Consider the following 288,358-nt stretch of genomic DNA (forward strand, 5'->3'; position numbering starts at 1 on the left):
CCTCCTGCCGTGTGCTGGGAACCTTCCACTAGACCAGGGCACTCAGGGGCCAATCCAGTCTGGTCTTGAACACTTCCAGGGATGGGGGCAGAACCTCTCTGGATGACCTGTCCCAGAGCCTCACCACCCCCACAGTAAAGAATTCCTTCCTGATATCTAATCTAAATCTGCGTTCTTTCTTAAGGGCATTCCCCCTTGTCCTAAGATTTGATCTGTTCCACTCTGTGTGGGCGTATGTTTGTCCTAACGGTGGCTAACCGTGTGCTACAAAACATGCTCTGTACTTTTCCATACAGTTACTCCTTCTTTGTCTTTTCAAATTTGAACAAATTAATTAGTTGTTTAGTTCATGGTAGTACACTACTGTCTCCAGTTTCCCATTTCAGGTTCCTTTGCTGCTAAAATTTTGTTTCTCATAGAAACTTTTCTAACAGTAATGCAGCCCAAGAATTGAGACTATCCTTTTCAAAGTTGTCAAAGAAATGAAAAGTTTCTGACTTCTGATCCTCAACCTTCCTTGCTCATATATTTTTTCTAATCAATCTAATCCTTAGCTACAGAATACCCAAGCTGTTTCAGCTCACCACTACTGTACAAGCTCTGTCAGGCTCTCTGGTAACCATGTCTGGCTTGTATTAAAGGTTGAACTCTATTACACTCAGCAGCACTTGTGTGTGCACTTCCATTTTTTTTTAATAGGAAGATATGATTCAAAAGGAAAGAATGATATATGGGACATAAGGAGAAAATATTCCCAGTTGCCTATATTTTATGTTAGCAATAACTTTCCAAGTCTCTCGGTCTGCCCTTATTTATTCTGCTATGTTCAAATAATCCATCATGATTGTCATTTTATTTGCCTGGCATTTGCAGCTATATTTTATAGCATTATTGATCATCTTCTATTCCTCTAACTTCCATAAAGGCAGAGTTCTTCAACTGCCCTTCCAGGGACTCTGGTCCTCTGCCCATTTCCCCATGAACGGTGGACTGCAATTGGGCCCACCAGAGGAAACTCCATGACAAACTTAGTAAGTGAAAGAATATGATTACTTTACTTGATCAAAATAAGGGTTATGCCATATAAAAAAGGACAAGCATGAGAGAAGTGAATACAGTTCTAAACTACAATTAATAGTAAAGGTGAACTATAAATGCTGTAGCATCTTTACTAGGTGACAGAGAAACTTGGCCTTCCTTAGCATGTCCAAAGAGTTCAGCTTGTCCTCCCAAGGATAGTCCTGTTCTTTAGGGCTAGAAAGAAATGCATATGCTGATCACCTATTCCCTCTTGCCACAGGGTGAATTCATCTAGCTTACTCTCACAGCAGCACGGCAGTGTAGTGAAATTTCCATGCCCCAATCCTCCTCAAGTTTTCTTCACTAGCATTTCCTATAGGCATATCCAATGTGCCCAGCTTTCCTGGCATTCCTCGCTTCCCATGTTACATTAACGAAGTGGGAAACCAGGGGTTTTATACTCGTGATTTCAGAAGCATTCCACCTCCTTGAAGAATGCCTTCCAACTGGAGGTAGGTACGAAGCTAGACTGAGTATGGAATGTTTGGTAAAAAAATGTATGTCAATATTTTGGGGACAGTCATAAACTCATATATACTTGTTATGGGTTATTGTTCACAGTAACAGAGCCCTGGAGGTCGGAGTGGGACAGTTTTCCTCTTGATTGTCCCAGGGTCAGTTAGGAAACCAGTAAAGTCATTGATGGCTTTGGACACAAGTCAAAGGGGAAAAAAAGTCAGAAATGTCTTATAAAATAATTCATTTCAGCTAGCAATATTTCTCTGCGTCCTAAATTTATAGAAAATCATCATAAATGTTCTGAATGCTTTATCAGCCTGAAGAACCTGGCAGGAAAGGTAGCATCTGGGGAAAATGCTACGGATGCATTTCGCTGAAAGAATGCACTCATATATTGTGTAGTTTCGTCCAGTCTCCTGCCTGTCTGAAGCATGGAATAATTTTGTTCCTTACTTGAGAGGGTCCAGGGCTCTTATTTGAAGTGCTTTGACATTGTTTCAAGGTTGAACTTTTGGAAAACAGTCTCTATTCTGATGAGAGTACAGACATATCCACACTAGATTGCACAGGCCTTCTGCTGCAAAGAGCTCCTGGAGTCAGCTGCCAAGAAAGGACAGAAAGTGACATCTTGGCTTCATTAGCTCAGTCTGACTTACCAGCCTCAAGTTACCCTACTGATTTTAACAGACTAGACAGAGCAAAGGGATTGAAGTTAGACAAAAGAATTTATGATCCCAACTGAGCCTTTTGCAGACCAAGTAAATGTAAATGTAATGTCCCGGTGCAGAAATACAGCTATTTTCCAAATTCTATACGGTTTCAAACACCAAGAAAATGCTTTTCATCAGTGGAAAATACATAGACCAACAGAATTTCAGACACTTCATTCTTCAGAATAAGCTTTCATCTTACAAGTTTTAAGAAATGAAGTAATGTGCTCCTTTCCCTTTGCTTCCTTGAGTCACAGTGATGTATATAACATAGATAGACATTTTTTGGCTGGACTCAAAAAAATAATTGAAAGAATCTAAGAACCAGATTCCATTTCCACCCTCAAACATATACACCACTACCTGTGGGCTGAATTGCCATTCACTTTGTTCAGAATACAGTGAATTAACTTTAGACTAAATTAGACTGCAGTCCTGAAATGAAGCAAGCATGATTGAAGAGCAGCTATTGAAGAGAAATTGAGTGAAGTCAGCAGGGTCTCAGATGAACACAGGAACCCATCCACATACATCAAGTTCTTGGATAGCCACTTTTTCCTGTGGCCAGAGATGCAGAAAATGAACATTTTCAGAAATGAAAAAGAAGAATAAGAATGGGAGCAGAGGCATGTGCCAGAAACACCTCAGTTTTTTTACTCCACTTAAAAGAGGGAGTGAAAAATAACTTTGCTGTTGGGTGCCATACAGTGGCATTTCAGAAGTTGTTCAGTATACCCAGACTAGATGAACACAGTGGTAAATGCTTCTACCATGGACACAGAGCCCATCGAGTCAGTTTTTCTTGTGCAGCTCAGACAAAGGATGCAAAGGCGAGGTGAGCATTCTGTCCTGCATAATCAAGTGTGGAGGAACACCATCTTTCTCCAGCCCTCCCACAAGCCAGTAGGGCTGTTGGGCTGGTCCCATTTACCTGTTCTTCCTCACAACACTTCCTAGTGAAGCAAGGGCAGCTTGGATTTTTCAGGGTCCTGTCATCTGAGGCCTTGAACTGTCTCTTTTCTGTGACACAGACACTTCTAGCCAACACCCAATTGCCCATGCCACATTATTGATGGCATAGAACAATCTGTTCTTCCATTGTTTCAAAATCAAAATCACAAAAAGTTACTGTCCTTGGCAAGGAATGAGTGAGACAAGAATAGAAAAAAAGAGTGGAAACAGAACCACTGGAGACAGTCTTTTTAAAAGGCTCTGGCCTGGAAAAGAATAACTAAGGATTCTTTTCATATCTAAAAGACAGTCAACACAATTAAGGCTTAATTTGCTTTAGTTGCCCAATCTGAATCAAAGTCACATCTGTGCAAGTGGAGTTCAGAGCAGCAAGTAATGACAGTCAGGTACACATAAATCCTTAACAGATGCAAACCAAGCACAGGCTGCAAAACTCCTGGATGCACATTTTATGCTGAGATGGGTCTGGTCTCTCACTGAGGAGGGTCAAGCTGCTGCATTTCATTTCCCTTTACATCATTGCACACACACAGTTTGTTTGAATGCTGGTCTACTTTAAAAGCTGCTTTAAGACCTAAGACCTGGCTGTGAACAAGGGCAGCTCTTGCAGCCACCTCTTTCCCTTGGCACTGCTGGAACGGTGCAGAGAAGCACAGTGTAAATGAGAGCTAACGTGCAAAACCATACCTTAATTGCTAATCTCTGCAGTTTCATTTGACAGCCACACAAATCCCATGCTAAAACTTAGAGCCACACTACACAGCAAAGAATTGCAGGCACTTCTTAGTCTTCTAGACTACAGGGCGGCTTTCTGCTAGTTGAAAGCAATAGCAAATTGACAGAGGGGAAATATGCACAGACATTTAATAAACTCTTGATTTTTCTGGTGTCTCATGACAAATAATAGTATCACCTAATATTGGAAAACTAACAGTGTCTTTAAAATTTAACATAAGCCAACAGCTATTTTTGCATGTGTTTATGTCATCACAGTGCAAAGGCAAAAATAAAGAGATTTCCAGTTATCCACAGCCTGTCACAGTTTAGTTGCTTTCAGCAGGTACGACTGGAGCTGTATGGGTGATAGTCCCCAGGCTCAGCTCCCTTTGCCTTAAGAAACAAAGTGAGTGAGTTGAAATAGACAATCATCCACCCCACACTTTGCAATCGGGGAAAAGGGGGAAGTATGTCTTGAAGGTGTTCCAAGGCCTTTGGTGAGCTGAGTTACTGTCTGAAGGCTCTCATAATCCAGAGACTATGCATGGATCAGAAATTAACTGGGTACCTAAATCTTTGCTCAGATAAAATGCAGCCAATTTCATTGAATAAATCCAGGCATTGGAGACTGCAGTAGGGCTTATTTATGTGAATACAGTGCTCTGAACTGACTCAGAACCTAGTGAAAATATTCTGACCTATTCACTGAAGATATTTAGACAGGAAAGCTCCTCACATTTCCAAACACAGACTTGCAGAAGGCTTAACAGAGTAATGTAGATAACATATATCTAAATGGTGTAAAGAAGAGGAAGCAAAGGTTTGTGTTTTGAACCAAGTACTGATGAACATAATTACTGTAATTATCAGGAAAAATATTTAAACAAAACAAAACCAACTTTTCCATAGAGATAATTATAATGCTTTTATTTAGCAAATGTACTGAAGAATTGTTTTTCTGTAAAGACATACAGGTATGCCCCAATTCCACAGCTTCCATTCTCTCAAATAGCTATGAGTTTTTGAAATTAGTTTAATGAACAGAGGGGAATATATGTGAAGATGTCAAACTTATTTTTGTCATAAACCACATGATTCCATTTACCACTAATCCCCAAATAATTGACCTGGGGCCACCAAGAGCTTGCAGAACCCTTGCTGGTGCTTTATAGAGAACAGGCTGTTCACAAAATTTTAACTGTCCTCTTTCTAGACATTTGAAAGAAAAAAATACATTAAATACTTCCTTGATACATACTTTTCCATACTGGCAGTTGCTGAGGTTACCACAGGATTGCTTTGGTTCTTTGTATTTTAAAAATTACATAAGGAAGGGCAGTGATCTAGGACATTATTTCCCTACCAAGATGTGCTTCAAACTATAGAAAATTTTCTTGAAACCCTGCCTTGTAAAATGGAGAAAAGACCCTACAGAATTCAGCATTCTACAGCCTACACTTGGCTAAAATAGAAATGGTTTTATTTTCCTGAGAATTGCATTCTGCTCTACTTTGAGTTAAACCCATATTTGCCTTGTACTACTGCCTACTAGTGATGTGTCCCTCACTTGGCAAGCACTGACATGATTGTCATTTTCCACTGTGCCTGTTGTAAGCATGTGTAAAGCATGGAAGAGACGGGACAATATAAGGTCTGCAATAATGATACAGGGGTGTCCCATATTGAGCCATTCTTTGGTTTGGCAGACAGAAACGAAGTCTGCTGCTAAGATCTGCCTTGTATATGTATATTTGAATGTCCTCGTCTTAGGAGAATGTCCAGAGACATCCCTAGCAGCCTGAAATGAAAACTCACTACATGCAAATCAAATTCTGTATAAAAAAAGACCTTAGAAATAAACCTAATCAAGAGGGCTCATCTCACCAAAAAATTAATTACAACTTTACACTACTGAACTCTGATGAACAAAGTACAACATTCCCTCAGACATGAGGCCCAACTCAAAACACAAGGGAGAAGTACTTATTAAGTACTGATTTTTCTGAGATATTAATTGCTTGCCCTATTATTTAATCTATTCCGGTCTGAAAACAATCTTTCCCCAGATGTTTTTGGAATGTTTCAGAAAAAAAAAAAAAAAAAAGAGAAAAAAAAAAAAAGAGAAGATATAAACTTTGGCCCTATTAGGGTTAATGTTTTTGCATAGACATATATGACCATAAACTGGTCAACTAGTAGAGGTCTTCTGCTAACATTGTGACTGAGAACAGGAAGAATACAGCCACAATAATATACAGCTGTCTACTAAAAGAATTGCATACAGACATCTTTGGCCATGCAGTCTCTTGGCCTTCTGGAAATAAGTGAGCTGCATTGCTAGCATGACAAAAAAAATAGCAATGTTGAGAATCAGAAAGAGGCGAGTATAAGAAGCTGATATTGATGGGGCGCTTCGAGCAGTCGCCACCATCTGCGCCAGCCCTGATCGGCCTTTGATTGACATCCCAGTTTTGTGCTTCACATAAGTGATATCTGCAAAGTCCAGAAGATCTTTCATTTCCTCATCTTCATCTACAGGCAACTCTTTTTGCGCTTGAGTCTGTGCCTTTTGTCGCACTTTTCTTTCATTTACCTCAATCTGTGCAAAAATGTCAGGAACGGCATCAACAAATTTGTAGCCTTTGGCTACCTTTCTGTTTTTCTTTGCTCTGCCACGCTGCTGTTGCTGCTGCCTCTGTGAGATTGCAAATATCCTGTCAATGGCCTCCTCTGTCTGCCTCTTATCTGAAAACCTCAGCAGGCGCTCAGCAGTCTTCCTAAAGCTGGCCGTGTTGCGTACACGAGACAGGATCTGCTTCTCAAGCTGCTGGAAAACGGGTTTAAAATGTTGCAGGTTCCTCTCCACGATGCCTATGTAGTCCTTCACCTCTGGCACTGTGGAGCTCCTGATGGCAGAGGCTCGGTCAAAGACAATTTTCTGGCGGTCTGCAATAACCTGTGCAAAGGCAGAGCGGGAGCCATCCTCGACAGGCCACAGGTACACGGCATAGGCGTGCTCACCAGTGGTCACAAACACATCCAGCTGCGGGGAATCTCCACGCACGGTGAAGCTCTGCACGTCCACAGAGGGCCCGATGAAAAGGTAGATGGCCCTCGTGACGGGGTGCCGCAGCAGGGTCGTTACATTCACGTAGTTTGTTCCATTGTAGGGGTAGCCCCGGGGATACATCCTCGAGGCAATGGTGGCTTTCTCACTGTGGCCAGTGTCGTCCATCCAGTACATCTTATATATCCCATCACGGTGCCTAATAAAGGCCCCATGGACATCATCAACAACTGTTTCTTCAAAAGGCACATCCACATTGTGGAAGAAACTGGTCGCTGCCTCCAGAGGGCTGTCATCTTCTAGGTGGATTTGGTCCACTAGCAAGAGAAGCTGGGGATGGAGAAGTATAAGGTTTCGTTGCAATTTTCTCAGCTTCAGTTTAGGATTGTATGCACCCACTCCTTCTCCCCTGATAAAAACCACGCCGCTTCTCTCCGTGGCAGCAACCACTCGTCCCTGACAGTCGCCAGCCAAGTCATGTTTATATTTAAGCCACTTTGAGGAACAGTCTTCTGTAATCTGCCCTTCCCATGGGGAGAAGCAGCTCTTAGACACAGCAGGGGAAAACATCAACACATTATTAAAAAAAGTATATTTTGGCCCATACAGAGCTTCTGTTATGAAAGGTACACCGTTGGGAGCGAAAGTGAAGGAGTTCTGGTCTGGGTGTTCGTGGCCAGCATTAAAGTTCCTCCACCCCTTGATCCACTCTTTGTACTTGTTCTTATGAACAATATCATATATTGCACGTCCTCCCAGCTTTCCTGACTTGAAGGAAAGGAAAGGCCTGTTGATTTCAGCTGGCAAAGCACTTCCATAAGTCACCACTCCCCAGTCCTCAAAATAATGTAGCTTAGGAACTCCATAGTCTGGTGGAGGTACAGAGCGCAAACTTGCATCATACCTGCAAAAGAAGATGATAAAAATTGGGTTAAAAGTCCCTTGACTGATTCCACTATCAGCACTTGCAAAAAACTCAAAAAAAAACATTCTCTGTTTACATCAAAGAGCAAGCCAAAAATATAAAGCCCACAGTTATGCTTCCTAATCATATAGCTGTAATTATTATTCATCATACTAATCCCTATACAAATTTGTTGTGTGCTTTTTACAGAACAACAGCTGAAAGCATCTGCTCTGCATTTAAAGCAAGCAGTCTTTTTGCAGCCCAAAAATAAGAGTACCACTAATTTCAAACTAGCCATGTTTTGCCCTAGATAGTCATAAAACTCCCAACTATAACATAGATCTTTAAAAAAGGCAGATTAGACCAGACACTGCCTAGACATCAGCATTTGTGCCTATTTACTGACTACTTAACAAAGAGAAATATCTGTTTCCCCAAAATGATGATTACAGAAATCTGTAGTCTTCAAACAGAAGAGGCAATAAATTTAAAAGTAATGATGAGGCATTCTGAAGGTGAAATGTTTATTATTTGTATCATTTAATGTATGTTAGTTTCTTTCTTCAACCTAGGCTGAAGAAAAATTTTCATGGTTTTTCTTGTATGAATCGTAAGACGTTAAGACATTTTGTTTAAGAAGAAGTTTTAATTCTAGAAAAGGTTAAAATTACTACAATTTTATCTGTGGGAGTCAAAACAATAAAAATACAAACCAAAACCTTCTGGCATTGTTTTTAAGCTACCAAAATAAACAAAACCATATTAAGCCCACTAACATTTCTGTTAGATGGTTCCAGAATCAGATTTATTCCTACAACTAACCAGGAGTTTCTGGCAGGCCCTAGACAGTCACAGAATTTCCATGAAGAGACAGGAGGAAACAGTGATGGGATGAGGTTGTAGAAGACATATTTTGTATTTTGGAAGTAACAAGATAAAGGCTGCTAGGAGCCTAAGAAACATGCACTCTAATGTGCACATCATAAGGGCAAACCACCATATATTCAATAAGATTTTTCTTGCAAGAGAGAAAGAGCTACACTCACTCCTCGAAAATATACTTGTTATCTCCACAAACTAAGGGAATTCATATGTAGATCTAAAGCTTCCTGAGTATTTTAATTTCTTACTTTAAGAAGATTGACATAGAAGTTAGGATAACTGTAAATTACATGGGAAAATATCCATCTAGCATGGCATTTTTTCCAAGCATAGCTTGCTAATTAGTGTGCAAATCCTGTTAACAGTAACCTTACTGCTTGGATTATTTAACTTTTAAAAGAAAGTTTATACTATTTTACAGAACTTTTGAATGAAAACTTATGCTTTAAATATTCATCTAATTCATCATAAAAGAACAGGATTAAACAGGATTAAATCCCATTACAATAGACCAAATTAAACAAAGACTAAATACAGGGAAATTTTCAGTTCCTTTGGAATGACCTGTATTCTATGAAAGCAATGGACAGTGGATAGAAACCATAAAATCAGATGCAGGACAAGACCAGGGTGTTCCCTGTGGCAACCTGTGCTAAATGAAGAAGTTCTTCTGTGCCTCCTGACCCTGGGTGGCACACGGGCAGCCTGAGCCCGGCCTCTGCGGCGCACATCTAAAGTTAATGAATTAACACTAACAGCAAACAGCTGCCAGGTTCCTTTTGAGCCCACTCATTCCCTTTCATACCAGAGAAATTCAGTGTGGAGAGTGCACCACCTCTGCCCTTTGGATGGTGTGCCTGGCCCCTCCACCACTCGGTTCCTTCTGATCTGCTCTGCCAGCCAGTTCCCGCTGCCATTGCGCATGACAAACTTGTCGAGAAACACCAGCTGGCTCTCCGGCCCGTAGAACCAGTTATAGTTGGAGTCTGCGATGGCCACAGTTCTCTGGAACCCTTGGGGAAAAGCGAGAAGGAGAAAGAACAAATAAGCACACAAAGATGCTTTTGAAGAGCATGCCAGTGAAGCCAAGCGGTGCAAACAGAGGCAGCCTTTTCAGATGTTTATAGACCTGCTTGTAAATGAGCCGTAAATAGGTTACACAGGAGTGGTTTCCTTCTGCTGCAGCTAACTTGAATATTCACCTTTCTTCTTTGGCTTTGGGCTATGGACAGCCAAAGCACCACACAAAATGTAAGATGCAATCCACTTCCTCTCCTCACTCAAGTCTGGCAAAGGTAACTTTCCCTTTACAGTTTTCATGTTTTTATGTGAATCTATACTCTGCAAAGGAATAAACCAGAGGGTCCCCCAAAGAACAAGATAATCAGCTTCACCTTGAAACCATCAATGTGAGCTCATTTTGCTCTTAGGAACCTCTTCCCAAAGGATGCCTGGGGTCTCACATGGATTCAGCACAATTCCTTATGTGCGTATGCTGGCACACCAAAGCTGCATTCAGCCCCTGTTACATACATGGGTAGATCAGGGGTTCCAATACAGTTATCTAGGTTTTTTTTACCTAGAATTTGAGCAATTTAAGTTCCTAATGAAGTGTCCTGCAAATAAGCAACACAGGGGGTAACAGCTTTAAACTGAAAGAGGGTAGACCTAGTTTAGATATGAGGAAGAGGTTCCTTCCTGTGGGGATAGTGAGGCACGTGGACAGGTTGTGAAGTTGCGGATGCTCCACTCCTGGCAGTGTGGAGGAGTGGCTTCAAGGCTAGGCTGGATGGGGCTTTGAGCAACCTGCGCTAGTGGAAAGTGTCCCTCATTTAGAAGCAGTGCTAAACAAGGCTGTTCCTGTTTTGATAACTCTTGAAGGTAAAATCCAAGGAAATGGTTATTTTGAAAAATATCCAAGTAGAGTGCTATTTTAAAATGGCCTATTTAAAGTATGAAATTTATTGCTGCTTCAAAAATAAAGAGATTCATCTTTATTCACCCAAAGGACCTACCTGGCAGGACAGTCCTGTACATAAATGCAAAGTGCTGCTTGAGCCAGGGGTGGCTGAAGTGATTGATGTCAAAATGCCTTTGGACGAGAAACATGTACTGGAACAGTGATCTGGTTGTGTAGCTGCCATAAGCCACCCCTTCATAGAGGGAGCCATCTGTGACCTCCTGCAGCAGGACTACTGACTTCTCCATGATTGTCAACACCTGCTTGGTCCACAAGTAAGCTTCCTGAAGGTAGCCTGAAAGAAAATGACAATGGCAAAACTAATTACAACCCAACAGTTCATACATGGTGCTGTCTGTGGGGTCCTTCCCAGCTTGGAATCTGCAGTCCAGGGGTCTATAATACAACCTATTGCTGCAGCATCCCTGTACTTCTAAGGTGAAAAATAAAAGTAACACATATTTAAATACAGCAAAGCAAGGTTGCATGAGCATGGGAAAATGTATCAAACACCTTTTGCTAGTAATATGGGGCTATGCTTTACAACTTAAAAAGAAAATTTCCTGAACACATTCAGGACATGCAAAAAAGGGAAGAGCCAAACCAAGACTATATTGCATTTCGAATTAAAGCTGTACGAAAACAAACCAATGGCCCCACTAGAGGGCTCCAATAATGCAACAATTCTGATCGGTCATTTTTCACTGGCAGGATCACCAGCATGGTAAGGAGATACACAGAGACTAAAAATGCAACAAAGTTCACATTTGAGCTGCAGTTAACTGATATGACAATGAGCTAACTCATGCTCTATTTTAAGACCTGCTCTGTTCTACTGATATTTTCAGTTTGTTGTACAACCTAAAGGGTTATCCAAATAAAAGCTATTTTGGAAGAGCTTTGCATGGGTAATTCCAAAAGTAGATTCTTCAATTCCCGAACAAAATTAATCTTCGAGGCAGATAAATTCTCTGCCTAGAGATGTTACTGTTTTGGTCTGCTCCACACAAATCGAGACCTGGGAAGAGGTCACAAGAAACCTTCTCCGTGCCAGTCTGCTTTCACTAAGCACAAGCAGGAGAGCCTCCAGCAGAAGTCAGCACATGGAACCCAGCAGAGGAAAGGCTTTTTGGATTGAGTAGCAGGAGAGGTAGGTCCAAACAGACATCAACTGCCTTGTGCTTCTAACTGGCAGCTTAGTGTTCTCCCAGTTCAAAATGTCTGGACACAGATTGAACCAGACTTAATTCCACCTATAGCAAAGCCCAGCTGGCACATGTTACACCTCACTATGTGGTGAAGCAGTGCCTGCTGAATGAAGCACATGTGCTAAGGGAGTAGGAGCTACATTCAGTCCTGTTACTCAGTGTTTCATCCCATTGCCACCAACACTGTATTTATGCTCAGCAGAGTGATGAGTAATTCAGGCATCCTACCAGTCAAGGCTGCCAAATCCTGCTCAGTTAACTGAGACAAAAAAAAAAATAGCAGTGTCTAAGCAAAACAGACAAACTGAGTCTATCACAGTACTTTAAATGCCTGGCTGAAGAGAAAACTGTGATGGGGAAGGCCTGAGCAACAGTGGCAGTGGTACCACTTCCACTTCACTCCCAGTTATTAAGACACTTTTTCATTACTCTTCATGGAGTTGGCAGCACAGTGGTCTGTCAGAATAAAATCCTGAATGTTTCCACTCCTGTTTTCCCTTGTGACATGAAAGGGAAGCTATGCTGCAAGAATGTGATTTGCTATGGTTCAGCACAGTGCCTTTACCATTGCAGTGCATTAATGTTCTGTTTACTTCAGGTATATCTATGCTATAACACTACACTTGTAGCACACTAAAAGAACAATAATACATTGAAATGAAAAAATTAAAAGACTCAACACCCTGTCAGGCTACATGACAAACCAGAACAAATTTCACCTAAATTTAGCAGTATATAAATCAGGTATCTATATTAATATCAAGGCCTTAAGTTTCTATTTTGAACATCTGAGTGTCTAAATACAAAGACTTCTCCAAATGCACGTGCCTAGAATTAACTTCAATTAGTTTCACTTTCATTCCTTTGGAAACATTTACATTCTTTTAAATTGGCTGTTTAGCATCTACAAGTTTCAATAGCTGAATTGTGTTTAAACTTAATAGTTGGAATTTAAACCTTCTGTGAGAAAGGTCTACACTGGGATACATTATTTGCAATTGCTATGTATCTGATGCAGAAGCAAAACATGTTCATTCCTTTTCTCCCTCCTTTTTTTTTTCTCCTTCAGATTATTTTCTTTCATATTGGAATTACAATTTGCCCTTTTTTTTCCATTTTAGACTAACAGAAAAACCTAATTTAAGTTAAATTTAAGTTGCTATTAAAAAAAACCAAGTTTCTCTATATCAAAACAACAGCACTTAAATTTAGAAATATAAAGTCTGTTTTGACCTATTTTCATTTGAAATATTACTATTTTCAAATTGCTCAAGAATTCATTAGTTTCCTGCTTTTTTCCTTCCTCCTCCCCCAAACACCATCACTTTAGTGAAAAAAATACTGCCTGGCTTTTTGATGCTTTCATTGTTTTACACAAGGCATACTTATGGTCTATACCTAATGAAAAGCAGAATCATCTTGCAAACTGCCAGCTTTCTGCACCAACAAAGGCTTAGGGAAGGATGGAATTATATGAAATTTAGCAAACCCACTGAATAAACATGGCTTTGAGTCTTCAATTTGTGGAAGGCAAGACAGGAGGATAGGGAATAACTGCCACACATGCTCTTGATGCTTTTCAACATATACACATCAGTCAGTGTGTTTGTTTTGACAGGCACTTAGCAAAAAATGATCCTCCAAACACAGTAGGTGCCACAGTTTTTTGTCACATTTTTTTGGGCACTTGAAAGCTCCAGTGATGGGCAGATGTGCCTCTGTTTGGCAGGGCTGAGCAGCTTGGCAACACCATCAGCATCCAGAAACTAGATTTTCCTGGACTTGCAGTGCATAAGTAATTCCACCGGGAATCATGTTTTCAAAATACTTCTAGCACATATAAAATAATTACCTGATGAAATATGGATTCATTCTTATAAAAGCGGCAGCTGGCTCCATGACTTCCATCTCTCAGCTGAAGTACCTCTGGGGTTTAAAGTCAAGATTGCTCACCTGCTTTCTCTCTCACTCTGTGACTTGCACTCTCCAGCAGGACAGGGACAGCCCCTTGACAGAGCAGGCAAAAGCTACTGGCCAGAGTATTCACCTTGGAAATGCGAACAATGGTTTTATGCCCCCAAAGCAAAGAAGAGGAAACCAGGCACAAATGTTTGTTGTGGGGTGCAATAGGAGAGTTCAGAGGAAAAAAAGTACAGCCTTGGATATCTCCATAGAAAAGGCTGTTGGGAAGAAATGTCCTAAGCTATGGCACTTGGGTGGATAAAGTTACACTTTTGCAGATCCTCCAGGTGAAACTACAAAAGCCTTGGATGAAATTCCAGGCTATCCTGTTGCCTGGCTCCCAGGTCAGAGCAGTGGGTGTTTCTGACTGCTGACTTTCGCAATGCTTTGTGTAAGGAGAACAAGCATCATTCTACATTGATGATCTACTCTGAAAGACACTGACCATGAATCAGGACTGACAAACTGTACACAACTGGATTTTTAACTTTTGTAAACTGTGAGGTAAGAATTTCAGAATCACTTGGAAAACTGAACTTATATACATACTCATAATGACTTGTGCATCTGCCCACAGACTTTTGCTCCATTCACTAAATTAAATTTTACTAAGCAGCAAAAGAGTAAACCCAATAGTGCTGTACACTAAAGAAGCATTTTTATCAAACCCTGAACTTTGCTGCTTAAGTGGCTGATTTGAGTTGACAGACTTTAGAAAAAACATCCCTATGGCTCAGCACATACCTTGATTCATCAGAACCAGGCTTCCAGCCAGCAGGGCCACACAGTTGGTAGGCTGGTGGTTGTGAAGGTACTGGAAGCCCCATCCACGTCTGTATGATGTTTCGTACATGTATCCCGAGGCATTGGCAATTACTTCAAGAAATCTCTCCTGCTGAATCTTGCTAAGGTAGCTGTACAAGAAGTCATAAGCAGTGGCAAAACCAACCAAGGAGTGAGCAAGAGGGACTTCATCCCAGGGGGCATCCTTCACTAGCCTGTCAAAAAATAAAGACGACAATTAATTGAGTTTCACCTCCTTAGCTTTCCCCCTTACTCTACTGTGATACGTATATGACTTTAAGTCTCCCAAGTTAGATGATTCGTGTTGAATTTTAACACAGTACTTAGCTACTTACCAAGTCTCTAAACTATTTTTTCCCATCCTAAGTACGGACAGTATTAATCTTCAAAGCTCAAAAACTTTTTTATAAAGATTAAGTTGCTAAATGTTAGAAAAATGTTTGAAATATTCTGGGTTTTGCTAGGAGAAAGATAGGCAGAATACTGATAGTACAGAAATAGAATCTATTCATCTGAAGAAAGATTAATATAATTTTTGATAAAGTAATATGCATGGTTTATACTCCTCCAACCTCCTGTAACAGATCTTTTTTCTTTTCCAAAGGAGTCAGTTGATGATAAATGCTGCCATGAGACTAAAGCTGTCTTTACAGCAAGTATAATAAAACAACTCACTACACTGTTTTTTCATCTCCCAAATGCATTCAAGGACAGAAGTAGAGAAGAGGAAACTTAGTTTTACTAAACTTGAATTAACATTCTTAATAAACACTGGTGTTTTTTAATGATAAGAAAGAAAAGAGGTAAAATGCTGTCAATACTAAAAAATTATTTTCTAGGAACTACTGGCTTGTGTCTAATGATTACACTGAACTTAGAAAACAGTACATTTTTACCAAGCAAATTCATAACATAGGTCGTATGGAGAAAATATTCCTGTTAAATCAAGCATACATTGTGTATCAATAACTTTAATTTTGCAGTACTTATAGTACTTCCAGCCCATGGTTCTACAGAAAAGAAAATGTGAAGGAATACATAGTGAAAGTAAACTCCTATAAACTGAAAAATCGTCAGTTGCTTTCATGCTTTCATGCTCTCCTCTTTCACTTTTTTTGCAATCTATTTTTTATTACAGAAATGAATTAAAATTGTTGAGATGAGTGTCCTACTGCAATCAGTAGAAATGATGCTGTGCTCCTGAAGGCATACACATTCCAGTTTCAACTATTTTATGACTCAACAAATATGATTTCATCTTCATTTGTGTAAGCAGCAGTGTGAAGAGATGAGAAAAAAAAATCCCCAAAGAATTAAGATAAAACCAAAAAAGTTCTGCTGCAGAAGCATTTATTGGCATTCAAATGCATTAATAAAGCATGTAAAAATTACAAACATCAGCCTAAGGCGCTGCAATGATGGTAAAAGATATCATGTGCAAGTGAAAAAAAAAAGGCCTTTAACTTTTATTTCAGCATATTTAAATCATTGGAAGAACTCAAGTTTGGCACATTCATACTGTCATGTAAAGAAACTATCTGTATGTTTTTTGATCAGATGAATTTTTGATCAACAGTTTTAACTGTTCACCTTCTCTCAGCTTTGATTCCATATTCTGCTTGCAGTACAGTTAAACATTCTTTTTTCCTTTTTTAAAATTAAATATTTGTCTCACAGATTTAAATTAAATACATCAAACTGAGTTATCTGGTTATTTGTCAATCTCAATTAATTGTTTATTTCTGCTTTTACATCTTTCCTTATAATTGAAAGAGCTATTAAAATGCTGTTGATCCTATACATAAAACTAAAGTTACATTCTATGCCAACTATATGCAACACTCTGGCACCATGATTCCTTTCAGGAATCCTTTGACACAGAAAAATTCCTTTCATCAGCTATATCATGAATTCTAATTTCCAAGGTATTTTTAGTCTCATTAAACCTCTGCGTATTCAGAAATCAGAGTTCAAATAGGAACGGGGAATTTCACTTTAAAGGCAGCTGCTTGGAACAATTACAAAGAGTTTGAGGCTAAACTATACATTAGGGTGGAAGAAAAGTTGAATGAAAGGATTTGAGCTAATTAAAAAATTATAATTCTAATTTCAGTATCTTTTTAACAACACACAAGCTCCTAATTAGATTCTGCTATTATGCCGAAACCAGATCTTTACCTGACTAAATTTAAAATGGGATTTGCCAGTGGAACTGATTTATTGTAACCTTCACTGTAAAGGTGTATGCTAACTTTATGTTTAGTTTCTAACAGAGTACCACATCAAATTCTACAGTGTAAGAGCATATAATAGCCTCAATGGTACTGCTTCTGACAAAAGAGAAAGCATCCTTCTACATGGGAGGTGATAAACTGAGAAGTTACAAACTGCATTTAGGCTCCTGATCTCTTCAGGAAAGAAATAAAAACAAAACAAAAAAAACAACAAACAAACAAAAAAAAAACAACAAAAAAACCCAAAAAAACCAAAAAAACAAAAACAAAAACCCAAAACAAACCCCCAGCCTTTCTGTGTAAAAACCTTTATGTTAGGCACTCTTATCATAAATACTGACACAGTTACCCAGCTTGGGTTAGACAAGCAATTTTGTCATAACACCCCTGAAATTGCACTTCTGTAGTTAAGTCTTGTATAAAATTTCACAGAGGAGATTCACACAAGTAATAGGGAAAATTAAACATGACAATTTAAAGATCTTAATTATTAAAAACAAAAAACCACAGTCAACATCTGTTCTTAAGGTGAAGCTCTTTTGAAGAAACAACTCTTCAGCTGCTACAAATCAGTGCTACTCCCCTTAACTTAGTTTCAAGGGAACCAAGCAATGTACACCAAACGTGGAAAATTATTCCCAAGAAGAATGATCAAGTAGCAAACATTACATGGATTTCTATCTAAATGATGCTCTCATTTTTCAAATGCATCTCCCAGTGTCACACTTGGTAAACAGCCTGACTGATAAACTGGGGAAAGCACAGAGCCAGAGGCATGCACTGAATGCAAGTGAATAAAGTGTTTTCAGGGCTAACTAATAATTACTAAGAAAAGTGGTATGTATTTATACAAAGATAGATAAAAACAAGCCCACACTTTGCCCTGTACAACAAGCTATTTTCTAAGCTACTCAAGACTAAAACTGAACATCAGAGAGTATGAACTTCAGCTTCACAATTAACTGTGTCTGACGACAACAAGTAACCTCTACCTCAAGGCTGCATTAGCCTTTAAAGGCATCAGATCTTGCAAAAGCAAAAAAACAAATCCAAAGTAAATAAAAATAATCTATAATAGGTTCTTTTATACAGAACAGCTACTTAGTTGCAGACATATGAAATTTGAGCAAAGGCAACTGTTTAAAAATTCTAAAATATATTTTAAATTCTAAAAGATAAAGGCACCCCTACAGTACCTTTTTGCACTTATATACCTGCATCTGTAGGTATAGGTATATTTGGAAGAGGTGCCTATCTGGAAACTTGAGAAGGTTATGAAAGAGGAAAAAGTGCTGAACAGGTTTGCTACCTCATGATCAAGCTCCATAAACATCCAAAGCCATATGCATTGTTCTGCACAAAAATCTGCTGTCTGGACAAATCCTGTGAATGGCACAGGATAAATACATGCCTGGGGTGTTCTTTACATTTGTGTTCATCTGTATCCTAAAAAATATGTTTGTTACATTTAGAGTTTGATATGAATCCTCCATGAAGAAATTGGAGAAATAAAGAGATCATGGATAAGGTTGCAATTATGGATAAGTAGTATGGTTTTTCTACATGTGTTGAGAATTTTAGCATGCTGCAATGTGGTTTATCTGTTTTAGATTTGCCACCTTCTGCAATGAACAATGAATATGAAGAGGGGGATTAAGACCCTGTTTTCCACTGATCAATTGATGGCACTGCATTTCTTCTATGTATACACAGCACCTTCATTAAGTGCAATTCCAAACTCTAAATAAGTATACCATTTGCATAAAATTTTGGATGGAAAGTAAAAATCACTACCACCAACAAAGCCAAGATCACTACAACCTGTCTATTTCTTGACAACATTCCTGATGCTAATACTGCCTCTTCTCTCAGTAGAAATGTGTTTCTTTATTTTCTCACTATTCCCTACCAAATAACTACTTCCTTACTGAAAGCAGGGTCACCTGGGTTGGGGCAGTCCCAGATATGAGTACAGACTGGGAGAAGAATTCACTGAGAACAGCCTTAAAAGGTGGATTTTGGGGTTCAGGTGGATGAAAAGCTGGACATGACCCAGTGATGTGCACCTGTAGCCCAGGAAGCCAGTTGTTCTGAGCTCAGCAAAAGCAGCATGGCCAGCCAGCAGGGGAGGGACTTTGCTCCTCCACTCTACCCTGGTGAGACCCCACCTGCAGTGATGCAAACTGCTCTGGAGTCCTCAACAAAAGAAGGACATGGACCTGCTGGAGCAAGTCCAGAAGAAGCCAGAATGATGCTCAGATGGCTGGAGCACCTCTCCTATGCAGACAGGCTGAGAGAGATGGGGTTGTTCAGCCTGGAAGTCTCCAGGGAGACATTACAGAAACTTTCTAGTTCCTAAAGGGGGACACAGGAAAAAGAGGGGTTTTGCATAGGCAGATAATAAGACATAGGGGAAAGGTTTTAAACTAAAAAAGGAGATTTAGAGTTACAAAGAAACTCTTGACTGTGAGGGTGGTGAGGCACTGGCACAGGTTGCCCAGACAAGTTGTGGATGCCCCAAATCTGGAAGTGCTCAAGGAAGTGCTTGGCTGGATGGGGCTTTCAGCAACGTTGTCTGGTCCAAGCTATCCCTGTCCAGAGCAGGGGTTTTGGAACTGGAAGATCTCTAATGTCCCTTCCAATGCAAACAATTCTGTTTCTACAATTCTATTAGCATTTCGCTCAGAAATACAAGCCAAGAGGGAAAAACCACTATATGCCCAGTTCAAGGCAGGATTTAAATCGAACTCTGTTGCTCAAGTGGGTTCCTTGATCATGACCTGTGGGATGTTTAGATTCATCTTTCCTTCACTGTGTATCCCAGTTCTTAAAAACAAACTGAAGTAAATAGGAAAATAACCCTCTTTAATCTGAGATATAGAATACCCTTCCAAGCAGTGTGAGATTGGATTTTTGGCCTCTAGGTCAACAACTAACATGGTATCAGTGCATGCAAAATGAAGAATTAAGCACATGCTGACACACACATTACACAAGTAATTCACAGCCTGAATTTTAATGCTCCAAACTTTCCCATGACAAATCACTGCAGAGTAACTCCTGGAGGAGGAACTTGAAGGAAGAATGCCAGTACTTGCTCCTCAGCACCGAAATTCTCAATCTCACTAGGTGCATGCACAGGAAACCAGTGAGAACTCTCTCCTAATGGCTTAGAAGTGGAAATTAGTTCTAAGACAGCCCTGTAGTGCATTTTGATGCCATCTACCTCAGATATTGGTACCCAGCTGTGAGAATGGTTGAGTTTAATGCACACAAGATGTCAAGTGTGGATGCAAACGAGGCATGCAATGGGGCCAAGTGAACTCTTGATCGCTTGTGCAGTTGTACAGTCTTCCCAATGCCACAGGCAATGCCTTGGCACTCTTCCTATTGTCCTGACCCACTTCTGAGGGTCTATCCTGACCTATTCCCTATCAAGAGGGAGAACACCTTTCAAGGGGAATGAGACTACCAACATTTATTTTATAAACCAGACCAAATCTTAAATATTTTTCTTACAAAGTCTCCAAAATAAAGTCATTTTTTTGATCAAGTGTAATATTTTCTTAATAAATGGAGCAATACTCTACAATTGTCATTTTGGGGAGAAAAAAGAAGGTACTCTGAAAAAAACCCAACCTCTCAGCTTTTACCCTTCCCACATTTTTCTGGTTGGCTGCCAAAGCAAAAACCCCATTATCTGCCCAACCTTAGTGCTTGGTCCTTTGCAAAAACAAAGAAGTTAAAAAACATACTTGAAAAACTGATGATTTATGTTTCTGGTGTCTAAGGTAAAACAGGTTTGCTTCTCTCTTTACCAGTCATGTTTCAGCAGCAGCCAATCTCACATGCTTGTGTTCATTGCAGCACAGTTGACATGAAGAAAGGCAAAGGAGTGGTTAAATGTAAAAGGCTACATTCATGTCAGTATGGGGGAAAAAAGCAACATATAGACAGACATTTTAAGAGCTTACTATAAAAATAGAGTTGTACTGCTTAGGTGCTATGGGGAGGAAAATAACCTTTAGCTCCTTAAAAATCTTAATCTACTTTTTAACCTCTTTCCCTCTGTTTCCTCATAGGTCTATGATCATCATTCTGATGCTTCTAAAGCTTCTTTCAGATCTTATCTCATTTTTGGCTTTGATCACAAGAGAGTCCTTCACTCACAGGGCTTGCTTTTATGATGCTTCTCTGTTGACACATTAATAAACTAGAACTGACTCGGTTTCATTTTTTCTCAGTGTCATGTTAAGCAGACATAGAAATTTAATTATGTTATTTTTTAGAGATTGCCTCTAGCTCTTGTTTTAGCAAATTTTTATACCAGTCATGCCACAAAGTGAGCTCCCAGTAGCTCCCACAGAACGTCAGCACCAATTTATCTTCTATACCAATTTAGATATTAATGGAGCTCTCCAAAATCCAGCTAGCCATTTAATTTCACAGACATGCACAATTTCTATTTTTAAACACTACATATGTAGAAGATAAAAACAGCATAAGGGTTTGATATTTCACTTACTAACATAATGTATATTCCAGATATCAAATTCATCCTCCTACCCTCCCTTTTCTTTCTTTTTCCTCTTTGTAGGAGACAGTGTATCAGCATCCTCCAAGCTTCTTTTATACTAACTTTTATTCCACAGTCGTACAAAGCCCCCCTAAGTTTTCTTTGAATGTGATTGCTAGTTGATTACTGGGAGTCAAACAGATGCTATAAATTTCTGGTGAAAGCACGGAGACTTGCTTTATTGCACCTTGGCATATATGAATTCATTTTAGTTAAATCATTATCCACATGTTTAATTATTTACACATATCTATTTTTACCTTGCAATCTGTATTGTTCAACATCAAGCACTATCTGGATACTAACAGCAAGGGTCCCATAGGATGCTCCAATACTTTTTAGTAAGCAGCAACTAACAGAAGGCTACATGATTGCTAGTTTATAAGAAAGCAGCAGAAAGGTCACAGATTTGTTATTCCAAAGCCTCCTGTTAGTTTCTCCTTAGCTGCTGCTATTGCCCTGGAATGTCTGCATGTGCTTGACAGTAATTATCTGCCCCGTGAAACCCACAGAATCGCTGTTAAATCCCACACCTTACTGCACATTGGTAACATACTTGTCTTTAAAAGTGGGGCATCAACTGTGTGCAAAAACACCCAAAAACAAACCCACAGAAATTTCTTTCTGGCCATTGCAAATGGGAACCTCTCTCTTGCTACAAGAAGGGTGCAGAATTTGTGAACTCCCAAGGCGTTTGTCTGTAAGGTGGGCTTAGTAAAGAAGAGAGCTTTTGGCTGCTTTGTCCAAGCCAGAGAGTCTGACTGAAGTGTTATTTCTGCACGATGTGTGACTCTGATTACATCATTCCGCTCAGCACGGGGACGGGACGAGCCAGCAGCATATGGAAAGAATCACGAGCACAGATCTCCTTGGCCAGAACGCCCTTCTGGTGGGGAGTGCTCTAGGGGCCACTCAGAGATAAAATGCCAGAAAACACATCAATATCCTCTGTTCCCTCTAGAAAAAGGAAATACGGTTGAAATATAAGGACAAACTTCCCATAAGGTTTTAGACAGTATCTAGATATCCAATCCATGGAAAACCAAGGGAGTTTATTAAATACCAGCTTTTAGTTTTTACAGGAAAAACCAATAATGTTCATCTATTTCAACTAAAATATTAATGCATGCTTGTTTGCTGTTGCTAGTCTCCGCAACAGTGTTGTTCCCAGATTATTTTGGGTGATTGTTATAGTTAGCTGTTACCCAGTGCCCCTCTGTTTATTTTAAAATGTAAACCTACTCCAGGATGTAGCCATTAGGGATGCTCTGCTAATGAGCAGCATGCCTGTCCACATGGCTTGTTATGACAAACGGCTCAACCTCTGTTAGTTGACACAAATGGGAACTCAGCTATGGGTGTACTTTATTATGTGACATAAAATGACTACGTTAATAGATGAGAAAGAACCAGAGTTCTTAATTACATGCCCCTTCCATGTATATATCAATTACCAGTAGACTTCCTCATAATTGTATCGTGGGATATTTGGACTATTGAGGATTCCACTAATGTAAAGAAGAAATTTAAAATGTCTGTCTCCTTAATCTCCTAGCATTCTGAAACAAATAACCACTGACATTTAAAACCATATTTCTTTTATTCAACTACTGCATATGCTAAAAACATATACTTTTGTTTTTTGGTAAGGCTTAGATTTTACTCAACATTGCCACAAAAACTAGAGAAAACTCATTAAGATGATTTTTTTTTTTTAATTCTAAAGCAATTTTAGAGTCAATGCCATGACAGCAGAAGTCAAAAGAAATCCAGATTATACTGCTGAAGGAATTAATCTGCCAATGCCAGATTTAACTTCCCAACATGTTGATGAATCTGTCAGTGACAAAAAAGATATTTTTCCAGAAATTTTGCATGTCAGTCTTGGCACCTACATTAATGAGGAGGTCTAAGGAGAGGCTCATTTTACTTACCTTATGGATACCTCTTTGAAAAAGTCCTCTTTCCTGATGAAATAAAATGTTATGGCAGAGGACCCTCCTAACATGCAAGGCTCCAAAGTCAGGCAACACCAAGACCCCTCCTTCTTTTCACCCTCCTGATCAGAAGACATGTGCCCTCAAATTATTTAATAAGGACAATAATCATAATATATCATCCAGAATGATATTTTCCCAAAGTCTGAGGAAAACTAAACATGCCTAGATAGACTGGACAAAAAATTCCACCACTCTGACACTGCCAGAACAGCTCATATAACAGCCGTAACTCGTATTTATCATGTTTATTCTCCTAGTCTTATCCTAAGTGGAGAAGTACGTGCAGTAACATTTTCTGGTACTTTTAAATTGAGTTTCTTAGGAAAAACAGATTTACATAATCTGTCTGCCCAGTCCTTCAGCCTCTGAATCCAGCCTATTTGAGCAAAGCCAGACAGTGCAGTACAGCCTCAGAGATGTCACATTCCTACTTTTCTGAAAACCACTGTTGGACAAGGGAGAAAGATCTGTATTACTGCCACCACTGATGGGGCTACAGTATAAACTCCATGCTGACAGCATTCAGACATAAGTTCTCAGGGGGAAAACAAAAATGGAAACCAGATCCATGTTTCTGCCACAGCACTTGAAGAGCTGGCCAGCTGGAGGTTATACAAAGGCCAGCTTAGCCCAGCTCTATTGCCTATGTTTAAAATTTCCTCCTGCACTTTCACTACTACTGAGCATACTGCAGCCACTTCTTTTGCCAAACAGAGAACCCTGATTAAACCTTGATTGATTTCTGAATGGGATGTCTACACCAGAAGGGAAAGATGGGAAAAGCATAGTTTCTCTTTCAACAAGGTAATGCAAGATACTTGCTTGAGAAAAAACAGTACTTGGAGGCAAGTAAATAACATCAAAGCCAAGAGGAAATGGGATATCTGCTTGGTTCTGATTGGTATCTGGTCTGCTGGGACAAGGGAGAGCATTATAACAAAGGACAGAACAACCACAATTAATCCAGGGCAGGAATCACAGGACATAAGGAACTTAAATAACGTTGAGACAGAGAGCAAGATGTAGGAAACTGAAAAAAAAAGACACAAACAAGTCCTCCTACTCAAAATAATGCTTCCCCCTCTTTCTTATTTCATTAAAACAGATGGCCATGTAACTACAGCCTTCCCAAAACAAGTTAAGAAAGTGTGTGAACAATGAAACTAAGGAGGAAGGTGTTGACTTTGGAGCAGCCTGTCTCCTGTTGGAGATGGTCACATATCCTTGGATTCACCTCTGTAAGCTATATCCCTCTGTCAGTGTGCCAAGAGAAAGTGTCTCCACACTGTCTCCAGAGCTAAGAACAAAGCTTTGTATTGCTATGCTTCAGTGGAAGATTTTGGAAACTACCACCACTGTTGAGACAATATTTTCCTTCCTAAATCCCATGTCCTGTCTTCTGTGACATGCAAGCAATATATGGGCAGTGTGTCCCTGCTGTCTCCCATCACGTCTTTTGCTCTAGCTCATGTATTTCTGTGGTATTCACCATTTTAATCCTTATTGCAGGGGAACCCAAACACTATCACGGCTTTTCAATAATGTCCATCAGGAGGATATAGATCCCAAATTCTAGCTCAAATCCAGCATTATTCCAGTGATGGCCCATGGAATGATAACATTTATAGGATACTACTAGTTGGTTACCAGAGGGTAAGGAATAGTAGTTTGAGCAATGAACACTGCTTGAACAGCTGATGCTTCTCCTCCTGTGCTGACTTGAATCTTGACTCACACTTCTGCCGAGCTGCTGTCACCACAGAGCTGTAGGAGAGCAGCTATGACAGAAGGGAGTCGTGCCCCATTCAGCCCTATCTCACTGCCCTGGGCAGTTGCCTCCCTCTTGGCAAAGCCCACATTCCCATCCTCTGACCTATCCACAGTGACAGCAATCCTGGACCATAGTCTGCAAGGCGTACCAAGTGGCAGCTGCTGCAGGGATGTAGGGGAAATGCATCTGCCTGAGCAAAAAGAGGAGATAAATTGCAGGTGGGTATGAAAAGCAGGAGACCTTGGGGTCTCAACTCTAGAATCACTCCTATATAGCGAGAACATTAACTTCTGTTCCAATAGAAAGAGTGTGGCACAGAGAAGACAGGGCAACTTGTAGGGATGACAACTCAAATCCAAGTGAAGTTAACCCAGAAGTGGTCATCAAAATACCAGTTACTCAGGCATTTCCAGTAATCAGATAGACAATGATCATGTCCTAGTATATCTTAGGGAGAGGCCCAAGAACCACGCAGCCAAACAAAGCTGCCAGACTGAACTAAAGCTCAGATGGATGTTAGAGCAGACTGCAGAAGCCCAAGAGTGTAACTTTTACCTAGACCAAATTACACCTTTTTCATAGGTCCCACTTTCCTATATTCTTCCTAAGGAAGAACTAGTACCCAAAAGATATGTATGGAGCTGGAGGAAAAAAAAAAATTTCGAAGTAACATTTTTAGCACTTCTTGCTACAAAACAGATGTGAAACTCTTCCTTCTGATTTAGAGTGGGTTAGATTACTTTTCTTTTTTACTGCAAGCAGGGTGCTGCATAAAGAATCATGTTCCTTTCAGCATCAACTTTCAAGAAGAGAAGTCCAGTGATGGTGAAAAGCTGCATGTCACTGCTGGTCCCGATGAGGGTAAATGCATTCAGCAAGTTAGTCACTGTTAAAATGAATATTAGTACAACTGATATAATTTAAGTAATTCACTTATACACTCACTCCTCCAAGTGTAAGCAGTTTATACAGTAAGAACAACTTTAAAAAAAAAAAGGACAAAAATCTACCAACTAGGCTGAGCCGCCATCCTCTCCATGTAATCCTTAGCCATGTTGATGGCCTCCATGTTTTCAGGGAAGAGCACACAGAACATTGCCAGGGCCCCGAGGTTGTTGCCATAAATTTCGTTCCAGCGAGCGCTGAACTCCTTTGGGTCCCAGGGAGGAAGGTACTCCAGGGGATTTGAAAGCATGGTTTGCACTGCTTCGATCAGCCGAGCCGCAATGTGCTGGTGCGTGGTGCTGGCCTGGAGCCGCAGGGTCTCCACGTCCCCCTTGGAGAAGTAGAGCATGGGATAGCTGTCATAGTTGGCGTTGACAAAAGGAACCATCGTGTCTTGGTCCTCCCTGGCGCCGCAGGCAAAGGCGAAGCAAACCGCGTGTATGAAAAACACACTTGGGGCTCCCCGTGTGTGAGTCCTCATTGTGGCATCAGATCTCCAGGTCCCAATGGCAGCCAAACCATCTTTGAAATGTCCTGTGGTAGATGGACATGGAAAAACGTGTTAGAAAATGAATCTGTGAGAATCTGTGAGATGCTACCATTCAGGAAATATGATTCTACCTAAAGAACCCCATGTATTCTCCAGGTGACTTTCAAATCATATCTACTTGAGTATGTCAGACGAAACATCTAAACAGCAATTCACCCAAGAGAAACAACACTATGAAGAAAGCCCCCTCCTTCCCACACCTTGCCCTCTGGTAGCTGATACCAGCTGAAGGGACACAACACCAGCTCTTGTACTCGAGATCTGAAATAATTGCAACGGTGCCTAATAGGAAGCAGCGCTGACTGCACTGGCAAGGGGAGCAGGGCGGGAAGGGAGGAGGAAGGGAGAGAGCCAGGAAGCTGGCGGCAGCCAGGCCTGCGTGCTGCCTTGGCTGATGTTAGCAGCTGGAGAGAGGGAAAGATGAGGAATGCTGGAGGTTTGCGCCGGGGTCACTTTATACAGGGCTCAAGGCCTCCGGTTCTGACACGTCCTCATTTTAAAAAAAGAAAAGAAAAGAGCAAGCCAGGAGTCAAAAAGGGAAACAGTAAGTGGTAGAGTCTTAGAAAAACAGCTGAAATACTTTGCCTTCCGGGCATTTAGGGGTTTGCATTATTAGTATTTTTTTCCAAAGGGCTTTCCATTTTACATGTGGAGATTTATTGCCAGTTACCAAGAAGGCTGAACATTGTATTAAAATGCATATTCTTCTATGTACATTATTTCTTGAAATGTGCTCAAATGAGAAATCTATGCAGAGGCAAATGCAATTTCAACATAGTAAGTTACTTTGTAGAAATTACCAACTATCTGGCCTAAAGTCACAGATAAAACATGGCCAAGATCCCCCTGAGGAAAGCCAGCAAATTCCTAGAATTCTTATGAGGGAAAAGGTTATGGAAAGCAGGCTCAAGTGAGACAGTTTTATGTAAATAATGAACAGTAGTTTTCAATTATTAAAAGGAGAAATAGAAGGAAAGAAAACCTAAAAACAGATACTTTTTTTTTTCTCCCATGGAAAACCAGCTTCATAGGATTCAGTCATAAAACTTGTAGGAAGTTGAAGTACAAAGCAACCTTTTACTTCTCCCCACAGTCCCTATTCCATAGCCAAAATTTTCTAATAGAAGCTGAGACTGCTAAAACCTTAGAGACCCACATCCTGTTTCAACAAAGTCATTTATATGAGAAAACTTTGACAGACAAGGACCCTTCATGACTACTGGGTGCCCTCTAGATTTTTGTGCTCAGATCCTAAAATTAATTTGTGAGCAAATCTCTTTGGCCATGAAATACATAATTTCTTGTGAATTTGTACCTACAAATAATACTGTACCCTGTAACTGCTTAAATTTATCTATTACAGTGAGCAGCATAATTGCTTAAACAGTGTAAGGGAAGATGACATTTTCATAGTATTTTAATGCATTTTGCAAGTACATTTTGCCCTGTTTTGGAAGTAAACCAGTTGCTACAGGACACATTATCACAGGCTGGTTTATTTGGTAACACTTTTACTATATCTACAGAGTCTCTCACCACATACACACATACAAAAAGACACATGCACCACAGTTTATCCAGACCTACTCAAAACTACTTGTATTCTTCTCTATGCTGAAGGAAACTATACAACAATATATTTTGAGAGGAAGGAGGTAAAGCAATACATTATGGTTGAAACATGATGTAATTTTTATAATTGATGAAAAAATTGCTTTGTCATAATAATAAAAAAACCCACTACAGTTTTTTTAAAAGCCTCTGTGATCCTTAGAACTGTGGGCAGAGGAAAGAACCTAAAAAATACCTCAAAAAAAGCCAAAAATGCCTGTAGCTTTTTCTGTGTTAACCATTTATTGAAAAAACCTTCCTGGTTCACACAAGCAGAAAAAAACCCCAGCTAGCAGTAAGGACTTCATGCATTCTTTGCTTTGGTTTGATTTCTCTAAGTGTTCTGCACATCAGTAACAATTAAGAACATACATAAATTTAGGGATGGTTTTAAGAACTTCCTAAATTAAATTATTTCTGACCAACGATTAGGGAATATACAGTAAAGTTTCCCAGAACTCCTTTGCAAATGTGAACACACATTTCCCAGCATTACACCATCATCAAACACATCCAGTGTTGCCAAAAAGTCATAGTCTGTACTCTTAGGTATTCAATAGCCTCCCACATTTTCACCCTTTATTCATGTGCACATTTCACTGAGAAAGTAAACCTTTTTTTTTACCTTTACACCACTACACCACATTCTTTAGGCTAACAACAGAATAACTGAAAATGAACCTATTGTATATGTATTCAGAGTCACGATCTGGAAGAAAGTCAATAGGCAGTGGCAAAAGCAGGAACACAAAATCATTTGTTCTTGGTTAAATTATACTGGCACCCTTCCTATGATATGAAGACTTACTCTCAGCAGCCACGGCTCACTAAGGACAGTGAGCCCTGTCCCATAACCTTGCAGGGCTCAGCCTGGTGTGACTGAAGGATGGCAGGAGGCAGCTGGAAGGGAGTGCACCTTCCTTTCCATGCAAATCTCTGAGCCTTGGTTATCAGCATAGCTTAGGTAGAGCTGGATCTGTGCAGGTAACTGTCCACATAAACTCCAGCTTACCAGTTGTGAGTGAACTTGTTACAATTTTTTTGTACTTTGCCTGATACACAGGGCTTGAAAGAATTGGAGTCTGGGCCTTCTGATCATTTAATGTGCACTCACAATACCATTTTTTAAAGCTAAAGGAATTTCTTACTCTCATATTACACTGCATCATTACCAGTCACATCTTCCAAGAAAAACTTCACCAAGCAACTCAACCTTTTCTGAAAACGAGGGGGTTTTATTCCTTGAGGAAACCATGATCTGACAAAGCATTAAAAATTAAAAGGAGAATGAAGGATCCTTGTCCATGAAAGAAAATCATATTATACAGTATGCTTTGAAAGTGTTGTCATTTAGTTCTAGATTGAAAGGGTATTTTGCATGCTTTCAACTCTACTGCCAGCAGAAACAAACAGTAAAAACCATCAATTATTCCAGAAAAAAACACCCAACAGAGATTAAATCTTAACAATTTTAGTTCTCCCCTGCATCAACCAGTAGATGTTCAGCTGCAGGAAAAGAAAAAAAAGTATTGTAAACTGAAACCACTAACTAAACTAAACATTAGTTTACACAGATAACTTCACCAAATAAACTATTTAAAAGAAAAGAGAGGCCCATTTACTCCTGCCACACGAGCACAGAAACGTCACTCCATCAGTGAGAGCAGAGGAGTAAAAGAGGGGCAGAGGAGGAGGGAGAGGAAATGATGGCACTGTTAGGATCACCAGCTTGCACAGCTGTCCTTGAAGCAATCTGACCTTCTTGTGGGTGATTAAAAATTAGAAACAGGTAGGAACCATGTTTTTCTGTAGTATCAGTTCTGAAGAGCCACTCTGCTTTGTAGCTGCTTTTACCTGGGACCAAATTTGTGACACTTCTTAAAAAGCAAAAGTTGCAGGTGTCTCTGCTGGCATCTCCCATGCTAGCCATAACCCATCTCTGACACGGGCACCTTGTCAACATTTACAGGCAGGAACAAAAAAGGTGGAATTTCAGGTGACTAAAACTTCCATGAAACTGAGGCATTACAACACCACAGACTATTCAGGTTTCTGAATAAAAGATCTTCTCAGAGCCCAGGACTGGGACATGAACACATCAGACTCTTTGTCTTCTTTTGGGAAGCTACTATTTTCCACAAAGGCTACAGTTCTTATTATGGTTACCTGAGATACCTGAGAAACAAATGTTTGCCTAAGAAATGTATTCAAATATTTAAAGGAAAATCTGTTCCACCATCCTGACAAAAATCAAATCTTCAGGTTCAGTGCCCAAACTTTTACCTTAGTAAATGACCTCTGAGTCAGCATGGATGTAAATTTCATCATTTCTTTGCACTTCATAAATTATTGACAGTGAAAATGAACTTTTTTTACTCCATTTTTTTCAATGCTTGTAATATTATAACATGCAGTTTCATTCTAAACAACAGTGCCATTACAGTTTTGTTACAAATTGCATCACAAGAACTGGTATTAAAACTAAAATAAGCAATTTTCAAACCCAGTGCTAAAACAGGTGAGAAGGTCATAGGTATTTCAACAAGAAATGGTCAATCACCAGAAACAGATGCTGTCCTATCAAAACTGTGAAATTATTGGATAACATTGCAATGAGAGGTGTGTGGAATATTGTTCCATTAAGTGGAGAGGGATGTGCAACTACCAAAATGTAACACAAGAAGCAGTAGGTTAGATCACAGCAGAGAAAAGCAAACTTCTGTAGGATCTCTTTCTTTTTTTTTTGCACTTGGTCCAAATATCTGAAATATCTTTTCACACACATTGCAATTGACTTTGTTGCTGATGAGAGATGCAGAATCTATAACATGGAATATATCAGGTGGAATTTTTGGCAACATTATATAATGCTAGAATTCTAAAATCATGCCAGTTACACCAACTGAAGAGCTGTTTTGCTCAACAAAGTCAGTTTCACCACCAATCTAAATATTTTGCAAACATATTTAAGAATGGGAGAGCAATTTAGTCTTCTAACTGAATGCAATGACATTCTGGTACTAAAGAATCCAGGATAAGTCCATGAAAACAGAGAGCTGAAAGGGTCAATGGAGACTAATTCCCGTATATATATTGCCACTTGGTTCCAGAGAACCATATCCAATGCAGCATAATTAGGTGCATGATGGGGCAGAGCCAATAAAACTATAAACTTATCTTTGGGCTGTAATAATCACAATCAATCTGTTGACTGAAGTCCCATGCTGGATAGCTTCCACATCAACAAGCAGTACTGTTGGGACCCTTCCAAAGCAGGACACCAGGGTGGGAAACTCCTGTGGAGAGCCTGGTTCAAGCATGGCTTAAAGAAAGAGGCCATGAAGGTATACAGCTGATGGGAAAGTAAAAGGTAGCTGTAAAGCAGCAGTTCCCAGGCTTGATTTTGTAAATAACTAGGTTCTCAGGCACCTTTTCTATAAACAGCAGGATTCTCAGACAGTCTTCTCGTAACAGTCCTTGCCTGCTCTGGGAACAGATATGAAGGTTTTGAGAACTTTTCATATCACAGTGAGAACACTAATTTTGGTTTCAATAAACAACCACGGGTATTGTGGACAAAAGGAGGGGTTAGAGTTTTCTCTGTAGCCTATCGTGAGCTCGGATTTTGCAATATGCATGAAGTTAATTAACACTATTATAAAGGGTGACTGATTTGATCAATAAATCGGAGTCGATGCTGATCAACAAGGATGGGTTGTCTCCCTTCGCTTTCAACAAACTCCCATGTCCCAAGAGACAGGAGCAGCCAGGAGTCCTTCACCCACCTTTTGACTGGTGAGCTAAAACCAGTGACTTTATGGCTCTCCAATAAAAACACTGGAAAGGTGCAAAAATCACTGCTTAAAACTTGAAAAACACCTACTACAACCTTAACCACCAGGGGACATGACTTCATTTCTTCCTCTAGTTTTTTCACTATGAAAAACATGCTACAATTATATAATTTCAAAGGTATTTCAAAACTTAAATACAGAAATCCCAAAAATAATTCAGAATTACATCTGCCATAAATAAAGCACAGATCAGGTACCCAGGTGTTAGTACTGCACTTGTTCTGAAATGATTAGAAATACCTTGAAAGAAGTTTCTATCAGCTTTTATGTCTGACTAACAGCTGTGCTATGAAAATCCCAATGGCAACCAGAAACAGCCAGTTCCTAGAGGGATTATCAGTATATGCCATCTTGTCAGCAGTCAAGATTTAAACTTGTGTCTGTCCTTTGATCTAACACAAAATAAAATGGATCTGTGTAGAGCAGTACACAGCTGTGTCAGACCATAATTCCAGGAGAATGGAGGGTTGCATTCATTCTCCACCATGCTACAGGTAAGACAGCAACTGCAAAATATTTTTATAAGTTCACAGTAGGATCTGTAAGACATCTGTGATGGAAGTTTCATGTGTTCATTCCTTCCAGGTAAAAGCTTATTTGTCTATTTTATCACAGTATATATAAATTATATAAATTAACAGAGCATGCACACACACACACATAATCTTCTCTCTGCCTCAAGAGAAAACATGATTTAAATAGTCTGCATGTCCAAACCATAATCTGGGAATTTAGAATTTCCTTCTATTTTACAATTTATCCTCCTGTATAAAATGCTTTCTAATTTTTTGGTTGCACTAATACTAATATTCCTAACCCTTACTAGGATCTTTTATTCCATATCTCACTCTGTAGAATGAGTAAAGAAGTAATCTTGACATCTAGAATCCTGCAGATGATCATTCCCAACCAGTGCAGACATGCCTATAAAGGCATCCACATTCAGTGAATGAAAGCCCAATCACTTTTACCATGGAAGGCTAAAAACTATAAGCTACCAGAGAAAGATTCCTTCTAGAACACCAGCACTGTATCCTGTGCTGACATAATTTTAAAAGGCCATTTCAATAATTAAAATTAGGCTTTGTTTTTTACTTTAGAATTGTTTTCACAGATGTTAACACTATAGGAAGGCAGTTTGAGAATTTTCATCTTCATCCACATATTACACTATTACAGCACGTGGGGCACCTCTGGGGTGTAGGGCTATGACAGTAAGAGGCACTTCAGAAACACAGAACAAAGGCTCCTGCATAGTCTGGGTGGTGAAACAATATTCCTTTGGCAAGGACTGAGAAATAACTCATCTTCCTGGCCCTGGCAGAGGCCCACTTGGGTCAGTAAGGCTGCGAACCCTTTGGAGTTAGGTATCAGGAATGATGTTCAGGGTTTCCTCTGAGAGCAGCCCACAGCCCTAAGGCACAACCACCCGCCACAAGAAGGGAGCAAGGGAACAGAATGCCTCTTCTGGAGACAACAGAATGCCAGGCTGCAGCCTCTGTGTGGATCAGTGGTACAGCCATGGAGCGCAGGAGGAACTGGAAAAACTTCACACGGCAATGGCAATGCCCAGGAGGCACAAATAAAGGACAGGGAAAAATAATCCTACATGCAAAAGGGGAAAGCCAATTTACTGCTGCCAGAATTCCTCCTTGTGCCTAACCCGCCCCAGGGAATTGCATGCCATCCATCTTCCCTCACTTCTGAGGAGGCTGATTACAACACCAGAAACTTCTGATACCAAAACAAGTGTTTTAATTTCAGACTTTAACTTTTATCCTCTTTCCAACTAACTCTACTTTGCTAGCCTTGACCTTTACTCTTCCAAATACTTGCAAATGTTTTAAGCCCCCTTACTTGTTGTTCTTGACCATGTATAATTAACAGTTTTAATATTCCCTGCTAATTGTTTAAATTGTCTTTCTTTTGATTGTCTTCAAGATGTTGTAAACAAATGATGCGATTCTGCTGGAGTGTTACAAAACCAGTTCTCAGTTTCTGTATCTAAAACTACAAACTTGAGTAGCTTAAGATATTATTTGTTATCTGTAAAGCATTTCCACAGAACTTCATATTAATAGACAGGAATTCTAAAATGCATCATATCCTTCAGTTGCTATGGGATCAAAACTCATTTTAACTATGCTTCCATATCCTGTTTATGACGCAGTGTTGCACACAAAACTATATTAACACTTTATTGTTATTTTCATGTGATGGTTTTGGCTAGGGTAGAGTTAATTTCCTTCACAGTACCTGGTAGGGGCTATGTTTTGGATTTGTGCTGGAAACAGTGTTGATAATTTAGGGATGTTTTAGTTACTGCTGAGCAACATTTATACAGTCAAGAATTTTTCTGTCTCTCGCCCCCCACCCCACCAGCAATGGGGCTGAGGATGCACAAGGAGTTGGGAGGGGACAGTTGGGACAGCTGATCCCAGCTGACCACAGGGATATTCCATAACATAAGAAGTCATGCTTAGCATACAATATTGAGAAAGAAGGAGAAAGAGAGAAGAGTTCAGAGTTGTGGCATTTGTCTGCCCTAGTAACCATTCCATGTGATGGAGCCTGGGGATGTGCTATCCTGGGGATGTCTGAACACCTGCCTACCCCCAGGAAGGGGTGAATGAATTCTCTGTTTTGTGTGGCTTTTATCTATTATACAGACTGCATCTCAATCTACAAATGTTCTCACTTTAATTCTTCCAATTATTTCCCTCAGCCCACTAAAGGGAGGGAACAAGTGGCTGTGTGGGGCCGAGTTGCCAGCTGGGATAAAACCATGGCAATCATATATGTTAAATTATTGTGGCAGCACAGAGGAGTACCTGCAAAGTCCAAAGATGCTGATGCTAGTCAGTTTCTGAACCTAAGGAGTTTGTAATCTAAGCAACTTAAACCAACACTTAGTTTTATATTATCTACAGATAACCTTAGAGTGTGAGTATGCAGACCCCAAATGTGTACTCACACAGCAGAACCACTGGTTCATTTGTTACAGGATAAACGTCACTGTGGTTATAGACCTAAACTGAATCACCCTACCTGGTCCCTGCATCTCTCTACAGATGAGTGTGTTGTTCACTGTTATTGATACAATTCTGCTGCTAGATCATTATCTAGGGTTTCTCCACAGAGAGCTAGAGCGCATAGCTCCCCTCTCTCTCTCTCTCCATAGATGTAATACACACACACACCCATATGCAACTCCTTTTTTCAGGGTACAAACTGGGACAGACAATAAAATATATTGTCCTGTAGTTCCTTCAGGGCTATTATTGTTCTCCCAGTGCTCCCCAGAATACCCTAAACAAAGGCTTTGAAAAATGTGGTCATTACATTTTCAAGGATAGAAATCTCAACTGCAGATGGAGTTAAACAGCTCCATGGTTCCTGCAAAATTTAGTTACTCGCAGTGTGCATGAGCAATCTGTGAGCAGGTGTCAACACAACCATTAAATTATGGCTTAATTTTGAAATTTGGAATCTTATGATCTCATTTCTGACTGTAAGTTGTGCAGGCATGGCTCTCATAGCAGAACTGAAACTGGACAGATCATTTTGGTAAAAGGTGGGATGAACCATGATTGCAAGGATATGATTAAAAGGAACATGATATCCATAGAAATGCTTGCGAACAACTTTTCAAAATACTTTAAGAACTCTAGCAGCCACTTGATTAGAAGACTGAAGAACGCATACCAGGTTTATATAAAAGGTTCAGAATTCTTAATATATCTGATAAAACCCTCCACAAAATAAAAGCATAAACAGGGACAACCATGGTAAAAGAGCTTGTATGTTAAAATTACATTTCTCTTGTACTGAAATACAACACCTACCAAAGTCAAATTACCTACAATGCTTTGACCACTCTAAACAATGCTACTGCTGATTCCTCTTGTATACTCTCAGTCTAAGCAAGAGGAAAAACAGAAAGAAAGACCAAACAAAGGTAATTTCAGACTGTGTACATAATAGTCACATTGTACCTGTGCTTCCACACTTGACCATGTCCCAAGAGTGGATGAAAGTGTCATGCCAGCACCTGATGTGAGAATTTACCCATATAAACAAAAAATGGGCTCAAAGGGAGTCAAATGCAGAATTATTTATACTAAACTATTTATTAGTAAATTATTTATATCAAGTATGTGGCTATAGTCTTGAATGTGAACCAGCACCATGGTTTAACGGCTTTAGGAGAATACAGTGCTGTAGCTATGCTCTTTGATCTACCTCAGCTGAATGGAGACAGCAAAGAAGGTGAGAACAGCCAGGACAAACTTGCTGCTGAGATGCCATATTTACCAATTAAGTACAATTTGCTAAGAAAAAGTCATAACCTCTTTCACTCACCACACACTTGGATTACCCAGTCTAAGCAAGAAAACAATGGTCACAGAAAGCTGGGTTTTTTTCTTTATTTTTTAATTCCTTCAGCACCCCCCCGGCTTTATTTCTTGCAAAATATCCAGGAACAATAGCAATAGTAACTAGATTTATTTCTGCTCATTGCTATAGTATGCTGTGGGTGCCAGATGTGCAAGTTTCCATACACAAACTAAGCATGTGAGTGAATTTTAGTTAAATGAAATCACTTCTAAGAGAAGGGACACTTCAGTTTTATGGACATTTACCTCCTTATTTAACCCTAGTTTTCACTGCTCAGACTGCTGGGTACTGATGGATGTGATCATTTCTCTACCAAGATTCAAACTTCCTATGTTCATTCACAAGCAAACAGCTGGCTGGTGATATGAACCACTTTTTACCACCTCTGATCTAGGTTTTACTTGAATTCAGTTTTACAAAAAGCTTATGTACTGTCATTGTCCTTGAGGAAAAGAAACGGTACACACAGACCTCGTGAGCCTTTAAAAAGTACCAAGCCAAAGATGCCACTCTAAAACCTGCTTTCAGCTACTCATTTTTACTTATAACTGTATGCAACCTATAAAAATCACATCTAACATTTGGCCGGGTAATAAAATGCATTTTCCTCACCACTGCAGTGCATATATTTACTCAATACCTTGTTACAATAACTAATATATACTACAGTAAAAACTGAGTTTGCCTAGACAACCAAAATCTATCAAGTTTTACCATAGGTAATCAATGGTTCAGTTTATACATTTCTTTCTTGCAACATTCTCTATAACCAGAGAACAGGTTGTAAAGGAGACTGTATATCAATGTGTAGTGGAAAATCAGCACCAATTGTCTCCTGAGGTCAGTGCTCACAGCAGAGAATACAGATGTGTTTAAAAGCTATTCTCATACCTTTCATATTATCTTAAGAGCACTCAGGTGTTTCTCATGGCAGTTCAAAATCATGCAAAACTTCACAACACTTCAAACTAAACAACAATGGCAAGAACTTACTTTGAATAACAAGAAAATGACATTTTTAAAGGCCCAGTAGCCATGCCCCATTAAAATACACTGTGGTTAGTATATTTGGGTTTCAAGTCCCAGTGAAGTTTACTGAGAGTCAAGACAATGCCAATCCAAAACTGCTACTTTGTTGATTTCCCCTAAAAACTCAACAAATTCAGGTCACTTAAAAAAACACGTATAAGTGATGAGACACAGTAAGGGAACTCTTAGTTGAAATAATACTTAGCACTTCAGTAGAATGATGTAGCCAAGGATCTACAAGTAGTTATGAAACTAATTAATTAATTTAACTTCTCAACACCCCTGTGAAGCAAGCAAGCAAATTTATCTGTTTTATGAGGAAGAAAAGAGAGCCTCTTTTCTTCCTCATAAAAGGTGGAGTGACTTGCCTGAGGGTACCCAGCTAGAGTCTTTCAGAGTAATAAACAGCATCTGAATTATTGACTCCCACTGCTGCCCTTCAGCTGAATTGTTCCTTTTTTTTAAATACTCCACTGAGTTATAATAATAGTTGGCATGATAAACATAATGTGGCAATATTTAGGCTGAGATTTTCTTTGTCATTGTTTAGACTACAGTAAAATTTTAGTGTTATTTAAATTGCAGTTGATCTTCTTAGCGTGACTGAAAAATCTCCAGGGTTGAGCAATATTTTTTGTATTTTATTCACAGTTGTGACTACTTTTTATGTTGCTATTGCTTATGGCTAAAACCGAAGCCACTCCAACTTGAAAACGCAGGAAAATATCACAGTTTTATATTGCTTCAAGAGCGAGTGACAGAAGAACAGAGAGGGTGGTGACTTTCATTCATACCAAACTGAATTTTAAGAGCTGGCATGAGACACACCAAGTGATGATGCACCCCTTTCATGCAACACTAGCTATAGGAATTGCAACTCGCTGCCTGGGGCTGAGAAGACTGAGCTTCCCGGGCTGACAGCTCTGGTCCCAGCTCACTTAAAACTTTCCCAATTAAAAAAAATAAAAAAGAAGTGGCAGGAAGTTGCATCGGGCAAGTCGCTCTGTTCCTGTCTCTCAGCTTGCCTAGGTGCAAGACAAGGATGCTACTGCTTACCTTTCACACTCGCATGTTTGGGAGGCTGAACTCTTCGGCTAAAGGCTCGGAGGCTGCGCGGTCCCGGTGCTGCGGAGGAGCAGAGCTGTTACCCACGGCGCCCGCAGGTGAAGCTTCGCACAGAAAGCGCCACGTCCCCCGCACCTCCCCCGGGCTGCGGGGCCGTCCTGCGGTGCCCCGACAGCAGCTCCGTTCCGCCGGGGCCAGCCCAGCCGGGAAAAGCCCGTCCGTGCCCGGGGCTGCTCCCTCTGGACGCCCCGGCCCCGCCGGCACCTGGAGCCGCTCCCGCCGCTGCCCCGGGCCTGGGGACCGTGTAGCGCTCGGACTCACCGTGCCTTCCAAGCGCTCCGGCCAGCGGCGCGCCCGCCCCGGGAGCCGCGGGGAGCCGGGAGCGCGATGGAGGCGCGGGAGCGATGGAGGCGCGGGAGCGCTGCCCGCCCCGCACGGGCACTCAGCGCCCGCGGCCTCGGCCCCGCACAGCGCTCACCCCCGCCCCGCACGGGCACTCACCCTCGCCCCCGGCCCCCGCACAGCACTCACCGCCCGCGGCCCCGGCCCCGCACAGCACAGCGCTCACCGCTCACCGCCCGGCCCCGCACAGCGCTCACCGCCCGCGGCCCCCGCCCGGCTCCGAGCGTCCGTCAGAAAGTTTCTCCTCCGCAGCCCCGGGGGACGGAGCGGGGAGGGGGGTGAGGGGTGCGTTTTTCAGCGCAGGAAGAAAGTGACTCCCCCCTCCCGCTCCACCTCCCGCTTCCCCGCCCTCCTTCCGTACCTCTCCCCGTCCTCCTCCTCCTCCTCACGCCATGGCGGCCCGGCGCGCTGGAACGCCCCGCCGCTGCCCCGGCCCGGCCCGGGCGCTCCGCTCGCTCCGAGTGTGCCCCCGTGTTTGTCTGTCCCTGGCGCGCACACGGCTTTCCTCCCCCGCCCGCTCCTCCCCGGCTCGAACTTCACGGAAATGCCCTAATTCTCCCTTTTGGAGGGAGGGCTCGTTTCTCCGCAGGGAATGTTTTGGTTCCAACACCAGAAGATTCCCTGGAGCTCGAGAGTACGGCAGCGGTACCACGGGGCGGGCAGGGTGGCTGTGGAGGTGACAGCATCCCGGGTGTCCCATTCATATTCATTGTCCATCCCTGCTGCTGTCACCATGCTGCATGACAGGAATAAGACCTCCCACCCAAAAGTCCCCTCAAGCCAGCCAAGAAACAAAAAGCCGATTTGTCAATCTGCTCTTGTAAGTATGGTGTGGCTACTTACATTAACGCTTCCCAAAAGAAGAAAAACATAAAAGTGAAACGCCGTGACTGTTCAAGTCAGCCATCCCGACATTTTTCATAGCCACACAATTGAAGATATTTCAGAAAGTAATATGAAAGAGGATAAAATAAATGATCCTTTGGAACATTCCTTCTCAGTCACTATTGCCAAGACAAAGTTCGGAGTGAAGAATTCTGAATACTTGTTAGGTTTTGAAAGCTGAGCATATTTCATCGACTATGTAATGAAAATAAAAATATTTACATGTGATAGATCAGGATGGTCTCCAATTACCTGAAGCTTATGTCTCACAAAGCATATTCCTCATTTTAGTAATGTGTTTACTGGTGTTACTGAATCAGTCAGCAGGCTCATAAGTGCTCAGTTTCCTGTTCTAAAATGCAAAATCTGTATTTTCTGAGGATGGTTTTAGAGAGATTCATTGTGATTTAAAGTGTGATTTGCTGCTGTCCTATCAGGACTAATAAACTTGTGGAAGCTAGACAAAACCAGATACTACACATTTCCCTTCACCCTTCCATTTCTGGTGTATTTCTCAGCAATATCTATTGACAGTCTCATCCCTAAAGAGAAGGGATCCACATGTTGTTGCTGCAAACTCCAAGAGCAGTGCCAGAACCTGGAATGGAGCCTTGCTTTTTCACCAGTAATGACATGCCTAAAGCACAAAGTGCTTCAGTTTCAGTCATGCAAACACTAGATTAATCTTTAGAAGATATCTTTCTGAATGCCTATTTGAATGGTATTAGGATCCACTGAACTGATAGTAGAGTTGTAAAATATTGAGGCTATGATACAAATGAACATGTTAAGAGCTTCAGACCTCATAGTCAGTCCAGATGTGGTGGATAGGCTGATTCTACTGGAATTTCTAAAATTACCAGGGTGCCTAAAGTGATCAGGAGGAAGGCGTTTAAGTACTTTTCACATGTCTGCATCATTAGCTATGTAAATATATTCAGTACCTGACTAAGTTAAATGGAATTAGCCCTTACAATTCTGAAAACACAATGTTTGGATGGCTTTTGAAATCCTGCCCTTTGTCTGTGCATGGATCTCTGTACTGATCTGTCCACACTGGATCAATTTCAGCATTGCCACTGGTAATTTTGGAATGAAAATGGCCCCAGCTTTAGCAGGCATCATGTACAGTGAAAGACTGAAAAAAATTCCTGAAAAAAGCCTCAGGAATAGAAGCTGGAGGAAGATTGCCTTCAGCTATGTAAAAGCTGCTAAACAGAAGATAATAATCTCTTATCCTCATGCATGTAAAATGCAGTAAGAAAAATTTAGGCTAGCTAGGATAAAAAAAAAAGTATTTTTAAGGAGAAGTGAACAGCACCTCTCTCCCCTGGAGGCTTTTTAAGTGCAAGTTGAACATATATTTGACAAGAACAGTTCAGAGCTAGAAAGTCTGATGAATATTGCCTCAGAGCAAGGGGTGGACCAGATGACCTGTCAAGGTCCTGTTTCGTGTGATTATGTTCAAAATGCTACTTGCACAGGCAAGATCACAGATCATCTTTGATCTTCTTCTGCCCTTCACTTCTTCAGCCATGGGCATAGCTCCTTTTGCTGAGGCTGTTTCTCTCAGTGGTTTGCTGGCCTTGCTGCATGCCAGTGAATTCAGCGCTGACAGCAAGAAGGAAACAATTAAACAATGAAACAATGTCAATTTGGAGCAGCAGCTTTGGGTGGGATCCATCTAACCTCTGAACGTGTCATGCACTTTTGTTCTATCCTGGACTGGGAACTACCTCTGATCTAGTCACGTTAGACTGTTTATAACACTGCAGAGAAAAATAAATTCCTTTACAGCAGAATTCATCTGACCTGTTTTAGATGTCTTCATTAGGATGTGATGAATCATGTCCCTAGGCTATCTGTTCTTGCCACCAAGCATAAAGTAGGTTTAAATGACTGACTCAGTAACATACCATCATATATTTTCCATTCCTCTGGTGCTTCTGTCCCTGAAATCTCTCACTCCCTTTCTCCTTTCAAGTAGGAAACCCTAGTTTATTTGTTCCTTTTTTCTCCAATATTTTAAAATTTTATTTTGTTTTATTGGAAAAGTCCCACTGAAGTTAATAGTTTTTGTAGCTGTCATTTCCCTAAATTGCATCATGTGACACTGAAATGTACAGCAACCTGACCTTTTGGGTGGCATTGCTCCAGAATGGATTTGGGAAAGGAACTAAATTTACCTACTGGAGCTAAGACCATTGACTTGGCCAGTTGTGCAGAGTATGTTTCATGGAAAGTTTTTGAAAACTGTTCAGGTCAGATGCTGTTCTACTCCTACGTCACATGCTCATTATTTTTCCTTGGTCTTTATGGCAAGCCTAATTACATGCAATGTCTGGTGTCTGTGTGACTGAGCCAAACATATGTGAGAAACATGCTCTTTTCCAACAATGCCAAATTTTTTAGGTCACACTCAGAGAAATCACTGTGCACCTAAGTGCAGTGCATGTCTTGAAAATTGCTGTGGCATCAGAGACACTGTGAGCAGCCACCTCTTGGTAATATTTACCCTTTCTTCTTTGAGAATGAAAAGAAAGCCCAGCAGTTATCTGGCTTGCAGGAGAGGGAAACACACTTTACTTTCCTGCTGAATTGGCAACTGGATCATGAGGACGTGAAGAGGAAACAAACCCAGTTGCTTCAGTAGGACAGGGAAAAAGGAAGGCAGCAGGACCACATAGAGCAAATGATGTAGGGCTCATTCTGAGGCAGACACCAAGTGTCTGCTGATGCTTCATACTCTTAACAGCCTTTGATTCTCACTCTTTGGAGTTTGGATGTTTGGAATTTGTTTCTCTTCCTTGCTGACTGAAGATGTTAGCCTAAAGAGGGAAGCTGTATTTCATTCTACCTGTTCCACATATGCAGCTTTGGCCATCCTTTTCTTTCTTCCTGCCCAGTCTATGCAATAGCATTTTTTCTTCTTTGAATTTTCCTCTGTGTGCTTGGGACTTCTTTTGTCTTCTTTTGCTTGTTTGATTGATTTTGTTTATTTTGGTTTGAGATTTTTTATTGTTTTAGGTACCCGCCTCTCACTAAAGATCCTGTGTTCTCTATGTGATCTCTTTGGTCTCTAATTTCCATGTAAGAGACAATTCTACAGTTGCCATTAAGTGACAAAACTCTTCGAATAAAAAGTGAGAGAAACAAAAAATTCTCCAGATTCTTTCAGTAATTCTTCAAAACAATTGATTTGGTTATGACCGTAACCCTTGTGTTTTCTTTGCCTTTTGTGTCCAGCTGTGATGATTTCTGATCTTAGTGCTGTGAGCTGAAACCTGTAGGACAAGAGGACTATGGCAGTCTCTTCTTGTAGCTGACCTGCAGAACTGCAAATCTGGATGCTTGCATATTGCTCACTCTGCCCTTCTTGATCTGAGATGCTCTGCCCAGCTCTTCTCCTTGGACTTTATTAGAGCCACATGAAGGCAGTTCTAATTTTCCAATCTTATCCCTTATATGGGAGAATGTTGGCTATCTCCTATTTTCCAACCAGGGTGTGGACCAGACAGTGTCCCAGCTTGGTTGTTCCTGCTACATCCTTCAAGTTTATGAGGCTGTTGCGTGATTCTTTCAATTTACTACTTGGACATTTGGGGTTCTGGCTCACTGCAGGCAATGGACAGAAATAGTCACAGCTCCAAAACTAGGATGAAAAGAAGTTCCCTGAAATCAGCCTTAAGAATCAGAAAACTTCTGATTCTTAGTGCTCATTCCCATCAAATTTTGGAAATTTGGAAATCTAGTCTAAGCTCATCAGGATACCTGTCTGGTTGGGGCACATTCAGTGTGGCACAAAGCAGTTTCTCTCCCAGGAAAATCCTTCATCTGCTTCTACATCTACAGACTGGAAATACTTCTCTCTTTCCCACAGATGCAGCCTTTTACTCTTCTACTTCATAGCAGCCAAACTATCAGTAGGGTAGCTGGAAGGGGAAAACACTAGATGTTTCCTAAACAGCTCTTCTTTGTATGTAAATGGGACTTCTTTCTCTGCTTTACATTTCCTTTCTTTCCCTCTTTCTTGCTCTCACCATGTGTTCAGCCTGGTTTAGCCTGAGGCCAACAGAGAGGAAGTCTGATGAAAAAAAAATCCTGCAGATTTCTTAAGGAATGGGAAGCTGCAGCATCAGTGATCAGAGGTAAAACGTTGGTGAGTGGAGACAGATTCATGGTCCTGAGACAGTGTCAGGAAGACAGTAGCCATAAAGCAGGTACCTAGGCACTTAAATGGGAAATGCCAAGAAATACCTTGATCCAATAAAAAATTACTTCCATCATCTGTTCTGTGCCTTTAAACAGCAGAATCCACATTACTGCTTTTACATTGTTGTAGATGTCAACAGGGTTTAAGTTTATCTTCTTCTAGCAGCTGTCCATCTGCCTAACTGGCCTGCTTGCTCTTTAGCACATATCCCTTCTTTTCTGCACTGATGACCAAAACAGGTTGCAGAGGGGCAACTCTCCAGCAGTGTGTGGCTTCTTATTTATTTGAACTGGTTGTTACTTTGTGTATTCAAATGTGTGAGCTTTCTTAACATGTATGATGAGGGTCAACTTCTTTCCCTCCAAATTTCTTTGATGTTATAAGCCAAGCAACATTCCCTGGGAGCACAAACTGTTAATACTCATACCAAGAGGAACCTTCCAAAGCCAGACTTCATCAGTGTTCTCTTAGAGCTGACTGCCACAACCTCCCTCTCTGGATGCCAAATATGTCACAGCACTTGTAGAATGCTGTTTTCAGTGAAATCCATTTTTAAGGCTAGAATCCACCAATTTTATGGAGTCACTTGGTATGCAGAAAGCCAAGCAGACAACAAAATAACTGCTGGAATTCATGAAAATTTTTTAAAAGCTGCTTACTTATCCCCACCCCAGTTCTAGAGTTTCATAGTCCCATGTCTCTCTCCTCTTCCTTATGTGCATGAAAAAGGTTTGTCTCAGAGACTGTATTCAAACTTGTCACTGATTCTCCATTTCTCTTTGTAATCTTCTCCCTCTGATTTACTGTCTTCTATTTACTGCAGCCAAGACTCAAGGGTGACATTAAGTCTATTTTCTTAAATTCATGTAATCATATTCAGGTTACTTTTTTTTCACCCTCATTTTGTGTATGGATTATTATCAGTAATGTACCAGGTATCTCCAAGTCCTGCACAGTAACAGGGGAAAGATTAAAGGAAAGAGGAAAATCCCACACAGTAGATATATTTTGGTAATTATTATTTTCTGAGATATCTGTGAACTCCTTTCCCTGGTACCCTCTAGCCATGTGTTGCCCTGTTGAACTATTATTGTCAGCTCATGCTGACCCTCAGCCTTTTTGTCCTTGGCCTTCATTTATACTCCATTTTCCATCACCTGTCTACTGCTGGTCTAGAGATTTCCCTGCTTACTGCCTATGAGTGCTTAATTTTTTTTTAAATTGAGCTAAAACTCCACCCCTCCTATGAAATGCAGATAATTCCTCATTCCCTTAGTCTCTGAGTTCCCATGTCATGGCATCCTACCCTTTAATTGATGACTGTTCATGTGCATACATTTTCTGGACAGCTTTGAGGGAGAAAACAGGGATAGAAGAAGTTCACTGCTGCTCTCTCCAACATTGCTGCATCTGCTTCAACAGCAGCCCTCCAGTAAGCATTTTTGAGGCTTCTGTCAGAATAAGATAAAGAATTTTTAATCTCTTAATTTAATAACATATTCTTTCTTTTCACAAAATTTACAGTAGCATCTCTTTCTCTGGTTTAATAAAATTTACAGGCTGCTTAGCACCCAGGAGTGCAAATTTAGTTTTTCATTGCGGGCTGAGGTTACAGGGGATGACATAGAAAGAAACTGAAACTCTCAGGAATTATTTTGAGACAAGGCAAGAAAATAATTGCTATATTCACCTGTACTTTTAGTCCTCAGAGATTGTGGAGGCTTTAGAAATTAATCATTTAATATAAATTTATTAGGCACACGGAGTCTCAATTTTTAGAGTTCATTTAGTGTTGTGACAGAACAAGGTCTACTGAAAGTTAATGGGCTTATTTCCTAAAATACACCCTCAAAATATCACTCTCATAAACTTAGAACAAGAACACTTTTTTTTTCCTTTTTTTTTTTTCCTGTATACAGTGCAAGGTGGTTTATGATTTTCTTCACTCTTAAAAGGAATGTAAGTTCCTTTTAAGGAGGAATCAAATGGAGTGTTTAAGTGTTTTTTCTCAAAATCTAGTAGCCAGTGGAAAGCAGAAATACCTTTCTGGCTGGAGAATTGGCTCTGGCTGGGCTGTTGGAGCTGCTGTTTGTGCTGCTACCATTTTGTGTCTCGCACCCTCTAATTTGCAGAAGGGGCTGGAAGCCATCACATCATTTTGAAGTGGCTGTGATGGTTTCTCACCCCCGTGCAAGCACTTAAAAGTCGTTATGGCCATGTGTGAGAGAGCCACGTGTGCACTGTGGCAGCGGGAGTGGGAGGCATCAGGGATTTTTAGCACCGTTCTGATTAAATCAGTTCAGCTGCAGCGGGACAGAAGTTAAACGTGCTGCTTCAGATGTTTGCCCTGTGAACTGTGACATCTGGCCAGCTGTGAAACCTCTGTGGTCTTGCCATGGCTGCCACAGAACGGCCGTGGGTACCCGCTTCATACTGGAAAGATTTACCTCACACCTTTGTCCCATATTCAGGAACATGACCAGCCATGCTGGCCACAGTCCTGCAGACAGGAATCCCCAGTTTGCTCTGAAAAGATGCTAGCAGGCTTTTAGGGCTGGAAATCACCGAGTCTGTTTAACTTCCTGGATTCCATCTTATTTTGGCCCTAATCCAGGCTCCGTTTTCCAGTTAAACATTTCTATTTATAATGCTTACCAAAAAACAGGATTTGTTTCTTGCACCAAAAACATTCAAAAGAAAACCTCTTTTATTTTCTTTTTCTTTCCTGTGACTCACCAAGGGGGTTTGATGTTCCACTTAGAACTGCAGAAAACAAAATTACAGGCAACTGGATTTATAATGGGATTTAGCCTTTCCCCTGGGGGTTCTGGATCAGCTATGTGCTTGCTGGAAGGGCTGGTTTCTGGCCAGTTGTTAACAATAGATGTCTGTGGCTACACCATGTCAGCCATTATACCATTACAGCTGGCACTCTCCACAGAGGTAAGGTTCCTGTAGCTTAGCCATGTGCTTTCCCCCCAAAATCTCATGCCATGAGTCAGCTGAAATGCTATTTACCTCTAGGCATATGTACAGAAGGAGGCAGATTTTGTTTTAAAAGTCAGTCGCTTAAATGTTCTGTAAAACCTGTCTTGCTCCTCCAGTGAGGATGAGGAGCAGCAGGCTGCCCCATGCCGCGCTCCCTTCCCAGGGAAGTCCAAGGCAACATCTTCCTGTCAGATCCCTGTGGTGAAGGGTGTGGTTCTTCTACCTGCTTGAACAGAGGTGGCTTTATTTCTAAACCTGACTTTCTGAGAAACTGTGTAAAACTTGTGTAAAACATCAAGTTCATGTATATGTTTTATGCTTTCTGTGTTTTTGATCCCTGTGGTGGAAAAATGGAAGTTCAGATGTCACCTTCCCACTGGTGCCATCTCTGCTAAGTAACATATTCTTACACTCTGCTGTTGTTTACCTTGACTTGATTTAATGCATACTTGACCACAGGAGGAAAGACTTAAACTAGATTTGGGAAGGCTGGTTCCTGGTGCCTGTCATCAGACAAATTTTCCTGGGAATTCCCTTAAGAATTGCTACTGCACAGTCACAGATCTTGGGCTCAGGTAAGCTGGAGAGCCCCATCATTCCCATGGGGAAGGGGCAAATCCTGTGTCCAGCAGTGCCCCATGGTCACCACAGATGATCTGCCTGCCTTTGTTTATTTAGCTTCTCACTGGGGATGAGGAAGCCTTCAGTGCCCACGAAGCAGCTCTAGTCAGGAAACCTGCTCTGAGCTCTTCTGTGCATCAAAGATTACTGCCCTATCAGTATTAAAGGTATTAATTTATTAATGTTTTTGGTTGTTTTATGTCTTATGCTGAGCATATTAAATTTTGTTTTGTTTGAGGCTGTAGCAAAACCTCTCCCTGCACTGCTTTGAGAAAAGCTTATCTCCCCTTTCTCACTTTGCTGCTGAGCTATAAAGTAAATTCAGAGAACATTTTTTTTCTCAGAAATAAATTCTCTTTATTTAAAATCCAGACACATGTGCTTTATACCAAAACAGACACCAAAGGAGACTTGGTATTCATCTCTGGTTTTAAGCAAAACTGTGGCTTTCAGGGTTGTCTAACCAGACACGGTGATTTCAAGGAAACTTTACAACTTTATGTCTCCCTGCCAATGCTCAAGATAGTTTTGCAGGCACTTTGGCAATCTTTCTGTCAATGGCCTCTCACAAGAGAATCCAAGAACTTTCAGAGATTTCCAGGGGTTAAAAAAAACAAAGAGAGATAGAAATAAGGAAAAAGCAACGATGGTGTCTTTACAATGTCATATTACATACAGCGAGCTCTCTACCAACCTTCTGCCATGTGCATTTCCTCTCCCTATTTCTTCACACCATTTCCAACAGCTCTCCTCTTGCCACAGCACCAACTCCCTGCTCATTCCTTCATTGCCAATCTCTGCTTTGTAATAAGACCTCTATAATTTTCACAGATTCTTGAATAGAAGAGTCTTTAAGAGGAACTCTACTTTTTGGACAACCACATCAGTTATTTTTCCAAGTCTTCCTGCAGCCACAGGCTACAGAGGCACATGGAGTCATGCTTACAGCAGCTTTCTGTTATCCTCTTCCTTCTCTGCTATTGTGAGGTGAGGTCCTTCTGGCAGCAAGTGCAAATGGCTGGTGACAGCCTTTGTCTAACATGGGCACATGTATTTCTTCTTTTATGTTCAGGCTGTCCTTAGAATCTTCCACGTTTCCATTAAAAAAAAATACTGCTTCTCCCCTGTGACACCAGGAGCCAAGGACTTAGAAGATTTTTAGTCTGATTTTCCATGGCAATCAAATTAGTTTTCTTTAAAAAATCAAGGAAAAAAAACCCCAACCTAAAAAAATCAGTTCCAAATTCATAACAACAGAAGTGTGAGGGTACACAATATGGGTTTGCACCATAAGTTAGTTAGAAATTATTTGCAGAAGATTACTTGATCCAGGCTAGAATTTCAAAGATGCTGTAATCAGAATCTGAGATTTTAATCTGGGTATCTCTCTCGGTGCTCTCACAGCACTGTCATGAGCCAGATTTACTGCTGAAGACATTGATGTTAATTAAAAGATTTCCAAATAAACTCAAATTTTGCAAACTGTTAACATCTTAAGTAAAATATTTTCACCCTGTATTTTATGAGGTGAATGGTGCTTTCATTTTCATTCCTCATTCACCTTATCTTAAAGGAAGTTTTTCTCCGTTTTGTCCCCGTTTGTTTTATGTTTCCCTTTCAACAAACCAATGCTTAATGCTATTTGGAAATGTTGTTTGCTATCCGGAAATGTTGTTTATTACCTGCAAGTATAGCAGTCCACAAGAATATAAAAATAACATGTTATGTAAAGGCAGAAAAAAAATATGCAGACAGAGGCCAGTATCTTTGAAATGAGGTGGAAAAGTGTTTGTGTCTGATTCTGACATAGAATATTTTAGCCAGTGAAGCCACAAAGATACAGATTGAGCTGTGGCGACACAAGCTAAATCCATTCTGGTAATTATTCAGGCCTAACAAAGTGAGTTCTTTTCCTTGGAAACAAGAAAATTAAGTTTCTGCTTATTGTTATTTAAATTTTGAGGGAAGTTTATCCAAAAATCTACCATCCTAGTGTGGCAAAACTGCTGACTAAACAAATATTTGACATCTTTTTGCATCTGCTAGCTGTGTTAGTCACTGAGTTCTTCCTGTCCTAAGTGCTGGAGAACAGGTCTTTGAACCTAAATCCACAGAGAAGAGGATCCTGTTTGTTTAAATAAGCAGGTAAGAATCACATTTGTTCAGTTCATGCCTTGAGTCTTGCTCCCCTTCTGGCTGAGGCTGTAATTAGCAAAGATGGCTGATTGCTACAGCTTTCCTATCCTTGGGGGTTTTCCCAGAGAGGTGGAGAATGCAGGTTTGAATCCACTCCATCAGAGAAGGGAAATGTATGCAGGTTTTCCTCCCTCTGCAGAAGAGCTCTGATGCTTGAGGTATTGCAGACCAAAAGAGGAAAAGGCATGTAGGGAACCTTATGGCTGAAGAGTGGTCAGGCATTTTCAGGAGTACAAAGTATTTAAAGGCTTTTTGAATTATCAGTCTGCATGTAGTTGCCTAAATCCCATTCAAATCTCTCTCTGAGTATGATGATCTTTCTCTTTGGGACTCAGTCTTTCTTTCACTCCAAGAACAGCAGGAGAATTAATTCCTCAGAGCTTGCAAAACATTGGTGTATGGTGATAACCTGGGCTGCCCAAGGCAACTGTTAATTGAAATATGGCTGAGGGAGAGTACCTAAAATGTCTTCAAAAATGTAGAATGTAACTTGGGATGAGCTTTTACTATTACATTTCTCCTGAAGGCTGTGGGAAGTGCATGGAAAAAGCCAACAGCACTTTGTGAAAGGTAGTGGTGGTCAGAAGACTTAGAGAGAAGGATGCATCACTCACCTGTTCCAGCTGGACTAGAGAAACAAGTGAAACACAAATCTACACAGGAGTCTGCTTTAATCCATCACTCTATTTTATGAAGCATCACACAGCATTTTCAGCAATTAGCATTTGATAGCAGTTTAAGTAAGGGTCACAGGGTTATCTAAGGAAAAAGCTGAGAACCTATTTCGTCATTACTGAGTCCTCATTTGGCAGCAGTGCTCTTGGAGGGCTTGGGTAGTACCCAGCAGTTGCTGAACTATTTGAGGAAAATCGTGTAAATCTATAATCCAGTGGTAAATCTGCAAGACAGAAACATACCACATCTGATTAGCAACACAGCCTGTATCACATAAAAAACAAGCTTGTCGTGAATAGCAATACTTCTTAAAACCTTGAGCTGTTTGCTCACCGGCACCAGAATCCAATCTGATTGCATGATTACACATTTATTTGACATCTTCAGCTGTTCAAGGGATTGACTTTCAGAGTTTATTCAACAGCAGTAAAGGATATTCAGTTCCTTGAATGCTGAAATAATGTTAGTCAGAGAAAATTATATAATGAATGCTTAAATATTAAGCATTCATTTTTTTTAATAAAAAAAATTTCATTAAGCCTAGATGCAGTTTTTCTCCCAATACACCTTCAAGTTTATTCTTCAATTTGTCCCCCTTCTCTTTTATCTCAGCTATTTAATTATAAGATTCTTTGTTTAAAACAAAGAATCAGTTCCTTTTTTTGTTTTTCACGGCTATTGAAGCAGGATTCCCAAAGGCACCCACTCTTAGATCTTCTTGCAGTCCAGTGCTAACAACATCATTTTGTATCAAACATTCTTAGAAATCTGCACTTGTAACTTGATGTACTCATCACTTCCAGTCTGTAAAAAACACTGAATGCATTAAAATAGCTCTGAACAGTCAAAGCTTTATTTTCTGTAACTTTTCAAAAGCCTCTGCTGCCAACAGTGACCCACCCACCCTCACAGCCAGAAAACCGATACTTCCTGTGCTCACCTCGTACTCAAAGTTCAAGAAACCAAATTAAAATACATATAAATAAAACTCAGTTCAAGAAACAATTCCCTTTCCAATAATGAAAAGAAAAACCAACTTCCCTCCAAAAAGGGGGGAAGCTTCTTTCCAGGTTGTCTGTTCCGAACCAAAGTAAAGCATAAAAGCTATTACTAGCCTCATCTGTACAATAACTTATGAATTGCAATTTTTAAAATTTAATTTGGAGTAAATTTGGGGAAGTGACATCCTGTCACTACATGCTGCAATTCCCCCCCTGCCCCCCCCAAAACAGCTTCTATGAAACAGAAACCTACAATTTTAGTAGTTTCAGCAAAAACAACAGGAAATCCAGTTCTGTCTCACAAGTGATTTGCAGGCAGATACCAGGACAGCATCCTGGTCTGCAGCTTCAAACTCATCCTGAACACAACACAGCAACAAAAGAGTACTTAGATCAAGTTGAAAAATCAGAAAGAGGCTGGAATAAAGTAGGAATAGGAGGAAAGATAATTGGAAGAGAATTAAGTGGGTGATTTTAGCTCGTCAAAGAAGTTAATTTTCTCATTTTGTCTGAGTCAGGGAAATCTCTGGAGCTCATTGAGAGCACGGCAGAACAGGCAGATGTTTTCCTAGTATGCAGAAGGCCCAGTGGATTTACTGGCTGCTGAGTCTATTTATGACACTCAGTTTAACACAAAGGTTTCAAAAATGACAAAATAAATGGAAAAAGAAAGCAAATATTTCCAAATATCTTTACGAGCTATAAAAATCAAATGTCATACAGTTCCTTTTATAAAAAAAAGCTTTTACTAGCTTAATAATCTAGCAGTCTGGAGTTTCCCAAGAGTAGTTTAATCAAAGAGCAGCACAAATGGGGCAGACTTGCTACAGAGTTGATAATTGCTGAGGAAAAGAATCAGCTGGATCAAAATGGTAATTTCATTAGTATTTCTTGGTAAGCTAGCTTTACAGAATCAGCTTAAACACCCAAACCATTCTATATACAATGCAAAAGGCTCCAAAAGAGATTTTTATATATTCACACCCCAATCTATCAATTTAAATGATGCTTTTTTCTCAGCAAACTGACTTTGGAAGATGATTAGAAAATATCCATATCCATTTCTCAAAAGCATTTAAAAAACCTAAACCATACAGTATTCGATAATAAGGCAAATCTTGGGGAAAAAACAATTGCTTATTTCCAAGTTGTTGTTTTCCTTGTGTTTTTTTCCCAGTAAATTCTTCAGGATTTGCTGTTGTGCATGCTCACAGCTGCTGCTGTGGTGGTAGACCTTTGCATCTTGGCACCCACTTGTCACCTAACCTTGATGGAGAGTCATGAATTAGGCAGGGGGCAGATATGACAACAAGAGGGCAGTTTTACAGCAAGGCTCTAATGAGTCCTAACCTGCACTGATAATGAATTCAGCACAAAATTCATCCAGTATTGCCACTATCACAAAAAACCCTAAGTAGACTTGAACAAACAAGACAGCCTGAGACTGGAAGAAGGAACTAGCTGATTCTACCCAATTTCTTGAGAAATACAGTCCAAGAATTTTTCTATCATTCTTAGGTAATTCTACCCAGACTATTTTTTTTTTTAAACCCAAGACAAACAGGATATTCCCTTTAAGAGCCAAAGACTCCTAGAAATCAGACTTGAAGGGTCCCAAGAGGCTCCCAGAGGAATACACAAGGTCCTAAATCTATGGAAATGCCAGTTATTAGATGTATCACCCTGAGTTCCTGTCCCACTCCTTTCTTTGCTTCCACACCAGCCTGAGTGCAAGTGAGTGATGAATAATGCTTTCCTTGATGGTGACCACTCAGTGGTGCCAGCACTTCCCAATGGCTTGGGCATCCCTCACAGGTTTCATGGCTTAACCTGAGCTCAGAAGAGCTCCTGCCCTGCCCTGCCCTGCCCTGCCCTGCCCTGCCCTGCCCTGCCTCCCTTGCAGGCCTCCAGCCTGGTGTGAGCAAAATAACAATGATGGCATCTGAACAGTAGCTACTGTCAGTTCCTGTGTTCCAGTTATCCAGACCCAGGTATTAAGTGACATTAAGTAGAACATTGTGTTCTGATGCTTAAGTATACCCATATCCATGCATTTACAGCACAGTTACAATATCCCACTGTCTCATGTGCTGTGCACTTAGTGTAGGCCAGCTAAATCAATGCCACAAGCTTCTATCAGAGGAAGACTTGGAATTCCACCCACAAGCAAGAAAGAGAAACCGCAAGAAGAAGGGAAAATGTAATATTCTCAATGAGTGATCAGGAAAGTATTTGAGTAACTGAATGGAAGACAATTTTAATTTAATCCAGACACAGGCCTGCTTGATAAACTTACTACTCTAATTTTTTAAAATTTCCTTGAGCAAACCAATAGATTAAACAAATGAAATCTTAACTAAGCACTTTAGGTGGATGTAATTGTTTTTCAATTAAAAACACAGTCCAAGACTGAAACAGATTTCTTCCAAAACACACAGCAGAAATGTCAGGAATAATTTTTCAGTATTGACCAACAAAAGCAAAGCCAACATTTTTTCATCATGACACCACAGCAGCATCCCTGGGATGAGTGAGAAGCTCTACAGAAAGCAGAACTCCCCCTCCCACCCTGAGGTCTGCTCCCTGCCAGTGAGCAGGGCTGGCGCCAGATGCTGCAGAAGCCTCCTAGTAAACAGCAGGGTTGTGTTCTTAAGTGAATCCAAATATATCCTCCTGATTATCACCAAGGAAAAGACATGAGGAAGAGAACTAAAACTTTGTTAGTGATACCCAAGTTTGAAAAAAATCTTTAAACTGCTTAATTGTGTCAAATTTCAGAAAACACCGTCATAGCTCTATCTTACATCTCATCATCTGGGTGAGGTAATTATAGGGGCAGAGGGCAAACCATCAGCTAGTATAAATTCTTTTCCTCTTACAGGATTTTCCATAATTGACACTGGCTTAGAAGCTTCATCGTGAATCTTTCATTGTATTTCAAAATCACTGATGAAAGAAAATATTAATTTCTTAAAGATGAACTTCTAATAATTATTCCTTAGCAATGGAGTAAGCACAATTGCTGCAGGGGAACTCACCAGTTTGTGCCTTTGGGTGACCTGACTTGCCAGTCTGTGGGTAACCTGTAACAGGTGTTGTTGCTTTATCTTAAATGTTAAACGTTTTTTATCTCCTGACTCATCTCTATTTTGCAACAGTCAAAGCAGCACTTGCACTAATAGATCAGGATGTGAGACAGCATACTAGAGGCAAAAAGAAAACATCCCAAGGCCACAAGTAGATTTATCCGATAGCAGTTATTTTTAGAAAAACTCCCAAGGTTGATTTTCCTAAACTGGAGGTCAGATGTTTGCTGAAAGAGAGAAGTCAGCATGAGAAAAGCATTCCTTCTGTCAATTACATGAATGCCAGTGCTGCTGTCTGCATACTCCTTATGAGAGGAGGGAGTATCTGAGTGGTGTCGTATGGGAAAGGGGGGACTCCTTAATAAAGGTTTGCTCCATAGCAGGAGAAAGCTTCTGAGTTTGGATATAGTTGGTGATATGAGCCAGTGCAGTTTACCCCAGGCCATGCAGGAATAAAGACTAAAACTATTCTCAGTCAAAGTGCAGGTTTGCTGTTCTACTTGCACAAGAGCTTTTGCCAACACAGGTGTATTGGTTGGAGATCATGCCCGTGGCACTGCCAACAGACATCTGTGGCCTGAGCTCGGCCTGAGCCAGAGCTTCAGTGCCACTGAGGTTTGCCACTGGTTACTTTTCTGTGGTGTCTAACACAGTGCCATTGGAGAAAACCCAAGTGGCAAACTGCAGGGATATGTGCAGCAGCAGCTTCACTACCAGTTTTGCAGATGGACAAGTGCCTGGGGAAATGGAATGACTGTCCCATCGTGGCTGCTGAGATTGCTTGTGGTGTGCAATTTTCCTGTAATTATCTTGGGAATAACAAGTCACATTGCTTTGGGTCTACCCTATGGCCAAGGGACCGCTGACCCCTTCCTGAGCAAAACAGCTGTGCACAAGGCGTGCACTGACTCGCAGCCGAGTCTGATAAGGGTCTGCAGTGAAGGAAAGCCTTAGAAATTCCTTTGCTCTTTTGGGCTTTCATGAGAAAACTCATTATTTCTATGTGAGGGAAATGTTTCTCATTTTTGTTTTCATTTAAGCAGTGGTTTTTGAAAGTCTTGTAAGGAAATAGACGCGTGTGGCTCTTTGCTTGATCTGGAAATAATCAGAAGAAAATATTGTAGTATAATATTTTTAATTATCTAGGTGAAGACTTTAACTAAAAAAAAAAATCCTGAGAGAATGCCAAGATCCTACCAGGATGTGTTAGTCTTTCAGGGATCTGTTAATTAATTTATTGTGTGTGAATGATTCATTCTGGATCTTGGAGCAGGAGGAAGGGCTTCTGAGGTAGGTTCAAGAAGCAATTGTTTGAGCTGACAGGAATTTCTGGTTGATTAAAAAGAAACAAAAAAGAGCGGCATTTTGAGACTGTGAAGGAGCTACATTAAGACAAATGTGGAGATGATACACCCCTTTACTTTCATTTTGAGGTAAACTCACCAAGAGCAACCTTCCTCTCCAAACTCATGAGATGGGTTAATCTCATCATGTTCCCCTCTATTGTAAAACAAATGTTTTCTTTCCCTTTCCCTGATTTGTTTTTTCTGGAGAGGTGACAAACATTGTTTACCTTAAAATAAAAATCTGCACACAAACACACATGAAGTCAAGGCCTACATAGTTTTTTGGGCATGTGAGACCATCTTAATCTAGAGGGAATATTTTACACACCAGTCCAGAGTACATAAATGTCCTTCCAGCAATGTTTTTTTTTTCACATGTGAGGTTGCAAGTTATGTTCAATTTCGATGTGGTCAGACAAGTATTTTCAATACTTGGTGATTTACCTATTTCCACTAGTTTTCACACTCAAAAATTATCAACACTTTGTATTACAACCAAGGTTTATAAAGTGTCAGTCTAAACCCACCCCATAAGCCTGTGATCCGGTCAAAACCCAATTATAGCTTTAGTTACAGCCTGCAAATGAAATTATGCTGCCTGAGTTGAAGGATAACTTTAAAGCAGAATGACTGAGTGGTTCCCCCTCTCTTAATGAGTTGCTCATGAGTTCTCCCTTTAATCTTTTCAAGGTGGCTGTACTTTGACATCTCATAGAGCAGAATAACGATGGCAGGAACATTTCTGTCAGCTATTGGCTAGGAAGTAATCTTTTGGGTTCTGCATGATTTGACACGGTCTTCAGGGGCACAAGTCAATACACCTTTCTGGAGGAGGAAGGAAAGCCTGATCAAACCATAATACACTGAATACTGTCCTTTCTACACTGAAAATCACTATCAAGTGGTCAAATCCTGTGGTAAAGATGAGGTCTCAGACCATTTGGGAAGTAACTAGGTCCCAAGGACGTTTTATAAACTAGTCCTGAGTTATTGAACAATAATTTTTTAAGGTTAAAATGCTGTTTATTTCAGCTGAAAAAAATAGATGCCTTATTTCTGTTGGTTGTGTTGGGCATGTTTTTACTTTTTACTTCTAAAAGGAGAATATCGAAACTAGTTTCCTGGAACAGATGAATCACATTTACATTATCTGATGTTTTTCAACTGACACATAGATCAAGATGCTGTTTATACACTCAGAACACATCTTCTCTGTATTCAGTTATCTTTATTATCTGTTTTTTTTTTCCTTGTATGAAACCTCAGGGCCATAAAACCTTGGAAATGTTACTGTTGTGTACTTACACCAATTTTCCACCCAGTGCAAGAGTACTTTTTTTGCATAAAAACTTTAATTATAAAAATGACCTCTTTGGCCTTGTAGCAGCAACTATTATTTGTAACAGCAAATTCCCAAAGCAGTTTAAATCCTCAAAGCATTTTGATAAACTTAGTGTCTAGATGCTGTTGCATAGATACAGTCTTACACAGAAGCTGTCAAGCAAAAGCACAGTTGTAAGATAAGGCATTAAATATGAAAGGTTACTGCTAACTAGCAATGCATAATATAGTTCTATGTGTTTAAGGGAATTATATATTATTGTATCACTTGAATAAGAGCACAGTTACTGTCAGTCTACTTACAGCAAGGACTGCTGTAATTTAATTCTAAAATGAGTTGGATTTTACTTTAGGTGATGTAATGTCAATGAAAAAACATAGAACTAAGGTGCAAAAATATGGGGATTTTTTTTTTTTTTTTGGTTTCACTTCAGCAACAATTGCAAATGTTGCTGTTCAGGATACAGAAATCAGTATATGGCTGATCAGTGATTAGTATGTCACAAGCATAGTAAAATTCTTGTCTTCCATGATAACAGTTGATTCCTCCAGGGCATTCACATTTAAAATACATGTGGAGGATGGTGTGTGAAGTTTGCAATTTGTAGTTGATCTCTGCTGGCAGACCCGTGTATCTGCGACCTGCACATTGCCAGTTCTGGAGCCCCAGCCACGGCTGCCTTGAGCTTTCCATTGTGCAGATAATTTGCAGCTCTAAGCAGAAACATGAACTTCTTTGTCATGGTTCACTGGCAATTTTATCATTATATTTATACAGCAAGCAGGCTGACGACTCAAACTCCCGCAGAAAGTGGCAGGGATCTGTAGGCATCTTTAAAGAGACAGCTTTGGTTAATTATTATGGAGATTTTTTTCTCTAGCTCTAGCAAACTGTAATAACAATACGGCATGAAGAAAAACTTATGCAGCCATACGGGAAAACCCTGATATAATTTCATATTGCATGCAAGATTAAAAAAATGCATTATCCTCATGCATGACACAAGCTTGGTTATCAAATCTCTCCAAAGAGTGAAATGAACTCTGTCTCCATAATTTACAATTGCATTAATTCCTCTCTGAAATGAAATTCTCTTGAGCTGCAACATCACTCAATCTCCTTTTCTTGCTTGTAGTAATTTTTAATCCTATAACAAAATTCACCATTCAGAGGTTATGAGACAAATTTGCAACATTAGGTAAAGAATGATGAAATTAGAAAAGAAGTTATGTTCTCCTTATTACAATTTAGAGCCCACTTTCATAATCTTTTCTTTATAATGACAAAAAAACCTTACAAAAATCTCCTCCATAGCTCTAAAACTCCTCATGGAATTTTTTGAAGTGTGGCTTTTATAAAAATACCAAATATAGTGAGATTGAAAGGCAAAGCATTAGGTTGAACTATGCGTATCATATTTTAATCAAAGAACTGTTAATCAAAAGACCTGTCAGAAATGGTATCTTTGAAATTGTTGAAATTACTGTTGGAATATCCATATGATGCAGGAAATACAATTATTAACAAGGGGATCTGGAAATGTGATCATGTGGTCACAGAATAGTGGTCACTGTCCTTGAGGGTAAAGTTCAGATTATTCAGGTAGGAAAGATAAAAGTAATCATCCTCTACTTGGCTCAGACCTAACCTTCTGAAGTGGAGAAAGATGTCCTGGAAACTGTGGTTTATGCAGAATGTAATTCTTCAGAGAGACCCCTACACCTTTAATTTCCATTTGGGAGCACTAAAGCAACATTCCCACAGTAATGCATCCCAGTTTGGAAAATCTGTCTTATGATATAATTGTGCTTTAAAAATCTGTAAGGGAGCTGTAAATGAGGAGAGACTCAACGTCGGAAAAGTGGAGAAACAGATGGATTTGTGAGTGAGGCATGTAGAATAGAAGTAGGGACATTGGCTTCCACTATTTTATTAACCATGTACTGTCAATATAACACGTATCTGACTTCCAATCCAAACTGATGAAAGTGCACAGAAGGTATTGTAGAAGGTCTCCTTTGAGGAATTTTAACAATAAATGAAATATACTCTTTCATGCACAAAGAAAATGCCAGTTTCTCTTCAGAGAATCTGAGGAGAGTTTAGATGATGAACAGCGTGCAATCCCAGTAACACCCTCCTTGCCAGAGGCGAGATTAAAGTTCAGAACTTCTAAAGCATCTTTGAACTGGTATTGAGTAAGTGAGTTACTAGTATTCAGTAATGCTGAATAGTCTTTGGAATAATCTTTTTCAATGTGTCACGAGAAGTAAACCAAGCTGTTCTTTGTGCACAGACACTCACTGCAGCCAAACAACAAGAATCAATCTTAAAGCCAGCACTGCAGCCATCTGCCACATTTCACCAAATATTTTTGCAGACCGCAAGCCGTTGGCATCCTGACTTGTACGTGGCACTTACTACTGCTCACATATGTGTACAAAAGCCAGGTCAGACATTGTTGACAGAGAAGCCCTTGTGAACCCCCAGCTCACAGGAGGTTGCAGGGCACCTCCAGCAAGGTGGCAGCTTGTGTGGCTGGGTCAGGCTGAGCGAGGTGCTGCCAAGGCAGGCCCAGCCTGAGCTGAGCTCACGCAGTCAGCACATCCTGCCTGGGAGCTGGGCTCATGTGCTCAGCACCGTGGCAGCCTGGCTGCACGACTGGGCTCAGGGGATCTTGAGGAAAGGCCTGAGTTTTTGCAGCTTGGCAGTGGAAAGTCCTCTGCTGGTAATTGAAGCAGATGAATGGGAAAGGAAAAGCGGGAGAGCATCAAACTCGCATAACCCATTTCAATCTCCTCTAGCAAATAGCTGTAGCTAAGATATGACTTACAGCTGCAGCCAAAAACTTCAGGGCTTGGCAGAGCAGGGATTCTCACAGCTTGCTGTGACAGGAGTGAGAAAGGTATTCAAGAGGAGTCAGGAATTCCTTAACATCCATAATGAACATCTGCTCTTCCACACAAACAAACAAGAAATACCTCTCTCTGTAACAAAGCAGAGATGTTCTCATACCTTCAACTTTGAGTCTGCTGTCCAGTGCACAGCTGCAAGTTTAAAACGTTATTTCTCCCCTGTCCTTTTGCACTGGGGTTTAACTTTTACAGACACGACCCCCTGCCCCAGCAGTGGTTCAGTGCAGTGAGGGACAGCACACGGTGTCCCTCCTCATGGAGAAACAGGAGCTTTGCAGGAGCTCCATGGCTGATGGCAGGCAGCTATCCTATCACTAACTGCCCAGATATGTCTTATGGGCTCGCACCCTTTCATCTATAACTGGAAAGACTGTCATACATTTGAGGTTGAGAAGCCTTGCTTGTCCTTTAAACTGAGCTGTGGTTGGGAGGGAAATTTCAGACTGTGGCTGACCATTTTCTCTTGGTCAACACTTCCAAAAGAAGCCACACGCAAGCATGACCCTGGAAAGGGTATTAGATGGGAGTTTTACAGAAATTATCTCTCTGTTGGCATTTTCCTTGGTATGTTTGGGCTTTTGTGTCTTTGGGCTGAAATAGATTGCAAAATGGCAAATATGGGAGGCATAAATAAATTGTGGCAGTCTATGATTGTTCTGTTGTGAGATATCCATACAATGTAAGTACGTGTGTAAAATATGGTTGCAAAGAAAAGGTCTATCATGTTCCTGCTGTGGAAGTTACTGCTGGGCAAGCCTGAAATGCTCTCTTGCAACAAACCTTTTATTCCCTGGTCTTCTGCATGAAGCAAGAAACAGATGCTGAATGGAGGGGTTAGTAAAGTAAAGGCTTGCTGTGTTCTTCATTCATTTAATAATTAGTTTCTTCCTTCAGGTATGCATGTGGACAAAGTTTAGTAATGCAAAATGATAAATGGAGCACATGGGGGTCCTCATCATCACTTTGTAATCCCAGGAACGTACTGTAGCTGCAAAATTACAGTAAGCTGATAGGGGAAGTGTAACAAGCTAGATCTGTGTTTTTGTAAGTATAACACTCCCAAAGTAACTTTTCATGTTGTTTGTTTCGAATGTATCTCACCACTGAAAGCAGAAACAGCAAATCACAGTGGGGAAGTAGGGACCAGATTCAGGAACTAATCTACAGTCCGGTACATGTTGCACCCTATCTCTAACAGTGAATCAATTAAACACCTCCTATTTGCAGACACAAACAAAACCCCTGGTGTATCAGGCAACAATTAAAAGCACAAACATCAAAGTAATCAATGGCCACGAGTGCTAAGTGTTGCATGATATGAACAGAGTATTTTGAATGTATTTTAGATACGTGCAATCTCAAAACCAGGTCTACAGCACTACAAACTTACTATGAATACTGCATGTTCATTAGAAAAAAGCCCCAAACATCTTCCTTACCTGCTATTGCTTCCAGACTAGGGATTGCAATAGTGCTGTAAGTGCTAATACATTTACAGGACCACGTGTGAACTAAGGTCTCCTCTGCATTTTCCAGGCCTGGCAATCTGTCCATGAAGAAAGAGCCCCACTGTTTAGATACAAAGTAAGGAACTTTGAGCTGATCTTCCTGAAAGAAAAATAAATAAATATATAAGCTTAAAAAAAAAAAATCTTTATTTATCCACAAGCATAGGGAACTCTAGTTTTTCTGATTGTCTGGGAAGCCCTATATTGTATCTCAGGAGCAATGTGGCTTTAAAATATAAAGTCAACAACAATAAGAATCTTCTTCCCATAAGTCCCCAAGTTCCTGTTTATACAATTTATGGATTCCCTAGGACATAAAAAGTTAACTGTAAATAGTTTTTAAACCTTTTAAGAAAACGCCTTCTATTTTCCCTGTTTTTCTGTTTATGATAGTGTGAATTGCTTGCTCTGCTTCTCTGCTGGAGAGGCTGTGTTACAGCTGGGATCTCCTCCTGGGGGAAAAGGAGCTTCCTCATGCTGGGTGGAGTAACTGCAAAGAATGCACCATGCCACCTGTGTTATCTGTTTCTGAGCTGGGGAATGAGTGAAAACAGAGCCACAGAATCCATGGAGAGACAGTCAGTTGCCTAGAAAATTGTGGAATACAGTAATTTAAAAATTATTATTATTATTTTAAAATAATTTTTAAATACATATTTTCAGACAACAACATCTGTTTTAAAAAAAACATTAAAGCAGCACTGGAAAAACTGACTTTTTACAAGTTCATCTTGAAACCTGCTATATACTGCCATGAGCAATCAGAATAAAATGCCCGGACACATCTACAGAAAGATGAAAAAACGGGAAACAAAACTACACTATAGAAAATCTGTTAAAGTAATTTGTGTGCAAAGTAACATTCAGACTTGCAGAACAGATACAGCAGTTTGTGCCTCCAGGTTTGTGAACTTTCGTACTTTATTCTCCATTTAACCTCTCTCTTAACAGTTTTGACAACCTGCTGGAATAATCTGTGTTTATGACAGAGGCCTCTATCTTTTGATCACAAGGAAGTGGTTGAGGCAGCCAAACAGACCACACCAGTAAACACAGAGCCACACTTCCATCAGTCAGTGCTACAGTTTATCCTCTGAGTTTAAATGGGGGGGAAGTACTGATTTCAACAAATGTAGATATCAATTTCTGTATTCTGATGTAAATAAATTGGAAAAAAACTCCTTTTTTTTTGTTTCAAAATAAGCATTGAACTTAAGTCCTGGGCTTTTTGTTTGTTTTTTAATGCCTTGCACAAAGGGACAGCATGTTAGTCTCTTTTTTCCCTCACTAAATCTTATCTTTCTATGCCAATCCCAGGACTCTACATCAGTTATAATTAAGTTTAGATGCTGTGATGAATTAAAATCTGTTTGCCAGCTGGATGACACATGCAGAAAACTCTTAAGGCTGTTACAGCTGTTCAGGTGATTAATCAAAACAACAACCCCACTACTGGCCCACATAAGCATTTGTACAAAAGACGGGGTCCTGTTTATTGATAAGAGAAAAGATGTGAGGGTTCTGCTTTCTGAAGTGGATGGTTAGTTCAGTGGACAATTAAAAATGTAACCTGAGGAAATGAACTGATTTTTACAGAAGTTTGTTTCTAGAGTGGGATTTTTTTCTTTATTAAGGAGCAGGGAGTTAAATTTTGGATTTACAACCCAAGCCCTTGGTGAAATCAAACCCGGTTAGATATGAGACTTGTCACCACCTAGTGCAGAGCTCCCATCATTTTGCTGCTGGCTTATCTACACATGACAAGGCTGGTCTGGTAGTCTAAATCTCGATTTAAAATTTGGAAAGAGCACTCAAAACTTTGACCACAACCCTAGGAACATCTGACATTGCTCCCCCTTCCATCCCTAACTGATGCCCTGAAAATGTCCTTATCTCACCTGCAGCACACATCAGAGCCTGCAATGAAGGACAGACCACACACCACGAATCTGTACATCTGTGAAATGAGAAAAGGCTCCTCTCCCTGTGGCTGCTCACATGCCTGGAGGCCATGCCCAGCAGCAGGGCTGATGAGCTCTGCAAGATGCATCAGCCACTCCTGCAGTCCCCAGACACAGAATTTGCTCTCACAGCAGGACAGCAGATCCTGGAAAGTGCTGGGCAGTCCCTCTTTCTCATGCAAATTCCCCTGGCATATGGATTTGCTCTCAGGCATATTGGTCAGACACCAGCAGGTCAGGTCAGATGTTGATTGTGCCAGTTGAGGGTACAAAGCCTTGAAGAAAACATCTACACTTCAGGAAAATAGGGATGGTACCAGAAATTCCCGAGTCCCAGGGCCTTCCACAAAGTCAAAACACCTGAAGTACATGCTACCATCTTTGCTTTGCTAACTCTAGAAAAATAGGGCCTGTTAGCAGAATTGACAGAATCTGTTCATAGGACCCTTGGGTAGCGCTGATTAGTTAGCTTACAAATGACCTTTCTAAAATACTAATTAGCAGGGAGCCAAGCTCTATATTCTACATTTGGTAAAGAGATGAAAGAATGAAAGATGTAAAGGAGAGAGGAGTGGAAGATAAATAGTATTTTTAAGGGCTTTATTTAGATGCAGATTTGCTGTCTATGCCATAGCAAGCACAGAGCCTGAGGAATACATCCAGTATGAGTGGTGATGATACTGATGATTGTATGCTTTGTCCTGAGGTAACACCACTGATTCTTGATGCCACAAAAAAAAAAATAATGCTCAAAACACTGTTTTTCTGGTGTAATAGTATTTGAGATGTTTCTGTCAGCACAGCTGTGCTGAGCACAACGATGGGATGTCCCTGAATCACACAAATGGACAAACCAGCCACTGGTCTGAATTCTGTTGCACAGAAACTGCCCTCCTACACATCATGCAAATACGAAACATTTCACACATGAATATTGTAGCTAAACTACAACAGGGATCGCTATTAGCAAATTTAAAGTAAAATGTGCTGCACTTCAGGGTGTTGCCCTAGGAATATGGCTTTAACACACCAGGCTTCACAACAACACCTCAGGTTGTTCCAGAAAGTACTGTTAGATTTGTGCCAAAGATAAACAGGAATAAAAAGACAAACAGAGCCAAAAGGCACAAAGGAAATAGCCTTGTCTGGAAATACAGGGATTACAGACCTGACTTCTACAACAAACCAGTCAATCTTGTAAAAATTACATTTTCCCTTCTACTTACAAAATTATCATGTATATCCACCAATGAATTATTTAATTTATGCTCCATTCATTCATATAAGCCATTCATTTACACACTGACAGCTCCTCTGTAATAATTTTCTTCGAAATCCTGGGACAAATTCCAGCTTTCCTTTTGAGTTTTCATTGATGGAACTGATCACACATTTAAAGAACAGAATGCAAAACCAAAGCCTCCAGCCAAACAAACAAACCCCCAATTCTAGGAGGGAGGCAAATCTTGTTTCAACACAATGCCTTGTATTTTTATTCACCCTGCATGCTGCAATTTACTTAGATGCCAAGTAACTGCATAGTTTTTAGTTTGCTATTCTCTGCTTATTTGGTTATGACTCACACACTTAAAAGAACTGCAGTTGTTACCATAATTTCACAGTTATGTGTATCTGGCTTATATCATGCATTTAATTGAAGGGAAAAGACAAAAACTGCAAATGAAAATGGAAATCACAAGTCTCCCACTTGGTGTGTGAGGAGGTTGTTTTCTTCCCCTCTCACTGTTAGTGATGAAATACCAGTCAAACAACTAAAACCAGATTTTTGTCATTTCTTTCTGAAAGATGCAATTACCAATTAAAGTAATACTTTCTTACTTTAATAGTATTTTGCAAAGAGTGATAGCATTGAGAGTTGCACCATGTATTAAGTTTTCAGTCCCTCTCTGCACACACAGCATGGCATGGAAAATCTACAGTAGTACTGTATTTTATTGCCAATGAATGCTAAGGCTGATTAACCAGATGAAATCTAATCTGTGACTAACTTTCCAGAAACACCTGACTTTGTACAATCCTTTGAATTGGCTTTTCTCCCTTCTTAACCAAAGGGTTAATGGGAGAAGTTGCTTGGGGAAATGAAAATAAAACTCTCATAGTTTTGTAAAGGGAGTCCCTTTGAACTAGTCCTGTTAAGTTAGTGGTGCCCAGTCAACTGCAGAGATATGGATGTGACCTGTTGTTCAGACTCCAGTGAGCAGCCTGGTAATGAAATAACACCACTGACCTGCCATGGCCCCCCTGGTTCAGGTTCCTTTAATCAACGCAATTCATTTCTCCCTTGCTTGCTTGCTGTCACTGGTAGCGGATGTAAGGGGAACAGGGGCTGTGTGTGGCAGGGGTGGTGTCTCCCTGAGATACTGCAATCTCTTGTCAGGAGTGCTACAGTGTCAGTGAAATGTCAAGCACCTGTCTAAAAAGTCTCAATTTGCTGCTTGACAGCTGCTGCGATAGAGAAGATGGATCTTGTGAGCAGAGGTGTCGCAACAAGGGAAAACCAAATCATCATTGTGGGCTCAGAAACAAACCAATCCATTACCCTTTGTACTTCCAGGAAAAGAACCACCTTCTGTCTCTCTGTTTAAAAATGTGTGCTTTGAAAGCATATATTGAACATGCTTAAGAAACCATGTTGAACAAATCCCCCAAACCTTAAGTTTTATGCAGCAATGCAGCAGAATCTCCAGTCAGAGAATGAACAAATTTATGGAGGATTTGAGTTATTTTTAAAGCATTAATTATTTAAATCAAATTGTATTAACCTGTATGTGCTACCAGCTCCTCCTCCCCCACCTCCTCTTCCTACTGAGAAATACATTCTCTTGATACTAAATTTTTTTTACTTCATTTTTGTTTATTTACAACCCAGGAAAAAGCCTAAACATTAATGATTACATTTCCTTATTTCAGTGACTGAAATGTCTTTGTCTGACTATAGTTTAGAAATCAGGGTAGTGGGGGAAAATATGAGATACGTCTATTAAAAAAATAAGATAAAGATATCACATCTATATTGTTTTAGTTCCATTGAAGAGACCCTTTTCTACATTAAAACCGGGAGCTTTTATAACGCTTGGATTAAAAACACACCAAGTATAAACACACCTCCCAGATCTTTTCTATTGGTAAGCCAACTTTTAATCACAAAGAGTAATTATTTTAAAAGAAAAATAAAGTTTAGTGCGTTACAAAGAAATGTATGAAAAGCATCAGTATTTTTCTGCAATTAGAAGAAAACGACCTATTTATTTAGTAGCATATGAAATGAAGAGACACTCCAAATGGAGAGTGAAGCCTTGCTGTAGTTCCTACCTACATGGGACATGCTGGAGGTACAGTGCTGCCTCATCACCCATCTCAGTGCTGTTTTCTATCTACTTTGGGAGCAGAAGAAAGGATAAGCCATAGTAACCTTCAACCTTCTGTGGGAGAATTAAAGGGTGACAGCAGTGCTAAGGCCCTGCTTCCCAGCAGTGATCAACCTGAAAATCATATTATTTATCTGAGGTAACTATCAGTAAGTCTGCACTGGGCTAGATTTTGAAGCCGCCCCTCTTATCTGAGCACAGCTGTCACCAAAATAACAACCTGTGAGGGAAGCAGCAAATTAGAAATTATTTGTATACAAGGACAGCACAAGCAAACCATATTTCACATAGAGAGAAAGCAACCTTCAGAACAATGTAATAAAAATTCCTCTGTGTTTACAGCTGGCCACAACACACAGGGAAACGCCATGAACTCAGCAGAGTTCAGACACTGGACTTGTGATAACTGGGCTTGAAATTTTTCCTTGTGGGATGGAGGGATCTTGTTACTAAAAAGGTTCTTGCTAAGGGAGAGCACACACAGCCCCTTTTCTGAGATCCATGGTTTAGCTCCAGGGAGAGGAGCTGCGTCACCCATGCATTGCTGAGCTGGGACAGAACAGCATCCTCCTGGTAAGGCAAGGAGGACACATCTGTGGGGGATGCTGATGCTGCCAGCACCCTGGTAAGACACACAGGTTCATTCCTAGCGCAGGTGACATGAGGCTTTTTTGTAATTTACTTTATTCTGTTCCAGGAAACTTCTGCAGGAACCCTTACCTCATATTTTCCTTTCTTCTCCAGTGGCTCAGATTCATCTTTTGCAGGCACTATACCTTCGTCCCCTAGAAGCTCCTCTAAGATGAAGACAGTTTCCCAGTTGCTATAGTGACGAGCTGGGAAAATATCTGAGTGCATACTGTCACCAAAATAAACAACCTGTGAGAGAAGAAGCAAATTAGAAGTTCATTGTATATGAGGAAAACACAAGCAAACTGCATTTCACAGAGAGAGAAAAAGAGCCTTCAAATGACCTAATAAAAATTCCTCCATGTTTACACTTGGTCAAGACATGCAGAGATCCTATTAATGTCAAGTTTGGGGCTTTATCTTCAACCAGCTCCATCAGGGAAAGGCTGGCCCCACACACCCTCCTTGCTCTCACCCTCCAGGGGCATTGGAAAAGGAAGCCTAACTGGGACCAGCAAAAGGAAGTGTGAGTTTTTTGGCTGACAGAAATAGCCTGAAGGGAAGCCATAGAAAGATTACCAAAAAAATACACTAAACTGGAACAAGTTTTAGACTACACTGGAAACAAGACAGAACATTCTTATTGGTGACTCAAAACTCTTCTGTGTCCAGGGAGGCATTTATTCACTAGGAAGAATGTTGTTACACCATCTTTAGTGGCATTTTTACCTATCCACACCTGTACTTAACATACTCCTAGTTTTTACTGATGCTGTCTTTTAATCTTTATGATCTATTTCCTCAGGGGTATTTCCTGATTACAGCCTGATTCTTCCCAAAGCTGCTGAAATGTTTACCCTGCATACAGAAAATTTACATCTAGAAAGATAACATAGTCTACTGATAAGAAGACAAATATGCTACTTCCAGTTCTGGGCTGCAGAACCAATCACATCAATAACTATAATGAAAAGTTTGTCTGGTGAATTCTTGAGTGAAACGGTATTTTCAGAAAGATTTACTCTCACTTGTAACATACCTTGGGGTCCAACTTGCCAGTCATCTTCTTCAGTAGATCATAAAGCTGGATAGCATTACCTTGGGAATACCAACCAGGCTTGTCCAGTGACAGCAGAGCCTCCTGCTCCTCATCATTTTCTGAAATCACCAAGCCAAATTGCATGCTATTAGTGACACCAGCCCATCCTCCTGTACTTGTGAGATGTGAGAGAAGCTGCCTGTGCACAGCTGGTCTATTTTGACATTAAACCAGCTCCAGTGTCTGGCTCCAGTTCTGGTACTGACCGTGGATTCAGTCAAGGTGTTTGGTAGCTGGGGGTAGGCAGATATTTGTGAGAAAAGAAGCAGCTGAGCCTCGTGTGCACTGACTACAGAAGAAGACCTAAGGACTTAAATTCATGGCCTTTGCCACCCAAACACTGCAGCAGTGAAGGCAGGAGGCCACACAGACCAGACTGATGGAGCTGCTACAGATGAAGGTGAAACCATAAGATAAAACAAACTGTAAGAGACAGCATGTACCTTGCCATGCATAAAAATGACCCACAGTTTTTAAGCACTGACATAAACCCAACAAAACAGACTGAAGTAGCTCTTAAGGGCATTCACCAGCCTTAGATCAGCACAAACAATGAGCAGTTCCAGTTATCATACAGTTTTGAAGAAATGATGAGTGGACAAATGATGAGCGTACAACAACCCCAATGTTGCTGATGGTGGTATAACCCAAATTGACATGTACCCACTCTGGCAGTGTCAGCAAATTAGAAAATTCAGTAGAAACTGAATCACCCAGCTCTGCCATGGGCTTTGTCTCTGGCTGGTTTCAAAGCATGGATTTGTCCCAGTGTCCACGTAACCTTGTTGCCTTTTCAAATCCCTGTGTTACTGCCAGATGAAGTTTAGCTTCTTGCTGGAGCCAAAATAGCAGTCTCAATGAACCAATAAACTACAATTTCATTAGAAGTATTAATATGAATGTCTCTTGTCTATTAAACTGGTGAAACAAAAGGTTGATTTTGTTATTTAATCTCAACCATGTCTTAATATTATGCTAGAAACAGAAGAGTTAGAAACCAATCTAGATCTGACTTAGGTGTACTTAGATCTGACTTAGGTGTAACATCAGAACTTCAGGTTTTCTCTTGCTTTAGAGAATTTTTCAAAGCACTTAAAATGTGTTAGGAATAAGAGGAAAAGAGCAACTTCCACTTGGTTAGAGACTGCTGAAAGATGAAATACAAATTTTGGAGAACAGTGAAATGCTAAGACAGCTTTATGTTTTAAGAGCACTGAAGATGTACATGGAGAAATAAACTGATCTTTGAAAGAAATTAAAAAATAAGCAAAAAGAAGGAAATGGGTATGTGGAGAGAGGAATGAATCCATTCTTTAATATTATGAATCTACAAATTTGGAGAAATGGAGACAAAATGATTCTATATTAAGGCTGTTTTATAAACTAGGAAAAAACAAGGAAATTCAAAGTTGACGTTAACAATTTATGTAAAACTTGTGTGGAAATGTTTTCCTTTGTTCTTCTTCAGGAATGTAACATTAATTACAATAACAATAAATACGTTAGCATCCGTTAATAAAAAATTGTAATTTCCTGACTATTAAAACCTTTGATCAAACAACTTCTGAACAAACAAAAGTTGTCATAACAGTAAATTTATTTTATATTCCTCGTATTTTTAGACATATTTGGATGGTTGGCTGAACAAGTAGACACAATCTTCAAATGACATGGACATAGAAAAAGAAACTTATGAAAACAACTCTTTTGAGATGTTATAAAGTTTTTTTTAAATTTTTGAGGATTTGTATCGCTATCATTGTCTTTCCATTTCAGTTAATCAGGAACATACTGGAGAAAAATTAAGCTTTTATGAGGTATTTTCTGAATAATGACATTGTATTTGCAAACAGAAGCCCTATGTATTACAGCAGTTTCAGGAGGCTCCAGTAAAGAGCAAAATCCTGCTTGCTACCTCTATGGAATGGCATGAAGGGAAGTCCTGGCTGCAAAAATTCACTCTAATTACAAGGCAGAAGACCTCTTGCTCTGTGAGAGCTATTACTGTCACCCCTAGCAATGAGATTCATCTCATTTACCTCAAGGCACTTGGAATTTAGGCTTCTAATGCACAGTTACAATCTGAACTAGTTGGCCAGGAACCTGTGGTAGGCAAAAGACAGTGCAACAAGAATTTTCTGGGGTGCCAGCTGTGGAGAAGGAAAGGATTTAATTAAGTGAGAAACTTTGCTTTTAGGCAATGAAATAAAGGGCAATTAATTTCCCCTTTAGAAGGAGGCAGGAAACAGCACTGAGATGTCTAGTTCATTATGGGAACACTTTGATTTTGGAAGGAACTTCATGAATTTGAGGAATTAGGAAAGGTCCTTTAAATTATTTGAGTTGTAGGGTCATAGGGATAACAACTCTGAATGGATAAATCTTGTCTTGAACCATCTCATATGGCTGCTTGTGCTCACACATCAAGGAGTGACTGTCCATTTTTTTATTCTAATCTGGAGTGGAAGGAAACGGATGGTGTTTCAGTTGTGGTGAGTCATAACAGTTTCTAATTTGCTTACATTTGTCCAGCAGCAAAATACAGCTAAGAAAATAATTCTTCAGCACCACCTTTCAAGGCTTTTTGTAGAAGTTCTGTAAAAAACTGACACACAACAACTTAAAAACCCATCAATGACACCAATGGCTCTGGCCTTGTATCCTTCAGATGGCAGCTACATGACAGCACTACAGAAGTCTGCAAATTTCCTGCAAAAATGCTGCTTAAATGTTTATGGTAGTTGCTAACATATATTAGATATTCCAAGCTGAATACTGGCTACACTCAGTCAAGAGGAAAACTGCTGCTGACCTGCTTTCCACTTTGCTGTTATTGATTCTTCAAAGTTCATTCAAAGGTCAGAAATGCTATAAATATTCTTTCAGCAGGAAGAAACCTACATAGGTGGGGGTGTTTTAGGTCTTATAAGCTAGGAGGAAAAGGAGATGCCCTGACAATTTCAAACAGACTGGATAACCAAAAAGAATTTCTCTGATGATTTAGATAGAGTGATTTGCTTCCTTCTGAAGCCTCATACAACACTGCAAACCAGATTCCGGGCTGTAGACTGAAAATGTGCCACATCAAGAAACGTAAAGGTACCAAGCAAGTAAAATTAAAATAATTAAACCCAGAAATTCATTCTGTTAAAACACTTGCCCAAACCTAACTGTGGTTCAGAGCAGTCTTCCTGAAGGGAAGTTACTGTTCCTTTTTAAAAACAAACGAAAGCTTGACTCATGCTGGGGCAATATTAACATTGCTGGGATTGCAATTTCCATATAGCTTTGTATAGCTTTGTCTAACAGCTGGGAAATGGCTTCTGATTCAGAAATATACTTTCATCACAAATAAAAGATAAGTTTTTTTCAGATAAACCAGTTCACTAACAAGACTCAATATCCTTTTTCTTGTGAGAATTTTCTTGCCTACCTCTAAATGTGCATTGCAGCTTTAAAGCATGGCCTGAGGAACATCTGGTTTCATTCTGAATGATTATGCAAAAAGTAATCAGTGAAGCTTATTCTCATTTAAATGACAACTGATGGTAATTTACTTTGGCAAAGAGTCACTTTTTGGGAAAGACTTTGCACAGCTTGCTTAGTGCCATCTGCTCTGTGTCCTCTTATAGGTTACACCTGCTGAGATGGAAAGGCTCTGAACCTGGGGATCTGTCCCCAGCCTGGCTGGTATTAACACTGTTAGACCCCAGGCCATGGGATAGGGCTCTCGGTTGGGAAGCATGAAGTTAAGAGAGAAGCTGAGGTGAGGGCAAATTTATGCTTCAACACTTATCCACCTACACTGAGCCACACCTACACCCAGGTAATTTTCTTCAGCTCACCACCCTGAGCAACCACACCCCGTGGGGCCAGGACCCACCCAAGAGCCTGAGGACAGCTCACATCCACCTGACTGGGCAGACACCAGGGCAAGAAAGCAATTCCAGGTGCCCAGAGGCCCTGCCAGCTGAAAGTGTGCTGGGTTTAACTACAATGTACATACAGCTCCACTACATCCCCTCCTTCTGCCTTTCTCTGGTCAGCCTTTAACCCCTTTCCATACAGACCTAGTTAGACTGTCTATTAGGGTTATTTTTTTCCCCTTTGAGCTGTGCAGTAGTATGAAAAACGTGTGACAATTATGTAGCTGCTCGTGCCTGTAGCTGTTTGTGCCTCTTTTTGCCCATGGGCAGCTCTGGTGGGCTCCCTTTGCCTGCAGGCACTTCATGCAGACGGGCTCGTGTTCTGCATGCTGAAGCTCTGGTTACCAGCATGGGGGTTGCTGCAAAACAAATTTATTCTATGATCCACAACTATCCCACTGATACGCCTCTCTGCAATTTAAAATAATGCCATTTCAGACCCTGAGGGCATTACTAAAAAAGCTGGGTTACGTTCCAGGCTTGCAAACATGGTCTGATTCTGGAGAGCAATTTGAGCTCACTTAAGAAAGACAAACTCCTTTCCAAAAGGGAAATCAGAGCAGGAAATTACATCATTTTACAAGGACAAAGGGACCTGCATAGGTGGGTTCTTCCAGTTGTAAAGGTATAACAAGATGGGATGACATAAGCTGTAGAGTTTCCCTGTGGGCATGTTCTCCATGAAGAAAGCAAGCACTTACAAGATTCCTGGAGATAAAACTTCATACCCTGTGGGTACCCTTCTGAGGGTATCATCCAAAATTCCTGTGTTTAGACCAATCAACTTTGCTGTGTGGTTTCCACAGTTCACTCAGGTATTACTGTGTGTTTTGCCATCCCTGAATTACTTCTGTGCCCTGGAAGCAGCTGTAAATCCATCTGCCTGTGCACCAGCAATAGCCAGTCCGCTGTGTGACTGCAGGGAAATGATAAAGAACAAAATATTCCCTTAACTTGATGTGCTGAAAGGAAAGGTTAAGGCTTCCCAAAGAGACTGGTGATTTCAGCCATCTCCATTCTTGGATGTCCAATCTGTTTTGTTGTGGGGTTTTCTGTTTCCCCCCCATCCCAGAAAAAGCCTGAAGATCACCTCCCCTTCTTGCCTTCGCATCATTCTGCCTTTTTTGGGGTGGCTTGTGGCTGATGAGATGGAGGCTGGACTAATTAAAGTAAAAATTCAGTTTTGAAAACTCGAACATGATTTTAAGATTTACATAGGCAGTGATAGATCTTTTGCTTAGTAATCTCAAAATGAGTGTGTTTGGTCATACAGAGGACTAAATAACAGAACTACTAAAAACTGGCTCTTCTCTGGAAGAACGTCACAGATAAAGCTGAGAAAAAAAAATACATATACCACCCTGTGGAAAAAATTAAACTATTTCATAATAATTCAAGTACTGTTTATCACATTAACAACAATTACTTTTCTCAGGAAGGACTTCTGTCCTTCCGCTATTTTGCAAGGCCTAGTAAAACCAAAGTACAAAATATCTGTACTTTGTGTATTTTTTATTTGTGTATTCTCAACTTGCCCTGGGCATATATAAAAACCACATAATCCTCTGAGCACAAATGAAAAAAAAATATTTTTAGTTTTACCAAAACCTTTTACACTTTTATTAAAATGTGCCTTACTGCTTAAATTGTGCCAAGTAACAGGCTATGTAGAGATAAGACTGAAGTTTTACTTGTTTACAAGAAAATCAGTAGTTCCTTTAGAGACGTCAGAAAGTAAGTTTCTCTGAAGTTTTACTTGTTTATAAGAAAATCAGTAGTTTCTTTAGAGAAGAATCAGCAAATAAGTTTCTCCTGAAGGTTTTGATTGCTGTGTTACAAGAACTGAAAATAACAGCTCCCTGCAGATTAAGTAATTTGTTTTCAAAACTGTCAAAGCATTTACTTTCTGCCTTCCCAGGAACAGTGTGGCTAACAAAGCCTTTCTGTTTAAAATACTGATATGATGAAATACAAGCAAGGCCATCTATTTTTCTCAGAAAAGAAAAATCACTTTTTGGAAAATGACTCTCCTACAAGTTCATTTTTAATTGTAGCTCATGTGCAAATTAGGCAAGAGTTTTATGTAATTTTATTTAATTGCAATTATAAAAAAGAAAACTTATACTCTGCAAGAGTAAAGTGGACATTACATAATTTCACTTCTTCATTGCACATATTTTGTAAGGGTTTTCTTGTTCTCTTTTGTTTTTTTTTTTAAACAGGGATCTTGGAAAGGTACAAAAGGTATGAAAAGAAATAAATTCCCTCTCTAGAGCAGTTTTATTCTGAATCTCATTAGTTTTTTAAAAAGATCCAGAGTCTTATAAATGACCAACTTCCAATATTCAGAAAAATAATCATGTTAAAATTAGTACTATAGTATTCCTAGACATCCCTGTATAATTATGGAGAGAGACAGGCTTTTCCAGAAAGCATTTCCAATAAATTAAGTTAGGAAAGGTAGGTAATTGAGGGAAGAAATCCCTGATATAAACATACAGGTCAGTTCAAGCACCTGTCCATAGCTGGTCTTACCAGGGAATACATGAGGTGGAAGCAGAACACAGAGGGAAACAGAGAAGATGAGATGAGGGCCATCAGACAGTTCTGACCTAACCTGCCACTTCAGAAAAATGCCTCAATTTCTCAATTAAAATCAAAATGAGACACACAAAGCATCTTCTTTGCACTGTGTAGCATTCCAGTTTATCTGAACTGTTTAAGTCTCTCCAGTAATACCTCCTGAAATAAGGCATACTGAAATTTGCTCTTGGACCATACTTTTCCCCACTGAAAACTGACACTGAAGTGTAATAGGGAAAAAGTCCCTGCCATCATTTACCTTGGCCTTAGACTTAAAAAAACCCAAACACCAAGGACCAAAAAAAGAACAAAAGTTCTTTAATCCTCAGTTACAGAAAAACTAAGAACTTTTTCCCCTATATCTTAATACTTCAGGTATAAAATATATATGAAAACTGGAATAGACAATTTGATGCTGAAGAAATGTATCCCCACAAACCAATATAGGGACACTGCTGCAAGGGTCCTTAGCTCTTCATTTTTCAGTTCCCTAAAATATGTTATTTCAAGGGAATAATGATTGCATAGGAGACATGAGCATGCATTGTTACTACACTGATTTACCTGGAATACACAATAGACTTTTTGATTAACTTTTATATGAAAACTATTTATACAACTAGGTTGATTTATCATTCATAAGTAGTTCCATTCTTTTTTCCTCTCTTATTACACTGTCTCAAATCCCTACTTTAATTTAATTGTTTTATTTTGTCTGAAGTTCCAGCTCCAAATATTGGCTGCCTCTGAAGGGGGACAGTTTTATATCAACCTTTAAGGACTAACTTAAGATTTAAGATTTGAAATGCAGAAAAATAAATTTAGGAGTTAAAAATAAATAAACAAATAAACCTATGCAGCTCTCTGCCTGTTAGTAACTGTACAAGTATAGCTGCAGATAGTGGATAATAAAGCCTTGCTCAGCTTTAGTAATTAAAAGAACCCCACCCAAACCCGGTATTTTTAAGGAAGACTGGATGCCTTAATCTTTTTTTTCTTCTGGAAATAAAAGCTAATATCTGAGACTACTGAGAGAGGGGTTCTGGCTTCTGTTGACCCAAGAATTCTTTTTATCTCATGGTAGCAGAGAAACATTACATTACACATGTAAAAATCATACTGATATTAAACCCATTTGAATATGGCTATCAGGGAAGACTCTACCTCAGCATTGCTTCACATATGTATTAAATAATAGGGAGTAGTTTTTTAGGTTATTCATAGTACTTGGCACCTCAAATAACAATCAAAGAAAAAATATTTAATTAGAATATAATGGCATTAAATAGTTAAGGACCATTTTCTCCCAGAAAATAGAGTAACTGCCACTAATAGTTTAAAATCATAGATATGAAAAAATATGAAATATACCCACAATCACCCTGGGTGGTTTTGTTCAGCAGCAAATACACTTTTTTCCTGATATATTTTGTGCCTTATATTTTGTTTCCCTGTGCTTAGGAAATCATTCAAGAGGCACTGAAAGAGGCACCTAACACTCACTTTAGACTCTCCCCTTGGAGTCATATCTCTGTTCATGTATCATCAATGAATCCTAATGGTGATTTTGCAATTTTTTTGCAATGAGAATGATTTTATTACAGTCTCTACTGCATTTTCTATTATTCCTATTCCTTCTAGATAAAAACATTACAAAAGAAGGTAAGGAGAAGGTGTGAGTATGTGATAGAAGGCAGAATGACAACAAACTCACTCTTGAGGTCTGGGGACAATTTCATGGCCCTGTGGATCACAGTCATGAATGAATTCAAAGGAGGGACAAAGAATGTGACAGGGTAAGAAAAACTGGCAGAGATTTAAGAAGCTGTTTAAGGTGTGCTAAGGAGCCAGGTGACACCATAATAAAAATCAACACAAAACCTTGCTCCTGTATCTGTTGAGATACAGTACAACTTCGTATTTAATAAACAAAATGAAAAACGTTAGGAAATTAATGTTCTAGCAAACAGGAAGAGTTCTTACATGTGAAAGTCACTGTTAATCTCAGAACAATGTGACTGGGCTGGAGATGGCAAGTGAAACTGGAAACTATTCCTTTCTGGCAAAGTATATTTAGCTATCCTTTGCAGGGAAGACTAACATGAAAAGATTTGTAGTAATGAGTCTTCTGAAGAAGTAAAAGAGAAATGATTCCTTTGACACTTCCTAAGGTACATGGAAGACAGGGAGGAGAGTCCAGGTAGCCAGCATGGCTTCACCAAGGAAAAATCCTGTCTCACCAGCCTAGTGACTCTGTAATGGAATAACCACAACAGTGGATAAGGGAAAAGCTAAAAATGTCATTTATCTGGACTCCTGCAAAGCCTTTGACAGGATTCCCCTGCACTATCCTTCTCTCCTGAGACCTCACTTGGAATACAGCTTCCAGCTCTGGGATCTTCAGCACATGAAGGACACAGACCTACTGGACTGAGTCCAGAGGAAGGAGACAAAATTGATCAGGGAGATGGAGCACCTCTTCTATGAGGAAAGGCTGAGAGAACTGTGATTGTTCAGCCTGGAGAAGGGAAAGCTTTGGGGTGACCTAACTGGGACCTTGAAGGGAACTTACAGGAAAGATGGGACAAGATTATTTACAAGGACATGTAGTGACAGAACAATGGGAAATGGGTTTAAATTGAGAGTAGCTTTAGATTAGCTATTAGAAAAAAAATCTTTACAGTGAGGGTGGTGATGCACGGGGACAGGTTTCCCAGGGAAGCTGTGAATGCCCCCTCCCTGGAGGTATTCAAGGCCACGTTGTACAGGGCTTGGAGTAACCTGGTGTACCTGAATATGTCCATTAGGAGGAAGGTTGGAACTACATGATTCTCAAGGTCTCCTTCTAACCCCAACCAATCTATGATTACCTTTCCAGTTCCTTATCTGTGCATTTTGTGTGGTTTGCAAAACCACTTGGCCATTTCTATGAAAATGTGCTTTATCTGGTGTCTCAGAACCAAGGGCATTGTGCCAGATCTCTCTATGCAAGAATTTCACAGATAAAAATCTCTTGCTACTAGTATTCCAGAAAAAATAATAATCTTGGAGCATTCAACCTTAGTCTGGCAGTATCACAGAGGCACCTAGAATCTGTGGACAGTAATAACATATGAAGTAGTTTCACAGCAGATATGAATCAAGTTAGAATGAACATGTTTGCTAATGAAGAGAAAAAGTCCTGGGGTCACTAACTCTACCTAGCAAAACAGCCAGCATACATATTGAAGTTTAGGACATCTGGAGCCTAATGTGAATAACAAAGATAGACTGAAGAACAAAGACAGTGAGAACGAAGATGTTATACAACTTTTCGTTTTGAGCTTTCAGTTTGCAAGAACTAATTCCCTTTGGAACATCAGGTATGGAGGACTTAGGCTCACTTAAACAATGCAGTGTTCCACAACCACTTACCAGCCAAGGAAAGTCCATTTTTGTATTTTCTGACCCATTATTTCCCTGTACTTGGTGGGAGAAGCAGAGCTGCTCCTGAACAAGGTGACTCTCTACACACTTGATATTTACCTCATGTGATAAATCCACATCTGCTGTTTGCTGCAGATCTCTGCCATTTGCCACTTTGCAGTTCTCCTGGTTGCTTCATAAACATTAGGTAAGCTGCCCTATTAAGAAACTGGGAAATTGAGGCAGAGAGCAGCTGTCATATTAAACTGAAGCAGATCTCAGCCCAGACTTTGATTATGATTTGTCTACATGTTCTCAGCTAATTTCTAGGGCTCTTTTCACTACTTGCTTCCAATAGCAGATCAAAAAAACAAAATGTGCTTTTTGCAAAAAACAATTCTACAGACTAACCTTAATAAAAGCCTGACATTTTGGAGAACACACAAGAGAACTCTAAAGCTCCTTAATCAAAACCAGCACATACAGATTCATGGAAACTATGCTGAAGGGAAGCTTTCTGCATCCGTTGCCAGCTCTTGCTTTGCCAAGAATGTACCATACACAATTTTATTTTTGCTTTACTACAAACTGCCTGGATTTAAATTTCCAAATTGGTTCCCAATCAAATCACAAGGTAACTCTTTATGAGGATCTCTGTCTACTCATCTTTTCTTTTGAATTCTACTGATGAAAAAAATTACACAGAGAAAAAAACTCCTTACTTCTATAATGTATTGTTTATGAACATGTTATGTATGTCAAAGAATGATTTTTGCCCTGCAAAGTCATACTGGTAAGTCCCCCATTTCAAAGGTAATTTTTCTTCCTTCCAGGAATTCTGTTTGGATTTTGACATAATTTTAAGAACTAGAATGTGAAATTATTTCACACAGGTTTGCACTAAATGTTAGTGGATCAGCAAAGTTTACAAATTTGTACTACTGATCCATCCCTCGGACCCCTCATCTTCCATAGGATCTGTGCCAATTCTGCATGACATTTGGGTTCCTTGGGGCTCTCTTGATCAGCACTGCAGGTCTGTAATTAGCAATGAGCACACCTCAGCTGGGATTCAGGTGCAGAAACACAGTGTGAAGGCTCTGCTACAGGAAACACAGCTCTGGGTCAGTGTGCAGTGCAGGCACTGCTGTTTGGGCACTGCAAAGCCCTCCATGGACCAGCACTGCTGGCCCTTCACTGCCTGCAGTGGGAGGTGGCTGAGGATATATAGTAGACAGCCAGAGCAGTTTCTACACACCGGTTTCTGTATCTATTCCTGGTATTTCATTGTTTCAAAACACACCTTTGATTTTTGACATATGGCAGTACCCTTAAAACATAATTCTGAGTCAATTTTTGTTTCAAGAAGCCTGGTGGGTGTCACTGGGGGAGGGTTAATTTTCTTCCAAGTGGCTGGTATGGGGGCCGTGTTTTGGATTTGTGATGAGCACAGTAACAAAATAAAATGTTTTTGTTACTACTGAGCTAACACAGAGTCAAGGCCTTTTCTGCTTTTAGTACTTCCATGCTGGCAAGGAAAGTTGGAGGTGCCATAGGAGTTTGGGAGGAGACACAGCTGGGAGAGTGACCCCAACTGACCAAAGGGATTTTCCAGACCATTTGACATCATGTTCAGTATATAAAGTGAGGGGAGGAAGAAGGAAGGGGAACACAGAGTGATGGAGTTTGCCTTCTCAAGTCACAGTTACGTGTGATGGGGCACTGCTGTCCTGGGCATGGCTGAACACCTGCCTGCCCATGGGAAGCTGTGAATTGTTTTGTTTTGCCTGAGTGAACAGCTTTTGCTTTAACTTTCAAAAGTTAACTTATTAAACTGTTTAACTTATTAAACTGTCTTTATCTTGACCCATGAGTTTCTGCCTTTTACCTTCTGATTATCTCTCCAATCCTGCTGGTGGGGCAGTGAGTGAGTGGCTTGGATGCTGGCTGGGTGAAATCACGACAGCAAGAGGCTTGCAACTCCATACAAAAAAATAGCTTCTTAAAATGATCCATTTCTCTGATACAGATTTGGAAAGTAAAAAAAGACAGGTTTTGAATAAGCTACCAAGGGTGTAACATCCTACTTAGAAACAGCAGTAGAGTCTGGTAATGATCTACATAAATTTATATGCTTTCCAGAGGGACATTTATTATTTCATGGACAAAATAAAATGTATCTGTTTAACCATCTAATAATAAAATTGTACAAAACAAATAAAATGGAAATATGTGTTCTCTTAATGCCAGAACAGCTGCTGAGTTGTGCATGGTTTGCCTCTCTAGTGCTCCTTTCAGTCTTTTGAAATTTCAATTTAGTTCTTCCCCCCCAGACATGGACACTATTGTATGTGCTGGGAAATAGAATGAAGGTGAAAAGACAATCATAACCACAATTTCACCCTTCTAGTCTAGAATTGTGGGTATTGAATCAAATTATCTGTCTAAAAAATTGCTACACATTCTTTAGCATTTCTAAGGAAACATAAACATGAGAACTCAAGGTATTATTACAGAATGGCTGCTACTACTGCTGCAACAAACCCGTTGGTGTTATTAGCACCATGCTCTAACCAGCTGAGCTAATCTCAATGCTAATAAGAGTAGATTTGGCAAGCCTTGCTCATATATGGAAATATACATTTGCTTTTCTCTTCCATACAGAACTGGGTCTCCACATTCAGTGTAAAATCTTCCATTAATCCCAAGAATTTTTATGCATGATATATTATTATCAGACTATAAATGTAGTCTAAGTTGAGTGCACACTGCTTTGCTTCTATATATTGTCTGTTTTTCTTAGAGAATATGAAGGGAAAGAATCATCTCCTCTTAATAACATTTTCATGTTTTGGAGAAGAATTCCCTTAAGCCAGATAATCTGCTGAATACAGTTTTGTCTGGAATACAAAGTGGTCATTTTGGCATTTTGGCTTTGGTTTTGAAAACACAGGTTTTAGGTTATGGCAATTTATGTTCTGTGGGCACCCACTGGCAGGAGAGAGTTGGGTTGACAGGCCCTTAGCTCATTCTGCTGTAAAAAGGAGCTGCATTTTTTATATTAATTTGGCTTCCTAAGTGGGGCAGTTTCCCTGCCTTATCTCTCTGGTATAATCCAGATCAGACTGTACTGGAGTTCTACCCTCTGCTAGCATTCTGAAATAAAAGACAATAAAGAAACAACACCAGAAGGTGATCACAGAACTATGACAGAGGTTCTTCTGTTGACTTTTAGTGACCTCCTAATTACATGGTGTATGTGTGTGTTTCAAGGCATTTGACATGGTTCTCTATGAAGGAAGTTTCTTTCATAAAATGAACCACGAACATGGCCTGAACCACTGGTATGCAGCCGTCTTCTAAAATAAACAACTAACTGAGCTTATCACTTTCAATAATTTGAAATAATTGCTGGATAACTATCAAATAATTTGATTAATTTCAATATAGAACACATAGAGCTCATAGGTCCATTTCTCTAAAATTACAAAGGACATATTAATGAACCATAAAAATTAAATCTAGCAGAATTAACTGAAATAATGTCAATTTTTCCATATGCTAAGTCTTTAATAAGAGCTAAAAGGATTTTCACAATCAAGACTGACGAGTCCTTATTCAAACTCAGTTTTCTTCACTGCTTCTGGATTAGGACATTACATATCTTAGGTGAACATACATATCTGCCAGAGATATGGTGCAGGGGAGGTCACTCAATATCTTGGTTCTTTAGCTCAAACAAAAAAGCCAGTGCTTTTGTTTTTCTAACATTTGTTTATCTGGTCTGCCTGTGGGCTCCTAGAAGACAGAAAGTGACTCTTATCACATCCTTACACAACAGCTTAAAGAAAAGGGGTTTGAGTTTTATCCTTCAAGGCCTTGAATATAACATGATGTAATCAATAGCTAGGATATTGTAGTAGTGTTACTGTAGCAGTTACTGTAACTCCTTTTAAAAATGAAAATATACTCTCTATACACAAAGAATTCTGTTTTGGAGTACTTGGCAAATATGCTAAACATGTTTTCCCGTTTTAACAAAAGGAATATTGTAGATACCATGCTTTTGAAAGCAGCAGTTTAAACTTTCTTTGAACTAGTTGTCTGTAATATTCTTATCAGCTCTGTGCCAAACACGCTATTTAATATCAAAGTTAATCAGCTGAAGCAGCCCCTGCTGTCTTCATGCAGAAGCAAGTTGCAGTTTTTCACTGTTTTGATTTTTGGATGAATGACTTATTGTTCCTTTTATCCTCTGAAGTACTTTGAACACTATGCAAACATATAAGGACCTTGGCCTGACATATTTACCGTAAGTTTTTTTCTTTTAAAGAAGGATGGGCATTGGAGAATGCATCTCAATACTCAGCAACAAAGAGATGCCTTACTTCAAACACTGTTAAATTTTTTTCTTTAGAAAAGAAAAATTAAATAGGGAGTTGTTTATGAACAACAGTGAAAATAATGGGGACTATCTTCCTATGAAGTTTTCTTGCGCTGTTGCATTCACTGAAAGTCTCTTAGGGCGCAGGGTCTCTCAAATGACCCAACTACTGTGTCATTTTCCAGTAGCTGGGTCATTTGTAGCTAGTTTCTCACGGATGGATACTCAAATATCTAATCAAGGGGAAGTTTGTACTGCAGCCTTTCTCTGGGTTGGCAGTGATAGGCCCATCTTTTCCTCTCCAGCCTGCTGAGGGTGTAATATCTCACAGAATGCTAGGCCAGACTCAAATGTGGTTGAAATTGCAGTATCGATAGAGGTTTGCAGTAAGGGATGGGTGGAAATTCCTACCCACATATACCACGAAATCCTTAATGCTTAGGCAAACAGAGTAAATGTTAAAGAATTAGCTTGTGTCCTGGTAGCTCTTCTGGCTAATATGGTTGAGCCAAAGGAGCTCAAGAAGGAGCACCAAACCCAATTTCCACTGGCCAGTTCAGCTGATAACCAGGCACCTCCCATGGCCAGTTTCAGGCATTAGCTGAAATCCCAGCCCTTGGCCCATGCTCCAGGTTTATAGCGAATTGCTGTAGTCAGGCCAACATGGTGCCCTCCTGGTAGAAACAAAAATAGAGCTTTGCTGCCCAACCTCCAGCTTCTGATGTGCTGTAAAATGCCTGAGTGAAACCCATAATTTGTGTAAATAAATTTGTATAAATGATGTGATGACAATCTGGCCTCACTTCTGAAGCAAGTACCAGTAAAGCCTGTTCAAAAACCAACCCCAAACAAACAGAACAAAACACACTCACTCCACTCTTCCTAAGAAAAGGAATGGCTTCCCAGCTCGGATTGCCAAGAGGAATGTGCTGTAAGGGAAAGTCATTCTTTGGCTTCCACATGGTCTAACTGCTACAGAGTCACGACTTGAAGAACTTACACCAGTTTAATCACGCCACTGCAGTAGTAGCTACACACACTATCAGTGCAAGCTGCAGTGTCTCCTGCATTTCACAAAAGGTTTATAAATGATGCACTGCCAGTTAGTGATCAATTGTATGTCCTCAAGTTCTAATTCATTATCTCTGTCGTGGAACAAAATTGTACAAGGCATTTGTTTTAATGAGGCAAAGACCATCAAACATGGTAGCCAAGGACTTTGGAAACTATCAGAAAGAAAGAAGCCTGTGACTTTAAAAACCTGCTCTGCAAAAGGATGTGAGCATGTGCTGGCCCAACTCAATTTTGCTTTTTGCACCTGTTTTAAATTTACAGAACTTTGCACTGAACACGTAAAACCCAAAATCCAAACTGTTACCACAGACTATGTTTACCAAAAATGAAATAAAATTTAACTGCTAGAAAAGAGTTTGTTAACCCATCAGGACAGTTAAATGACTCTCATCTTAATTACAAACATTGAGGACATGATAGAAAATGATCACCTCTGTTCTCAAATTATTCCCAAAGTGTTGATTTTAAACTACATACAGGTACCATCTAGCAAACCTTAAAAAGATTGATTGGTAAGTCCCTTTGATTACAAGGTAACACCTGTTGATTTTTTTAAATGTTTGTCCACAGGACATAAATAAGATCAGGAAACCAGTAGTCTCTGAGACAGCTGTTTACACTGTCAAGGAAAAAAAATCTGAAGTGGCTGATATCTTTGCAAAGGATGTACACAAAGTGGAATAGTTTTAGACTAAGATCATTTAAACTAAGGATAGGAGGTGAAACAGTCATCGAAGAACCCTAACATTGTGGATTTTCTTGAAATAATCTCTGAGCTTCTCCAGTGGATTATGAATATTTGTATGAAAACAAACCTTGGTATAGGAGATTAAATTTCTTTGTATGTGTCTTCCACTGTCAGCCCTACAGACCTGTCCTAGCCTGCTTTTCAGAAAGTGGAGTCAGACATTGATCATGTTGCCAAAGAGGGTGTCACCTGAAGGAAGCACCTTTATAAGGTACTTCCATAATCCTTTTGGTTTCTCATTAAAAAAATTAAAAACAGTCAGGTTCTAGCACTGAATATGAAGTTAAGTCTATATAATCATCTGTACTAACCAGTTGCTTAAAAAGAAACTCCTTTTTCTCAGAAATCATGGATAAAATGAAAATCCCTGGCTGAGATTAGAGTTGGGAATTATTTCTCAGTGGTGGCTTGGGTACACAACAAGATGCTTTATCCCTTTCAATCGTGGACCTCCTACTGTCAGCTTATTACAGAATCTGTTTCTGATATTAGAGCATTAAGAGACTCTTAATGTCATGTACTGTGAGGTACGAAAAGATTTTTTGAAAACTAGAGTACAAAATAACATTACTTGTTAGTTTTAATCATTTTTCTTTCCTAAAAAGCTGGAAATCACATGAAAAACAGTGCCAATACACTTTAAAGAATTGCTAAACAGCACTTCCCTTAAAAAAAGAGTAGCATGGCTTTTAAGGGCCATATGGCACTGTGGGATGTTATAAAATATAAAGGCATCTTCCTGTAGAAGAGATATAGGAAATGGTTATGGACTTGATAGCTCTTGAATAATGCAGTGTGCAGCCAGTGCACCCTTTACACGCATTCTGTCACAAGCTTCCAGCAAAAATGCATTATTATGTGGCCTGATGTTACAGAACATATCCCCACAGACTGGTCTGAACAGGCACCATCTCCAGAAGAATGGCAACAAGCACAGCTGCATTAGATACAGGAACACCCTGAGCCAGGGGAGAAAAGATTACACAGGTGCGCTTTGCTGGTGCTGTTGTTATTCTTCTTGTGCCTCCTGAGAGATGAGGCCCTTTGTGGGCATCCCTGCAAAAGGCTTCCTGAGCTCTGAGACCTGTGGGAGGACAGTGCTGCATCCCCTGCTGGGGCTGGAGGGCCAGCTGGGAGCCCCAGTCAGCCCAGGACACGGGTACATCATGTTAAGCTATGTTTGAGACACTAGCCTTATTGCAAAAGTCCTCCTTGAGGCAACAGTAGAAGTCAAAAAGCAAAGACCTGATATTCAGAAAACCCCATCAGTGTGAAATCCCTTTCCCCTCTATGCTTCCATGTCCTGCTCTGCTCTTACTCTACCTCCCTCCTCCCATGCCCCCACCAGCTGGATCCCCCAGCCCATCTCTGGTGCAGTCAAATGCAGTTGTTCACAAAAGATGGCAAAAGAAAACTCAAGTAGCAGACATGGGATCACCATCTTCTGAAGTCTTGCAGTCCCTAATAACCAAAGATGATCTTTATTGCAGGGACATGGTGTCTTATATCCCATCTCCATATTTTTCTCTCTAATTGGTCCTTTCGACTTGTAGAGTTTTCTTGTATTTTTAGAAGGGAGAAGAAGCTTGTGCTCAGAACTGTTAAAATGGCAGTTACCAGAAAACCATAAAAAATTAGAGGACTGAAAGTTTCTTAAATGGGAAGTTACATTCTGCAACAGAGGCACCTTAAGATGGACAGAAATTCAAGTTCAGAGGAAGGAAGACAGCCTGGAAGTGTAACTGAAAGCAGGCTTTGAAAGTGGTATTCACTGGCACTACATCTGTAGGATTGTTTTCAGCCTGTACAGATACATGCACATGAGGCTATACATAAGTTTTGAAGTGTGTGTTTTAAATTCAGGCACTGAACAGTCAGCAATACATTTCCAATTTATGGAAAAAAACAAAAACAAAACCAAAACAAAAACAAACCAGATCAGAAAAGACAGCTGTGCCTGAGCTGAAAATAAAAGATATATAAGCATTCTTTAAGACCAAGCAGACTTCCCTGTGAATACAGACTTAGAGAAGGCTTCCAGGGAATTAAGGGTTATCTTTAGCATTTCAATTATAATTTTGGATGTATCTGGCAATGATCAGGACTAGCAGTCAGGCTAGTAATTTGATATGCATTAAAAAGTGATGTGATAAAGGGAAAGCTCTGTTGTCAAATGTTACAGAAATCTTCATGTATTGCAGATTATCATATAATTCACAACTGTCTTTTCTATTTATATTCCTTCAAGCCCTTCATGGAATAAGAAATTATTTTAAGCTGGATGTAGCTGTTGAAAGCAAAGAAAATCCTTCCTTGTCAACATAGGATTTACGCAAATTTTTTCAACATGATCCTTAGGTCTTGTAGCTCAAGATATTATTAGTACTTTCAAGAACCATGAGAGGAATTTCCCTATGTAAAACAAAATACAACCTCATGAATAACAAGTTAGTTATGGAGTATTTATATTATGGTAGCAAAGGCTGGGGGTATTTTTACGTGCAGCTCTGTTTTCACAAAATATATCCTTTGCTACATAAGTTACCCCTAATCATAAAAACCATTTTGCCAGATAAAATAAGTGTAGCTGTCCTAAAATCTGTAAAGATACATATAAACTGTTCCTTCACTTAACAGAATGGTACTTTGAAAGAAAATTATGCAAAATTAAATACAAATCTTTCAGGCTTTCAAACAGTGTTTTGGTTGCTTTAAAGGATGCACATCTTGAAATGAAAATGAAATAGTGATGCAATTTTAATTGATCAATTAAAACAATTTTTCATGGTTTCTAAATGGATTAGCTCTAAAATTACTTGTCTGCTGAAAAAAACACTTTTCCAGAGCTGTTACCCAATATCACATTTCCAGACAATGCCTCCTTTGTCATCTTGTCCTGTTTCTCGTTCTCCTTCAAATGCCTACTGAATACAACTGCCTTTTGAACCAATTCACTGAGAATAATTTATCCTGCTCTTTACTAAACTTCAAAACCTTTCCTTCAAAATCTGGAGCAGAAGTCCTGTTACAGATAAATAATATTTAGCTCCAGTACACAATGCAACACTTGGGATATTTGAAATTAAGAACACATTCCATATTTTGTGCCTTATCCTTAAGTCCATTTATAGCACAATGAAAAATCGTACCATTAGGAATTTATTGCAGCTCAGACTGAATGGTTGGAACAACATGGCTGAGACTCAGACCTGGAGAAATGGGTAACAACAATAAGCAATTACTTCAGTTTATTTTCTTCCTAGAAACAACACATTACTTCCCAACACATTTCTTCCTAGAACAAGGTTTTTTTACCCTAAATTACCTTAGCAAAAGTTTAGTCTCTGTGCTTTAAGAAAATATTTACTATGATGTCCACCTACAGATTTTTAATTTTTCAAAGGAAAAATACGAAAATTTTGTCCCCTTGATCTGCAGCACAGTGGCCAAACTCTTCTGCCTGAAGTCTGTAGTGCCAACAGGAAGAAAGAAACTAGAAACTGAGATTTTTGAATTTTCAGTGGTTCTGATATGAAAAAAAGCCTTAAAAATTCTGAAAACTGCAAAACTGCTCCCTGTCAATGTGTTCGAAACTTCACTGTATACTGTTTCAGCTGCTGTGAGGAACACAGAGGTAGGGCAGCAAAATAAACATTATAGATATGTATTATTATTTTGGGAATTTTCTCATATAAATGATCCTACTTTTATGGTTTAAACTTCATGTAGTCTTTAACAAGCTCTACAGCACTTTTAAACATATCTCTAAAAATCTGCCCTATGTGTATAAGTCTTTGCTGTGAAAGTTGTGGTTGGTCTTGCAGAAGACAGCAGTTACTGTCTTTGGATACAAACATATTGAGAAAAAAAATACACTCTCAGGTTAGTGGTTGCAACAAATTATTTATCTGATTATTACTTCAGTTATGTTTGCATGCTTCATCTATTTAGATAGTGAAGTGTCCAGAACAAAAACTACATTTTATTTTGCAATAATAAGGTATTAAAATAATGAGTGATTGACTGACATTTGAGCCCCTTTGCGTTGTCAGGATATAAACTGAAAGAAAACCACAAAGTAAGTAAGAGGACTCCAGATAATGCTGTTCCTGTTTGAAAGGATGGAAAGAAACATCTTCATGAGAACTGTTCCTTACAGCTCAATGTGGTGATTATGCCAATGCTACATATTATCAATGGAGAGAGTAACTTGGTCTTCTCCCTTTATTCTGCCCCTTTTTTGCACAAAAAAAATCCCCAACCAAAACAAAAAAACCCTCATCAAAGTATCCTGGAGCTTTTTGGCAGTCTATTAAATTTACTGAAACTGCCCAACAGGTCCAAAAGCTGCTGGCTGGATTTCTGACAGAAGGACACAGCAGGATTTCCTCAGGAAGTCAGGCTAATCAGATTGTTTAAAAGAAATCCAAAGTGAATTACATTTTATTTTCAATTTGCTTTACACAAAACTAAATCAAATGGTTGCAGAACTAAGCCTCTTTCACCCTTTATGATTTTATTCCCCTTTCTCCTTTCATACAAGTAGTTTCAATTTCCCTTCTGAGATTACTTTTTTCTCAAATTGTCAGCTTGGCAACTATTTGAACTAATCCTTGAAAAATCACACCTAAGATACTTCTTATTTTCCTATATAAATATGTGAAACATTAAAATATAGTTTCAATATGTATTTTTGCTGCTTGTTTCAGATTTACTGTAGAAGTTACATAAGCAAAATTTCTTTTGGGCTGGAATGTGCTTTTCCTGTCATAAATTAATGATCAACTGTGGTTTAGTGTATGCCGACTTAAGTTATTTTGGCTATAAGATTAATTTTCAGGTAACTTAATCATAAAGGTAATTACCAAAATATGGAAAAGTAAACTGTCTTCAGCAATGTTTTATTGTTATTTGTAGTTCAATGAACATTGCTCTTATAAACCTCCTGTGTTACAATCTTAATTACCTAATGGATAACACTGCCAAGTGCTTCAGATTGTTTTAATTAAATTAAGTGAGTACAGGGGTGCTTCCTTTTCACCTGCTCTCTCATTATTTAGCCAAAGTAAACACACTTAATGCTGTCAGATTTCCATCATAAATTCTTTCCTTCAGCTTTACAATTTTATTTGTACAGTTCTCCTAATTTTCTTTAAATTCTTTAAGTATTTCTGCTTTGTTTTTTCCCAGAACTAAATTGTTTTCTCTGCATGACCCTGTGAGCACAATGAAGCTTCTTTTTCATTATTGATGAAATATCTGAACCCCAATGTATTTCAATTACTATCACAGCTCTGCCTTTTAATTGTCCTCAACACTGTAATTTTTAATTTCTCAATGCTCCTCAATCTTCACAGAATTTTAGTCCACTTCCCACTCCACTGTCAGTGTTCAGTTGCGTTAATTTTCTTTTTTTTTTTTTTCCATAGAAGTAAGCAGATGAGAAGGGACTTACAGCTGCAACTTACCAAGAGTTCGGAAAGGTCTTTGATTTGGTGTATGGGAGAAGAAACCAGGTTTCAAAGCATTTGTGATCAAGATGTCAAAATACTCTTCGAAATCATTCCTACAAAATAAAGTAAATGTGATTAATTAAACTAACAAATTACTCAAAATGTCATGAAATACTCTTGAAGACTTCAGAAAATATCAGAGTATTTCTTTATGGTACTTGTTTCTATCACTTTTTTTTTTTTTTTTTGATGCTTGTTCAATGTCTATTATTCTTTTCCTGAGGCTGTCAAAAGAGAATCAAACCCCCAGTGAGTTATCTTTAAGAATACTCATTATTTGTAAAAAGATGTTCCTTGATCTCAGGAGAACATGTAACAGATGACATTTTTTTAATCTGAGATGGCAACATATGCACAGACGTGGACTGAAAGTTGTAAAATGAGGGATTTTCTTTTCAAAGAAGAAAATCTGAAGTGATGGGGTTGGAAGTGGCTGAAGAGACTTAAAAAGACAGGTGCTTATTTGTAGGTATCCACACTGAAGATATGCACAGGCCTAAGATGCTCTTGGCAGACCCCAGAGATCTAATTTACAGCCAATGGAAACAAGAGTGTAATCTCACATATTCCAAAACTGAAGCACCATTTTGATAGCTGAATTCCTTCTTCAGACTCTGCTGGCTGCTCTCACTACATCCCTGCTGGTTACAGGGAGGCTGGGCATGTGACTACAAATAAACAGCCACCAGCTTCAAGTCCTCATCTGCCTGCTGAATCCCACGATTAAATACAGATTTTTCAAAGATCATTTGGTCCATATATACAGATTATTATCTGGACTGTGGAAATCCCATCAGTTTAAATGGGTTTGAATGTCTCAGCATGGTATGTAAGAAAACATTCCTCATCTATGACACACTTTATTTTATTAGAAATATTTCATTGCTTAGCTGACTTCATTGCCTACAAAATCCAAAAAAGTGATGGATACTCTTGAATGGAACAATGAAATCACAGATGGCAAGTCCAGGATGGACACAGGCACTGAAATGCTACCAGCAGTAGAGGAAGTTTGCTGGAAGTAAACCAATCAACGATATCACTTTCAAATAAGTCATAGTCTTCCATGGGACTGAGATATCTTATCAAAAACTGAATGCTCTCTCTATGAGAGACAGCTTTTGGGCTGTGCTCAAAATGACATTCCAGCCTTAAAATAAAAGTCCTTTAAATTTTCTTTCTCTAATGAAATTTTAGCTTTGTCTAATTTTTCTCCACCCATGACCATATGTAAACCTTTGCCTTTTTAAAAGTACCAGTATCAAATATTACAATGATGTGTTTTTAAAATTTGCTTCCATGTGGTAGATTCCAGATGCTGAGCCAACAGGCAGGGTTCTTCTGTCCTCAGGTGAAAAGTATCAACAGAGATAAGCTTTTCAAATTAGCATCTGATGCAAATAATCCATCTAGTGGTAAATTAAGCTTGAATTTGCAAAACAAAGCAAGCATTTCAGGAGCACAACAAAGAACAATTAACAAGTGAGAGGATAAGAAGAAATTCCCTGTACAAGAGCAAGTTTAGATTTGACATTATGAAAAATTTCTTTGCAGAAAGGGTGGTCAAGTAGGAGAAAAGTCTTCCCAGGGTAGCGGTGGATCCACCATCCCTGGAAGTGCTCAAATAATGCGTGAATGTGGCACTTGGTGACATGGGTTAGTGGAGAACACAGAGGTGCTTGCTTAATGCCTGGACTCAATGATTTTAAAGATTTATTCCAACCTAAATGACTCAGTGGTTCTCTGATTTGTGGGAAAAGTGGCAAGTGCTTTGTTTAAAAAAATTGAAACAGAACAAACAGACTTTTCAGAAGAATTGGTAACTTTTTATTACTCTGTTGAAAAACTGCTTTGTGTGAGGAGATGCTGTTATCTGTGGCCTTTTTTGAAACAATATATTCAATCTCATGTACAAAGCTGCTGTTTCTATGAGAGACTTTTTGTTACATTACTATGTAACACTATACATAAAGCAAATCTGTTCCACCAATCACTGCCTGTGATTGGTACAGTGGCCTGTGGTTACAGTAAGTAGCTTGCACACTGGGCAGGATGTATCTTGCACATGTACCCTAACTTTCACCTTCTAAAAACTGCACTCTGAATCCAGATAGTGGTTGACACCACAGACAGAGCCAGTGGAGAAACATCCACATTCTTGAAACGTAATCCATCCCACTTATTTCAGACATAATTCATAACCATGCAGACTGAATTGCCAAGGATACTGCCCAGTGGTTTCTCCCCACTAACCACAGAGGGAAACGAAATGACCAGCTTCAAAAAGTTACTCACTTTTAGGTGGCTAACATTCCTGAAAAAGTGAAATACAGTTGGCTTCAGTGACTGTGCGATGATTGACTCATCTTGAGGTGTGCTTCTGACAACATTTAAAGGTTCAACTAACTGGGCAGCATCCTCGTGGTAGGTAAGACTGAAAAGTCACACCGTGATGCTGCTGTATGAATGAACTGGCACTTGCTTTTTAAGGTTTACATGTCTTATTTACTGATCCCAGCAGTATGTCTGTGCTCTGGCTGGGAAACAGTTGTCATTTTATTTCAAAATGAAATTTTTTCTTATACTTTCTCTCCCTACCAAAATGTGTTCTAGTTAAGGACAATTTTGTCAGATGAGCACAGTTGGGATATTTTGCTCATGAAATGGTAAATGATACACTTAAGTATGAATTTCCCAGTACAGCTTTTATGAAGACAATAATTTCTTTGCAAAAAAGGAGCTTCTTTAACAAAGTGCAAAAAAGTAAACAGTTACAAGGTAAGGATATTAGGAGTAAGGCTAAAACATTTCACGCATCTCTTTTTTTTCATATTTATCATTATGGGGTTTTTTATTTCATACTATACAATTTTGGGCTTCTCAGTATCATATTGATTAACCTACATAATCCTTAATAAAGGATTATGGAGGTGCAATTTGTAAGTGTTGATATCAAGAATAAAATGCAGTGTTGATGTCAAGAATAAAAACCAGTTACCCTGGTCAAATAAAGTTAAGGACAGAGATAATAGGGGTGAACCTAAACTGTATTCCAGTACAGCAAAAAGTAGCACAGGTACGAAGAGTCCTTATGTCTCATATGAGAGGCATGAAACAAACAAAATCACTAAAAGGTTTAGATTTTCAGGAAAATAACCCCACTTCACTAAAGTCTAATGGACAGTGGAGTACTCAGTTCTCCAAAAGCTGCTTGGAAGCCACACTGCATGAATCACTGGAAAATATGATTGTAATAAATACCATAGAACAATCTACACTTCTGTGGAAAAGAGAGATATCCTTCTACCAGGATATCTTTTTCTGGTGTTTTGAAAGGCAACTGATCATTTCTGATATCTTGCTTACTGTCTTCCAGCAGGATTTCTACAGCTACCTTCAACAGCTGAACACTATTCACCAAGGAACAGAAAGCCAAAATCATTGTATGTGGCCAAGAATTTACTTTTATACCAAATTTTCATTTAGGAAATAACTAGACAGATTTACACAAAAGAGGTAATTCACAGACATCTTGCTCATAAAGGAGAATAGCTTTTTGTCAGGAGGTAGATTTGTCCCTCAAACGAGCAAGTTTAATGTTCATGCAAAGCAGTGAGAACTGGCACAGCTGATGCTTTGTTTTAGCATTTAGCCCAGAGAGTACAAAAGAGAAGTCATACTGGCAGGACTGGTTTGGAAGGTAGCTCTGTCTTTTACCTTACCTGCGGTTTTCTTACAATGTTGCCGTATTCATTCTGCTGTTCCCTGGCATATCCTGATAGCCAAGGTAGGGTCACACTGAACTACTTTATTTCTTGGATTAATGATAAATAAACCGTCTCACTCTGTCACCTCACTATTTGCATCACTGATTAATTTATTTTCTAGGTAAGTGACAGTTGTGCTGAATTTCACTGAATTTGACTCGACCAGCCATATGCTTAGCATTATGCTACAAACAGCTACTGTGATCAGCAACTGCAGCCTCCACCAGTTGCCAAGGGCAATAAACTGCCTGCTGTATCTTTTCTGCTGTGAAGAAGCACATTTCTCGTGCGCAGCCATCTTTCGAAAACCACTAATGGGAAAAAGTACTGGTAAGATTCTCCTGCAAATTTACTGCGAGGAAACGTAATAATACTACTAGTTGCATGCACTGCTGGAGAAGCAAGAAAAGAAGTGGCTTAAATAAGACAGTCTAGCAAAAGTTTACAATAAAATTAGGAATCAGATGGTGCACAGGATATTGGCCTGAAAGATAATGCCCTGGCATCTTCAATCCCATCATGATGCCTCCAAAAGGATGCAGGTTGTGAGTGTGGTGTGGGTCAGACACAGTTCACAGGCTCACTGATGGACTACTCTGTCTCTTGTAACACTCCACTAGAGAGGGGCCCAGCGGAAAACTCGGAACCAAATAATTCACCATACATAAACAAAACTCAAATTAGCTTACCAATAACTCAGGCTTATCTCCAATTGTTGTTGGGCAGATATAATTTGAGATGGACTTTGCACTTACCCAAGAACATGCTCACACAGAAGCCTGCAGTAGTCACTGTGAGAACTGGTAATTAACAGCAGAATCTTCCCAGCATTCTTCAGTTGTTTCAGCCACTTTTTTACAGACTCGGGACATCTTTGTAAATATTTGTCTGGATGATTTTTCACTTCTGGGAAATACATCCCACAGTCTTCTAAAAAAATGAAAACATAATTATGTTATCCAATCCTGCTCACAAACCACTTAATCCGCACAACAAATATCCTTTTATGTGCAAACAACAGAATTAAAATAAGGCAAAGCAAAGTTTAAAATTTTCTCTGGGCTGTAATACAATAGAAACCAAAACTCCCAAACAAACCAAGAAGATTCACTGTAGCAGAAATAAGATTGCATGACTTTCTTATTGTGGAATTTTCATAATAATTTGGTTTGATGTTCTTTTGCTCATAATAGTCAGTAGCAAAGAAATTTCAGATTATAGTTTCATGCAGGAAATAATTATTTCTTTTCGCCTTTGCTCAATTTTTGGATACTCAGTTTGTGATTGTAAAATGAGCTAAATGTTTAGAGAGTAGTAAGTGCCTAAAATTCCAAAGAACACCTGTTCACTTATTTCTGACACTACATTAGCATTGACTGATCAGTAACATCCATTTTATTATATTTGCATTTTCCTCAAGTAGCACTTTATCTATGAAAGGTTGATCAACTGGCAAAGTCTTGTAGGTATTTGGAATACTAGGAAGAGATGCATAAAACTGCCCTATTCCCTATTCAGCTTCAATAATGTTCTTTTTGCCAAATAAAACAGCAATAGAATTTTGCAAATACACTTGGAATGTAAGATTTTAAAAAGTGTGGAACAACACTAACTTGGCAGTAAAAGTTACCTATTCATTAAAGTCACCAATAAATATTCATCTTGTTATAGCCCATAGCAGCTTTACCAAAATGTCAAATTAACATTAAATTTCCCTACGTATTTCTTCTGTGCTCAAATCCTCTGAAACCAAAACTGTCAAGCTAGTTAAAGGTTTAAAAAGAAATACAATAATTGTAGAGACAGAAATTATACCAAGTATTTGGCTCTCAGTCTGTGTGTGTTATATTATAATGAACATCATCACAGATTATTTTTCTTCCAGCACTTGTTCTATATGCAACTGTCTGTGGTCAACTTTGCTGAATGATTTAATAAATCCCAGACATTACTTAGCCTTCTGGTATGTGAGTAATGCTGTTCTCTAGTTTGAAAAAATAAGATTTAAACCACTTGAACTTTAGCTATTTAATGGAAGAGAACATGCATGTTTGAAACAGTAGTATCAAAGAAAGACGGAAAGATGCTGGGAGCTAAACATTGTTCCATACACTACACATTGAAACATCTACAGATGGCAGCAAACAATAGTCTTCCAAAAGAAGATTCAAATTTGCTGTTATCCCTGGAATTAGACAGGAGGCAAAAAATGTATTATTCTGTACTACAACTTGGCAGATTTCTTCCAAAAAAGTAGACTGGTATATCTGAGAAGAGTGTCTCAAACAAAATCTCCCAACTCACAACCAGGCCACTCTTCCAGCTCTTCGCTGTGTTTAGGCCAGGCTGGGTAACGGTGTCTACCAGGGATACAAGCCTGCTCCTGCAGCCACCATTATGGGATGCCATGACATTTGCCTTGAGAGCTAGCCAAGAACAATGATATTTTTGATTAAACAAAGCAGATTTATGAAAGAAGGTTTCCTGTTGTGTTTTCCCTCCTTCTTTCCTGAGGCATGAATATTATTTGGGATGAGCAATAATTTCTAGGAGCAGAATCTGCATTTTTTTCTCCATATTATAACTAGCAATAATATTTCATATGCTATCCTATGACAATTTTTCTTTTTGTGTTTTGGAAAGTGCACAACATTAGATGAGAAGAAAGGGGCACACACAAACAAAGCAGGCTTAGCACTAGCTCCTACAGCTACAAACAATTAAAACAAAGATGGCAAAGTTCACTTATATAACTGGTGACCTATCACTCTTATCACTCTCAGATGAAAAGGTCTGTTTTACTGTTGGATGCTCTTTGTTTTTCTGTCCTTATAAAATCCCTTCCACTGTCTGTGACCATTATTTGATGTGCAATTTAAAGAATTTGAGTTAATTTAAACAAAACTGTCTTATCTCTCCATAATCTGTGCAGTATCTTTTATGTGACAAATCTATTCTATTTGGCCTTTGAGCTGCATCTGCATTGGAAAAGGCCAACAACTCTGGGTTCAATATATGAGCTGAAAGAGAGTCTTATTCCAGCTTTCTATCTAGACCCTGAAGCCCAGCTGTTAATTGCAGACAAGCAATGAATCAGTTCTTGACACGGAGATCTGAAATTTGCCTCTGGGCTGTTTGCCATATCAGGCAGAGGCAGCTCAGAAGAATCCTCATTAAAGCATACTCTACTGTAATTAGACCAGCCCGGCCCAGGAAAGCAGAGTTTGACTTAATTCCTAACATACTATTGTATCTGGTGAAGACAGTTTGGTGGAATACAAACTCATACCTGTAAATGAGTTTAATCACCAAAGCTTGCCAGATTTGATTGAAAGCCACATAAAAGCCAAAAAACTTCCTCATTAACCCAGGGCAGGAGCCAATTTTGATGAGTATAGCAGAACCACAGGCACCTTGTTGGCAGAAAGAATTGTGGAAGCTTTAACATGTGATGGAGAAATAGCATCGTGTCAAGCCTTCAAAATCAAATGGCATCACCAATAAAGCCATTTTCCCCATTATGGCATAGGTTTTACTATGTTTTATTAAAGCAAACAAACAATAAAAATAAGAAGAAAACGCTATTAAACAAAGCACCAGTGAGAAATCGGAAAAGAAATAATTTTATCAGAGATAACAGAGGAAAGCAAAGATGAGTGCTTACACAACTGTCATACAGCTCGATTCTTGAAAAACCAAGAAGTAGTTCATCAGAGTAACACTGTTCTGGAGAAATAAGAAATTTCTCTAGCCTGTAAAACCTCCCTGACGATGCTTATGGGCCATCCAAATTGGAAAATATTCTTATAAATGGAAATAAAAGCAAACTTTAGGAAAGTTTTGTTGGTCCACAGAGTATCAAAGTGGGGGACTTGTGGTCACTGCCAGATCCACAACTGATGGTTTGTTATCTGTACATTGCCTAAAATAAAAGCTCTACTTTTTTTCCTCTTTGTTTTATGAATATCACTTAACATACAGCTATATGGACATTGACATATATTAACACATACCCATATATCAGGGAAAGCAAAACATTCACAGAACAACTGTCCCAACTTTCACCTCAAATTCTCTGTTGTTTTCAGTTACCTTCAAGCATGCCAAAGCCTTCATTAGTAACCTCTGGCTCTTTGGCAGTGTGAACACTTACACAAAATACAAAGAAGTATTTAATAAAAAAATTCAAAACAAGAAGCCCGTGACAATCAACATAACAATTAACATATTTACCCCCTGTCATTTTATGAGAAAACTTAATCCAATGATGTGGAGGAGGAAAGTGAATATCTAAGCATTTCATACACAACCTTGGAATGTACTATGTATATGTCACCACGGAACAAATGTAATTTTTCAATTTCCATTCCTGTTATTACACAACATGAAGTTTATCTCAAATCTCTGAAATACAGCTTGCTTTAGCAAATTAGCAACTAGACTCTTAAGGGATTTATTTTAATCTTCCAAATATACTTTCAAAAACAATTATCGCTTTTGCAGTCCACCTTTCAGAAGGTATCCTTTCAGAAAAATAAAAGTATCCTTTCAAGAAAAAATTATACATTTTAAGCTGAAGATGGAAATAGAAGCAATTAAAATGAATTGTCTAGAACCATCACATATGCCAGAGCCTCTTATCAGATCAGCATCTTGGTGTATTGTCAAAGCAATATTTCCTCTGTCTATATTATCAGAGGTTCCTTTTGTGTCCAGCTTGGAGTTCAGTTTTTCTTCTTTTATCTGACATTTTAATTTGACAGTTAATCTGATTTTTAATCTGACATTTATCTGACATTGTGCTGACTTGTAATTTAACTGCCTGAGAGCTGTGATAGCAAGTGTGATGGGAATTATGTAGCTGGAAATGCTGGAAATGCAGAACCCCCAGACCATACTCAGAGAGAGGCTGCACAGTGCTTGTTGTGTCTTCCAGCACAGATAATAATCCAGTCCTTAAGCCAAGGACCCTTCTCTACTGTAGCCACAAAATTACTTTATTGAAGTATGCAGTTTGATACTTGTGGGGAAAAAAAAATAATTCTGGATTTCTCTTGTGCTCTGCATTACACTGCTTCTCCCCAGCAGGGTCAGTTCACACTCACCTGGCCCTGGACTCCTTTGGATTCAATGCCAGTAAATCTGCACTGCCAGGACACTGCAGTTTTCATCCCTTAACTGCTATTTGGATTATAAAGTGGGCAAATGTTCAAGGGGCACCTTTCTGGCAAGGTCTTAGTCCAGAACTAAAACACAGGAACAGTGTATTTCTCAGTATTGTCACTGCTTCTGAGGGGAACTTACTTGATTAAATTAAAAATAATTTATCTGCTATTTATACAATTTAGCTAAGCAGAAAAGTATGAAGCTAAAAAAATATCACTAAAATTCAGCCAAGAAAAATAAACTTTACACTACCAATTTGTAGCTTGTATTTAGTGGCTTTAACAACTAACAATCTCTTACAATGAAAGCAGTATTTGGAAATGTGACTTTTCTCTCTTTTAAATTCAAAGGCAATATGATAACTTAGCTATTAATACACATAACCAAATTCTCTGTAGCTCAGCCATGAGAAAGAACTTCTAGTTCTTCTTTTTGTCTTAATGCTGGTTTGCAGATAACAGTTATTCATTTGATTAACAGAACAGAGCTGCAATAAATGTTACAAGCAGCGATGATACAGACAAACATATTCACTGGTTATTCCTATGCACTGTGGCCTTACAGCACTTCACGTTTTTAGAGAGAACAGAGAGACTTCTTTGACCATTGTTGCTGTCTTCCTCTCCTGTCTAAATAAACTAATACAACAACTATCATAAATATTCAACAGAAACACAAGAAAAGTAACTTCATCACAGAAGATTCTGCAAAAGAACCTAAATTTCAACTAATGAAAGCAAGTAGAAGAGCAAGGGGGTGATGGTTAAAATTACATTAGGCAAGTTGTCTTTTACTGCCTTTTATTTAAGCTGAAGTGTGTTCTTGTAGGAGCAGCAGAAGCAAAATGAGAGACAGAGGGAAGGAAATGTTTAAATAAAGCAAGATAAGAAAAGATAATGGTGACGCAGGAATGACTGGACAAAATATGGTTACATTCTGGAGGCCTGGGATGAGGCAGATATCAGGAACAGAGAGCAGCAGGAAGAGATAAATCATCCTCTCCTTCCCCCAGGAGATAAAAACTTTTAAAAACAGAATAAAAGGATGACAGTCCTGGAAGACAGGAGGTTAGGAAGAGGCAAATGTCATAGGAACAAAAATGAAGAGTGACAGATATCACATATTTTGAACTTTCATGTTTTCTACAATTGTCTCAATTCTTTAGAAAGATTGAGAAATTCTTTAGAAACACAGTGCCATTTCTTAAAAGGCCAAAGGGTTAAACATCCTGGTCCAGTTCAGGCAGGAAAAACACCAGCTATTTACATTTCTTCATTATTAGGAGCAGACATGAAAACAGGATACTAAGTTTGGAGACAAAGGAGATTTTAATTTTATGGTACCAGATCTCTCATTCTCACCTGAAAAAAAGAGTGAAGCAGCATTTTATGATAAAAGAGGGGGGGAAAGGAGCATGGGTGAATTAGCTAGTGGAGACCAGAAATTCAGAATAACACCTCAGCGAGTTTCTGCCTGTCACAAAGCTGAACTTTGCAACCCAATGAAACTCTGCTTGTTGCAGCTAAGAACTAGCTTATGTGCCAGACATATGAGGAGCTGCTTACACACCAGTATCTTTCAAGCTGCTCCTGCATGTACAAAGGGAAGAGAAATGTGACAGAAAAGGGAAAAAAACCCCTGAAAATCAGACAGAAGAGAGGAGGTAGGAAATATGAGGAGAAATAAAAATCAAACCAGTACTAAGAATAGGTTTCATTCTATTAATAATGCACAGTTTTAAATAGGGAACATATATTAGGATGCCAAGTCAAATTAAAGAAAAAACTTTTCCTCCTGTGTTCTCAGAAAATTAGGTATTTCTATGATCATAGTGTAAGCCCTCTGCATGTGGCACTTGAGTTCTGAACTAATCACATATTACCAGCTGAACTGCAGGATCAACTGGGTCTTCATTTGCCTCTTTTGCCTGTGTATCTGTCAAAGATGTTTACCGCCCACGTAACATTAATATTCTCAATATTTTTAGCAACATCCAACTCTGGCCAGGCAGAAATAGATCACATTTTCTAAAATAATAAACTATTTTCCAGTGATGACAACTCTGTGCTCACGTTGATTAATTTCAAGGGGGTGACCATAAGGTAAGGGTCCGTGGTGGGCTAGGAAAAACATGACTACTTGGATTAATAGTGGCTGCAGTGCTATATAAACACTTAATACACTGAAGGAAACATTTTAGCAGAGCACACACAAAACATCACCTCTGCAAATATTTCATGGGTCATTTCCTCTTCTACTTATTTTCTACTCCTGTGGCCTATGAGAAATTTACTGCAAGATTTAAAATGCTTTGGTAGCTAAAGATAGGTCTCCAACAAAAAAGGGTCTGGTTGACTAAAAATTTTCCTAAGGAAACTAAGAGCAGATGTTGTTTCTTCTGGCTTAGTATTATAAGGCAGGAACTACCACTCTCCCTCCTTTCTGAGTTGAGGTTCCCATGATAAAGGCAGTCAGGATAGCACAGGACCTTTAGCTATATTTAAAGGGAAGTCCTAATGTCTAAATTAGAAGCTACTACTGCTCTGACATTTCTTAGCTGAACATCACCCCCCTCTTCCCCCTGTGTAGCAGGGAGTAGAACCAAAGACCTCTGATGGACAACCCAGAACCTCAAGGCTGTGCAAGGTTTAAGGGCTTGCCCTAATCAAAGTCAGCTTCAAGGCGAGGCTGTATAATTTCTTGAAAACTTGTCAACAACTTTTCCCCAAAAACTCTTCAAGCAAGCTTAAAAAGTACCACTTCCTGATACCCCCACCATTTCCTATTAAGAAGAACCCCATTCAATCTGCCCCTAATCTTCACCCTCCTGCTTGCTAGCTCTGCCTCATCTCCCACCACATTGGCAGTGTCCTGGACGCAGAACAATCAAGACTCAATGCCACAGCCAGATGCTGGCATGGCTTTTGCATGTTAGTGTTATTCCTACTTCTTACTGAGGTCCATGGACACTGAAAGAGAAATCTAGGCTATTTTCATATGTTTTCTGTTCTTACTGGTGCTCCCAAATGGCTGATTTAACTGCTCCCACAGCCAGAGTAAGCCCCACTCTGCAGTCCTTGCATCGTGTCATCCCAAGCTTGCAAATGCCTTCCTTTAGAAAAAAGTACACAAATAAAAGAAGTTATGAGAAGCACAGATATGTGGCAAAGTCTGCAGCCTGACTTCACTGTGACTGCTGACACATGACACTTGTAAGGAAGTTGTCTTCATGTAGGTAGTTTGAATGACCTTCCACAGTTTTATACACACAAGTCTTGGAGAGAGTATTTCTTTCTTTCCTTGTTTTTTCTTTTCCTTCTGCTTTCATGTTAATATTTATATCAATTGATATTTATTTGTAGCAATGTTTCCCCAACGCACTACAAAGCAGGAAGGATGTACTTTGGAGGTAGGACAGGATCTGTTGCTATATTTTAGAAGAAATTATTTATTTCTCCAAAGAATTCACTTCCTTGCCTTACATTATCATGCTAGTTAGAAGCATAACAGAACAGATTTATCAAACAACATGAAACCAATCAATTTCTGATGACACTCTCACAACCCATGGGCTGAACACTAAACTTGTGCAGAGGTAACTACCCCTTGCTGGACAAACATTCAGTTAAATTAGTCTGATTCCCCAGATCCTCCCTACAACTACAGTGAACAATCTGCAGGAAAAATCTGCTTTGTTCCATTGTCAAGAATATCTTCTGATAGGATTTATGCAACACATTTATGCTTGGAAGTAAAAGACTGAAAGCTGGCATAGGGATTGCTCAAGGCAACACAACTCACATTTTTTCCTCCTGTTGAAGATTTACATGGATCATTTGTTACATAATTATTACCATAGTATTAGTACTTACAGGAGGACAACCTACCAGTGGTAAATTACCAAAAAAATCCTGGAAATCTCCATCCTCACCTATACTTTGACTGCTGAAGTTACTGATCCTTATACACATATTTATCATACAAACTTGCCACAGAAGTATATTCAAGATTTTTCTTCTACATACATTATAACTATTTGCTCTCAACACCAACTTTCCCAACAAATTTTTCATACTTCAATAGTTGCCTGTTAAACTCTACCCGTTGTCAATCAATTCACATACCTTTAAAATACATCCCCTGGTAAAGACATCCTAAAAATCACAAAACAATTTAGGATGGACGGAGGAAATTGTTTTGTTCAACTGAATGCAGCTAAGTAGGTAGGGAATGGAATCTGTGCTTTTATGCTTGGTGTGGAAATGAAGTACATAATGAAGAAATAAAATATAGTAGATAGATATCTTATAATAACACAGACTACAGCTGCTGATAAACTAAAAATCCTACTCAGCTGTCCTGCTCCACGAAGAAGACATTACAGGTAATCCCTGCTTTTGAGATCTCAAATCAAAATAGCCCTGGACAAGAGATGAAACTCTTTTTGAAGCTTTGAATGGACCAGCTACTTGGAGGCACTTCTTGCTGCAAGAAAGAAGTTTAAGTTCTCAGAAAAGTTTTTCCTGGAAGCAGCAGCATCATGTACCTCTTATATTTGCACATGTAGATATTAACACACAGAGATACATATATATGTATACTAAAGAAAACCAATATTTTTCTTAAAACAAGAAATAATCCTTTTCTGTCTCCCAAGACATTGGGCACTGACAAGAACAAATGGTTTAAATTCCAACTTCCAGGTCTACAGCTGCAAACTTTCCAAATGGGTACAGATGGACCAAGAACTGTAAGCAGACTCATTTAACTTCCTACATAACATTCCTATGCAGACGCCACATGCGGTCTTCAAGAACAATCTGATTAGCAGTGGGAACCTGCAAGCAACAAGTGCCACAAGAATGGGGTAGGGAGAAGAACTCTGTGTAAATTGGGGCATTTAAAATGGTATCAGAAAAACCTGTCAGAAAACAAGACATTGCAGAAGAGTGTGACCAGGGGAGATTCGTGACAGGCTATTCTCCTTTCATGTTTATGGCTACCCTGCGTATACACAAAGTTACCAGCCACGTGCTTTCTGTGATCTCATTATTTTTACAACTTAAAAGTAGAGTTCAACAATTACTACTCATACTGTAGGTGATGTACCACCTGCTGTTATGCTTACTATCACATTTTAATACATAAAATGAAAACCTTACTCTTCTTGCCTGGGATCTCACCCTAGCCATCCTGTTAATACAGCTCTCCAATCACACACATACAAAGTGCTTTTCATGGTTCTTGCCTATAGAGCTGCATAGATCTGGCTGCAGAGGAATATTTTCAGTTCCTGTGTATTAAATACTAACAGGAAGATGTACCAAGAAGGGCCATCGGGATAAGGCTCAAGGAGCTGAAATGACAAGGAGTCAGAGTACGTTCAGACTGCGCAGTGAAACGCGGTATAAAGGCGTTCACTGATCGCGAAGAAGCCGGCACAGCTGGAGGAAGCAAGGCTTCCACGTGTGCGCATTTGCTCTCCATCTCATCGGGCCACACGGCTGCGGAGAGAGAGAGAGAGCAACTTCCCGGAGCAGGAGCTCATCGTTCCCGGCGCTCCTGCCGCCCCCGGTCCATCGGTCCGGCGCTGCCATCTAGCGAGGGGCGCCCGGCACCGGCACCGCAAAGCGCCGCAGGCTCCCTGCCCTGGTTTAGACACCACGGCTGTCGGGAGCGCAAGCCCCAGCTATTCATTTTCCCCCGCTTCTCTAGTTATTGAAACCTTCTTAAATTTCAAGACAAAACTTTTAAAGTTTTGAAGAAGTGAAACGTGGAGTTCCACAGCCACAAATGGCAGTGGTCCCCAAACAGCAAGCGCGACAGGTCAGGCCATGGGTGTGTGAGGAAGGCTTCATGAAAAACACTGGGTGATTAAACATAAATCTAAGAGGGGAATAAAAACAGTCTTCAAGCATGTACAAAGCTCATACTTGGGGGAAAAAAATAAAAAAGGAACAATCTGTTGTCTGAGGCACAGGTCAATGAGTCAAGAAGCAACAATCTTACACTTCTGTAAACCTAGATCAGAAATGATGAGGTTTCTGATTTGAGTAGTACTGACACATGGGAAAAGCTGCCAAGGAAGTTGTATGATCTTTGTCAGTGCAGGTCTTTAAAAACAGGCTAGAAAGCCATCTGTTAAAACACCTAACCCACCTTTTTGGCAGTGGTGTGCTAAATACAAGTTATTTTCTACAGCTCCTTAAAGTACTGTGATTATATATTACCAATGAATATGCATCCCCATGTCCATCCATTGCTTTAATGAGCCATGCTAGTGTTCACCTTTATCAATGTGATATGGATAATGACACTTATGGGCACATCAGGAGAATTTACTAGCAGGCAGTAAGAGGAATGAATTCAGCAAAGAGCAGCAGCACAGTTCTGTTAATCACAGTTTTTGCTAACCTGAACAAGAAGTCTGAAACTTATCCAAACAAAAGAGATACAGCCAGCTGACTTCATGCTACTTTGATTGCAGACCATCTCTTTCCCATTTGTACCAGCTCATTTGCCACAGGAAGGTTGAGAGGAGCACTCCTAATGCTATTTTCATGAACACATAGACTCCATTATTTTATGGCCAAGCCACCAGCTTGAGAACAAAGGAAAAAAGCTGCTTTCCAGAAATTTAACAAGATGTACGGCCTCCATTAACAATGCTTTAAAAATGGCACAATTAAATGAAATTATTCTATGCAAGGCTCGTGTGCCGAGTTCCTCACTCTCTTATGGAGAATGGAAAAGAAGAAATTAGTTAAAATCATACCTAAAACACTGAAAAGGTAGTCGCTGGTCAAGCTGTCAGCAAGAATTTTGGAGTTTATAGTCTAGAGAAATCTATTTAAAAGTTACGAAGAAAATTTTTCTGAGTGCTTTGTTTGTGATTCTGTATTCCTATCTCCCCTGGTTTGATTCTTAACCTGTTTTAACATTATCCAAACAACACAACAAACAGATGAGAACTTTTGGCTTTCTGAGGTCATTTTTGTATGGATCTCTGCAGCTACTAGCAAGAAATTCTGGAAATTAAGGGCAATTTATATATTTGATATAAAATAATAGAATCATAGAATGGTTTAGGTTGGAAGAGACTTTAAAGATCATGTAGTTCCAAATCTCCCTCAAAATATTTAAGTGACTACAGAGTATCTCTTACATTTATAGTGTATTTACAGAGTGTATCCCAAAACGCTGTGGCTGTTTCTGTCAATGCAAACTTTACAGGACTCGGTGTTTCAGGTTTCTTGCAGGCTGGCAGAGGTGGCAGAGGGCGCCTGGGAACCCACCCTGCTCAGGACAGCAGTGGGCACTCCTGGGCACGCTGCTCTCCTGGGTGGGCAGGCTGTGGGGCAGGAGGGTTTCCATGCACCTTCACCGCCAACAACCTTACTCCAGTTTTCTTCCTCCTCACTACAACTTTAATTAAAACTTTAATGAGAAAAAGCAGAAAGCAAGTGCCTGGTTACCACTTGAACCCTTGCTAGGCTGCAAGGAAGGAAGTCCTGCCATTCAAATTCCACTTACATGGGGCTTAGCCAAACAGGATGGAGTATTTATGAAAGCAAAGACTGCATGAACAATTCGTATTTGTATATTTAAAATGTTTGTAGAGGCAGTTTCCACAGAACAACAAAAGTCTTCCCTGAATATTTATGAAGAAACCAGATGACACACAAACAGTTCTTTTGTTTTCCAGCTTGTGGGACTGGTTATTAAGTTCCAAGAAAAGAGACATATAAGGAGACCCACTTCTCCTTTAGTCTTTAAATTACTATTCCTACCAAAGCCAATGATATATGCACACCATGTATGCATTCAGTACCTTACATTCTGCAAAAATCAGACAACATCCTCATTCATTTATTTTTTGGACAGACACTGGAACATTAATGTGCAATTATTCTGTTAATATAATTTGTTGTATGTGCTTTCTTTTATTACTACCCTTCTGCTGGAAGAAGTTATTTGAATATGGAAACGTCTTGAATGAATGCTGGTTTTAGACAGTTTATAGTGATATAAGACATAAACTATGTTTTTTTCATTAAAACACTCCTATCACGACCAATGTTAAATTATATCAGCAATAGTGGCTACATCACAGCTGCTTTTTAAAAGGAATTTCTCTGCTGTATAAGGACTCAAGATAAACAAAAAGAAAGACAAATAAAGGTAATATTTTATTTTTCCTTTTTAAGTGCAAATTTTCAGACATTAGAAACCATTTGAGTCTGACAATAGCATAGCAGATATATGCCTGAGAGATATGTTGCCTCAAGAATTTGCACATATCTGTATTCATTATGAAAAATTGCTACAAAACAAAATACAATTTGCATATATTACACACACACATGTAAGATGTATTTGTAGAAAAAGATAAATATACTTATATGGAAAGTGCCATTATTACCATTATAGTAATAAGTTTATGGGCTAGTGGATGGAATAAAACAGTAACTATACTTAGATAAACTTTAAATTATACATAAAGACTTCAATATTCTTTAGAGAAAGGACTACAAAGTCTTATGTGCTAATTTGTTAGGCATTTTGAAACACTTATGACTTTTTCCACATGTACCATCATTCTTCTACAGAAATGCATTGCTAGAAAGTATGAATACAGCATCACATGCTGTTATGAAAAGAAAAATATAGAATTTATAATAAGAGTTTTCTTGGAATTTTTATTAAACCTCATACTCTTTCATGATTAGCTCACCAGAAACATTGGGGTAATAAAAGTACTTGGTTGTTATTTGACCATGGCTGACTGTGTACTACAGTAAGGTATTTTATATCTTGATAGAAGTATGCCTCTTAAGGATTTGTTCAGAGTCCCATGACAAAATTCACACTGACTTCAGTGGCATAAGAGTTTACAAGGATCTCACTCTCCTCAATATAAGAAACAGAGCACCAGTAAATATTACTTTATTCACTCAAAAAACACAAGCTGATTTTGCTCCTACTCCTGCTCTCATTTTAATTTCTGTTGCAGATGATTACAAGAGATCAAATAAGCAAATCTAAGCACCTGGCAGATGGGAACCTGTACCTGCTTTCTTTACTCCCTCATTGAGTGTTTTATTTCACTGTGGGGACAGGTTTAATGCACACATATACAATCAGTCACTCCATCTCACCTGACAGGCAGTAACTTTTTATGCCACTTGCAAGCTCAGCAACATGCCCTGCAACATGCCAATCTAAAAACACCTTTCACAATGCTCACCTGGGAAGTTTAAACTCTTCCTTTCCAGCTTGTTTAAAATATCCTTTGCTTGAGCCAAACAAAATGGATATAAAGAAGACTGCAGGAGTCCTAGACTGGGGAAAGTACTCTGGCTTATTAAGTGCAGAGAGCTAAACCAAACAGGTGGCAGCATTTCCCCACAGTGCAGTAAGAAGCTTGTCTGAGTGACTTACAATCTTAGGCATGCAAGAAACACTTTAGATGCTATGTACAAATTTTGGCTACATGGTATGAGCCTCACATTTTATCCAGTCAATCTTATTTGAGTTTTAAGAACAAGTCCAAGTTCTAATACAGCCGCACTGGGAATGATTTAAATCAGAAGAATGCTTACATGCCATTTCTTTTCCTAGCTTGACAGCTACAAATAGCTTTACATTCTATTAAAAAAAAAAAAAAAAAAAAAAAAAGGAAAAGTAACGAGTGCTTTCTACACAAAGCTTCCAAAATTAGACAAACTATTTTTATTTAAATCCATAAAACTAAGGAATGCAATGAGATACTATAGTAAAATGAAAGGGTTGTATATAGGGAATATAGGGAAGATGGCATTCAGACCAAGATGGGAAGGTACGTGTGTGGCTCTTTACATTCACTGCAATGATACCTGAGTGTTTCTCTGAAAATATTTACTGAACAAAATTTTTTTCTTTTTATGCAAGATACAGTAAGTTTAAATGATACTTTTACAGATTACAGATGCCCCCATTACTGTAATGTAATTGAATTATAACTCTGGATTTAAAAGTCACCAAGCACTGGCTCTACTAAAACACCAGAGGGAGCAACTTTCACAGAGGAGTGAATACTTTTATTGCAAACTCCTGGCTACTGTGTTTCATCATTTAGAAGGATACAAAAGAATTCAGTCGGATTACCTGGCTGGGAATGTGCCCTTCAATGCAAAGCCCTTCAACCTGAGATGAAGTAACGTGTAACAAGGAGCCCCGAGCAGCAGAGAAAGTGAGGATGTGCATCATTTGGGAAGTTGCAGTTTTTATTCACAAAACTGAAAAAATCTTCTGTTACTGAGTAAGGGACAAAAACTAACAGCCTTGACGTATTGGCCTAATAAAGGTTATTTCAGTACTGTTTTTTTAAAAAATTGACTCACACTCCTCCTTCACAGCACAAATCACACTCAGTTGTGACACACTCTTCTAAAAGACTAAAAAAAAGAACAATAGATATGATCAAAGTCAAATCTACCATGAAATGAACTGAGTTACTTGGAAAAAACACATTTTCTTGTCCTTCATTGGAGACTAAACTAAGCAAGGCTCAAAGAAAAAATAACCCAAATCAGTTGTCTTTCTGATGATTCACATGTGAAAACAGATCTCACTCAGAAGTGACCTTGTTGCTGAGTCTTAAATGGGAACTGAAACTTCACAGCTGCTCTTAAGGACTGATCAAGGGGCAATGTATCTGCACTGTTAATACAGTCTAAAATTTATCAGGGATAAAAATCCTTTTATGCCATTATACTGCGTCCAGTTTGGTCAGAAGACATTGCCAGCCACCATACAGTGAGATCCCAATGGATTTTTTTTCACAGCTGGTGGCCTGTTGTTCGTGGTGCCTTGTTCCTGAGGGACCTCTAAGGTCAGGAGTAGTCTTCACATTATGATCAGCGCAATTTCTCCTCATAAAGAATTTTTCGGCATGCACATGTCTTAGTCCTTCCTGCTCTCGCCAGTGAATGGTGCTGATCTGGACTGCTAGCAAATCATTTTGTATACACAAAATGCACAGGAAGGGCTGTTTCAAACCAAAGAAAAGTTTGTGGTGGTTTCGGTGTCTGCTTTCAATCTAAGAACAATGAGTTTCGGAAAAGAGGGAGGAGGAGGAGGAGAGGAGAGAAGAAAGTCATAGGACTAAGCCGGGGAAGCAGAGGGAGAAGGGAAAAAGAGCAGCCTCTTGAATGAGTAGAGTTTGCGGCCATGGAACAGCAACAGCAGCCGAAAGCAAAATTTCTAACAGGTTTTTTTGGAACTGGTCTGATTGGTACCGTAGCAGCAAACCAGCACATATTTCTTTCCCTCCACACATTATGACCCCATGGGAGAAAGGCATCCCAAGGATCTGATCACCACAATTACTACAAAACACAAAAATCTGGGTGCAAGGAGCAAGCAAAACCTGCCTAAATGACAGACTTCACAACATACCCTCCAGCTGTATTTAAGTAACTTAAGTCTGTCAAACAAAAAAAGTAACAGAGATTGCTTTATTGCCCCAGGCCACCTTCGGGCAGCAATAGGAGAGTTTCTAATGTATTCTAATTCTAATACACAAAAAGTATTTTCCTTCTTCTAAAGTACAGGATGAAAAAAGGAAAACTATCACTATTGACTTTTAAAGATTGGAGGGCATATTTGAAAGTAGAAAATAAAACTGATTTTGCAAACTCCACAGAGTGTTTTCCCTTCCTTTTGGTAAGCACTGCAATTAGGGAGTTTGCACTTCACCTGACCTAGCAGCTGGACCACTCCACTCATCCTTTTTAAGCTCCAAGGAAGAGGCTGTCTGGCACCTCAGCAGGCTACTGAGATCCAGCAGCGCTGTCACTGCCTCCCGACTGGAAACAATCCTTTCCAGCCCTCTCACATACCACACAGGTCTCACAGTTCAACCCTCAAGCTCCCGGAGACCACAAAATATTTGGCAGTGCAAGAAGTCTATGATCTTTCCTGTTTGGCTTTGCTCAGAGCTCTATAAGGCAAACAGTTGGTGCAAAGGCACAGGAGGCTTCAAGGGTTTCAGCAGCGCTCTCCCCTTGCATTTTGGTTTCTCTCTCTGTCCATGCAGGCAGCTGGCTGGTATCCTTCAGCCATTTGGAAGTCAGTATGCCTCTGAAATACACATTAGTGCCCCATACTGGCTTTCACGCTGGAAGGTGGATGCATGCCATATGGACAGTGACTGGATATATTTCACACTGTTTTCAAATCTACCAGCACGACAGTTCAAATCATCTTCTAAGGCTGATGTAAGTTACCAGGGTGATAATTCTGTGCTCAAGTACTTATCTGGCTTCCTGACAGATTTATTTGATTCTTATAATTCTCCAAAAATAGCACACGATCATGTATAAGTTTTTTAAAGTTCTGTCAGAAAATCATCATCATCATTAAAAACTGCACACAAAATTTATGTTCCTTTTAATCTTCAATCCTTTCCTAAGTACTTTGATTTTTTTCAACTTCTTTTTAGAAAGAAGCTGATCTCTTTTTCCTGACTCTGACAGCAGTACAAACTTACAAAGTAGCTGGCACTGCACAGAGTTAGATAAAATACTCCATCAGTATTCTGTCTTTTACATCCTCATTAAAAATGAGTACAATAATAACACTATACATCCAATTTCAAATAACTTCATCTATTTTACCATAAGAATACAGTTTTAAATTTAGCAAGAAAACTTATATTTAGCAGGAAGGTTTTTACTTAGGAAATCTCAGCTTTGGACTTATAAAGCAGTTTCAGTAACTTCAAGCCAGGTAAATGCAAAAATAAATGTACCTTAAAATATCAATTTGATAAAAAAGATGTATGCAAATAACACATAATTTATTTTTTTAGGGGGGGAGTTGTGTACATTGATTAAATTTTCTCTACCAGTTTTCCTACTTTATTAACGCAGAGACTGAGGCAGATCCAGGCTGGTGATTTAGAACAAGAATTTCATGCAGGTGCTAACTCTGTAAAGGGACTATCACAGAAGGCTTATTGCTAATGATTTACTGGCAGCTAATTGCTTCTGCTTGGGCTAAATAATTAGCAAACCGAAGTGTACTGAATAAATAAGAGTTTTAAAATCCAAGCAAGTCACCTTTTAAGTTGTTTCATGCATCCCAAGAAACCCTGAGACAATCCACTGACAAAACTTACCCAAGGACAACAGAAAATATTTTCCAGTTCATGAGGTCAGGAGTAAGTTGTTGGTGATCAAGCAAATCTTTCATTATTAGTTTGTGGAATCTAGTAAGTGTATTTTTTCTTCAGTGGTTTGCTTTTCCAGAACTGGGAAGTACTGGTTTCTTTCCCTCCCTTGCTAATGACTAAGATGCGGTGCTATGCTGGGCTGGCCAGAGGCAGGGGACAAGAAGAATGTGTGCTGTCTCCTTTTCTCTAGACAATTTCAATGTGGCTTGAAAGCAAGTCCTGTCCAGGTCAGCTTTAATAAGAAAGAGAATTCTTGCCAGGGATTGTGGTTACCCTCAAGACTTCATGTAAAACTCTTGGGAGCACAAATATAAATTCCATTAAAAACTTGCTATATTTTAGCTTTCAAAAGCAAAACCCTAGTGTGCTTTGTAACACAGATGAATAGCTAGGATATTGAGAATATTACCAGATTTTTTAATTCATGAAATCTACACCAGCAAAAAACTGGAATACTGTTTGAATCACAAAGGGGTACTAAAGACTCAATATGTCTACTTTTTCTTGATTCTTTTTCTACTACGAAATATAGAACTAAAAATGAATAAATCAACCACTAATACTCTTGTTTTGTTAAAATATTTTTTCTTTTTGTTTTAATTACAATCAGAATGCCCCCTTTTTGTTATTTCTACCAGAAAACTTTATTTAGCTTTCCTTTGAGAAAGAAAATACTACTGCAGTTGCAACACAAGCACCTTTGTCATTCTAATAGCTTCACTAGGTGGTTTATTATCACTATCTCTTTATGCTCCTTGGAATAGGCAGGTAAGTTCACAGAAGTATAGTGGCATAAAATCTAAGCACCACAGACAATAATATCAGATCTGTCCTCTGGCAGGTCACCCAATATAATAAAGCTTTGCAGTAGGTCAGGTGTGGGCATAATCACCTCTTTTTTTTGTTTTCACATTTCCCAAAGCTCACTACAATAAACTCTTTATGCTGACATTATGACTTCATACTGATTTTATGCTAAATGTAGATCAAACACCTGATGCTTTATAAAGCTGAAGTGATAGGAACCTCAAAGAAAGTCTGCTGGGACGAAGTTAACCTTGATGATGTTTATGGAGAGAAATCCTATCAGCACCCTACACCAGTGCTTTATTTAATGCATGAGGCCCTAGGTGCCTTAAACCAGCATCAGTTCATCACTGAATGTGAGCACACACATTCAGATCGAGCTAAAATGAAAGTGTTTGAAGATGCTCATACTCAGACCCTAAGGATGTTTCTAAATGCTCCCTCCCTTCTACAGCTGTCCACCATTACACCAGTTTTGGAGTAGTTACAATGTTCTATTAACTGCAAACACTGTTTCTGTGAAAGCTTTTCTTTGTTTGAGTTTCCATACAGATTACCTCAATTTCTTTCCCTTTGCTGAGGGAACATTTGCAGGTGCAAGTGGAATGCTGGCAAAGTCCTGAAACTGTGGGAGATCACGGAGAAGAGCAGTGCTGGGAATTCCTGTCTGTGCCTCAGGTCTTGCAGGGCACATTTTCATTGCCTTTACCCCAATGCTGTGAAAAACAGCCAAAACCCCCCAAAGCAATTAATGCCAGCACTGAGGGGTCCCTTCCAGGATTGTTCCTGAACAGAATCTCTCCCCTGAGTTACACAGTTCCACACACACAGTTCCAGCTACATAACGTACGGCTACGCTGTAATTGCTGGGTAAGCAAAGAGGGAGAATGAGAAGTTTTTCTCTGGGACATGGAAATTTCCCAGCTCTGCAAGATGAGGACAGGACTCCATCATGAATCGCTGGCTGGGTAAAAACCCAGCCTAGTAAAAGGACAGTTCTTAAGGATGAGAGTCACCCCACCTAAGGCTGACAGTCCCTAAATCCGTGCAGGATGGCAAGGCTTCTTTTATAGTTGATGGAGACAAACGGGTGTCTCTAGCATGTTGCTGTTCCCACTTGAGTGTACACAGATGTCTAAAATAGACCATGTGAGTCACACGCTACAAATGCCCATTTCTTTCCTTTGCTCCAAAAAAGTAATCTAGACAACAAATGCCTAATTGTCAACATCCAGAGTCCACTTGCATGAAAGCCAGTCTGGCTGGAAGGATGTGATTTGTTCAGCTGGACTAATTAAACATGAAGATCTCTAAAACAGGACAAACAGCAATGATTAGAATTAATAGGACTGATGAACACTGAAGGACTAGAGGCATAAGACTGTCTGAAAATAAATTATCTACTTTTCTATCCGCTTCCTCCTGTCTTTCATGAAAGATGAACATTGACTATGTAGATAAACAGGACATGCCCCAAATCTTGACTGTCTTCTACAAACATCCACAATCTGGGGAAACTGAAATGTTTTAGCTTGAATACAGCCAGTGTCAGAGGCCATGGGGATAAAAGTAACCCTTGAACTAACATTTATGCTAAGCAAAATTATGTGGGCTTACACCTTTTACTTGCATTCACTCTTCTCATTAAATTTTGTACTATGTCTTTTACTGCAAATACTGCAAATCATTATCTTTTAGATAAAATTAAAATATCTTTAAGATCTGGTTAAACTGAATTAAAAAAAAAATAATCCAAACCCAGAGTAACTGGCTGGTCCCTGTCCTAAATCTCAAGATACCTCAGCAGGTAACAACAGCTGTTTCTGCTTCATTTCATAACTTGGATTAAGAAACTGGTGATGTCTGATTTGCATGAAAAGCCTTTTGCAGACATTAAATGGTCCAGCATATTCCCAGTGGGGAACATAATAGCCTCCTTTAACACTTGCAAACGAGAATATTGGCTTCTCTACTTCATTAGTAACTTTCCAAAACCTCATTGACTAAACATTTGAACAAACTAGGTAAATAATTATCTTTCTCTCCAGTTGATACAGAAGTAAAAATATACAGTCACCAGTCACTGATGGTGAGGTATTTTAATTTCATAAGAAAATATTCAGTTGGGATGGTCTTTGTAACTGTACTGTACTCCCTTATTTACTGAATTATGTTGCTTGGATCATGGTCCAGTCAGTTACAAGAAAGAAATGAAGGAGCTTCAGTCCAAAATGGCATTAATCAATTGCAATTCTTCTTTCCTGTAAAGCCATTGGCTCAACACTACAGCATTTCAAAGTACTTCTAGATGTAGACAGCCAAAGGCTCCATGTAATGGGAGAAGCACATCCACTACTGTGGGGCATGTTTTTACAGGCATTTGCTCTTTTTTCATTTCCACATCCATCTGGAGAACCCAGAACCAATAATTCTGTGATTGTTAGTGAGCAATGTGGTGCCACTGCAGTATTATCTTACATTTCCTTTGCAAAATGTCTTTTAGTCTATTACTTTTTAATGATTTAAAACATTCATTTCACATCTTAGTCAAAGTGTTTTGTAAAAGTTGTCCTGTCACAAAGATAAAGGCCTTTTTTTTTCCCACTTAAGAAATGATACAGTCACTGGAAACAAGCTTTGACTAACCAGAAGCTCTCTTAAAAATGTGCAAGTAATACAAGCTTATTTTTACTGTGCATAGCTATTCATTTTACCAGGAAAATAAACTATTGGCAGAGAGGACATACTTGAAACCAACTTTTCAAGAGCTCCCTTGAGATTTATTTGAAAATACAAGTCCTCTCAGACAAAAAAAAAAAAAAAAGAAAAAAAAAAAAAAAAAAGAAAAAATACTGATGAAGGACACCTGAATTTCTTCATATCAAATATTCAGGTATTTATTGGAACTTGCATCTCAATGAAAGGGAAATCCCTTTATATGATGCCTCCAGATCCAAGTGGACAGAAAACAATATTTGAAAAAGCAGAAAGCCTAAAATGACTGGATACAAAAAAAAACCAAAAAACAAAAACCAAAACAACTTAAAATGGCAAAATTAATTGCTCCTTGAAAAAATAAAAAAATGTTCAAGAAAATGCCAACAACTTTTTCACCTACCAGGGAATAAAAGCAGCACTAGAGAAGTAGTTGAAACATCACAGTAGAAATCAATGTGAATCCCAAATTAAATGGAAATCTTCAGTAAAGTCAATGTGTAAGTATATGTCCATAATCATAGTCAAGGAATAGGCAAAGTTTAAACAGCTTAATGCACCTGAGCCTACTCACAAGCTCCCTTTTATCTCAGAATTCTGAAAAATGGCCATATAATTATTACCAGACCCAACAGAAAGATTTTTAATGAAGATGTTACCTAGACAGGGCTACAAAATATGTTGAAGTCATAACAGCATTTGTGCCAACACTGGATAATAAAAAATGACTCAAAATTTTTTATCCTTTCACACCTCAGGCTCCATATTAATCATATGATGAAATTTGAAGGAAAGAATAATTAAAGGTTTGAAGGTAAATGAACAATAGAATAAAATGTAACATGGCTTTAGAAAAGGTAGGTCATGTCAGACCAGTCTGATTTTTTCCTTTGATAGGACACCTGATTTTCCAGACAAAAGAACTGCACAGAGAGATTAGATTTTATCTAAATTTCAGCAGAACATTTGGTAAGGTGCCACAATGGAGATTACCTGATACACTGAAAAAAAGAAGGTTAGAAAAAGACTGTGAAGGTGCTGACTAAAGTGACTGTTCACAGCCAATGAACTGTGCTGAAAGGGAAACCTCTGGGCTAAAAGAGATGACTCCAGTAGAGCTTCTCCAGAAGCAGTCTTGATATTAGTTTTATTTCTAATTTTACTTTTGTGATTTCACTCCTAAAGCAGAAATGAATACAAAAAGTTTGGGGGAAAAAATAAAAATAAAGAAGAAGAGCACTGACAGGGACAAGAACACCATGAAAAAGAAAAAAACGGAGCAGAATATTAAGCATGGAATGGAAGTGCAAAGCTGAGATAGGATTCAACTCACCCAAGCTAAAAACTTTGTAACTTCCCAGTTCTTTGTATAATCACTAGAAAGATGTGAATAAATCCACTGATATTTTATATTATCTACTTTAGACCCATGTCTAAATGGGATGAATGGAGATTGTCTGGAGATTCTTCCATCTTTCTACAGTCATTCATAAGGTACATGTGAAATTCTTCCTTAAGTGCTTAACTTTAAACAAAAAAAAGTATTTCCCCAAGGACTATTGAAAAACTGCTTTTCAGTAGCTCATCAGCCAGAAATCAGGTAAGAGAAAAACATGCAATTTTCTTTTCTGACCCAGGACTCAACAGAACACAAAAAACTTCTTCAGACATACTACACAAGATAAATTCAACTGAAGCAGCAGAGAGCTAATACAAGTGTAAAAATACTGTGAAATCTCATTTGAGTCAGAATCTGGCTATCCATATTCTGCAAGAGTCTTTGAGAACACAGCTTGTCTTGCAAGAAAACACTGCAAGAGCAAGAATTATATGAATAATCAAATGCTTCATTAGACGCCCCCCATGGCACAAGGGAGAAGGACAGTTTCATCTTAAAACCCTCAACAGCAGCAGGTTAGGAACTTGCCACAAACAGATTTAGGGTGGAAACTTTCTTCTTAAACATGAGAACAGTGAGGCTGTGGGAGTGCCTTCCAGAAGTGCAACTGAAGGCCAGAAACCTGAGGAGTTCTAAGTGACCTGCACTGTTTTGTGAAACAATTATGATGGAGGGCCTGAGAAGAAGAGGTGTGTCAGAAGAATCTCGCTAGCTTTATTTTGGCTTGAAAGAAGACCTCAAAAGCTAAATTCCTAACTATAACGTGGAAATGGGCTGAAATTCCCTGAGAACCTTTATTTTATACTTTAACAGCATGAAAAAATACCTTCCAAGCTATTAAGATATTTTTTACAGTGTACCCTAGTATATTTATACAGTTTTCAAAGGGAAATGACAGATTTGTCAATTCTGATGACAGTAACAGGACCAAATGTCTAAATTCAAAGCTAACATTCCTTTTTATGGGGGTGTGTTAATTTATTAATATAAAATATTTGGTCGTTGATTTCATTTATTAATTTATCTATTTATTTACTTTTTAAGAAAGAAACAAAGGAAGAGTGATTTGAACAATGTAAGTGAGATAAATTTTTCATTTGGTCAGATCAAGCAGGTGGACTTTTTATAAAAGAGCTTTTTTCACTTTTTTTTTTTCCCTGAGCTTTTCTGGCATATACACATTCTGCAACAAAGTAAATAATTAGTAAAATAATATATCATAATTAAAATAAGCATAACAACTTGATTTTTTTTGGTAACGTTTTGCAATTTCATATAAAATAGGCATAAAGTTCATTATGAGATACAGCTACCTAATTTCTGATATCCTTATGCAAGTTGGAAAGACAGTTTGAAGAGTTTAGTAGAAAAACATTTATTTACATAGACACCTGATGGTTTTGTTGCATGCATAGTTTAAATCATCACAGGATTAGTAGAGTCACTGACTGTAAATAATCAGATTTTATTTCTTCCCCTAGGAACCGAAATATCACTTTGTCATTTTGCCATATGCCTGTCACAATTTTAGTAGTATCAAATATCTGAGGATTGAATTTATTCTTATCTTATAAATATATCTTCTTGTAGCATAGATTTGGGGAAAAATATGCTGAAACAAGCATTTAATGATAAAAATACTGTAACCATAAAATAAATGTATATAAAAAAAGACATTTGTTAGTCTTTAATTCCCAACCTTACATTACTTCACCAAAGAAAAAGCAGACAGTTAATAAAAAGTTATTAATAATATATTACACTTGATATATCAGCTCTTTTTTCATGCATCTTTGAAAAGTCCTTTGAAGCAAATATACATTATCTTGAATTTATAATGGAAATGGAAAAATGAAAAGTTTAAGTAGAATATCCAAAATCATGCTTATCCAAATAAGCTTTCCACAAAAGCAAAAATACAGGTAGAAATCAAGACATCTCTTGGTTTCTCTGTGCTGTTGTAACCAAGAAAAAAAGCTGAAAAAACCCAGGATTATCAATTGAACTACTCACAGGATATGTACATTTAAGTTAATTATTTTAGCTGTATTGTTCTACAAACTATTCAACTTGGTCATAAAGAAAAGAATCAGTTGATTTCTATCTTTATCACAGATCTTGCTTGCCCTGTGCTGCGATGCAGTGACTCCAAGTAGTCAGAGCTATCAGGATGCTGAAGGGACAACCTGTCCTAACTGCAGCCTGAAGCTGTGCTCTCATGCAATAATTCTCCTTCTATTCTCACAACAAAGCTTTTTAAGGAACTTAATTACATTTGAGATTTTAAAACTCATTTGAAATTTCCCAAAGGTCTTCAGTTTACCCTGTGACATGCACACAAGCTACCCTTTTGTGCTCACAGGGATTCCATATGTGTTTTCTTGGCAAGTCAGCCTAAACATTTAAAGGTAGGAGAACAGACCTCAAATGTGTCATCCAAGATTCCTTTGCCAATCCCAAAAGGTGTCAAGGATCAGAGTAATAGTGAAATTATGATCTAAAGCCAGAATTGTATAAAAATGTGATATCTACATATGATGATAGAGAAGAGCAAAGATTTCAAAGCCGGGCAGAATAGCAGACAAAGGTTCCCTGAAAAATCAGTGTGCAAGAAGCGTGCTCTCAGAGACCAATAAACATCAATTTACTATTTTGCAACTAGAGTGCTTTTCCACACTGCGTATTAAATAAAAATAACAAAAATGTATCATGTGAACATGGTACTGATTGAAGAGGTAATAACTAATTTTAGAATGAACTTGCTATCTTCCTCTATGCAAAGTTATGGAATAATTTTTCATTTTGAAGACATAAAGATCTGATTGTTAGGGAAAATCTTACTAAACAGAGAAATAACTACTTAGACAGTCAGTCTTCACTGCTGGGTCTCTGTTTGTCATTAGCTATATTATCTACTAAATGTTTCTTTGATTGACAAATTCTTTTAAAACAGAGCCAATGTGAACCTGTTTCAGAATATCCTGAGTTGGAAGGGACCCACAAGGATCACCAAGTCCAACTTGTAAGTGAATGGCTCATGCAGGAATCAAATACACAATCTTGGTGTTATTAGCATCAAGCAAACTGAACTACTCTCAGGTTAAATGATACATGTCAAGCCCTGGTTGTAACATGCCAAGTGGATATGGTTTTATGACTAATTTTTGAAGAAAAGCTGTACATTTTCTAGGAGAACAGGAAATCATTGCAAGTGTCAATGTGTTCACATTTCATACGCACTCAGTAAAAAAATATAGTTTGCATATTTTTAATAAAAATATAAAGGAAAATACAGACTGAACTATACATGCCATTACTATTACTATCTCATTTCTGTCTACCTGGCTATATTTTCTAATTAGTTTCACAATGCTTCAATATCATGTGGTAGATTACTCAAATGCTTTAAGCCTTACCTTTAAATCTCTTTGCCATTGACAAAATCAGTTTCAAGCTTTGTGTGCCTTTCTTCCCTCCTGCTTATCTACCTGTATTTCAATGGAGAGTCTCACTGAAATTTCTAGGTTTCTTATGAATGCCAACGCATTTACTTCCCAAACTTGTCAAGGGCTTAATGGGAGTCTGGCTGGTAACAGGCACTGGGACCCTTGGGCTAGAACTATTTATTGCCATGGCTGTGAAATGCTCAGCAGCCTGATCAAGAAATGCACCGATTCTTCTCCTGAAATAACAATCTTGCTCTTTCAGCTTTTGTATATTTGTCTGAACCTCTCTTAAAAGCTTATCAAACTTAAAAGTTCCACGATATTTCCTTATCCAGGTGCTTTCCCTAAGCAAAGCAGATGGTCAGAAACATTTTGCAGCATCATTCCCTCTCTGCAAACTTTGCTACAAGTAGCTTTTATCATTATGTAACTGGAAATGATGAAAAGCAATGCTCGCACCAACCCAAGAGTGTATTTCTTTTATTTTGCTCTTTTCAGGTATGTATTGTATATTCTTTCCTTCCTAATCACAAGACTGTACCCAGCCCCTAGATCTGTTTATTTTTTTTCAGAATTAATTTGCATTTTTCTATGGCACAAAGAAGTAAAAGCCTGCATAGACCAAGCTAAAGCCTGGGATCAAGCTAACCATTTTAAGTTCCAGGACTGTATAAGGACCTAAAATATTTTTTTCAAGCTATAATTTATTGTGCATTTATAGCCTGGTGCTTGTTTGAAGGGAGGTGGTTGTATGCAAAGGAAATAAGAACATACAGAAGGGAGGACCATATCTGATGGATGAATGGAATTGCAGTTTTCAAGCATATGGATGAAAGAAGTGTCAGCTAAGTACAGGAAAGTGAAGTTGAGTACAAAATTGCAACGAGAGCTTTAGAGAGACCACAAGTTTTTCCACTTTTGAAGAAACACCCAGTTCTCTTTCCCACAGAAGAGAACATTAAATAATCTTTATTAAGACGTCATTTCAATTTCTGTGCAAAAATAAAAACGTTTTCTTCGCTGAAACAAAGATACCAAGAATATTTGTATCATGATTTAGAAATTTAGAAAATCAATATCACTTTGGCCTCATGGCTTTTTGAGATGTTAGAAATAAATGTTAACTTTTGGATAATGTTACTGCAAAACAGATAAAAAACTAAATCTTGCTGTACACAGTAAGAAATTGTAAATATTCTTTTCTCAGACTAACTATAAAAGATAGTCTGAAATGACTTACTGAATAAAACACAGGGCAAAGATGTAAATATTTGATAGTTTTAGACACACAGATTTTTCTCTATTTAATAGAAGGAGATCCAGAAGACACATGGGTAATTTCTAAGAAAGACCAAATCTCTGTTGAAGTCAGTCTACTGAAAAATATTTAAGCATTTGAATGAAATACCATCTACTTGAAATAATTACTATAGATAAAATAAATACAGATGATGGTAAGGGTGAATGACAAAATGATGTACCTCAAGGGCATTCATTTGTGAAAAATATTCTAGAGGTGGTCTGGCTAATCTATCACATGGTGGTATAAATAGGCGTGATGCAAAATATAATTCATGAAGCAAACTCGAAACAAAAGTTCTTAAGCAAGAGCAACAACAACCACTGGCACCTAAAAATTATATTAATAGGACTTCTTTTTATAATATAAATCCATTAAATTTATGTAACAGCACAAGCTGTCTCCTGGTGTTAAAGTGCTCTGGTTTTACACTTCAGCAACAATCTAAAAGACATGCTTCTGACATTTGCATTATGCATTCAGGTAATATAATTCTTCAAAGATTCCATTCTTCCTATGCATTTTCTATTCTCATATAGTGCTGCTGTGCCAGTAGGATTACATAATTCTCTATTCTTGCCTATGAACTCAATGCAAGTCTCTTTGAGGCATGAAGAGGACTTCATCTGCAAGTTCATCCCCCAGTGGAGAAGCAGCCACAGCCGAAAGCAGTGAGCTTCTCAGTTCTCAGCTCCCTTGGTATACTGGAGAGGAAAGTCCCCCAATATTACAAATATTGCATTGAAGTAGGGTGACAATTTCTAAGATACAGACATAAGACAGGGACCAGGAAAACATGAAAGGAGAGGGGGAAAAAGCAATGATTTACTGCAAAGGAATGGTGGCTGATCCTGTCCTTATACAAGCCATATTAACTACCCAGCAGTGCTGGGTGAAAGGCCAAGTAGAAGTGCATTCAATTCAAAACAATTCAGAACTGACATAAACTGAATTCAGAATATTTTACACAGAAATTATTTTATGGAAATTCAGAGTTTATTCACTCCTAATTTCTGTCTTTTGCAATATTCCTGCAACACTTACCACTCTGGACTGTAGATACTGCAGTCCTTAGTTGGGAATTTAAAGGGATGTATTAAGGAATTTCAGATACATGGCAAACAAATACATGACAGGAAATGTCACTCTCATTACAAGATTTATCATAAAAATAAAGGTATGCACCCTTTAAATAAAGCAAACACCTGAGGATAAAGTTCTGAAAAAATGATCTTATGTTCCTTCCTCTTAACATGTTCACTACCTTATTTCCCTATGTTTTTTTACATGCTCACATATAGTCTCCACACAAATCTATTTTTAAGGCTTTTTAAGGCTTCTGTTGGCTTTCTTATGACTGTCAGCCCTACCAGCCATTAAGGCATCCCAGAGTTTTACAAACATTTATGAACATTCATCAGATTCCTAAGAGATACTGCCATTTTGCTACTCCCATCCTACAAAAATCCCCAGTTGACTGAGGTAGACAGAGCTGTGGCACATCTATCCACTAATTCTGGCTGCTCCTTTCCCTGATATTTTTACTGTTTTCCAAACTTACTAATAAAGAGAAATCCCATTCATTGGTACTATGCCCTTCCGCATGTCAAGCCCTCAGTCCTTGGACAATGATAAAAGGTATAGCAAAAACAGAAGGATCATCTGGAAAGAAGCGGGCCTTGTGAAAACCTTGAGCCTCTAAATGTGGAGAAGTTCTGCAGTTTAGGAAAAATTTGTCATTCCTGAACTGAGTGTCAAAAATTCCATAGAAATGAAAGGGATCACTGCCCCCAGAGCAGCAGTGGTCTAACACAGGCATTCCCACTTAGTCTTTTCTGTAGCACTAAATTAGAATTTTCAGTCAAATGTGAATTTTAGGTTTAGAGTGGTAACTGACTTGTAATTTGAATGAAGTTAATGTTATCTCAGAAACTGGCTCATCCTTAGAGTGGACAGACTCAAATTGAACTAAATTAGGCAGATTAGCAGCTCTCAAAGAATTCATTCCCTGTAGCAGCGGGATCAAAAAGTGCAAACTACTCTCATGATTTTGGTTACTTGCCCAAAAGAACCAATAACAAAAAGTACTTCCCATATCATTACAGATAAAATCCAAGGTCATGGACCTGACTAAAATTTTGATACCTAAAATACGAAGTATTTTGCTCTAAGTTTTGAAAAATGGTTTGAAATATCTCTGAAGCTAAGGTGCAGGGAACATGACAATTAGTTGTGCATATACATTAATAGAAGTACATAACTTTTCTGACATTGCATTTTGAAATAACAAAACAATGCCACACATCATGTCATAGTTACCTGTCTCACATCAGAGAAATATTTAAATGAAACTGTGACTGTAAAAAAGACAAATCTGTCTCAACCAAGGGATATGATGACAATTAACATCCTGCACTGTCATCTTCAAGGTTTATACTTTTCTGTTTGTTTCCTCCCAGAGGCTATGGCAGTGACTGAGTTTACTCCAAAGGCAAGGTTTTTCACCTCTGATAACAAGGACTTGTTTAGGCTAAATGAAGTAAAGTATCAGCATAAGAGATCTTATATGAACTCAAAAAAGCACAGCATAGGCATCTTTTGAAAGTCAGCTATAGGACTATCATAGCCATGAAACCAGTGTTCAGAAGATGGAATTTTCAAATGACCCAAATTCAATACCAGAACTAACAGATTCAGAAGTGGTAATGAAAAGCAGGAAAATACCTTGATTTGAGATTACTCTCTTGGATTCCAGGAAACACTAATACTTTAGACTTACCCTCATTCCTTAATATGGAACAAAAAATCACAGGTATTGCTATTTGACTTTTACATTAATAGAAGCAGAGAAATGGATGACAGACATGAAGGTATTTGTGTAAGATTTTCCAGGAAGCTTGTTTCCCCTTTCTGAAATCTGAGTTTTGCTACAAGAATATGAATAGACTGAGAAACTCAGGAAAATGCTGTAACTTTTTCTCATAAGAAGGAATTTTTATTGGTTACAGAACATAGAGGAATTTGTTCTCTACTCTCAAAAAAAGCTCATCCCGTCAGAGAGACATGTCAAATGAATTTCATGCTCCTCTTTGACACAGATAAATGAGAACATGGAGGTTAAACAAGTGAGAATCCCCAATCCCCTTCCACCTCTCATATGCAGTCATTTTCTTCTGGGAAACAAAAAATTATTCTCTCCTGGAAGTGAATCAGAAGGCAGACCCATCAGTCAGTAGCCAGTATATGCTTCAGCTCAGCTTTTCAATAAGTTAGAAAGTCCAAAAGTCACCAAAAAAGAGTTTTTGAATGAGAGGACTGCTTCCTTCTAACTCTTTTGAATTGCCTGCTAAGCACTCCTGTGAATCACGCCTGCTGCAAGAGGAGCACATCTGAGTTAAGAAAGCAGAGATTTTCGGTGGCAGCTGGCAAGCAGACACTCCCTCTATCGAGGGACAGCTTTCATTCAACTAAAAGGTAGGACAAACACCAATTCCTGTAGCTGGACACCAGAAAGAAATTAAATCAATGATTAAAATACAACTCTCCCTTCAAACACAGTGTTTTCTATAAGAAGAAAAATGTTGATTATAAATGCTTCATAAAATATGCTGATTTTTGCTTATATTTTATAATTATACTAGCAAACATTGAATAATTGAGAAATAAGCACTACTGCAAGTTGGAAAAATACATTCCATTCAAGTCTTGGAAAATTAGACAAAAGGTTAAAATAGCATTAAGTATGCCACTTCTGTTAAATTTAGTGCTTGAACTGCAGAATGATTTAGCTGAGCCTTCCAATGCTTTAAATATTCCTCCATGAATTGCACACAATCAGAAAACTATTTCTGCTGTAATTCACTCACACTTCCAAGGCAATGTATTTTGAATAAGGGGTTTTATCCTACTTGTTAAACCAATTCAAAAAAATACTACTTGGCTCCCAGATTAATCATATGCTAGATTTTTACCAGCCTGATCACTTAACAAATTACTAACAATGAACATTTCCTTTGTGTTCAAAAGACGTGTTTAAAATATTCCAAAGTAGCCTTGTAACACTTAGAGTAGCAGTAGGCAAAACCACTTGAGCTTTACAAAAAAGCGTGAGTTGCAAAAAAGCAGTGAAATTTAGATTGAAAACAAATTCTTAATTTTCTTTCATCTGCTTTGATGTCTGCTTTTTTTGTTTAAATACATTGGAAATATATGTGCATGAAAAAGTGTAAGAATAAGGTTACAAAAATTATAAACTTTATTTGGGGGAAGCAGATTACCACATGTTTGCAACTGAGGATACATTAAAAACTGTCTCTAACATTTTTCCTTTAAACAAGATTTGAACAGAGAGCTTATGTAAAAGCAGGTTTTTTTTCCTGTTTTAGGGGGAGACTATGCTTCAGGTATTTTTCACAGTCTACACAGTAATTTTTAATGAATTAATTTTACTCCATAATACTACTTTGAACTTAGGCTCTCAGCAGCCACGTGTTGTGTTTGCCTTATTTTACTTAAATTTTAAGACTTCAAAACTGTCCTTTGAAGGGACAAAAATTAACTTTCAATGACTATTCCAGATGACCCTTACTATGCCAACTATTACTGCTGCAATCTATGGATACAGCTAGACTAAACTGAAATGTTTTCAAAGTACTCACCTCAATAAAGTCAAAGTCCTCTTATCAGAGAGTTACTGTGTTATACATTAATAGAGAAGGGCCCAGATTTGGCATAAGAAGCCACCAATACAACTTCTTTTGTGCCTTATCTTACAGCTCATATTTTAAACTGCAGGTATGGGCTTATCTTTGCCAAACACCTTCCTCATACCTGAAATTAAATAATGCATGGTGATAACTCAGAAGAATTAGCTTGCCCAGTAGTACCCAGTGTATTTCACGCCTAAGCTCCTTGCAGATGATTTTTTTTTTACTGTGTTGTATCTGTAGTGTATTTACTTAAACACATTTGACCCAGTTGTACTACAGCTTTCTTTATCAGAAGTTCTCAGATGTATCTTATTCTCATACAGGAACTTACACACCAGGAAACACATCAGTCAACATGCCCCAAAACACACCTGTAGAGCATAAAAGCTGTCACGGCTATAGCTCTCAATTATGGTTTGTAGACTTTCTATATAGGAGGAGTGAGGACAGAATACCAATGCTGGATTTGTTTGTTAACTTTGCAATCTAAGGAAAAATCAGAATCATAAAGCTGTTTGAGTTTTGTTTGTTTGTCCCTGGAATTTAAAATATAGGGCTTTATGAAGGCAAAAAGCCAGGCCAAAGATATTTCAAATCCATGAATACGTCTGGGAGAGGAAAACTGCCTCTGGTACCAGAAGCTGATGTTGGCTTGGTCTATTTTGCTGCAGAGCCTCCCATCTCTCCAGTCTTCCTCCTCCAAATTCCTCTCCCTGAAGCCTCTGGCTTTAAATCTTTTGTTCTAGTTCCTCACAAATCTTATCTTCCCAATCCCAGAGTGCCAATGCTTTGCCTCTGAAAGTTCCACTCTCCTAATGCTCTCCCAAACTCCCTTGCTTTTCCCACTCTGCATCCAGTTACTTTCTAATCCTTTTGGAATAGACCAGAACGTACTAGACTAGACTAGACTAGTTCAGCTGGACTTACAATGATCATCAGGTCCACTGCTTTGTCACTTCAGATCTGAACAAAAGTTAAAGCATGTTATTAAGGGCATTGTCCATATGGCCTCTTAAAAACTGACAGGTTTGGGACACTGACCATCTTTCCAGGAAGCTCATTCCAGTACTTGACTAACTTAGTAAAAGATGTCATAATGTTAAGTCTGCATCTCCCCTGAGGTGTTACGATGAAATTCTCTCCCATAAAAGCTTGTGGCATCCAAGTTCCCACCCAAAATCATTCTTTTCCTGATCTACTTCTAACTCCACACTGCACCTGAAATCTACAAACACCAAACCCCACCTTTCACAAACTGGTCTTGTAGCCCATGACACTGGAATTACACAATATTGCTCAATGTGCTCATTACTTTTTGTGTTTTCACTTCTGTATAACTAAGCAAAACCACCAAAGACACTTTTAGAAAGTGATCAACTCTTCTGAAATGAGGCATATCCCTAATCTTAGTTGGGCTGATTCAGGGCTAAAAACTGAGTATTAGGATTTGTGCTACAGAAAAGATGTACCAGGAATCCCTAAAATCCAAGGTTCAAGCCTTTGTGGTTGCTAAAAGAGATTAGCATGGCTTACCAAGAAAATTGATAATTCTGCCACTTAAAAACAGCTTGGAAGAAGAAATTATGCATTTTGATAGCTGTGCCCTAAATTAGTTTGTGTCAAGAATCACAGGAGAATATCCTTAATAATATAAGATAGTGAGAGAGGAATGTACTAGACAATAGTGTTTCTCCCAAACACAGTGCTGATTGAGCATTATTTTCCCATAATAGACAGTTACTGAATAAAATTTTTAAAGATTCAGCATATCTTCCACTGGTAGCCTAAAGGATCTCCAAAGGGTATAAGAGCATAAATGAGTCAGAACTTCAGATTTTCATTTATATTTCTATTCTGCCAGGACCTGACTCATTTACAGTGCACAACAGCTTCAAGCTATGCTCTCAGTTTACTTCAAGCTATTATATGAGGATATAATGAATAAAGTCTTCTAACATGTTTATGGAAAGGATCGACATAGTAAAACTAACCTTATATGGAGCTATGATTATGAATCACCAAATTTACATCACTCTGTCAAATATTGTTTGGCTTTGAACATCTTTTTTACATGACAACATTTTTCATTAAAGTGCTTGCTATCTGGTGTCCCTATATTTTTTACAGCCTCTCTTCAAAACTGGGGACTTTCTGCAAACATATGGGAAACTGCAGATCTCCAGCCTTTTCCTTGTTATACCAAGGAGGAAAGAAAGCACAATGACAATGCTGGGGAAGATAGAAAACATCGAGATACCAAACTAAGAATGTCTGCCTTTTGCAAAGACAACCTTTAAATCTGTACTAAGTGATACATTAGGGCATAATCTTTTAAGACTCAGGCTATAAAACCAGGTAGTAATCCTGGGGAGGTAGTAACTCACAAGTACCACTGGTCACAGTTTCCTGCCCCAGCATCAAAGGATATATGGACTATTTGAATAATAGAGGTTGTCACCCCCATAATGCAGCAAAATAGGTGAAAGAAAAGACTCTACACAGTGGATTCTTTTAACAACAGAATAGTCCAGGGAGAGCAAAACTGCAAGCCATGATCAATCCTAAAGCAGTCAGAACGAAAATGAGCATTAAGTGAATCATTTGTATTTTAGATGATAGCCTGGTGTTAGGAAGTGCAGTAGGCAGTGCTGGAAGTCAATGTGCTTGAGGCACTACCTTGAGTAGCATTGTCTGATTATTTGTAGGATGGCCACCCAGATGGGTGGCATTAAGGACATTGTAATCCTCTGTTAGGCCACTCTGCAGATGGCAGTGTATGTGCAAATATAATACACAGCAATTGGCAGGGGCTCTTAATTTGGATAAATAGAAATTGATAGCATATTCTACTCTCAAAATGGGCAGTCAATAAGAGTCAGACTCCATTTCATGGAACAGAAGAAAACAAAAAGCCATTAGGTCAAGGTTTTCTAAATATAATCTATGTAACTGAAATAAGACATTACATCCTTTTTAGTACATTAGCATTTCAGTTACCCAAGTATCAGATTCCTTTCAAAAAACTGCAAAGGAAAAGACATAATACTGAAGTTAATTAAGCTGGTTTGCTCTTCTGGTAGAAGAAGTGCCCCGATGTTCAAAATCAAAGACATGAAAAATGTACGACTTCTTCCTACAACACACACCTCTCTTCATTCTTGTTTTCCTGTAAGAAACAGTTTGAAATTAACTAGCCTTTATAAATCTGAACCAGACCAGTTTGATTTCCTGCAGAACATCACATTTTAACTCAAGATGCCTCAAACTGCTAAGTAATCTAAAGTTTTCAAATATCTAGAGTGCACTGATATAATCAACCTTTTAACGTTGTAGAAGATAAATTGCAACACAGCTCATTTTCAGGACTTCAGTTTACCTTTAACCCCACGAGGCAACAAATGTCTCTGTTTCATACATAAGATGCAGGTTTAAAAAATAAAATAAAATAAAATAAAATAAAATACAGTTCATGGCGAGAGTCAAAGGCCTGAATTAAAAATATGGACTGTAGAGACTGATTTATGGACCTCTTCCTCCTCTGCCCACTCTTTCAACCTAATGCTGATGGAACACCCCTATAATACTTTTACAATTTTCTAGAAAGGAAGAAAACTAAACCAGTAAAAAGGTTTGATTAGTTTTAGCTATCTTAGCTAGAGCAGATCCCAGAAGAACCTGACAACTGCTACACATGGTGGAAGGAAATGAGAACACAGGAGGGGGACTAAAGGACAGAGCTAGGGCAGAGAAGCTGACCTTTTGGTGGCGAGCAGCCAAGCAGATGAGCTCAGCTGAGAAACTCCGGCTTTGTCCATCAAGATAACTCTCCTAATTCCACATTTACCACAGACTACTAAGTGCATGTACCCACCTTGCTGTTTTGATGCAAGATAATTCATTGCATGGTGTGTTGCAGACTTAAAGCACAGAAATACGGGGATGACAACCAGTGCTGTGATTTGGGCTTTACCCACATGTGACTTATCCTTCTGCCTCCAAATTACTTTGAATTAACAGACTACAGAGGCACATATTACACATAAAATATTAACCTCCAAGTACCTGCCATTGGAAACACACGTAAACCATTGCAATGATTTTAACACTTTGTGAGGAGGAAAAAAAAATAGGGTTACTCAGTAAGAAAGAAGTATATATCTTGCAGAAATGTAGGGGATACAAATTAGGGGATAGAATTTATAAAAATATGGATTTGATGAAAATGCTGTGTAACACCTGGGAAATTATTTAAAGCCGTTGTTTAAAAATAAGAGACAGATGTCAAAATTGGAAGAAAGTTCTTCTCTTGGCATTTTAGATGTTAAGGTTACCTTTTGCAAAAATGTGTTGAAGTGTTACAGATTTCTTAGGTTTATTCCAGTCATTTCTTAGGCCAAATATTATCCTGAAAGTTATTAAATTAGGAAGTAGCATTACCTTACAAAGAAAAAGAGATGGAACACTTTTGAAATATGGAAAGTAACTAGAAAATGCTGCATATGCTGAAAATATTATCTCCTTTGGCTTCTGTTCTTTTCTTATTAAACGCTTTTCTTGTGAAACGAATTACACTTCTACAATGTCAACTGTGAGCCCCCTTTTCCTAGGAGCTAGGCTAGTACTACTCACAAGAATAGTCACTGGGAAAAAGGGCAAGAAATTGATATTCCAGTAAGCAAGGGGTAAATATTCTACATGCTCTCTTGTCCCATGTAGATGACCTTTTCTGTGCTGGACTGAACACTTACACATGAAATTTTAGGCTGAGTTATTAAAGGTAACCATAATGATGTATCTGTGGGAATTCCTCAGAGACATCTTTGGTTTTAAATAGAAATAGTAGAATACTTAGCACTCAGGTATGTATTACTTTTATTCTTTACCAAGATTTCTTCTTTTAAGAGAGGAGTAAGGAGGCAGGAAGAGAAACCCTGTTGTGTTTGTCCCCTGTGCTGACCTAGTATGAACATATTTCTGTTCATTTATCTTACTATAATGAGAAAGAATAATACAAAGGAATATAAGGAATATTTTTATGATGAATATGAATATGTGAATGCTACTGGACAGTGCTGAAGCTGCCTTGATATGATGGCTAGGGTGTGCTGCCATAAGGAACACCTCTTTCCAACCATGGAAATCTTGGTTCACTACACACCTTTGTTCAGATGAAATAAGGACAATAACTTGGACATAAGGTGTTCAAAAGGTCACACAGAGAAATTGTACTGTTAGGCTGAGCCAACTTAAAACAAACTTTCATATCATTTATTATCTCTCACAAACACATTGCTCTTCTGATTCTGGAAAAGAGTTAATGCTTCTGCTTTCATCAAAATATAATGTCTGTTGTCCTTTGCACACAAACCTTCGACAATCAAAACCAATGGGAAGTAGGGGCAAACTTCTCATATTTGTAACAACAGCATAAAAATGTTCAACACACAATTCCAACAAGGTGCTATTTTCATGCTATGTAGGTGCTTCATTCATTCTATCTATTGATTACAAAAGATATGCCTTGTTTCCATTTTTCAGTTAAACAAGCATGAACAGACAATGCAATAATTAATGCAATTATGCAATACCATATATAAATATCCTTATATATGGAAAATGAGAAAAACGAACTTAGATTTTTAAAAAAGGCTGTAATGAACTACACTGCTGATAATAAAAATGATAATCTGGACAAAATTAGGGAAACCAGAAGGAAAAGAGATTAACAAGAGATGAGAGATACATAACGGTGACAAAGATGGATAAAAGGATAAATAGTGCAACTGTTTCACTTGGTTTTCAACACAATGCCCTGTTTCTTTTTATGAGAGGCCTTGTGAAAATCTTATTTTTCTCTATTTCATCACATATTTTTTTAACTTTTAGGTTAAAACTCAAAATACAATGACAAAAATCCCAACTTATGTGTTAAGATTACAAATGAAAAGCTATTTGCAGATCAGTTGAGCTGCAATTATTTATGGACTCAATTCTCAAGCAAACAAAAGAAAAAACAACTGCATTCCAGCTGCAGAAAAGCCAGGCTAAATTCAAACTACTGTTAATAATGTCAACATTTTCTCCTTCTTCAGAATTAATATGAATTTTACATTTTTTCAAACTGCTAAATGAACAAAATAGAACTCTAGGTAGGATAAGAAGATAATGATTTCTTTTAAGTCTACAAATAATTGATGTATGCCAATGTTGTACTGCTTTCTCAGGTAGGAAGAAGTATGCTTTCTCTACTACCACAGAAAGCAGTTTCATATTTTAATACTTCAGATAGTTCAAATAAATAAGTAGTATTTAGTTCCTCCTTGGCCACTTTCAAATGTTTTAACAGACTTTCCAACTAACTTGGCACTGTCTGCCTCTCATACCACGCCTGCCTAGAGGTCCTGCAGCCAAAGCAAACACCTTGTGTTTAACTAGCAAAAGCCAGTTTGGAAAGAGAAATTTACTAGTTGACCATAGGTTGAAATGGCTAAATCAGTGATGGGAAAATATTTCTTAGTTGTCTGTCACCTTTTCCAGGTTGAAGGTTGCCCTCCTGTCCCTTTCACACTAGAAATTCACATATACACATACATATGTGCAATTTTTAGTTTGTTTTTAGTAAAAAAAATGAAGAACATATGAAATTTAGCCACAAAATTCACAGTCTTTCAAAGTAACATTTGTGAAACAAAAGGTTTTCAAGAAAAAACATATTAGTTTTTCCAACAAAAGTATTTTGGCATAAGAAGTGATTTTCAAAAAGAGCTCCAAATTTTATAACATTATTGAGATTAATTTCCATTTTTGAGGGACAGAGGGAATTTAGTTACAGAGAATACAATGACATTTCTCAACAGTTCATTTCATCAACCTTACCAATTTTATCTCCATCCACATAAAAGCAACCAAATCTTGCATACAACTGCATATAACTGCTCCTGTTGCTCTTCCAAGGTACAACAGCTCTATTCTCATATTGCATTAGCAACATTGTAAACCACTACTTTAGATTTCCCATAGGCTATTTTGGTAGATTTAATTAATCAATGACAGGGTAAAAACTATGCATAGATGAATTGAAAATCAATAGATTGAACTAGGTATTTAGTTGTAGCAGCACTGTACAATTTGGACACTTTTTTTTGTTTTTTTTTTTTTCCTTTTTTGATCAATACTAACTTTGGGCAAATCCACTGAATTAAGTCAGGCTAGTTTAAAGCACCGAGTTGTAGTCAATGTCAAAAGTCTTCAGGAACCATTAGCTTGGTTTTATTTTTTAAAGGAACTCTCATCAAACTCACTTCTATGTCCCAAAATTTGTCTTCTAAAATATCTCTGGTAGATGCCACTACTTCTCCTAACCCATGTTTGGAGGTTCCTCCTGCCATAAATCAGCCCCAAAATAATGCTTCTATCAGTAGACCACCGAATATTTTTCAAAGATAGGTTAAACTGTCTTCTGTGACTCTTGATCTTCTTTGTGGAGAGAAAAAAAGCACCATCGCACTAACCAAAAAGATAATAATTTTTTGAATCATGTGAGCAGTCTGTGCAATTCTATGGGGCTGTTTGTGTGCTGTAAGCAGAACCTGTTCAGCTGAATCAGTAATTAAAAGCATGAGTCAGCTTTTGAACTAAAGAAGGTGGCTCTTACACTATGATCTGTACTAGCCTTTTTAGGAGATAAAGACTAACACTATCCAATGTCACACAAATATTTAGCTTTTGGCATTGTCTGCTGTTTAAAGCAGGTCTTTTGATACACCTACATTTCCAGAATACTAACACAAACTACATCTGTTTAAAGTGATGAAAGACAACAGCTCTGGAGTTCTTTGTGGGAATGAGGCTGTGTAGTCTTTTTTGTTGTTGTTGTTATGTTTTTGTTCTCTTTCTTCTTTTCTGTAAATTTATGTGAATCAGAGATTATGGATGTGGTAATTGAGATACAAGGTTAAGATAAAATTTCTCTTAATATAACAGAAATGTTTATGTTCTGCATAGAAGGGGATCTTTCATACTGAAGTACTGTACTTCAGTCTTTACTGTTTGTAAAAACAGCAGTTGCTCTGATTTCCCAGAAAAAAAGTACTTCATCTATAAGTTTAACTACAACAGATGTTCTCTGCTAAAAGGAGCAGAGATTTTCCAATGGGTGTGGAAGGATTTATCTTTCACTTTCTTTAAAATCGCTCAATCACAGAGTGAAGTTCTAGGAACACACTGTAACAGACACCAAAGCTGCTCTCTCCAGAGCCACCGCTTCACAGAGTACTCCATAATTGGTTATGCATATTTGTTACAAACCTGACTATTTGCCACATTCCAACTGCCATATTTTGCAGTTCAGAGGAAGAAGTTCTGTTCAAAATCATAAGCACACGCAATAGGGTTTCCAGCCTCCTCACTCATCCTGCTCCAAAACCACTTTCCCCATAGCATCCAACAGAGAACTGCTGCGTGGAAAAGGCTCCTGCCAAATCCTGGTTTTGTGTGCTCTGGCATTTTGATGGAAATAGTTTGGTGTTAAAAAAAATTCTTTTCCTTTTCCAACCATGTTCTTTTTCCACTCTCCTTGTATTTTGCAACAGTACAACTATTTTTTTGCTGTAATTTGATAATTTATTTTTAGGTGACTAGAACTGGCAGTTCTACACAATCTCTTGGACACAGCAATGGTATCTATGCAGGCAGGTGCAACCAGACTCTGCTTATACCCTGGTCTGGCTGCACACAAAGATGCATTAGCATGGATGTCCCCTAGCTAACACATGTATTGTGCTGCACCACTCTAGATGGTCACAGAGCTTCCAGTAGAGGCCTGTTTCACATCCACTTGGCTTCTGCAGGACTGCAAAAGTCTGGCACCAGCTGTATAAACACATCCAATGTGCTCAGAGGTTCAAACAGAAAAAAGCAGAATTTGCTTTGTGCAGCTGGCCAGAGGCATAAAATATGCTGAGGAGCACCTTTCTGTAAAGCTGCAGCTTCTAGAGAAAAGACAAGTTCTCAAGAACTCAAATGCAAGCACAATAAATCTTCATGGGGTCAGCTAGACATTAGCAAAGGAAGATGTAATGCAGGACTTGTCAAGAGTTAATAAATGACAGTCAGAGGAAAAATACAACCTGCTACCACAGACACAAATAGAAATTGGCATCTCAAATTTACTTGTGTACCTTTGGCAAGTCACAGAAAGGGTTTTATACCCACTCTTCTGGTCAAGAAAAAAGGAGCTGCTTTGGTGTCTCTCAGCAGGACTTGCCAGATGCAAGTTCAAGTCATGCATCTGTCAACAGAAACATTCTGAAGGGCTTCACGTAGGTCATGTAGGCTTTGGACCTGCCAGATTTCCTTTGTTGATTCATATTTGCAGTCACTGCCTTATTTCTACTTTAGCCTTTCCTGTTTAAAAGTAATTTTCTGGCTTGAAAGATACACTTCAGACTAATTTAGCAGACTACCCCAACAGAAACCCTTTTACAAAGGTAGGACTTTTGTCAATATGGATGAAGTTAGCATCAAACAGACTCTACATACAGATGAAGGGGACCAGTCCAGACATTTGCCCTGGTGAACAGTACAGTCTGTCATTCTGCTCCCCATCATTTCCAAAGGAGATGCATGCTGTTCTGATGCCTAACATACAAGTTAATTGAGCTCTATATATAAAAGCATCAATTAATATTTCTCAAAATAGAATTGCAGCTTTTAAAACTACTTTGGAAAATGGGAAATTAAAGACACTTGGAAAAGTAAAGATTTTCATCCACTTGAGGGTAAAGTCTTGAGAATAGTTCAAGGAATGTTCCTCCTCTGATAAGGAAACAATGCTTCTTTTTCTTTTGAATTTGTAGACAAAGATATTAAATAGAATTTTTACAAAGCTTTTCTATAGCATACTCAATTCTGACAGATATCTCTTGGATGTCAATAAGTATAAACATTGAATTTTTAAGTCAGGAACTAGTTGCAATCAGAGATTAGAAAAAAAAATGGTTAGACATTTCCTATGCAATTTCGTAATTTTATCTGGATTAATTTCTACATTACTTTTCAAAAACTAATTTGTATTTTGTAATGAAAATGTATGATTTATATGTATGGCCTGAAAATTGTGTTGGAATTAAATTCTGAAAATTAGGTGATACTTAATTTTTCATCTCCATATATACAAAAGATGTCTTATTGAAAAAGCATATTTTAAACTTTATTTGTTTAAGTCTGTATCCAAACAGTGTGCACATGAATATATATGCATGAATTTATGTTTATGAATATATATGCATGAATTTTTTCCATTGGAACATATATGCTGTATCAAAAAGACAGAATAATTTTTAACATATCCAAACAAGAAGGAAGATGACAAGAAATTGATCAAGAGAAGAAGACAGATATGAAAATAAAACCTCTGAAATGAGAAAGGTGTTCTCAAAATATGAAACTAAGACAGTTCTTTTGGAAGTGTAGGAGAGATTGTGTCTGTAGCAGCCTCTATGACAGTTTCTGATGCTTAGATTCTTCCAAATCAAAACAAGTTAATAGAGCTCCTTGCATGCTAAAATGCTATTGTAAATGCCCTCCAATGCAGAGGGAAGAAAAAAAAAAAAAAAACCCAAGAAAAAAAAAGGAAAAAAAGAGATGAAAAAGAAACTCCTGACAAACAACTGAAAGATGTGATAACAAGGGGAGTTCTCCTCTGTGGTGTGAAACAGGATCAGGAGCAGTTTGTGAAGTAACCGGAGTAACCGACAGCTACATAAAGGCCAGGATAGAATGTTATGTCCTTGACAATATGCCTTGGGTAGAAACAGAAGCTACAGGGCAAGCTTCTTTGGTTTCTACTATGACAGTAGGAATGAATTATTGTAATGATCCAGTTTGGCTTTAGACACTGAAAATATTTAAAATTACATTTTGCTCAAGGGAGAATAAGCTGTAGGCAAATGTCAAGACTCCAGAGAATTACTGGGAAACCTGGTAGTGATTTCCCAGACAGCAAGAAGACTCTTGAGTCCCAAAGAGTTTAAATGAATTTGAAGAAAACAAGTACTGAGCAACTACAAGAAGGAACTTGAAACAAGTGGCATATCATAAAAATATCCATATTTGTTTCCTTCAGGAAAAAGCTTCTTTCAAGCTCATAGACACAAACAAAAGAGAAGTGCCCTGAATTGCAAACCTGACCTGATGGAGTGGACAGCAATTCTTGGGCTGTCACTACAGCAGGATTTCATCACCAGCCTGAGTTCCTCTTCAGCTTCTTGGAGTTAAGAGCCAAGAAACAGGTTTTTCATTTTGCAACTATACAAATAAAATGAATGAGAAATTTAAAGCTTATTTTTATCTAGCATGCCTAGGCTAGGACTTAAACTCAGATGATCTTCAGTTCTATTGAATAAAAAATACAGTATTTGCAATGAGACAGATTGAAAATTCTGATCTTTGACAGCATGGCAGAAATTATAACAAAATTAGAAAATCCAAAGCCTTCAGCAAGAGTAGACAGTGATTCTCTCTGAAGTTTCAGGATTACTGACTTTGGTCTCAGGTTGCATTTTTAGAGGAATATATTTTAAAGTGACTCAATGGACAGACTATCATTTTGGGTAATAAATACAGAATTTTGTATATAGTGTTTTTGAAGAGAAATAAAATATGACCTAATTATGTTCTAGCTGAATTTTTCTATTTCAAAGCAGTGATTCTATGTCAACATGGACTGCACAAGTTGCAGCAAGAACATTTTATACAATACAGCAGTTTCTTGCTACCTAAGTCTCTGTACTAGCCAGCTTCAAAAATGTATTTACTTTTCTGTTTTGGCCTTACTTTTCAAAAAGGACTCACCTATACTGTTTGGCTCCATGGAACCCCTGCTTGATAATGCATGAGCATTATTACCCCACCCACACCATGGTGAATGGCATAAGTAGAGCACAATAGTAAGAATAAGCATCAAATACACTGAGAAGCAGAGAGCAAACCTAAAAATGCATAGAAAAAAAACACTGAAAAACTGAGATAAGCCTTCAGTTCTATACATATTGCTTGCATGTTTTATGTAGGAAATGTACTGTGTTCACATTTCTAGTTGCAAGCTAAATGTCTTCTCCCTTTACACCCACTTCCACCAGCCCAGAAAGCCTTCAGGAGATGAAGTCCTGCTGCTCTAAAGGGAGTAAAACCACATCCTGATGTGGTATTGGAAAGAGGAAAGAGAATAGCCTGAAAGCAACACAGATTTCCTTTGTTGTTTCCTTATGGTTTGCCATTTTGCAAACTTTGGGAAGCAACTTTCAAGAGGTGACAGGCTGAGAAAAAAATGAGCAGTAATAGCAGTAAAGGGGAATGGGGCTATTCTTAAAATGCATTATTTTAGTATTATATTCTATTATCCCCGTGCCCCAAACTACAAACCTACAACCCAACATCATAATGAAGTCCAAAGAAATAAAACTAATCATCCTATCTTCTACTGCCTAACTTCCTAAATAGGAACTATAACAGAAATGTAGTTAGCTACACAATCTTATCATCTTCCACCAATGAAGGTACTTACAAGTGCATTTTAGGAAGGTTTGAATAAAATGTGGATGGTACCTGGCTTGATTTAGTCCTTTTGGGTCGTTCTGCCTACAGACAGTGGACACCATTCATCATCATCAGACATTAAGGGCCAGATGCAGAAAGATGCAGGTATTACAGAGAATTCAGTACTGAATAATAATACATATAATAAGTACATAAATGATGGCACAATCAGATACTTAAGAATGGATTTCTAACTGACAGAATATTGAGTGTCAGAATACATCAGTCAGTCACTGGAGGAAATAATGAGTTCTTATCTCCAGCCTCATCTGAGGACAGCAGTTAGTTGCCTCCGTAAAAGTGGCATTCAGAGGATGACTCACCTAGGATGAGGCTATCTGGGGCATGGGCTTAAATGCTGCACTGCCTAAACAGAGGTAAAATTGTGAGTACTTCTACACCCTCAAACACCCTCAAAACTTATGCCAGAATGTGTGGTGGCTAATAAGGCAGCAGTTTCTACAGGAATCATTTTAACTGATGTGAGACAGGACTCTTTGCAATAGCCACAACTACTCAAATCCCTTTCAGTGTTATATTCTCCATAATATATATGCCTTTGGCATACAAGATTCCTGTCATGAGGATACTAAGAAAAGCTGGAGGTCTGTGTAATCCAGACAATCCTTAATCCCTGTCTAATCACAATATCCATAATGAAACAAAGTGCAGGGGGAAAAGAACCCAAAAGAGCCTTAAAAAGAATCAAATAAGCACACATACACAGTGTTTTAAAAATCTAATCTTCTCTCTGTACTTCCATGTTGTAATGACCAACCAGTTTCAAAAAGCATCCTCATGGGATGCAAACCAAAAGATATATTGATATTCTTAAACATAGTCTTCTACAGTTTATTCTGATATACACAGGAGGGTAACAATAACAGTCCAGTCAGCTCCAAACCACAGAGAATGCAGAAAATTTTTCTAAATTTTTGTCATTTAAAATGAAAATAACTGAAATTCTGAGCAAACATTCTGTTCTGGACTAAGAAAAACAAATTACAGATCTTGGGAAAACAGAATTAAAAAATGCAGTTCTTATGGTCTTTGCCACTGTTTTTCATACCTAATAAATAAATAAATAAATCCACTGTTCTTCAAAAAGAGCCAGGAACATTGCAGTACTCATCTTTGAAAGGTTCTCCAAGTGCAAACTTAATAAATAATCCAGGATGAAGAAGGGAAGAAATGCCTTTGGGAGGAGATGACAAGCCTGAAGCTAGTTTAGTTGTGAGTTTCAACTTTTCCAAAGCACTAATTTCTTACTCCTAGCATCTGTTTGGCAAGGGGATCTCAGAGGGATACAGTTACCAATAAGGAAACAACAAGTCTCTCAACAAGACAACAGAGGTAACAAGTGATCATGCTTTAAATTACAGTACTATAAAGGACATATGAAACACCTGTATTCTTGGCACTTTTTTCCTTGGGAAGATTTCATTTTAATTCATGGCAATTGAGTGATAGTCTACAACTTTCAATACCAGTTTTTGTAGATCAAACAGCTTTTAATAACAAAATGAAATACTATGTCTTTAAAAATAAAAAGCCAAGACTGTGAAAATAGTTTTCCTTAAAAAAAACCCAATGCCCTAAATTGTAAAAGCATAAAAGAGTTTAGCATTAAAATAATTACCTGATGTTATAACAGGAAATATATATAATTCGTCTTTAGTGTGAACTGTGGTTCATCAGGATCGGTTTTTTTGATAAAATACTGTCAAATTTTCACCAGTCCAACTCAATACTTCAATCATGCAATAACTGCAACTTCTTATACCTCATGCTTTTGCTTTTTCAAAAATATTTGTTTAAAACTGTTTGGTCATCCTTTAATAAAAAGTCAGGAAAAAAGGTTTCTACCCTAGTCCTGTACATACATCTTGCAAAGCAGCTCCAAGGCATGAATTCTTTCCATAGGTTTGGATTTGGGACATAGGGGTACAATGTGCAAAATATCCAATCTGCCACTACCACAAAATTTTATGCAATCATTACAAATTTCTGATTGCATTTGCACAATAAAGGCTTGTTAGAGTTTGGCAGCTAAATGCCCCAAAGAGTTTATCTACACCTTCAGTGTCAAGATCTCACACCTACATAACTGCTTAGTAGAGCACTCTCCAAAAGAACGACTGTGTTTCTTTTGGAAGAGGCAGTGACAGAATATAATCACATTTACTTTGTCCTCCTAGCACAAGAACAGAAACTTGAGATTTTCCTATGTGCCTTCCAGGCATGTGGCATAAATACAGAAGTCAAGGAAAAATGCTGCGCTGTAGGGTATAGGGAGCAGATTAAGCTTTAATGGGCCATAAGGTTCACTGCAGAAACTCAGATCCTGTTAGACTCTGTTTATAAATTAATTTTCTGTTAAATAAAGACTTTATAAGTATATAAATAAGGGCATATAAGTATATAAAATAAAGGGCATATATGTCCTTACAAAAACATCAGAAGCCGCATTTGCATAAACCAGCGCAAAAACTGGAATATTGTACTTCACAAGCCACTGTGCAGTCACCTGAAATGTAATTAGATGCCATCAGGCCTTGATTATAAGCTGATGGTTGAGACTTGGAAAGCCTAAAGTCTTTTCCTGAACATTAGTATAACTTGGAAAAATCATGTTTTATTTCAAGCAGACATTTTAGATGTAAGTCATAAAATAACTCCAAACACAAAACGTAGTCTTGCTGATCATGACTTTTTTGCAGCTGTATGCAAGTATGCAAGCCAACTTCTCCCAACTACTAGACACAAAAAAACACCTGTGTATGAGGTGTCATATTTGTCCTTCAGGTAACTTAGGAATGAAGGATTCTAAGGAGCATTTTAACAACTTTGGACAGAGGCTTCTGCCAGCAGTTTGACCAAATGCCATGAGGCAGTTTGCACTCAGAACAGCTGGATGGTAATGCATCTTGCATTATCATTCCATAGAAAAACCATTTAAAAATACTGAAATTTGAACTTGCTCTCTATATCTGCCAAGTCTCAACAGAAACAGGTCCTTTTCATCTATGACTATTTTTGATTTTTCCATATCAAAACCCCAAGACAGGTCACAGAGACCAATGGTCCCTGTGTTCCCAATAGACCATTGAGCCCTGTGAGATTCATAGGTAGCATCACTACAACAGCTCCTAATCAAATTCTCCAGAAACTTCAGATTGTTTTCTTAAGACAATATAAATTTTTACATTGAAGTATTTCTCTCCTTCTAAAAGATGATCCAGTAGAAGTTTAAACATTCCAATTAGTTTTAGAAATAATGTGACATAACTCTGTCCACTATTCCAATTAAGTTTGTAAAACAATCTTGCTGTGTCAATGCAAAATTTTGTCTTATTTTTATTTGGCATTTGGTATCTCTAGAAACTGGTAAAGGTAGTAAAATTATCCTATATTGGTATTAAATAGTTTGTACGGTTGACCAGAGATTATTTCACATATCAAATAAATTCTGCTCATGCTCTTGGCCAGCTGTTTTCCAACAGTGTTGGCATTCCCTATGTGATTAGCCTAAATATACTTTCCCTTAAAGTACTTGCAAGCTATTGGTGCACAAACAAACAAAACCCCCTGTTCTAAACGACTTTAGTGTCTCAGGGATATAGCTCTGCAGGAGAGGCTCAGAGGGAAAAGTCTGCCATAGTTCATGTAAACATCCTGTGGTCATCAGCACAGCCAAAGGTAGAATCCAACTATGAAAGCCAATTTTTAAATACAATTTATGTACACAGGACATACCAAAAAAGATCAGGATTTAGACAGGTATAAAAAGGAAACAGGAGAAAAATATTCTAGTATTTTAATTTTGCTTTTACTTACTAATATTTAAGTAAGCAAACACATCCCACCACAGGTCTATAGACACAGGTGGTCTATTTTCTGAAACAATAAGCTCTCTCTGAATGAACTAACATGCATTCTTGGTGAACTAATATTTCAACAGATAAACAGTGTTATGCTTATGTCCTGAAATAAGGAGACTGTTTCAAGATTCAGCTTTGTTTAAAAATATTTCAAGCTGGTAAATGAAAAGAGTTTCAATCAAAAATAAAATTCTAAATCTCATTCTTGTAACTTCTACTGAATTTGCAGATGGATCTTCTGTAGGCTTCTTTTTGAATCTACTACATCTAAATCTAATACTGAAGTCTATTGTTAGAAAAATGTGAAGTATCTTTAAAAAAAAGGGAAAGCTTGCATGCAGAATGAGATTACAAATATGTAAATATAAAGATAAAACCTTGCCTTGTTTCTCGTGCAGCAAGGGATAACCAGACACTAATTGGATAAGCCATGCAATGGCAATAGAATCACTGAATTGAATGTACCAGATTTATTGTTAAATGATGCGATCACACTAGCATAGATATCACATCAAATAACAGCATTTATTTTAGCCACAGCTTCCCAGATTCCACTCTTATTTTTGGTTAAAAACTAATTTAGAGCAACTCTTATTTTCTACTGTTAAAAAGTCCTCCCCCTAATCATCATAAGATACTTTTCCATACTGAAGACAAATAACAGTAGCTTTTAAACTGGAATCCACAGCTTTTTGGAGGACAAACCCAAAAGTTCTACAAGACATTTTTCAGAGATTTTGCATGAGATAATCATACAATTCAGAGTCCACATCACAGTTTGGACTATTTGACATGGATAAATGAGCCTTTCCCTCCTTAGCCCATTTCCTATCCCCACTTTTGTATGCAGCAGAATTACACTGATGGAGTATCTGTGATCTGTGGAGATCACTGTCAATGGGTGCAGAAGTCATTTCACGTCACCTCCAGCAGGAGTCTAATTTTAAATTTTGTTTTTTCAACATTCAGCGCAGTATCAGCAGGGAGACTGGAAACAGGATCAAGTTAGGCTGTCTGTCATGAGTTCAGGAGTCCCCCATCTTTCCTGGTATCTTCACATCTTTTTGTATCAGTTGTTTGGAAAGTATCTGTTTCACATATGAGTCTCTTTATGTAACTCTTTTTTAGTTCTCAAAGCTTTGAATGCAAAAGCCTACTAGTAAAGGTCATATAAAGTGATCATCCCTCATATTCATGTGGTATTCCTCCTATGGAAGAAGATATCCTACAGGAAAAATTGAAACTTGTTATTTGAGTCAGGTAATATAGCAAATGTCACCTAGTAAACTTTGTAGGTTTTCTGTGACAGGGCTGACACTGCATTAGCACTTCATTAAAGGAAGTAATTCTGACTCTTCTATGTGACAATACAATGCTTGTAAAAATTCAATTTCAGCTAATTGAAATGAAAACTAGTCTATTACTAATATCAGGAACACTTAGGCTTCAAAGACTCAAGTTTAGTTTGAATAAGTGAGAGAGCAAAAAAATTTATACAGAATCATAGAATCATTTAGATTTCACAAGACTTTAGGATCATCTAGCCCAACCATTAACTCAGCACCGTGAGTGAGTCCAACCATGTCCCTAAGCACTACATCTACAGGTCTTTCAATACCTCCAGGAATGGTGACTCCACTCCTTCCCTAGGCAGTCTGTTCCAATGTGTGACAAACTTTTTGGTAAAGAAATTTTTCCTAATATCCAATCTAACCCTCTCCTGGTGCAATTTGAGGTCATTTCCTCTTATTGTATCACTCTCTGCTTAGGAAAAGACACTGAAACCCACTCTAACTTTTTTTTCAGGTAGTTGTAGAGAGAAAAAAGGTCCCCTCTGAGGCTCTTTTCTCCAGGCTAAACAAGTTCAACTACTCATCAGCTACTCCTCACAGGACTCGCACCCCCCTTATGCACATGCACCCACCAAAAGAATGTTTCAAAGTTTCAATTTAAATAAATTAAAACAAAACAGCAATATTTAAAATGCCAGACTTAATAAAACAAACCCCTTATTTTTAAAATGAACTCAGACAGCTTTTTATTTGTTCTGGTTGTAAAAGTCTGGATTTCCCCCATTGGCACCTGTCTTTAAACATGGAAGTTTAAAAACAACTCTGTGCCAATTGTCCAAACCACAGCAGGTAGTATAGTCAATGAATGAGACTATTCAGCAGGCTGACTACATGCTCCAGGGGCTACACTTGAAAAAGTAGCTCAGTTACACCTATTTTTGACCAAGTATTTGGAAGATTCCCCTAATTATGGGATACCAAAGGAAGCTGCATGAACTTCTTCACCTTTGGGATAGCAGAAGTGGTTCTCATTCTTTTTTTCCATGGTTTCTACTTTATTCGCTGTGGTTCAGGGCACTCTGACAGAAACCTTGAGTCCAGCAAGCACAGAGGTAGAGAAAGATATTAAATAATCTAATAAAAATCACTAAAAAGAGCATGAATTAAAAAAAAGAATAAAAATAGTCCTCACTGGGAAAATATGACTACTTAGCGTATTTACATTTCTATGTGAATGCTCTTTTTAAACAAGAACATCAGGTACTTACTAAAATAGAAAGAAGACTTGCAGCAATTTTTAAAGACTAATGATCTATTTAACATATTTAAAAATAATTTTAAACATACTGTGAAATGACATGGATGTACAGAAAACAAGCCTCCATCCTCCATCACTCCCAAGAAAGTCTGATTTTAATCCAAATCAAATTCTTAAAGAAATGTTTTATAAGCCATTGCATTGACACAACTAGGAGTGCAATCAACATGAAGCAAAAGGCTGAAAATGAGCATCTTCAGCTGGACTAGAAATGGACTAGAAACCTCTTCATCTGGTTATGTTTAAGTAGCTCCAGAAAGAGTTTTGTGGAACTCCCTTGTCAAAATCCAAAGCAAAATCTTTGCATTTACTCAGGCTATTCAGTGACCAGGATCCTGGAAATTTTATTTTCCTGAACTGTACAACAAGTTAATGAAATACTTCTGCTCTTTTTCTTCATGCAAGTCCTGTCACCAGTTGCATGTTTGCATTTTAAAACAGAACTAGTGAAAATACAAAACTTCATATAATTAAACATTTACACTAATTAATTAGAAAAGCATTTGTGAAAGAAAGGATGAATATTTAATATATAAACCCAGCTTTGTCTTTTTAGTATCTTGAAACTGACCGATTTTCAATTAAACCCACATATCTGAAAGGAGTTACAAATTAATTTATTCATTTAAACAGTATTTGTTGTTTTTACTTTCAGAAGCAAGGGAGGGAGAAATAAAAATGAGGGCAGAATAAGGTCAGGCAACAGGATATCCAAGGAAAACATCTTTTCTAACACCAGTACTTCTCTTCGGTATCTTTTACTCAGTTACCAGAAATTCTCTAAGGTGGGTGAGGATTGTTGTATCTTCATACAATCCTAGCGAACATGGTGATAAACAATGTAGTGCTGTTAGAAAGCAATAACCAGTAATACTGTTTGTCTCAGAGGACTGTTTCATCAAAAATTCATGTCTGTCTCAAAGCTTTCTCTATAAGCTATGCAGAATACATCTTCTCTTGAGGTTTCAACATGGTTATTCAGTGCCCCTGCAAGTTAACTCAGTCAGAATACAACTATAAATATTTAACTGGGTGTCATCTATTTAAATATATTGCTACACTAAATAGAGCTCTTGTGATCAACAGTTACTTGAGCTGAACAGAACAAACTGGTCAGCAGTCAGTTTTGCAGTGCCAGAAAAAATACACACCATCTTTCCATTACTACTTGAAAGGAGGACATTTACTCAACCACAATTACAAGTGTTAAAAGAGTACAAGGACCTAAAGTCTATAAAAAGACTACAACAGGACTGTAGGAGTAACAGAATTTGTTTTGCTTTGTTTGTTTAAAGAGAATTCTTTATTATATCTCAAAATATAGATACAGATAGGGCTGCACAGCCCCACACACCAGCTTAACAAGCCTCTTAAATAAAAAAGACGGCATGCATTCTAAAACTCAAAATAAATCTTATTTATTTTTCAATTACAAAGGTAAATATTTCCTTCACCAAGATGTTTTCTAGTCCTGTGCAGTCCAAGCAGCTAGCATTGGAATAGAAAATACCCTCCACGTAAATAGAATACACAAATATTCTATATTCAAATACAAAGCATAACAAACAGCAACAAAACAAAGAAACAACCACCCAGATTTCCCATAGCTATCAAATTTTCCTTTTACCTATTCCTTTGTGTCCACTTGACTGTGGGCAATAAAAAGCTGGAACGCCTCTGTATTAGCTTGGCCCGTCAGGTTCAGTGGAACACTTTGCTGCTCTGCACTCCCACTGAGGCCCTACCTGGCTGCTATAGTGGGAGGATGAGAACACTTCTCACCACTGTGTGACAGAAAGGGATAGAGGACAGCTTTAAACCATGGAGTTGACATGATTTAGAAGTTTCCAAAGTGCCATAAAGCACACCACAAACTAGAAATCCAATTATTCCTTTAATTTCATGGCAGGCTTTCAAACTTCTTGTGGAAACTCCTAAACACCTTTCTTTGTAAACTTAAAATTGGAGACTGGAGAATTCATTCACCAGAGATGGTGCTAGAAGCTGTTAGAGTCCTTTGCTGTTAGAGTACTTTGCTGTTAAGAGTCCTTTCCAAAACTACCATATGTTTTGGGTACAAGCATTTTAACAGAAGAAAACTAGTCACAGATGAGGACATTCTTCAAGGTTACTTCAAGCAGGTAAGAAAATTGGACTTGAGCCAGAAGTAGCAAAAGCACTGTGTCCTATTGCTGACAGCGTTTTCATTTTATATCGCTGGTAACAAATTACTCCCCATTTTTCAGTCGACTTTTTAAATTAAAGGAAAAATCTCCCACCAGCACATTCTTGACTCCTTCTTCACAACTGAGATTACTAATCCAAATAAAGGGAGTAAACACCCCTGCACAGACCAGGTTCCTTGAGTACCTTTTTTTACCACAAACAGTAATTATAACCTATAACAGCAATTTGAAGAAAAAAAGTCAGGATTAAGACTAAAGGCCAATTATTAAAAAAAAGACATATTTCAAGTTTAAGTTGTGAGTTATTACTTTCAGAGAACTCTGTTATTTGAAACTAAGTTCAGGGTTTGTGCTTAGATGGTTCAAAAATTAAGATCACATACTCCAAGTCAAAACAATAAATATACTCACATTGAGTATCCTCAGCATCAAGAACATAGCTGGCCAGTTCCCAGCTACTGCAAGGACCTAGCACAAGCCATTCTGGAGTTTTGCTTCTCAGCTTTCTTTTTTTTTTTTATTGAAGGATGCATGACAGGGAGTGGCTTATTGTTTTATTACAATTTATGTTTAATTAAGACATTCTATGCCTCTTCCTTGCAAGGAGTTGCTTGTTGTGGGACTCACTCAAAGTCACTTTGTGAGTAACTTCCAGGGTTGTGGTGGAAGTCAGTTCCCATTATCCAAATCATGGTGTCACTTCCATGCTACACGTTTCCACTGACTCTGTGGGAGTAAGAGACCAAAGCAAAAAGGGATTTTGGAAAGCATGAGTAAGTGCACGCTTTCCAGCAACATTCAACTACAATCTGAACACCTAGTCAGCAAATGTCATGAAACACTGCAGACTGCTGCAAATGGCACTGGAGGCTTTGACTTCAGTACTATTCACGTGGCCCATACAGACTATTTGGAGTCTTTATTGCAGTTAAACTTACACTACCTTTAAATGGGAAGATGCTGCCAGCACACTACTACTACTACACTACTAAAAAGGAAGTTCTGAAGTAGCAGAATGGATCAAATTTTATTCCTGACTATTACTTCCCCTATTTGTGGGAAGGAGGGAGTGAAGACACCTTCGTTTATAAGCAAAAACAACTTTCTAAACTTCTTACTATAAAACAAAAGTATCTGAAGGTTTGTATTTTGAGAACAGCTTTGCAAACAACCTTTCTAGTTTACAATGTGCTGTTACTGTATATAGAGATACACAAGTGTGTCTGTTGCACATATTTTTGCAAGGGCAAATACATACCACAGCACACTTTTCATATGCATGCTTAGCACTAAATGCATGTTAGTGCTCTACCAATAAGAAATAGCCACAGGAGCAGGGAAAACATACAAAACCTGTGAACACCAATTCTACCTCAACTTCCCACACGCACAAAAAACAAAACTTCAAGTCAAAGAAATGGAGTAAGATAGCACAATAGGGTGGAGCTCAGGTTAATCACAAGGACAACGGGTTTGCCTGTACATACCTTTTGACCCCACAATCATCCCTATTTATGCAGACACACATAGAGATTATTCACCTTCCTGCCCAGAAGGAGCTAAGAGGGAGGAAGTGAGGCTGCTGGGCAAATATCAGTGTGAATTATTGGTGCTTTTGTAACATAAGTGTGCCTGCTCTGGGGGTATTTATGAATTAGGCAAGAAATTAGTACAAAACTGTTGTGTGCATGAAACTGTCGCCTGCTGTTCTTAACCAAATATTATCAAATTAGCAACAACCACACTTCCCACTGAAGGCTGTATATTTAAATGCTTTAAAAAATCAAAAGCTATTTTTGGATTTATACAAACCAAAAAAGGAGCTGGAGCTGTGTTTTTTCAAGGAGGAAATAAACTTTATGTCCATATATTTGCTACCTCTGTCAAAAGTGGATGACTGGATCCTCACTTGAGTTTACAGAGACTAGTTTTTAAAATAGAGAACCTTGAGAAGTCACACAAAAACCTGAGGACAGAGTTTCTTTCTCTGAAAGACTAGAAGAAACTGAATACATATGTGGGGAGCAAAAATGTAATCTCAGATATGCAAACTCTCTGAAAATCACTGATCAGGTCAGGCATGCAAGCTTAATGGAGAAAGCAGGCTTTAGTCTGAAGACCCCTGCAGCAAAAAGAGTTATTTACAAAAACAGTACAAGAACAGTGTCTTTTAGAGGATGGCTAGGAAGAAGAAAAGAAAAAAAGAACTGTTCAACAATACATTGAATAAATTGTTGCACTTATTAGTGTAAGTTAAAACATTAATCCAGTCCTCTACTAAGCAAAGGTATTAGCACAAGTGGAAACAGAACAGACTGGATGGTCCATTGGTCCCTTTCAGTACAGTAACTTGTGTTCTAGGATGTTTGCCATAATACATAAAAGTCAAAAAGCTGAAGACTGTGGAATTAAACAAAGACATGGAGCAGGTAAAATTCAGCCCACGTTAACCTGTCATTCCACAGGACAGCCACAGGGTTCAGGGCCACCAGCTCAGTCTTTTGGTTGGAACAGTAACAGGTGTTCCTTCTGTACCTACCATGCATGAGAATTAACAGTAATACACATTATTTATTAGTATACCTATAGCTCCTACAAAATTGAATACATACATGAATATCAAAGAAATTGGCAGAAGAGTTTCAATACACAGATAATTTATATGTAGGTGTTTTTTCTTAAAGGAAAGTGCACTACATATTTAATTCTACAGTTTCACCCTTAATCAGAAAACTTGTTTCTTGCCTCTTACTTTAACCTTCAGTTTTAAAATATTATTCAGAGTCACAAACAATTCAAGGACTGAGAGTTACTGCCAATTTAGGACTGAACTTCAATAAAGCAATGCTGAATCACTGTAAGATTTATTAAAAAACAGAAGAAGTTGCAGTGTGTGGCTACAGTCCATTAAGCAAAACCAGTTTAACAAAACGTCTTAAAGAGCTAAAACTACAACCAGGTTTGATCCACCAACACTAAAACCAGCATCAGTTTAAATTTACTAAACTGAAACCCCCAAACATCACCCTGTGTTAACATTTGCAAAATAAAGCAGGGTGGATTTCAGTACATTTGTTATAACTGGACACAATGAAGTTTTCATTCTGTAAGTAAACTCACATTTCAAGATTTCATAATACAGAAACATTACTTGCATTATATGTGTAGTAGTATACCACAAACATGAAAACAGAAGTGTAGAGGTATAACATGAAGATAATCTCCTAAAATAACTGCCTAAAAGAAACCAGGTTCTCTGACAACTCTGTTATTAATACCTTAATTGATTTGAAATTTCTCACTTGTATCCCATTGGACAATTACTCACATAAATAGTCTTTAGTTACTCACATAAGTAAGTGGTCTCTACAAACTTTAGTGGGGTTACTCCTGAAAGTAACAGCTCACCAAAGTTCAAAATGTATAGGTCTTTCCTTAAAACATTTACAGAGAAATTTAAATGAACACTTGGAATTACTAACCTTACTTACTAGTTCATGATTTCTCCCAGTGTTACCTTTATCAATTCTTTAAACAGAGGGGCCAAAAAATTTTAGGAAAAACAAGTTATGAGCAATACAATCTCATAAATAATAAGAAATCCAATAAAATAATGAGAAAAAAACCCTAACAAAAAAAACCCATTAAGAGAATCTAGGATGACTGCCCAAAATAGCTCTCCCCCACCCCTAAAAAACACACTTATACACACACAGGTAATTACTGCTTACAGATTTTGGGGGAGGAGCTTATGTCCAGCAGTCACCCAACTAAGGGGAAAACCAGATAAATACTCAAGGGTGGCACTTGAAATCATCAGCTTCTGCTCACTCACCAGTGGCAGAACTCCTCCTCAGTAGAGGAGGATTCACTCCTCTACCACTCTGCATTGGAGCTCCACAACACTTTGGTATGTCACAACTTGGTTTTATTCTCTTTGGTTTTGAAGGTAACTTCTTCAGGATGCCTGTTTTCTGTCTGGGGAGGGAAGAGGGTTGATATTTAAGGGCCAGTGAAAGCACCCTCATGCCACTGAGGCTCTTTGTAAGGCTACAGGTAAAAACCTTGCTGAGATTTTTGCCATTGATGTTGAAGAAACCAGGACTTCATCCTTCATTTGCTACAACATTAGACAGAGGTAGTAAGATCATGGAAGTGTTTATGTATTTTCACTAAAAACTTCTCTTCTTTTCAGGAGTTTTGCTATATGGAGCTCCTGAACTTACTTTGGAGGTCTAGTTAAAATAAAACTCTTTCTGAATACTGTTGTCCTGAATAGACTGCCATCCAATCAAAATTATTCTTTTCCTAAGAGTGAGACTATTGCCTCTAATCTATCCATGCAACAGCTCCATCATTCAAGGTGATAGCAATGCTGATTCCCTTTTTCTTAGAGCAGTTTTCAAAACTAGTGAAAGCAGATGGAAGTAAGCACAAAATATTGTTACTTTTAATACCAATAATTTAAGAAAACTCATCTCCAAAACCAGAGCTAAAAAGCTTTTCTTTACAACAAACTTTCTCTACCTTTTCTAACACAGAACCAATTTGGAAAGATGCATTTACAAGTATCTTTACTGCTGCTGTTTTGTCTGAACATTGTCCACGGTGGTGATGGATATTTTTCTGAGCGATATCAGAAACAATCCAGCATCAAGGGGCCACATTTTCTACCATACAATGTGAAGAGTCAAGGTAAGTTTACTATTTTTTCATAATAAACTAACACAATTATTCCTAGAGGTTCAATACATGAACAAAGGCTCTTTGCTTATACTACTGATATTCAAATTTCACTAACAATTTAGGTTTATTGAAATGATTTTATCACTGCAGAAAGAATTTACAGTGGCTCTGGAGTTGCCTCCTACAGACAAAGATGCACACCTGCCACACAAATGTTTTACAAAATAAACAGCAAAGGCATATAGAGCAGAAGCAAAGTTCCAGATCTCTGCTTCAATAGTGAGAGTAACATAGCATGACTGTGTACATAATGATGTACAACATGCTAATTATTAATTTCTTGATTCAGCACTGGGGTTTCTAGAAACAGACCTGTCACCTAAAGCTTACCTACATTCAGGAAGAATTTTTACAAATTTTGTCATGTTATCTGTATGCAAAACAGACCTTAGGTGTGAATTTAAATATATACATGATATATATGGGCAAATGAAGACCCATTTAAGGTCTAGAAAGACAAAATAAAATTATATACAGTTGTACAAACGTATCATAAACTTCTATATAGTTTTTCATGAGTGATTTAAGCTCATGCTTTAATTATCAGGATAAGCACATAGTAATATAACAATTCTAGCTTTAGCATATTTTAAAAACCCTCTTCATTGCATAAATCAGTCTTATTGCTTATAAGCTATCAGCTTGGACAGGCTGCAATACATAACTGCAATGCTACATTGTTTCATCTTATTTCTGGCTATTCTCTCTGTCTCTTTAAGATGAACAGGTGGCTATCCCTAATGTTTGAAACTATTTGAGTTCTGTTTTATTTTTCCATACTTAGGCCAACATCTTCAAAAAATTTGAGCTCAAAGCTTCTGATCCATAATGACTATTCAAAATTGTCATCACTAAAATTAATAGTGAATCTTCCTTGTAAACATCCTACCTTACCCCCTGAGAACAGTATTATTTTCTTTCAGACATCATCAGGCTATTCAAAATAGTTTTCTTTTTTTTGCTGTATCTCATCCACTTTTAGTTGTAGTAATCATACTTGGCCACTAGCAAATAAGCATTAGCAAATAAGCTTCTCTTCACTAGAAAAAGGACATGGGCAAATCTGGAGAGCAGAATTGCTGCTCAGGACATTGCATCCACATTACCCTCATTTGGGTGTTTTGATTCAGAATAGGTCTGCACACAGATCCTATGGACTGTCTGATCATGAGCAACACACATGGAGCCCAAAGACACTCAGCTCTCACAGCAGCTGGTGGCAGCACTGGCCCCATACCAATCAGCTCCAACCCACATGCTCCAAGAATCCCTGCAGTGAGAAACAAGTGAGAGCAGCATGGCTGGGAACCTTACCCCCAAAATACTCTCCTGGGCTGTACCAAAATATTGTCATAGTTTCATCCCTTGTCTTATTCAGCACAAGGACTTCCTGGAACCCTAAGACTCCTGGATCAAATTTAGGTACACACAGATACAACAAAAATTCTCACTGAGTTTTATGCTTCATTTCCTTCCTCCTTAACTTTTCTTGTGTTTTTCCATGACTTTACACAGAATAATTTACATATTCATACTATTTTTAAGTGAAGTATAATATTTACTTGGCTATTCTCTACCATACTTCACTCACTTCTCCTAATAGTGGTTCTTCTTTCCCCCTGTATTGAAAACATTTGGGAAAGGGGGAACCAGGAACAAATTAAGCAAGAATCAGGGTAGACAGAAAATAGTGTGAAAGGGGGAAATGAATTGTCCTGAGCTAAATTTTCACTTTGTATACAAACACAGAATCTAATGTGAGTGAAAATTCATATTTAGAATGAGAATGATTATATCAAAACCTGAGAAGTACAAAATGCTCTCAATTTAGGAAATGTAACAGAAGACTATATACTAGACCTCAATAGCAGGAACAGCCTACATTTTTACAGACATGCGAGTCCAGTCATTCACAAGTGCTTGACAGATTTTGATTTGGTGAGCAAGCATTGCAGAAGGACTGTTATTCTTGAGTCTGGAAAACAAGCACCTCATAGAGAGATTTTAGAAGCATTTAAAGAGGGAAGACTGCTGGAGATCATCACTTCTAATCTGAGATGATCTTGGAAGAATAAAACAGGAGCCTACAGAAGCAAATGAATACAGCTTTTTTCTAGTGAGTTGTTCCATTTGCAAGTATCTGAAGTAGCAATGGCAAGCTTTTCATCATAGCTTACTTTTCCAATTTGATCACCAAACGCTGACTTCTATAGATATAGCTACCAATAAATTATCTTTTTGCTTTGTATAGCTTTGTCAAAAAGCAGCCTGGAACTGAAATTTCAGTCTAAACCCAAAACTCGTGAGTCAGGACAACATAAAACAGATGACACAATTTCTGTTGGCAACCAAAGCCTATTAAGGCTTCATCTTCTTTGGTGAAATTGTTTAAAAACTCTTGGTCTTGACAGCTCTCCAGAACATAGTTTTTTAACCAGTATCTCTTTGGCTTGAAGAATGTGAAAAGCCCAAGTTGAAGACAATAATTGAATGAAGTCTCACTATCCAGCAATGCTTAAATAAGCCACTACTGCAGATTAGTTAAAGTCTACATATTTAATCCAATACACATATGGGGTTTGATGGCACTAGAAAATGTAAAGCAATTTTGCATCAAGGCATGTGCTGAGACATGTAAAAGAGTAGCCAATCAATACTTCAATGTTCTTAGAAGTAGAATTTCTTATATTCTACTTAATGAAGTAGAATAAATAAATTCTACTTCATTAATAGATTTAGCAGTCCTTTCCTCAGAGGAATAACCATTGTTTTTAGACAGCCTAATTAAAATTACGATCTTTATCTAAAAGCAGCACAACTTCAGAACAATACAGCTCACAGAAAATCTCTATAACAACATGAGTGCTGACAATGCCTTTAACATCTTAGGCAAAACTGACGTCTCTGTGAACCTAGGACTGCTATTTGCATCTAAAATATGGTAAAAGTAATAAGGAGATACACTCTGAGCTAAAGTCTGATGCAATTTGCCATCAAAAAAAATTGTCAATATATCACAAATAAATCACCATGCTTGTTTTCTATGTGTAGGATTTTAACAGCTATCTTCCTGTTCAGAGCCTTAAGAAGGATGAGATAGGAAGATGTGCAAAATAAGTTGATATGCATTTGTGCTGATTTTATGCATCAGCAGAAAAGAAAATGCACCCTCTGCACTTTCTAGATAAGAACAATTTCCCTGTCAATACAGGAAGAAGGCAACCTTGCAGACACAATAACAAACCAAAATCAAATGTATTTCATAAGCATACCTCTATTATTTAAAAACTCCCAACAATATGTAGAAGAATAGTTTCCTCCTTCACCTCACTTTTGGTCCAATGAAACTATGCACATATTGGAAAATGCAGTTTATTATCTAAGAGACAGCCAAACAGTCATTGTATATAATATATATATACATAATGTATATAATATAATATTATACATATGTACATATGTATATAATATATATACAAACTTTCATGTGTGTATATATATGTAACACTGGTCTTTTTGTGGGAGGCTGAAAGGAAAAATTGTAGCTGATGCAATTGTTGATCAATTGATAATACTTTCTAAATAAGCATTCAATAGAACGTATTGCCATTATTAAAAACAGAATTCAGGCTCTTTTTGTATCCTTCAGTTTTTATTTTTAAAATTACTTCTTAAATTAACACCCATCACAGATATGCCATTTTGTTCTATAATGCTGCCACTTGTAGTGTGAGACTACTGAAGTAGCCTCACAGCATCTGTGTTAAACTTGTTAAACTTAAATGTAATGTCCAACAAATCAGCATGCCAATTTCAACATAAAGCTGAAGGCTCCTCCCAAGCACACACAAACTAAGCAGTAAGCTTTTTTGCTTATCCCTCTATTTGTGACATTTGGTTAAGTGGCTCCACCTGCTGTTTTGGTAACTAAGAAAATGAAGTAGTCTTAAAAAACTCCATAATAATGCCAGAGTTATGACAGCAGTAAAATGAATTATCAGCTGGGACCTTGCCACTGAGTGAAATTTTTATGACAGACAAAAGTCTGAAATTTTTATGACAGACAACATCTGAAAATATTCATATATTTACAAAAGAACTAGTGCCTTGGGCCACTTTTGAAAAATAGGTGCAGGGAAGAACAAAACTCTCACTACGTAAATATAGCAACAAGCTGTTTCCAAAAAGCTGCTGCACAGACAGCTTCCTGTGATTTTACTCATCAAGTCTGATGACCTGCTCAATCTGTTACCTGTCTGGGTTGTTTTTTCCTTACTTAATAGGCTGCATCTACTTGCACAGCACTTTTTAAGTTCTTTGATGATCCTGAGTGTATTGAAGCAAAAAAAAAAAAAAAAATTCTGGAGGCCTTATATCTCACATTTCCAGCAAATTTGCACTTGTTACTTGTAAGGGCTGTGAAACACTTTTACTTGAATGTCAGGTTCCCAGTGACAAATACAGCAGCTGAAACTTGGCTTCCATGAAGCTGAAGCTAAATTAACCCTTCATGCATTTTACCACCATGCTACATTGCCTGCAAATATGTTGTAGATGCTCTGGTTGATCTGGTTTCCTCTCTCTCACAGGTGTGCAGGTAAGGGGAGAACAAGGACCCCCTGGTCCCCCAGGCCCTGCTGGACCGAGAGGACAACCAGGTCCTGCAGGAAAGCCAGGGTTTGGAAGTCCAGGTCCCCAAGGGCCCCCTGGTCCCCCAGGACCACCTGGGTTCTCTGCAGTTGGAAAGCCAGGAGTGCCAGGTCTACCAGGAAAGCCAGGAGCAAGAGGACTAAATGGTGAGAAAGGAGAACCTGGACCTGCTGGACTCCCAGGAGCAAGAGGACCACAAGGGCCGCCCGGCACTCCCGGCCCCGCAGGACTGACTGTCCCTGGCAAGCCAGGACCACAAGGCCCTCCAGGAGCTCAGGGGCCAAGGGGAGCCCCTGGTGAGAAGGGTGAGCCAGGTATCCCAGGTATAAACGGACAAAAGGGAGAAAACGGATTCGGAATTCCAGGTCGCCCAGGTGGCAGGGGTCTTCCAGGCCCACAGGGACCCCGGGGCCCCCCTGGTCCTGCTGGGATAGGGAAGCCCGGTGAAAATGGCCTGCCAGGTCAGCCAGGTCTGAAAGGTGACCGAGGTTTTCCAGGTGCACCTGGAGCAGTTGGTCTCCCAGGTCCCCAGGGTCTCCCAGGTGAACCTGGAGAAGTTGGCATTGGCAAGCCTGGGCCAATGGGACCACCAGGAGCAGCAGGTATCCCTGGAGCCAAGGGACATCCTGGACCTGCAGGGTTGCCTGGATCCCCAGGACTCCCAGGTTTTGGAAAGCCAGGATTGCCAGGGATGAAGGGACACAGAGGGCCTGAAGGTCCTCCTGGCCTTCCAGGACCTAAAGGAGACCAAGGTCCAGCTGGTGTGCCAGGAGAACCAGGGCCGGTTGGGCCACCCGGGAACATGGGCCCTCACGGACTTAAAGGTTTGCCCGGTGAGAATGGCCTACCTGGGCCCAAAGGTGACATGGGCCCTGCAGGACAGCCAGGATTCCCAGGGGCCAAGGGGGAACGAGGCCTCCCAGGATTAGAGGGAAAACCAGGATACCCAGGTGAGCAGGGTCTTGCTGGTCCTAAGGGACACGCAGGTCTCCCAGGCCCAAAGGGTGATACAGGCCCTGCTGGGCTACCTGGGCTGCCTGGTCCGATGGGTCCACAAGGAGCCAAGGGAGTGCCAGGGACCAACGGTGAGCCAGGCCCCAGAGGGCCTTCAGGAATACCTGGGATCAGAGGTCCCATCGGCCCCCCTGGTGTGCCAGGAGCCCCTGGTGCAAAGGGTGAGCCAGGAGCACCAGGACTGCCGGGCCCAGCAGGAATTTCCACTAAAGGCTTGAGTGGACCCATGGGACCACCTGGACCCCCTGGTCCTAAAGGCAGCAATGGTGAGCCTGGCATGCCCGGCCCCCCAGGTCCTCCTGGTCCCCCTGGCCAAGCTGTAATCCCACAGATGCCGGAAGGCTATGTTAAAGCAGGAGAGTCTCGGGACCTATCAGGGATATCTTTCATAAAAGGAGGAGTAAACCAAGCTCTGACAGGGATGCCAGTATCTGCTTTCAGTGTCATCCTCTCAAAAGCCTACCCTGCAGCAACAGTCCCCATCAAATTTGATAAAATCTTGTACAATAGGCAGCAACACTATGACCCCAGAACAGGAATCTTCACCTGCAGGACCCCTGGACTGTACTATTTCTCCTACCATGTACACGCAAAAGGAACAAATGTTTGGGTTGCACTCTACAAAAATGGTTCCCCACTTATGTACACCTATGATGAGTACAAGAAAGGATACCTTGACCAGGCTTCTGGCAGTGCTGTCATCGACCTCATGGAGAATGACCAAGTATGGCTCCAACTGCCCAATTCAGAATCTAATGGTCTCTACTCCTCTGATTATGTTCACTCTTCTTTCTCAGGTTTCCTGTTTGCTCATATCTAATATCCTACTTACCCGGTCCTGACACACTCCCCTTCAGACTGTGTTAACTAAGTACTGCTCTGGTTTGTCCTTAGCAGCTCATGCAGCTTCAATGTTGCAAAACGAATGGAGGAGGGAGTGAGAAAGTGGAAGAGAGTGGTTCAAACATAGTAGTATAATATTGTATGTTTTTAGAGAATTGTCATTAAAAATTGTTTCGAATGATGATTAATTGTCTGACTGAATGCAACATAAAAATTTTATGAATTAATATAATGCACAGTCTTTGTCTTTTTTTCCTTTTTTTCTTTTAAAAGGAGAATGAGAATTTCTAACTATCACACCTCATAACACAATAAAGGATGCTAGATCATACTTCACTATACTTAAATTAACTGAAGGCATTTCATTCCAAGTAAATGGTCTCAAATTCACCACAGTCACCTCAACAGCTGGACAATATACTTCAGGAATATTCTACATCTAGCTTTATTTTTAAGCTGTCGAACAGGAGACAAGAATGACAACTCTATTAGAGTCCATATCATAATCACAGTTTTCATTTAGTTCTACTGTTCTTATTAATAACTACCTTAGAGAAAGGTGGATTTACAAATTATTACATGTTATTGAAGATCTAAAGTTTCCCAATATGAAAAAGCAACCAGATTTGAAGCCTCAAAATCCATTCGGCTTTCTTTAATGCACATTGATGCAACAAACTTGTTCAGTATTTTCAAATCTCCTAACATTCTGTAACATTCAGAGAACAATAAAGCAACATTGACCAGATCCAAACCTTAAAAACATACCCTCACAAGCATGCAGACACACTTACAAAAACAGAACAGCTTTACCACCCCAAAACTGGAGATAATTCTTGCCCTGATTTTTTCCTGAAGAGTTCATTCCTTTAAAACACAATAATGTGAGGAATATATTTGACTTATTTGCTAAATTTATCAGATGATGGCAATAATTAGTCAGTAGACACAACCATATTTACCATACAAACATGTCTCACAAAAAGTTGTCATTTCATCAATTTGTTACGCTACTACGACAAGTTAGTTTAGGAATTATGAAACCTTAACAGTTTGATCACACATTTCTTCCAGTGACAGTTGCCATTCATATGCTTTGAAAGTATCATATACATCAAAACCTTATGAACCCTTAAATCTACTTTTTTCTTTTTAAACAAAAGCTTTTAATCACTTGCACAGGAAGTATGTAGGTCTACCTTTAAAATTTTTGTGATATTACCATTTCTTCATGAAAGCACAACTTGCAGCTTGTTAGGTTGTGTACATTTGAAATGAATAATATCCTTAATACTTGATAATACACTGGAATTAATAAAAAAGCTAGGATAGCTTTTGCTTGATGGTTGACCCATCATTAGCAAAACTATATAATATTTTGGAAACTGTAAAGACCTACAATGAAAGTAACTTTAAGAATTTTTTTTTCTTCCTCTTTTGAAACGCCGCTGGATAAAGAAACCTGTGGTTTAGGCTATAATTTAGTAAAATAATAAAGGAACATTAGTTCAACAGTGTTTCCCAGTATTTAAACATAGCACATCCTGCTGCCCATCCATTCTACCAACTTGGAACTTTTGTTTCAGAAACAAATAGAGGGACTGGAAAATATGACTAGGCAGTAGGTTTCTGGTTCATTAGTTCACATATGAAATCTATGCCAAAGCACATGCTTGAAATTGTTGGAGATGCTTGGTGTTCAGCAGCTCAGGACCACATTGACCTGTGATTCCAATTAACTTAGAAGAAACTGGGCCCAAGCAGCATTCTCAAAAGCATAGTTCACTAACCCTTATGATCCATCCATCCATCCACTTTAAATCAGGTTTTGTGCTTTATGTCTTTGTTCCTCAAACACGTGGGACTTCAAGTAAGTCTACAGCTTGGAACCTCATGCCTGGTTTTTTAAGTCTTTTCACATTAAGTCTCAGATACTAAGTCACTAAGAAAGCAACTCTTAAAGGTGAAAAGCTAGAGATGATACAGCAAATTGTTGCAAAAGCACAACTTATACTTTGATTTTAGCTTTGGATTTTCAGTTCAGAGGAGACCTTGAGAAGGTCTGTAAGATTTTTAAGTTTGTTTTTTAATATTTTCTCCACAAGATCAGCAATCTATCTAAAGATAAAGCCCATCCAAAACCACTATTTCTTCTGCATCTTGGATATTAAAGGAAAGAAAATCCAACATGAGATTCAAATGAAAACTTAAGAGCCCATTATAGTACAAAATCACTTCCAAAGAAGTACTGAAATTTCTGAAGTTTTAAGTGATCAAAAACATGAAGCACCCAAACAATCCCTTCTGTATTTACTTGGAAAACACAGCAAATAAATGTAACAAATTTACTTTTCACTTGCTTCTTTGGTGCAGTTTTCACAATTAAGACAAAGGTATCTAACTACTGCTACACTAACATTAGGAACTATTAATATTTTGCACAAGATTGGTTTTCCTTTGGGCAGAAAAGCATCTTTGCTTTTTGTTTCTTATATCTGAAGTTGCATATTAAAGATAAAACATACATATCACAGACATCTAGACTGGTTATGTTCTGCCAAGACCATAAACTTGTGATCAAAAACATGCATCCTAACAAGCCTTGTTATGGGCAATTTACGAAATCTGCTGCCATAGCAGCCATGACTTTTCACTTTCAAAATGACATATAATTTTATAAACTGATTAAAAATATTTCAGATATATAATTTTAACTATACAGTCACAGATGCTACAGTTTGTAGAAATGTTAGGAAAATTACAGGGAAAGGCAAGTCTTCTGGAGAGAAAGTAGCCTTTAAGATAAGAAATGTTAACAAAATTCTGCTTTAAGAAGTTGTATTTGGCAACATTTCCCTAAAAAAGCCATTGATTTTTCTGTCCAAAAATTCATCAAATCTTTAAATTTTCACAAGGAAAAATTATACAGTACTTCAAGCTCTTACTAATCCTCTAAAGAGCATACTTTGATTCCATAATACATCCACATAGATTGATAGTGTAAAATACATTGTCCCATGATGTTTTCTTTAAAATTGTTCTGCATTACTATCTATAAAACATCCACTAAATCCAATACATTCAAGGTAATGTTAATCACCTTACAGTCACAAACTAGTCCAGTAATAAGAAAAGAGTATTGAGAATAAAATGGATTCTTGAGTAATGTAATGCTTAGCTGGGATATCAATTGCAGAGAGCTCTCTTGCAGGTATTACTAGGTAAGAAATGATCACATTGCAAATATCTCTGTTCATTGCTATCTGACACCAAGCTTTTCTGATAGTATTGTTTCATAGATTTTTCCTTTCTTTTTCTATTTTTGAGTTATTTTCCACAATGGAATGTCTAAAGTAACACAAGACTATTTGGGAACCCACTTCCTTTTTCAAGCCTCAGTTCTTCACTTCTTTACAAGGAGAAGAGTGGGTTAATACCCTTTATCGAGCTGAGTCAGGACAATCATGCCTATCTGAAAGAGCCATCCAAAAAAAAAATCATAGGGCAATTATCTAAGGCAATTACCATAGCTAAGACAATGAAAAGCAAAATCCACCAGACACCTGATTATGATCAAAAAAATCCTGTGAAAAAGAAAAGGGACATAGAGACACAAGGGCATACTGACAACAAATCAAAGTGAACTGCAAACACTTGTTGGATTTCAAAAAATAAAGCGGTCAGTCGTTCTGCTCCGCCACTGACAATGGCACCGCGAGGACCGCGTTTCCAGCTGGGAACTTTGCGTCCCCTCAACTGACCATTGAACAAGCTTGCCTTTAAAATTTTACCTTGACTAACTGCTAATGGGCACTACTTTTCTCTGAAGGGTTAAAAATTCTACAAGACATGGAGTTAAGTCAAAAGACTGTGGTTTTCAGGCCAGATTCTGGGCTTTGATAGAAACTGCGGCTTCATGGTATGTAGATATTGAGATCCAGGTTTGAGAGTTTCCTCAGGAAGTTATGCAACATGTGAATTTGAGGAAAAAAAAATCACTTTGTCAGCAGTGATAAAAGATTAATGCCCTTATTCTTGTATCACAGAAGGACCCAAAGCAAAAAGAGATGTTGCATAGGAGTATCACTGGTAAGTGATATAGGAAGAAAATATCTCTGGTTCTTCTGACTCCCAGTTCAGCGCTTTAGCTACTGGACTATGTTATTAAATGGAAAATAAAACCACTGTGAAACCTTTCAAAATGACGCATGACAGAGTATATCACTTTCTTGTATTACAATACTTGAGTAGTGCATATAATCTGTATTGTTTCACTTCTGATATCACTGCGCTTTATCTATAAAACTTTTTCCTCTCACTTACTACACTTTCCTGTATTTTTAACACTCTTATGCATGCATGTGCCTCTGACAGAAACTAGAAACGATGAAGTCATATCGCAAATGTTGTTAGCACATTCCAGATTTACATATAGAAATAGGTAGCTGATTGATAGGTATAAACATATATGTCCAAGTGCACACACATGCAGACACATATAAATAAAACTGAGCAATTACTTGTATGACTTCAAAGTTTAGGCTTTTTTTTGGATCTCATTAATTTCCAAAGAACACTTTTAAAAATGATGCTTTTTGTTGCATGATCCACACCTTTTAAAAAAAATGAGCTGTCATGGTTTGAAGAAAAGAATTAACAAAAATTCTAAAGAAATTATTACAGTTGATTAGTGTTGACTTTGCATCAGTGGAAAAGAAAGGATATATTTATTTTGTGTACAAATGAGTTCCCTGGGAAATTCATAATTACCAATCACACTCTAAGCTCCAACGGAAACACAGTAACAACAACAAACAAAGCAGTTTGGTAATATCTTGCTGGTTTTTACCATTTGCATCCTGATATCAATTTCCATTTTTGCTTGGAATCTCTCTGAAACAATTTTGTCAATTACATTTGAAAGTAGTACAGCAAGGGGGACAGCTATTGTGAACAAAAAGTGAGTTTTAAGAAAGTCCAAACTACACCCTGTGTCTAGTGAATGTTGCATCAACCAAGGTAATTGTAATAGTAGTGCAGAATTCAGAACTGAGCTGCATACAAACATTTAAAAAGAAATATTGTTAAAAATAATTTCAATTAACTGCATGCACAAGCAATGGTTAGCCTTTATTATCAACTTATTATTTTATATGCCTGAGAGTAACTTTGAAGTTAATGTCTGTGAAGGAAGGAAAATAATTTCTTGCTGAACAGTATACAAGATGCTTTCCAACTCTAATTTATATTACACTATTACAATGTTGGTTTTGGGTGTAGAAACACTGTTATATATAAAAATGGTCCTCTGCAAATGTTAGGAAGTTCAAAACCTCTCTATTGTGTCGATGCTACATGAAGAATTCTAATCAAAACCAGAGCACTAAAGATAGCCATCAAATATTAATACTTGAATTTCTTTCTCCAATTCATTTTGGATTTTATGTCATTACAAGATCATAAGGAATGGATTCAAAACACAGTTCAAGGATGTCCACATTACCATATCAATCACAGTAAGAAACCCTTTGTCCTTCTAAATGGAGTTGAAATAGCAATAAAAATTGAAATATTGAGTGAAATAGTACATCAGAAATGTTATTAAAGTTATCAAAGCAGTGAAATGAAACCGAAATAGGTAAGATAAAGATGTTTTATTCCAGAGAAAACATGTGCTTACAATACAACTATTTAGAAACTTGAAAAGTAAAAGATGTGCTGAGTAGCCAACAGTGTACTTGCAAACATATTTGCTCCGGCAAGCACATATAATATTTTCAGTTGTTATAGTGAGCCTTCAGTGAACCCACTTACCTTTAAAAGCCGTTATTTTATAATTATGTTGGATAGCAGCCACCATGTCCTTCCAGAAGTCATATTTTTTCTGACCATCATGCTGTAAGTGTCAAAAGGAACATAGTCATTATATCAAGTATCAGCTATTACAAGCTTTCATATTGAAACAGTGACAGAAAAGCCATGAATTAAAAAAATTATATGGAGTAAGACAGTCTTAAGACAATAGGATTCAGGACATCAGGATTCAATAACTCCCAGATTAACAGCGTGTAACTGCAGACAAGTGATGTCTTAGAGGGTTATGATGGAAGGAGGAAGGGAAAAGGAGAAGGGCTGAATATCTGTGAGGAACTCTAAAACATTACAGCCGAAAGGGGCATCAGCTGTAACAGAACTTACAGAATGAGCATCCTATTCCACTGACATTTGGGAAAAAGAAATGCCCAGGGCTGCAGATGCTGAACTTAATTAGCATGTTGACATTATCAATATGCCTGGCATTCATATCACCTTCCACCTTAAGAACTGGCAAATCCCTTCGCTATAATTTAGAGGAAATGCCCTTCTGCCAAGAACCCTACCCCAAACATGGCATAAAATACTTATCCAGAAGCCTGACTGAGCAGCACTTCATGGCATTGTGCTCCGAAGACTGCCAAACCCTAGCTCTGGCAGGAGGACAGGGGAAGGTGATCCATGCTTGTGAACAGTCTCTTGCCATTCTTAGAAAGATTCCCAGGCACAGCAGAGCTCCAGCTGACCTCAGCTTCCTCTCCAGCCTCTCACATGGGAGAGGAAAACCTCAACCAGATGAGCCCCACAGCACTCTCAAACATCACAACTTTTAGTAGTGATGAATGAAACAGATGCAATTACAGAGCTAGCCAGTATTACAGAGCAGAGGATTAGCTACAGAGCCCGTAAGAGGTGCTCAGTTACACAGTAATTTGGCAGCAGTAAAGCAGGTGGTATAGTCTTTGAGTTTATCAGTCAAGGAAAGTATTTCTTTAATGCTGTTAGAGGCCTTCCACATCTACATCAGGATAAATTTCAAGGCAACTGCTAGCAGTTTCAGGGCACTGCTGCCCTCTGTGTATTGATATCTGCACTGATACATTAATAATGAGCCATTTTGTAAGCATTAATCATTTTGTAGAGAGGGAACATTCAGAAACTGAAAAAAACTCCAAGCCCAAATCCTTATCAGTGCCAAACAAAAACCAAAACTATGTAGCTTATATATACCAAAGTAAGCTGCTATTTCAGTCCAAACCTGTCATGGAGGCTTCCAGAGAACAGTGTGCCTTTACTTCCACAATCAGCAAGTCACACAAACAAGGTCTTTTGTGCATAACTGACAAGCATAGTTTGTTTATCATCCATCAGCTCTACAGGTTAAGAGCAGGAAATACGGTGCTGCGGCTTTCAGAAGTTTTTTTTTAATCCATTCCTGTAGCTAACTGCCACAGAAATACATAAAAGAGCTAATAAAGAGAAAAGGTTTCATATGTCAGCTTCAGCTAGCCAAGGGTGCTAACCAAGGGTGATTATTCAAAGCTACGTACAGGAGATATACTGGGGACCATCTATCTAGGGGCAATGCAAGTAGCCTAAGCTAGCACTCTTCTCAAGACAGAAAGATTCACCTGCCTTCTCCCCTCACACTTTATGTGGCTGACTTAGCCCTTAGTTTGGAGTTTTGGGTTTTTATGATTGTTTCTCTTAAAAAAAAATAAATCAGTGAACTGAACCAAAAGCTCCTCGGAGTGCTGTTCTGAGGACAGATGGATACTAGTTTAAAACGGGGTATACTTCCTTCAAAACATTTGGACTCAGAGGAGACTAAAATAACTTAAACTAATTTCTTGCAGATCTTCAGCCACTGCATACAAGATATAAAGGAGTACTGGCCAATTCCAAAAAGCACAGAAAACTGTATGCATGGCCATCCAGTACATCATGATTTTGGTGTGATTACAAAATGTGATTTTATTAGTGGAATCATCAAGACAAAGCATTGTTTTGTTTAGCTCATCAGTGTGAAGATCAAAGCCACTAGGAAGCTCCCATGCTTTGTCTGAAAACACGCAAGAGTTCTGGTTCTGGACACAGTAAAAACAGATAGATTTTTAACAGTGCAGGGTAGTCCAGCATCCAACTCATGTCCAAACCCATTTTGAACCCAAATGTAGTAATTCTTGCATCTGCTTCCAGTAGAAAGCTTTCCTGAATCCATAATGCTGTCTGGAAATGGTAAGAAAATATCACTTTGTAGGCAGGCTTACAGAACAGGATACAGAAGGCTCTACTTTTAGAAATGAGGAAGAAGAAAATGTGATGCTTTCTAATCCTGAGGATGCAGGATTTTGCAGGCATAAGTTCTGGGCTGGTGAGGCTGACCACCTCCTGCCATGCATCTTCCTCAAGGGGCTGATGCTAACCTTCCAGGGAATTACTGTAACCCTCCTGCTGAAACAGGGCTGGCATCCAATAAAATACTTGAGTACTGCTAGGAGATAAAGAGGTTGCATGACCCACTTCTCGTGGCTCTCCCGAGAAACGACACGGGTTTAATTCCCTCTGGCTGAACATGGCACTGATCCTGGGTCAGCGCTCCAGCCTGTGAACTGGTAACTGGATGTGAAAGATTACTACACATATGCTATGAGCTTTCTCTCTTCAAAAGTGAGTGACTTGTTCTGAGCCTAAATTAAATATAAACACAATACAGGTGTCACAACTGCAACAGGTTTCTAAGCTGTGAACAGCTTAGGGGGAGGAGATTAATCAGGCAGAAAATTAAGAGTCTTACCGAGCACCTGTCCTGCATGCTTCCCTGATAAGCTAACTCTTCATGCAGCACTTGGACTTAGGCAGCAATCTACTCAGCATGCTATTTTGGAGTGAAGGCTAAAGCAGCAAGCCACCTAATATCCAATGAGACCCAGACACTCATCTCACAGCTTGGATTTTCACTCTGCAGACAAGGTTAAACCCTGACAATTTTCAGGCCTGCAGCGCTTTGGCCAGAAGATTACCTCAGTACTCTTTTAACACCAACACAGTTACTCTATGAGAAGAACCCTCTCCTACCTCCAGCTGCATGCAAGTTAAACATTCAAATCTTCTTTTACACAACAAAACAATTATCACCAAATTACAAAAGCAGAATTTAGGACATTCTATCTACCTAAAAAGCACTGAAAAAGGTTCAAGCAATTTTCCTTTCCACCTTAAGAATTTAATTTACTGTTTACCAGAGGGAAAAAAAATTAAAAGATACTATGCCAGAGGTGTATTTATATCTGTGTGCACAGATCAAGGTAGTTAGGATAAAAACAAGCTTAAAAAAGGATGAAATGAAGCTTCATTCACTGTTTAATAACTTGCAAATTAGCAAATCATGAAATTTGGGAAACTTATACTATATTTATTTCAAGTACAATCGAGCATAATTAAAGGTGACTTTAAGAACTACATTGCGCATATCACAGGGTAAACTTGAGGAAACAGCATTTCCATTAGTATCCTAGTTATTTGTGCCCTCTGGTGGAAGAACTTTTATTTTGAACATGCCATGTAGCTCACAATCATCTTCAGAGACAACTCTAATACAGTAAGTCCAACACAGAATAGTCCAAATGAGAAATAGACCTTGATGCTGTTCAATACCCAATTTGTATTCATTTAATAATGCATGCAAGAGATGTGGTGGTGGAAGAAAAAGATAATGCAATATATAACTTTCAAACAATCCAGTTCTTACCTGATCTAAGCTGTCCACAACTCTTGCACACAAGAGAGCTCCTGGCAGGTCAAAATAATTATCATACAAATAGTATTTAGCTGGAAAAAATAATTTAAAAAATATACTTTAAACACCCCTGTACTGTATGCTTTAATCACAAATAAAAATTACATTTAAGTAATATTATAAGCTCCTATTTGGATTTTACTGGTAATAAGCATTATCTGTTTCCCAATCTCCATTAACAAAGGCTAACTTGTGATTGTCATAAATGGCAACTAAGAGTTGTTTACCTGTATGAAGGCAGTGAGATTTCAGTAAGATATTTTAAGATTCTAAAAGCCCAGGTGAAAGAAAATGTGGAGAAGCATGAGTTTTAATTCAGGACAGTATCTTTCAACTCTTCCAAAATATCTACTTCTCTAGCAGTGCAATACAAGGAAAGTGTTTAAGAAATTCACAGACATTTGGACAGGTCTGACACATCCATGTCCTTTGCACACACATGCTGTGGACAGCTCCTTGGCCCAAGGGGAAGCATGCTCACATTATTACATCAGTCCCGAAAACAGAACTGGATCAGGAGGGTGCAACTGTCCCCTCAGACTATGGTCGTGCTCAACTAACTCTCTTCAAGAAGTGAAATTAACCAGTGATTTCTTTTTATGATCTTGTCTGTGCTGTCTCAAGTATACTCAAGAACAAGCCAGCAAAATGAGGATTAACATTCACAACAGAGACCAAGTGCGTGAGATCAAACTAAAACAGAGAGGAAACGCAGAGCAAGAATGCAAGCCTAGCCACAGCACCTTCAAAGTGACTCCTATCTTAAACACAGGAACTGCAAATGCCAGGGGAGAAGTTTTGTTTCTAGATTTGTTTTGTTCATTGCACCTGCACCTAGGCCTCCACTAATGGGACTGGCGGCAACAAGTCAACAATTAAGAAAAATTTAAGATATGTCCTGAATGAGACAGGATATCTGTAAGCAGGTATTGAGCAATTGTATTGGACATCACTGTTCCTCTTGGGTTCTGAGGTTCTATCTCCTTATCAAGACAATAATTTTTAGTAGTATTATTAGCATATTTATAATAACAACACTTTAATTAAAAATTGTTCTCAACCCATGAGATTTACCATACTTTCTGATTCTCCTGTCCACTAGGCCTAGGCAGGGTGGGAGTGAATGAGCAGCTTAGTGGTCCTCTGTTGCTGGCTTGGGCTAAATCATGACACTGGTTTCATCAGTCTACTTCATCAATAGCGTGTGTGCCCATCACTATAACCAAAACATGCCTACAACGTCAGCTCATTTGTCTTACGATAAAATAAATACCATGAAACAAATTTAAGGTGAATTCTAGTACTAAAAGTTAAAAAACATAAAAACCAAGTATTCCCCAATACATTTACCTGTTCCAGTAATTCCCAGTTCAAGTATTTTTACAAATCTGTGTTAAGAACTAACAGTACGAGGCACTGAAGGGACAGAGCAATTTCAAAGAAGAGGACATGCTAAAGTATAGCTACCTGTGCGTGAAACCATTCCACTGACTGTATTAAAATGCTTCCACTCCTTCCTTCCATATATCTCCAGGACCTCTTCGGATGTCATGCTCTTTGTACCATGGCTTGCCCTGTTCCATGCATTGTTTATTAAAAAAACAAACCAAAACAAAACAGAAGAGAGTTGAAAACACCCAAACTACAACTTGTGCAAAGTAACACACTGCAACTGAATTACAGTGCATGCAAGCTGATTAAAACTGATCTCTTTACAGCTTAGAAGTTTCCCAGGACCTACTAAGCTTTTATCATATACATTCCAGCTCTCAATAAAGGCCTTACTACACAAAGGTCTGGTTGGCTGGGGGCACAGCTACTGTGCCTCACCTGCTAACACAATCACTCTGTATTGCTCGAATGTTTTCAATTGTGTCAGGACACTCGCTATACTTGAGCTATCAACATACACTGCACAATAAAGCACAGTGCAGAAAGCCTATACATCATTCTGAAGCCTGGTAACATCACAGAATGCAGGGCAGAACTATAGAAAAGTCCTCGTTTGAGCCCTGCAAGCAGCTTTTTAATACATAAGTACACACTAGCCTTTTTAGGCATTAAAAATTAACTACTTGGACCATCAAATTGGGTCCCACTGAAGCAAATGCATGAGAGGCATTTTGAAGCAATGTCAAGAGAGGTAACCCTGTACCAACTCTTCCCTTTAATGAGGTATACCCTGTTATCTTGAATTCTGCATTCAGTACTCCAAAATTCATGCTATTAAATGAGTTTTAGGATACACAGCAATGACTCAAAAGTACTTCTTTCTTCTTTTAATGAGATCTGACTTTCCTGAGCATCTTCAAGCTCCTTCAGAGAGCTATCAGAAGAAAAAAAAAAAAAAAAAAAAAGTAGAGTCTGTCTTGCATTCTAAATTACACAGATTTTCATTCTGGAACAAAATTAGGGAGAAATGGGACTAGGATTGGTATATTTTAGATACATTTACTTTTCAGAATTTTGATTCCAAATAGCAGTCTTCTATATTAAACAAAAAAAAAAAAAAAAGAAGGCAAGAAAGAAAAACTAAGAGCTTACTGAAAGTGACGACTGAAAGCAAAGTAGCTTTTAAGCGGAAACCCCCCAGAATTCTGAAAGTGAATGTATCAGCTTCTGTGGTTAACTTATCTCAGACTGTTTAAATTATAAGTTGCTAACTTGCAGAATTTTGAATGTTGACAGCACAAAGAAAATAGTCATTCCAGTCATTACAATTAGTCATTAATACTGCCCCCCAAGTCGGGTTATTCTCAATTCTTACCCAGGATTTTAGCAGAACTGGACAAAGAGTACATTGGTAGCCACCAAAAAAATGAATTTACTTTCAAGATCAATGTGTCCTCAGAGTCTCAGATTTTATTAAAAATTAGGTATTATTTACTACCAGCTAACGTTAAAACATTACCAAAAGATTCAATATGTAACATTAAAAGAAACGAAGCACCCCAATACCAAAGAATATTTAAACTTTTACATCTAATAAATGAATGCATGCTGAAATAAGTATTTTAAATATTTATAAAAGTGAGAGACAGCATTTAGGAAGGAGATAAAATGTTAGTGTATTTAACAATATAATTTATATTTAACAATACAGATTTTATTGTCAATATTACCTTAAAACTGTTCCATCTTCTGCAAGTTTCAGGAAGTTTCCTTCGTCAATGTCCAACACCAAGCCTTTGCAACTAAGAATAAATTAATTTTAGGGAAGGAACAAAAAATTATTATTTCAGTGGACTGTCTTATCTATCAATGATATGCAGTTACAGAAGCTATGGTGCTTCTGTAGCTATATTGCTGCAGAAAACCAGTCACAACCCTCCCAATATTTCCATGCTTGAACAACCCTCTCTATATGAAAGTGCATATTATTACAATGAGGACTGGATTTTCCTTACATAGCAAAATCCTACTAAATAAACACAGTTCCATGTCCAGTAAATTTAGGGACTATTATATAGATTGGTTGGAGGTTTCAGGTCTAAACGTATAAAACTAAGAAATGTGATATTTAAGTCACTTCCATCAAAGAATTTTTTTTTGGTGGCAATTCCTCTAGTTATTACTTGACTGATTACACCAGTTATTACAGAAAAGAGGGGTAGGACATCACTCTAAACGAAGCAACTCAATAAGCTAAGAACACATGAAGCAGAAGCATTGCCATGTTAGCCAGCACAAACAAGGAGAAGAGTTGACAGCATTGGAGACACTTGGCAAGAGTTGCTATTCTTCCTAATAAATCTTTATCTTCCAGATTTGCTTAGGTTCTTTGAAAAATAATTCAGAGTTCAGTGGTTAGAATACAAATGAATAAACAACATTGAGGAAGCAATGGCGCCTTCATCCTCTATGAGGCCCCCAAAGGAAAAAATATATGCCATGAAGGCAGCAAGCAGATGCCAACCTTTCATGAATGACTTCTGGGCAAGAAGCAATGACACACTTGCTACCAGCACTGTGGACTTGCAGGTCCATGTTAATGAACCTCCTGCTTCAATAAGAGACCAAACCCAAGACATCTAGAGCTGAAAAAAGGATTTCTTGCATCATAGGCCTCAAAATATGATATAGATACATTGCTTGTCTCATGGAAGTTGAAATTAATCTCATTGGAAATTGTCCAGTGAAATATTGATTGGTAAAGAACCATTACACAAGAATATGCACATTATTTGAAAAAAAAATGTATGTGTATCTAATAGTTACTTGGCCTTCAAGTCTCCACCCCCATGGCCTAGATAATAACCTTATAAAGTAAAAATATCAAGATTCAAGTTAAGTTCCTGCTCAGAGACCACTGAGTTCAGAGCAACTTGGGTTGCTCTTTTTCATCTTGGGTTTCAGTCTTTTTCATCATGGCTTTGTGCCTGATGTGCCACCCAAGGGCTACCTCCTGGCAGGTCACCTTTCCGTGCTTGTTGGGATTAATCTAACTTATAAATAAAACAACATCTGTTGAGGTAAAAATTACTAAAATCTGATGGTTACTGTTGAATAGAATGTAGAAGACAAATATGATACATAAAGTAAGAGAGTGAGACTAAAATGCTTGTGTCCATACAGCTGAAAGCACAGACAAAGCAAGCTTAGATGCTCAGTTTCCCTCTCTAAAATACCCTGTTAGAAGTATCTCATGACAAATCCTTCTTAGAACAAGTATTTGAAACTGTAATTTTGGATTTATCCATTGCACTTGACAATCATAACATTAACTGCCTAATAAATGAAGCTGTTCTCTGAGCTTTGTAAAAAAGTTGCAGCGTAACGGAATGACATTATTTTCAATGTACTCACCAGAAGTCTAAGCTGTCTGGAGCTAGAGTCAGCAAATCTTCATCATATCCCTTCTCTGTTACCAGATACTGGGCAAAACTATCATATATTAGCTACAAATGAAAAAAACATTGCATTTATTATATTGGTGAAGTGAGATCAAAGTCACTGCTTGCTTGACAAGTGGCAAGATGCAAGTGTTAATGCTTCCTAAGTGAAATCAAACTATGGAGCTTGGGGCCCTGTCCCACTGCCTCCACTGGGAAATTGTGCCTGAGGTTATTTAGTCATGACTGGAACACATACAAGAGTTCTGGTGCAATGTGTTCACCACGACCCAGATTACAACATTCTACTTTACAGCCCCTGTGCTTCAAGATTGTTGGGAAACCAAGATGGTAAGTACTTAAAGGCTAGTCACTATTTCCCCCTCCCCAGTCATCCTTTTTGATTTATTTCTTTTTTTTTTTTCAATTTAAAATGTTGTGGTTACTGACATTCAACAAGCAGCTTCTAAACCAGTAAACATTTATCCTTAGGGGCATTTTAAAACTATGTGAAGGAATTAATTTTGAAGAAAATAGGCAACTACTGAATAAACAGTTATTATTTCTATGTTCAAATGGCCTAGCACGACACTCAGCAATTTATTAATGTGCTGTGCGCGTAAAGTTTTACAGGAAGCTCTATGGAGATGCTGCCGTGTCCAAAAATAGTAATTGCTCTCTTTTTCTTGTGGTTCTTTCATTAAAGCTGTTCCCTGGCCTTTTTTCTTTAATTACAACAGATTCTCTTGGATTCAGTATGAATAACATCTGAGAAAGACAAATTATGGAAAACAACGCTGGAATAGTAAGAACTAACTACATCTTCAGCTGGGCCTATGAGCCTTTTAACGTATTTCTTATTTCCAAAAGATAAGGAGGCATGCAATGGGCATGTGTCAGTCTGCCTCTGTCTCCTGTGAGAAGATGAATAGTACTAAGTTTAGTAAAAGTTTTGGGATTTTTTCTCCACTTTGCTCATTGGTTCGTTAGCATTTTTAAAAAACTCTTATAATCGATTGTCTAATGTTTGCCTTCATCATACAGAATTTGTATCAGAAGGAACATGCTTGTGTATGGCAAGAATATGGAAAGTAAGCCCAGAGTTACACAGTTTCTACCTAAAAATTTAAGAGCTTATACACTTTATTGTTACTGTTGAGTCTTCCTTTGTAAGCAAGACGCCTCTCCACTTAAGTTCACACATAGCTAAGGGAAGCAATGCACTTTTTCAGCACAGGATGCCTATTAATAAATGGGACAGCTCATAAACATTTGTTTCTATACCAAATTCTGAAATTATCTTGCAATTAGTGTGGGAGTCCTGTGAAGTGCAAAATGTACTGTAAGTGAATGGAGACAAAGAAAGGGGGAGAGTGAGACACCATGAGCATCCACGACACAAGATACCTCCAGAACAGTCCTGACATCAACAGAGAAGGATGAGTCAGTGTACGATTACCAGGGAGTTGAAAAACGAAAGTGACAAGGGCGGGAACGCACAGCACAGGCAACAATTTCTCTTCCAAAGAGACCACAGGGCTAAGTCAGAGGTGCCTCTAAACTCGGCGTTTTATTACAAGCACCAGAAAGTTCGCCAAGGTCCAAAGCGCTGCGGGATCCTCACTCTGCAGCATCTCTGGATTTAGCGGGCGGGCTCTACCTTTTCCTCAGCGCCGCTACGGCCAGGAAAGCAGAACCATTTTCAAGGAACGAGACATGGCTGTCCCCTCGGCTCGGGCAGAGAGGCCTGCTGAGGAAGCGCCCGGCGAGAGATGCACTTGCGATTATCTTATCCTCCGTGGGTGTCTGGGGTTCCGGGCCGGCCCCGGGCTCGTTGCCGCTGCCGCAGGGCTCCCGGGCCCGCTGCCTTCGGCGGGGCATGCGGCGGCAGCGGGGCCCCTCCCGCGGCTCCCCGGCCGCGCCGCGCCGCCCGCACTCACCCGTGCGCTCTGCGGGAGGTGGTACCGGCAGAGCGTGTGGTCCAGGTCGAAGCCCACCACGTCGCACTCAGCCAGGGAAAAGTGCTGCTGCATCGCCGAGCCGCCGCCACCGCCGCAGGCGAGCAGAGGAGGAGGAGAAAGAGGCGGGAGGAGGAAGGAGCGCGGGCGGCGCTTCCTGCGGAGCCGAGCCGGGCAGAGCCGAGCGGGGCCCGCGGGACACCCTCGGCCCCCTGCGCTCCGCCCCGGCGGGGCCGCCCTCACCTGCGGCACAGCCCCTCGGCGAGCCCGGGGATGGAGGGGCGGGCGCACGGGGGATGGCCGGAGGCGTGTCCAAGCGCTCGAATTCGAAAAACACGCTTCCCGCCGCGGCGTTGTGCGCTCGGGAGCCGGCGTGGGAATGGAGGGCCCCGCTCGCCTGGCAGACCGCGAGTCCTCGGGGGTGTGTGCTGGGACACGGTGAGCACGGAGCAGCGGGGAACAGGAGACAGCCTTGGTTAGTGGCAGGACAGCTGGTGCCACACCGCAACGGTTACGCAACCGGGGGCGATTAGCATATATAAAAGTAGAAAAACTCTACTTAATACTTCATTATGAGCCCTCAGCACGTTTGTGATGACACCAAGCTGTGTGGTGCAGCCGACCCGCTAGAGTGAAGGGATGTCCTTGACAGGCTTGAGAGGTGGGACGGTGCGAACCTCGTGAAACTGAACCCAGTGCACGGTCCTGCACCTGGGTCAGGACGATCCCAAGCACAAGTGCAGGCCAGGCAGTGAATGGACAGAGAGCAGCCTTGAGTAGAAGGACTTGGGGGGTATTGGAGAAGATGCTCAACATGACCCAGTAATGTGCACTTCCAGCCCAGAAAGCCAACTGTGTCCATCAAAAGAGATGTGGAGAGTAGGGGGAGGGAGGGGATTCTGCCCATCTACTCCTCTCCTGTTATGTCCAGCTCTGAGGCCTCTAGTATATGAAAGATGTGCACCTGCTGGAGGGTCATGAAGATACTGAAAGAACCAGAGCACCTCTCTAACAAAGACAGGCTGAGAGAGCAGGGGTTGTTCAGCCTGGAGAAGAGAAGGCTTCAGGAAGACCTTACAGCAGCCTTCCAGCACCTAAAGGAACTTACATGAAAGCTGGAGAGGGATTTTCTACAAAGGCATTTATGATAGGACAAGGGCTTTAAACTGAGGGTAGGTTTGGGTTAGACATAGGGAAGAAATTTTTTCCTATAAGGGTGGTGGGGGACTGGAACACGTTGCCCAAGGAAGTTGTGGATGCCCCATCCCATGAATAGTTGAAGGTTAGGTTGGATGGGTCCCCAGGCAGCCTGATCTAGTGGAAGGTTCATGGCAGGAGGGTTGGAACCAGATGATCTTAAAGGTCACTTCCAGGGCAAGCTGTTTTATGATTCTATGTATCAAAGTCCCTGCAGTGTATACTGTATGCAGTAAACCACATTATGCTGTACATTTGGCTGTGGAAAACCCAAAATTTCATAGGTAATTCCATAGATACCTTTTAATTTATTGGAAGTTTTGGTAGTCAAACGAAAAAAATTAATAACAGTACAGTCTGTGTCCAGAATACATAAACAAATGAGATTTTGGTAAGTAGTTGCTGAATAAATAATGCTGTAGTGCAATTAGAAAGAAAGTGCTGTCTGAAAGAAAGTACTACATTTGGAGAAAGGCAAACAACAAACAGATGAGAATTTCATTGAGGTAGTCTTATTCTCAGTGGTTGAACTTGAATATAGCAAAGGCTGGACTCAGGATGCTAAAACAACTGGGCTTGAAGCCTTGTTTGAAGGACCTCATTCTTCAATTCTTTCCTCTCAGTAGGTCAATGACACCATCAAAACTTTGTTTTGATTCACAAAACATAAAAAATTCTTATTGATTATAAATATATATATTTTCTTTTAAAATTCTTGTGTGGCTATAAATAGAATAGTATAAAGGATAATTGAATTGAGAGAAATTGTTAAAAAACATTTAATACAAGTCATCTTTTCCAGTGTTGCCTACCTTTGCACAGCTGTAAGGGCTGTGCTTTGTAGATGTTTAAGTTGGAGCTCATAATCATAGTAGCGTGTAGCAGAAACTGATTATATCAAATCATGATTTGATTTTTGCAGGATCACTCAATGATACTTTGGTATTACAGAGAAAAACACTTTTGAAAATACATTCAAGTAGTAAATAGATACAATTTTCTTATATATTAAGAGCTACAATGTACTTATATATTATGATTCAGTTTGCTTTGTTCAGGTAGACACAGATGAGAGAAATTTAATAGCATCACCTCTCACATGCATTAAAAATTCCACTGAGAAGTTCAGTATCAGATTAGGAAATGAACTAGGAACATATATAGAAACTAGGAATAAAGTTCAAAAATGCTAGCAGTAGGGCAGGATGAGCATTTAAGGTGTCAGAGCAAGATAGAAATGGATTACATGTAATTTTACCAAAGCCCATTGTATGGCAGCAGCTTCTCTCAAGGGTTCTCAGAATCTCCCACAGACATTAATATGCTTTCTAATGCTGCTGTATATGTATATATATGCATACCATATAACATATACCCACACCTTACATTATATATGTATACACACCATAAATTATGTATAAATATTGATACATATATGTGCTTTGGACATATGTTAAAGAAATACATATATGCCTAAATACATTTAAAAAAATTGAACATGTGTGAAACCCGAGCATACAAAAAAGGCACATCCAGGACCTCACACACAACAGGGACAATAACTACCCAGATGATGCAGCAGCTGAAAAGAGAGCAAAAGACCATTTACGTTCCTAAAGCTGCTCACTTTAGAAAACACAGAGCAAATTCCTGTCCCACTGAAGTTGATGGCCACAGTTTTGATTGACTTCAGAGGGTCCAAAAGGTCACCCACAGTTAGTGTTTCATACTATTCTCATATAAAGTTTGTCTGCCTTGCAGATTTTATTAGTACAGCTGTCTTATTTCAGTTACTTTTTTTTTTCTGAAAAGGATTCAGGTAGCTTCCAAAATAGTGTTTAGGTTATGCCATTTTCTTGCTATGCCAGTAAAGCATTTTATACAAAAAACTAATCAAAAAAAAAAAAGCAACTTAACACACTGAAGTATTGAAACATCTGAATAGATACGGAAAATTATGTATTCATTGATAGAATCATAGGATCTTCTGGGTTTAAAGATCACCTAGTCCAACCCTCTGGTGACTGTATTCACTGTCAACTGAATGTAATCTTGAACATCCATATTTTGTGAATGCTGGACAATTATATTGATAGCAATGATAAGCTATCATAGAATTTACAACACAATAGTACTAATCATACTTATCTTAAACCACTTTGTGTAGGGAACAATATTCACCCATGGAGGGATTCAGCAAGTTAAATTTCAGATACATGAAGCTGAAGATAAGATCAGAAAATTTGACTACAAGAAATAGAGAAAATATTAATGAAGAGAATTGGTCTTCAGTTCTGGGGAAAGAGAAGACAGAGTGTTATTCTCTCATTTATCTTCAATATTTGCAGCACAAGCCTGGTAATAATCTCAGGCATTTACTTTCTTGTTGTCATCTTATTGCAAAAGTTCTATACCTTCTGAGTGACATCTTACAGGCAGCTTCTCACAGCACTGACTCCTTCTCTACAGCACAGCCAACAAAATTCAACTTGCTTCTCACCCACCTAACCCACTCTTTTATAGCACTCATCCTCACTGGACACAGCTGTGGCCTGTTAAGGGCAGGCCTGTTCCTAATCTTTGATAATTAGTACAGCTGCAACTCTTCAGGTGTGAGACTACCTTCTGCACTATCTTTACTTTCTTATATTCTACCCCCCCCTGCTTTCAGCACATATACACCACATTTTATTTCTTTTTCTTTTGTCTTAAAAGTGTTTTGTCTCTCAGTTTCTTCCTTTCAAATGAATTCTTTAAATATACTGATATCCCATTCTAGGGCCTTTCTCAGAGAGGAGCTGCCTTTGAAAATCCTCTGCAAAAACTGAAATACCTTAATGTGTTTACAGCACTTTTTCAGCACTGTCCTTCAGGTTTGATAGCACCATGAGACACTCAGAGATGTCCACATAACTGAAGTTGAACTGTTGGGCTATCAGGTCCTAACTGAATTTCTTTTAGGGTGCCGCATGCTTAATTTATGCATCACAATAATTTCTTTTATGTTGTAAATATGTGGTAATTGGCAAATTGGGAAAAATCACAAGTCCTGTCCTAGTAGGCGAAAGGACTAACTGGTTGCTCTGTACAGAGGCAGAATTGCTTGTGGTGTGGCACACCTGAAGACCAGCATCCCTCAGGCTGGGGCTGCAAGGCTGCCTGGAGGGACATTCCCTCTCCAGCCCTCAACCCCTGATGCGCAGATCCCCATGGAGCCTGCAGGAGAGGGCAGTGCCTTCTGCACACCCTCAGCGCCCTAATGTTTAGCAACCTGCAGGAAACATGTGAAGTGAGTGATTCAGTGGGTCAAAGCCTTTTAGAAATACAAAAAAAGGAGCATTTTGGTTTCCATCTGCTGCATCATGCCTGCTTTCCATGCAGAACAGGCTCCTAACACCATGAAGCTTTAAAGCACAAGAGCTTACTAATGTAGCCTGGAGAGCAAAGGGGACACAACTGAGTGTGGTAACATGAAGGCATAAGAACTGTGTCCAAATCCTAGCTGTCACACAGAAGTTGCCGGCCTCTGAGCAGGACAAGCAGTGCAGCTCCTCGCTTTCTTTGTCCTTAAGGGGGCAGCAGTACAATGCATTGGAGCATCCCTCGCAGTTAGCTGGGAATCGTCTGCCCTTGGTCTATTTCACTTCCCTTAAACTTCGTGTGCGTTGTCCTAGGACTGTGTAGGTTGACTTTGTCCCAGCTATGAAGTTGCAGCCGTTTGTCTATTTTGGCAAGGGTGATAAGGGTTTTTTAATGTTTAATAAAAAGGGGAGGGGGTCTCATATTGTAACCGAAGAGTATGTAATAGTGATATGTGAAAATAAGAATTTGAACAAATACAGGTAGTTTTCACTTTAGAAAAGGAACACCTTCTTATGCAGAAGTAAGGTCAGAACATTCTAGATTTTTCCCTGTTGATTTTTAAAAAACGTCTGCAAATACTTTTGGAGTAACATTAGTCAAACCAAAAAGTGTTGGGTTGGGGGGTTCTTAAAAATATATTTCATTTTAGCACCCTGGTAAGATATGTACTCAGGTTTGTACTTGATTTAGCTTTTAACCCATGCAGTTGTTCAGTGCACAGGTATAAGAATGCCTCACAGCCCAGCATCCCCACCCTGAAGCATCCTATGATGCTTCAATGGGATTCTTCATGCATTTAAACAGGATTGTTGGACTTGGTTCAGTGATTTTAAGTTTAGGACACTAAGAAGGAAACATTTGTTTAGGAATCATCACAGGAATAAACTCAGGATATACAGAAGTAGGGTATGACAGAGTGATACTTTGGGAGACATAGGTCTATTAACACTAATTTATTTTAGGGATAACCTTTGTCTCTGCAAGACAGTGAAATCTGTCAAGAATATATTTTCTTCAAAACAGTCTCTAGCACTTACTATTTCCTTAGCAGACTTTTAAAAGTTGAATGAAATACTAAATAATTTTCAAGGCATTCCTCTGTGGCACACAGGATGCCTTGTTACTAGGTAGAGAAGCTTGGCGTATTTACTTAAGTATTGATCAGGATTTAATGTTCGATTAAATTCCAGTGACTTCACAAGTTTTTCTGTTTATTTGGATGTTTAGCAGCCTTTTTATATGGTACAAAATATGGACATATCAATTTTCTAGGGGAATTACACACAAACAATAGTTCTGCTGGGATTAGGACATCTGATTACATGTGGCACCTCAGTACTATATTCCCTACATTCTATCTGACCAGCATAGAAATGAAAATCAGGATGCTAAAGAGACAAGATTCCCAAAACTAAACCCAGTACCTCATCAAAAGGTTAAACAGACAGTAATCCACTAGGTGCTCACAGTCTCTCAAAAGCCTTCTTACTGTCCTTATCATCTCTCTCAGATCTTGTAATCTACCTCAGGCTGTTCCCACACAACATGAAAGAAGGAAATGAAAATCAATTTATTTGTCAGAATGATTAATAACCAAGACTAATTGCTGGACCCTCAGTGGGTATATATTTTAAAACTCTGCACAGTTTTTTAAAGGTACTTTGAAAGATTTTTCTTTTTGACCTGGATGAATGTTACATTTAGTCAAAAGAAATTGCACTAGGAATATGGACTTTTGGGGAAGATATGCTTCCAAAACACACTCTTTTGTATTTAATGGGGAGAGAACAGTGCAGTTTCTATGATCTATGGGACACTGTCTTATTTTTCCTATGTTTGGGATTTTTTCTTGTTCTTTTGGGCCTACTTGTATGTTTACAATGTGAAGTGTAAAATCTAGATTACTCATTTTCAGTTCTCATTTTCCATTCATTCGTGGTGTATTAATGGACAGATAATATAAATTGCTTATGGCTTCAATTTCTTCATGAGTAAACCAGGAATATGTCTAATTCAGACATTCTGAAGATTTCTGAATTGTCCAAGTAGGTTACAGGCTTGCATTTCAAGCCTGACATTTGCTGGTTATTGCATAAAAAAAATCTCATGTATTCCAATACACATTCTGCACAAAAGAGCAGAGCTATTGAACAGCCAGTGGGAAATGCCACAACTATAACACTGCAGACTTGCAGATAACAGAACTAGGAAAGGCCTATCAAGAGCCATGTTCTGCCCTGGGACAGGATCAATCCAACTACAGACACCCTTAGAAGTCAACTGTCTACTTCTTTAAAAGTACCCTTTTGAAAGAGCCACTGAGGCAATTTCTTCCAGCGTTTACTCGTCCTTACATGCAGAACAGAGAGTTTTCTCCCTCCCTTCATTTCAAAGTCTCTGTTGCTCTAATGCATCTTTTTTTATTGTGTTTTGTCCTATTCCTAGCAGATGTGAGAACCACATGCACCAGACTTCCATCTATTTGAAGGCTGCTACTATGTTTTCCCACAGACTCTTTTTGTTTAATTGTTGAAGTTCCTTTCTTAAGGGCTGAAGGGTTTTAAGCCGGCTTGTCTTTGATTCTCAATCTGGATCATGTTCATTCATCACTCCATTATCAAATTGGTCATTATCAAATTTTCTGGAATACAGGATCAAAAACTGGGCATGTTGCTCTAGTTTTGGTCTTACTATGACTGAGTACAGAAAAATTTAACACACTGTAACATAAGACAGAAATCTGTGCTTTCAAACTAACATGCGAGTTACTTAATTAATTACAATCCTTACCATGTTAGGATTTTCAAGACCAGATTTTATCCTATCACTATGATTAGCAGAGGTCAAATTTTTTCCTTCTTTAACTATAAATCCTCTTTTTTAAGGAGCATTTGATCTTCTATTCAATACACATTTTCTTCTGTATGTGTTCATTGTTGATTATAATGAGAGTTATATTTCTTGGGGCTGCAATAACAAAAAGCTAATATTAATGCTTATAAATCTAAAATACAAGAGCTTATTTTGAATATAAATGGGATTTCATGTTTGTTGTTCTTCTTCTAGAAGATGCCTAGTAGTGGTCTGATGGAAGGATAAAAATAAGTATGCTGTATTTTGATAAGAAGGAGGTGATGTAGAGGAATATATAGGAAACATCAAGAAAAGTCCGTCATGCTGATATAACTGTTGGAATATCTGTACTCTGTTTCTATGTGTGTCTGTGAAGCAGGTCAGAGCAATCTCCTCTGTTTTTGGGAAAACTGTATGTCTGCATTTAGATACCTTCATGTTCTTGACAGGGGGAGAGGCAATTCTGATAAGGTTTAACGCTGTAGAAGCAAAGACAAAGGAATATGCTTTTGGGAAGCAATTTTCAGAGAAAGAAGGTGACAGAATTCTTCATCAGAAGTCCTTACTGAAAGTGCGTATCACCAAGGCTGGCGGCTTCCCATCCCCTTTCCCTGTGTTTATAAAGATCATGTCTTGGATGTTGGGTAATGTTCTTTGTACAGCATCTCATTGTACAGCTGTGCAAGACAAGCAGAAAGAAAAGAGGAGGCAGGAAACTATACAGAAATTTTTACATCTCTAGAGAGAAGAATATTGAAACAAAAGAAAAGGAAGAACAGTAAGAAAATACATATTTGCAAGACAAGTTGCATCAGTTTGTGCAACACATACCTGTCTGCTACTTCCTAACATAGTTTTGAAGCATATCCCAGCTTTAAAGCTTTCTTTCTGCCTATCCTTTACTTTTCATAGGGAAAATATGTAAGCGCACATCCTGAGGTTGCTGTGGGGCACCTTTCCTCTGGCTTATAAAGTGTCTTACCTTTAATGTTCTTTATACAACATCTCACTGTGAAGGGCAGATACAGCAGAAAGAAAGAAACAGGAAGTAGAAAACTATTTAGAAAACATACAAAGAGAGAGGAACACTTAGTCAGGAAGGTGGGTGGACCATGCACAGGATTCATATAGTCATAGGAAGTGATCACAGAACAAGTCATTTTCCTATAGAGAGATTTTAGATATATATATAATCCTAATGTATGCACAGTTTGTGGAAATGAATTTTGTTTAAATATGATCTAGCAGGAAGAATAAAAGTAAGATGGATGAGAGAGGGAGATACTGATCTCTTGTCCCTGAGATCCAGTAACAGAGGGTGTAGAAATGGTTCAAAGTTGAACCAGAAGAGGTTCCAAATGGATGTTAGGAAGCATTTCTTTACTGAGAGGGTGGTCAAACTGGAATGGTCTTCCTAGAGAGGTAGCTGGCACCCCAAGCCTGTCAGCGTTTAAGGAGTGTTTGGGCATTGTCCTTTAAAAGGTGATGATTACAAGTCACCTCCAGCAGACTGTTCTGTTCTGCTCTGTTCTATTCTATTCTAAAATTAACAGCTAGTTTTTCTAGTGGTTTTGCATGCCATATTTCAGTAATCTTAAGTCATTAATAAGATGTGTTTCTTTATATGGTATATCAATATATTCTAATAGTAAATTTCAGCTCTCTGTGAGATGCTGCCTTTTTGAGGTACAGTAAAGGTCAGGAGAGAGTGCTGGTTTTATTTTTGGAAAAAAACCCCAAGCACTTTCACTCGCAGGTGGAACAATGACTACAATATTTTGATACACTGCTTCTTTATATCCATCTCTCTTTGGACTTCTCTGCTTCTTTTGATGCAATTCCAACTTCAGATATAAATGGTAAATCATGTTCTCAAGTCATCTATGTTGTAGCATACAGACTTTGATAGAGTTATGTGAGAAACGATCTTGACCCATCATAAAATCTTCATAAAATAAATGCACATTCTAAATTTAAAAACTATTCATAGCAGGGTCAGCTTTGGAATACATTTTCTTAAAAGAATGGCAAAGTCATGCTTGCTGATAATTCTTTGTCATCCACTTGCCATATTTTTTCCCACACAGAGATAAATTTGATTAGAAGTGTTTTTCATGCCTAAGAGAGCTACAGCTCTTTGGTTTTATTCAGAGAGGCTGCTTCATAGAAAGCAAATTAAGTTACAACTTTTAACACTGTGGGCTGTATATCATTTAGAATAATGTACAATGAAATGAAAAATAATGGTTGAGGTCTGGTCCCATTGCAGATAATGGCAAAACTTACATTAAATTTGAGCAAAGTGGGATCTGTTTGTTTGAACAAATAGAGGAAGTCTCTATTCTGTCAATCCTTGACAGAACCTTATTCCTCTCTGTTAATTTGTTGTCAGATGTAGCGTGTTTCAGGCCCAAATTCAGCTAATAAATAAGCAACCCTCATCACCAAAGCACTTGAAAGTATTCTTTTAATGTTTTTCTAGGGTAGAGATGGATTACTGGATCAGCCTTTTGGAAATAAATAGCCAGAGTTTTCTCATTACAAATGCAAAAAGATTTCAAGTTGGAAAATGCAGAATCAAATGTAACTCTATGTCTTCATGGATTTATGGTTTAAGATAATAGACAAAACCAGGAAAGTGATTAATCAATAAGAGTAAACAATTTTGTCAAGAGTAAAATTACACACATAATTTATTTTCACTGAAAAAAGGCAACTTGCAAATTAGAGAAACAAAATGGAAGTGCTGATTTAAAGGAATATAAAAAAGCTACAAAGTGGTAGTAATACGTTCCATTTTAATGTGCAAGTGGAAAGAAATATAGCTGAAAAGACAGCTGTAATAAAAAAAATCACTGTGCTTTATTTCAGTTTGTTACCTTAAAAAAACTACACAACTTTAAAATGGTTAGTCATTTAAATTATTCCCCAAGAACAGATTTAAAGCAATATGCTTTTGGTTTTCTGCTAACTTCTTTAAAGTTCACATTATTTGAATATTTTACTTTGCTGAAAGGTTTTACTTGCTTTATTGTAATGCATTGTGAAATTTTTCTAAGCCAGTAATAATGTCGAATATTTAAACTAGCGTACATTAAATGCAGCAGTATAGCTTCTGCCTTGAAAAAGATTATACTGTACAGAAAGTGATGCTACAGGCATCATAGATTATTTAATTACAATTCTTGTATTTTATACCTTAATTTCTAATTTCCTTACATGGAGTCTTTAGTTCCTTTTGCAGAATTCAATGCAATTCTGAATGAAAATGCCTGTTTCTGTTGTGATCTCATTAAGAAAAACCACTGTCTTTTTCAATTTCCAATTTCAACTGACTCGTATTTCATTAAAAAATTGTTGATGGATATTGCCTTGGAATATTTTTTTTCTGCAGCAGAACTATTCAGACTACAATTCTCTGCATGACGTAGGGGAATGGTTTCAAACACCATGTATCATCAGTACTGAAGACTGAGTCTCAGTGATGTCACTCCTTGTCTCTGAAATATGAACCAGCATATTTATGTGTTAAAGGAGGGTACATTTTTTCTGAAACTCCTAAGTTTTTATGTATTCATGCCAATAGTTCCACATAGAGCATATACAAACCAATAAATGTAGGAACTATCTGTAATGCAAACTCATACAACATAATTTTTGAAGGCATGTAACACAAATAGAACTTCTATCAAAACAAGGCTTTTAAAATATTGTGGATTCAAATCTTATCTGTACTTATTTTATACAACTTAGTCTGATACCTTAATTCATGCAGAGCAGGACCTGATTCTAAGATCACTTCAATTAATGTCAGTGTTGCAGATTAGTTTTGTACTAAGTTTACTAAAGGATGTAATGTTATCACATTATTCTTCTGTCCATTCAGTCAACTAAGAAAAATATGTTTCACCACTGCATTTAACAGGATTGTTTTGTAGAATAAGGCCTAAGGGATATTGACTCTAAGTTAATTAGAATTTGATTTAATGGATTTAGAGGACTTCAAATTAATTGTTTAAGCAGGTGCAAAGCTCCTTGCAAGAGTCTTACTTATACTGGACTTTATAGGCAATATATAGAAAACATAAAAAGTAACTTCAAATATCTGTTATCCTCAAACCTATAGCATCAGTGTACACTCTTTTCTTTATGGAACAAGGAAATAAACACTAAAAGAAATGGGAAATTACCTAGCATGAAGGGGGAAAGTAGTGCTTGATTGAATAGACTTGCTCTGTTTTCTAAAGTCTAAGTTTATTAGTCCTGTCAGACACAGCTTTTAAATGATCAATCTTTGTTTCAAGGTGTTGCGTATTTTAAGAAATTACTTACAATATTAGTGTTTGGTGGTTTTTTTTTAATATAGGGACCAGAACACTAAATTTCAGTATTCGTACTGTAAATGTGCCATTCTGGTTATAATAAATTCATCTTTTTTGTTAACTATTGCTGGCTGCACAAAGGAGGTGTGACCCTTGCATTCTTCTTAAAGCACACTTTTGCCAATAAAATTAATCAATATCTCTAATTAAGTCTTTTACAGTCACTCTACCTCCAGTGGCTTATTTTTTTAACAATTTCTGCTCTGATATTCAGACTTCTAAACAAATTAAATAAAGTTACAGGAAGCCAAGGAGCAATTTAGAACTCTTTGGCCTGATTTGCAAAAAACGGAAAATATAGAGGGATGCAAGACAAAAGAAATAATTTAAGTCAAGCAATAGGTAATGCAAAGATTATTCTGTCAAATGATATGTAATTCAAATGCAGAGGACTTGGACAACAGTTTATATTGAAAAGCCCCTGAATATACATGATTACCCTCATTTGTTCCAAACTGTGAATATGAAAATCAGGATTATGGGATTTATCAGATTTTATTTTTTTCTGTAAAACCAGCAAGAGCATTTTTATTACATGCTAATTTTCTTTTCTTGCCTGCGATAAAATTATATAGTCTCTTAACTATTAAGAGAACTTCTTTATTTTCAGAAATGCAGTGAATCCTCAATAAAGTCACCAGGATGGGAACAAAGACCCTTGCAGAAGCTGCTGCAGTGTGGCCACCACAGCTCACTTACTGTCCTGTCCCACATGGGATAGGAAATCTGCTCGGTGGTTCTCAGCAACTCCAATCTTCTCTCTTTTTGAGAAGTCTTTTAAATCTGATTAATGATTTTAATGGCTGCTTGTTAAAGTCTACTTGGTTAATACAAAGAACTGGTCCTGAAGACCAGGATGAAAAGAATCTGATTTATAGTTATTGATCACTTTCAGAAAAAGTCTTTCTGTTCTTCTAAAGCCAAGCAGGGACACAGATTGAGGGAGAAGATGAATTTAATGCCTGGAACTCTTTGAGATAAGGTAGTCATATACACAACTATTTGTAGGCTTAAGCCCTGTTGTGGCTCCAGTTATAAGTATTTATCTGAGTGGTCTCAGTGAATGCAGTGTGATTTCTAATGTGTTTGTATATTAGTTCCTGAGTGTAAAGGTGAGACTTGGTTCTGAAAACAGTTGTGCATTGTACAGCTTGATTGTGTATGATGCAAATGGCTTTGTTGTCATGATGAAACTATCAGTAAATGAGTTTGCAAAGCTTTGTCAAATTAATGCTCAAGTTGCCAGAACCAAAAACCATTACAGGAAAAGTAGATCAAATGTGCAAACTGAAAATTGTGAGATTAATTAGTAGTAGTTTCTAATATTATTTTATTTCAGTAAATGTAATCAATTCTTTAAACTAGACTAATAAAGATAGTTTATTTATCAATATAGGCTTTTCTTTCCTTTGGATAGTGTTATTCACACTAAGGAAAAGCAAATGTCTCTTGGATATCTGTGTTCTTACTATCATATGGTTAATAACCGCTGGTGAAAAATCATCTCCAGTGGTGCTTCAGAAATGAAATAAGATTATCATAATCTGCCAAATCAGCATACCTTTTTTTTTTTTAATCAAACCCTAAAGATGATGAAGCTTACTGGTGACTTGATGCGTATGGTGCTTCCTCCTGTATTTAATTTCTTTTGCAGCGTTGCAAAAGTGTTTATAAGCAGTTACCCATTCCTCTTCAGTGGAGATGCACCTGATACTAACATTATCACTTTCAATAGAGATATCTTTCTGTCATCCCACAGTCTGTAGTTGATCAGTAGCCTACTGCCTCTGCCACTGGTGTCCTCACTCAAATGAATGAGAGACATGATGAAAGCAAGAGACATTGGTTTCTGTTATTTAGGTGCTTTCTTTCTAGTAAAATAAAACCACAGAAGTCAGCTTCCTGACCAAAAAAAAAAAACCCCAAACAAACAAACAAACAAACAAACAAAAAAACACAATAAAGGAAAGAAAATAAAATTATAGGACTCAATTTTTATAATCACCAGGAAGTTATAGGTCCATGTGTGGGTTTTGATTGATCTCAATAAATAGACGCTGATCTGTAAAAGTTTTTCTTTTATTGAAATGCCACCACTATGTGCAGACAGACTGTCGCTGTATCTTCTGTGTTTCCTGCTCCTGTTCCAGTCATTCCATGTCCTCTGGGCTGTGTTGATTTCCAGCGGTTACAAAGCTTGGGTTGCACTGCTGTGATGTGATGGCCAACACTTCAGCCTGCATTGCCACAGCCACACAGTATCCAGACACCCATGCTTGGTCTGTATGCTGGATTAGAGATCCTTTAGAAATGGGAATATACTGGTCAATGCAGTGTCATTGTTTACAAGCTGACTGGAAAACAGCCATTATTTTTAGGTAGGGTTGATTTAATCAGCCAGCCACCTAGAGAAATGCTTTTTGGCTAGTACCTTGGTTTCCTTAAAATGCAGAATAAGGAATGCCTTAAAATATATTGCTTTATTACTGTAAGCCATATATATTTGGTTTTCCTTGTAAAAAGTGCCCATCCCAGCTGAATAAAAAAATAAAAATAAAAAAAAAGCCTTAGTGTTTGTTTGAAGGGCGAGTACTTGGCAGGGAATGCGCCTGGGTGTGAGTGAGGGCAGGAGCCACAGGTGCACTCCTGCCGAGGGCGTCTGCCGGTCTCAGGGGAGCAAACTGCGAACCGAAACCAGCACAAACCGGGAGCTAAAGGAAATATTCATTCAAGCTGTCCACGTCAGACTGCTGAGGAAGCAGGCAGGTCAGTTTGGTTAATCATTGCCAAGGCAGACATTCACCACTGATCACATGACCAGACCACATCGGAGATAAGAAAACACCCATCCCGAGCAGAAGGAATTGAAAAGCCTTCCTTATTTACATGTTCTGGCTTTATTGTTTTGCTGTAACAGAAGAGGCTCAGACTTTGTTCTCAGAGCTCAGCCCAGCACAGCTGATTTGTTGCTTTCCTTTTTCTGAAGAGGAAGTGAAAAATTCCCTCCATACCTGTGCTGGCGCTTGAATGTTTAAGTTTCACTCCCTAACTGGGAGCCGTCTGTAATGAGCTCTCCGTGGGACCCAGAGAGGAGCTTCCAGCTGTGCCAAGAATTGTTTCATTTTATGCCAAAGGAGAAGGGGGAGAAGAAGTCCGCAAAAAGCTAAGGTGTGGATGGTGCAAAAATTGGTCTAAGGATCTTGCAACCAGAAAAATCAAAAGAAAAGCAGAAGCAGAGGAAGCAACAAAGTATCAAGATGGGAAACTTCTTTCGGAAGCACTGTTCCTGTTTGAAGCGTTACCTTCCCTGCTTATTCTGTGGGACAAATGGTGAACAGGAAGACAAAGGGGGCCAGGTCTTTGCCAACATTGCTGTGGTAAAACCTGACCTCCAAGCAGGACAGAAGGACTTAGAGAGTAAGATAAAAGAAAAACCTTTACCTCCACTGCCTGGCCAGGGGCTAGCAAATATTTGCAACTTTGTGGCTCTGTTCGATTATGATGCTCGCACGGAGGATGACTTGAGCTTCCGAGCTGGGGATAAGCTGGAAGTGCTGGAAGCATCCCATGAGGGATGGTGGTACGCCAAGCTCCTCCTGCCAGAGGGGTCAGTCTGTCCTGGCCGCAAGCTCACGGGCTACATCCCTGCCAACTACATTGCTGCTGACCAGAGCATCGAAGCTGAGCCGTGAGTAACCCATGTTGTGCGAAATGAAACTCTTCTCTGTCATGTTAAATGGGTTTGGGACAGGTCATGGCCTTTTCTCTTGCTGGGTCCTACCCTGCTGCACTCAGCCTCTGGTGGTCCTACAGGTGGTAGCACTAGTTGGCATGGGCAAGGAAAAGACACTGTGGTAACAGGAAAATAAATTACTGAAGGCAGAGTGTGGAGGGTTTTTATTTTGTTTAAAATAATTTCCTTCTGTGATGTACACTAATCAGTTGTTTAAAAATCACCTGGAAAGATTTTTAAACCTGGTTACTGCTGTGTTGGTTCATTATTTTTATTTGTATAAAAGTGTGTATCAGATGATATCCAGAGAGTAGAAATATATGATCCCTGCTCTGAACATTTGTTCAGCTTAACCAGCTGCAAAGTTACCAGTTAACCAGTTAAAGCAAGCTACCTTTACACCTTTTCATCTTCTTCCAAATGATGGGTGAGTTCCTAGCAGATCAGTTTCAAATGGTTCCTTCTAGACTATGTGCATCTTCTCTGGAGGCAAATCTCTACTCTCAGGACAAAATTAACTGCAGCGAGTACTGCACAAGGCAAAAGTGGATGTAACAACAGACTACAGATGAAGTTATTAAATTTTCACAGAGTTTAATTATCCATCCCATCTTCTTCTGCCCCTTGTAAGCATGCCAGATCTTATTAAATATTCTGAAATAGACCATGAATCTCACAGAATCAGTTACTTGGCTCCCTAGTAATGATGAGTAAGATCTGAATCAGCCTAGACTGTACAGTTACTTCTGTGTGTAGAAGTCAGAGTCAATGTTTTCTGAAATTGGTCTGATTGCAGTTCCAGAGGTGTATTTTGGAAAATATTATCACTGTGTAAAGAAATGTCATAAGCGACATTCATTATTAGTCTCAGAATGAATGTTGACTTTAGAGGGATGGTGATGCAGCCTTTCAGTTAAATCTCATTTGGACCTGAAACATCATCTTCGACCTCATCTGCCCACTGTACTGCCACAGGCTAGAAAAATTGGCTCAGATATGATTATACTAGTCTTTTATCAGCTGTAGGATTTTTGCTGGAGGCATTTTAGGGCAACTCTAAGATTAATCTCTAACCTGAGGACCTTAATTTCCAAAGTTTGACCAGCTGCTTCTATTTCTGTATTCAGGCAGACAACATTTTCAATGGTCGTGTTCAAAAAATTTCTTCCAGCTGGAGAAATTAATCTGCAGGGAAGGCATTTTCTGAGTCACTAGATAAATGGTGTTAGGCTCTAATTTAGCTCAGGTTGGCCTTTGCTCTCTTTCAAGAGCTAGTTTTCTTAGAAGTCATCAGATTTCTTCATGCTGTTAATACTTTGAAAGTAATTTTTCTCAGTTATACAACATCTTAGCTCCTAATGTCCTTATCTTTCTATATCTAGAGCTTCAAACACAAAGTTAAGTTTGCTGAAGTGCATTGTTGTATAACCTCTGATTTTTTACTTGTTACTGAATCGATTGTATTGTTTTTTACTTTTTTAATGTACCTTTCTCCCTTAAAGACTAAGTTACAAGAAAAGGTTTTTCTCCATAGATTGTTAGAACACTGGAGAGGAAACAATGGAGAGTTTTTCCAGCTCTCAGATGAAGTAATTTCTCCCAAATAAACTTTTTATTTCACAGCAAGATTAATGTGGCTTAGACATGTTGTCTTTTCTCAGATTTCTTTCTAAGTCACTTGGCTTTAGTGATCTTCACATAGGTACAAGCCTGTCAGCCCACACACATATAGCAATAGCCTAACTGAGGTCAGAAGGGACCTCTTGAAGAGTCATTTGAAGAGTCATCCCAACTCAAACATGGCCAAATAAAACTAGACGTCTTTGCTTTGTTAGGCATTTCAGGTTGAGCTGTTCATCCTCAAGATGAGGATTTTTATTGCCTTTTATCAAATTGGAAAATCCCTTGCTACAATTTCCTCAAAGAATTCCCTTTCACCCACCCTCTGTAGTTTACAACTCAGTTATCCTAGTGAAACAGTAAGAACAAAAGTATTGATGGTTTAAAGAGCCACTATTTGTTTTCCCTAAAGATTGCAATTACAAAAAAAGCTTGTTCTAGTATCTCTTTTATTCAATTTAAAGATTAAATCATTCTCTCTACCCAAACTGAGTTTATCTTCTCTCATCTCTCTATTTTGGTTTTAATTCCCTTTGGTGTTGGCGATTTTTTCATGGCCATGAAATAGACAGTTGTGGAAATACGCAAGGTTTCTAATGCATCATTGCATCCTGTATGGCAGGATCCTTTGTGGTCCCAGCGCAGAACTGACAAAGAATGGAACACTTACAGTCTTATGTTCACCTGCCATATATTTATACATGTTCGCCTGCCAATATATTTATACATGTTCACCTGCCAATACATCTATCATATATTTGCAGTGTGGTTTTTATGCTTGTAATATTTGCCAGGCACAGTCGATCAACAGTCTTTGACTTAATTGAATGCACATTTTCTAGCACCAGCCAGCTTCTGTGCATCTGCAGAGACAACAGGAATTTTATTTCCAGGTTGCATCTTCATCTCATTAGATAAAGAAACACTGGCTATTCTGTTCTGAGAAACAGACTTAATTCATGATGTGACTCTTAGGAAGCTTGGGAAGAAAACCAAACTGATCACATTTTTTAGCAGCTGATTTCAGTATGTTTGTGTGGAAACTACTTTAAAAGTTGCATTCATGTGCATGCATGGTTACTCCGTAAAGTCACTACAACAAAGGAATAGAGGGGCGTGAAAAGTTCTACAGTGAGAGATGACAGGGCCACTCCATAATTTAGGCAATAAATGCTTGAGAGCTGCTTGCAGAGTAGTCAAATTTCTTTTGCTTATCATTCCAGTTTTGCCTGTGATCTTCAAGAGTATTAACAAGCAAATCTATCTGGCCCTCTTTTATCAACATATTGACATGGTCTTTCTTATAGAGACAGTTAGAAATCAGATAGTCCATCTGGCACTGTATTTTCAGTGCTGGCAGAGAATAATGCTGGGTCATTGCTTGCTTTCAACAAGTGTTGCAGCAGACCAATGTGTCTCCTTGCTGAAGTGTCTGTGAATTTTTATCAGGGAGAAAGGCATGCCTTTTTTTTTCTTACTTTTCCTTGGTAAGAAATAGAATGAAGTAAAGCAAGAAGGAAAGTAAGAAACTTCTTTAGATAACTTCTTTTTTCTCTCTGGGTGTCTCTGACTGTCTGGTATGACTGAGGTAGAGCTGGTAAGGTGGGTCAAGGTCAGAGGGAAAGGGCAGAAAGGATTTGCAGTGTCTCATCTGGGAAAAACAAAAAATAAACACTATTCACAACAAAAGCAATTTTCATGTATCCTTGGCTATCTGAACTGAGAAAGAATGAGATTTCTTTACTGTGTTGCTCTCCTTTGACCAAAGGTTATTGGTAGAAGTTGAATGTTACAATTGAAGGGGCATTTTTAATAGTTTGCTAGTATATTTATATTATATAATAGAACTAAATTATATCAGAATCAAACACTTCTTCTTTGCACACAATTTCTTGCTAAGAAAAAAAATGTCATTTTGCTTCCTTCCTTTGGCTTAAGCGATCTCTTTGTAGGTGGCTGACTTGGATGAAATTAGTGGCAGTCTGTGTGAATAGGGGAAAAAAAGGTAAATCCATGGCTTGACTTCTGTCTGCTGCAACATTTCAGTCCAAGCATGTGCTGCACAAGATGAAATGCATCCAAGAAGTGCACACCTGCTACAGTGAAGTCTGTTTTGGACAGACTGGGGAAACAAGGCCTTTCATTTTTATATTTACCAGTAAAGCATCTTCTCCTTGCTGAGCTCTTCTAGCACCTGCTGTACTTCTTATACCAAAAACAACCTGTCAGGGGGAGAGGTCATGAAGGAATTGTGTTTAGTGTCTCTGGAGACAGGTGTGTTCTCCTGGCCTCACCTGTGGTAGGGGAGACAAGGCAGTTGGGGGGTGGAAGCATCAATCTGGCAAAGCATAGTCACATAGTGAGCTTTCTCTTCATGAGGAGATAAATCTGGTACCAAGAAAACATTATTTTATATTACATCTGACCAAAAGCAAACATAAACTATGCTAATGATCTATTAACAACTGTGAGAGCACTTGGTGCTTTTCTTCTTTCTGTGTCACAGGTAGCAGTCAAAACCATGAGCCAGACAGATTTTTCATTTCTAAGGTTGTTTGAATGAGGCTCTATTTGCTGCATCCCATGAATTTGGAATGCTCTTCTTTCTGTGTTTAGACATATAACACTTGGAAAACAAAAAATGTTATTGGAGATAGAATCACATAATTTAATTTGCACTTCCAAAAAAGGATGATCAGAAAGAACGAGTTGACAAATACCAAAATCTGAATTAAAAGATAGATCTTCTTGGCAAAGCGTGTGACCTTCCTGTCTCTGTGCTCCTTTTTTCTGTGTCTGTTATTTTGCACTACAAACAGGAGCCATAGTAACATATTCACCTGCTCTTGTTTTGTTACTGCCAGTTGTTGAAACTAAACAAGAAAATGACATAGTGCAAATTGTTCTGGACAAGAAATACAGCCCAGCTCTGCAGTTAATTTAATGAAGCAAAATTAAAAGAATACACCTTGCTATTGGAGTAACGTGAATTCTGGTTTTGATAGAGGAAAGATGGATTGTTCTTGGAGGGGGCTCTCCCCTGCCATCCTGATGGACCTGTTGTCTGTTTATTGAAAGACAGTTCACAATCATAAAATCATAGAATCACTGAGGTTTAAAAAGACCTCTAAGAGTCCAACCATTAACCCAGCACCACTGTGTTTGCCACTGGTCCTAGGAGCCACATCCACATGCCTTTTGGGCACTTCCAGGGATGGTGATTCCACCACTTCCCCAGGAAGGTTGTTCCACTGCTTGACAATCCTTTTCATGATTTTTTTTTTTTTTTTTAATAACAAATCCCTTCCTTGGCACAACTTTTCCTCTTGTCTTTTATCTGGAGAAGACTGACTGCCACCTCACAACAATCTCCTTCCAGCTAGTTACAGAGAACGAGATCACTCCTGACCCCTTTTTTATTTGGACGAAGCAACCTCAGCTCCCTCAGCTGCTGCTCCTCCTTGTGCTCCAGACCCTTCCTCAGCTTCATTGCCCTTCTCTGGACATGCTCCAGTACCTCAGTGTCCTTCTTGTAATGAGACAGTCCAAAACTGAACACAGGACTCACCAGGGCTGAGCACAGAGGGACAATCACTGCCCTGGTCCTGCTGGCCACATCATTGCTGATACAGGCCATGGTACCATTGGCCATCATTCATTCCATGTGTTCTGTCCTGGCTCTGAACCAGGCCATGTTCATGCCAGCATTATTGACACAAGACTGCTGTGATGAGGGAAGCAAATCCATACAAATTCCTAGAAGATTGGGTCAAAGAAGAACATAGCAATTACTTTTAACTTTTTTCAGTTTTGAAATTATTTATCTCTTACATCCCTTGTAGGTATTTCCTAGCTGGTGGAAGCTGAGCCCCAGACCTAATCAATGAAACCTCACCAGTCAATTCCACAGTGAGATTTTTAAACAACCAGCTGAAAGCAGAAGTGTCCAGTACGTTATTTTTGTCAATCTCCTTAGTTCCTTCACCTTCTGTTACCTGACTCAGCTTTAACTGTTTCATACATTGACTGAATTTCAGTTACTATATGAGAACAATAAATCTTTCTCTGGGCTGACTTGTTTTAGACTTCCTGCAAAGTCAGACTTTTGGGGTTTCATTGGTTCACGTGGGACATTTTTCAAAGTGGCATTTACAGTCAAAATGGGCTAGAGGCTTTTTTAAAAGTGGTACCTTGGATTCTACTGAATACCTCAGAAAACTGAATGTAATCCATTGTGGTTTCTGTGTGCTCCCTCTCTCTTGCTCTCATAGCTCCTTATTCTGGAGCTACAAACTCCTGAGGACACCACCAGAATCACTACTAACCCTTGTACTGAAATAAATGAACTTGTAAAAATTGTTCATTGCTAAATGACTGCACAAAGTTCTAGTAGTTTGTTTGCACATTCTTGGAACCTGCCAAGTACAAAAGTCATTCTTACATTTTTTTTTGGTAGAAAAGGTGTCTATCACCAAAATATACATTTAGTATAAAACATTGAAAAGCCTATATGTGAAATTCCATCTTTTCTTTCAATTGATATACTTTATCCATTGTGGAGGGGGTGTGTGGTTTACGTGTGCATACATGTGTACACACACACAATATAGAGAAAGTTTATAAGACTGATATTTTTAAGATCATGCAATACAGCCCTGTGAGATGAGGTGTGTTTTGCTAAGCTAGATCATGGTTTTGATATTTTTTGACTTGGGAGTGCCTTTTTTGAATTTAAACAATGAAATTCTGCAAAAAGACCATTAAATTAATTATTTAACTTCTTTAATGATGGTTAAGCATTCCAGTGCTGTCTTCAAGCGCTTATCAAACTTTGACCTAATTTCTCCTTATTTCTTAATTATTCAAAGACAATACTGAACACAGAAGTAAATGGTTTACCAAACTGTATAATGCCACCTTTTTTCAAGTGGAAGTACTATTTATCCATCCATGTGTGTATCCACATTCAGAAAATGTATCTCTGCTCAGAAAAGTGGAAGGAGTTATGGCATTGTATATGAGCAGTTCATGAAAACTTGTCTAACTAAGGTCACCCATTTTCTGGCAATGTGGTTTTCTAAATATATATGTCTTTATCTATTCAAATTCTGAGAAATGTCTTGAAGAAAAAAACCTTGTCTTTATTCAAAATTAGTGTATTATATATTAAATCATTAGCTACTAGTTTTCATTACCCTTTTATGAAGAATACAGCAAAGAACTATGTGAACACCAAAAAATGTCCTTAAAACATCCTGCAAACACAGCTAGTTAGCTTTCTCTAAGGCTTGGTGGCCTTTATAGTGCCTTTTAGAGAAAAAAGAAAAAAAAAAAGGCCACATACTGGTCATACCAACTTGATAGTCCTGTTTGGTGGGGTTTTTTCTGACTCAGTAGGAATAAACATTGTGCATGCTAGCATAGATTAGCTGTGTTTGAGCAATGTTGTTGGCAAAAACATTTTCCAGGTATTGTACAATGTTTCCTCAATAACTGTCTTTGATGGCTCTCTGCCCAGGACAATACAGAGCTCTGCATAGCTGAGTGATCTCTGAGCAGGTTTAGAAGAGGGAAATAGCAACCAACCGTTCAGCCAGGCTAAGAAATCCTAAAGCTGGGCTCATTTTAAACAAACTAGGTCAGGTATCTCTGTGAAGAATTGTTGTTATGTGAAAAGCACTGTTGGTTATAGAAGACTTTCTTTGTGTAAGATTCTATCTGTACTGAAGAGATTAAGACATAAAACCATAAGAGATACCCTACAAGGTCAAACCAATGGCTCTCTCTAGCCCCATTGCTTTCAGAAAGGATTTTCTGAAAAGTGCACAAGCCCATCTACTTTCTTTGGTCTCTTACCTTTGTACTTCACCACGGGCTGGAACTGTTGTATATGCAAAATCAAGGGTGCATCACTGCCACGTCTAATTACAGGCGTATTGTCAAGTCTGCTTAGCAGAACCATAGGTGTTGACACTGCACAACTCTTTTCTTTCTGTTGGTGGGCAAGGACCAAGCTGTTAGGACAAAAAATCTATCTCACAAAAAACCCTCTCATCCCTGTGGAAAGTTTTACATTTCTAAACAAGTGTTTGGCTTTTTTTTTTTTTTTTTTTCTAGATTGTTGATTACTTAGTCATGAGTGACACAAAAAAAAAAGACATGCTGAAAATAAATAGGCACAAAAGGAAATGGTAGCATTGCCCAGGTCCCTGTGACATTCAGGGGCTGCTCCTTTACAGATCTCATCTGTCTGCCCCATCTAACGCCTCTAAGTCAGCCCAGGCTGCAGCCATCAATGACCCTCACAGACTTATCCATCCATTGTTTTGCTCCCTACCAAAGATGCAGTACTAAATCCAGAATATATCCTGTTATAATTCTGAAGACATTATGTTTCAACACGAGGCTGTAGCAGACACTGCAAAGATTTTGATACTGAGCAACTTTCCAGCAGCATAGTTCAGATAATACATTTTAATTTTAAAAGAGGTTAGGAAAGAAAATATGATTCATCAGACTCAGATGCTTTTCTGTAGCAAAATGTTTTTTTCTTTCTCTTGTTTCTTGTTTGTTTTGTTCTTTATCTTGTTTCTTGTCTTTTGTTCTTGTTCTGGTTTTCTGTTTTTCTTTTTCTTTTTTGCTATGTAAGCAAGGTATGCATAGCAGAGAATGAATATAATTTATTGGATGATATTTTTAAAAAAGGACAAAATATTATTACATATTTACTATTCCATGTAAGAGGAAAAGTAAATTTTCAGTTATTTTTTAAACAATAATATATAGGATATATTTGAAGGCCTTTCTTGTGTTAAAACTAAAAATAAGAGATTAAACTTCTTTACATAAGAAGTTTGTCCTTCATCAGAATTTTCTTAAATGTTGACATTCAGGTTTTCAATTCAGATCTGTGTAAAAAAACCATGTGTGTTATAAGCAATTAGAATGGAAATTTACAACTTTGCATTTCTCAAGACAGGCTTAGAAATCATCTGGAAATAGCTTTTTAGAAGATCAAAATATTGATAGTGAAAAAGTATTCCTTTTCCCTATCACTTAAACCACATAGAAATACATACTTTTTTTTCATGGTGGTACACTAAATCAATAAAAACTGGAAAAACAAAGCAGTGATTTAAGTGATAAGTGATAGCTCCATAAAGGATTGCACTAATTGACATTCCACTACTTTTGTGCAGAGTACTCTATAATACTATACATTATAAATTTATCTGCAGTAATGTCAGTAAGAATTTTTCCTTAGTTTTCTCTAAATAAATTAGATATATTTTTAACTTAATTAAATGTTTTTCCTGTATTTATAGAATAAAAATTTTGCAGCACAGCTTTTTAAATCTCACCACAAAAGAAGAGAAAAAAAGAGATTTAAGACTCACATGTGGGAATGAATATGTACCATAAATTTCAGAAATGTTGAGAACTCACCAGCCCCAGTTTTCCTTTTGAAATTACTGATCTTTTCAGTTAATGGAAGTTTCTGTAAGGGAAATTTCTGTAAGACAGAAGGAGTCTTTGCTCTTCTAAGGGTGTGTAGTGAAGGGAGCCATACACAAGAACATGCAGACAAACCTGAGGGGCACATGAGGAGGGTGGTGGTGAAGTGGAGGAGCTGCTCAGTTGCACCGACAGAGAATGGCATGTGCAGTGTGGGAACATTTCTTTTTCAGGATTATCTGAGGACCTTGCCAACAAGGAAAGGGAGGGAGACAAACACACAGACAGCAAAACTGACAAGTTAATGTTAACAAAGACAATAACCAGAAATAAACTCAGTCACGCTAGCTGATGAGCTACCCAGAAATGACAGACAAGCTCAGACTATGCAAATGATAAAGATGTAAACCTGGGGGTTCGGGATGTTATTCTAGAATAACAACTTGATTATAATAATAAGATAATTACTAGTTTTCTGAAAATGTGCAAGGAAAGAAAAGAGAAAATGAGATCTTGTTATTACAGAGCTAAAATGCTTGAAAAATCACCCAGAAGCTTCCTGTGATGCTAACATAAATCTTACGTGGTGTTGTAATCTCTTGCAAAAGAAATCTGTGTAAGGGTCTTGGTCTGATAATACAGAACTGATGTGGAGTTTGATGTGCTCCAGCTTTACTTATGGAAGTACTTATGGAAGTAAGTACTTACTTACTTATGTAAGTAAGTACTTACATAAGTACATACTTACTTATGGAAGTCAAAAGTATCTTTGTTGTGTCACCCTTCCCATCTGTCACCCTGAAAAGGTTAGTCTGGAAGGTGGAAGGCCCTTTATTTAAGTAATTTGTCCCCCCATGAAAGAACCAATCTGTCCTTTGGCTTAGAGTCACCTGAGGATGCCAGAGTGCACAGTTTCTTTATGAATCCCTCTTGGGACAGAGTGTCCTGGTTGTCCTCCACTGAAAGCTGACCTAGCAGAGGACACAAGTCCCCCAGACTGCTGGCAATAGTCTGAGGTGTGAACCCAACTGCATGTCCAAGAGGGAGCTCTCCAAAAATGGATGAAGATGTCTGCTCTGCCACCAGTGTCTTGGGCAGGCATGGGGCTATTTGTTTCTCAGGGTTTCTGTATTATTCCTGTAATGAGTTTCTCTGTACGAAGAGAAAATAATTTCTCTGGAAGGATTTTCTCCAGAAAATCAATTGAGGGCTTTTGGAAGCTGTAATGGTTTAAGTGAATGTATGATTGAAAATTTTCTTGTCTATTTGAGTTTCCCATGGTGTTAAATCAATTCATATTATTTGTGTTCTCTGTACCATGTTAACATTAAGGCTACCTCAAGATTTCCACTTTGTTCCTTGGTTACAAACAGCAGAGTTATTGCTACTTTTACAGTATATTATATCAGTGTGGAAGTACAAATGTATACAGGTACTACTAACATTGGTGCAAGATTTTACAATGCTATTTGAGAGACTCTATGCAGCAGAAATAGGGTCTCAAGAATGCATTTTAAGTTTGGGGTTTTTTTTAAAGAGGTGATTATATGGCTGTATTTCACACCCCAAATCCTAAAGCAATGGATGTTAGACAGTGGTAACCTTTCATTGACTCCAAATGCAAGTCGTTGTTTCAGAACAAGCCTTAAATGCAACGGAACCCTTTTTCAGGTGCAAAACTACAACAGAGAATAAACATTGACAATTGACTTTAATCTCTTAAATAGGACTTGTGTAACTAAAACAACACAAAAAGCAATATGATATCACTTTCACCTAGTGTTTGTTTTCTCATACAGAAGAACTTCAGAGTAGATTAAATAATACAGCATGCAGGTGACTAATATTGTGGAGAATGAATACAATATTAATGAATATTAATATTCATTAATATATAATGAATTAATGAATACAAATGTTAAAATTAATTACACAATAGCCAAACAGGGAGTCAAAAAATGAGATAAATTTATGGATATTTCCAAAATTTAATGCTATCACATTGTGATTTCTTTTCTGTTGTGCAGTGAACCCAGTATTGGGTGAGCTGTGCTAAATTACATAGCTCATGCCTTTGGCCTTATTATACTATTTCTACAGGAGAAACAGTCACTTCCAGTCATTACTGAGTGCAAGAGTAGCCAAAGGTACAATGATTTGTCATCCTGCAGCAGACTCGAAGCAAGTCAATTTCCATGTTTGCAGTGTGGTCAGCTGCCATTATCAACTACTGAAAAGTGAATGTAGTATTATTCATAATCCCTTACAACAGGTGACAGTACAGTCATGGCCTACCGTGTCCTTGCAGGAAAGGTTTACACACAAAATGTCACAGATTTTAAGACTAATACACAAGTAATCTTGGTGTTTATGTTGGAAGATAGTAAATTTGCTTTAGACTGGAAGAGGAAATGCCTGCCATTGTGATGGGTTTAAACCAACTTACTCAATATTGAATTTTCCCTTACCTAAACAATCCCACACAGTTGCTTTATTGTAAAAGCCTGTGGAGCCCTGACAGGCCCTTTATTTAGGGTGCTCTATTTAGGGTCCTTTATTTAGGGCACAGCTCATTATTTATTATGCTGAAAACAGTGGTGCAACACAAAACGAAGATATTTCTTGGACCAAAACCAAGGGAGTCTTTAGGGGCTCAGAGTCATTTTTGACACATCTGTTGCCCTCTTCACATGAGAAAGTAATCTCCTGCAGTTTCTTCATCTCTGCCCCAGTGATTTGTTAGTGGAGCCTAGGGCTGCTTTTGTGTCTCAGATACACATAAGGTCAGTCTGCCAGGGTATGTGAGAGTTTTACAGCCGTTGGGATTGTGTGGAGTAAGCTACTGTTCAGTGTTACAGTCCAGTTGTCAGTGATTAGTAAGTCGAAACCATCTGTTTTTAAAGGCCCTACACAATTCAAGTGTGGCAAATCTGCTCCTTCAGTCTAGAAGTATAAAGACTTTTTCTGGCAATAACCTTCATCTTGCTACAAAGAAATGTTAGCAAAAGTAATGTCTAATGTTGGTGGTAGGTTTAGAGACATCCAGTCTCCAAAATATTACCTCTGTTTATTAAAGTGCTATGTTTTCCATGTTGCAATATTTAATCATCTATGCATATTGTAAATTCCAGCAAGATAGTGACTATAATATATTAGAAACATAGGTTTAAATTGCCTTGTTTTAGCTAAAGGTCCCCTTTCACATGGATGAATGTATCACTTGTGTTCTAGTGAACATATTCATTTTCAAATATGAATGGGACGAGAGAAAGGAAAAATGTCTTCTTCCACCTGGAAGAGAGAAGCAAAGAATTCATTTTAGCTTTGTATGAAATCAAAATATGCCCTGAAATAATGTGAAGAGTATTGCTTGGTTTTGTCTTGTGTTCAGATAATGTAATCACTTCTGAACAAAATTAAAAGGAAAAAAAGAGGGTAATATTTTGTTGGAACTTGTATTTGAAAATAGAAACAAAAAGCCTTTAAGTTTTCAAATTATTCAAATGGAGTACTTTCTCAAATTAAACTATAGTATTTTGTTTATAAAATAGATGGAGAAGTATAATTTAATTCTCTTTTCCTTTTTGCTTCTATGCCTCTTCTCATATCTCCTCTTATATTCTGCCATTTCCCCAATAAAAATCTCTCAAGTCTAACATAAATTTAGTGTTTCTGGAAAAACACCAACCAGTCAGCTATATCTGCTGACAAGAGCACTAAGAAAACGTTATCCAAAAGCCAAGAGCAAAATGGGATCTGTTATTTTCCAAAACTGTATTTCACACTGTAATGGTTATTCAAAGAAAAATCGCAATGTTGATCTCAAAGTGTGGAAAATACAGCAAAACTTAGAGCATGTTACGACAGACAGTCACTTTCAAACATACAGACTTTTAAAAACATAAACCAGAGTTGCTCTGTTGCTTTGATAGATCTCTGCTGCTTATGTGGTATAGAAATGAGCCTTTTTTTTACACAACTATTTTATATACATCTATTCACATGTTCTGTGCTTTCTCTGTGGAAAGAAAAACAAACTTATTCTATCCACTGTGAAAAGATTCAGAAGATCCAAGTCCCACACATAATGCACACAAGAGTCTTTATTTTAGTTTGTGATAAGTTATTCAACAACAGGGTTCTGGGCAATATGCGTGACTCAGTTCTTTCTGTATGAAGCAAATTCATTGTAGGTGCCAAAGGTTTGTTGTGATGCCTGACATAACTATTCCTGAAAACCTGAATTTCTGGTTTTACTTGGAGGGAATTAGATTCTTATTGAGGTAAATAAGTAATCAGAATTGTGCTGAGTCACTGTACCATAAACAGTTTAAATGTTTTTTTATTTCAATTCCAAGTCAGGTGCTCTCTGCAATGTGTTAAGATCTCAGATGATTTACTTATTAGACAGAGAAAAGTTTTGGTATATTAATGTTTTTTAACAACCTCTCCTGACTCACTTTTTCCTGATAGTACTTGCGTGAATGAGATTTAAAGCAATGACTCCTAGACAATAAATACATCATGAAAACTAATGTCAAATTATTCTTTTGGCAAGGACAAAAAAGAGTGGTGTGATGAACTAAGAAAGTGACAGAGAAAAGATCTGTGTAGAGCAATCCTCACAGTGAGAGTTAGCCTGTGAAATTGTTTCAAGAGATATTCTGTAAAATTGTTTTCCCAGGTAGGACTGGAACAGCTGCCAAAGGCCAGGCTCCCTGTGGGAGCAGGGTAAGATGAAAACCAGCATTTGCTGAACAGTGCAGCAGCTCAGCAGCAGGCTATAGCCCTTGGGCACTGAATGCAGTCCTCAGCTTCGTCTCTTTTCTCATCATTGCCTACTAACTCTGACTTTCTTCTCTCAATCCATCCACTTGCTAATTCTATGGCTCTCTCAGCTTTGAATTTCTACTGTCTTGCTTTCTCCCTTCCTCCTGTAACGTCCTATGACTTCCTTTACCATTAGCTTTAAATTCCTTCCTCTTAAATTTTGTCCTTCCATGTACCCTTCAGTACCTGATAGTAAATGTCAGTGAGGAACAGACAGAATTAAAAATTATCCCAGGCATGCCTGTAGAAAGAAGTAAGGAGGAAGGGCTCTGCCTGAAAATCAATCTTAGGTTTTCTGGATTCTGCCCAAATAAAGTCTGCAAGCCCTAGAGAAATCCCTGAATTTCCACTGTTTATATTCTTAGGCCATTTATAGGAAGGTTTGTGTTTTTGAAAATGCTCTTGAAAGGAATCTTGCCAGCAAGTGTTCGTCTTTATGGTTTATCCAGACTAAAGATTTTTCTGGTTTTCGTTGGTTTTGTCTCATATGTTTTGGAGTTTTTTGGTTTTGCTGTTGTTTTGTGGGAGTTCTTTGTTGTTTGTTTTGTTTTGGTTTGTTTGTTTGTTTTGGTTTGCTTTTTTTCCCTGGAAACTGTCATCAGGTTCACTGTAGACTATACAGGGAAAAATTGAATCAGCCAGCACTTGTCTCCCACTCTCTCCTTCATGCATACACCTCACCATTTGTAAAGCACGTTTTTCTTACGTCTGGTACCCCTGGAAGGCTTTCATCTATGCAGTGATATTTCCTAATTTCTTGAGAAAGCAGCTCTTGAAGCAATGCTATTACTTCATTAGTCTTATAATTAAAACAACCTAATATTTTCTATCAGAAGAGCTTGTTTAGTTGCTTTTAAATTTCCAGGCTTTACCTGATTGTGTATGAATTTTCCAGAATTGATACCAGGCACTGATGAGGCACAGGGTGCCTCTTCCTCTGCCTGAAAGCAAAAAATGTGGCTCAGAACAATACAAGAAATCTTTTGTTCATGTGCATTGGAGAAAGGGCTTGATATTTAGTAGGGAAGATTGGTGCACTAAAAGTGTGTGTTTTTTGCTATCTAAAAAAACTTTGCTTCAATATAACCAAGGTCTTGAAAATAAAATTATATTTTATATGCAGTAACTGAACTTATTATTAAAATTTGATGATTTCATTCTCTATTTTTAATATTTTGGGAAAACCCAAAAGTGCCAGGAGTCTTCCTGTCAGCATAAAGAGGACTTGCTGGTGGCTCTCTTGGTAAACCTCTGCCCCTGTTTCTGCACTATTCTTTACCCACAGCAGACTGCAAACCTGGCATGGATTAAAAGCTGGTTCAGCAGCCTTCTTTGTCCCATATGGATGAAAGCAGAGAAGAGTGGTGCACACAAGCCTGTTCAGGTTTCCATGTGCTGAGTAAGGACAATGGTCACAGGGTGGTCATATGATGAAAGCAATTCAATAAGACCCTGGAGGATCTCTCTGTCTCTGTCTCTTTAGCTTTCCATGCATCTCTCCTTGTCTTCTGTGGCATAGAAGTTATGCCACTATTGCTGTCCAAATAACTGTTAAATTGTGAAAAATGTAAAATTCCTGAAAGGCAGGCCCTGGACTTTTCAAGTTGGACATCCAAAATTAGTAGAAAATACTCACAGTATTTTTGTATCCCCTTAGTCCCTTTCTGGGCTGTTTCTCCACTGCAGAAAGTATATTACAGAGAAAAGAGCCACAAAAAGAATTTAATGAATATTTGCAGAGCATTTGGATATTAAAGTAATGAACACTGTAATAGAGGCTGCTAGGAAAGAATCCATACCTGTAATTTTGTAACTGGCATGGAGAGCAGATGCTAAACAATGTAAATTGTTTAAAACAGTAAATGAACTCTATCTATGCAATGACAAAACAAATTAGAAGGTAGCTATTCAGTGGGCAGCATTCATATTAACATTGTAGGGAGCACTGGATATGACCATGTAATTAAAGATGGTATCACAGTGGATCTTCTGAAAATGGCTGAGTGGATGCCATGAAAGCAATATTAATATTGTCATCTCCTAACTTTGAAGTACTTCATTGGGCAGTTACAGCTTTCTATGACAGTAGATTTTGAGGCATTTAAAATGTAAACTTCATATGCTGATGGAGCTTTTCTATATTTTTTTTTAACTCTTACACAAGCTTTCTTCATTCCAGAAGCTGGGATATATGTGGTTTCAGTATACAGAGTATCTGGTGCTTTTTTTTGTTTTGTTTTCACCCAAGAATTTTGCTCTAAATGCAGTAATTCTTTGCTTTTCTCCATCAAAGAAACCTATTCTCTTCAGCCTAGCAGTACAGACACTGTTAATACACTTGAGTTAATCTTCTGGAGGGCCAGATAACTTTTTGTCAGCACCATTTGTTCCCTAATGGAGACTTCTGGTTGAGAACTATAGGAATCTCAACAAACCCTCTCAGCTGTTGACATTTAGCAGACTCAAGAGACTCACCCCAATATGAGAAAGTAAGTCCCAGTTGTAAGCACATATGAAAAGCGAGAAGCAAGATGCCCATATGCCACAAAGTGCTGATCCAGGATAGGATTGTGTTGTTCATTTCAACATCTTCAATAAATTTGGAAAATAAATCTTATGTGACTTATTTGCTATTATTCATTCTGTTTCTCCTTGCTATTTTTCAGCATTTTTCCCCTTTCCTTCTTCTTCATTGCTGTTGTAATGATCTCAGCTTCTATGTGTTGTTGTACCTTACTGCTGACTCAGCCCTCAGGGCTTTTGCTCTTAAGTGAATATTAACAGAATTAGGAGTATGCTTTTAGTCTTATCTTACCTCCAATGTCCTGCAACTTGAATGAAAAACTGAAATAATCTCCCCATATCCCAGCTACAGCTACTTATTAAAGGAAATTCAGTGACTTCAGGTATGACATTGTAGAGTTAATTCCGACTTTTCTCCTGTACATATTAAATCTAAATAATGGTAAAAGTGGGAAACTAGTGAGCCTTAAAGGAAATGGGTGAAAAACTTCTGCATCATTTTCTCTGGTTCCTGTAGGAATAACAAAAGAGCATTGAGGAATCTGCTGAGATTTCCAAGAAAGTTCAAGATTGCAGATGTTATTTCAGGGTCAGTGTTTAGCTTGGTTGTGAGCATCTTACCCATGTTACTCAGGGATGACATCTCCAAAGAAATATTTTGTCTGGCCCATGAGTGGAGTGCTTTGGCTAAGGCTTAGCACACACCTTATGTTAGAGTCAGGATTTAGCATGTTAGCGGTTTAGGAGAGACCAAGAAGTGAGGTGGAATGTAGGGAGATGTGGGGTCTGTGAAAGGGGTTTCCAAGGAATGACAGACTGCCAAAAAATATATTTTCCCTGAGAGTATTTTCATCTGGATCATGACTGGGAATCCTTTTTTTGGGAGGGGATTAGTTCTGTGTATTGGATAGAGTTAGATTTGGGACAGAAAAAGCCCATAGTTCCCAGATTAGTTGAGATCTGTAACATCTTCAGTCTCTATCTAAGATAAGTGCATTGCACAGATTTTATCAAAGGGGGATTTTGCATTAATGAGAAGGAAGAAAATTCATTTGCATACTCCTTATTTTTGCTATGGGGATATTTGTAGTTGTTTTTTTTCCCACTGAGACTTTTGTCCTTTTCTAGGCAAGTTACCAGGCAGTGGAAATGTTGCCAGGAATACAGCATTGGAGAACTTTGCCTCCACATTTTTCTTTGCTTTACGTCTTGGCCCACGTTACTTTTCCTCTCTTCTACTGTCCAGCTTGAAAGTTCCTGCCATCTTTTCCTGCTATAAGAAGTGTAGAAATAGGAGTGACTATTTTTATTTTAGCAGATTTTTATGTAGCAAAGCACAGGGGGACAGAAAGCAAATGGTAAATGACATTTAGATGGAGATCAGCAATACATTGCACCATGGAAGACAGAAAGCTTCTCAGGAAAGGCAGCGGTGGAGCCAGGTAGCACTACAAACTTTGAGCTCATGACTCCATCTTAATTCAAACTGGGCTGAATAGGTTGGCAGGAATGAGTGTAAGGTGATGAGATATCTGTTTCTTAAGAAAATTGCCCTTCAAGTATAAACACCAGCATTCAGCTAGATGAAGATTTCCTTGGCTGTAAGAAAGTCTTTAGAGGTCTCAGCAGTGATACTGTCACAGTCAGGGAACATGCCATGACAAAACCTGCTATGATCCGTGATGTGACATGGTGATGATAAACGTGCTAGTGGAACTGATGGCCAAAACAGATGTGATTGCTATGTTCTCAATAGCCACAACAAATCTCACTGGTACTCCAGTACTGAGCATCATCTGCAACAAGTGAGGGCTGTGTTTGTTATTGTGACCTATATGGTTATGTTTTCTGGTTCCAAAGTCATCCTATGTGTGGTGGCCAAAATGACCCGGAAGTACCCTGGAATTTTTAATGAACATATTCCTGATAGCGATGAATGATGGTATTAGTAAGGGATTTAGAGGAAGCTGCTAGAAACAATCCCCAAAAACCAGATCTGGCATCCTACACTTAAATGGGAGTTGGGGTGTTTGGTGCAGTGTTGGCCAAGAAAGCATGTTCCTGGGTCTTGCTGACAGAAGAACACTATTGCTGTGCTAGCCAGACAGCTCCTGCTCGAAACGGAAAATTGTGCCCAAGTCTGAATGCACTCATTTGTGCCATACCTGGTAATCTACTGATCCAGCACCGACAGGCCACCAAAGTGGCCTGGCTGTGAGCTGAATTTCAGGCTGATACTGTGTAAGAATTGCAAATTCAAACTTCTCCTGGACTGTCTGGTGTCAATACACTGCACTGAAGTCAGAGAAGTTACTTAACTAGTTCAGTGAATAGTTCTTTATGTTTAGTTCTTGTTTTCCAAGTGTTCTGTTTTAAAACTTTCATCTGTCTTTGAGCTATAAAATATGAATAGATTTACTGAGGATTGGGTGTTGTTTTGGTCTGACCTTCCTATCCTGCAGAGCAATATCTCATGGTGAGCAATTACTTTGATTCATTATTACTTTTTAGAGCGCTTTTCCCTCTAAGATACGCACTTTTGGATGAAGTAAAATATTAAGCCTTTTGAAGCAGAAGTTCAATTGCTAGAGATCGAAATAAGCTCTTCACGCTTTATAAAAGGAATTTAAACTTCCATTACACTGAAAATAGTACTTTAAATTCAGATGTGCTTTAGTTAAAAAAAAATGAATAACAAATTAAATTATTTGCTTTGAAGTGAAGAGATTGTTTTTTTCACATTCAGTATTACTTTTGGTACTGTATAATTATTATTGCAAACCAAATAGCTTTGAACTAAGAATCAAATATTCAAGTGCTATTAAAAGTAATTTTCCCTGTATTTTTCTGAAACATTTTAATCAGATCATATAAAGTCAGGCAAATGAGGTAATACACAATATGTATCCACTTTTCACCCTCTGTAATTGCTTCAGTTACACTTACCTCCTCTAATACTGTTGCTCTAATTATAGTATTTTGCAAGTTAGGATATTTTTGACTGCTAGGCTTATCTGGAGTCAGAACCTACATGTTATATATCCTCCATATAAACTTTAATGGTAATTTCATATTGATTTAAGTGAAGTTTTTCCAGCCTAATAAAAATAAGCATACAAGCTGAAATGTTTTGAAATCAAATGTTTTGAAATCATCACAATTATCCTAAATTGATGTACTTATGTGCATATTATTTTCCCAAATCACGGTTTATATTGAAGACATGATTTTACATACACAGAGTAATTAATTTATTTATTCAAAATAAACCAACAGTTTCCTCTAGTTGCATAGATTGTATTACTGCTCAAGTTTTCGGCTTTAGAAGTTTGAGTTACTAACACTGTATATTCAAATGTTGAGTCACATAAAGACTGTATTTTGACTGTGGCTATCAAATCCAGTCTTGCTAACAATGCACTGGAAGCTCTTTTGGGTTTGGTACAAAATTAAATTCTTTTGAAAAGGTACCATCCTTGTAACCCAAGAAGACAGGACACCAAAAATGAAACCCTTCTTCTTATACACTCTAATGAGTATTAGTCACTTTGGACATGATTGAGTGATAGCTAATACTTCAAGGGGACAAATATTATTTTTTTTTGTCTCATATAGTTTGTTGGATTTCAGATGTTATTCTCAGAGCGGGTATATTTAGAAATTTCAGAAAGATTCTAATTTAGATTTTAGGGCAGACAGATTTTCTTTGCAACTTGAATACAGTTGAACTTGTACTCTCCTTCCTTTGACAAGAACCTTAGTCAAGGATTTGAACATTTATTGATTACTTAGGTTTCTGCAGTCTAATGAAAGAATTAATTAAATTAATTAGCTGAATTAATGAACACATTTAACTAATTAAAATTACTTCTAACACATTACAGCTTTCTAGTGAGATTACTTTGCTTGCCAAATATGTATCAAGACCTATTTTATCCAAATCATCTTCAACTCAGTGGACAGGAATGTGGTCTGGAAAAATCTGTCTTTAATTTTCTTTTCATTTTCTGTTAATAAAGCATATTCAGCATTGGTTAGTGCTGTCTGCATTTGCCTCTTTTTATTTCCTCTTTGTTAATACAAACCCATTTTTCAGTCCTCAGGCTTGATCAGCTAAGGCATCATCCAATATTCTCATTTATTTCCTCCATTCCTCTTGATGACTACAAGCCTTGCAGATACTAAAATAGTTTGTTGATGACTCCGTCTGTACTTTTCACTAGTAATTTACAAATCAAGTAGGCAACATACTTGTGGTGCATTAATTTATATTTGAAGTTTGTGTAATAGTTTTAGCTATGATTAATTTAAAAGGAATTCTCCTATGAGCTTGTGGCATCCTTCTGATACCTATTTATCATTACTTGCTTCAAATAAGAGGTGGAGCTAATCTTGGAAAGAGCTTGGCATGTTTGCTGGAAGGAAGCTCAACACCACCCCAGCTACAAATGCCGACTCATCTTTGTCTTATTTATCTTTAATTTAAACTCGGCACAAAGCAGCAAGAGAGCTAAATCTTATCTTCAAAGGTGCAAATTAAAATTTTTGCTTGAGCAAGCCTTTGTGAACTACAGGATTTAGCGAGGAAAAATGTTTTAAAAGCCATAGATCGGAGTAGATTTTCTCAGAACACGGGTGCAGAGATTTTTGTGGTGACTTGAGGGATACACTGGTTTTGTTTGTCAAAAAGCAGCAAAGCTGAAAATTGCCAGTAACTCCTCTGAGGTATTGACGTGGCAGTGGAATGGGGAAGCAGGGTGATTTACACCTTGGAATCTGAGAGCCCTTCTGCAGTTTGAGAGATCTTTTGTCTTTTAAGATGTTGGGCTGCTAGCACATACCTGCACCTCTGCCTAGTTCAAGTGGCATCAATAGATTTGGCATCAATTTCTGCCCTTGTAGCCTTGGCAAATTTTCTTGGTGATGTTTTCTGGGACAAGGCCCGTCTGTCACTTCTGAATGCTTGTTCCCTTCAAAGCTGTAAGACTTTTCATCAGCAATAAAATCCAGATTTCACTCAAATGTGTGATGTTTTCTAGCAATAAATTTGTTCTGTAGTTCTTGTTGGCTTTTTCCCCCCTACTATTGACATTTAATTAACATAGCACAGATTATCTCTTAGTAAATATGCAGCATGTTTATAAAAGCTAAACTGTCTTCCTGGTATGTTTCACTGAGTGGTAAAATTAATGGTTTTTATTTGTTCAGATGGTTCTTTGGCCCAATCAGACGAGCAGATGCCGAGAGACAACTGTTGTACCCTGTAAACAAGGAAGGAGCTTTCCTAATCCGAGAAAGCGAAAGTCTAAAAGGCGAATACGCACTCTCAGGTATATTCTAGTTTTTCATCTAAAGCAATGTTTTAAAAATTTTTCAGGTGGTCTGGGCTTTTTCTTCTTCAAGAATAATAAACTGTGGGCATGAAAATGAAATTAAATTCATAATAATGGGGTTTTTTTTCCCCAGGAGATATAAAAAGAAAACTGGGCAAAAGTAATTTGAGTTAATATTTTATAGACTTTGTTTACCAATATACTCAGAACAGAAATTAACTTTTTAATGCTTTTACTTACAGCATTCTAGCTGCCTTAATATATTTTCATGACCAAAGCATAAAAAATTACATTAAAATTGTACACTAGAGCTCTGATTAGTACACAAAACAAAAATAAAAATAAAAGCACATTTACAAATATTTGAAATTTTAGAAAAGGAGATTTCTGTTAGAACTCACATTTAGGTTTATATATTTTTTTTCAGGGATAAAATCGAGGGAAGGTCTTCAAAGTTATGCTTTAGAATCAGTGATGTTTCATTGAAAATTTCACTGTAAACTTCAGCAAAAAATAGATTGATGATGATGCATTTTGAAATTTAAGTCCTTAATTTGAATCTGAATGATTATCAAATTAGGACACTTATTCTATAATAATTTAACCCACATTTAAGAACATCATGTTTTTTCATGCTGTACATATTTGCCATTTTAGATAGTAAATTGTGATAGTAAAAAGTGATTTTTCATTGGTTTTCTGTGAACTTTTTCCATCAAACTTATCATACAACTGTGATTCACAAGTATAGCGTTGTCCCTGAGACAACAGGGCTATACACCCATACTTCCTAATAAGTTCTACCTATATTAATTCCAGAGCCAGGAAAGACTTATGGTGTTTGTGAATAAACCATGAGTAGTCACGTGCAGAATTATGTGAAATGAGAGGCACCTTGTCCATAACCAGATTCTTTCATATTGACTCTTCTTTTGCCTGGATGATTATGTGCCACTCACCTTCTGAACCTACACAGAAACACAGCTTAAGTTGTGAAGAAACATATTCTTTCCCAATTATAACTAAAGTGTATGTACCTGCAGTGTCTTGTGGTAATGTGAGGAATGCTTTTTATTGTCAAGACAAAGGAATGTGAAATACAGGAGTGTTTATTGAAATAAATGTGATATTTACAGTACTGGGAGAGTTTAATCCACAGTTTTCAGTTTGCCCTCAAGGAAGTTGGTCCTTGCCATGAAGTGTTTAAAGGAAAACTACCTTTAGCAAGGAATCAGACTGCTCCTGAGCTGTGACAGAACTGGCCTCTTTGTGTGTGCACACTTTTGTCCAAGGACTGTATTACAGTCACAGAACTTTCAAAATGCTTTCTCTACATGTGCCAACTTATTGCTGTGTTACATGGTTTCAGCTTCCTTCAAGTTCATCAGTGAGCTGATTTCATCCAAGAACTGGGCTAGGATGGTGTTATGCAGGGAAGGAAAGACAAGCCTGTATTATCTTCTTAATGATGGCATGTAAATACATGGCACATTACCAAAAGTCAATGAAAAGTCTTTCATTTGTGCACCTGGAGGTAGAAATGCAAATCCTTTTTATTATTCTCTCTCCTTTTAGGAAAGATTTACAATATTAATTATTTATACTGCATCCTAACCACTTCTCTAACAGGAAAGTAGAAGTATGTCAGGTAAACTAGAGAAAAATCCAAGAGAATGAAAAATAAATATTAGGCCAGCTTTTGAAGTGGTATAAAATCACTCTTTAATGCTGCTGTTTAGTTTTTTCATTACAAATTTTGGACAGAAAATTTATTCCAGCTGATCTAGTATATTTGATTCAATTATGAAAGCTTGTGGTAGACAATTTTTTACATTTTTTATAAGCTTATTTGAGGAGATTTGATAATGAATGATAAGAGCAAGACATGAAACCAAGTGTGGGTTTGTTTCATGCTGGTTTGTTTGATTAAGGAAGGTAAGAGTGGCACTGAAGAAAGTAATAAATACACACAGAGGCAAGGCTCCAGCTGCAGAAGCCAGCTCTCCTTCATGCACAAATATGGCTTGTCCTCTGAAAATATATGCATGAATATATGTATCATCTCAGATTTATTAAACATTTGTGCTCTTTTAGTTAAAGGAAAAGGATAAACTGAAGCAATCTGTAGACACTACTGGTGGCATCATTTCCCAGTACCACTGTATTCTCTAGTAGCTTCCCAGAGTTGAACATCATTTATCCTTAACATGCTACTTCATCCTAAAGAGCTAAATATAATTTGCTGCTTACTGAACCAGCTTAGCTGAATGGCATCTATTTGTATTTTGCTCCCAAATAATAGTATACATCCTGGTCTAGATGTTTTATGTCCACAATCTCATTACTTACTGTTGACTCCTTGGAAAGCTAGTGCATTCTAAAGCAAACAATGAAATGTTTGTCTTGTGAGAAGCATTAGTAGGAAAGAAGGTAGTTCAGTTCACCAGGTTCCATGGAGAAGAGAGATTTTCCTGCATCTTTCCTGTTTGTGCCATCAATAGGAACTATGAGACACTAAAGCTGAGGCAGAAGGATGGCTTCCATCTCTGTGGTAGCTGATACACTGACAAGAGAGAAGTCCCAACCCAATATTTTGGAATGTGTCTCTTATTTCTGTTTCAAATTTTTTCAGTCCAGAAACATTAGACCTCAAAAGTCCCATATTCTGTAGATCTGATTGGTTTTGCTCTAGCTTTTATTGTTGTTTTGGTTTCATTGCAGAGTAGATGATATTGGCTTGAAGAGAAAACCTGGCTATCAAAATTAAGATCTTTAAGGAAATATTTTAATTCTTCTTCCAGCATGCCATTTAGGTAAAAAAAGAAGCTGAAGAGGAGGATTTTCTTTTTCTGTTACCCAAGAACCCAAAAACTGATTTTATGACTTTTGTGCTTGATTTCATACTCATATGGACAATGAGATATATAAGATTTAATGTTAATGGAGACAAGTGATCTCCTTAGTAAAAAAAAAATAAAAAATTTAAAAATTTTCAATCTTTCATGAAAATTACATTTTTTTACCTCTAAATTGCCTTGTTGGGAAAACTCTCAATTTGTAAGATTTGGATAATAAATAATTATTTAAATTAAAAACAAAAATTCATGTTCAGAAAGGTTTTTATCATCTGTGAATAGTGAAATGGAAAGCTCATCAAGCCAGATAGGCCCCTGACATGTGTTACTATAAATTTAGGGTGTTTGACATTTCAAAAATAGGTTTTTCCATTTTAAAAATGCACATGTTGTCGACAGATTTTTATGTTGATGACTCCAGCATCTGGTGTGAAATGTATTAAATTTTAAACATGTTGGTGCCATCTTAGATGTTGCCTCATTTTAATTAAAAGCCATAATTTAGATGTGCTCAGCTTAATTGAGTGTCATTGCCAATGATAGCAGGAGGCTCTGTACTTAGCCCATCACTGAATAATGGTATCTGAAAGACTTATTGCATTAAATAACAATGTAAATGCTTTGTGTTTTCTTCAGCTATTTTTTCCATGCTCCTAAAAGAATGTTGTGTGTTTTCCTCTTGGCTTCCAGTGTAGGAAAAACAGGTAGTTGTTTAAGGCAGCAGATTCATAGAACTGGGAAAATCACGGCTGTAACAAAGAGGATTGTCGCAGACATCTTTTAATTAAAATCCTTTCTTAGGATTTTTTCCTGCTGAAGCTGAGAAGTTTCAGCAACAAATGTAAACAATGGTTATCTGCTGCTGTGGAATGCAACAGGTGTGATTGGTCTCCTGTGGATGTTTGGATTTACTGACCACTCACAGCAGAGCTGCTCTCGCTTTCTGCCGGGACACAGATCTTTGTTAATCATTCTTTTCTATTCTTAGCTTAGCTAGCCTTCTGAGAACTTTTCCTTCTATTCCTTTTTAGTATAGTTATAATGTGGTATATATATCATAAAATAATAAATCAAGCCTTCTGAACATAGAATCAACATTCTCACTTCTCTCTCATCCTCAAAACCCTTGTGAGCACTGCCACAAGGATGATCTTGGATCTGCCTCTGCACCCGTTCTGTGCTGGTGAGAGTGATTTCATGGGTCACCTTCCTCCCACATCCACTCTGGGCATGGAGGCAGAGCAAGGTGCTGGAGGCAGTGCTACATGGTAAGAGCTGGGGGAGGGCTGTTTCCAGGAGCTGTGTTGCTCCAAAACACGTTGTTTTTGGCAGTAAGGGAACATTAGTGTCTCCATGACTCATTTGGTGAAGGTGTGGACTCTGCTGATGCCACCATAAATTTTTGTGCCCTGGGGAAGAAGTAGTAAATTATTTTATTCACATTTTTCAGGCGGCAAAATCGACTTCTGCTTAACCTATCATGTGAAGATGGATAGCTGGGAGAGGATAATCCTTTTGCTAGACTGAAACCATGTAGAAATCTAATGGGGAGCTGTAATTCTTTTGGAAAGGGCAAGTTGAGGAGAAAACCTCTGCAGTCTTCAAACCCAGTTACTGTCAAGCTGTGTGAGACTAAAATTACAATCCTGTCCTGGTTAGTAGTCTGGCATGGATGTAGAGATGACTGGAAGGGGTTATGGATAGTTCTTTCTTGAGTGATATGTGCTCTGTATAATTTTGGCAGAGGAGCCACACTGTGATGCAGAACTCCAATTGTATGCTGCAGGACTTATACAGCCAAACTCAGCCCTAAAATAAAAGTAAACAACCCCCTGTCAAATACTGCACTAATCTCAGCTACTTATTATGAGACATTATCAGTGCAGAAATTTTCTCCAGCTTCTCCACACGAATCACCACCTGACCTGCATGCTGTCAATCATAAGGCTTTGTAAAAGGCTCATTTAAGAAATTAGAGCACATCCTTCAAACCAACTCTTGCATTATTAATGTTAGCTACTTCACAAATAATAGTTATAATACCGCTAATAAATAAATCAGGTAGTCAAACTGCTATTATTTGTGATATATAACTGAGACTGGATTAACACAGTCATCCTGTTGGCCTTTTGTTCAATGCATCATAAAGACTAATTAATTTGTCTGGAATAATTTTCCTGTGAACTTTGGAAAAGTCATTACATTTTCAGTCTGTCATTACTGAATTACTCTTTCCTTCATTTTGCTTCAGCACCATTTCCAAATGACACATCACAAAAGCATTCATAAATTTTACAGTTAAAAAGTAGTAATGATGGGTGTTAATTCAAAAAGAAATATACTTTGAAAAGTGCAATGTAATATGGATTTTGTTTACAAATATTCTCATTCCTGTCCTCATGCAGAATCGTAAGTTCCCAGATTCCTAAAAAGACCACCTGAGGTGGAGTATTTTGAAAAGCTCCTGTCTGCTCTCTGGTGGTCTTGGATGACAATCGCACAGTACAGTGCAAAAATATTTGATCATCCACAAGAGTATTTAAGGAAGGAGAGATTTCCTCTTTGATTTCAACACTTAGATGGTGAGAGAAATTATTCTTCCTATCAGCTTTACTTATTTCATGCAACCAATCCTATATGCTTTCTACACACACTATGTAACCACATATTCCTCTGTCATTATAACCAGAGCTATTACCAAGATGCACACAGAGGCACAGTATAAAGAATCTACTTCTAGGTTTATTGTGTAACACTGTTAATGTTAGAGCTAACAGCTGTAGACTTCTTGGAGCAAAATCAGTTACCCTTCTGTATGTAATATAAACTCTCTACTGCCCATTGAACATGGACAGTGATGTCTAAATAATGGAGGGTCTAGGAAATTACACCCACATTTAAGTGACTGAATACCTTTTCAGCTCTTCTGAACTGCCCTCTCTGATGATTCTGAGCCGGCTATTGCTTCTACTGATATTCATTTGTAAAGGTCTCTAAACTAGTGGTCTCCAAACATTTTTGTGTGCGTGTGTCTCTGTGTGTGTGTGTGATTTATATACATTTTTTGTCTCTCTTTGATCTTGTGCTGGTCTGTGTCTAGCCCCAGCAGGCAGTGGCCCAGCCTTTATTCTGACATATCTAAGGAGTGCTCCAATGGTCACAGGGAGGGACACTGGCTGTCATGATAAGCAGATAACTTACAGGAAGTGAGGAATAGTCTTATTGGTTAAGACACAACAGATTAGAATAAAAAACATTCCACTGAAAGGGAATTAATCAACTACCTGAAACACAGCATTATTCACCTGATTTTTACATATTCCAAACATGCACAAAATTTAGAAAAAACCCTTGGAAGATTTTTTTCTACTTTTCAGAGAACTGTGGCTATGTGGAGGCTATATCTACTCCCTTCAAAGTGCCTGCCAGCCCAGCAGCTGCTATTTGGAATGTTAACACTAAAATAAAGGAGGATAAAGAAAATATTAAAACCTGGCTAAATGACTGCTGTCAGTTAGATGCTTTTGACTGGTTTTGTTGTCTTCAAACATGGGAAACATGAACTGACTCACAGAAGATATATTTATGTACTTCTAAATCAGTTCTTTTGGCGAAGAATCTCCAAATCTGAATAGCTGAAGACTAATAGACAAGAGGTGTTAAGCTATCTGAACAATGGGCTTTGGTTTGAAAGAAGCTTTTTTATAGTTGTCATATTTGGAACTAAAATAATTTATTTTAAGGTCCTCATAAATATATTTAGGAACATTATGGTGGTTTGGGTATAAATGATATTGTACCACTTCAATAATTCCTAGAAACTTAATATATTTAAATCTTTTTAGTTTTTGATGGTACATCTGTGAAGCACTACAGGATCAAAAGGATGGATAAAAGCTTTTTCCTAACCAGAAGGAAAACCTTTAAAACTTTGAATGAGTTGGTTGACTATTACAGCAAGAACAGTGATGGCCTCTGCGTGTTGCTGGGACAACCATGCCTAAAGGTAAGGCGTGGATGCTACACTGTGCAAACTAGTTTTTGTGAGCTAACTCATCAGATATCTGTCAAAAAGTGTTGACCCCATTTCTTCTACCATTTCAGAATGTTAATGATCTGCTTGTTTTCAGGAAGTTCTGGGTAGTGTTACAGTTTCATTCTTACATTTGACAAATTAATAATAAAGTACCATGCCATTTTGAAAAAAATCATCAAGTGTTTGTTTGGGGGGGGGGGAGGAATATCATGATTTATGAATACTTTTTTATAAATACATATGGAAATGAAATCTCCAACTTCGTAACTCTAGCTGTCCATATGTAATTACTGAGGCAAAACCACAAGGTTCTGGCGACCAACACGTCATTGTTCAAAAAGCTTGCTAGAGGGATGATTTCTAATGTTTGCTTTTCATGGGAGGATTTCTTTAGCGTATTTCTAATTTCTAACAAAGAGCACCCAGTTTGAGGGTTGTATTTTATGTTCTTGGCTCACTTTATTGCATGTGTATACTCTAAGGAAACATTATTTATATCTGTTCCAGCTTTACATGAAATAGTTAACAATTATTTATATATGTTGTTGACGTGTATTATTTATTTTCTTTTATGAGATACAAACTCCTGCTACTTTTGATTTATCTTACCAAACTGTTGATCAGTGGGAGATAGACCGACAATCTCTGAAATTAGTGAAAAAATTAGGATCTGGTCAGTTTGGTGAAGTATGGGAAGGACTGTGGAATAATACCACCCCTGTGGCAATCAAAACATTAAAACCAGGTATGTGAATTATTCTTAAATGTTAATGAGCTATTAGCAAGAGTACTCCTTTACTTTTTAAATGCGGCCTATCTGTAAGAGCCTATCTGTATATATGCATTCATTCTTAAAATCCACACACCTAGACATGAAGATTAGTAAAGCTCTAGGTCTAGATACTCTTTGGTATTTTGAATGAGAATTTTATATACTTTTCTGTTTCTAGATGAGCTGAATTAATTCAACATCCGTATCACATGAAAAGGCAACCACAACAAGAGTTGTACCTATTTTTTACAGTATTGTTTGCGTGGAAATGAGTCACTGTAGATTGAATAATCTGTAGGTGAAGTAATTGATTTGCAAGCAGTTCATCATCTGTGGGGTTTTTCTAGGGATTAGGTGCTATACTACAGTGAATTCTTCCGTCATATAGAATATTTACTATGCTAAGTTTGTACTTAAGGAGTGCTTTAATCCTAGTATTGCTTTTAATTTTTAAAAGTTTTAGATACACAACATTTATACTCACTATTTGCATGCAATATAAGATTGTGACTAATATAGTTTTTAGCATTTTTCTTAATTATGTTTCATTAACTTCAAATAATTTCTGCATTCTCAATTGACAACATAAAATATCTGCCAGCAGATGGCAAGAACCACATAGATAAGAGAGGCAGCTTGGATGATATACATGTTTTTAAAAAAGAGATAACAACATGAGCTGTGGTTAATTGAAAAAGCTTGTGTTGGGCACTAATGAACCTGATTCAGGAAGCAGAACAGATTCAGACCTTTGATTCAATATAACATCAATATGCTTGAGCACTGCTTGAATGGTCTACCAAACAGGGAAGAATTTAAGCATATGTTTCAAGGCTCCCTTGTATCAGGATATCTTTTGTGTTTTGGGATATGCAAACTGAAAGAAAATAAGCCTTCTTTTTTTCTTTTTTTTTTCTGCTTAACTGAAAATATGAAATCTGTTCACACTGAAGACCTTCTATAATTCATATGAAAGACAATACTTTTTTCAGTGAACAGGTGCATCTCCCTAGTGACTCAGCAAACAGAAACCAGCTTGAAATCTCTTTATCACTGGAATAAACATAAGACTCGCTGCAGACTTGTTATCATGTACAGACTAGCGCAGTATAATGGAAGAAACTCCTTCAACTGTGATTCTTTTTGTAGTACCATAGTTCACCTGGGAAAAAGGGCTCGATTAATCAATAATTTTCTATCTCCGTTTTTTCCACTTTAGTCTGACTCTTGCTAAGGTCAACAGCAGTAGTTTCACTGATTGCATGCTGGGTTGTATTGAGTTAGGGCAGACAGAAGCCCCACCTGGATGCAATGCTTGGATAGCAGAGAGTTTGTGACCTAACACTGTGATAAGGAAGCCGAACGTCACACATAGTGCTGCTCCGAATGAAGACTTTGATTCCCAAAGCTGCCTTGATAAATTATGTAGTTAATGTTGAATCTCTTATCACTGTACTTTGTGAACGATCTCATTCTACAAAAACAGTTCAAACAGTCACAAATGTAAGCAATTAACCTTGTAGTATCACTTCTTCAGGGAACTATCCTCTTCTATAAGTTGTTTTTCACTTATAGTGAAAGGCATTTGGAGTCTCTTGCAGCAATCAGCACATTGGTTTTCCATAGCTTGTTCTCATTGTTACTCATGAGGAATAACACTTCATTAATTAAAGACAAACCACAATACCCTCACCCTAATCTGAGTAACAAAAGTTTATCTTGGTACTAATAAAATTTCAGCAAAGGGTAGGGGTGGTAATTTCATTCACCATAACATAATGTTGACAAATGAATGAAAAATATAATACTTAATGAGTAATATATAGTGTTGTCATGGTTTTGGCCTGGCACAGAGCCAGTGCCCCCATGAGAATACCCTCTCCCTGGAGTCTGCTGTGAGATGTGACCAGGAATAAGCAAAGCAGGCTCCAGCTTAGAAATAAAGAAAGAAAATAATAAAGAAAACTTTATTAACTAAACTACAAGAAAAGAAGGGAAAAAACTATAAGGGAAAAATTGAAAACCTTACAAAAAGCACTTTCCTCCTCCTCCCCACCAAAATTTCCCAATGTAATACATTCTCCCAAATCACCAACTCTCAGTCCGGAACCACCCTTTAGAATACTCAATCTTCAGTTTATGAAGAGGAGAGGAGTCCTTCTTGCACCATAGGCTTCCCCTGGAAACACAGTGAAACCTCGTGTGTTTCCATGTCACTCAGCACCACCCGGAAAGTCCTTTTGCCATTGTGACATCTTCCTCCCATGCCCAGTGCTCTCACCACTGTGCATGGACCAGAGCTGCTTTTAGGGTTGTCTTTCAAGGATGCCTTGTCTCACTCCAAAAAAGGCACAGTCTCTCTTTTGGGACATCTGTCCCCTCCAAATTTTTTGCACCCCCTGGGGCCGAGGGGTACCCACACTGAACCCTCCTGGTTCTGAGGCACTGCCTCCCCCTAAATGCAGTCTCTGTGTCACAGGGAAAAAAAATGGTTCAGTCTATGGCCACACAAGAAAAGTCCAGCCAAAAGGCCACTCCATCTCTCCCCCCACTCAGCCAGTCTTCTCCACTTCCCTCGGGCCTGGTCCTTGTTATCTCATCTCTTATCTCTCTTCTTATTCAGCTCCGAGGAGGATCAGCATTTTTGCGAGGTCCCAATCATGTAAGAAAAGGGTTAAATATCTCAGTCTCTGCCTGTCCCAGAGCTCCGGAGCTCCCACGCTGCCCTGCCAGGCACCTTCTCGCCGCACTCCCCCCTTCTCCTCCTCGGCTGGCCGCTATCAAATTCAGACACCGGCTCTCCCTCTCTCTCTCCCCTAAGGGGAGGGGGTGGCTGCCCGATGTCTCTTGGGGCTCCTCCACCCTTCCATCCTCAAGGGCCTCCTCACCCCCCATCTCTGTCCAGGCCCAGGCCTACCACATGGCTGCCCCTCCCCCGCCCAGCAGCAGCAGCTGGACGGGGGAGGGAGATCCAACCTCTTTCCCTCCAAGTCCCAAGAGAGCCTCCCAGGGCAGCAGCTCTGGTTTTTAACCCCTGTGTGTTCTCGGAGGTGTGTCCAAACCCCACTGGCCACACCAGGTGCCAATATCAAAATCTGAGCACCCATTGGTTTGACCACAACATCCCAGAATTCCCACTTCTTCCTGGTCAAACCAGCACAAGTGTTGATCATTGAAGCTTCCAATATTCACATAAGCAATGTTTCAGGCTACAATTGTAACACACTGTAAAATGCACCTCTCCTGTAGCTTGGCTCAAAGATCTAAATCTCTTGTCTTTACACTGGGGCGGGAGGGAGTGTATTTTAAACTACAGACTTTTCACTAAGCTGTTTTACAGTGTAGACTCTCTGGACATGCAAGCCATCAGAAAAACAGAGGAGTGTGTTAAACTCAAAGTGATCTGACAAATGTAAGGGGCTGAGATGGAAAGAGTTCTGCTAAAAAGGCTTTACCACCAGAGAAATTGTGAAATGGAACAATGCTCTTATTACCAAGCAGGAGCAGGTTGATCAAGGGTAATCACTTGGTGAACAATAGATAAGAGTATAATGCAATCAGATTGTCATAGATTTATAGGTCTTAAGGCCAGAAAGGATTTCTGTAACTTTGGGGTTTTCTGTTGAGCATTATTTTGCACTGTATATCTGTTCTAGACCATATGTAGTCGGAATACTTTACTGTTATATGCCATTACACATCATGCCTCTGCTGAGATTAGCATTTATATTTAATCAAAACACAGCTTGTTCTTGACTAAATGAGAAGTCCTCTAGTTCTAAGATGAAGGAACTGTGAGAATCTGCACCTAATTTCACATTTGAATTTTCCTGATGTCTTCTTTTTAACCCTTGCTATGTCTTCTTGTAATAAAATAAAAGCCTATTTGAATGTATTAGTTGTTCTTTCCATTCTTGTTTAACCAATTTTCAGTTGTCTTTAGAAAGGTTAAATGCAGTTTCTTGCTATATAGTGTCCTTCTCATTTCTCAAACAATTTTTTTCTGGACTTAAACTAATCTCTAGCTATTGCTACTAAAAGGCTTAAAATCAATGATGCCAATGGCATCCTGGCCTGAATCAGCAATAGTGCGGCCAGGGAGACCAGGGTGGAGACCATTGTCCCTCTCTGCTCAGTGCTGGTGAGGTTACACCTCAAATCCTATATGCAGAAAAAGAATTCTCCAGAACAAAAGCAAAACACCATAATCACAAAACCAAAGTAAACAATTTGCACACAATCCACCCCTTGTCCCTCTAGCACAATTACAACAACTGAAAATATTTGACATCATTCCATTCTTTACTCTCAAATATCATTGTCAATGTCTTGCCCATTACTTCTCCTTATTCTTTTACAATCTATTGATCAGTGTGGCTGTCTACAGAAAGCAGAAGTAATTTGATGCTTTCATTCAGATAATTCTCTTATTTGTCCACTGGTTCACTTATCTCTGTTTTGGAGACATCTGTGACATTTTACCAGCCATAGCCATGAATGTGTGAATGAAAAAACAAAACATAAGAGCATCTTTGCCTCTGACTTTTGAGCTGTTGACCCATAGTTTTCAAAGAGGTGCAGGGATCAGTAGATAGGAAAACAGTCTAGAAACCAGCAGTTACTATTTCTGGTTTTGGCTCTGCACAGCACTATCTTGATGCAGGTCCCTGAACATGTCATTTCACATTTCTGTTTTTATTTCTTCACTGAGACACTGGATTTTTCTATTTAAGTGGAAATCATTGCAGCAGGGATTTGCACTTTGTCCTATGTTGAGTGTGATGGATTTTCTAGAACCTATTGTCTGGGCTAGCTTGCTTCTCCAGCTGTCAGCAAGTGAAGCAGACATCTATCATCACCAATTAATTGTATCTGATAAAGTTCCTTATGCCTGTTGAAGCTGACGCATACATTTGTCATTATCACATTGTAAAGCATCTCCCAAGCTTCTCTCTGCATGAAAAATGTCCAAGCATGCTTTTTTTTTCAGGAGGTTTTTCCAAAATAGTGTCTGGGTTGGTACTGTCAGTGGAGTTTTTCATAACATTTTCATTTCTCTAATTTTTCACATCCTTAATACATATGCAGTGTAAAAAGCTTTGCACTCAGGGAAGTACCCCAGTTTCCCTGAGAACAAAAGAGATTTTTTATTCCATTTAATTCAGTATGTGGCCTTACACTGATATGTAAGTTTACTTCTCCATGGTGACAAAGCTGCTTGAGAACATCCAGAAACATAAATTATTCATCTGTTAATATGAATAGGCTATTTTAATTTCTTGTGTTGCCAAATTTTTAGTTTTTAAACTTTATTTCTTTATTACTCATAAAATTCTTCAGAAGATCATAGTTATATGCTTAATGCAGTCTCCACATAAATTAATTTCCTATAAACTTCAGTTAGAGGTCTAGGTTCTTTTGAAGCACAAGGGTATTTTGAAGCAATTTGGGAAGGTTTATTGAAAAGTTGCAAACAAAGGGTCTTGTGACAGGTTTATCAAATATTTAAGGGCCATTTACATTTAGGCAAGTAGAATCTGGAAAATAACTAACATTCCTCGCTAACTCATTTCCAGGTTATCAGTGTTTATCTTAGAATGTGAAGCTTCCTCAGATCTAGAACAAAATATTTTCAAAGATAAGTTAATCAGAACTGATATATCTGTTTTAAGTAGGCTTAAGTTAGAGGTGATTCCTGGCAAAGCAGCACAACAGAACATCTCAAAGGAAGAGGTTCTAACATTTTGTTCTGGAGAATGGCTTTGACATTTAGAAAAACATTTTTCATTCAAAAATCAGATTATCAAGACCATATTTTCTTCAGGTCCTAATAAATTTACTCCCAAACTGGTATCTTAGACAATAGAAACCTCCATTTGTTTCAATAAAGGCTTATGTTAACTGATTGTTTTATGACCAAGTAGTTTCTACTTACAGTAACCTGCTCTTTATCTTGGGTTTACCACTAACAGGTGAAAATGTGTATTTCATTAAAAACATACATATTCAACTACAAGTTAAACCCCCCTCAGTTATTTGAAACTCCATTTGGCATGTGTTTCCTGCCTCAAAGGGATGTACTGTAAATTCTTTGCCACTATTGTGACAGGCTTTATCCAACTAATTTGTAACAAGCATGTTTGGTTTCTTTTAGAGGCAGTTTTTAATTTGCTTATTCAGTTGCTGAAACATAATCTTAGGCAGAACACTCATAAAGACACTTTTAAATTTTTTTCAGTTGGCATCCAATCTTCTTATGAAGTACAATATAAGATCTACAGGGCTGTGGGGGATTGGGGCACTGTCTGCTACTTGTGCTATTTAAAGATGAAAACTAAAACTGAAGGTTACATATGCTCTGTAAAACATGCAGGAAATACTTATTGATCTTTTTCTGGTTTGTTATCATTATTGTCACTGTTATTTGCTTTTACAGTGTAGAAAAAGATTTGCAGCTATTCAGCTAATGGAAAACTTCCTTCTTGATCAATTTATTGAAAGTTGTCATATCTGAAAAACATGTTGCTTGGTTTCAGTTTATTGGGAGAAGTTTATAGCATGATTAAATTGAGAAATTCCTTGTAGGCAAACTTTGATGGTGGGAACAAATCAGACTGTCAAATTCTATGGTGTGAAGAAATCCTGTATAATGATCCATAGAGGGTCCATGATTTGGTAGACCCTAAGTGAGCAAGTAGTTCATCGTTTTTAGGATCAACTTGTCAAATCTTGGCACTGATGCTAAATCATAATTCACACTGATGCCTTTGCTTCTGGAGGCAGAATGCTTCACACCATGCAGCTGTAGATTTTAGGTTGATTTTTATGACAATGCATATATCTTGAAACAAGTAAGCAAATGGGGTAAAATTTTAAATAAATATCAAAAGTAGTCGAAACCCTATAAAGACAACCTTATCAATTATTTTTTTTAAATCTAGAATTGGTGGAATATTTGAGTAAATCTGTAAAGATTTTGCTGTTCTAAACAAGAAAAGGATGTAGAGTAAGCATCACAGATATTTTGGGTTTTCTCCCGGTCACAATCTCTACTTTATCCAGACCAGGTGTGATCATTTACTCTTTGTGAAGGCCCCCACTTTCCTCTGACAGTGAGTAAAGAAAATGAGTGTAGCTTGTACCTGTTGAGGAGATGCATTATTGGCTGCTTGCCATTTATTGATGGAAATCCAAATACTTTGACCACTCCTCCTAATGACATCCTATGAAGTCTCACCAAATTGGGCAATATGGGATTGCCAAGGGAAGTATGAAGAAATGGAAGTGGGGAGTACCTGTTCCTTGCAATGTAATCTTTGCTTTCCCAAGCAGCAATGTCAAGTGGCTCTTTTTTCATAAAGTCTATGTCAGGAGCATTTCTGAATCTTTCCTCTTGTATTGATGCGAGGATAAGAAATCACACATCATTCCTATGTTTTGGGAAATAGGCTGGGGCATTTTCAGGAGGTGGCATTTAAGGTAGATGTTGGGTGAACAGGCTGATTTTCTAGTCCTTTTTGTAGAACAGAGTATCGGTTGGAATTTTATTGCTGAGCCATTTAACATCCTCCAAGAGTTTCACTTAATTTAAACATCCATGTTTGGAACACAATCAAACTCCCAAATGAACCTTATAGATTACCTAATATTAAGAAAAACAACCATAAAGACTCTTATTCTTGCAGCCTTGGTTTCTCAAATTACTTAGTCTGCTTGCTGAGTAAGATGAGTTTGTTTTTAAACACGGCATAGAGCAGAATAAGTTGGATAACTAGATATTTTCCTCTCCAATCTTAACTGCAATATTTTCTTAATTAAAGTATTTTGATTTGGGAGGAAGGAGACATGTGAGTAGTTAAATAATTTCACATTTGCATGTACAAGCGTTTTGAAGGAGATGTTATTCACCAGCTTCCTCAAACACCTGACAATATCTGATCACTACTGGATCATTATCTAGAAAGCTTTGATTTTTTATTTGTTCATGTTTTCCTAATCAATCCCCTATTCAGGGTACATGACCTTTAATTCTACATTTGCTATGACTTTGGCTTCCTGTGCCACTTCTGACTGCTTCTTTGACATAGTTTCTGCATCGGTTCACTATATATATGAAAAGAACTAGAGATGTTATGATCTTATGTAACACTTAAAAAGTTGGTGTCATTTGCTGCTAAGACACTTTGGCATTTAAGGGATTGTAAAATTAATGTTACATCTGTGCATACATTGGTATTTCTGATAGGGTTGCTATTGCATGATCATTATAAATAGTTATTTGTTTTTGTATATATAAAATGCACACACCATCTCTGCATATGCTAAACTGATTTCAGTGCTTTCAGGCTTTAATTGGTGAAGCTGAAAATATAGTGCAACAAATTTTTATTGCAGCACTATTTTTCTCTCAGAAATTTTGTGTTCATTACCTAGACGCTCTCACTTCAGTTTCTGATCCTTTCATTAACCAGTTGTTTGTTTAAAATGTATCCCTTAACATTCTAGCCTTGCTTTTTTTTCCTGTTTGGGGGAGTCCTGGGGGTGGTTGATTTTAGCCTTTATATTTCTGGTGGCTGGGACACATACGTTCTCTGTCCTTACACAACTGGCATCTTTCACTCATTAAATGTTTGTTTCAGCTGCACTGTCTGTTTTCTGTGGGAACTGTGAAGATTTGAGATGTTAATGTACTTTCAAAACCAGAAAACAATATCAGTTACTCCCTTAAGATTGCTGGTAGAAAGCCCTTTAATAACCTCGGTTTTGTTATATGCTGTTGTTTCAGGTTCAATGGATCCAAAAGACTTTCTGAGGGAAGCACAAATAATGAAGAACTTGAGACATCCAAAGCTTATACAGCTTTATGCTGTCTGCACTTTGGAGGACCCAATTTATATTATTACTGAGCTGATGAGATATGGAAGTCTTTTAGAATACCTTAAAAGTAAGCAAATTACTCTAAACTCATTTTAAGGGTGCTGCAGTTTAGTAAATACACTAACATAAAAGATAGGAGTACAACATCCTAGTTTAATGTAAAAGCTGCATTATTTGTCATGTGTGGGGGTGAGAAAAGCAGAAAGGTTTATGAATTTTTGACAACCAAAATATTTTAAAAGTAGGAAGGAATCACATCCACAGTCTGATTCTTGCCTTATAATGGCTCATATTTTTTCATCCAGTTCTAGGAGTAGATGGGAACATACACAAAGGAATAAAAATATAAGTATCCAGAAGGATAGGTCATCATATTTGACATGAAATAGAAGCACTTCCATAAAATGTACTTAACAGCTTTGAAAACTATTACTAGTCAGGGATAGCTTTTCACTACAAATTTGTCCCTTGCCTATCTCATCAGGGCTTTTATCTCAGTAGCGCTTCAAAGTGCTCTTTTGAAGGCAAATAATAATTAAAAATAAAATTGTACAGCCTGGAACCGACTAGCATAATGATTGCACTTTTAAGCTCACTCCTGTTATTGGGAAATTCTTGATTCTAGTGTTGCTACCCATTTTCAGTTTAGCAGATGTCTGTGATATGCTAAATGTCTTTAAAGCTGTAATGATTTCTTGAAGACAAAATGTTTGCCATGGTTGTCATGCTGAATTTCTTCTCTGTTTACAGCCCATAAAGCAAAGCCCTGTGTAATACCACAGACAGCATTTGCCATGACACATGCCTTCCCCCATCTTCTCTGCGGAACCATTTTTAAATGAGAGTCTGTCCATGCACAATTACAGCTAAAGAAATCTCTGACACAGAGACAGCCCTACCAGGAGCTGCCCACAACGGGTCTGCCATGACCTTGGGCCAGATCATCCACGGTTCTGTAGGCATTTGCTGGCCAGAGGTAGCAAGGCACAAATTTCCTTCAAATCCTCATCTTTGGTGCCTTTGTGTGTAGATTGCAGCTTATCTGATTGAAAGAGCCTGGCACATCAGGAAATGATTGCTGTGCATGGAAACATTTATTGCACTGTAGAAATAGCTCTGAGAAAGGCAGGATGAGTCACAGCTGTTGCAGAGGTGAAAATTGGCCTATTAGTGTGCATAGAGTAAACATGTCCAGAGCACTTCAGTGCTGCAGCCTCTGTGTGGATCAGCTGCCAGCATGAGCACAGCACTTTGCTCCTTGCCTCAGTGCCCGCTCTTCATCAGAGGCTGTGGAAAGTCACCTGGTTTCCATGCAGCCACCAAGATATCCATAAAAATGCCCAGTTGAAACCCAGTCTAGTGGTATCCCTCCTTGTCTGATGGCCAATGCACAGGGAGGTGCACAGAACTAAGAGGTGGAGGCAGAGATCCAAGAGTTTTGATAGGTATTGTGGTCAAAGTCATTGCTGTCAGTGAGACTAATAAGGAAAGAGATTTGAAGCTCATATAGAGCTCTGTGGCTGGAAGTGATCTATATCAGCTGGAGTGCACAGCTCCTGGTAAGTTTTCTTGAGATTCAGCCTCTGCAGGAAACAGGAAAATATTTTCAGAAGGCTTCTGTCTCTGTGTGCACTATGGGTAAATAAAGCGAACTAGAGTGGAGGAAAGTCCAGAGATACTCTTTGTTCCTATTCCCCTCCTAGAACAGTATGGTATGTTTTTCCAGCTTTAAAAGTCCCTAATATTTTATTCACAGTTACTATCACATTTCCCCATAATGACAGCTACTTAATAATGATGGACATGGGAATTCCCTGTGCACACTGTAAATGTACTTTGGGAGAGTTCTTGATGAGCACTGCTATGCAGAGTTATTGAGCTGCCACCAGTATGAGAAAAATGCACCTGAAAACTTTTCTTTGTTATTGGAAGTGAATGAGATTGTCATAAATGTATGACTGCTTTTATCAATTCTGATGGGCCTAGGGCTTGTTCTGGCAGGTATGCAGTCTTGAAATTCAGTGAATTATTGTGGAGGCAATGCCCTCGCTGGAGAAAGTGCTGCTTATTTATTTTTCTCTTTTTTATTGTCAGATATCTGTCAATGAGAATATTTTCCTGTCTTTTCTATATGAGCGATTATGATAGATTGCTTAGAACGGGGTGCAGACCCCAAGACTTCTTTAATATTTTCTCTAATAAATTTTTCATATGAGGTTGAGGGTTTTGTCAAAAAATATTAGTAAAAAAGGACATGGAGGTGCTACATTTTCTTGGTCAGTGAAAGAATAATCCATGGGATTATTTATAAATTTATAAATTCAGCAGTGTGCCTGATTTTGAGTGTGAAAGTTATATAAACATATCTATATCTATAGCTAGCTAGCTAGATATAAACTTAGAGTAGCCTTCCACTACCTAATGGGAGCCTATAAGAGAGCTGGAGAGGGACTTTTTACAAAGCCAGGTAGTGACAGGACAAGGGGGAATGGCTTTAAATGGAAATGTGGTAGGTTTACATTAGTGGGATGAAAAAGTTCCATCAAATAAAATGCCACAACTGGAGAAGGCTATTTAAAACAGTACTAAGACATGCTATCACTGTAAATCAATTTAAAATAATTGAGAGAAAACTGCCAGCTACGAAAGTTTTATTCCTCTAACACAGAGGCAGAAAGTAAAAGTCACCAAGCTGATGACAGAGAGCTGCCAATAAGCCTAGCAGCAAGGATTCAGCTTTTTGATATCAAGGCTCTGAAACAAAGTTGAAATTGTTTTGAGTGTTAGAGGCTACAGAGGTAGAAAGCCATGCTTCAGTGCTGCAGCATTTGGGATTGTGTGAATTGGTCCTTGAATGTAATATTGATTTGGCTTACAATCAATTGCCTCCTGGTTTAAATTCTTTGCATTGAGAAGGTTGGTTAGCTGTTCCCAAAATGCCACAAATTTGGACTCTAATGTGTTTTACCACAATGAATTTTTTTTGTTTGTTACCCATTTTACAATTTTTGGCTGCAGTTTTTAATGGCCTGAGACTCCTTAATTTGTAGAGGCAAGTTGCTCAGCTCAAAGTTCTTCTACTATGTTGTTTGAACAATGATCTTCAATTGCCAAATCTCAATTTCTGGAATTTGGTGGTGGGAATGACATGCACGTTGCTTCAAAGAGTTCTACTGGAGAAGGAGGCAGCTTGAAATCATCTCAAGGAGTCCTACTCCTGAGTAGCAGCAACAGAGATAACAGCATGAAGCAGTCAAGTGGACTGGAAAGTGAAAATTAGTTATACTTGACAGCAGATGGTATTTTTCCTAGTCAGAATCATTGGAGAACAGGGAACAAGGACAATTTTGTGATTTTCCATCTTTAGTCAGCTCTAGCTACAACCACTGGGTACGGACATAAACTCTTACTCACAGTTCAGAACAGTTTTATGAACTCTTAATATCAGAAAGATGCATACTATGTTACTATCAGTAGATAAAAGATTTTCTTTTCGGACTGCATCAGCAGCTCCTTCCTGGCCTTGATTAACTCCTGCATGTACTATCTACTGTTTTAGAGAAGATGGGACAAGAATTGTTGCTCAGTTATTGGGAAATAAGTAATGTAATTCAGTAATCTCTGTCATTTGGCTGGGCTGTTACCTTATTGTATTGCATGATTTGGTTTATTTGTGTTGGCTTTTTTGAACCAGGCAGGTTTTCAGTTATTTATGTCTGAAATCAGCATCTTGTTGATGTTCTTACATTGTTCTTTGTAATCTCCTTTTTAAACAGAAGATGGAGGCTCTCAAATCTCCCTGACACATCAAATAGACATGGCTGCTCAGGTAGCTTCTGGGATGGCATACCTTGAATCTCAGAACTATATCCATCGGGATCTGGCAGCCAGGAATGTTCTTGTTGGTGAGCACAATGTTTACAAAGTGGCAGACTTTGGACTTGCAAGAGTTTTTAAGGTAGGTTGTGAGAGGCTTAATTGTCCCAGCTTTTAACTCTGGAGAATAAGGTGGCAGAGGCCAACTAAAGAATGAATTGATGGGTTAAGACAAAGGCAAGCCCAAGGAGAAAAGGACCTACGACATGTTCACTTGTATCTTCTACCTGCATTATCCCATGTGAGGTCAGAAGTTGTCTTGTGCCTTTGTGTCAGTCTGAAGAATCTTGGTGTCTGCTTCCCTCCCAGCCACCCAGGAAGGATCCTGGCAATACCCAGCTTTATCCACAGTGTTTGCAACATGGAGAGGACTGATGGAAAGATTGTACACCTGGGCCTGTAAGGCAAGGCATATAAAAATGTATTGACATATATTCTCTCCTTGTTCACTTCCCCACTGCCTCCACGGTGCTTGTGATCACGGGTAGTAATCATAAAAGGACCTTATTCCTGTCCACAGCTTACAGCAACATTTGTAAAGTGAGCTCTCAGAGCTTTACTTCTGATGCAAATTCTTTGCCACTGCACTGTTTTGGTTTTTTTTCTCTAGTCCTTGAAGGCAGAGAATGCCAAGGGTCACCAGCTAAAGCATCCCTTTGGAAGAGCTGTGGTTTAGAAATGAGATTTCCTACCTCTGAAAATTATTTAATCAGTGTTGGAAAGATTTATTTTGCTATATTTTATGGATTTCAATATGAAATCCATAATTTCTGAGGCTGTGCTTGGATTTTATTATTTATTTATGTTCTTGCACTGAGAAGGAAAAACAGAGAAAAAGGTCTTCTACTTCTCATTTTGTTTTTCCATTCCGACAGCAGAAATTGAAGTTTATAACAGAATTTGATTTATTACATACTGAAATATAGAATAATGGCTTAAAAAAGGCATCAAGGGACTTTGAAAATTCTTTTAATTTAATTTTGACTGTTCTAAATATGCATAAGTTCATATTACAAGTTCTTTAACATAAAAAAATATATATTTTTAAATGAACAATGCTCATAATGCATATGTTTCTTATTTCTAAAGATTAGTGTTATGGTCAAGATACCAGCTGTATAAGTATAGAGATATAAGTCAATAACAACCAGTATTTTCAAAACCATCGAGCATTGCAGCTGGGAAATATGTATTCAGTATTTAAACAATCAAAGAAGCAAAATCTGGTATATGTACATCTGGATTTACAAGTGAAAAACTTGACTGAGGCTTTAGGTGTGACTTATGTATACTAAATTATGTGTAGGAATTAAAGAGAGAAGAAATGTTCACAAAATTTAGATGTCCTTGTGATAAACCTTTAAGGACATGATTCTACAAACTGGCAACTCAACAGTTTTTTGTTTCTTTCACCTACACTTTACATTAATTAGCTCAGGGGAAATGAATATGTTAATTTGGATCAGTCAGAGTTTATTCTTTCTTCCCCAAAAGAAGCTTAAGCCACTGTTATCAAAGTCAATGACCCTTCAACATCACAATAAATCACAGAAGAAATCTTCTGAAGTTCATTAGCTCTTGCTCTAGCCTTCTCTCTTTACTCTAGACGTGGAGACATTTGGTCTCTAGTGTCAGCAGGATGCTTAAAACTGCCATTCTTGACAGACTTTTGAAATCTTGCATGCCAGGTCCAGAATTCACAGCAGCAAGTCATAATTAATCAGGAGCCACTCCAATGGTGTGTGCTTGCTTGAAATGATAAATGCCTTAGAAAAGTCTCTGATGAAGCCTCTGCACTTTTCAACTGCAAAGCTGAATCCAATGGTAGACTTCAGAAAATGGGTACCTACCTGAAAAACAAGAGTTTGGTTAAAAGATAAGATTAAGCACATGCTGAGTTTAGTCAGATGCTTAAGTGGTTTGCTGAAGCAGGTCTGAAACCAGGCTTGTTTTGTTTTACCCATGATAGGTAGAAAATGAAAAAATATATGAAGCTAGGGCTGAAACAAAACTCCCAGTGAAATGGACAGCCCCGGAGGCAATCCGCTACAACAGATTCAGCGTTAAATCAGATGTCTGGTCCTTTGGGATACTTCTGTTTGAAATAATCACCTATGGGCAGATGCCTTATCATGGTAAGTACTTTTACCTAAAGAAATTATGTCTAATTTTTGTCTTGATTTCAGAATAACACAAAAAAGAAGGTTGAATACCTGTACCATGGGCAAGTTCAAGGGTTAAAATTTTAAAGAGAGGAAGAAGGTTGTTGAGGTCCATTTAGTGGGGCAGACCTTCTGGCTTCCCTGGGCCTCCTGGCAGCTTTGCAAAAGCTGTGGTTAGCACACATTCAAGCTTCCTCTTGATGGAATCAATCTGCACTGCAGAGGCACCTAAGCCAGCTGGCTATTTTCCTCCATCATCAGATCAAAGATGCCAATTCTTGGAATGTGAAAAAGGGAAGAAATAAAGGAAGGGTTTTTTTGTTTCCCAACCTGTCCTTTTTGAATTTTTTTTTAGTATATCCCATGGAAGAGTAGATTATGTGTGAAGCGCTGAACAAGCACTTCAGAAAGAAGGTGTCTGAAAAATAAATTAGGGTGCTTTTACCCCCCTCCCTCATGTATGATTGTTGCAGTGAAAAGTCTTCATAAAGGAAAGGATCACAAGTATTAAATAATTAGGAAATAAAATGTCACCAATCTCAAAAGTAGATATAGTAGTCTGAGAGCAGCTACTATTTCTAGTACTGTGAGAAATGCTCAAGGAACTGTGGCTCCAATAACACAAGATATCAGTGAGATGATTGACTGTGACTCATTTTGTGCTGGTGAATAGAACACAAGGGAAGAACTAAAGCAAAAAAAAGTTATGTTGTCTGTACAGGCCTGAGGGGTGGTGCGTTTGCCATAAACTACATTTCACAGGGTCCCAAACTGATATTTTCTGTAAAAGGAAAAATTGATTTTGCTTTTTGATTCCCACCCTCACCTCCTGCGAAATTGTTCTGAAGAAAAAAAAGCAAAGCAAAATATCCTGAAGTCTTATATAAACTATAGTCGTGTACATATGGACACACGCACAGATAAATAAATCATTTTAGTATAAAAAATATGTAACACCATAGCTCTGGATATTGTCTGAAAACTCATTCAGTTTTACCCCTTTGCAAAGGCATCTGTATCTTAAGAGTATAAAATGTCATTTTACTATTTTATTACTTGGTACTACTTTCAGGAGTTTGTTCTCAGTAATCAGTTAGAAGAGTTTATGTTGATTTGTGCTGGCAGTGGATAATGTGCGGAGGAAGCACCATCAGAGATCTAGGGAAAAGAAATTAACACAATACAAGATTTAATTTAAAGAGTAAAAAATTGGAAGAGAACAGGACAGTAGTCTTAATATATAAAGGTATAGCAAAGATGGGGAAATTAATGGTTTCTTCTCTATGGAGTAGAGGGAATAACATTGCTCAGCTGCCCTTGTGGAAATAGGGCTGATTTTAGGGAAAATGTTTCTAAATGTGAGGAAAATTCAGCAGCAGATCAAGTTTTCTTAGGAGATTTTATAGTCACTGAGACTAGAGGCATTTAGGAACTATTCAAGCTAAATAGATGTCTGATAAATTTTGACAAAACCAAATGGTGGATGAAATGCCTCACATGCAGACAAACTTATTTGTGATGCCTTGCAGCTGGCACAGTCAGGGTGAGGTGGTGGGGAAATGCTGGAGTTGGTTTTTAATGGCTGGTAAACATTAAGAGATGAGGCTCTGTCCCTGGAATCGTTCGAGGCCAGGCTGGAAGGGCTTTGAGTAACCTGTTCTAGTGTAAGGTGTCCCTGCTCAGGGCAGGGGCTTTGAACCCGATGGTCTTTAGAGTCCTTCCCAACCCAAACCATTCTGTGGTGATTCTGTGCTGAAGAGAGAGGAACACACAGCACCCAGAAGCAGATCCTGAGTAGCCTGATGAACTCCTTTTGGCCTGCAGGTATGCCAGGACACCAGGTGATCCAGCTGCTGGACAATGGGTACAGACTTCCTCAGCCGGAGACGTGCCCAGCGCCGCTCTACAGGATGATGGAGAAGTGCTGGAATGCAGAGCCCGATGAGCGGCCCACCTTTGACTCCCTCAGTGACCAGCTGGAGAATTACTTCAACAACGAGCTCTATTCCTTTACCTAGGCCCAGGCCATGGGACATGAGCCCTCAGGATGCTCCTGAAGGACATGTCCTAGCCAACGTGGCTAACAGAGGCTGTGGAGTCAGCCTAACCCCAGGTGTGGGGTTATTTGGGGGTGCTGAAGAATCCTGGTATACTTCATTCCCTCCCTGATCTTCAAAGACCCTTAAATTTTTTGCTGCTGGCATGTGTTTTGCAAGACAAAGCATCAGGAAGCTGGAGGGTGGATGTTTCTAAAATTTAGTCTTCTATTTATTTTAAAAGAACATGTTGAAAGAACAAACAATTGAAATTATTCTAGCTAAGTAACTATTGTAGCTTTTTGTAATTTCTTTATTGGAATAATTATTTACTGTTAGACTTTTCATTCCTATCAGTTTGTTCTCAGGAAGGAATGTGATGGCTCTACACAGCAGGATCTGTGCTCTCAGAGTCCTTTCATTGTAAAAAATAATAAAAGTAATCCTGTGACTGATGGCTCTGATTTGTCAGAATCCAAATTAATTGCCTTGCTTGGAATTGAAGTACATGTGCTTTTGCTATATCTGAAAATAATGGGAGATATTCATGGGAGAAAAGGAATTATTTTGTTTTGTAGATGCACAGGCTGATCTTTTTTATATTTTGCCTACTGTACTCCTTTTACAAGAATAAACAAAATTATTATTTTGAATTATTATTAGAAGTTGTTTGTTCTTAGGATTGTTAAATATCTATGAGTTATTGTCCATTGAACTGTGAAGGTTTATTTTATGGCTCTTAATTTTAGAGATATTGGATGAAAGGATATTTTAACATGAACTCAAGACTGTCTCAGTGTTTCAGAGTGACAGTCTTTTCAATCCTGCTTCCCCAAATCACAAACCCTCTCCAGCAGGGCAAGTCTAGGTATTTTGCAGAGTAATTAGTAATCTTTTCTTCTACTTTCTTCAGGTTCAACTTTAATACAGGAGATTTAAGTAACAGATGATCCATTTTATTTTGTTCAATGGAGAAATGGAGCCCAGGTGCTTCTTCCAGCTTCTTCCAGCACTCTGTATAGCTGGCTATAGACATTAAATTTTTTTACCCTTTCCCTAACCACGGTATCAGTTCTGCTAAAATCTGGTATCACTGTGACAGTTTTATTTTCTCAGTTGTGAGGCTTACAGAACCAAGTTTTAATTATTTACTTATGATTCATCAGTTAATTATTTAACAATATAATTCAGGAATTAAGAGCTGTATCGTGTTGACATAGTGTGACGTCAATACAAGTGTGCTACCATGTTACTCTAATATCAGTAAGATCCATTACTGGATCTCGGTGGCTTTTATTACATCTTTTCCATATGATTATCTTCACTTTATATTTCAAATCTATTCATCATGTTTGCTTGCCTTGCTTCTAATTTTTAATTTCCTTTCCCCCTCCTCTTACTTTGGAAGGTAGCACACTGCTCATTTCTTTCATACACACCTCTTAAGTACTCATTATTCAAAAGCCCTTTCCTCATTTATAATTTTTCTCCTCTCTCTATCTCACTACAGTGGCTTTCCAACACTGTGTCTAAGTTCAACTTAATTTTCTGTGCAGTGTTTCTCTCTACTAATCCTCTTTATACTAATTAAATTTGTAAAGCATAACACAGCAATAATTAATTAGCTGTCATAGCATCCATGTGATTTTTGGAAAGTAATCATCCACTCTGAAAGAAGAAGAGGTTGAATGGCTTTGCCAAACCCGTCTGATAAGAATTGGCATGGAAGAGCCTGGGAGATTCCCAGTCAAAGTCTCCTGCTGTCCTCCATCCATGCTTGTTTTGAGACTTGTGCTAACTTCTGGCTCATGGCCTCAACAAGATATTATTTATGATTATCAAACTTCCATCAATCCATGCATCTCTTGTCTAGCTAGGAGCTGTGTTTAACACTGTTACAGTATGAGGTTAACCAAGCCCACAGAGTGGGTTTATGTAATAATAATTGGAATGCTCTTATGTGGAAAGATCTCTGCATCAAACTTGTGATCTTCCTGTTTAAGCAGTATTTCTAACATGATTTTTCAGACTTATGACATCAAGGATGTTGCAAATAAAAGCTGAGTTTGACCAATAAAAAAAAGCCCAAAAAAACAAAAAACCCACCAAAAAAACCCCAACAAACCAAACCCCAAAACTGCTGCTAAAAGATCAGCCTAGATGTGTGCATTTCAAAGGAGACAAGCTGCTAGGAAAAAAAACCTGACAGCTAGGAAATGGGAAAGTTTTCAGAGTTCCAAATTACACTAATTTGGTCCAAGCTGCTCTGTGCTGGCCTCTGCCCTTGGGTGAAAGTCAACAGGATATTGCGGAACTCCACTGAAGTGACATCAGTAATTCTGAAGAAATCCCACCTGTACAATGAATATATTCTGAAACCAACGTTAAAGGAGCAGAAAGTCTGTTTGTCCAGCTAAAGTGACTTTGTCTCCTTAATTTCTCCTATAGTCAAAGGAGAGAGAGGCTCCTCGAGATGGTGAATCAGTGCCCCAAAACTTCATTTTTCCTCTGAACACCCTTGGCAGGGTTCTCTGTGGTTGCTGCTGTGAAGGAATCTGGCAGAGATGAGACCCTTCACTGAGGAGGGTGTTTAATAATCCACCTGCTGCAAAATGCAATCAGCTGTTTCAAGCTCCCTCTACCAAGTGTGGCCTCAGGAGCCACCTGAGGCTGAAAGGAGCAGAAGCTGCAAGTGAGCTGCACCCTGCTGCGCTGTGTGAGGAGCAGGCAGCTGCATGTGATGGCCTCCAGGTGATGCAGCCTGCCACACTGGGCTGTTGCTGGCAGGCACCTTTCCCTGCTCTTGTATCCTGCCACTCTTTCTCTTTGCGTGCTTGCACAGCCACAGCTGCTTAATGGAGTTTGGGTCTGCCAGCTGCCTCTCCTGTGTGCTGGCCCAGGGTGGGAGACCTGCAGTGCTGTCTGAAAAGCAGCAGGTAGCTTCACTTTGGTGTGTCTCATTATAGGCACTGCAGCAAGTAAATTAATTTTGCGTTTGTCTTTGAGGCAGCCCGTGCATGTCTGTCCTCCCCAAGATGCACTGTAGGTGAAAAGGTGTGGTGAATCTTTGACTTCCAAACCTGAAAACCTGAGCTCTGTTTCCATCTCCCTGCTATGTGTCCTGAGACCAGTGCACTTTCTTTTCACAGCAAATTGAAAAGCAAGGAAAAGCAGAAAAAGAGTCTGTTCATTTTTCTCTTGCTCTAATTACACTAAATCTGGTGCCTGGTAGAGTTCCTTTGCCTCTCTGATCAATCCAGTGGAGGCCAAGCTTGGGAAGCATAGGTGCTGCTCTGAGATCCATTGGTTTCTTTTTCCAGCCTAATCCATGCACTTGCAATCACTCCCTCATTTTGCCTGTCTGGAAACTGCTGCCATACAGGGGAAATACTTCCATTCTAATATGAGGTCTAATTTTGGATTTTTGTTTTTCCTTGGGCTAGCAGGGGAAAAAGGGAGACAAAATTGCTAAATGCAGCAGAATCAGTAAAGCTCTGGAAATAAAAAGTAATAGGGAAAATTAATAATTGGTTTTCAGCTCTTTCCATATATTTGCAGTTGAATGGATCCATTATTAAGAAAGACTGGAGGAAGAAGGCAGCAAAGAGTGATAAACCTTCACAGAGTTCAATTTGCTTACAGGCAATGCAACAAGCAAAACTGTACCTTTCCAAGCCCATTTCCATTTCATGATAATTTTATTTATGTGACAGATAACAATTACAGTCAGAAGTCTTTTCTATGACTTGTTTTAAATTAAACCTCAAGGTTATCATTTCCAGTTATAGTGCACAGCAAGATAGGTTTAACAGATCTCATTCTATTCTTGAGGCCTTTTATGTTCAAGGCTCTGCTAGAACTGTCTATTGCACTTGTTTTTACCTGATGGATCATGGAGGGAAAATAATGGATTCAGTTATGACAAACAGTAATAGTTTTTTTTTTTTTTGAACTGACATAAATTTCTATGTTTAGATAGAATAAAAGGATCAGGAAGAGATAAGTTGAATTTTCTACAATAGACTGGTTCTTGTGAAATTCACTTCACATAAATTGTACTGAAATGTCTTTTATGTAATGTTTTATTTATGTAATTCAGTTATTCTTTGACAACTAAATCATTTTATGTGGTTTTACAAATGATAACTTAAAAATGTCCAGCCGTAAAGAAAGAACCTCTATTTTTCTTAAACTCTACATTCCTCAGAAAGTTATGGAACAATGCAATTGAGAAGTAAGTATTAGAGAGTCCCTGGTGTTTATTTTTTACTTCTATTGAAGAACTCATTTCACTTAATCTGCACTCAACAACATATGCAGGGGTATTAAGCATGATAGGGTAAGAGGGAACCTTGTGTCTCTCACTGCTTTCTTTTATTGTCCATTGTATGCCATACTTGCTCTCCAAATTACTTGACTATGAGCATAAATTTTCTTTGTGTATTTTTGTAACTTATAGCAAACAAAAAACGAAACCAGTCGAGTGCATTATTTTTGTGATGGTTCAGATTCAACAAATTATCAGCACAGAGAAATGGAGGACATTACTTATTCAAGTGATTGCTCCTTGTGCTTTCTCTCCCACATGCTTCTGTTTCATGACTTTAAAAATTGCTGTGCCAACACATCCCCTCAGTGCCCCCCAGCCATTGTGACTGGTCAGCTACTTGTAGTGTGTGTATCTTGGAGCAAGTAAAAATGCTGCATGCAGGAGCTGCCCCACTGCACTTGAAGGGGTGTAAGTGTCTGGTATATTTTTATGGAAATCTTGGTAGCTTTCATCCTGTTCCAACAACACCTGGGCCAGTGTGTGCCTCAGCCACTGCTGCAAAAGTTTGCTCAGAAGCAAGTTTGCCTATGCTTGAACAAAATACTGAACTGGGGTCTATGAAAAGACTTAATTCTATCCACGCTTACTATTAGCAGGTCCATGTAATTTATTTTTTAGTCTCAGGCTTCTCAGAAAAGACTAATGTGAAAGAAAAAAAATCAATGGTATATATGAGCAAGCTGGGGAAATCACTGAAAAGTACTTTGGCATTTTAATCTTCATGGCTATATTAGGCTGAAGGAGTCAGTCTGGCCTTAGTTTGGTACAGAGAAAATTAAAATGTATGTTTGAAGAATTCAGTAGCCCAGAAATGAATTTTAGCCAATTTCTGGATCTCAGCATCACTAGAAATGAAAACTGTGATAGAAATTTTACCTTGGATCCCACCACTATTTTTAACAAAATAAATTCTCCAAAATTAAGCAGATATGGAGAAGACAGATACAATGTCTTAATTTCTTTCTCCTTCCCCCATTTATTTACCAATATCATTACAGGAAGATTAGAATTGTCACTGAGTAAAAAGAGTCTTTAGTTATGCTGGGAGATAAAGAGGTTTTTTCTGTTATTTTTCTAAAGTAAAAAGAGAAAAAGTTGAGCTATAAAAATTGTTCCTAAAGCTACATTTAAAAAAAAGTTTCTAAAATTTCTGTTGTTGGTCATGATGATTTTCATGGTTTTCAACATTATTTTTTTCTCTCACTAATTTTTTCTATCCTTGATATTTAAAAAACACTTGCTTGGATGTTTTTATGCTATGATCTATTTATTTACATTTGCAAAGAGTAAAACCCACTCATATTCCAGAGTGCTCTATTACTCGGCCAAAGGTTTAAAAATACAGAAATATAAAAAAAGAACACAAAGATTTGGTGGGTTGTTTTTCCTCTGAGGCAGCTTCTTATAAGAAATAGCTGTCTGCTCTGTGTCATCACCAAGGTCTTAGTTGCACAGCCCTCTCAGAAGCCAGAAGAACGATAACTGAACTTGTTTTTTCTTCTAGAACTCATTAGTTCTTAATTAATTTGCACCAAAATAAAAGTTAGAAAACTGTACCTTTCATCATTCCTTTTGCATCATCTTCCAAACATAAACAGCAGTCCTCCAGAGTCAGCAGTGTCACCTGAAGCCACACTCCTACCACAACACTTTGGTAATCACTGTCACCTCTTCTACCATCAGCATTGGTTGTCTCCTTAGCAAGCTGGCTCTCATCCATGCTATCATCTCTGCCAGATACCAGATCAGTTATGGAAAGAGAGACATGCAGTAACAAGTTAGAAATCCAGAAGTCATCCCTGATTTATTTAACTGTCCTTCTGCCTTGCACACAGCCATTGGATTACAATAATAACATAGATTCCTATTGCAGCTGACAGACTGCCTTTGGACCTGATGAGACAGGACTCCAGGCAAATCTTCGGGAACCCTCAGCTATGAATGAATAATGTTACTATAGTCAGATTAATAATGTACTTAATTTGGAAGAGATGAGGTATGAGAGCTGCTACTTTACAAACTTCATCCCCTCCTTCCCTGAAAGAGAAACACAGGCCTGCTTCTTTAGGAAAGGGGTGATGGAAAGAGAAATTCATTGATGGAGGGGCACAGGAGATTGTGATGGCTCCCTAAATTCCCGATGCCAGGGTCTTAATATTGATCTGGCATTTTCCTGTGCAAATAGAATTAGAAAATGGACTAGACTTTTGGTGTATTAGGAAAAAGCAGTGGTACAGGTTGTGACTCTAAGGTGTTAGTAAAGCATAAATTGGCAAACATGGCTGGTGGGAGAAAAGGCTGGCAAGATCTTTTTCTGTCTGTACTGTGACTACAGGAGGGTCTCACTCCTAAGCTGCTTCCCTCAAAGGGCAAACACACACACTGGAGACCAAAACTGAGAGTAAATTTTACCACTGTCAATTACGTTTAAGAAAACTTCTGCCTTACAATCCTGTAAGGCATATACTGGTGACAAACCTTAAATATTTGTTTGCACACTATGGAGATGTGTAGGAATATCCCAACTGGCTTCAGCTGTCTGCCTCCAGTAGCTGCTGTCATCTGGCTATGGCATGTGAAAACAGCTGTTCCTGATTGGGATCATTCTGACTTTTGATGTGGATGAAACATCTGATTTCTGAAATAAAAGTGGTTTGTGCTGGAGCTCACACACAGCCAAGTCTGTGTTCTTGTCTCAGAAATTGTGCAGGGAAAGGTTTTGTTTTGGAAAGTGCTTATACCCTGCTCAGCTGTTTTTCCATGATCTCTGAGAGATTTTACATGACCTCAGGTTGCAGTAGCAGGAGACCCATTCCTACTGCCAGTGACTTTCTGCATCAGCAGAAGTAGATAATGACCTAGGAAAGTTAGCATAGTTTCTCAAGAGAAAATAAATAAGAGATAAAAAAGGAAGCAGAGAGTTCAGATCAATAAATGAATTGGGGTTTGAATCAGTTATCCATTTAAATCTTCAGGTTTGTGTGGATATTTTATTTTACCCGTTAAACTTGGAAGTTTCTAAAATTTGTTGGTTGTTTTCCCCCCTCCACCTCAGGAAAAGCAAGTTCTAACCAAAGCCATTACTGTTGTCTAGAGTTTCTAGGTAATTTTAGTTCAGTTTGGCAAGTGAAATTTTTTTGTGTCAAACTGACCAAATTAGACAAAAGTTGGAGGTGCTCCCATGCCAAGCTCATTCCCCATCCAGCTTGTAGCTTTAGCCCTCTATAGCCCAGTAAAGTTACAGATCCCTGGGTGGGGTCACTGGTAAGATGAAACAGCTGCAGGGTGATCCAACAGCTCTCCCCATCCTGGCATTGCAGTGGTACAGGATTGTATCTCTGCATGTCTTTCTCCTGAAACACTTGCCCTCTCCATTTCAGGACCATGCAATGTAGTTGTGATTTCCTGTAATCAGTTCTTATGCTAATAAAGGAATAATTTGCTAATCCCTGCCTCATACAGTGGTAAGAGGTTTCATATACTTGTGGCTTCTGGAGGTCTGATAAGTGCCTATCACATCCTCTCATAGGTCCCAAAACTCTAAAATAATTTTGTTTTCCTTAATCACCCTTAATATAAGAAATGTGGCACCAGCCATCAGTTATCATGTGAAATGATTCTTAAGGCCAGAGATTAAACATCCAGAGAATTAAAGAAGAACCATATTTTATTTCTTTAGTTCTTCGTATAACTAAATAGTGAGTTATAAGGAGAAATTACAAAAGATTTATTTAGGATGGGTTTTGGAACATCATTTTGGGAAACATACAATTATAAGTTGTTTATTACAGTGGTTCTTCTTTAGCCTGATCTGTGGAATAATTGTATTCTCAACAGTGAATTCTTAATGTACTCTAGAGCAATATAATTTAAATATAGTGCAAGTGTCAAATATTGATCTGGCATTGACTTATGACTGATATCTAAATCATAATGGTGCTGTTTCTTAAGGCTACAAACATCCAACCCCTTACTTTATTATCTTTTATATTTTATTGGCAAAATTAAACTTCTGTCCCTCTAAAATTAAAATTTAGAAAATCTACATGAACACATTTCTGTGGCTATGAAAGCGGCTTAGAAACCTTCTGACGCTTCAAAGAGGCTTTTTGAAATTAAGAAATAACAGTTTTCTCTATGGTATCCCCATGCTGCAGTCAAAGGTATAACTTCATTCTCTGTGGCTATAATAGAGAAAGATTTACATCACAAGGTAACCTGGTACCATTACCAAATAGTTGTAGAAAATCAGAACATGTTACCAGCCTTACTGAGAAAGCTGGAAAAATGCATCACCAAGTTAGACTCTGCAATTTTTTGCTGATTTGGCCTCCCTGTTAGCTTGCACTACCTGGTGAAGTTAAATCAAGTAAGTTAGCAGAAGTTTCAATAACTGCAATGAAGATATATGTTCTCTGTACTTTTGAGAAACTGATTAGGTGAAGGCTTTATCCCCTGGTCATCCATGCTCAGTGTTTTTGTTTCAAAAATGGAAGATGAAAGTTTAAGAGTCTCCTGAGTGGAATTTTGAGCTAGGTCTCGAAATGCCATTGTTTCTTACCCATCATAGATGACTTGGAGCTCAGTACACTGCAGGTGTCCAGCAAAATGCTGGTTTTACCCTGTGCTACTGCAGATGCTGCTACTGGATTCAGTTAATGGGTGAAGAATGGCCTGTAGAAAACACAGACTTACTTTTGATTTACAGTGAAAGCTACTGAAAATAATTTGTCTACCTTATGTAGGTGGAGGTAGGACTAAAAGACAAGCAAATAGTGAGCATGCCTATGGGGATAAAATGTTCCTGTCTAAAGACCAGCAATGCAGTCAAGAACAGACAGCCAAGTAACTGGGATCTTCCTTTGGGTGTTTCCAAGATAATGAGGCTAAAAGGCTGTGTCTCCTTGTGACACATCTGAGTCTAGTAGGATTTAGATGTCCTTTGTTTATTTTGGCTAGGAAAAATTTATTTAAAGAAAGCCATCAAGTTGTTTCAAAGGCACAAATTCCTTTGGCATTTTCACTGGCTTTCCTTGTGTTGTTTTAGGAGGCAGTAGTGCTGAGATAAAATTTGCAAAAGGTTTTTTCAAGGTTTATGTGGTGCATGACATCAGCAAGCCTTCAGCACAGTCTCTGTAGTGAGTGCAGCAATGAGATGTGTAGTTATACAGCAGTCACTTCTGTCTCCAGGCTCTTTGGCATAGGGCAGAGCTGGGGCAGACCCACATCTCACAGCATCTAACAGCTTACATCGTCCACTTGGGTTCTGCTGTAATGAATAGGGAGCTACAAAATAACAGTATAGTTCTAGTTGTCATAATTGTGCCATTCCTTCAGAGCAGGGGTATTCTGGCCTGACCCTCACCGTGGTGCCTCCTCTGCTTTTTCTCCTGCTCAGTGTTTCAGATTAAAAAGGAATACTTTAGCAGTTTTGCAGTCTTTGCAGGTTACAATTTTTTTGAGGTGGTGAGTGTGTGATTGTGAGTTTTATATGTATGTGGTTTGATTTTGTTTTGCTTTGTTTTTAAATTTTCTCCAGCAAAGACATAAAAAATTTCAGTAATAGAACAGTTTGGGAGGCAATTTAAAACCCTGTGTGGAGACCCCAGCATGGTCAAACTGCCTCCTAACCCCAAATTTCACTAAAACATCTTTCAGTTATGATGCCACATATGCTATTGACATGCAGGTATTTTCTCAACTTGGTTTTACCTGCTGTGATCCCTGTAGCTGTGGAAAGCCTTGCTAGTCTTGAACTTGAATTCAACCTTAAACATTTCTGAGAGAATTTCCTTTCCTGTCTTTCCTGATGTGGTGGGGGGATGGGGATGATAGAAGACAAATGCTGGATGTAGAGGCAGACATTTGCTAGCAGTTGCTTACTTGATTCCTTCTCTCCCTCCTTCATGGAAGCTTACTGAAGTGCAGCAAAAAAGTAGAGCAGAAACAGACTGGTATAAATTATTCAAGGATGCTGCTGTTTCTAAGAAGAATCCAGAAGGCGTCTGCCTATAAAGCATCGACATGACATTTTTGAATTGTGATAGGTGGGTTGAGAGAAGAAAGCTTAAGAATGGCAGAACATTGATGTAAGGAAACAGACATTGTTTTAAACTAAGCAAGCCTGCTTTATCACTGAGTTGCACACAGTTTTCCAGCAATTATGAGTTTGGGAAAAAGGGACTTGGAGATAGAACAGGATGTATTAAAATCTTACAGATTCTTTTCAATAGGTTTAAAAGGCTCTGTTCAGTACTACTATGGGAAATAAAAAGGAGAGTCCAACTGGGCTTCTTTGCTATTTCACTTCTTTGGCCAAAACTGGGGAGTGATCCACTTGCCCAAATTAAAATGTTGAAAACTCCTTTTTCTTCTGATTGGCAATTTGGAATCTTAACTTGTTTGTGATCTGCCTGATTTCCCTGGAGACTCCAAAGTATAAGAGGTGCAATGAAGCTGTATTTTTTTATTTAGCTTCAGTAGATAGTAACAACACAATGGTGCCAAATTCCCTTATTTGAGAGAGCATTTTTTCAATTGGGAAGCCCTACGGCAATGTCAAATGCTCTCTATTTAATGACATCCCTATATCTTAGAACTAAAATACTATTTTGGACAGGCTGAAGGCAATTTTCCAAGTGAATAAAATATCTCCCAGGACTACAGACAGTGAACAATACCTTATGTTGAATGGAGCAACTATGTAAAATTCATGAATTTGTCACTGTATTTTTTGGCTTTGTAGCTTTAGCTCAATATTTCAAATCTTTGACTCCCATGATTTAGCCCTATGGCCTTTCTCTTTTTCCCTATAGGTGATTCAAGCTTTCTGTTCCTAAAGTAGGTGTTCTGAAAAAGCAAAGTGTGCTACCTATACAGAAGCTAGGCATAAAAGTGATATTCACAAAAGGCCAAACTACAGAAGTAGATTTCCTTCTCTCTCTCTTTCCATATATAATTTGTATATAGTACGATTTCATTTCCCAGCTGAATTTCTTTCTTTACTGTTTTTGTCCCTCTTGGGCTGACTTTTTTTCTCTTCTCTGTCCTGCAGTGTATGATTTTCTTTTTATCTGCTCACCATTCCTTTTTGCCTCAGATACACAATGCCAATAATATTTGAATCAAATTTTTAACAGATGAATACATTTAAAGTAAGGCAAAGTTATCCAGCCCAGGCAAGGACGTTTTCCACAGGAAAATGTGTGCTGTTTTCCACGGGAAAATAACATCTTTGTGTAGATAGCCAAAGGTAAGATTCAGAACTATGTCTTTGATTCAATTTTTATGAAATAGACGCTTCTAAAATGGACCCTAAATTTTGTGGTGCAGATCTGTTTTAGCTCCCTCTTGTTATTGAAGGCATGGCCAGAAAATACTGTTGTTTTTTTTTTTTTTTAAATGCCACAAAAAGAAACTTCAGACTTTCAGGCCTGCTTACAGCATGAAAGGGCAAATTTGGGGCACTGAATGTCCTTTATGAAAGCAGCAGTCAGACCTGCAGAGCAGGTCCCTGTCCCTGCTTAGACAGGCCCATCATCTCCTGTAAAAGCAAACATACTTGTTTGGGAATGAGGGGCTATTAACTCACAGGAAATCTAGGCCAGCCCAGGTAATTCTGATCAGAGAAATACTCTGTGGTGTTTGCAGCTTGTGCTTGTAACAGATGAGGGGATAGTATTCACCCAAGTATTTTTCTGCCACACAGTTTTGTTCCTTTTGTATCCCCCAAGGCATAAGCTTCTGCAGCCTTCCCTGCCTGCAGGTGATGGCTGAGAGCACAGAGCAGCGGGTCACCCTGGCAAGAGGCAGCATTTGTGTGAAGCTTTGTGCCAAAACTCTGCTGCTGGAGTGCTCCAACTGCTCACTCTCCATTTTTGTCTTGGCTCAAGGAACAGCCACCTCCTGCCATGTCTGCTACTACAGAGCAAAAACTGGATTCCCACCATTACTACAGTTCAGCAGCCAATTCCTACTACTTCTACCAACTGCAGAATGGGCATGAGCAGTCACATTTACTCAGTGTGCATGCTTCCCTCATGTTAACCCAGACAGGCCTTTGCCTTGCCAATCACTTGCTCCTGCGCCTTTAGAAGAGTACATGTAATGCTCCTCTGTCTCTTGGATGGAGACGAGACTGACAAGATCTCACCTGTAAGCCAGGAAGCTCCAGTGCCTGAATTAAAAACACCAAATCAAAGTGCTAAGACAAAATTTCTTTTGTTCACTAAGTTTGACATGATTCTTGAAGGTAGTAGGCTGAGTAGCCACATGGGAAATCTGTGAGTCTTCAGGCTTTTTCACCCCCAAGGACTGGATGTGAGAGAAAGCACAGCACTAACATGCTGAGTCTTTGGCATGAGCAAGCCAGGAAAAGCAGGGAATGTTTCTTCAGTCCCAGCTGCTGGTTGATTGATGGGAACTGAGTTGGTGATAACTCTGGAGGGAGATGTTTGCCCTGTCTTCCATCTGGAGCTGCTGTGTTATGACTCACGGGAATGGCTATGGAACAGGCTGGGCTGGCAGACCTTCTCCAGCAAATCAGACTGGAAGCTGTGGAAATAAGCAAGTTATCCAGGGGTGCTTGTAGGGAATGCAGTTTGATTTATCTAATGCTGACGGCTTTCATGAAACACAAAGTGCTGGGAAAGCAGAATGTGTCTCTGTGGTTAAGATGAGGAAACAATTGCAGATGTCATTTTCTAGCTCTCAAAATTATTGTTTTTACAGGGCCAGATTCTGCCCTGGGATCTACTTGATGCATCACTGTAAAGTACTTTATTTTGCATGTAAGGTGGTGCCAGCTACCAGGGCTTAAATTACAGAGACTCCCATCTCTCCTGAAGCCCAGTGCCCTTCTGTGCCCTTCTGTGAAATTTTCCTTAAGGTTCTGAACCACGTAGGTCATTACAAAGCATTGTGTAAGGCAAATGCAGAGGTGCTGCTGCCTAAACATGGAATACTTTAAATGATATTCATTAATGGATACCTAAAGCAGGTGTAATATTAATAACTTGCTTCAATTTTTGTTGTCCAGGAATAACATCAAGCTCAAGAGAATCCAGGAGAAAAGAAAATGTAGACATTAATTGTGCAATGTGGTACAATGAAAAGGGATATCCCATGGAGAATCCCAACTGAGGTCTGATGGTGATGATGTCTGGGGTGAATGTGCATGTCACAGAGTACTTGGAAAAACACCATTCAATTTCTACAGCTTTCTAAATATGCTGAGGAGAAAAAGTGTTTCCAAATAATAATACAGAAGAAAATCAGGGAGTCTTGTCCGGAGCATAGTGCTTTTAATCTTGAAATGCATTGAAATTGGTCTATGTGCAGAATTTCTGCTGTAGGGTAGAAAAGTCTTTCAGCTCTATTCAGAGAAACAAATCCACTCATCCAAAGCACTGGGGATGGGAGGTCAGACTATGGTAGCTCTTATATTAATACCTGGGTTTGGTTATTTTAGCCAAAGGTGGATTTTGTTTGTTTTTTAGTGAGGTTTAAGATTTTTTAAACTTTGTAACCTACAAGCAAATTGCTGAAAGAATAACATTTCCCACAATGTTTTCTATGTGTTAAAGAAAGAAATTTCACTTTGTGTGATGATTAATGTTCAGTGGGTTCAATAGATAACTACATAACAGTGGAAAAATAATTCTCATTTTTTGATTTTCTGTAAATCTTTAATTATTGCTCCTTTTAACTCAATATTTAATTTCAAACTCTGACTTTATTTCCTCATATTTTTAAATTTTCACTTATAATTTAATGGTTTAAACATGTAGCTGTTTATGGCAATTCAGACCAGACAAATGCATGCCATTTTACTTCTTTCATATATATTTTTCTTTGCAATATTTATTTTTTCCTGAAAACAGACATCCTCCTAAAAAAATCCAAAACATTTTGCTGTAACTAATTTTCATATCATAGATTAGAATTTTTCTTAAAAATAAAAAAAAAAAAAAAAAGAAAGGCCAGGTATTGGAGGCAAAGGAAGTGCTTAATTGAAAACTCTTCTGACTGCAAGGTTTATAGCCCTTGGTGTCTATCCAAAAGTTCCACCTCTAAGCTCTTTTGCATTCAATGGGAAGTGCCTGGCATACAGAGAAGAAACGTGTGAAGAGAAAGGATTGATCATTTCTTGTCCTGTTAAAGTTGTTGGAATTCAACATGCTCTCCAGTATTCTGTGCTTCATGGTGCCCTTGAAAATGACACTTTCTCTTTGCTGGTAGGCACAAGTTTGCTGAGCAGGTTGAATTTAAACATGAAGAGTTTAGGAGTTTTCTCAAGCTGAGACTCTGATGACATTAGATACTGTTTGTTCCTGAAAGTTAGGCAACAGAACTGCTCAAAACCTCTTCACACACACACGCAGATCTGAAATATGTATATTAATATGAATTCTTCTATTTTCCCATTTTTATCAATCTGATTAGAGGACTTTTAAAAATGTGTATCCAAATAAAACTATTTTGTCTTCCAATGCCAATATGATTTTTAACACTATTGTGAAATACTAAATTCACTTCAGATGTTAAAATGTTTATTTCACTAGAAATAGAAACATCTTTACTTCTTTTTATGCTAATGGTTTCAAAATTTCCTGTGAACAAAGACAGCACTTCTGCTTTTCATATTAGTTACAAGCCAACTGGAAAATCTTAGAATCTCTATAGAAATAGAATGTCATTTTCCTTTAAACAATTTGATTTGCACAGATAATCTTTAAGAGATTTTCCAACTCCCCTAAAGAAGTTAAAACAGTGAAATGAATGTTTAGACACTTTAAAATCACATTTTTATGTTATTGGAATCCCAAGACTGTTTGATAATTTGGTCAAATTAGTTATCTAGAACTATCTATCTGAACTATCAAATCTTATATTTCTTTAGAACCATGAATAAACCCATGGGTTTATGTAATTTAAGATGGCATTCTAATTGTTTTTCTAATTTGTAAAAAGTATTGCCATTAGAACTACTATTAAAGATTTAGAAATCAGCCAACAAACCTGCATAGTTTAACATGAAAATACAGCAAAAATAACAAATTCCACGTTAATAACAACAAATTATTAATTAATAACAATTTTGTTGTTAAAAATAACAAAAATAACAAATTCCATGCAGTGGAAACCCGTTGAAATTCTAAATACAACAAAAAAGAAACTGAGTGTAGTGTTTCACTTTTCCCTAAACCAGCTATCTCTCCTTTGTCAACTTTTAAAGACTGCAACAGAAAAATACCTGAATCAATGATGAATGAAGTAGTGTGCAACATAAAAAGGGAAAGATGTGATTTTTTTTGTCAGAAAGTGTGAAATGTACTGACTTTCTAACATGATTTGGTTTTCATTAAAAAGAATATATCAACACAAAATCAAATGGAATGGGCACACATTTAGAAAATATGTTGCTGACCATGTATTTATGTTTTGGTTCTTACTTTTTAACCCTGAATATTTATGAAACTGAGATATCCTTTGGACTTAATCACATCTTTAGGCAGTCATCTCTTTTGGAAGGAGAATTCGATGTTTGTGAGTTGTAGTCACATTATCAATTCATCATGAAATGAAAACTGGTTTGTCCACGCTCTGTGAGTATTTTGGCAACAATGGACTTAAAGTAGTGAATTTTTTACCTTTGTAACTCTTTCGCTTTGAAGTACTATGGGGGCATTTTAATATAGCTTTACAAGGATATAAAGGTTCATCAAGAGCTTTTTTTAGGATTTTGCTATTAGATGTAGATTAAAGTGTGTGTGCAAAGTTGGATAAAGTCTGTAGATGCAGACATTGCTTTTTATTATGCCAGATAGACAAAATTAGTAACCTTTTGATGGCATGCAAAAAGGCTTTTGTACTTTCTCTCCTTTTTTCAGCTATAGTAATTCTAATTCCTCCATCAGTAAATATTTATTTGCATGTGTCTAAACACTATAGTCGTCAAAATCTGCTACAGTTGGACTACACTAAGCAATCCAAAATCTTAGGATTCAAAATATTACAGCTGCATTTGCATTGGATACCACCTCTGGGCTTAAACCCTGGATTTAAATTTTAGATAACTTCCTTACTTGTTTCAAACCTTTCCTAGGCCCCCTCATCTCTCTGTCCCTTTTGGGTTAGTACAAAGGAAATGGATAGCTATTGCTATTCGGTCAGCTGCCCCTAGAGCAGACAGAAACTCTGAGGTCAGCTCCAAAACGCAGCTGGGCCCTGGAGCCAGCCTTTCCCAGCTGGGCTGCCAGCCTGCCTGTGGCCACAACACAGCAGCCAAAGCATGGGGGTCTGATTCTGGCTGTACACGCGGTGAACACATCAGTTCACATCAGTTCAAGGTCTCCTGACAAGGACAAGGCTTGTAAAAGAAGGTGGTAAAGATGCCAAAGATGAAGAGGCTTCTCTGGCCCTTTTCCCTTTCCAAAGGGTCTGCCTGTCCAGCCTGAAGTCAGGGGCAATCTTTCTACTGTATATATGTTGAAATCTGTCCAAATTGCCTTAAAAATGTAGGAAAAATGTCATTGCCAACTTTGGGGACTGTCTTATCTCTTAATACATCTTTGACCCTAAGGCTCAGAGCTGCTTTTTGGAAAATCTGTGAACATTTGCAGATTTATCTTAAGCTGCTGCACAACTCTGATCACCAGGTAAACTATTTGGTCTGGTCTTACTATTTTGAAGCCACAAAATTCATAAAAGGCAGAAAACCAAATTCTGAACTCTCAATGTATATAGTTAGACAGTGCTTACCTTTTAATTTCTCTGATACACAAGTTGTGATATTTGTGTTCTGCAACTGCCTGATAAGCCCCTTATTGCTCTTAATGCTTTAGTGGCCTTTTATATATAGATCTTAAGTGTTGTGCGTCTCCAGAAAGATCTAATGGAAACCAGCACTCATGAGCACAAACATGAGAACGGGCTCTCAGAGGAAAGTATTGTGACAACAGAGTGTGGTTTACTGGTTGCATGCCTGGATAAAATGCAGCTCTTTTCCTGCTTCATTCTTTCCTATTTTTCCCTTGGTGGAGGATTTCTAGTTTTATTTCTAGTGTAAGCACAGATAAAATCTATTCAGTAAAATAATAATATTAATAATAATGCACATATTTTCATATGTGTCCCTATTATATAGTCACTTTTCAAAACAAATTTCAAAAGGTAACTGTGGAAACAAAAAAAAAAAGGGACAGCCTCACTGTTTAATAAAGTCAGACTGGTATACCTCCCAAAAATTTGCTTATTATGTCATATAAAGAAGGAAGGATGATTTTCATCTGTTTCTCTTATGTTTTTTCTTTTTTACTAGTTGCTCAACATATATTTTTAGTTCTGTAAAAAAAGAATTGTAGCCAATTACTAAAAGCAATAAATTAGTTAGTGAGATCTGTAAACAACCAAACTGCATTAAAAGTCTTAATCTTAATTTAATGCACAATTTAATTATTTAATGTCCATCCAGATTTTTTTAGGTGCAAGGGGAAGCAGTGAACACATCCATATTATAGTTAAAAATGTGTGAGATTGTGGAATCCCTAGGATGCAAAAAATTTGCAGTTCTCTAACTCCTCCTTATTTCCGGGGAAAGGTTAGAAATTACCATAACACTAAACAATTTATGACAGAAAGTAATACTGATGGGGTGATCTGATTTTGCAATAGACACACCTACACATTTCTCACTGCAATGCAATACCTCCATGTTCCAGCATCTATCAGGGTTAATATCTTTTAGCCCAAACAAACAAGTGTGGTGGTAGTCCTGACTTGTGAAAGAGGAAATGTTTTTGACTTATCCAGGAAAATTTGCGTGCACTGTAGACTCAGTTAAAACTTAATCCTGCTCTTTTACCATGATAGGATCACTGTTGCCCTGGAAAACCTGACTTAGAAATGCTTTCCCTGCAGATTACTGAGACTTTTTCTATTTTTCATAGCTATCTCAGCCCAGAATGTAACCAAAACTCAAGCAATCAGCTCATCTGAGTTGAAGAAGATTCAGTTGTCTTCAAAAAGAGTACAATGGGAGACTTGAGTCTTCCATAGTTAAGAGGAGTACCTTAGTTACACAGTGACTACCTATAGATGTTAATTTTCTTCCTCCTTCCATTCTATTTTTGACTGAAATTACATCATACAAAATTCTAAAAAAACTAAATTTAATTTAGTTTCTAATAAGAACTAAATTAAAAGTAGTGTATCTTTATCAGAAGCTTTTATTTCCAATGTAGATATTTTCCAACTAAAACCAAGACAAAACAATTCAAGCAAATAAAACCCACACACAATTGGAGATTTGCTGCCCACTCACCCTGGGACTTTCTACTTGGTGTAGGTTCCAGCTGGATCAGCTCTCAGCTCAATGTAATTTCTTTACTTCCCTGTATGCTAGTCCATCTCCTCAAGTTACTGCAACTCCCTTTGATGAAGAGCAGCCAGTATTCTGTTTGTGATATGTGTTTTATTAGCAACCAAACCTTTGTGATGGCTTAAGAATGACAGTGTTGCTTTTTAATGCAATGCTTGTACAATATGTCTTCTGAGCCACTCCCGTGGCCAAAACTGACAACATTCTGGAGTCTCACACCTCTCAGTTCTAAACTTTGGGTGGCAGTTTATACCACTTGAAATGAGCAATGCTGTTTACTGAGAGATAGACATAGGGACTATCAGAATCAGGAATATGTTTTATATGTTTTAAGGGAGTTGTATAAAATGTGTCTGGAGTAAAATTCTATTATACGTATTTATTTTCTTATACTTAACTTCAACAATGAAAAAACATTTCTGTTAGTGCTCTCATTAGCACACATTCTAAACTCCATGCTTTGATTTTCAGACTCAGATGTCAGGATACCTGTAGGCCTGGCTCAATGCCATGTAAGAAGTTCTATGTATTCCTTCTCTCATTCTTGCTGTACTTCATTGTGTTACTCAGTGAATATAAATTTAGGACAGTTTTGTTGGAAGGGTATAAAAATGATGCTACACCTCCATTAGCATTTATATATTACCTTTAGATCCAGACTTTTATTTGTTATGTCTGTGTTATGCTGAAAGGACCCATGCTATGAAAAAGCAATATTTACAGGTTGGCACAAAGACGGCAAGTAATTTTGATGATATCATATGCGTCACAATTTTTAATATTTTCAGAAGTAGTTTATTTAATATGATTAAACAGGAAATGTTCAGAGACAAGAGTTAACCTGATAAGAAGTCACTGCAGTCAGTATTTCATCTTTGACACATGGTTGAAACCAAAATAGACATTTTCAGAGGAGAAGTGAAAGCAGCCCTTTTCTGTCATCATATTATTGCTTGAGATGAAACATCTCCCCTCACCTGAGTTCTGCAAAAGTCTTCTTAATGAATAAATCTCATTATCACCTTCATTTAAATGAAGAAATGGAGTAAATTATTGAAGATCACTTGATACTTTTCTGGTGGAACTGTGAATTGAGTTCCTGTGTATACATATCCCAACTTCTGATGCAGATTTCACTTCACCCACCTTTAGAAAACAACAGTCTCAATGTTTGCAGTTTTACTAACCCTTGCAGCTCCTTTTGTAGTTATTGGGGAGACATGGGAAGGAAGTTTTAGACTGTACTTTATGTGATATGGTTTGTTTGGTTGTCTCAGGTCAGGACGGACCACTTCCTAAAGATCCTTTTTATTCGATGACTACAAAGAGAGTCTAGGGGAACTAACTTGGATGTATGCATGCACATTTGTTGACCTTGTGCATTTATTCAGGTGACTCCTGAGTTTAATTAATTGCATTCACACAGTAGTTAATAAACCTGCTACCTATAGGATGCTACATTAACCATGTCACACCAAGCAGAAATGGCAGCTAGTGTACATTCTGAGCAACGTAATTCTAAATGCCTTTATGACCTTCTGTACTTTCTCTTTCAGCAAAGTACATAGCACTTGAAGGATGTTTCACGGAAAGAGTCAGTGATTCTACTTCTCTTGCACAGAAATCTGCAATAACTATTAATTAAATAATGTTTAATAGAATACATTATGTTTTAATAATACTATTTATTGGGCACATTGTGACATTTGGATTTCCTTCAAGATCTTCTAAATCTCTATCATGATGCGCAAGTATATACCATCAAACTTGATTCTCCTGTAGCAACGTACCAACAGCACATTAACCCTAGCCAAAAATTATGTGACTTGCACAAAACCATAGCGAGCTAATTAAAAAGAGCCAGAGTCAGGCTTGATCCTGACTTTAGCAGCCATGTTTCAATCTGGCAGCTAAAGTCATCATTACTATAAAATACAGGCAAGTTTAAAAAATTCTAATTCAGCTTTGACAGTAGAACATGAAAACAAAGGATAGTCTATTTACTTTGGTCGATTTTCTTATCATGAAGAACAGGTGTGACTATTCATTCCCAGCCAGGCAGGTGTAGTCATCAGAGGCATTGCAGAGTCTTTCATAACTCAAAGGGTTTGTCTCAAAACTGGATTATTTTCACTTACAAGCTTGGAAACATGAACAAACCAAGGAGTGTTTCTCCCTTGCAGTGTTCTCTGGAGGACGCATGATGGAGCCAGTAAGTTCACAAATCTTTCTGCAGAGGATCTGCAGTGAAAGCATGATTATGTATGCTGGCTTCTCTGAAATGTGTCCAGGGACAGAGATGTCAAGGTGCTTTGTCACCGGTGCCATTCATGAATCTTCACTAGCTCATACAGCAAACAAAACCAATTTAAGAGTATCAGGCAGAGTGTAATGTTTCAGTACATTTCTTTGGCAAAAATACCTACTCTGGGGAAAGTGGCTGAACACCTCTGAATTGTTGAGATATTGGCCCAGAAGGTCTTGCCTTGCAAGATCCCAGTCCTTCTCCAGTTCTTCCATTTTTCCCACCTTGGGAAGACCCAACTTCAAGAAAGGTGGGTTAGAGCCTGTATCCTCAAAGTATAGGCTTGTCTTAGGTGTTCTGAAGATTTGAAGTACATTCTTCATGAGGAGGATTTGAACATGACAAAATGATGCTGGGTAAACTTGGGTTTAAAGTTTACACAGCATCATTAAGGAGAAAAAAAAAGCTTGATTGTTTTTGAGTCTGTAGTAGCAAGAAAGTGTTAGAGAAACCAAGGGACTTCTCTTCTCTTCTTCTTGGCCCTTGGGCTAGATGGGATAATGGAAGCAGCCTGGCAGAAACAAACCACTTGAGGACTGAAAGAGATGGTTTATCCTTGCCTCTACTTTCCTCGTGCTTATGGGCAAGCTATGGGCTTGCACAGTCAGTACCAGTGGTTAAACACCTCTGTGTTTGCCTGGGACAGTTCTCTCACCTTTTCATAAAAGATGGTAAAAACTTCTCTTTTGAGTTTATACGTCAGTGAACCCAGAATATGATTCTATATTTACCATGAAATGACCAAAAAATTTTTGAAATGTATTTACAAAAATGTCATCACTTCTTTAAAGTGTCCACTGAAACACCTGTTTGTGTTCAAGGTTTTTCTGGGTATATTGAGAGGAAATTCTGAATTTCCACAGTAAAAAAAAAACCCTCTTTTTTTTTTTCTCACAGAATGCAAGATTCTTCAGAGGAGGTGAACTAGTTTCTTTTATTTATGTTACTCTATTAGCCCAATTTCATCACAGGGGCATATTCTACTCTAAAAGTAAAGTAAATTAATTTCAGTCCTGCAGCCTTCATCTCTGGTGGATTACCTGAAATTCAGAATTGGCAGGTTCAAAAGCAATTTGAATGATTTAGGGAGATAATGACTCTCTCTTATTTGTAATCTTCAAGTTAAAAACATACGTTAGGAACTAAACATTGAAATTTAAGTAAAGCTGTGGGTCAGATACTAAGGATATTCAACCAATGGAAGCTCAGATGGGGGGGTGAGACAAGCCTTTTGCTATGGTTCCAGAAAAAAAACAAAAAAACAAACAAACAGAAAAAAAAGGTGCAAATGCAGAAGCCCAGGATATTTGGAAACATTAGTTTTTCTCTTTTTTTGTTGGGAGTGCATGTGCCTTCAATGGCTATTCTTGGTAAGATGAATATAAAAAGAATGTTTCAAGCAAAGATAGCAGAGAAATGCACTGGTGTATAAAAATAGTGCTGAGGTGTAGAACATTCTTAATGAAGAATCATAGGGGAAATACAACTACTCAAAAGAACACAGGAATAAATTATGCTTGTGAGATAATGTCTCCTGCAGTCCCAGTACTTCGCTGTATAGTCTGGGAAACCTAGAAGCATGTAATGCATAACTTCTAACCTTTGCACTTCCTTTCCCTGTTGGAACTCCCCCAATTTCCCAAGGAATCAAGCATGAATACAAGAAGGATTGTGATGGTACCTTGTTCCCTCAGAATCCAAAAAGACAGTTTCGATGCATAGTGGTACATAAACAGAATCTGGAGCTGAATGGAATCTGGAATTGAATGGAATCTGGAGCTCCTCTGGCTAAAGTGAGATATACCAGAGAATACCTACATCTCTGAATGATGCTCCACACAGAGCTGGTATTGCACAGGCCCACCCTGAACTGTGAATTGAATAAGCACAGCACTACATCTGAGGAAATGTCCATTGTTTTCAGGGTCTGAACTAATATTGCTGTGCTCTGTTAAAAGATCAACATAGCCAGACCTAATTTAAGGACCAGGAGAAATGCTGCATTTGAAGTATTCCCCTGACTTTAATTGCTGCTGGTTAGGATGATATATATGAAGTTACTTTAGTCAATAAAGGGAGATTGATGGGAATAATTAAAGGCATCCTAACATGTGTACAGTGGTGTGATAACTGAGGTGAAAAGTTAGCAATACAATGAACAATAGCCAGTAGGTAAAACAAAAGGAGTAGGCCTGGCAAGCTTTGCCAAGAAATGGTGTTTGTGAAAAAATGATTTCAGGGGAGGCTTGCAACATTCCTTTGCCTCACCCCCAACAAAATCCAGAGTGGTCTGGTAATCAATGCATGACTTTACTATCAGTGTCTATTTCTGAGATCAGTGAAGTGAACTAAGTGGTTATCTTGATCACTTGTTTAAAGCAGGATATACCTCATTAGTAGACCTGCAGCAAAATCTAGCACAAAATAAAAAACAGTCCATAAAGAGAAGTTGGCTATGTCTAGCAATAAGAGAATTCAGATGATCAATTAATAAATTCCATTTTTGAGGGAAATTAGTGGTTGAGGTGATTGCAAAGGCAATGGTTTAACACTGCACTATTGAATAAGTATAATTAATAGGTTCTTTTAATTTCCTTGCTACTACACTATGAAAGACTGAGATTATGAGAGATTATACATTCCTATCACATGGCAAGTAACAGAATTCAAATGTCTGTTTTTCCAGGATTAAATTCACCCTGTTAAAATTCATCATCAGAATCAGCAGGCAGTAATGTGTTACTTGAAAGAATTTTAAGTTCTCTAGTAGGGAAACTAACTCCTTCATGAAAAGAAGAGTATCAAAGCAGAACAGAATATATGAGCACAAAACCATTTCTATCCTATTTGGGGAAAAATATACTTATATCCTTTTATGCACATTCCTGTGTATAAGCTCACTCTCATAGAGAGAGTTGGCATTATTGGGTGAATTTCAATCTTCAGAAACAGAGGAATGAGATTCATGGATACTTGCTATCAAGAGATGCTGAAGTCCAGATTCTGTGATTTATTTATCCATGTATTTCTGTTCAAAATGTGTGAGAACCTTCTCACACATTTAAAGGCCTCTACCTTTATAGAGTACAGACTTAGCTATGCAGTGGTTACAGTGTATTCTGTAACTGTAGTCATTCTTCTCCGTGGTTAAGAATTTAGTGAGAGAGATCAGAGGGTAGAGAAAAAAGAATATATAAGCCATGGCTGATTCAGAAATAATATCTCAGATGGTTTAGAGAAAAAGAGAGAAAAAGACAGAAATGTATGTAAAATATGGCTGTGATACAGAAGGCAATAATCTCTTCCTTGATGTTTGTACGACAAGGAGGGTTTCATTGCAGGTAAGACTTAGATCAGACTGAGAAAAAAATATTCTCACAGTTAAGAATAAGAGCAGACTGCTGAAAACTTATAAACTTCCCATTCCTGGGTGTTTCTGAAACAGACAGGACAAGCTTTTGCGAGGAATGATGTCAGTGCAAATGATCCCGCCATTGGGAAGGGGGTAAATGAACCAACCTTTGGATGTTGTTTTCTAGTCTTACTGTCTATAATTGCAATGATTTATGAGGCATAGAGCAGATCAGGTTCTACACTTGTGCCAAGTTGTATAGCTGAGAAGCTGGCTTATTGTGTACCTAATTCTTTACCAGCCATTAATTTGAAGTTAATTATCCTTCTGTTCTTACATGTTAGATTGATTGGCTGTACAGAATGTTCTTCATATCCATTCTGGATAGCATTATTGGAATGCTTGCAATCTCCTTCCCACTTATTTTTGTTGAACTTCAACATGATGAGGAATTTGTCAGAATAGGCTAAGCTTTAGTCTTTGTGGGTGTATTTGCTGAAAGGAATATGATTTACAGAAGTTCAGCATTTATTCTGTTATACTAAGCTTATGAAGAATACAAGTGCTAGATTGCATTTTTTCACCTTAATTAACTTGTCTAACAAAAGATTATATGAAACAGGATATATTTTTTTCAAGCGCTTAATAACCAGATTGAACCCTTTTGGTGTAATGACAAAACAGTGTTGAAATGGCAGAATTTTTATAGTCCAGAGTGTTTTTATTAATATACTTTATCACTTGGTTTCTGCAGTGCATCTGAATGTGTTCTGCATTCTGTATTTTACACTGGTCGGGAGCATTTGTCTGGAGATATGCATTTGAATTTGTTCTTGGAGGCTGCTACCATATCTCTGTTGTGCAAGGATGTAAATTACTACATACTTCTTGGTATCCTTAAACTATGTCTCAGCAGATACAGCACTGTCAATGAGTAACAAAATCCCAGGAGAGATTGGTGTAAATGGCAGAACTGGGACAATTCAGATAGGGCCCATAAGGAAAGAAAGTTAATAGGTCAATTCAAATTGAGATGGGTTTAAAGGATCCCTTGTCCTTTTATTTGACTGTGTGTTTTACTCTAGTTTTGGTACACCAATACAATGCTCCAGAGTATTCTGTATAGTATTAAAGTAGGACAATTTTCCAGAACTCTACTTCAGCTAATGAGAATTTTGTAAAAAATTTGAATCGAGCATTGAGGGCTTTCTTCATCTTTAACTTCAAGTACCTACAGGTTAGAATCTATACAATGTTTGGTGCCAGAGATTAATAATCCATAGAAAGTTTATTCTCTGAGTGCTGATTTTTAAGGCAACCTGGACAACTAACTCACGTTTGGCTTATCACCTAAGCTGAATGAGATAAATATGAGGGTCAGGATACTAATAGACAAACTGATGTCACTCTTTCCACCCCTCATAGCAGAATGATTAAGAGCAAACTTGTAGCTGTGCTTCAACTGTGCAAAATTATCTGTTACTGGAGAACACAGAGCTTTTCTTCCACAATATTATTGCTATGGATAGAGTTGGGGGACTCTATCAGGGGGTTGTGGTGGTGATGGTGTTTATGTGTTCTGTTTGTTTCTATCTTTCTGTTTTCTTATCATAGCTAGGGCTGGTCAACAGAACGACCTTTGGATCTGGGAGGAAGAATGAAAGAAGATGAAAAACACTGAAGAACATTCTCAGCTACCCCACGGCAGACACTTCCAATTGGGGAGTGTGCAAATGGCAAAGTGAAACCTCAAAGTACCAGTAGGCTTTTCAGTCACTAGACTCCTTCAGTTAAAAATCAGTTTGCTAGTCCATCCAGACAGGGTGGTCAGAAAAGAGACCACAGACCACCAGCCACTAAGTGTACCTACAGTTAAGCCTCTATCCCCATCCATGTCATAGAGCAGCCAGGCTTCCTTTCCTCAGGATGGCCCCTCAGGGAGGCTGCCAGTCCCTCTCCTGAGCCAGCAGGCTCCCATTTAGACACTTTCTGGAGTAGACTGTGTTGACTTACAGGCAGGTCTCCTAAAAGGGTGGAACCTAAGGAATGTTTGTCAACTCTCAACCTGCAAGAAAACACCATGCATCCTTACTGGAGTCTGTTCATCCTTTCCCAAGAAGCATGGCTGTCCCATTCTGCAGATGGTGGAAGGAAAGCTTGGAAGGGCTCACAATGCATTGCAGCTCTTAAGCACTGACTGAAGAAGCAGGAGAAATATGATACACTCTTAGGGCCAAGTCTCATCCCTAAAGCCAGCTTAATATCTTCTCTAGCTTCCCTTGGACTTGAATGTAAGTACATATTTCAGGGACAAGTCATAGGTGTTATTGCTTACCTTGAACATGAAGATTGTTAGAATTGATTTGCCAACAACCCAACATAAAAAAAAGATACAATAAGATGGCAGAATCTTCTTTACTATGTTGGTATAATCACAACTCTTTTCTGTTTTAAGAACTAAGTGAGAGTAATCTGTGTTTTCATACTTCTTGTCTTCCCTTTCTGGAGAGGCCACAAGAAAGCCTGACCATGTATGATTTTAGACCCATTCTAATGGGGGCCCATTCCATGCCTTTAAAAGCATTGTGGCTAAATTGAGTTTGCCCTGTTGAAATAAGGTGTCCTATGTGAATATATTCTCCAGATTCAGGCTCCATTTAATCTCAGTAGGCATGAAGGAAGTATGGCCTTTTCATACTCGAAAGAACAAAAAGTCTCATAAGAAACAGACTGCAGGCAGGAGTTCAATGCCTATTTCAATGCCTATTTTCTTCCTAAAAGCCTTTTAATGCAAGGACATCATTTCTGCTTTCTTTTGACAACAAGAAAGTGTTTTCTTAGTAATGAAAACAGTAATTTTCTTTTACAGCGGATAACATGTATCTGTTAGCTTAAATCGATACCTGTGAAAACCTGCAGAAATGAAATTCCCCCCACAGCACCTAGGTGGACCTAGCAGCAGCTTTTTGTGAGAGTAGGTGGTAAGGTTCATATGCTGGAAGATAATGGACAAAAGATGTAAGAATAGAAGAAGGATGTAAGATAGGGCAGCTACACTTGACTCATCAGGGGAATGAGAAGGGAAGTGGTATCTGAAAAATCTCTAGGCAGGCATTGGTCATGGTCCAATAATTTTGTATGCTGTGATGTAATAGTGGAATGGCAAACAGATGGCAGAGGTTTTAGTAAGACCTTGGAAATGTCTTTCCTCCTTCCCCTTATGAACAGAATCAGCCTCCCTCTGGGTGATGCAGAAAGGTAAAGGTGGAATGCAAAGAAAAAATGCCTTTTGTTTGATACAGTTTTTGGATCCTCAGCTCCTTTGCATGCATTAAAGTGCTCTGTGTGTTTTGGTTACAAGTGTTTACTGTGTGGGAACCAGGAGAAAGCAATTATCTTCCCAAGTGAAGCAAGCTTTCCCTCTGGACAACAAAACAAAGCAGGCAGTCTTCCTCACCTTATCAGTATCCATGCAGTATATTGCAAGAGTAGCATGGGGAAAGATATATGTGAACTCTGAAATATGAAGATGTCTTGCTTTTGCCCTTGCCCTCTAAAACTGGTCTAACTACGTAATTTGATTTCTTTTAGAGTCAGAATAGAATCAAAGAATGCTTTCAAACCTCTCTAGCAAATACTGGATCAGAGTCTCTTATCAGCCTTCTGGTGCAATTGACTTCCCTACTTTGGGGATATGCTGATGTTTAGGATATCACAGATGAGCAAGAGAAGTAGACCATGCAGTATTTGGTTTTTTACTCTCCACAGCAATGGACTTCCTGATACAATTGTTGCCCTGCAGTTTCTGTTCATGTCTGGTATAGATGTAATCCAAAGGCTAATACTGGATCAATTCAGGATTCAGTTTAGATGTAGAAGTAGGACTGATGCAATCAGTCTCCCTTTCTTTCAGAACACAGACAAATTGGCTTTTGCTCTTGGACACTTGTAGCTTCCTGCAGCCATGAGTCTGGAGTTGTGGAGATACAAAAGGTGGAGATGTGATTTCCTGCAAGGGTGCCATTGTGCAGGAATACAGTTTAGTGTGCCTGATGAGGTGCAAGGCTGGTGCTTGCACTTAAGAGAGGACGTAATCAGATAATTACCAGGTTATCTACAAAACAGGAGTAGTTTTGTGGGAACTAGCTTCTTGCTGTTTTCTCCTACTCTATCTTGTATCTCTCCCCTGAGTTGCTAATATTGCTAGGATGAGCCTGCTGGTACATCAACATCAGGGATGGACAAGGGGGTGCACCAGGCTTGTTATTACAATGAAAGAGGTTGTAAAGTACAGCATGACACAGAGGAACCCAGATGTATGTGATTACTACAAGGCCTTAAATGTTACATGTCTGGCTATACCTGGGCTTGGGGATCTAGTATTATCCCTAAAATTAAACACCTGTGTATGCAAATCCCATAGAGGGGGCATACATGAACTATCCTAGAGCTACTTAGTGAATGCAGACAGCTGCTCCAGGTTGAGTCTCCATCACTGCTGTCCCAGCAGTGCTCTACCAGAGGAACAGGAACGTGTCCATACAGGCTCTGAGCTGTCTGAGTGCACGTGTGTGCCTGTTTTGCCTTCAGGAACACATGTTCAACTCCCTTTGGCTTCAAAGGAATTAGGTGTTTAAACATTAGTATAACCAGAACCTTGAGCTCTTTCCTACCACATATGAAATGTTCAAAAATGAATTTACTAAGACTACCCTTAACACAGTGTTAATATCCTTCTTCCTTGTGTCTTTTTATTGCGCCATAGGATTATTTTTTGAGCACCAATGAGGATACTATGCTTTTCTTGTGTTTATTCAAAATTTATTTAGACCACCTGTTTAGAGGTGTTTTATTGAAAAACAAAAAATAAGTATTTTCTCTACTTTAGACATGTTTTTATATATGTCGTACTTATTTACAGTATAGAGATAAAAATGTCTCTTGGAAAAAAAAGATCAAGTAATAGTGGAAAACTTACATGCTTTTTTCATAATTGTTATATTTGCACCTACAGGTAATTTAACATCCTCTCTACCAATACTTTCATTTTCTATATTCAGTGCATCACATCTTAGATTACCAGTGGCACTGGCCAAAAGAAAGGTGCAATATTTTTTATCTAAATTTTATCAAATTTTATTTGGGAAAAAGAGCGTGTAGTTACTTACTTGAATTATCCATGGAAAACCTATTGTTGTAGCAACTCAAGCAATCTAAATTGTTAATATTCATATATGAACATAAGATCACCAGATTAATTCTTTGCTAGCATGTGAGAATGAAAATGATATATGTTGCTGTCGATAAAAACAATGCAAGTGAACTTGCGCTATTTTTAAAAATTGTCAATTGTTATTAATTTTTTTGTGATAAAATAAGGGTTGATTTTAATGAAATTATTTGATTTTTTCCTCTTGGGAAAATATTGGTTGGATTATATTGTCCTAATTATAAATAAAAGAAAATAATTACTAGTAGCATAATTCTTACTTTAACTTCATATTTTTAATTACTTCTGCTTTTTTTCTTTGGATTATGCAATATGAGTTGTAATTCATTACATCAAGACATTCCAACATCTCTGAAAATGTTGTAAATAAATGCCCATAATGAAAACCACATGGATACTGCATAATGGACTTTATTGTAAGAGAAAAGAAAATATATTTGTGGTGTTGGATTTTAACCACCAGGACCACTAACCTTGAAAAATATGGTAAGAAAACCAGATAAATTTCTTGGAAAATGAACTGCTGATTATACTTAAGCTTTTCAAAGGCACCTATACTGAACTGTCCTTGGACTGGAAAAATTACAAAGGCTATTTCACAGAACACATTCTTAGCCTAGCCACTGGTGACTGAACACTGAAATGACTGCTGTCATGTCCACTGACCTAGGTAACTCACTGCCCACATGATTTTCATTATTTGTGCATCTAGTCCTTCTCCCTGAAGTGACTGGGCTCCTTTGTTGATATATGGGCAATACCAGCCCATTCCACGCTGATAATATCAGGGATAAATAAGAATATTCACTTCCTGCGGTTCTTTTCTTAAATTTACATTCCTGATGAAGGACTAAATCCAGCATATATTTTACCTAACGGGGTAAAATGTTAACCATTGGAAGGACAAGTGTGATTTTAGAGACACCAAAGCAGAAGTTCTGCATCTCTTTCTGAACAAAAGTGGTTATTCTCAGAACTGCAGAATGGTTCAGGTTGGGACAGACCTCCGAAGGCTGTCTGGTCCTACTCCCCAGCTCAAGTATGGCCACTTATTGCTGGTTGCCCAGGACTGTGTACAGATGGCTTTTAAATACATACAAGGAAGGCCACAACATTTATGGAAAAACAGGGCCAATGCTCAGCCACCCTCATAATAAAGGAGTGCATCCTGGTGTTCAGATGGAGCTTCCTTTGTTGCAGTGTGTGCCCATTGTCTCTGGTTCTGTCCCTGGGCACCACTGAAATGACCCTGGCTCCACCCTCCTTCCTCCCTCTCTGCAGGTATTTACAGTTCCTGATAGGATCCTCTCTGAGCCTCCTCTTCTCCAGGCTGAACAGTCCCAGTTCTTTCAGCTTTTTCTCCTATTCCTTTCATCATATCAATGGCCCTTCTCTGGACACTCTCCAGGAGCTCTGTATCTCTCCTGGGCTAAGGACTCCAAAACTGGCCACAGCTGTCCAGGTGTGCACTCACCAGCACAGAGCAGAGGGGAAGGATCACCTCCCTTGACCTGCTGGCAATACTTTGTCTAATGCAAACCAGGATACCACTGTGTCTTTCTGCAGCAAGGACACTTTGCCCGCTCATAGCCAGCTTGGTGTCATCCAGGATCCCCAGGTCCTTTTCCCACAAGTTGCTTTCCAACAGTGTTATCCCCAGCCTAAATGGATGTCTGGGGCTGTTTGTCCCCAGGTACAGGACTTTGTACTTCTTAAACTGCCTGAGGTTTCTGTCAACCCTTTTCTTCAGACTGCTGAGGTCCTTCTGGACAGCAGCATAACTGTCTGGCACATGGCTGCTCCTCCCAGCTTTGTATCCTCATCAAACTGATCTGTTATCCAGATCATGGATAAAGATGCTGAATGGTACTAAACCCAGTACTGAGACCTGGGGTGCATGGATATTTGTTCCAATTGCCATGATCTATCAGATATTATCAAAAGTGGTATCAGAGTGACATAAGACAGCCTCAGCACTCATGGGTGCATCCTATCAGGTGCCAGGGCATCCATGGTTCTCAAAAAAACCTACAAATATTTTCTACCTGTCCGTCTGTATATCATCTCCTTTTAGTTTTAAAATGAAATATAATATTAACTATGCTGGTTTATCTTTTAATTTGAAACATCTATGTTCTTGTCTTTGTCCCAAACCCACAAAAGCTTCCTGGCATTATACCATATGCTCACACATCCCAAAACTGACCATGAATTGAGCAACATGATGAGAGCAGTGTAAGCTATAAAGTTCTGCTGCTTTATCAGGATTAAGAGCAATTATCATGTTCAAGTGGAACTTCAAGAAAAGGACACATAAACAGTATGCTTTGGTTTTCATGCTTCAAAATATCCTCCCTACCCCTCTCCCAGGTACTAAGAGTTCAGTATTTCATCTTAATGTCCTCATTGCTTACCATAATTATAGATAACACAGTTGACCTTACAGTGTGTTTTAGTGATCAAATTCTGCTTTAATTATTACTATACAAAATTCTTTCATGGTAAAGGCCACTTTCCCTCTGGGTCTGACCTATGGCTCTTTAAGCATTTTTCATATGTGGACAGAAATTACAGGCACAGAAATATAGCTATTTTCCACTTTAGATTCACTAAACTATTAGAAAAATGTCTGAGTTCAACCATAATTTCTTAAGGTTATTTAATGATTTATAGTTTTTATATTGCTGTGGCTCAACATGCTGTTCTTATTACCTAAAACAGCAAACAGTGTAGGCTGGAAACCACAAAACCTGAAAGAACAGTGAATTGTAGATGAATGGCTGTACCAGAATTTTTGAGAACAAAGTCATAGGAACATCTCAGAGTCGCCTACAGGCTAGATTTCAGATGTGAAAGCACGGGTAGATCAGATCCATCTTAACATTCTCCTTTGTTGGATTCTCAGGCATATCAGAAATTGTTTTGCTGCTTCTCCTGAAAACTTACATGAACATTCTTCTCATTTCTGAAAATATTTTTTTTTAAATTAGACTTCTTAAATAATGAGATTTTAAAATACAGGACCTTGGTCTTTGATTCTGTAGAAGATAAACTTTAGGAAGAGATAATTGTTAGAAAACTGGACTTTCTCTTGTAGAGAATTTTTTTTTAATGCTTAACAAACTAATCCATTAATTGAAAAATAATGAAAAATAATTCAAGACTATGGAGGACCTTGACTTTTGTGGATTTGAACTCCTATAGCAGGAAGTCCCTAAGGGAAGAAACAGCTCTATTACATAGAGTTAGTACAATATAAAATATTGTGATAAAAGCCAATAAAATATTAGCACCGAAAACCTCTATTTCTGCATTTTTTTGAAGATTTGACACCTCTATTGCTGAAAAATTTCACTCTCCTCCAGGTCAGAAAATTGTCTATTATGACCTACATATTTATATATTGACCTATATTATGCTGCACTGCATAAAAACACTCTGTTTGCTGTGCTGTTTCCACATAGGAAATGTCTACAGTGTTTTGAAGGTCACCTGGAGATGTTTAATGTGTTTTTTAGTCTTTTTCTTAAAAAACCCCCAAAAATCCATACCAAATCAGCCAATCAACCAAACTTAATGCCTTCTTTCTCATCAGTGCTCCTCCTCTCCTCCCCTTCCCTCCATGTTTCTCATATCTAAATATAGTTCATGGATTTCTGGCTCTCTGGGGTAATCTCTAACAGCTGGACAACTAGACAGAAGAAAAAAAAAGAAAGAGAAGAACAAGAAAGGGTAAGAGTAATGTAACTTGTGGATAGCTTTCTTCAATAATTGATTATTTTCTGTAGTTTCTGCAGATGTGCTGGTTATTTGACCAGCATGGTGTGTCTGTTGCCATAATAAACTAATTGAGCATTTGGATGGCAATGGCCCATGGCTGTGTGTAGTATGACAAGTTTCACCACCTGGTCTGTCTGCAGTTTCCACTGTGCTCATATGGGAATTTTGAATCTGCTCAATCTCCATTCATCTGTGACCCTCTTCATGGATTTTCGGCATGTGTGATCCCTGCCCCAGGGGAGACAGTTTGCTTCAGAAAATTGTCTTGTAGGTAAAAGCAATAGACCATCCATTACCCTCTTCCTTCCACTCTCAGGTTAATGACTACATAAAATATTAAACGGGGTTCCATCTCCAGAGTGTCTGTGTAAGTGATTTTACATTATCTCATTCAGCCCCTCTCTGATTTCTTCTAAAGTGTGTTGCTTCTTTCTAGAATAACTCTAGCAGTGAAAACCATGATTGATTTGACAACCATTAACAGAATGTTTAGTACTAACCTACCTTATCAGAGAGAGAAGAATACGGTGAAAATGGAAAGAGGAAAACAGGAATATATGATGTGAAATTGATTTCCCTTATTTAAAATGTTATTTAATATAGTTTCTACAAGTTATTAACAAGTAGGCAAGGACTGCAGCTTTGCTTAAAGGGATGAGAGTGAGAGTGAGAAATAAATAGAACCTTTTCTACCAACTGGAATTAAATTTCATAAGCAAACTGTTTGGTTAGCAAATCACAGAATCATAGAATACTTCTGGTTAGAAAAGCCCTATAAGATCATTGAGTCCAACCATTAATCTGCCAAGTCTACCACTATACCATGTCCCCAAATGCCACATCCACACATTTTTAGAATTTCTCCAGGGACAACCACTTCCCTGGGCTCAATGCTTCACTATAGTTTTGGTGAAGCAGTTTTTCCTAATAGCAATTTAAGTCTCTCCTGGTGCATCTTGAGGCTGTTTCCTCTTGTCTAATCACTTGTCAAATTGGAGAAAAGACTGAGCAACCCGTTGCTCCAACTTCTATTTAGGCAGTTGTAGAGAATGATTAAGCGGACCATTCTGTGATTCTGTGATCTCATGTGCTGCTAACCTAGGAGTTAACTAAATACTAGGAAAAGCTGCAGCATAATATATCCCAGCCTCTGAGGAAAAGCCTTGGAAATTCACACCAGAGAAATCAGCATTTATTTTGGTTGTAAATTGCTATATAAGTTGTGATACTGTAGAGAATTTATTATATATGAAGATCCATGTTTGGATATTACCAACTTTTAAAAATTTTTCCCAAACAATGAAGAAGAGATCTCAGACTCTGCTTTAAAATGTACCCTCTAAATCCTTCTAAAGTGTTCATTGAACATAACAAAAGAAAAAGCAATCCTACTATCTGTATCGGTAAAAATGCTATCAAATGCCTCCACTTCCACTAGAAGAAACATTTAGCGGGGTAGTCAGTCTGAAAATGAACACTTTAGTGGTGTAAATCTTGATTTGTAATGTTAGAAAGAAGTGAGCCAAGAGGGTTGCATTTGAAATGCACTGAAACTAGAGTAAATGCTAGTAAATGCTAGAGTGCTGGAGTGAATGCTAGTAAATGTTAGAATAAATGCTCTGCTTATCAGTAACTAGTCACAACTGTATAACCAGATACAGAGCTGTTGAATGTTTGAATGACTGGAGGTTGAAAACAGACCATGACCCAAGAAACAAAACAAAACAAAACAAAACAAAACAAAAAAAAAAAAAAAAAAAAAAAAAGAAGGCCAGATAGCTGTGAGGAATCCAGTGTGAAGCAAGTTCCTTTGATTCTCATTACTCCACTCTGTTGCTGCTCATCAATTCCCAGTGTTGCCCTCAGCAGCAGGTTATCTCAGAGCTGGCTGAATGTGCAATCTCTGTGTGGCTCCTGGCACTCTCTGCTCTAGGCTGAGCTCCATAGATCAGGAATAAGGTGCACTGATGGGACTGTCGAACACAAAAGCTCTGTGATGGATCTTCACCGCTCTAAACCTAATAAAACAATTGCTGCAGAGCAAACTTAATTTTCAGTTTCCTTTCTGTTTTCACCATTTAATCATAGCTAAGTAAAAGTATGTCACATAGTTTTTATTTGTAATCTATTCTTGAATCTATGTGAATTTAATGAAACAATGTTTGGGTTTTGGGGGGAAAAAACCCCAAAACCCAAATATTTTTCCCCCCTCCTTCTTATTTCTTTCATTTCACCTCTGTTTTTGTCGACCCAGTATTACATCCGTAGTCAATCATTCTTACCAGACCAGTTTGCTAAATTATCCTCTGAATGTCAGAAGAAAGCAGCCTGAAATGATGATTTAAAGGAATGATGCTTACTTGGGTCAAGTAAAACACATAAAACCCAAGGAGGCCTTTTCATACTTTCTTTAGCTCCACTTGAATTTCATTTCTCTTTGTCACCTCCTTTGTCATTACTGTCACCCTTCACCAACAAAGCACTGGCAATTAATACTGAGGTAAATTGGTGAGATAACATTTACCTTGGCATTGTCATTATTCTGTGGTTGATACATAGGAAATCACAAGCAAGTGACCAAATGGGCTAAAAGGTTAGAATTTAATGGTCAAAATACAAATAGGTAATGGATAAGAAAATGCCAGGTATTTGGTAACACCTTGTAAATGGGGCTATTTGTTCTATAGAAGAACCAAACAGATTTTGCTTCGTATTTGTCTTCATTTGTTGTTAACTGGAACAGGCTGTGAAAATCACAAAGGACACACACTGTCTATATAAATTTAAAAAGCCATTTTTCCCTTAAAATCTAAGCACCAGTTAAAAAGAGTAAATCGGAACAGATTTAATTGGTATTTACACACACCAACATTAACAATTAGGAAAGCAACAGCAGGGGGAGAACCACAATTACTACACCCAGTCTAAATGGTCTATTTGGATGAATTAAAGGAACCAGTCAAACTTAACCAGCTCTTTGCAGAAAGAATTTTTCTTTATTTTCATAAACATATTTATTTGAATTAAATTAATCCCCATTGACAGTGGGTCAGGATTAGAATTGTTTTCCTCCTATTAGTTTGTGTATATTTTTTGGAAATATCAGATATTATAAATATTAACAGATTGCTTGCTTGGCATAATGATCATCCAAGTATGATAAAGGATCACAGATTAATAGTATTTTTAGTCATGTAAAGTAGCATTTGTCCACAGATTTTGTTGGTATGGATTTCCATACCAGTTAGAGAGATTAGGAGAAAGTGCTGATTTGCCTCCTCCCTCCTTTCCTTTTAAGATATTATAAGCAAAAGACTAAAGGGTATTTGAAGATGAAGATGCCTTTGATCCTTAATTCTGAAAGTCAATGCAACATACAGAGAGCTTATCTTGCAAACATGAAAATCTCTTCTAGCTGGGAAGGTGAAAAGTAGGAAACTGAACTAATTTTACTGCTCCCTCTTCTCAACCACTTTGACCAGGTGGTTGTTGCTGCATTTGTCCTTCACTGTTTGTGACTGATGAGACATGCTGGACATATTTTGTGAGAATTTGACAAGCTGATGCCCATTCCTGGGTTTACGATTCTGGGTGCTGTAGTGATGGATAGCTGACCTGCTGTTAGAAGAGTCAGTGCCATGTGATGTGATTTGGGCTTAAATCTGAGAAGCCTTTATGAAAACAGCTGATAGTGACTGTTGGAGACAGAGTTTGGAACAGGAATTTCAACTGTGCCTGATTTTTTTCCATACATATTTTATTTGATTTTAATTAGGACTTTTATTTGAGAGGGCTTGGGGTGGAGCAGGGGTGCTATAATTTTTTTGCATGGGATAGGTTTAAAATGGGAAAACTTCAGCACGCGTAGAACTAAGGAAACATTTACACCAAGACATTATGTTTTCATCACAGAAAAGCTTGATACATGGAAGTGACCTAAGTGTAGACTTCATAGGCAGGAAGAGAGCTAGGACATCCCTGAAATTATTGTTGTGATGTATAGTTTGGAAATAAAAGAGCATGGTAAACATAATTCTTTCAGCAAACTCTGATGGTTAACACATAGAAATATTTTAATATTTTGGAGACTTTCTGCATTTCTTAAGCTCAGCAAATTTTAGAAAAGGGATGCAAAGTGTGGCAATGATATTAACTATTTTAAAAATAAATCAACCATATGTCCAAAACCATCAGGTGCCAGAAATTCAGTAAACCAGGAAAGCACATGGGGCATCTGTTCAGACCTGCTTAAGAAGGGGCAGAAGCCATGAGGGGAGGAGCATATGGGGACATACATGGTGAGTTACACTGGGAGAAATGCAAAGAGACACACAGAGCGATGGGGCACTGCTGTGGAAAAACGCAGCCCAGGGTGCACACTTGGCAGGAGGCACTCCAGTCTGAAGGGGCTTTGGCCTTCAGGCAGACCCAAACTGGGGCAAGTACGCCCCCAAAAAACTGTTGCTTACAGACTGATACTAAAATGCACAGAGGAGTAGGGAAAATCCAGTAAGGAGCACAAAGGAGCAGGGAAAAGCCATTAGGACCTTAAAAGCAGCAGATAGAAACCAATACGCTGCACTCCAACCTTCTATGCTGCCTGTCACCTTATTGAAGCAATTTGGAGGGACAGTCTGTTAAGGGTGGACAAAACAATGATTTTTTTTCTTTTTAAATTAATACTGGACTCAGTGAGTATATTGTTTGTGTTTATTGGAAATAAATTAAACTAAATAAAAATTCTCTCAGGTGAGGCTGTTTAGCCTACTACAGTTTATAGACCTTGTGAAGGCATGAATGTAATAATTGTCTTCTTGGCTGACAGCAGGGAACTTAACCAGTGCTCAAAGAATATGCCAATTATAGTGACATATATTTTTGCGTCAATTTTACCCATTTGTAGACATTCTCCTGGAAAAGTTTCCCAGGTTCAAAATGGAACATGCAATAGAAAAGTTACAGAAGTTTTCTGGAAAAAGTAAGAGAATACTACAACAAGATACAAAGCTCTTTGTACAGAGTACAAAAATATTGAAAATAAACCAAACCCAGAGGAACAGATGTGATGGAGAGAAAGAGAGAAAATTAATATCTTGCTGAACTGTGCAAGGACATGAAATGTAATAAGCGACATGATACTCAGAGATGTGAACTGTGAGTATTTAGCATCTCTGAAAATCAAGTCAAAGACTCCTGCTCAAGGGAGATTTGTTTTGTGTGTTTCTTTTTTATAACAAAGACAGTGAAATTGAAGGGAGGTGAAATACATGAAAATGGGTTCTACGACATCAGCACATGCAACATGATTGATTCAAAACAGAGTGAAATATGACAATAAAAGAAATGAGGGTCACTGTGTGAAAGAAATAGAAATAAGTTGTTAGGAAGAACTATTGCTCTTGGGTTCATGAAAAGATGCTTTGAGTTTTGTGGAATGTATTTTTTCTTCTAGAAGCTTGTTTTTCTTCTGTTATCCTACCAGAAAGAACTGAGTCTTCTATGCAGAATTCTTCAGTTTTGAAAATAGCTAGAACAACTGCTTTATTTTGATTTTTCATTCCTTTTCATAAGCCCCAGACCTTTCAGTGTGGTCACTCTCAATTTATTTCAATTTCTTCCAAGCATTTATTTTCCATTTTGTTCATCATCTCAAGCAGCCATGTCTCTTGATTGAGATCTGAGGACTGCTACCAGAAATAATTCATGGAGGTAGGGAAACAAGAGTGGTGTCAGTGTGTATCCAAGGAGAGCTACAGAGGTGATGGACTTTCAGCCATTGATTATTAATACAATCAGTATCTCTAAACTGATGTAGGACTTAACAGTTCATTAACCAAAATGCATGACAATGAGGAGAACACTGGTTAATGGGTCACTCCTAATGACCTGCTGATCAAAAAAGCCTCTTCTCCCAGGCAATTAACAGTAGGACAAGAGGGGATATTTAGGCCGCACATTAGGAAGAATTTCTTCACAAAAAGGATAATTAGACATTGGAATGGGCTCCCCATGGTGTTGGTGGAGTGTCTGGAGATCCTTAAGGAAAGACCAGTTATGGCACCGAGTGCCATGGTCGGGTTGATGTGGTGGTATTCGGTCACAGGTTGAATCACAACCTAATCAATTCTGTGATTCTGCGATTAGTGAATTGACACTAACTATTAGGTAAAACTTCACAAAATGTTTCTTTCTATTAAAAAATTGCTGTTCCATCATACCCACATTAAATTACTTATTTTTCTCTCACATGTGTTAAAAAGCAAAGTCGATTTGAAGTTTCTGATACATGGCTTGGACTTGAGATAACAAGAGTGGAATGGAGAAGTGTTAATTCTCTTTGAGGAACAGGTCAGCAAGGAATACGCAACTAACATTAATAATGGGTCTTATACCATTCTGTACCACAGTCCCACAGTGTTGGGAATGTTTACACTGATGTGTGCAAGAGACACAAGTCACCTGTCTTTTCTTGCATAAGAAAAGTTGAAAATATACACTTGAAATAACCACTGGTGAGTCTAAATTGATGAGATTTGTTGGGTTGATATTCCCAGAAAGAGGGATTCATCAACATGCCCTACTTACTGGACAAGATATGCCAAGGATTTCTCCTTGGTGTCTCACTGTGTCTGGGATCTTTAGTCTTTCATATTCTAAACTTCATTGTTCAAGGTCAGTTCTCTGTTTCTCCCTGGACACTGGAGAAAGCTGTTTATTCCAGAAAGCTGGAATACAATGGTTGGTTCAAACTCTTGAGAAATGAGTGACCTGTTTTGAGGCAGGGCCTGAATCTGTGAGGACTCAAATTGTTGTGGCTGTTCAGCAAATGGTCAGTGTATAACTGCCCTCAAATGCAATTTTAAATTTTGCTCTAGATTCTTCTTTTGAAATTGCACCCTTTTTCTTGTATCTGAACTGGCTTTAACTTTTGCCACTTTTTTTTGTTATTTTGTGTTTCACACTTTGAAGCAGTCTGGATCTGAATTTCTGCCCCTTTGTGTTTCCAAAGTGGACATTTATTAAAACAACCCAGGAATCTAGAGTTTTCTAAAAAGGTGTTGTTTGATTAATGGTATTAAATAAACTGGAAAAAAGTTTTAACCTTTTGACTGGTTTGGAGAAGAGTGAATGACAGTATACAGGAAGGTATACTGACCAAAGGTTGCAAATGTTACAGAGTAGATTAAGCAAGAATGTGAAATGGATAAGATGCAGAGGTTGATTAGTTGAATTTAGTGTGTCATGCAAGAATATTTTGGTTTATTATCTGGTTTGCTTAATATTCTAATTTTCTTCTCTGATTTTCTTCTTCTCCTCAGTAATTTTAACTGCAAAATATATAATTTTACTACCCTTAAAACTGGAGTGACACTCTTGATTAAAAGGATTTTGACAACAAGGATTTTGAAAGATGCAAATAAAGGTAGAACTGCAAAGCAGTAGGTTTTGATTGAAATTCCGTGTGTTTCTTCTGTCTACAGCTTGGCTTGTGAGTGTTGTTTTCCTAACACTGACAGTTCTGTCATATCCTTTGTTATGATAGATGGCCATGTATTCCTCAGCAGTTGTAACTGCTCAGTGGATGGCAGGTCTAAAAGTAGAAACTATGGAAGGCAACTTTACTTCCTTTTCCAAACAGTTCAGTGCAATCTTTATGATGAAGGAGATGAGAGTTTTGCAGCTTGTGCTTGCACTGTCCCTTGCTTCCTTTTTAGGAGACTGAGTGTTCTCTTTTTTTACCATTCTCTGACTCTGGAAATTCATTTATTTGGGAAGTTATTTCAGAATAGATCCCAGGCAGCCCCACCTAGCAAATTAAATTAAGCATGCCCTGCCTGTACTAATAAAGGGAGAAAGGAAATCTATATTAGTTAAGCCACATAACTTCTTTTGTTCTTGAGAAAGAAATCTGCTTCTCAACCAGACTGAAGTACCTCCTTATTTGCTCCCACTCATGTTTTCTGGAACAGCAGAACAAACCAAGAGAGAGTAGGTCAATATTTTTGAATTTCAAAATGAGAACCATGATGGGCTGGTTTGAAATGAAAGGACAGAGGATACTGTTTGCTTCATGCCATGAACAGGATATTAAAGGCTGGGAGATGTCCTGGTTTTGTCCAAGACAAGGTTTATTTTTGCTGAAGCTGTGAGGGGGCAAGGCCAGGATAAGGAGGTTATGCTATATCACATCACATCATTGATGGAGGTGGGGAAAAGAAACTCTTTGGGGGAGAAGAGGTTCCTTCCAGAGTGAGTGTGGCAGAAAGAGCTTGGGAGGTTCTGTGTGAATCATTCCTCTCTAGTACCCTCTGTCATTAGTATTGTTGCTGTTACTGTTCATTTTTCTTATCTCACTGCTGTTTCCAGCAAATTGTTCTGATCTCAATCCATGATGTTTACCTTTTGTGCCTCCAATTTTCCTCTCCATCCTGCCACAGGGGAAGGAGGAGGGGAAAGCAGGGGGGTGAGTGGAACAGCACATGAAGAGTCTTGGTAGGGGCACTGAATTGGGGAGTACCATTCCTAGACCATGACAGCCATTAGAATTCTCAAAAATAAAATAGTTAAAATTTATTTAAGAATTTTATTTCACCTTTCCACAAATTCCAAGTTCTGTACCATCTTTGAATCAACATCAAAGCTAAACAATCCATTGAAAAAATTGGTGTATTAGAACAATGTAAGATTTATTAATCCTTCCAATTATTATACTCTCCATGAAGAATCTGCACTACCTCGTTTAAATCTTTCCTGAAGTGGGTCACACAGTGAAGCTGATTGATAAGGAGTTGGAGAATTGAACTTTATGGCCGATCATCAGACCTCTATCAACAACAGGAAGGGAGGTGTGCCACAAATAGAGCTGTCACTGCAGCAACCTTGCTATTAAATCTTTAAAACTGCCAAATTTATGGCTTGGAAGAAGGGGCATGGGCTGATCCACACATACAGATTGAATATGTAAGGAGAATACTCTGGAACTGCAGTGAGTTGTTGGCAGGAGACTTGAACTCTAGTGAACAAACCTATCTGAGCTCAGTGGGGAAAAGTGTGCAGTTGTGCTGCCTTTCATCAGTTTAGTGACAGGCTGAAAAGCACGCTAAATCTAATACAGAAGCATTAATCTCAGTCCTCTTTTTTTTTTTTTTTTGAGAGCATGAAACTGTGAGAACAAAAGGAACAGATATAAGCTTCTTCTTCTTTTGTGCCAAAAAAAGAAAAAAGGAAAAAGTAGAAAAAAACATAAGAAAGGAAAAAACTGCACATAGAATAAAGACATATGCACATGCAAAGGAGTAAAGAAAAGTACTTTTATTCATATCTCATGGCCTCATATACAGGCAAGGGAAGCAGGAACTTTCTGACACTTCGTGATGGAAAACTGGAGCTGGTTGAGGTGTTGTAAACCTATGACCTATTTTGAAGAAACTGCTTAAATCTCCTGTTCACCAGGATGAGGCATTTGCACATGTGTGACTAAGAGATGTGCTTATCAACAGATGTCATCAGTTCAGGACGAGTTTGAAGACATTAAACTTTTTGGGACAAGGGTACAGCATGAACTCTGCTGGCAGTCCAATTCAATTTAGCCGGCATAAATATAAATGCCTATATCTAATCAAGAAAAAATAAGGCAAATATAAATTCTGGTAGTAATCAAAGCCTAACAGAACAGAATATGCAAGCTATTGCTTTAATAATAATACTCTGCAAAAGAACCACTCCTGTGTGTTTCACATTTTCAGCACAGTTTGCTATACCATAGAACTTGGGAAACTTAACTACATTTTAATCCAAATCCTTGCACAACCTCACTGAATCATGTGCATAATTTCTATTTTTCTGTCTATTTTTGTTTCTGCTCAGTGTTATAGTATTGGCTATGCCTGAACTTCTGAAGTCATCCTGTATCCTGACTCTCAAGAAAGAGAAATGGTGTCTTCTTGGAGGAAAGTATCCACATCCATGCCTCATAAATTTTTCCAGTGATGTCCTATTGAGTAACACCTTTGATCAAAACCTTATCCTTTGTTGTGCATCTTATGTAAGTTATTAAGTATTGACTGATCTCCCTAAGAAACCAGGTACAGCTTACATTTCCTTTAGTGGAATGTTTTCTGTGTGTCATTCTGCCATTCTTGTCAATCACTTCTGATTACGACCTATACTTAAATCCTATTGCAGGATCAAATCAAAGATCAAAATTATATGCTTAGCCCCTACTATATGTAGAAAAATGTACAGATTTTTTATTGGTGTTTGGTGGATGTCAAAGAAGAGATTGGGTAAAGATGGAGATATAATTTATGGTTAGAACCTTGTGGTAAATAGTTTAAAAATCCCTTCCCCATGGACTGAACCCTAACCTTTATCAGGTTAAAAAATAGAGAATAAAAAAATATCTGTATTTTGTTTCAGACTAGCTGTTAGTTCAAAATATTTGTGCAGGTTGACTAAGATGCACAAGCCTTTATTCTGGCTGATTCAAAACAGGGACTTGAACTCCATTACCTCACATGCCAAGTAAATATCCTATCAACGTTGACCTTTCTGTTTGCTAATGTCATTTTTGTCTCTAATTTTGATCAGCTATTCTATCTTTGCTGAAATTGATATGATCATTCCTGCAAAAGGTCTGAGTTTTAATGAACCTGAACCTTCTAAAGAAAAAAAACCCAACCTAATAATTTCACTGGAAATTCCTGAACAACTCTATTTATTAGGGAGTGTATTCATTCTACTGGTGCAAATCTGTAGTTACATTTACACAACAAATAAACCAGAAATTGTTCTCTGGCTCTGAGGCTGTCTGCCATGGCAGAGTTTGAATTCACATGGCTGTCCCTGTCTGTAGTGAACAGATTTGTCAGCCTGATGGTTTCCAGCCTGATCAACTCTAGAAATACCCTGGGCATACCCAAGGATATTAGTGGTTGGCTCAAGCCAAAACTGGACTATTCATTTAACAGTATGGAAAACTACAGCATGGAACTCACTTGTGTTTTTAATTCACTAGCATAGATGTAGCCTGTGTTTACAGCCTGGTTCTGTTCTGTGCTAAGTGCTGCCAGTATTAGTTATTGGGTTGGATGTCTACATCAGTGCGTGGGTGAGCAGGTGTGCATCAAATTAAATATTCATAGGCTCATTGAATCTCTTAGCTAAACTGGATTAATTTTTTGTTGAAAAAAATCCATCAAAATCTCTGTAAATCAGGGCAAGTGTTCACTGCTCCTATCAATGCAATCTGTAGAATCGTGCAGTCTGAAATTTGAGCAAAAATTTCAGGGTTGATGACAAAAATTTTAGGTAAAACAGTGATGTATCAAGAATAGTAAAAATATCCTTAATGATATTTTAGAGACTGACTAATACATAGGATAAACATATCTGAATTGCTATAGCCTTTTGTGTATGCCACTGGCACAAACAATAAGAACTGTAGATGACACTTCTGATATGCTAGAGGAGGTTTATGTTGTAAAATTAATCTTGGTGAATTTGTACACAGATAATTAGGAAACAAGCTGAAGGACAGTTGTCCAGTTGGTTCTCCTGAAAAGGAAATTCATGCCTGGATAGACTGCATGTGTTCTTCAATGTTATCTTATGTAATATTCCTATTAAAGGCTTTGGCACACAAGTAGGTGTATACTAATGAAATTTGATAATGACACATGGGTAGGTGGCTGGAATTTATTCTTTTAATACTGAAGCTAGAATATATAATTTTCATTTTATCCCTCTGGGCACATGGGGGAGTATATGTGGGCCCTAGAGAAGGATTTTTTTTTTTCTCTCACTTTTTGTGCACTTTAACTGAGAGATGGGACTACTGACCTTGGCTGTTGCCGTTGTGAACTGACATTACCTAAAGAATATATTCTTACCATAATGCAATGTTTCTTAATTTATAGTGCTAATTCAGCACCTCTGAGGGCTTGTTATTTAAAGAAACATAAAGTTTGGAATTTTTTTAGGTCATTATTTAAAGCAACATAAATAAATGCCTTTTTTGTTAGTTTTTTGTTGTGATGATGCATTTAACATAATAATGGTGCGTTATGAGGCAACTCTTACTGGAGGCTGAAATAAGCATTACTTGAATACAAAATTAATTCATCATTCTCTATGCTAATATGAAAATAGGTAGGAAATGAATTCATAATGGTGCTACTTAATGTGCAACTTATTCCTCCTTAATTGTCTTTAGAAGGTGAGAGAAGTGTTGCAAATCAAAGTAATATTGGAAATAGTTGGCTGTTAGTTGAGGAGAACAGGCTTTTAAGAATGTTTGTATATCTTGTATGTGATCTGTATATATTTGAATAGGCACATATTTATAAACCTTCACAGACAAACCTGCTTGTCACACTGTGAAGATCACAGAAATGTATACACACATACCTCAACAAGGCCATGGATATGGCTATGAGCCTGCTTCTTGGCTAGTGTAAGCCCCCAACACTATTACCTTCTGTTCTGGGATGAGGATCTATGAGGAAATTCCAGAAATCCATCAGACTGGTGCAAAGATCACACCACTCAGGGTGTACTCTCAAGTTGTGATACACACTGAACTGAGGCTATTTCCATATGAAAAGGGGAATCCTGTCTCACCTGCTTCCACTCCCAGGTCTTCTTTTCACAGTGCTTCTCATGGTGTGACTCACCACTGCTCTGCAAACAACCCCCAAAAAATCCTTTAAAATTAGGCTAAATTCCCTGGAAGCATCCAAAGGTACACTATCCAGAGGCAGCCCAAAAGGAGGCTGTGCCTGAGGATGGGCAAAAAAACCAGATCATTTCTTTGCTCTCCAACTCACAGTTAGATCAGCTAAAACTGTCTGTAAAACCTTAAAGTTCAAACCATGCTTATCATCTTTGTATATATCACACCACTTAAGTGTGGGAGTTCCCTTTGAGGACTTTGTTATCCCAGTGCCCACTCACTTTGTCCTTTCACCTGTGTATCACTTAAACCTTAATGAACTAAAACACAGTTTCTTTCCTCAAACTCACCTTTTACATGTTGCTTGCTCACAATTGTAAGAATAGGAAACTGAATTATGTTGGCTTTTAAATTACATCATTAGCTAAGTTTCACTAAAAATTATTATGACCTGAAGCAAGTGTAAGTACACTCAAGTAACTACACATGATGTCAGAATCTTTTCCATTACTGCTCAATTTTTGGGTTTAAATTTGGATGTAGGGTAAAAAGGAGACATGAGAAAGATATTTCCAACTAGTTTTAATATTTATAATGTAATTTTTCTTTACCAACTCCCAGAAGATCAATTTGGGATCAAAGCTTTTCTTTTCCAAAAATGAACAGGATTTGGTATTTCAGGGTAATTTGACATCTGTATGCCAAGCACCTTTCACCAAAGGCAAAAAGGGATACTCTTCTTACAGAATACTTTTCTCTGCTCAGCCACAGGACTTCCATGCATATCTCCACTTAACTATGGACTAGAACCACGTCTGCTTTGACTCCATACCCCAAGTGAACCAGGAGCTCAGAAGAGCTTTTGTTTATCTTCTTGCCTTTACTTGTTATCAAACTAACATTAGAAAGTAAATATGAATGAGATTAAATATTTGTCTCCTTTGATTATTTCTGTCCAGCTATGTTTGTGGGAATCTGAGTACATAGTCTGTCCTCCCAGATAACTATAGTTCACGTTGAGGCAGGTAAAAGGTTTAAACAAGCTGGTACTCATCCTTGTTTTCTGGCTCATGGCTGCCACCACATGTGTGGTGGTCCCAGATTCCCAAAGTCCCAGAGTCCCAAAGCCTTCTGACATGAGTCATCTCCAGGACAATTTCAAGTGCTGAATGTTTCATCCAGGAAAAAATAATAAAAAAATTAATTCTGATGTAATTTTTTGTAAAGAAATCTGTTGGCATTCAAAGTTCTTTCTGCTTTCTAATACAGGCTTCCCAGGGGAAAGGGAAGGACTGATGTTGCCCATTTTCTTCTTTTAAACTCACAAAAGAGTCAGTCTTAGTTTCTTTGAAGAAGGAGATGAAGTGTGAAGTAAATTTGGATATGCTGAGAAGCAGCAGAGCAGTGTTTCTCAAACCTAGGAAAGGGCTGTTTGACCAGAAAAATTCTTATTGTTAAAACCCAGAAAGGGTTAATATTGCTTTTAGAAAATTCAGTCCTAATATAATTGAGAAAATATGGGGTCCTCAGCTTTTCCTCTTATACTGATGCTGTTTTTCTTCTGATGTTCAGAACTTTCCAGAAGAAACTGTTTGTCTCCTTACTCTGCAGTTGGTCATCCCTGAAATTTTCCTTAGCTGTAATAGTAGGTCAGTAGAAGTTTGAAAAGCTGCCTTACCAAACTCCTTTTTTAAACAGATGTGCAGCTGTTTTTTTTTTTTTTTTTGTTTGTTTGTTTGTTTTTTGTTGATTTTTGGTTGTTTTTTTTTTTTTTTTTTTTTTTTTTTTTTTTTTTTTTTACTTTGGAAGCACAACAGGACTTTATTTTAATTAGTTCTGTACTTCTGAAGAGCTAGTTCTAAGGAAATCTCTGGTACACCTTTCCTTTAGCCTTCTTAGAAGATAAGTCCAATACTTCTGACAGAATATTTATTTGAGAAAAAGAATATTAGTACATGTGAAGTTTATGTCTTCTAGAACTGGTAATTAAAACTCTTAAAAATTCAATTAAGAGAATCTGTGTGTCAGCAAGCTCTGAAATCCAGTCTATGGTAAATATAAAAGTTGGGTTTTGAGTGGGCTTTAATTAATTAACTACTTTGGAATTTATTGTGTGGTATTGCCTGACCTCCACACTATACTTATTTTTGTTTTGTTCATGAATCTTCAGCTGGTCATCTCCTCAGGACTCCTGTTGTCATCAGTGGGGTCTCTCCTTACACCAGATGTCAGTGCACACAGGAGGATGCAATGTGTCCACAGAAGGAAGTTTTTAGCAATAAGGAAGGGTGTTGCAGCGATGGAGAGATTCATACTCTGTCTCTGAAGACTGCCAGAGCCTTGGAACAAGGGGAACTTTTGTACCAGGATGTTGTTTGGAAATCTCAAAATCTACAGCAACAGAAAACAGTCTGGCATTTTTAGAAGCACTTTATCTTTGTCGTACCTCTGGATTTTTAAGCCACATAATAATACTGCCAAATGATCATTAGGAAGCCTGGTCTGAGTAAGCATAATCACCACTTAAATAGAAACAACATGTATGAGTAAATGAGAGATATGAAGTTCATTATTTCACTTTGCAAATCACTAGCTCTGGGGAAATTTCCATTTTAATATGTTGTTTGTTTCAATGCAATGACTAAGAGGTTAAGATCACATATATCCTGTAGATAATATAAGCAAACATTTATTTTAACCTCTTTTGTTTTCTGAACAGAGGCTCATGGGTGTAAGGTTAGTTTTTTTACTTACTTACCTGCTTACATTGCCAAGTACTTTGGTATTTGTCATACTACTCTCCCTCCTTTTACTGTCTGTATTCCTAATTCCTGCTGAAAATATTTGCTAATAATGGTGTTGTGCATTAATAAGTTGTTTTAATGCAGAGAAAAGAGGTGGTAGAATATGATTTTACCCTTTACCTCTGTATTTTGTAGAAATCTGTATTTTCTCTGGACATATGTTATTTACTACACTGTGAGGTTTACATCAGAAGATCAGTGATCATGCTCAGGTATTAGTAAATAAATAAGGCTGTGAACTTCAAAGGTGCTTTGCATGACATTCAAGACTCCATTTTACCCTAAAATCTCACCCTGCTATTTTGCCAGTGGCTATTGCAGTGATGTTAAAATCTTTAGAGAAAGCATACGCTGGATTTTTAGAGTTCAAACCAGAATTTGTTCTTTATATTTTTCTTCCCTTTTTTCCTTCTATTTTACTGCTCCAGGGTAGAATTACATTAACTTAGCAATGTTGGGAGGAATGGGAATTGTATTAGTTCAGAAAATATCTTCCGTGCTTATGAATAAATAAATAAATAAAGTAAAAAGATTACCTGGAGCACTGTCAGATTGATTCAGCAGCGAGACTGAGGTCAAAGATTTTCACTTGTCTTAATGGTCTTCATTAGGGAATCAGAGCATCCTGTGGAGAAAGACCGGCATGCTTTGGCTCCACCAGTGTCAGACTGCACAGTAAACATGCTAGTACCTGACTTGTGAATTTCTTGCCACATGGATGAATGTTTGTCACAGTCACTGGGACACAGATGTCACAGCCTAGGGAAGGCCTGCTTATCATTCATGTGGTCACTTCTATTACCTCTGGTCGTACTGCGCTGACCTGCTATTAGTGACTCTAATTTAATTTCCCCCACCAGTGTCATGGGTTATTTCTTCCATTACTTTAGAGATTTAATTTACTGGGTAAACTCCATCCCTTGAACGAAAGGATTTTTCATGACATGAAGATTTTGAAGATTAACATGGTTATGGCTATTTGTCTTGGTCATGTCTAAGGCATGAGCTTAAACACCAGTGAATGACATTATATTCATGTGTCGACACTGTTTCAAAACCACATAAAATATTGTACCTTTTCTCGTTTGAGCTATATTGCGACATCTAAAAGGGATTCTGTGCAGTGTTATGAATGAGCAGTTGTGTTTTTGTTACAGCTATAAATAAGCTTGTCTGGAGCTGAGCTTGGGATCACACTGGAAAGACTGACACATAGCATAGATAGGACAGTCACTGTAACAGGCAAATATGTTAGCACCTGTATGCTTGTTTTCCCACATATTAATAATTTCAAATACTGAAAAAAACATGAGGAAGCAATCCTAAATATCTAAATATTAAATTCATGCCATTAATTTAATGATACACATTTCCTAGACTAAAAAACCCTTGTAATCACTAATTGATTTTTCAGTGTGTTCAAATTCAAGTGCTTGCACCTCTTGGAAAAGTGCAAACCTTGCATGCTTATTTAAAAAACAAAAATATTTCCTTA

General features: G+C 38.3%; 4 protein-coding genes across 5 annotated transcripts; 2 read left to right on the top strand and 2 right to left on the bottom strand.

Annotated features, from left to right (window-relative positions):
* Positions 1-4,844: 4,844 nt before the first annotated feature.
* On the bottom strand, positions 4,845-38,816 carry DSE (dermatan sulfate epimerase). 2 transcript variants are annotated; one of them, XM_058020677.1, is made up of 6 exons: positions 38,753-38,816; positions 26,320-26,788; positions 14,669-14,922; positions 10,810-11,049; positions 9,600-9,807; positions 4,845-7,909 (listed from the first exon to the last, which is right to left on the bottom strand). In XM_058020677.1, exons 2-6 carry the CDS (start codon positions 26,733-26,735, stop codon positions 6,148-6,150), a joined length of 2,880 nt encoding a protein of 959 aa, XP_057876660.1. In that variant the 5' UTR covers positions 26,736-26,788; positions 38,753-38,816; the 3' UTR covers positions 4,845-6,147. The 2 variants fall into 2 exon arrangements, with proteins under 2 accessions (XP_057876660.1, XP_057876661.1); XM_058020678.1 differs by lacking the exons at positions 9,600-9,807; positions 10,810-11,049; positions 26,320-26,788; positions 38,753-38,816 and having other exon boundaries at positions 14,669-14,751.
* Positions 38,817-48,236: 9,420 nt separating this feature from the next.
* Positions 48,237-176,246, bottom strand: NT5DC1 (5'-nucleotidase domain containing 1). The gene is made up of 12 exons (XM_058021427.1): positions 176,089-176,246; positions 174,123-174,214; positions 172,439-172,510; positions 170,784-170,890; positions 169,269-169,348; positions 165,518-165,599; positions 95,174-95,348; positions 90,607-90,704; positions 68,959-69,077; positions 68,010-68,168; positions 61,871-62,039; positions 48,237-50,964 (listed from the first exon to the last, which is right to left on the bottom strand). The coding sequence occupies exons 1-12, from the start codon at positions 176,179-176,181 to the stop codon at positions 50,846-50,848; spliced, it is 1,365 nt and encodes a 454-aa protein (XP_057877410.1). The 5' UTR covers positions 176,182-176,246; the 3' UTR covers positions 48,237-50,845.
* Positions 153,007-159,930, top strand: COL10A1 (collagen type X alpha 1 chain). Its single transcript, XM_058021426.1, has 2 exons — positions 153,007-153,145; positions 157,786-159,930. Exons 1-2 carry the CDS (start codon positions 153,007-153,009, stop codon positions 159,678-159,680), a joined length of 2,034 nt encoding a protein of 677 aa, XP_057877409.1. The 3' UTR covers positions 159,681-159,930.
* A 14,912-nt stretch (positions 176,247-191,158) lies between the features above and the next one.
* Positions 191,159-237,991, top strand: FRK (fyn related Src family tyrosine kinase). Its single transcript, XM_058019928.1, has 8 exons — positions 191,159-191,589; positions 213,271-213,392; positions 220,096-220,256; positions 220,863-221,031; positions 229,844-230,002; positions 233,712-233,893; positions 235,781-235,946; positions 237,798-237,991. The coding sequence occupies exons 1-8, from the start codon at positions 191,159-191,161 to the stop codon at positions 237,989-237,991; spliced, it is 1,584 nt and encodes a 527-aa protein (XP_057875911.1).
* Positions 237,992-288,358: the final 50,367 nt, after the last annotated feature.

The sequence above is a fragment of the Melospiza georgiana genome, chromosome 3, assembly GCF_028018845.1.
Source record: "Melospiza georgiana isolate bMelGeo1 chromosome 3, bMelGeo1.pri, whole genome shotgun sequence".
NCBI classification, from domain to species: Eukaryota; Metazoa; Chordata; class Aves; order Passeriformes; family Passerellidae; genus Melospiza; species Melospiza georgiana.

Bases quoted from the DNA above. Each gene is read 5' to 3' on its own strand.
- DSE (XM_058020677.1), bottom strand. From the start codon at position 26,735: ATGAGGACTCACACACGGGGAGCCCCAAGTGTGTTTTTCATACACGCG. The intron at 9,808-10,809 runs GTAGGTCCTTTG...CTTTTCCCCAAG, and splicing joins GTACAGGACTGTCCTGCCAG to GGTTCCAGAGAACTGTGGCC. The intron at 7,910-9,599 runs GTATGAAAGGGA...CTTCTTTTGCAG, and splicing joins CTCCACACTGAATTTCTCTG to GTATGATGCAAGTTTGCGCT.
- COL10A1 (XM_058021426.1), top strand. From the start codon at position 153,007: ATGCATTTACAAGTATCTTTACTGCTGCTGTTTTGTCTGAACATTGTC. The intron at 153,146-157,785 runs GTAAGTTTACTA...TCTCTCTCACAG, and splicing joins ATACAATGTGAAGAGTCAAG to GTGTGCAGGTAAGGGGAGAA.
- NT5DC1 (XM_058021427.1), bottom strand. From the start codon at position 176,181: ATGCAGCAGCACTTTTCCCTGGCTGAGTGCGACGTGGTGGGCTTCGAC. The intron at 170,891-172,438 runs GTAATATTGACA...TGCATGGAACAG, and splicing joins GAAGATGGAACAGTTTTAAG to GGCAAGCCATGGTACAAAGA. The intron at 50,965-61,870 runs GTAAGGAAGATG...TCTGTCTTGCAG, and splicing joins TAGTCTGGAAGCAATAGCAG to ATTTACCACTGGATTATAGA.
- FRK (XM_058019928.1), top strand. From the start codon at position 191,159: ATGGGAAACTTCTTTCGGAAGCACTGTTCCTGTTTGAAGCGTTACCTT. The intron at 220,257-220,862 runs GTAAGGCGTGGA...TTCTTTTATGAG, and splicing joins TGGGACAACCATGCCTAAAG to ATACAAACTCCTGCTACTTT. The intron at 233,894-235,780 runs GTAGGTTGTGAG...TACCCATGATAG, and splicing joins GACTTGCAAGAGTTTTTAAG to GTAGAAAATGAAAAAATATA.